At 52.3% G+C, this 256,267-nt stretch overlaps 9 protein-coding genes across 12 annotated transcripts in view; 5 read left to right on the forward strand and 4 right to left on the reverse strand.

The window, feature by feature from the left end:
- Nucleotides 1-4,787, forward strand: part of LOC141161474 (coiled-coil domain-containing protein 42-like) — an 8,252-nt gene extending 3,465 nt beyond the window's left edge. Inside the window, exons 3-5 of the mRNA XM_073646284.1 lie at nucleotides 3,746-3,967; nucleotides 4,374-4,523; nucleotides 4,704-4,787. Coding sequence (XP_073502385.1) covers nucleotides 3,746-3,967; nucleotides 4,374-4,523; nucleotides 4,704-4,787 — 456 coding nt within the window. The remainder of the gene's footprint in view (nucleotides 1-3,745; nucleotides 3,968-4,373; nucleotides 4,524-4,703) is intronic.
- A 7,419-nt stretch (nucleotides 4,788-12,206) lies between these two features.
- On the reverse strand, nucleotides 12,207-44,825 carry RNF40 (ring finger protein 40). 3 transcript variants are annotated; one of them, XM_073649048.1, is made up of 20 exons: nucleotides 44,671-44,825; nucleotides 35,996-36,164; nucleotides 34,774-34,941; nucleotides 34,170-34,311; nucleotides 33,562-33,783; nucleotides 33,368-33,486; nucleotides 30,004-30,150; nucleotides 28,554-28,628; nucleotides 28,363-28,482; nucleotides 28,095-28,274; nucleotides 27,880-28,015; nucleotides 24,730-24,842; nucleotides 24,304-24,635; nucleotides 24,088-24,205; nucleotides 23,868-24,017; nucleotides 23,581-23,793; nucleotides 23,387-23,512; nucleotides 16,144-16,284; nucleotides 13,064-13,165; nucleotides 12,207-12,475 (listed from the first exon to the last, which is right to left on the reverse strand). In XM_073649048.1, exons 1-20 carry the CDS (start codon nucleotides 44,721-44,723, stop codon nucleotides 12,299-12,301), a joined length of 3,003 nt encoding a protein of 1,000 aa, XP_073505149.1. In that variant the 5' UTR covers nucleotides 44,724-44,825; the 3' UTR covers nucleotides 12,207-12,298. The 3 variants fall into 3 exon arrangements, with proteins under 3 accessions (XP_073505149.1, XP_073505148.1, XP_073505150.1); XM_073649047.1 differs by having other exon boundaries at nucleotides 24,721-24,842; XM_073649049.1 differs by having other exon boundaries at nucleotides 24,721-24,842; nucleotides 44,594-44,677.
- Nucleotides 16,666-23,143, forward strand: LOC141162726 (uncharacterized; the record flags this gene model as incomplete). Its single annotated transcript, XM_073649090.1, has 4 exons — nucleotides 16,666-16,732; nucleotides 17,141-17,326; nucleotides 22,280-22,571; nucleotides 23,080-23,143. Coding segments are annotated over 4 exons (609 nt in total), but the record flags the coding sequence as incomplete, so codon positions are not given.
- CFAP119 (cilia and flagella associated protein 119) lies at nucleotides 44,377-165,454 on the forward strand. The gene is made up of 8 exons (XM_073649055.1): nucleotides 44,377-44,954; nucleotides 51,644-51,672; nucleotides 54,353-54,418; nucleotides 54,485-54,651; nucleotides 54,738-54,808; nucleotides 163,306-163,422; nucleotides 163,557-163,626; nucleotides 165,293-165,454. Exons 1-8 carry the CDS (start codon nucleotides 44,916-44,918, stop codon nucleotides 165,355-165,357), a joined length of 624 nt encoding a protein of 207 aa, XP_073505156.1. The 5' UTR covers nucleotides 44,377-44,915; the 3' UTR covers nucleotides 165,358-165,454.
- Nucleotides 165,455-166,848: 1,394 nt separating this feature from the next.
- LOC141162692 (phosphorylase b kinase gamma catalytic chain, liver/testis isoform-like) lies at nucleotides 166,849-168,432 on the reverse strand. Its single transcript, XM_073649054.1, has 5 exons — nucleotides 168,330-168,432; nucleotides 168,114-168,204; nucleotides 167,843-167,996; nucleotides 167,626-167,751; nucleotides 166,849-167,497 (listed from the first exon to the last, which is right to left on the reverse strand). Exons 1-5 carry the CDS (start codon nucleotides 168,403-168,405, stop codon nucleotides 167,237-167,239), a joined length of 708 nt encoding a protein of 235 aa, XP_073505155.1. The 5' UTR covers nucleotides 168,406-168,432; the 3' UTR covers nucleotides 166,849-167,236.
- A 5,390-nt stretch (nucleotides 168,433-173,822) lies between these two features.
- LOC141161475 (cilia- and flagella-associated protein 119-like) lies at nucleotides 173,823-184,222 on the forward strand. Its single transcript, XM_073646286.1, has 4 exons — nucleotides 173,823-173,837; nucleotides 182,021-182,239; nucleotides 182,374-182,443; nucleotides 184,105-184,222. The coding sequence occupies exons 1-4, from the start codon at nucleotides 173,823-173,825 to the stop codon at nucleotides 184,167-184,169; spliced, it is 369 nt and encodes a 122-aa protein (XP_073502387.1). The 3' UTR covers nucleotides 184,170-184,222.
- Nucleotides 184,223-185,699: 1,477 nt separating this feature from the next.
- Nucleotides 185,700-187,283, reverse strand: LOC141162691 (phosphorylase b kinase gamma catalytic chain, liver/testis isoform-like). Its single transcript, XM_073649053.1, has 5 exons — nucleotides 187,181-187,283; nucleotides 186,965-187,055; nucleotides 186,694-186,847; nucleotides 186,477-186,602; nucleotides 185,700-186,348 (listed from the first exon to the last, which is right to left on the reverse strand). The coding sequence occupies exons 1-5, from the start codon at nucleotides 187,254-187,256 to the stop codon at nucleotides 186,088-186,090; spliced, it is 708 nt and encodes a 235-aa protein (XP_073505154.1). The 5' UTR covers nucleotides 187,257-187,283; the 3' UTR covers nucleotides 185,700-186,087.
- Nucleotides 187,284-229,906: 42,623 nt separating this feature from the next.
- LOC141161476 (cilia- and flagella-associated protein 119-like) lies at nucleotides 229,907-238,292 on the forward strand. Its single transcript, XM_073646287.1, has 4 exons — nucleotides 229,907-229,921; nucleotides 235,816-236,034; nucleotides 236,169-236,238; nucleotides 237,819-238,292. The coding sequence occupies exons 1-4, from the start codon at nucleotides 229,907-229,909 to the stop codon at nucleotides 237,881-237,883; spliced, it is 369 nt and encodes a 122-aa protein (XP_073502388.1). The 3' UTR covers nucleotides 237,884-238,292.
- A 1,526-nt stretch (nucleotides 238,293-239,818) lies between these two features.
- The window catches only part of LOC141162690 (phosphorylase b kinase gamma catalytic chain, liver/testis isoform-like), a 17,161-nt gene continuing 712 nt past the window's right edge, over nucleotides 239,819-256,267 (reverse strand). Inside the window, exons 1-9 of one of the 2 annotated variants that reach the window (XM_073649052.1) lie at nucleotides 255,135-255,263; nucleotides 250,784-250,959; nucleotides 242,069-242,123; nucleotides 241,926-241,991; nucleotides 241,300-241,463; nucleotides 241,084-241,174; nucleotides 240,813-240,966; nucleotides 240,596-240,721; nucleotides 239,819-240,467 (exon numbers count right to left, since the gene is read on the reverse strand). In XM_073649052.1, the coding sequence (XP_073505153.1) occupies nucleotides 240,207-240,467; nucleotides 240,596-240,721; nucleotides 240,813-240,966; nucleotides 241,084-241,174; nucleotides 241,300-241,463; nucleotides 241,926-241,991; nucleotides 242,069-242,123; nucleotides 250,784-250,871 (1,005 nt within the window). In that variant the 5' untranslated portion in view covers nucleotides 250,872-250,959; nucleotides 255,135-255,263 and the 3' untranslated portion in view covers nucleotides 239,819-240,206. Of the gene's footprint in view, nucleotides 240,468-240,595; nucleotides 240,722-240,812; nucleotides 240,967-241,083; nucleotides 241,175-241,299; nucleotides 241,464-241,925; nucleotides 241,992-242,068; nucleotides 242,124-250,783; nucleotides 250,960-255,134; nucleotides 255,264-256,267 lie in introns of those variants that run through there. The other variant, XM_073649050.1, reaches the window with a different exon arrangement.

The following is a 256,267-nucleotide window of genomic DNA, read 5'->3' on the forward strand; positions in this document are numbered from 1 at the left end:
CAGTGGAGCGATCCGCAGAGAGAGCGAGAGATGGGACAGTGGAGCGATCCACAGCGAGAGATGGGACAGTGGAGCGATCCGCAGAGAGAGCGAGAGATGGGACAGTGGAGCGATCCGCAGAGAGAGCGAGAGATGGGACAGTGGAGCGATCCAGAGAGAGAGCGAGAGATGGGACAGTGGAGCGATCCACAGCGAGAGATGGGACAGTGGAGCGATCCGCAGAGAGAGCGAGAGATGGGACAGTGGAGCGATCCACAGAGAGAGCGAGAGATGGGACAGTGGAGCGATCCGCAGAGAGAGCGAGAGATGGGACAGTGGAGCGATCCGCAGAGAGAGATGGGACAGTGGAGCGATCCGCAGAGAGAGCGAGAGATGGGACAGTGGAGCGATCCGCAGAGAGAGCGAGAGATGGGACAGTGGAGCCGTCCACAGCGAGATGGGACAGTGGAGCGATCCGCAGAGAGAGCGAGAGATGGGACAGTGGAGCGATCCAGAGAGAGATGGGACAGTGGGGCAATCCGCAGAGAGCGAGAGATGGGACAGTGGAGCGATCCGCAGAGAGAGCGAGAGATGGGACAGTGGAGCGATCCGCAGAGAGAGCGCGAGATGGGACAGTGGAGCGATCCACAGAGAGAGCGAGAGATGGGACAGTGGAGCGATCCAGAGAGAGAGCGAGAGATGGGACAGTGGAGCGATCCACAGCGAGAGATGGGACAGTGGAGCGATCCGCAGAGAGAGCGAGAGATGGGACAGTGGAGCGATCCAGAGAGAGAGCGAGATGGGACAGTGGAGCGATCCGCAGAGAGAGCGAGAGATGGGACAGTGGAGCGATCCGCAGAGAGAGCGAGAGATGGGACAGTGGAGCGATCCGCAGAGAGAGCGAGAGATGGGACAGTGGAGCGATCCGCAGAGAGAGCGAGAGATGGGACAGTGGAGCGATCCGCAGAGAGAGCGAGAGATGGGACAGTGGAGCGATCCGCAGAGAGAGCGAGAGATGGGACAGTGGAGCGATCCGCAGAGAGAGCGAGAGATGGGACAGTGGAGCGATCCGCAGAGAGAGCGAGAGATGGGACAGTGGAGCGATCCAGAGAGAGAGCGAGAGATGGGACAGTGGAGCGATCCACAGAGAGAGATGGGACAGTGGAGCGATCCACAGAGAGCGAGAGATGGGACAGTGGAGCGATCCGCAGAGAGCGAGAGATGGGACAGTGGAGCGATCCACAGCGAGAGATGGGACAGTGGAGCCGTCCACAGCGAGATGGGACAGTGGAGCGATCCGCAGAGAGAGCGAGAGATGGGACAGTGGAGCGATCCAGAGAGAGAGAGATGGGACAGTGGGGCAATCCGCAGAGAGCGAGAGATGGGACAGTGGAGCGATCCGCAGAGAGCGCGAGATGGGACAGTGGAGCGATCCGCAGAGAGAGCGCGAGATGGGACAGTGGAGCGATCCGCAGAGAGAGCGCGAGATGGGACAGTGGAGCGATCCGCAGAGAGAGCGAGAGATGGGACAGTGGAGCGATCCAGAGAGCGAGAGATGGGACAGTGGGGCAGTCCACAAAGAGCGAGAGAGATGGGACAGTGGAGCGATCCACAGCGAGAGATGGGAGAGTGGAGCGATCCGCAGAGAGAGCGAGAGATGGGGACAGTGGAGCGGTCCAGAGAGAGATGGGACAGTGGAGCGATCCGCAGAGAGAGCGAGAGATGGGACAGTGGAGCGGTCTGCAGAAAGAGCGAGAGATGGGAGAGTGGAGCGTTCCGCAGAGAGAGCGAGAGATGGGACAGTGGAGCAATCAACGGAGAGAGCGAGAGATGGGACAGTGGAGCGATCCACAGAGAGAGCGAGAGATGGGACAGTGGAGCGATCCAGAGAGAGATGGGACAGTGGAGCGATCTGCAGAGAGAGCGAGAGATGGGACAGTGGAGCGATCTGCAGAGAGAGCGAGAGATGGGACAGTGGAGCGATCCGCAGAGAGAGCGAGAGATGGGACAGTGGAGCGGTCCACAGAGAGAGTGAGAGATGGGACAGTGGAGCGGTCCACAGAGAGAGCGAGTGATGGGACAGTGGAGCGATCCACAGAGAGAGCGAGTGATGGGACAGTGGAGCGATCCACAGCGAGAGATGGGACAGTGGAGTGGTCCACAGCGAGAGCGAGAGATGGGACAGTGGAGCGAACCGCAGAGAGAGCGAGTGATGGGACAGTGGAGCGAACCGCAGAGAGAGCGAGTGATGGGACAGTGGGGCGATCCGCAGAGAGAGCGAGTGATGGGACAGTGGGGCGATCCGCAGAGAGCGAGAGATGGGACAGTGGGGCGATCCACAGAGAGCGAGAGATGGGACAGTGGGGCGATCCACAGAGAGCGAGAGATGGGACAGTGGGGCGATCCACAGAGAGCGAGAGATGGGACAGTGGGGCGATCCACAGAGAGCGAGAGATGGGACAGTGGGGCGATCCACAGAGAGCGAGAGATGGGACAGTGGGGCGATCCACAGAGAGCGAGAGATGGGACAGTGGAGCGGTCCACAGAGAGCGAGAGATGGGACAGTGGAGCGGTCCACAGAGAGCGAGAGATGGGACAGTGGAGCGGTCCACAGAGAGCGAGAGATGGGACAGTGGAGCGGTCCACAGAGAGCGAGAGATGGGACAGTGGAGCGGTCCACAGAGAGCGAGAGATTGGACAGTGGAGCGGTCCACAGAGAGAGCGAGAGATGGGACAGTGGAGCGATCCACAGCGAGAGATGGGACAGTGGAGCGATCCACAGAGAGAGCGAGAGATGGGGACAGTGGAGCGGTCCACAGAGAGAGATGGGACAGTGGAGCGATCCGCAGAGAGAGCGAGAGATGGGACAGTGGAGCGGTCTGCAGAAAGAGCGAGAGATGGGAGAGTGGAGCGTTCCGCAGAGAGAGCGAGAGATGGGACAGTGGAGCAATCAACGGAGAGAGCGAGAGATGGGACAGTGGAGCGATCCACAGAGAGAGCGAGTGATGGGACAGTGGAGCGATCCACAGCGAGAGATGGGACAGTGGAGTGGTCCACAGCGAGTGTGAGAGATGGGACAGTGAAGCGAACCGCAGAGAGAGCGAGAGATGGGAGAGTGGAGCGTTCCGCAGAGAGAGCAAGAGATGGGACAGTGGGGCGATCCACAGCGAGAGATGGGACAGTGGAGCGGTCCACAGAGAGAGCGAGAGATGGGGACAGTGGAGCGGTCCACAGAGAGAGATGGGACAGTGGAGAGATCCGCAGAGAGAGCGAGAGATGGGACAGTGGAGCGGTCTGCAGAAAGAGCGAGAGATGGGAGAGTGGAGCGGTCCACAGAGAGAGCGAGAGATGGGGACAGTGGAGCAATCAACGGAGAGAGCGAGAGATGGGACAGTGGAGCGATCCACAGAGAGATATATGGGACAATACAGATCGTCAGTACGCAGGGTGCTGTATATAGTGTGTGCATCGGGTGCTCTATATGATGTATACACCGCCTGCATCAGGTGCTGTGCCCTATATGCTGTATACACCGGGTGCTGTCTATGCTGTATACACCGGTTGCTCTATATGGTGTATACACCGCATGCATCAGGTGCTGTTCTCTATATGCTGTATATAGTATGCACAGCGGTTGCTCTATATGGTGTATACATCGGGTGCTGTAAATAGAGTACTGGGTGCTCTATATGCTGTATACACCGGGTGCTGGCTGTGGAGCTTGTCTGCCTGGTCACTGGATGAATACAGTCTGGTCTTGTTTCAGTTTCGGGCCTCGGGTGACGTCCTCGACCGGTTCTATATGTTAGTGGACACATCCCGTTATCTGCAGCGCGCCGTGCAGGAGGCGCAGGCGTTTAGTGACCAGGCCAGAGCTCAACTATGCAGCTTCCTGAAGGAGAAAGAAGACGAGGAGCTACAGCTCGACAACCAGCTGGGCCAACTGCAGAGCGATCTGGACGAAGCTCAGAACCAGCGACTCTTGTGGGTGAGGATGGATGGGACGGAGTATGAATGCTGGATGGTGTAGTTCATCAGTGGTTGGAGTAGTCACGGACAGAGTATGGTGCGACGCAGCATCCTGATTCCAGCTCTGCAGATCACATCAGAGTGGAGATTGAGCAGTTGAAGAGTCAGAACGATGGTGAGGTTTTCATTGCTTGCTGATGGGGCCCCTGCGGGACGGTGGTGCAGGGCACGTGACGGCACTTTAGACGTTGTGAGACCCCCCCCCCCTCCCCATTCTCATGGTCGTCCAGGCGCGGTGCTAGGAGCCATCTTATAGGGGCTTTTTCTCAAAGCAGCACACAGGAGTCGTTGGTGTCTGAGGATCTGGACGTTGGGGCCGATGGAAGCGGACGAGCACGTCACTCTTTCACTCTTCTCATTTACAGGAATCACGTTGGATGCACATTCAGAATACAGCCACAAAGAAGACCCTACTGATCGGCACAATCAAAATGGCAGCACAGAACCTCTTCCATCACATCGCGGTCCTGGACAGGAGCGTCGTCACAGAGGATACGGTGACACAACTCGAGATGGTGAGGGTCCACAGGCCGACACGTTCATGAGCTCACAAGAGGGCGCTGCACAGGTTATCACTGCACTACACCAACCACAGAGTGAGGAGCGGCCGGCGGGAGGGCAGGACACGAGCCGAACAAAGCGGGGACGGACTAAGCCACCTTCACTCTATTAATGGCCATTCTGCCCCGCCACAGGTCCAGCAACACATCCAGGATCTCACCGATGTCTATGAGGCCACAAGACACCAACTGGTGACAAAACCACCACAAAGACCATGAACAACCTCTACCAAACAATAAAGGATGGGCGTTTCCACAATTATCCAGCTGTGAGATGTCGCCTCATGTGCGAGACACGATACCGGCCACAGCGTCAGATCACGTACGAGACAAGCCTGGGTGTGCCGTCACCTCATGCGCCAGACGGGAGACCGGCCACAACGTCAGCTCACGTACGAGACACAAGCCTGGGTGTGCCGTCACCTCATGTGCAAGACACGAGATCAGCCACAGCGTCAGCTCACGTACGAGACACAAGTCTGGGTGTGCCGTCACCTCATGTGCCAGACGGGCGAGCGGCCACAGCATCAGCTCACGTACGAGACACAAGCCTGGGTGTGCAGTCACCTCATGCGCCAGACACGAGACCGGCCACAGCGTCAGCTCACGTACGAGACACAAGCCTGGGTGTGCCGTCACCTCATGCGCCAGACACGAGACCGGCCACAGCGTCAGCTCACGTACGAGACACAAGCCTGGGTGTGCCGTCACCTCATGCGCCAGACGGGAGACCGGCCACAGCGTCAGATCACGTACGAGACACAAGACTGGGTGTGCCGTCACCTCATGTGCCAGATGGGAGACCGGCCACAGCGTCAGATCACGTACGAGACAAGCCTGGGTGTGCCGTCACCTCATGCGCCAGACGGGAGACCGGCCACAGCGTCAGCGCACGTACGAGACACAAGCCTGGGTGTGCCGTCACCTCATGTGCAAGACACGAGATCGGCCACAGCGTCAGCTCACGTACGAGACACAAGCCTGGGTGTGCCGTCACCTCATGTGCCAGACGGGAGAGCGGCCACAGCATCAGCTCACGTACGAGACACAAGCCTGGGTGTGCCGTCACCTCATGCGCCAGACGGGAGAGCGGCCACAGCATCAGCTCACGTACGAGACACAAGCCTGGGTGTGCCGTCACCTCATGCGCCAGACGGGAGACCGGCCACAGCGTCAGCTCACGTACGAGACACAAGCCTGGGTGTGCCGTCACCTCATGCGCCAGACGGGAGACCGGCCACAGCGTCAGCTCACGTACGAGACACAAGCCTGGGTGTGCCGTCACCTCATGCGCCAGACGGGAGACCGGCCACAGCGTCAGCTCACGTACGAGACACAAGCCTGGGTGTGCCGTCACCTCATGCGCCAGACACGAGACCGGCCACAGCGTCAGCTCACGCATGAGACACAAGCCTGGGTGTGCCGTCACCTCATGTGCGAGACACGAGACCGGACACAGCGTCAGCTCACGTACGAGACACAAGCCTGGGTGTGCCGTCACCTCATGCGCCAGACGGGAGACCGGCCACAGCGTCAGCTCACGTACGAGACACAAGCCTGGGTGTGCCGTCACCTCATGCGCCAGACACGAGACCGGCCACAGCGTCAGCTCACGCATGAGACACAAGCCTGGGTGTGCCGTCACCTCATGTGCGAGACACGAGACCGGCCACAGCGTCAACTCACGTACGAGACACAAGCCTGGGTGTGCCGTCACCTCATGTGCGAGACACGAGACCGGCCACAGCGTCAGCTCACGTACGAGACACAAGCCTGGGTGTGCCGTCACCTCATGCGCCAGACGGGAGACCGGCCACAGCGTCAGCTCACGTACGAGACACAAGCCTGGGTGTGCCGTCACCTCATGCGCCAGACGGGAGACAGGCCACAGCGTCAGCTCACGTACGAGACACAAGCCTGGGTGTGCCGTCACCTCATGCGCCAGACACGAGACCGGCCACAGCGTCAGCTCACGCATGAGACACAAGCCTGGGTGTGCCGTCACCTCATGTGCGAGACACGAGACCAGCCACAGCGTCAGCTCACGTACGAGACACAAGCCTGGGTGTGCCGTCACCTCATGCGCCAGATGGGAGACCGACCACAGCGTCAGCTCACGTACGAGACACAAGCCTGGGTGTGCCGTCACCTCATGCGCCAGACGGGAGACCGGCCACAGCGTCAGCTCACGTACGAGACACAAGCCTGGGTGTGCCGTCACCTCATGCGCCAGACGGGAGACCGGCCACAGCATCAGCTCACGTACGAGACACAAGCCTGGGTGTGCCGTCACCTCATGTGCGAGACACGAGACCGGCCACAGCGTCAGCTCACGTACGAGACACAAGCCTGGGTGTGCCGTCACCTCATGCGCCAGACACGAGACCGGCCACAGCGTCAGCTCACGTACGAGACACAAGCCTGGGTGTGCCGTCACCTCATGCGCCAGACACGAGACCGGCCACAGCGTCAGCTCACGCATGAGACACAAGCCTGGGTGTGCCGTCACCTCATGTGCGAGACACAAGACCGGCCACAGCGTCAGCTCACGTACGAGACACAAGCCTGGGTGTGCCGTCACCTCATGTGCGAGACACGAGACCGGCCACAACGTCAGCTCACGTACGAGACACAAGCCTGGGTGTGCCGTCACCTCATGCGCCAGACGGGAGACCGGCCACAGCGTCAGCTCACATACGAGACACAAGCCTGGGTGTGCCGTCACCTCATGCGCCAGACGGGAGACCGGCCACAGCGTCAGCTCACGTACGAGACACAAGCCTGGGTGTGCCGTCACCTCATGTGCAAGACACGAGACCGGCCACAGCGTCAGCTCACGTACGAGACACAAGCCTGGGTGTGCCGTCACCTCATGCGCCAGACACGAGACCGGCCACAACGTCAGCTCACGTACGAGACACAAGCCTGGGTGTGCCGTCACCTCATGCGCCAGACGGGAGACCAGCCACAGCGTCAGCTCACGTACGAGACACAAGCCTGGGTGTGCCGTCACCTCATGTGCGGGACACGAGACCGGCCACAGCGTCAGCTCACGTACGAGACACAAGCCTGGGTGTGCCGTCACCTCATGCGCCAGACGGGAGACCGGCCACAGCGTCAGCTCACGTACGAGACACAAGCCTGGGTGTGCCGTCACCTCATGTGTGAGACACGAGACCGGCCACAGCATCAGCTCACGTACGAGACACAAGCCTGGGTGTGCCGTCACCTCATGTGCCAGACGGGAGACCGGCCACAGCTTCAGCTCACGTACGAGACACAAGCCTGGGTGTGCCGTCACCTCATGCGCCAGACACGAGACCGGCCACAGCGTCAGCTCACGAGACACAAGCCTGGGTGTGCCGTCACCTCATGCGCCAGACACGAGACCGGCCACAGCGTCAGCTCACGTACGAGACACAAGCCTGGGTGTGCCGTCACCTCAAGTGCGAGACACGAGACCGGCCACAGCGTCAACTCACGTACGAGACACAAGCCTGGGTGTGCCGTCACCTCATGTGCGAGACACGAGATCGGCCACAGCGTCAGCTCACGTATGAGACACAAGCCTGGGTGTGCCGTCACCTCATGTGCGAGACACGAGACCGGCCACAGCGTCAGCTCACGTATGAGACACAAGCCTGGGTGTGCCGTCACCTCATGTGCGAGACACGAGACCGGCCACAGCGTCAGCTCACGTACGAGACACAAGCCTGGGTGTGCCGTCACCTCATGCGGCAGACGGGAGACCGGCCACAGCGTCAGCTCACGTACGAGACACAAGCCTGGGTGTGACGTCGCCTCATGTGCGAGACACGAGACCGGCCACAGCGTCAGCTCACGTACGAGACACAAGCCTGGGTGTGACGTCGCCTCATGTGCGAGACACGAGACCGGCCACAGCATCAGCTCACGTACTAGACACAAGCCTGGGTGTGCCGTCACCTCATGTGCCAGACGGGAGAGCGGCCACAGCGTCAGCTCACGTACGAGACACAAGCCTGGGTGTGCCGTCACCTCATGTGCGAGACACGAGACCGGCCACAGCATCAGCTCACGTACGAGACACAAGCCTGGGTGTGCCGTCACCTCATGTGCGAGACACGAGACCGGCCACAGCATCAGCTCACGCACGAGACACAAGCCTGGGTGTGCCGTCACCTCATGAGCGAGACACGAGACCGGCCACAACGTCAGCTCACGTACGAGACACAAGCCTGGGTGTGCCGTCACCTCATGCGCCAGACGGGAGACCGGCCACAGCGTCAGCTCATGTACGAGACACAAGCCTGGGTGTGCCGTCGCCTCATGAGCCAGACGGGAGAGCGGCCACAGCATCAGCGCACGTACGAGACACAAGCCTGGGTGTGCCGTCACCTCATGTGCGAGACACGAGACCGGCCACAGCGTCAGCTCACGTATGAGACACAAGCCTGGGTGTGCCGTCGCCTCATGCGCCAGACACGAGACCGGCCACAGCATCAGCTCACGTACGAGACACAAGCCTGGGTGTGCCGTCACCTCATGTGCGAGACACGAGACCGGCCACAGCGTCAGCTCACGTACGAGACACAAGCCTGGGTGTGCCGTCACCTCATGCGCCAGACGGGAGACCGGCCACAGCGTCAGCTCACGTACGAGACACAAGCCTGGGTGTGCCGTCACCTCATGCGCCAGACACGAGACCGGCCACAGCGTCAGCTCACGTACGAGACACAAGCCTGGGTGTGCCGTCACCTCATGCGCCAGACACGAGACCGGCCACAGCGTCAGCTCACGTACGAGACACAAGCCTGGGTGTGCCGTCACCTCATGTGCGAGACACGAGACCGGCCACAGCGTCAGCTCACGTACGAGACACAAGCCTGGGTGTGCCGTCGCCTCATGTGCGAGACAAGAGACCGGCCACAGCGTCAGCTCACGTACGAGACACAAGCCTGGGTGTGCCGTCGCCTCATGTCCAAGACACGAGACGGGCCACAGCATCAGCTCACGTACGAGACACAAGCCTGGGTGTGCCGTCACCTCATGTGCGAGACACGAGACCGGCCACAGCGTCAGCTCACGTACGAGACACAAGCCTGGGTGTGCCGTCGCCTCATGCGCCAGACGGGAGACCGGCCACAGCGTCAGCTCACGTACGAGACACAAGCCTGGGTGTGCCGTCACCTCATGCGCCAGACACGAGACCGGCCACAACGTCAGCTCACGTACGAGACACAAGCCTGGGTGTGCCGTCACCTCATGCGCCAGACACGAGACCGGCCACAGCATCAGCTCACGTACGAGACACAAGCCTGGGTGTGCCGTCGCCTCATGCGCCAGACGCGAGACCGGCCACAGCATCAGCTCACGTACGAGACACAAGCCTGGGTGTGCCGTCGCCTCATGCGCCAGACACGAGACCGGCCACAACGTCAGCTCACGTACGAGACACAAGCCTGGGTGTGCCGTCACCTCATGCGCCAGACGGGAGACCGGCCACAGCGTCAGCTCACGTACGAGACACAAGCCTGGGTGTGCCGTCACCTCATGCGCCAGACACGAGACCGGCCACACCATCGTACAAGATATGTGGTGGTTCGGCCGGCCCCTATAGGACACCGGCCGGCCCGCAGAGTCTCCTCACGAACAAGACAGGGGCCGGCCGCACCACCACATACAGGACACCGGCCCGCAGCGTCTCCTCACGAACAAGACAGGGGCCGGCCGCACCACCACATACAGGACACCGGCCGGCCCGCAGCGTCTCCTCACGAACAAGACAGGGGCCGGCCGCACCACCACATACAGGACACCAGCCGGCCCGCAGCGTCTCCTGACGAACAAGACAAGGGCCGGCCGCACCACCACATACAGGACACCGGCAGCCCCGCAGCATCTCCTCACGAACAAGACAGGGGCCGGCCGCACCACCACATACAGGACACCGGCCGGCCCGCAGTGTCTCCTCACGAACAAGACAGGAGCGGCCGCACCACCACATACAGGACACCGGCCGGCCTGCAGCGTCTCCTCACACACAAGACAGGAGCGGCCGCACCACCACATACAGGACACCGGCCGGCCCGCAGCGCCTCCTCACGAACAAGACAGGGGCCGGCCGCACCACCACATACAGCACACCGGCCGGCCCGCAGCGTCTCCTCACGAACAAGACAGGAGCGGCCGCACCACCACATACAGCACACCGGCCGGCCTGCAGCGTCTCCTCACGAACAAGACAGGAGCGGCCGCACCACCACATACAGCACACCGGCCGGCCTGCAGCGTCTCCTCACGAACAAGACAGGAGCGGCCGCACCACCACATACAGCACACCGGCCGGCCTGCAGCGCCTCCTCACGAACAAGACAGGAGCGGCCGCACCACCACATACAGGACACCGGCCGGCCCGCAGCGTCTCCTCACGAACAAGACAGGAGCGGCCGCACCACCACATACAGGACACCGGCCGGCCCGCAGTGTCTCCTCACGAACAAGACAGGGGCCGGCCGCACCACCACATACAGGACACCGGCCGGCCTGCAGCGTCTCCTCACGAACAAGACAGAGGCCGGCCGCACCACCACATACAGGACACCGGCCGGCCCGCAGTGTCTCCTCACGAACAAGACAGGGGCCGGCCGCACCACCACATACAGGACACCGGCCGGCCCGCAGCGTCTCCTCACGAACAAGACAGGGGCCGGCCGCACCACCACATACAGGACACCAGCCGGCCCGCAGCGTCTCCTCACGAACAAGACAGGGGCCGGCCGCACCACCACATACAGGACACCAGCCGGCCCGCAGCATCTCCTGACGAACAAGACAAGGGCCGGCCGCACCACCACATACAGGACACCGGCAGCCCCGCAGCATCTCCTCACGAACAAGACAGGGGCCGGCCGCACCACCACATACAGGACACCGGCCGGCCCGCAGCGTCTCCTCACGAACAAGACAGGAGCGGCCGCACCACCACATACAGGACACCGGCCGGCCCGCAGCGTCTCCTCACGAACAAGACAGGAGCGGCCGCACCACCACATACAGGACACCGGCCGGCCTGCAGTGTCTCCTCACGAACAAGACAGGGGCCGGCCGCACCACCACATACAGCACACCGGCCGGCCTGCAGCGTCTCCTCACACACAAGACAGGAGCGGCCGCACCACCACATACAGCACACCGGCCGGCCTGCAGCGTCTCCTCACGAACAAGACAGGAGCGGCCGCACCACCACATACAGCACACCGGCCGGCCTGCAGCGTCTCCTCACGAACAAGACAGGAGCGGCCGCACCACCACATACAGCACACCGGCTGGCCTGCAGCGTCTCCTCACGAACAAGACAGGAGCGGCCGCACCACCACATACAGGACACCGGCACAGCTGCTTGAATCTATCATGTCTTCTCAAATGATAGAGTTGCCTGGACACAAACACTTCAGACATGACGCACCACAGAAGAGACCCGGCGACATGTTGGGTCATAAAAGCAGGACTCCCAGCCGACTGCTGGAGAATAGCACATGGCACCTGCCACATGGAGGGCACACGGCCGGGTACAGACGCACTCTCATCATCAGGTGTGTACCGCCATCTAGTACACATACGTAACACAGCCCTGAGGTCACAGGTCGCGCGGATAAATCACGGATCCAATTCATCTTTATTGCCTCCATCACCACATCCAGGTTCCCACCACGAGTTCCTCATTTACGAGTCCAGTCACCTTCTCTCCATCAGTTTATATAAATTCGGTGGAAATCGTGCGCCCCGAAGGCGGCGTTACACTTGGGGCACTTCCTCTGTCTGGAGTCGTATCGGGTCTTTACACACTCAAAGCAGAAGACGTGGAAACACTTGGTGAGGACGGCATCCTTCTTACGGGTGTTACAGCAGGGGCAGGTGAGACGGGCCTAGGGGGAAGCATGGACATAGTCACCACCAGGTTCTGTGCCCGCATGCAGCCTCAGGCCCTGCGCCTGACCCCTGCACCCCGCCCCAGGTGCCAACCCTGCATGAAACCTCGGGCCCTGCACCTGACCCCTGCCCGGGTGCCACCCCTGCATGAAGCCTCTGGCCCTGCGCCTGACCCCCGCACCCCGCCCCAGGTGCCAACCCTGCATGAAACCTCGGGCCCTGCACCTGACCCCTGCACCCCGGCCCGGGTGCCACCCCTGCATGAACCCTCGGGCCCAACGCCTGACCCCACATGAAACCTCGAGCCCTGCGCCTGACCCTAGCCCGGGTGCCACCCCTGCATGAAGCCTCTGGCCCTGTGCCTGACCCCTGCCCCCCACATGCAGCCTCAGGCCCTGCACCTGACCCTACAAGCATCCAAAGGGCATAACCCCTACAACGCCAGGCGTCACTCACCCGTTCCCCAGAAGCAGCCAAAGGACCCACACATAACACCTACCCTGGCAAGCACCCTCCTGCCCCACCCCATCACCCATACCCCCATATTTCCAGGGGCAGTTTAGGTGCGGCCTGTTCGCCCTTACTCTGTACTCTTTGATCTCCTCCTGCAGGATCTGATCAGCGTCCGCATAAACCTCCATCTTCTTTTGTTTCTCCAGTTTTCTACGCAGACGTGAGACGTCCTCCTGCAGAAGACGGAGGGTTAATAGGGGGAAGATCGGCGAGAGGGGGACTATGGAAAGGACATACATAGTAACATAGTCTTCCTTCAATCTTAAAAACTAAGTCCATCTAGTTCACCCCATAGCCGAACATGTTGATCCAGAGGAAGGCAAAAAAAAGCCATGTGGCAAACACTAAGCTCCACATTGGGGAAAAAATTCCTTCCCGACTCCATACGACAATCAGACTAGTTCCGTGGATCAACGCCCTATTGAGGAATCTAGTATATATAACCTGTAATATTATACTTTTCAGGAAAGGCGTCCAGGCCCTTCTTACATGTTAGTAGTGAATCCCTCATTACACCATCATGCGGTAGAGAGCTCCATAGTCTCACTGCTCTTACAGTAAAGAATCCGCGTCTGTGATTATGATTAAACCTTCTTTCCTCCAGACGTAGAAGATGCCCCCTTGTCCCCGTCTCAGGCCTCAGAGTAAAAAGATCAGTAGAAAGGTCTTTGTACTGTCCCCTCATATACTTGTACATAGTAATAAGATCCCCCCTAAACTAAATAACCCCAAGTGTAATAACCTGTCTTGGTATTGCAGACCCCCCAGTCCTCTAATAACCTGTCTTGGTATTGCAGACCCCCCAGTCCTCTAATAACCTGTCTTGGTATTGCAGACCCCCCAGTCCTCTAATAACCTGTCTTGGTATTGCAGACCCCCCAGTCCTCTAATAACCTGTCTTGGTATTGCAGACCCCCCCCCGTCCTCTAATAACCTGTCTTGGTATTGCAGACCCCCCCCCGTCCTCTAATAACCTGTCTTGGTATTGCAGACCCCCCCCCGTCCTCTAATAACCTGTCTTGGTATTGCAGACCCCCCCGTCCTCTAATAACCTGTCTTGGTATTGCAGACCCCCCCCGTCCTCTAATAACCTGTCTTGGTATTGCAGACCCCCCCCGTCCTCTAATAACCTGTCTTGGTATTGCAGACCCCCCAGTCCTCTAATAACCTGTCTTGGTATTGCAGACCCCCCAGTCCTCTAATAACCTGTCTTGGTATTGCAGACCCCCCAGTCCTCTAATAACCTGTCTTGGTATTGCAGACCCCCCAGTCCTCTAATAACCTGTCTTGGTATTGCAGACCCCCCAGTCCTCTAATAACCTGTCTTGGTATTGCAGACCCCCCAGTCCTCTAATAACCTGTCTTGGTATTGCAGACCCCCCCAGTCCTCTAATAACCTGTCTTGGTATTGCAGACCCCCCCAGTCCTCTAATAACCTGTCTTGGTATTGCAGACCCCCCCAGTCCTCTAATAACCTGTCTTGGTATTGCAGACCCCCCAGTCCTCTAATAACCTTGGTCGCTCTTCTCTGCACCCGCTCTAGTTCAGCTATGTCTTTCTTATACACCGGAGACCAGAACTGTACACAGTATTCTAAGTGTGGTCGCACTAGTGACTTGTATAGAGGTAAAATTATCTTCTCCTCATCAGCATCTATGCCTCTTTTAATGCATCCCATTATTTTATTTGCCTTTGCAGCAGCCGCCTGACACTGGCCACTAAACATGAGCTTGTCGTCCACCAATACACCCAGGTCTTTTTCAGTTACAGTTTTGCCCAGTGTTTTACAATTAAGCATATAATTATACATTTTATTTCCTCAGCCCAAGTGCATTACCTTACATGTATCCCCATTAAAGCTCATTTGCCATTTATCAGCCCAAGCTTCTAGTTTACATAGATCCTCCTGTAATATAAAATTGTCCTCCTCTGTATTGATTACCCTACAGAGTTTAGTGTCATCTGCAAATACTGAAATATTACTCTGTATGCCCCCTACAAGGTCATTAATAAATATGTTAAAAAGAAGGGGGCCCAATACTGACCCCTGTGGTACCCCAATACTGACCCCTGTGGTACCCCACTGTTAACTGAGACCCAGTCTGAGTCTTTTCCATTAATAACCACCCTTTGTTTCCTATCACTGAGCCAATTCTTAACCCACATACATATATTTTCCCCTCTCCCCATTGTTCTCATTTTATGCATCAACCTTTTGTGTGGAACCGGATCAAAAGCTTTTGAAAAGTCCATATACACAACATCCACTGCATTTCGTTGGTCCAGTCCAGAACTTGCCTCCTCATAAAAACTGATTAGTTTGACAGGAACGGTCCCTCGTAAACCCATGTTGATATTGGGTCATGAGGTTCTTCTTCGACACGAGGGTTGCCTGCGCTCTCTAGTGGCGGCTGCGGGGCATCGCCTGCGCTCTCTAGTGGCGGCTGCGGGGCATCGCCTGCGCTCTCTAGTGGCGGCTGCGGGGCATCGCCTGCGCTCTCTAGTGGCGGCTGCGGGGCATCGCCTGCGCTCTCTAGTGGCGGCTGCGGGGCATCGCCTGCGCTCTCTAGTGGCGGCTGCGGGGCATCGCCTGCGCTCTCTAGTGGCGGCTGCGGGGCATCGCCTGCGCTCTCTAGTGGCGGCTGCGGGGCATCGCCTGCGCTCTCTAGTGGCGGCTGCGGGGCATCGCCTGCGCTCTCTAGTGGCGGCTGCGGGGCATCGCCTGCGCTCTCTAGTGGCGGCTGCGGGGCATCGCCTGCGCTCTCTAGTGGCGGCTGCGGGGCATCGCCTGCGCTCTCTAGTGGCGGCTGCGGGGCATCGCCTGCGCTCTCTAGTGGCGGCTGCGGGGCATCGCCTGCGCTCTCTAGTGGCGGCTGCGGGGCATCGCCTGCGCTCTCTAGTGGCGGCTGCGGGGCATCGCCTGCGCTCTCTAGTGGCGGCTGCGGGGCATCGCCTGCGCTCTCTAGTGGCGGCTGCGGGGCATCGCCTGCGCTCTCTAGTGGCGGCTGCGGGGCATCGCCTGCGCTCTCTAGTGGCGGCTGCGGGGCATCGCCTGCGCTCTCTAGTGGCGGCTGCGGGGCATCGCCTGCGCTCTCTAGTGGCGGCTGCGGGGCATCGCCTGCGCTCTCTAGTGGCGGCTGCGGGGCATTACCTGCGCTCTCTTCAGGCTGAATGATTCCTTCTCCTTGGCGGAGCGGTTGTCACACACCAGGCTCTGCGTGTCGCGCAGCGTGCTGACTATATGTTCCAGCTGAACCTTCAGGTCCTCGGCGAGCTGAGCCGCTTCCACTGCCTGGGGTAAGTGTAGGGTGAGTAACAGGCGCGGGCGGAGCCACCACACATCCCAGAGCCACCACACATCCCAGAGCCGCCACACATCCCAGAGCCGCCCCACGTCCCAGAACAGTCACACGTCCCAGAGCCGCCCCACGTCCCAGAGCCGCCCCACGTCCCAGAACAGTCACACGTCCCAGAACAGTCACACGTCCCAGAACAGTCACACGTCCCAGAGCCGCCCCACGTCCCAGAACAGTCACACGTCCCAGAGCCGCCCCGGAGCCACCACACATCCCAGAACAGTCACACGTCCCAGAGCCGCCACACGTCCCAGAGCCGCCACACGTCCCAGAGCCGCCCCACGTCCCGGAGCCGCCCCGGAGCCACCACACATCCCAGAGCCGCCACACGTCCCAGAACAGTCACACGTCCCAGAACCGTCACACGTCCCAGAGCCGTCACACGTCCCAGAGCCGCCCCACGTCCCGGAGCCGCCCCACGTCCCGGAGCCGTCACACGTCCCAGAGCCGCCCCACGTCCCGGAGCCGCCCCACGTCCCGGAGCCGTCACACGTCCCGGAACCGTCACACGTCCCAGAACCGTCACACGTCCCAGAACCGTCACACGTCCCAGAGCCGTCACACGTCCCAGAGCCGCCCCACGTCCCAGAGCCGCCCCACGTCCCAGAGCCGCCCCACGTCCCAGAGCCGCCCCACGTCCCAGAGCCGCCCCACGTCCCAGAGCCGCCCCACGTCCCAGAGCCGCCCCACGTCCCAGAGCCGCCCCACGTCCCAGAGCCGCCCCACGTCCCAGAGCCGCCACACGTCCCAGAGCCGCCACACGTCCCAGAGCCGCCACACGTCCCAGAACAGTCACACGTCCCAGAACAGTCACACGTCCCAGAACAGTCACACGTCCCAGAACAGTCACACGTCCCAGAACAGTCACACGTCCCAGAACAGTCACACGTCCCAGAGCCGCCACACGTCCCAGAACAGTCACACGTCCCAGAACAGTCACACGTCCCAGAACAGTCACACGTCCCAGAACAGTCACACGTCCCAGAGCCGCCACACGTCCCAGAGCCGCCACACGTCCCAGAGCCGCCACACGTCCCAGAGCCGCCACACGTCCCAGAGCCGCCACACGTCCCAGAGCCGCCACACGTCCCAGAGCCGCCACACGTCCCAGAGCCGCCACACGTCCCAGAGCCGCCCCACGTCCCAGAGCCGCCCCAAGTCCCAGAGCCGCCACACGTCCCAGAACAGTCACACGTCCCAGAGCCGCCCCAAGTCCCCGAGCCGCCACACGTCCCAGAGCCGCCCCGGAGCCACCACACATCCCAGAGCCGCCCCACGTCCCAGAGCCGCCCCACGTCCCAGAGCCGCCCCACGCCCCAGAGCCATCACACATCCCAGAGCCGCCCCGGAGCCATCACACATCCCAGAGCCGCCACACATCCCAGAGCCGCCCCGGAGCCACCACACGTCCCAGAGCCGCCCCACGTCCCAGAGCCGCCCCACGTCCCAGAGCCGCCCCACGTCCCAGAGCCGCCCCACGTCCCAGAGCCGCCACACGTCCCAGAGCCGCCACACGTCCCAGAGCCGCCACACGTCCCAGAGCCGCCACACGTCCCAGAGCCGCCACACGTCCCACGTCCCAGAGCCGCCCCGGAGCCACCACACATCCCAGAGCCGCCACACGTCCCAGAACAGTCACACGTCCCAGAGACGCCCCACGTCCCAGAGCCGCCCCGGAGCCACCACACATCCCAGAGCCGCCCCACGTCCCAGAGCCGCCACACATCCCAGAACAGTCACACGTCCCAGAGCCGCCACACATCCCAGAACAGTCACACGTCCCACGTCCCAGAGCCGCCCCGGAGCCACCACACATCCCAGAGCCGCCCCACGTCCCAGAACAGTCACACGTCCCAGAGCCGCCCCGGAGCCACCACACATCCCAGAGCCGCCACACGTCCCAGAACAGTCACACGTCCCACGTCCCAGAGCCGCCCCGGAGCCAACACACATCCCAGAGCCGCCCCACGTCCCAGAGCCGCCCCACGTCCCAGAGCCGCCCCACGTCCCAGAACAGTCACACGTCCCAGAACAGTCACACGTCCCAGAGCCGCCACACGTCCCAGAACAGTCACACGTCCCAGAACAGTCACACGTCCCAGAACAGTCACACGTCCAAGAGCCGCCCCACGTCCAAGAGCCGCCCCGGAGCCACCACACATCCCAGAGCCGCCCCACGTCCCAGAGCCGCCCCACGTCCCAGAGCCGCCCCACGTCCCAGAGCCGCCCCACGTCCCAGAGCCGCCCCACGTCCCAGAGCCGCCCCACGTCCCAGAACCGCCCCACGTCCCAGAGCCGCCCCACGTCCCAGAGCCGCCCCGGAGCCACCACACATCCCAGAGCCGCCCCACGTCCCAGAGCCGCCCCGGAGCCACCACACGTCCCAGAGCCGCCCCGGAGCCATCACACGTCCCAGAGCCGCCACACGTCCCAGAGCCGCCACACGTCCCAGAGCCGCCCCACGTCCCAGAGCCGCCACACGTCCCAGAGCCGCCACACGTCCCAGAGCCGCCACACGTCCCAGAGCCGCCCCACGTCCCAGAGCCGCCCCGGAGCCATCACACATCCCAGAGCCGCCCCGGAGCCACCACACGCCCCGGAGCCGCCACACGTCCCAGAGCCGCCACACGTCCCAGAGCCGCCACACGTCCCAGAGCCGCCACACGTCCCAGAGCCGCCACACGTCCCAGAGCCGCCACACGTCCCAGAGCCGCCACACGTCCCAGAGCCGCCACACGTCCCAGAGCCGCCACACGTCCCAGAGCCGCCACACGTCCCAGAGCCGCCACACGTCCCAGAGCCGCCACACGTCCCAGAGCCGCCACACGTCCCAGAGCCGCCACACGTCCCAGAGCCGCCACACGTCCCAGAGCCGCCACACGTCCCAGAGCCGCCACACGTCCCAGAGCCGCCACACGTCCCAGAGCCGCCACACGTCCCAGAGCCGCCACACGTCCCAGAGCCGCCACACGTCCCAGAGCCGCCACACGTCCCAGAGCCGCCACACGTCCCAGAGCCGCCACACGTCCCAGAGCCGCCACACGTCCCAGAGCCGCCACACGTCCCAGAGCCGCCACACGTCCCAGAGCCGCCACACGTCCCAGAGCCGCCACACGTCCCAGAGCCATCACACATCCCAGAGCCATCACACATCCCAGAGCCGCCCCACATCCCAGAGCCGCCCCGGAGCCACCACACATCCCAAAGCCGCCCCGGAGCCACCACACGTCCCAGAGCCGCCACACGTCCCAGAGCCGCCACACGTCCCAGAGCCGCCACACGTCCCAGAGCCGCCACACGTCCCAGAGCCGCCACACGTCCCAGAGCCGCCCCACGTCCCAGAGCCGCCCCAGAGACATCACACATCCCAGAGCCGCCCCGGAGCCACCACACGCCCCGGAGCCATCACACATCCCAGAGCCGCCCCGGAGCCGTCACACATCCCAGAGCCGCCACACGTCCCAGAGCCGCCCCACGTCCCAGAGCCGTCACACGTCCCGGAGCCGCCCCGGAGCCACCACACATCCCAGAACAGTCACACGTCCCAGAACCGTCACACGTCCCAGAGCCGCCCCACGTCCCAGAGCCGCCCCACGTCCCAGAGCCGCCCCACGTCCCAGAGCCGCCCCACGTCCCAGAGCCGCCCCACGTCTAGGAGCCGTCACACGTCCCAGAGCCGCCCCACGTCCCGGAGCCGTCACACGTCCCAGAACAGTCACACGTCCCAGAGCCGCCACACGTCCCAGAGCCGCCCCACGTCCCAGAGCCGCCACACGTCCCAGAGCCGCCACACGTCCCAGAGCCGCCCCACGTCCCAGAGCCGCCCCAGAGCCACCACACATCCCAGAGCCGCCACACGTCCCAGAGACGCCCCACGTCCCAGAGCCGCCCCGGAGCCACCACACATCCCAGAGCCGCCCCACGTCCCAGAGCCGCCACACATCCCAGAACAGTCACACGTCCCACGTCCCAGAGCCGCCACACATCCCAGAACAGTCACACGTCCCACGTCCCAGAGCCGCCCCGGAGCCACCACACATCCCAGAGCCGCCACACGTCCCAGAACAGTCACACGTCCCACAGCCGCCCCGGAGCCACCACACATCCCAGAGCCGCCCCACGTCCCAGAACAGTCACACGTCCCACGTCCCAGAGCCGCCCCGGAGCCACCACACATCCCAGAGCCGCCCCACGTCCCAGAACAGTCACACGTCCCACGTCCCAGAGCCGCCCCGGAGCCACCACACATCCCAGAGCCGCCCCACGTCCCAGAACAGTCACACGTCCCACGTCCCAGAGCCGCCCCGGAGCCACCACACATCCCAGAGCCGCCCCACGTCCCAGAGCCGCCCCACGTCCCAGAGCCGCCACACGTCCCAGAACAGTCACACGTCCCAGAGCCGCCACACGTCCCAGAGCCGCCACACGTCCCAGAACAGTCACACGTCCCAGAACAGTCACACGTCCCAGAGCCGCCACACGTCCCAGAACAGTCACACGTCCCAGAACAGTCACACGTCCAAGAGTCGCCCCACGTCCAAGAGCCGCCCCGGAGCCACCACACATCCCAGAGCCGCCCCACGTCCCAGAGCCGCCCCACGTCCCAGAGCCGCCCCACGTCCCAGAGCCGCCCCACGTCCCAGAGCCGCCCCACGTCCCAGAGCCGCCCCACGTCCCAGAGCCGCCCCACGTCCCAGAGCCGCCCCGGAGCCACCACACATCCCAGAGCCGCCCCACGTCCCAGAGCCGCCCCGGAGCCACCACACGTCCCAGAGCCGCCCCGGAGCCGCCACACGTCCCAGAGCCGCCACACGTCCCAGAGCCGCCACACGTCCCAGAGCCGCCACACGTCCCAGAGCCGCCACACGTCCCAGAGCCGCCACACGTCCCAGAGCCGCCACACGTCCCAGAGCCGCCCCGGAGCCATCACACATCCCAGAGCCGCCCCGGAGCCACCACACGCCCCGGAGCCGCCACACGTCCCAGAGCCGCCACACGTCCCAGAGCCGCCACACGTCCCAGAGCCGCCCCACGTCCCAGAGCCGCCCCACGTCCCAGAGCCGCCCCACGTCCCAGAGCCGCCCCACGTCCCAGAGCCGCCCCACGTCCCAGAGCCGCCCCACGTCCCAGAGCCGCCCCACGTCCCAGAGCCGCCCCGGAGCCACCACACATCCCAGAGCCGCCCCACGTCCCAGAGCCGCCCCGGAGCCACCACACGTCCCAGAGCCGCCCCGGAGCCGCCACACGTCCCAGAGCCGCCACACGTCCCAGAGCCGCCACACGTCCCAGAGCCGCCACACGTCCCAGAGCCGCCACACGTCCCAGAGCCGCCCCGGAGCCATCACACATCCCAGAGCCGCCCCGGAGCCACCACACGCCCCGGAGCCGCCACACGTCCCAGAGCCGCCACACGCCCCGGAGCCGCCACACGTCCCAGAGCCGCCACACGTCCCAGAGCCGCCACACGTCCCAGAGCCGCCACACGTCCCAGAGCCGCCACACGTCCCAGAGCCGCCACACGTCCCAGAGCCGCCACACGTCCCAGAGCCGCCACACGTCCCAGAGCCGCCACACGTCCCAGAGCCGCCACACGTCCCAGAGCCGCCACACGTCCCAGAGCCATCACACGTCCCAGAGCCATCACACGTCCCAGAGCCATCACACATCCCAGAGCCGCCCCACATCCCAGAGCCGCCCCGGAGCCACCACACATCCCAAAGCCGCCCCGGAGCCACCACACGCCCCAGAGCCGCCACACGTCCCAGAGCCGCCACACGTCCCAGAGCCGCCACACGTCCCAGAGCCGCCACACGTCCCAGAGCCGCCACACGTCCCAGAGCCGCCACACGTCCCAGAGCCGCCCCAGAGACATCACACATCCCAGAGCCGCCCCGGAGCCACCACACGCCCCGGAGCCATCACACATCCCAGAGCCGCCCCGGAGCCGTCACACGTCCCAGAGCCGCCACACGTCCCAGAGCCGCCCCACGTCCCAGAGCCGCCCCACGTCCCAGAGCCGCCACACATCCCAGAACCGTCACACGTCCCAGAGCCGCCCCACGTCCCAGAGCCGCCCCACGTCCCAGAGCCGCCCCACGTCCCAGAGCCGTCACACGTCCCAGAACAGTCACACGTCCCAGAACAGTCACACGTCCCAGAACAGTCACACGTCCCAGAACAGTCACACGTCCCAGAGCCGCCACACGTCCCAGAGCCGCCACACGTCCCAGAGCCGCCCCACGTCCCAGAGCCGCCCCACGTCCCAGAGCCGCCCCACGTCCCAGAGCCGCCCCACGTCCCAGAGCCGCCCCACGTCCCAGAGCCGCCCCACGTCCCAGAGCCGCCCCACGTCCCCGAGCCGCCACACGTCCCAGAGCCGCCACACGTCCCAGAGCCGCCCCGGAGCCACCACACATCCCAGAGCCGCCCCACGTCCCAGAGCCATCACACATCCCAGAGCCGCCCCGGAGCCATCACACATCCCAGAGCCGCCACACGTCCCAGAGCCGCCCCACGTCCCAGAGCCGCCCCACGTCCCAGAGCCGCCCCACGTCCCAGAGCCGCCCCACGTCCCAGAGCCGCCACACGTCCCAGAGCCGCCACACGTCCCAGAGCCGCCACACGTCCCAGAGCCGCCACACGTCCCAGAGCCGCCCCGGAGCCACCACACATCCCAGAGCCGCCCCACGTCCCAGAGCCGCCACACATCCCAGAACAGTCACACGTCCCAGAGCCGCCACACGTCCCAGAGCCGCCCCAGAGACATCACACATCCCAGAGCCGCCCCGGAGCCACCACACGCCCCGGAGCCATCACACATCCCAGAGCCGCCCCGGAGCCGTCACACATCCCAGAGCCGCCACACGTCCCAGAGCCGCCACACGTCCCAGAGCCGCCACACGTCCCAGAGCCGCCACACGTCCCAGAGCCGCCCCGGAGCCACCACACATCCCAGAGCCGTCACACCTCCCAGAGCCTCCCCGGAGCCACCACACGTCCCAGAGCCACCCTGGAGCTGTCCCGCGCCCCTCCCCGCACCTTCCTCTTCTGGATCTCCAGGGCCTGGGTCCTGAGCGTCAGCTCCTTCTCTATGGCAGCCAGGGAGGTGTGCAGCACCCGCTCCCGCTCCTCCAGCTTCTGCACCTGTAACAGCTGAGCGTCCACCTGCCGAGGAGAAGCCATCAGACTGGCCCTGCATCCCCCAGACACCCCAGGAGGTCCCGCCGGGGTACCTGTGTCTTCAGGCCCTGCACCTGCTCCGCCAGCTCCTCCTTCTCCTCCCGCAGCAGCTTGTGGATCTGGTTGGATTTGATCCGCTCAGACATGAGCTTGAAGTTGGCATCGTCCTTTTCTCGCAGCTGCTGCATCAGGCGGATGTTCTGCTCCTGCATGTCCTCGAAGGCCTGCCCCGTCACATCCATCTCCGAGAGCAAAGCCTCCTCCTCCTGGATAGCGGAGGGATGTGGTCAGAGCGGCATCCGCCGGCACCCTCACCCCGCCGGCCGGGCACCACCCTCACCTGCTTGGTTGCGCTGAGTTTCCGCTGCAGATGTTCGATCTGCTCCTCGGCGAGCTTAATCTTGCGCAGCGCTTCCTCGTCCGCCAGCTTCTTCCGCTCGCGACGATCCTTTTCTTCCAGCACTTGAACCCGTAATCGCAGCTCCTCCATCTGCGAGAAACACAGGGGTGTGATGGCAGGCCGTGGCCCGCGGCCCCCCGGGAGCAGAGTGCGCACACACCTCAGCTTTGGTCTTCCTCTCGGCTGCCATCAGCTGCACCTTGTCTCTCTGCTCCTTGGGGGCGGATTTGTACATATCGAGAAGCAGCTTCATCTCCTTCTGACTCTCCTGGGCTTTTCTACGAGAAGGACAAATAACAGATCAAGAGTCAGCAGCGGACGGAGGGGCCGAGGCCGGCGCAGGCGGGGGACGGGCGGCCGAGGGAACGCCTCTTACTTGAGTTCTGTTCGGAGCTGTTTCAGGATGTCCGTGTCCTTTCTCTTGGGGTCTTCGCCCTTCTGCTTGTCTCGCTCCCGCTCTCTCTCCTTCTCTCGCTCCTTTTCCCGCTCTAGTTCTCGCGTCTTGCTCCTTTCGAGCTCTTTTTTCTGCTCCTCCTCTTCTTTCTTCACCTCCGGGGTGGTCGGCGTTTCCAGGTCTCGAGGCAGAAGCACAGGAGGCTCCTTCTTCACGTCGGCCGCCGCCACTTCTTCTTCTTTGATGGTTGGAGCATTGACAACTTCAGCACTGGATAGTCCAGGCGCCGGACCCTGAGGGACCTGTAGTCGCATCTGGGGAGAGAGCAGGCGTCACACCGAATCGGGGGCGCCGCACCACACACACACACCGGGTGCCGCACACCCTCCGCCCCCTCACCTTGCTCACCTCTCCTTGGGCATCTCGCACCTTGCGCTTGTACCGCTGCACGTCGCCCTTCAGCTGGTGGTTGTGGTTCTGGAGACTTCCGATCAGATGACGCATTTCACGATTAATGGGGCCTAAAAGAGGAACGGTCTCATCCTCCAGCAACAGCAGTGCAGCACAGGGTTGGGGGCACAGTGATAGGGGGGATGGGGGAAGGGGTGGGCGCAGAGTAGGGGCACAGGCATGGCCTCAGGGCGCAGTGTTGGGGAGCGCAGGCAGTGTCGGGGGGTGGGCGCAGCGTTGGTGAGCACAGTGTCGGGGGGGGGGGGGGGGTTGGTGCAGCGTTGGGGAGCACAGTGTCGGGAGGGGGGTTGGTGCAGCGTTGGGGCACAGGCACGGCCTCAGGGCGCAGTGTTGGGGAGCGCAGGCAGTGTCGGGGGGTGGGCGCAGCGTTGGTGAGCACAGTGTCGGGGGTTGGTGCAGCGTTGGGGCACAGGCACGGCCTCAGGGCGCAGTGTTGGGGAGCGCAGGCAGTGTCGGGGGGTGGGCGCAGCGTTGGTGAGCACAGGCAGTGTCGGGGGGTGGGCGCAGCGTTGGTGAGCACAGTGTCGGGGGGGGGGGGGTTGGTGCAGCGTTGGGGCACAGGCACGGCCTCAGGGCGCAGTGTTGGGGAGCGCAGGCAGTGTCGGGGGGTGGGCGCAGCGTTGGTGAGCACAGTGTCGGGGGTTGGTGCAGCGTTGGGGCACAGGCACGGCCTCAGGGCGCAGTGTTGGGGAGCGCAGGCAGTGTCGGGGGGTGGGCGCAGCGTTGGTGAGCACAGGCAGTGTCGGGGGGTGGGCGCAGCGTTGGTGAGCACAGGCAGTGTAGGGGGGTGGGCGCAGCATTGGTGAGCACAGTGTCGGGGGGGGGGGGTTGGTGCAGCGTTGGGGCACAGGCACGGCCTCAGGGCGCAGTGTTGGGGAGCGCAGGCAGTGTCGGGGGGTGGGCGCAGCGTTGGGGAGCGCAGGCAGTGTCGGGGGGTGGGCGCAGCGTTGGTGAGCACAGGCAGTGTAGGGGGGTGGGCGCAGCATTGGTGAGCACAGTGTCGGGGGGGGGGGGTTGGTGCAGCGTTGGGGCACAGGCACGGCCTCAGGGCGCAGTGTTGGGGAGCGCAGGCAGTGTCGGGGGGTGGGCGCAGCGTTGGTGAGCACAGGCAGTGTAGGGGGGTGGGCGCAGCATTGGTGAGCACAGTGTCGGGGGGGGGGGGTTGGTGCAGCGTTGGGGCACAGGCACGGCCTCAGGGCGCAGTGTTGGGGAGCGCAGGCAGTGTCGGGGGGTGGGCGCAGCGTTGGGGAGCGCAGGCAGTGTCGGGGGGTGGGCGCAGCGTTGGTGAGCACAGGCAGTGTAGGGGGGTGGGCGCAGCATTGGTGAGCACAGTGTCGGGGGGGGGGGGTTGGTGCAGCGTTGGGGCACAGGCACGGCCTCAGGGCGCAGTGTTGGGGAGCGCAGGCAGTGTCGGGGGGTGGGCGCAGCGTTGGTGAGCACAGGCAGTGTCGGGGGGTGGGCGCAGTGTTGGGGAGCGCAGGCAGTGTAGGGGGGTGGGCGCAGCATTGGTGAGCACAGTGTCGGGGGGGGGGTTGGTGCAGCGTTGGGGCACAGGCACGGCCTCAGGGCGCAGTGTTGGGGAGCGCAGGCAGTGTCGGGGGGTGGGCGCAGCGTTGGTGAGCACAGTGTCGGGGGGGGGGTTGGTGCAGCGTTGGGGCACAGGCACGGCCTCAGGGCGCAGTGTTGGGGAGCGCAGGCAGTGTCGGGGGTGGGCGCAGCGTTGGGGAGCGCAGGCAGTGTCGGGGGGTGGGCGCAGCGTTGGTGAGCACAGTGTCGGGGGGGGGGGGGGTTGGTGCAGCGTTGGGGCACAGGCACGGCCTCAGGGCGCAGTGTTGGGGAGCGCAGGCAGTGTCGGGGGTGGGCGCAGCGTTGGTGAGCACAGTGTCGGGGGGGGGGGGTTGGTGCAGCGTTGGGGCACAGGCACGGCCTCAGGGCGCAGTGTTGGGGAGCGCAGGCAGTGTCGGGGGGTGGGCGCAGCGTTGGTGAGCACAGTGTCGGGGGGGGGTTGGTGCAGCGTTGGGGCACAGGCACGGCCTCAGGGCGCAGTGTTGGGGAGCGCAGGCAGTGTCGGGGGGTGGGCGCAGCGTTGGGGAGCGCAGGCAGTGTCGGGGGGTGGGCGCAGCGTTGGTGAGCACAGTGTCGGGGGGGGGGGGTTGGTGCAGCGTTGGGGCACAGGCACGGCCTCAGGGCGCAGTGTTGGGGAGCGCAGGCAGTGTCGGGGGGTGGGCGCAGCGTTGGGGAGCGCAGTGTCGGGGGGGGGGTTGGTGCAGCGTTGGGGCACAGGCACGGCCTCAGGGCGCAGTGTTGGGGAGCGCAGGCAGTGTCGGGGGGTGGGCGCAGCGTTGGTGAGCACAGTGTCGGGGGGGGGGTTAGTGCAGCGTTGGGGCACAGGCACGGCCTCAGGGCGCAGTGTTGGGGAGCGCAGGCAGTGTCGGGGGTGGGCGCAGCGTTGGGGCACAGGCACGGCCTCAGGGCGCAGTGTTGGGGAGCGCAGGCAGTGTCGGGGGGTGGGCGCAACGTTGGGGAGCACAGTGTTGGGGGGGTTGGTGCAGCGTTGGGGCACAGGCACGGCCTTAGGGCGCAGCGTTGGGGAGCGCAGTGTCGGGGGGTGGGCGCAGCGTTGGGGAGCGCAGGCAGTGTCGGGGGTGGGCGCAGCGTTGGGGCACAGGCACGGCCTCAGGGCGCAGCGTTGGGGAGCGCAGGCAGTGTCGGGGGGGTGGGCGCAGCGTTGGGGAGCGCAGGCAGTGTCGGGGGTGGGCGCAGCGTTGGGGCACAGGCACGGCCTCAGGGCGCAGCGTTGGGGAGCGCAGGCAGTGTCGGGGGTGGGCGCAGCGTTGGGGCACAGGCACGGCCTCAGGGCGCAGTGTTGGGGAGCGCAGGCAGTGTCGGGGGGTGGGCGCAGCGTTGGGGAGCACAGTGTTGGGGGGGGTTGGTGCAGCGTTGGGGCACAGGCACGGCCTTAGGGCGCAGCGTTGGGGAGCGCAGTGTCGGGGGGTGGGCGCAGCGTTGGGGAGCGCAGGCAGTGTCGGGGGGTGGGCGCAGCGTTGGGGCACAGGCACGGCCTCAGGGCGCAGCGTCTTCTGGTACCTGCTTGTTCATTGGCAGCCAGATTCTGCTCGAACTCGATCCTCAGCATCTCGTACTCCTTGCGCACCTGAGCGAGCGTGTCCTCCAGCTGGATGACCTCGGTGCGCAGCTTCTTCTGTACAGACAGCTCCTCGCTCTGTGGAAGCAGACACCAGAGTGAGCGGTGGTCTCACACAGGCCGCCACGGTAATAATGATGCCCGGTAGAGCGCTCACCTCCATGCGCTCGATCTGCCGCAGGTGGCTATTCTTGGTGCTCAGGAGCAGCGCTCGCGCTTCGTCCAGCTGAGTCTTCACCTGCAGGGACTCGTTATACAGAAGTGAGAACTGGGACTGCAGACAGCGGAAGTCCTGCGTCCCCCTGACCGCCTCCTCCGGGAGGGTCCGCAGATCAAGCTGTAAGAATACAAACTTGGGGAAGACTGCAAGCCCCAAGAGACCCTCTACCCAACGCCCAGAGACCCCCGTTACACTGGTCACGGACCTTCAGCTTCTCCTTCAGCCGCACGGCCGCTTGCAGCTCGTTCTGCAGCTTCTCCAGCTCACACATGCGGCCGTTCGCCAATTCTTGGTTTTGTTCCAGCTCAGCATTCAGCATCTCAAACTGAGAAAGGAGACAATGCAAAAGACAGCAGCACAGAGGACTTCAGACATCACCAGACAGGACCCCATTACCTTCTGCACCGTCAGCGTCGTCTGTCCTCCCTGGAAACTGCCAGAACTTCCAGAGATGTGGTGTCCAGAAGTCAGCTACGGAAAGACAATGAGGGAATCTGAGGAGAGCGGGCCGACGGCGGAGAGCGAAGGAGAGCGGGCCGACGGCGGAGAGCGAAGGAGAGCGGGCCGACGGCGGAGAGCGAAGGAGAGCGGGCCGACGGCGGAGAGCGAAGGAGAGCGGGCCGACGGCGGAGAGCGAAGGAGAGCGGGCCGACGGCGGAGAGCGAAGGAGAGCGGGCCGACGGCGGAGAGCGAAGGAGAGCGGGCCGACGGCGGAGAGCGAAGGAGAGCGGGCCGACGGCGGAGAGCGAAGGAGAGCGAGGGCCAGCGGGGGAGAGCGAAGGAGAGCGAGGGCCAGCGGGGGAGGGAGGAGAGCGAAGGAGAGCGAGGGCCAGCGGCGGAGGGAGGAGAGCGAGGGCCAGCGGGGGACGGAGGAGAGCGAAGGAGAGCGGGCCGACGGCGGAGGGAGGAGAGCGAAGGAGAGCGAGGGCCAGCGGGGGAGGGAGGAGAGCGGGCCGACGGCGGAGGGAGGAGAGCGAGGGCCAGCGGGGGACGGAGGAGAGCGAAGGAGAGCGAGGGCCGACGGCGGAGGGAGGAGAGCGAAGGAGAGCGAGGGCCAGCGGCGGAGGGAGGAGAGCGAGGGCCAGCGGGGGACGGAGGAGAGCGAAGGAGAGCGGGCCGACGGCGGAGGGAGGAGAGCGGGCCGACGGCGGAGGGAGGAGAGCGAAGGAGAGCGAGGGCCAGCGGGGGACGGAGGAGAGCGAAGGAGAGCGAGGGCCGACGGCGGAGGGAGGAGAGCGAAGGAGAGCGAGGGCCAGCGGCGGACGGAGGAGAGCGAAGGAGAGCGGGCCGACGGCGGAGAGCGAGGGCCAGCGGCGGACGGAGGAGAGCGAAGGAGAGCGGGCCGACGGCGGACGGAGGAGAGCGAGGGCCAGCGGCGGACGGAGGAGAGCGAAGGAGAGCGGGCCGACGGCGGAGGGAGGAGAGCGAAGGCCAGCGGGGGAGGGAGGAGAGCGAAGGCCAGCGGGGGAGGGAGGAGAGCGAAGGCCAGCGGGGGAGGGAGGAGAGCGAAGGCCAGCGGGGGAGGGAGGAGAGCGAAGGCCAGCGGGGGAGGGAGGAGAGCGAAGGCCAGCGGGGGAGGGAGGAGAGCGAAGGCCAGCGGGGGAGGGAGGAGAGCGAAGGCCAGCGGGGGAGGGAGGAGAGCGAAGGCCAGCGGGGGAGGGAGGAGAGCGAAGGCCAGCGGGGGAGGGAGGAGAGCGAAGGCCAGCGGGGGAGGGAGGAGAGCGAAGGCCAGCGGGGGAGGGAGGAGAGCGGGACGACGGCAGAGGAGCAGAGTGGGGGACGGAGGAGAGCTGGGTACGGAGGCGGCCCCGGCAGAGGAGCCACATGGTGACCGGCGGGTACGCACCTGATCCAGGGCCTCCGCCAGGTGGCGGTTCAGCTTCTGCTCGTGTTTGCGCAGTTTCTCGATGTCCCACTGCAGATCCTCGATGCTTCGCTCCATTTCTGACACTTTGGTTTCAGATGAAGTGACGCGGTCCTGGAGCTCATGGTGCTGGAGGGTGAGAACAGAGGGCGGGTCAGGAGGGACAACAGGATGGGTCAGAGAGGGGGATAAGACCCCGCCATGTCATGTACCGGGATCCTCCAACACTATATATAGAGGGGGATAAGACCCCGCCATGTCATGTACCGGGGTCCCCAAGTACTATATATAGAGGGGGATAAGACCCCGCCATGTCATGTACCGGGGTCCCCAAGTACTATATATAGAGGGGGATAAGACCCCGCCATGTCATGTACCGGGATCCTCCAACACTATATATAGAGGGGGATAAGACCCCGCCGTGTCATGTACCGGGATCCTCCAACACTATATATAGAGGGAGATAAGACCCCGCCATGTCATGTACCGGGATCCTCCAACACTATATATAGAGGGGGATAAGACCCCGCCATGTCATGTACCGGGATCCTCCAACACTATATATAGAGGGGGATAAGACCCCGCCATGTCATGTACCGGGGTCCCCAAGTACTATATATAGAGGGGGATAAGACCCCGCCATGTCATGTACCGGGGTCCCCAAGTACTATATATAGAGGGGGATAAGACCCCGCCATGTCATGTACCGGGATCCTCCAACACTATATATAGAGGGGGATAAGACCCCGCCATGTCATGTACCGGGATCCTCCAACACTATATATAGAGGGAGATAAGACCCCGCCATGTCATGTACCGGGATCCTCCAACACTATATATAGAGGGGGATAAGACCCCGCCATGTCATGTACCGGGATCCTCCAACACTATATATAGAGGGGGATAAGACCCCGCCGTGTCATGTACCGGGATCCTCCAACACTATATATAGAGGGGGATAAGACCCCGCCATGTCATGTACCGGGATCCTCCAACACTATATATAGAGGGAGATAAGACCCCGCCGTGTCATGTATCGGGATCCTCCAACACTATATATAGAGGGGGATAAGACCCCGCCGTGTCATGTACCGGGATCCTCCAACACTATATATAGAGGGGGATAAGACCCCGCCGTGTCATGTACCGGGGTCCCCAAGAACTATATATAGAGGGAGATAAGACCCCGCCGTGTCATGTACCGGGATCCTCCAACACTATATATAGAGGGAGATAAGACCCCGCCGTGTCATGTACCGGGGTCCCCAAGAACTATATATAGAGGGGGATAAGACCCCGCAGTGTCATGTATCGGGGTCCCCAAGAACTATATATAGAGGGGGATAAGACCCCGCAGTGTCATGTATCGGGGTCCCCAAGAACTATATATAGAGGGGGATAAGACCCCGCCGTGTCATGTACCGGGATCCTCCAACACTATATATAGAGGGAGATAAGACCCCGCCGTGTCATGTACTGGGATCCTCCAACACTATATATAGAGGGGGATAAGACCCCGCCGTGTCATGTATCGGGGTCCCCAAGAACTATATATAGAGGGGGATAAGACCCCGCAGTGTCATGTATCGGGGTCCCCAAGAACTATATATAGAGGGGGATAAGACCCCGCCGTGTCATGTATCAGGATCCTCCAGTACTATATATAGAGGGGGATAAGACCCCGCCGTGTCATGTACCGGGGTCCCCAAGAACTATATATAGAGGGGGATAAGACCCCACCGTGTCATGTATCAGGATCCTCCAGTACTATATATAGAGGGGGATAAGACCCCGCCGTGTCATGTATCAGGATCCTCCAGTACTATATATAGAGGGGGATAAGACCCCGCCGTGTCATGTACCGGGATCCTCCAACACTATATATAGAGGGAGATAAGACCCCGCCGTGTCATGTACTGGGATCCTCCAACACTATATATAGAGGGGGATAAGACCCCGCCGTGTCATGTATCGGGGTCCCCAAGAACTATATATAGAGGGGGATAAGACCCTGCAGTGTCATGTATCGGGGTCCCCAAGAACTATATATAGAGGGGGATAAGACCCCGCCGTGTCATGTATCAGGATCCTCCAGTACTATATATAGAGGGGGATAAGACCCCGCCGTGTCATGTACCGGGGTCCCCAAGAACTATATATAGAGGGGGATAAGACCCCACCGTGTCATGTATCAGGATCCTCCAGTACTATATATAGAGGGGGATAAGACCCCGCCGTGTCATGTACCGGGATCCTCCAACACTATATATAGAGGGGGATAAGACCCCGCCATGTCATGTAATGGAATCCTCCAACACTATATATAGAGGGGGATAAGACCCCGCCATGTCATGTAATGGAATCCTCCAACACTATATATAGAGGGAGATAAGACCCCGCCATGTCATGTAATGGAATCCTCCAACACTATATATAGAGGGGGATAAGACCCCGCCATGTCATGTACCAGGATCCTCCAACACTATATATAGAGGGGGATAAGACCCCGCCGTGTCATGTACCGGGATCCTCCAACACTATATATAGAGGGGGATAAGACCCCGCCGTGTCATGTAACGGAATCCTCCAACACTATATATAGAGGGGGATAAGACCCCGCCATGTCATGTACCGGGATCCTCCAACACTATATATAGAGGGGGATAAGACCCCGCCATGTCATGTACCGGGATCCTCCAACACTATATATAGAGGGGGATAAGACCCCGCCATGTCATGTACCGGGATCCTCCAACACTATATATAGAGGGGGATAAGACCCCGCCGTGTCATGTATCAGGATCCTCCAACACTATATATAGAGGGAGATAAGACCCCGCCGTGTCATGTACCGGGATCCTCCAACACTATATATAGAGGGGGATAAGACCCCGCCGTGTCATGTACCGGGATCCTCCAACACTATATATAGAGGGAGATAAGACCCCGCCGTGTCATGTATCAGGATCCTCCAGTACTATAGAGGGGGATAAGACCCCGCCGTGTCATGTACCGGGATCCTCCAACACTATATATAGAGGGAGATAAGACCCCGCCGTGTCATGTACCGGGATCCTCCAACACTATATATAGAGGGGGATAAGACCCCGCCGTGTCATGTACCGGAATCCTCCAACACTATATATAGAGGGGGATAAGACCCCAGCGTGTCATGTATCGGGGTCCCCAAGAACTATATATAGAGGGGGATAAGACCCCGCAGTGTCATCTACCGGGGTCTTCCAGCACTATATAAAGAGGGGGATAACACCCCGCCATGCCATGTACCGGGGTCCCCAAGTACTATATATAAAGACCCCACTCTGGCGATGTCGGGGGTCCGCACCTGTAGTGAGATGCGGTGGTGCTTCTCCTGGAGGACAGTCGCCAGGTCCTGCAGTTTGTGGTCCTCAGTGAAGACCTCCTTGTTCTGCGATCGATGCGTCTCCTCCACCTGATCAGCGTCTGGGGGGTACAGAATACGGGGTGACATCCCATCATGCTCTCTGCTCTGTGCCAGGGTTAAGCGGGGTCACTTACCTGCGCCGCGTTCGCACAGCTCCTGCATCCGGCCGTGCAGCTTGCTGGAGGTCTCCAGGACGCAGGACACCGCGCGCTTACTGAACTCCATGCGGTCCTGCAGCTGCAGCTCCATCTCCTCTGCGGTGCTGAACGCCAGGGTGGCCAGGAACGTCAGAGAGGATTCTGGGAGAACGCCGGGGGAGGCCTGCGCTGCAGGGGCCGCTGCGGGGGCCGAGGAGTCTGCAGACACCAGAGAGCAGAGGTGAGAGCCATGGATGCTGTGCCAGGACCTCCGATACAACGCCCAGGACAGGACACCCAATGGCCGCCGCCCGGCTGACAGTCCTAAGCATGCAACACCCTCAGAGGGAGGACCACAACCCCCAGCAGAGCCGCATCAAAGACCAAGATAAAAAGTCGCCGCCCACAGTGCCCGGGGGGACCGCCTGCCGCCGGAGTCCGGGTGGGGGGGGGGGGGGGGGGTGGGTGACGGCATGACTGGATGCTTCTGACGCCGCAGCATTTTGTTCTCTGACATGTTTTGCACATCGGCTGTGGGGAGCGGCGAGTTCTGCTCCTGAGGATGTGACCGGAGCAACCAGACATGAGCAGTCGCATCCCGGTACCTTTGCTATCGGACACCTCGGTGAGCGGCTCCTCTGCAGCCTCCGGCTCTGTGGGATTCTCTGTGTTTTCGGGGGGCGCGTCCACAGCAGCGCCGGCATCAGAGTCGTAGCGCTTCAACAGAAGCTGCACATTCTCATCCAGCTGGAAAGAAGGGCGAGAATCAGCAGAGCAAGAACATAGCGGAGGCCGTCCACACATAGCCTCCAGCAGTCCTGAACCCCTGACTGTCCGCCAGCCCACCGCAGCCCGTTACTGTCCCGCCAAACCCCGCCATGTCCCCCAACCCCTCAATGTCCCTCTTCTGACCCACTCACTGTCCGCCAGCCCACCGCAGCCCGTTACTGTCCTGCCAGAGCCCACCATGTCCCCCTCCCCACCGCAGCCCGTTACTGTCCTGCCAGAGCCCACCATGTCCCCCGACCCCTCACTGTCCCCCTCCCCACCGCAGCCCGTTACTGTCCTGCCAGAGCCCACCATGTCCCCCGACCCCTCACTGTCCCCCTCCTGACCCACCCACTGTCCCCTGCCCCCCCTCCACTGTACCCCCATGTTCTAGCAGCCCAGCCCCCCTCATTTACATCCTCTCCCGTGGTCTTCCCTCACCTGGCTCCAGTAGCGGTTGACAATAAGCAGCGTGGCGTCGTCCGTGGCTTGTCGCTTCTCCAGCTTCTCTATCTTCTCGCGGAGCTCGTCCTCCACTCCCTGACGCTGCTCCAGACGCTCCGCCAGCTTCTTGTTCTTGAACTGTAAGACCTTCATGTCCATCTCCTCCTGAGAACAGGAGTCAGCAGTGAGGAGGAGAAGAAGAACAAGAAGAAGAACAAGAAGAAGAACAACAAGAAGAAGAACAACAAGAAGAAGAACAACAACAAGAAGAAGAACAACAACAAGAAGAAGAACAACAACAAGAAGAAGAACAACAACAAGAAGAAGAACAACAACAAGAAGAAGAACAACAAGAAGAAGAAGAACAACAAGAAGAAGAACAACAAGAAGAAGAACAACAAGAAGAAGAACAACAAGAAGAAGAACAACAAGAAGAAGAACAACAAGAAGAAGAACAACAAGAAGAACAACAACAAGAAGAACAACAACAAGAAGAACAACAACAAGAACAACAACAACAAGAAGAACAACAACAAGAACAACAACAACAAGAACAACAACAACAAGAACAACAACAACAAGAACAACAACAACAAGAACAACAACAACAAGAACAACAAGAACAAGAACAACAAGAACAAGAACAACAACAACAAGAACAAGAACAACAAGAACAACAAGAAGAAGAAGAGGGGCCAAAGGGAGAGAAGAAGAAGAAGGACGAGGAGAAGAGGGGCCAAAAGGGAGAAAACGAGAAGAAGAAGAAGAAGGACGAGGACAAGAGGGGCCAAAGGGAGAAAACGAGAAGAAGAAGGACGAGGACGAAGAGGGGCCAAAGAGAGAAAACGAGAAGAAGAAGGACGAGGACGAAGAGGGGCCAAAGGGAGAAAACGAGAAGAAGAAGGACGAGGACGAAGAGGGGCCAAAGGGAGAAAACGAGAAGAAGAAGGACGAGGACGAAGAGGGGCCAAAGGGAGAAAACGAGAAGAAGAAGGACGAGGACGAAGAGGGGCCAAAGGGAGAAAACGAGAAGAAGAAGGACGAGGACGAAGAGGGGCCAAAGGGAGAAAACGAGAAGAAGAAGGACGAGGACGAAGAGGGGCCGAAGGGAGAAAGAAGAAGAAGAGGGGCCGAAGGGAGAAAGAAGAAGAAGAGGGGCCGAAGGGAGAAAGAAGAAGAAGAGGGGCCGAAGGGGGACAGAGGCGTGGGAGGCACTGACCGTAGAGGAGATGCCGCCCAGGCGGATGGGCTCGATCAGCGTGGTCGGCGTCTTCTCCTCATGGTTGGGCTTCTTCTCTGGGGGACCTGACACTCCGTCCCCCGACGCTCTCTTGTTACCGGGGGCAGACATGTTGCTCCTGGTTCTGTGCGCGGCCGATGTGTCACATCTACAACCAAACAGGCGATTAGTGACGTCACCACATCGTATCCACGACAACAAGACACGAGGCCTCAGTCACCCCCTTCCCCGCCCCGAGGTCACAGCGAGTCACCTGACAACGTACGCCAGAGGCAGCGACAAGGAGAGAGACAGCTGGGGGCGGGGTCACACACACACACAGCGCCCCGGGGGCGGGGTCACACACACACACAGCGCCCCGGGGGGAGCACACACACACACACAGCGCCCCGGGGGGGGGGGTCACACACACACACAGCGCCCCGGGGGGGGGCCACACACAGCGCCCCGGGGGGGGGCACACACACAGAGCGCCCCGGGGGGGGGGGCACAAACAGAGCGCCCCGGGGGGGGGGGGGCACACACACACACAGAGCGCCCCGGGGGGGGGGGCACACACTTACACAGAGCGCCCCGGGGGGGGCCACACACACACACACACACAGAGCGCCCCGGGGGGGGGGGGGGCCACACACACACACACACACACACAGAGCGCCCCGGGGGGGGGCGCACACACACACACACAGCGCCCCGGGGGGGGGGGGGGCACACACACACACAGCGCCCCGGGGGGGGGGGGCACACACACACAGAGCGCCCCGGGGGGGGCACACACACACACACAGCGCCCCCGGGGGGGGGGGCCACACACACACACAGAGCGCCCCGGGGGGGGGCCCACACACACACAGAGCGCCGGGGGGGGGGGGGGGGGCACACACACAGAGCGCCCCGGGGGGGGGGGCCACACACACACACACACACACACACACACACACACACACACACACACACAGCGCCCCGGGGGGGGGGGGCCACACACACACAGCACCCCAGGGGGGGCGGGGAAACACACACACACACAGCACCCCGGGGGGGGGCACACACACACACAGCGCCCCGGGGGGGGGGGGGGGGGGCACACACACACACACAGCGCCCCGGGGGGGGGGCCACACACACACACACACACACACACACAGCGCCCCGGGGGGGGGGCCACACACACAGCACCCCAGGGGGGGCCACAGACACACACACGCACACACACACACACAGCGTCCTGGGGGGGGCCACACACACACACACACAGCGTCCCGGGGGGGGGGCCACACACACACACGCAGCGCCCCGGGGGGGGCCACACACACACACACACACACGCACATACACACAGCGCCCCGGGGGGGGTGGCACACACACAGCGCCCCGGGGGGGGTGGCACACACACAGCGCCCCGGGGGGGGGGTGGCACACACACAGCGCCCCGGGGGGGGTGGCACACACACAGCGCCCCGGGGGGGGTGGCACACACACAGCGCCCCGGGGGGGGTGGCACACACACAGCGCCCCGGGGGGGGTGGCACACACACAGCGCCCTGGGGGGGGGGGTGGCACACACACAGCGCCCTGGGGGGGGGGTGGCACACACACAGCGCCCCGGGGGGGGTGGCACACACACAGCGCCCCGGGGGGGCGGGGAAACACACACACAGCACCCCGGGGGGGGGGCCACACACACAGCACCCCAGGGGGGGCCACAGACACACACACGCACACAGCGCCCTGGGGGGGGCCACACACACACAGCGTCCCGGGGGGGGGGGCCACACACACACACGCAGCGCCCCGGGGGGGGGGCCACACACACACACACACACACACACACACACACAGCGCCCCGGGGGGGGGGCACACACACAGCGCCCCGGGGGGGGGTGGCACACACACAGCGCCCGGGGGGGGGGGGGGCACACACACAGCGCCCCGGGGGGGGGGGGGGCACACACACAGCGCCCCGGGGGGGGGGGGGGCACACACACAGCGCCCCGGGGGGGGGGGGGGGCACACACACAGCGCCCCGGGGGGGGGGGGCACACACACAGCGCCCCGGGGGGGGGGCACACACACACACAGCGCCCGGGGGGGGGGGGGGCACACACACACACAGCGCCCGGGGGGGGGGGGCACACACACAGAGCGCCCCGGGGGGGGGGGCACACACACAGCGCCCGGGGGGGGGGGGGCACACACACACACAGCGCCCGGGGGGGGGGGGGCACACACACAGAGCGCCCCGGGGGGGGGGGCACACACACACACACAGAGCACCCCGGGGGGGGGGCACACACACACACAGAGCGCCCCGTGGGGGGGCACACACACACACACACACACACACAGAGCGCCCCGGGGGGGGCACACACACACAGAGCGCCCCGGGGGGGGGGCACACACACACAGAGCGCCCCGGGGGGGGGGGGGCCACACACACACACACAGAGCGCTCCGGGGGGGGGGGGGCCACACACACACACACACACACACAGCACTCCGGGGGGGGGGGGGGGGCCACACACACACACACACACACACAGCGCCCAGGGGGGGGGGGGGGGCCACACACACACACAGCGCCCAGGGGGGGGGGGGGGGCCACACACACACACAGCGCCCCGGGGGGGGGCCACAGACACACACACACACACAGCGCCCTGGGCGGGGCCACACACACACACCACACACACAGCGCCCCGGGGGGGGGGGCCCACACACACACACAGCGCCCCGGGTGGGGGGGGGGGCACACACACACACACAGCGCCCCGGGGGCGGGGGGGCCACACACACACACACAGCGCCCCGGGGGGGGGGGCACACACACACACAGCGCCCCGGGGGGGGGCCACACACACAGCACCCCGGGGGGGGGCCACACACACAGCACCCCGGGGGGGGGCCACACACACAGCACCCCGGGGGGGGGCCACAGACACACACGCACAGCGCCCTGGGGGGGGGCCACACACACACACAGCGTCCCGGGGGGGGGGGGGGCACACACACACACAGCACCCCGGGGGGGGCCACAGACACACACACAGCGCCCTGGGGGGGGCCACACACACACAGCGTCCCGGGGGGGGGGGCCAAACACACACACGCAGCGCCCCGGGGGGGGGCCACACACACAGCGCCCCGGGGGGGGGGGGGGGGGGTCACACACACAGCGCCCCGGGGGGGGGGGGGGTCACACACACAGCGCCCCGGGGGGGGGGGGGGCACACACAAAGCGCCCCGGGGGGGGGGGGGCACACACAAAGCGCCCGGGGGGGGGGGGGCACACACAAAGCGCCCCGGGGGGGGGGGGGGGGCACACACACACACACAGAGCGCCCCGGGGGGGGGGCACACACACAGAGCGCCCCGGGGGGGGGGGGGGGGGGGCACACACACACACACACACACACACACACACACAGAGCGCCCCGGGGGGGGGGGGGCCCACACACACACACACACACACAGAGCGCCCCGGGGGGGGGGGGGGGGGGGGGGCCACACACACACACACACAGAGCGCCCCGGGAGGGGGAAGGGGGGGCCCACACACAGAGCGCCCGAGGGGGGGGGGGGGGCCACACACACAGAGCGCCCCGAGGGGGGGGGGGGGGCCCACACACACACACACAGCGCCCCGGGGGGGGGCACACACACACACAGAGCGCCCCGGGGGGGGGGGGGCACACACACACACACACACACACACACACACAGCGCCCCGGGGGGGGGGGGGGCACACACACACACACACAGAGCGCCCCGAGGGGGGGGCCACACACACACACACAGAGCGCCCCGGGGGGGGGGGCACACACACACACACAGAGCGCCCGGGGGGGGGGGGGCACACACACACAGAGCACCCCGGGGGGGGGGGGGGGGGCACACACACAGCGCCCCGGGGGGGGGACACACACACACACACACAGAGCGCCCCGGGGGGGGGGGGGGGGGGGGCCACACACACACACACACACACAGAGCGCCCCGGGGGGGGGCACACACACAGCGCCCCGGGGGGGGGGCCACACACACACACACACACACACACACAGCGCCCCGGGGGGGGGGCCACACACACACACAGCGCCCGGGGGGGGGGGCCACACACACACACACAGCGCCCAGGGGAGGGGGGGCCACACACACACAACAGCGCCCAGGGGAGGGGGGGGCCACACACACACACAGCGCCCCGGGGGGGGGGGGCCACACACACACACAGCGCCCCGGGGGGGGGGGGGCCACACACACAGCGCCCCGGGGGGGGGGGCCACACACACACACAGCGCCCCGGGGGGGGGGGCCACACACACACACAGCGCCCCGGGGGGGGGGGCCACACACACACACAGCGCCCCGGGGGGGGGGGGGAACACACACAGCGCCCCGGGGGGGGGGGGCGGGAAACACACACAGCACCCCGGGGGGGGGGGGGGGCCACAGACACAGCACCCCGGGGGGGGGGGGGGCCACAGACACACACACACAGCGCCCTGGGGGGGGCCACACACACACACGCAGCGCCCCGGGGGGGGGCCACACACACACACGCAGCGCCCCGGGGGGGGGGGGGTCACACACACAGCACCCCGGGGGGGGGGCACACACACAGCACCCCGGGGGGGGGGGCACACACACAGCACCCCGGGGGGGGGGCACACACACAGCACCCCGGGGGGGGGGCACACACACAGCACCCCGGGGGGGGGCACACACACAGCACCCCGGGGGGGGGGGGGGCACACACACACGCAGTGCCCCGGGGGGGGCACACACACACGCAGTGCCCCGGGGGGGGGGCCACACACACACGCAGTGCCCCGGGGGGGGGGCCACACACACACGCAGTGCCCCGGGGGGGGGGCCACACACACACGCAGTGCCCCGGGGGGGGGGCCACACACACACGCAGTGCCCCGGGGGGGGGGCCACACACACACGCAGTGCCCCGGGGGGGGGGCCCACACACACACGCAGTGCCCCGGGGGGGGGGGCCACACACACACGCAGTGCCCCGGGGGGGGGGCCACACACACACGCAGTGCCCCGGGGGGGGGGCCACACACACACGCAGTGCCCCGGGGGGGGGCCACACACACACACACACACAGCGTCCCGGGGGGGGGGGGGGGGGGGCCACACACACACACGCAGCGCCCAGGGGGGGGCCACACACACACACGCAGCCCCCCCCAGGGGGCGGGGTCACACACACGCAGCCCCCCAGGGGGCGGGGTCACACACACGCAGCCCCCCCAGGGGGCGGGGCCACACACACGCAGCCCCCCCAGGGGCGGGGCCACACACACGCAGCCCCCCCAGGGGGCGGGGCCACACACACACGCTGCCCCCCCCGGGGGGCGGGGCCACACACACACGCAGCGCCCTGGGGGGGCGGGGCCACACACACACGCAGCGCCCTGGGGGGGGCCACACACACACGCAGCGCCCTGGGGGGGGCCACACACACACACAGCGCCCTGGGGGGGGGGCCACACACACACACAGCGCCCTGGGGGGGGGGCCACACACACACACAGCGCCCTGGGGGGGGGGGCCACACACACACACAGCGCCCCGGGGGGGGGGGGGCACACACACACGCAGTGCCCCGGGGGGGGGGGGGCACACACACACACAGCGCTCCGGGGGGGGGCCACACACACACACACACACACACACACACAGCGTCCCGGGGGGGGGCCACACACACACACGCAGCGCCCCGGGGGGGGGGCCACACACACACACGCAGCCCCCCCCAGGGGGCGGGGTCACACACACGCAGCCCCCCCAGGGGGCGGGTCACACACACGCAGCCCCCCCAGGGGGCGGGGTCACACACACGCAGCCCCCCCAGGGGGCGGGGCCACACACACACGCAGCCCCCCCCAGGGGGCGGGGCCACACACACGCAGCCCCCCCCAGGGGGCGGGGTCACACACACACACACAGCGCCCTGGGGGGGGGCCACACACACAGCGCCCCGGGGGGGGGGCCCACACACACAGCGCCCTGGGGGGGGCCACACACACACAGCGCCCTGGGGGGGGGCCACACACACACACAGCGCCCTGGGGGGGGGCCACACACACACAGCGCCCTGGGGGGGGCCACACACACACAGCGCCCTGGGGGGGGGCCACACACACACACACACAGCGCCCCGGGGGGGGGGCCACACACACACAGCGCCCCGGGGGGGGGCACACACACACAGCGCCCCGGGGGGGGGGGGCACACACACACACACAGCGCCCCGGGGGGTGCCACACACACAGCGCCCCGGGGGGGGGGCCCCACACACACAGCGCCCCGGGGGGGGGGCCCCACACACACAGCGCCCCGGGGGGGGGGCCCCACACACACAGCGCCCCGGGGGGGGGGCCACACGCCACACACACAGCGCCCCGGGGGGGGGGGGCCACACACACAGCGCCCCGGGGGGGGGGGCCACACACACAGCGCCCCGGGGGGGGGGGCCACACACACAGCGACCCGGGGGGGGGGGGGCACACACACAGCGACCCGGGGGGGGGGGGGCACACACACAGCGCCCCGGGGGGGGGGGGGGCACACACACAGCGCCCGGGGGGGGGGGGGGGGGGGCACACACACAGCGCCCCGGGGGGGGGGGGGGGGGGGGCACACACACAGCGCCCCGGGGGGGGGGGGGGGCACACACACAGCGACCCGGGGGGGGGGGGGGGGGGGCACACACACAGCGACCCGGGGGCACACACACAGCGACCCGGGGGCACACACACAGCGACCCGGGGGCACACACACAGCGACCCGGGGGCACACACACAGCGACCCGGGGGCACACACACAGCGACCCGGGGGGGGGGGGGCACACACACAGCGACCCGGGGGGGGGGGGGGGGGCACACACACAGCGACCCCGGGGGGGGGGGGGGGCACACACAGCGACCCGGGGGGGGGGGGGGGGGCACACACAGCGACCCGGGGGGGGGGGGGCACACACACAGCGACCCGGGGGGGGGGGGGGCACACACACAGCGACCCGGGGGGGGGGGGGGGGGGCACACACACAGCGACCCGGGGGGGGGGGGGCACACACACAGCGACCCGGGGGGGGGGGGGCACACACACAGCGACCCGGGGGGGGGGGGGCACACACACAGCGACCCGGGGGGGGGGGGGGGGGGCACACACACAGCGCCCCGGGGGGGGGGGGGGCACACACACAGCGCCCCGGGGGGGGGGGGGGGGCACACACACAGCGCCCCGGGGGGGGGGGGGGGCACACACACACACACACACACACACACAGCGCCCCCAGGGGGCGGGGTCACACACACACAGCCCCCCCAGGGGGCGGGGTCACACACACACAGCCCCCCCAGGGGGCGGGGTCACACACACACAGCACAGCCCCCCCAGGGGGCGGGGTCACACACACACAGCGCAGCCCCCCCAGGGGGCGGGGTCACACACACACAGCGCAGCCCCCCCAGGGGGCGGGGTCACACACACACGCGCAGCCCCCCCAGGGGGCGGGTCACACACACACAGCGCAGCCCCCCCAGGGGGCGGGGTCACACACACACAGCGCAGCCCCCCCAGGGGGCGGGGTCACACACACACAGCGCAGCCCCCCAGGGGCGGGGGTCACACACACACAGCGCAGCCCCCCCAGGGGGCGGGGTCACACACACACAGCGCAGCCCCCCAGGGGGCGGGGTCACACACACACAGCGCAGCCCCCCCAGGGGGCGGGGTCACACACACACGCAGCCCCCCCAGGGGGCGGGGTCACACACACACACAGCGCCCCCAGGGGGCGGGGTCACACACACACAGCGCCCCCAGGGGGCGGGGTCACACACACACAGCGCCCCCCAGGGGGCGGGGTCACACACACACAGCCCCCCCCAGGGGCGGGGTCACACACACACAGCCCCCCCAGGGGGCGGGGTCACAACACACAGCCCCCCGGGCGGGTCACACACACACAGCGCAGCCCCCCCAGGGGGCGGGGTCACACACACACGCAGCCCCCAGGGGGCGGGATCACACACACACGCAGCCCCCCCAGGGGGCGGGGTCACACACACACACGCAGCCCCCCCAGGGGGCGGGGTCACACACACGCGCAGCCCCCCCAGGGGGCGGGATCACAAACACACGCAGCCCCCCCAGGGGGCGGGATCACACACACACACGCAGCCCCCCCAGGGGGCGGGATCACACACACACGCAGCCCCCCCAGGGGGCGGGATCACACACACACACGCAGCCCCCCCAGGGGGCGGGATCACACACACACACACACGCAGCCCCCCCAGGGGGCGGGATCACACACACACACACACGCAGCCCCCCCAGGGGGCGGGATCACACACACACACACACACGCAGCCCCCCCAGGGGGCGGGATCACACACACAGCGCCCGGGTGGGCGGGGTTATAGCGGCTCGGCAGTCGGAGCACTGCTCGTCTTGCAGCACACTGCCGGCGGCCGCCCGGAGCAGGGCTCAGTCTCCTTGTGACCGGGGCCGGTATTCGGTGGGGCCGTCCCCCTTCCGTCCTGACATCATTACTATCATCACGCAGCGGGCGGCAGTTCGGCTCCCGGCTCTCCTCACAGCCGGATACCGTATCCGGTGCTCACTCCTACCGTGTCCGCCATCTTCTCTCAGCAGTCGGATCTCTCTTCACCTCTCCGCGCATGCGCCTTGACAGCCGCGAGCGCTCCTTTGCCGTCCACTAGCCTCACTGCTATTGGCCGCCGCGGATGTCATTTATAGGAGGCCGCGTTAGTATTGGCTGGTGGTGTATGAGCCCCGCCCATCCGCCGTTACCCATGGTAACTGTGTTCCGGGCTCCAGATAAGCTGTTGTCAGGGAGACCAGACGCCGAGAGATGAACATGGAGCGCGGGAGCGACGGTGGAGTGCACCGGGTGAGAACCGGGAGAGAATGGGCCGGTGCGGGGATAGAAGAACCGGGGGGGACGGGGGCCGGTGCGGGGGGGAGAGAAGAACCGGGAGGGACGGGGGCCGGAGCGGGGGGAGAGAAGATCCGGGGGGGACGGGGGCCGGTGCGGGGGGAAGAGAAGAACCGGGAGGGACGGGGGCCGGTGCGGGGGGAGAGAAGAACCGGGAGGGACGGGGGCCGGTGCGGGGAGAGAAGAACTGGGGGGGACGGGGGCCGGTGCGGGGAGAGAAGAACCGGGAGGGACGGGGGCCGGTGCGGGGATAGAAGAACCGGGAGGGACGGGGGCCGGTGCGGGGATAGAAGAACCGGGGGGGACGGGGGCCGGTGCGGGGAGAGAAGAACGGGGGGGGGGCAGGGGCCGGTGCGGGGGGAGAGAAGACCCGGGGGGGACGGGGGCCGGTGCAGGGAGAGAGAAGAACCGGGGGGGGGGCGGCGGCCGGTGCGGGGGGAGAGAAGAACTGGGGGGGACGGGGGCCGTTGCGGGGAGAGAAGAACCGGGAGGGATGGGGGCCGGTGCGGGGGGAGAGAAGAACCGGGAGAGAATGGGCCGGTGCGGGGCTAGAAGAACCGGGGGGGCAGGGGCCGGTGCGGGAAGAGAAGAACCGGGAGGGATGGGGGCCGGTGCGGGGAGAGAAGAACCGGGAGGGACGGGGGCCGGTGCGGGGATAGAAGAACCGGGGGGGACGGGGGCCGGTGCGGGGAGAGAAGAACGGGGGGGGGCAGGGGCCGGTGCGGGGGGAGAGAAGACCCGGGGGGGACGGGGGCCGGTGCAGGGAGAGAACAACCGGGAGGGACGGGGGCCGGTGCGGGGGGAGAGAAGAACCGGGGGGGACGGGGGCCGGTGCGGGGAGAGAGAAGAACCGGGGGGGGGGCGGCGGCCGGTGCGGGGGGAGAGAAGAACTGGGGGGGACGGGGGCCGGTGCGGGGAGAGAGAAGAACCGGGGGGGGGGGCAGGGGCCGGTGCGGGGGGGAGAGATAAACCGGGGGGGACGGGGGCCGGTGCGGGGGGGAGAGAAGAACCGGGGGGGACGGGGGCCGGTGCGGGAAGAGAAGAACCGTGAGGGACGGGGGCCGTTGCGGGGAGAGAAGAACCGGGAGGGATGGGGGCCGGTGCGGGGGGAGAGAAGAACCGGGAGAGAATGGGCCGGTGCGGGGCTAGAAGAACCGGGGGGGCAGGGGCCGGTGCGGGAAGAGAAGAACCGGGGGGGGCAGGGGCCGGTGCGGGGAGAGAAGAACCGGGGGGGGGGGGCAGGGGCCGGTGCGGGGGGAGAGAAAAACCGGGGGGGGCGGGGGCCGGTGCGGGGGGGAGAGAAGAACCGGGGGGGCGGGGGCCGGTGCGGGGGGGAGAGAAGAACCGGGGGGGACGGGGGCCGGTGCGGGAAGAGAAGAACCGGGAGGGACGGGGGCCGTTGCGGGGAGAGAAGAACCGGGAGGGATGGGGGCCGGTGCGGGGATAGAAGAACCGGGGGGGGCAGGGGCCGGTGCGGGAAGAGAAGGACCGGGGGGGGCAGGGGCCGGTGCGGGAAGAGAAGAACCGGGGGGGACGGGGCCCGGTGCGGGGAGAGAAGAACCGGGAGGGACGGGGCCCGGTGTGGGAAGAGAAGAACCAGGAGAGAATGGGCCGGTGCGGGGATAGAAGAACCGGTGGGGACGGGGGCCGGTGCGGGGGGAGAGAAGAACCGGGGGGGGGGCAGGGGCCGGTGCGGGGGGAGAGAAAAACCGGGGGGGACGGGGGCCGGTGCGGGGGGAGAGAAGAACCGGGGGGGGGGCAGGGGCCGGTGCGGGGGGAGAGAAAAACCGGGGGGGACGGGGGCCGGTGCGGGGGGGAGAGAAGAACCGGGGGGGACGGGGGCCGGTGCGGGGAGAGAAGAACCGGGGGGGACGGGGGCCGGTGCGGGGAGAGAAGAATCGGGAGGGACGGGGGCCGGTGCGGGGGGAGAGAAGAACCGGGAGAGAATGGGCCGGTGTGGGGGGAGAGAAGAACCGGGGAGGGGCAGGGGCCGGTGCGGGGGGAGAGAAGAACCGGGGGGGACGGGGGCCGGTGCGGGAAGAGAAGAACCGGGAGGGACGGGGGCCGGTGTGGGGTGAGAAGAACCGGGAGGGACGGGGGCCGTTGTGGGGAGAGAAGAACCGGGAGGGATGGGGGCCAGTGCGGGGGGAGAGAAGAACCGGGAGAGAATGGGTCAATGCGGGGATAGAAGAACCGGGGGGGGCGGGGGCCGGTGCGGGGAGAGAAGAACCGGGAGGGACGGGAGCCGGTGCGGGAAGAGAAGAACCGGGGGGGACGGGGGACGGTGCGGGGAGAGAGAAGAACCGGGAGAGAATGGGCCGGTGCGGGGATAGAAGAACCGGGGGGGACGTGGCCCGGTGCGGGGAGAGAAGAACCGGGGGGGACGTGGCCCGGTGCGGGGAGAGAAGAACCGGGAGGGACGGGGCCCGGTGCGGGGAGAGAAGAACCGGGAGGGATGGGGGCCGGTGCGGGGGGATAGAAGAACCGGGGGGGGGCAGGGGCCGGTGCGGGGAGAGAAGAACCGAGAGGGACGGGGGCCGGTGCGGGAAGAGAAGAACCGGGGGGACGGGGGCCGGTGCGGGGGGAGAGAAGAACCGGGAGAGAATGGGCCGGTGCGGGGATAGAAGAACCGGGGGGGGCAGGGCCCGGTGCGGGGACAGAAGAACCGGGGGGGGCAGGGCCCGGTGCGGGGAGAGAAGAACCGGGGGGACGGGGCCCGGTGCGGGAAGAGAAGAAACGGGGGGGACGGGGGCCGGTGCGGGAAGAGAAGAACCGGGGGTGACGGGGGCCGGTGCGGGGGGAGAGAAGAACCGGGAGAGAATGGGCCGGTGCGGGGATAGAAGAAGAACCGGGAGGGACGGGGGCTGGTGCGGGGATAGAAGAACCGGGGGGGACGGGGCCCGGTGCGGGGAGAGAAGAACCGGGAGGGACGGGGGCCGGTGCGGGAAGAGAAGAACCGGGAGGGACGGGGGCCGGTGCGGGGGGAGAGAAGAACCGGGAGAGAATGGGCCGGTGCGGGGATAGAAGAACCGGGGGGGACGGGGCCCGGTGCGGGGAGAGAAGAACCGGGAGGGACGGGGCCCGGTGTGGGGAGAGAAGAACCAGGAGAGAATGGGCCGGTGCGGGGATAGAAGAACCGGTGGGGACGGGGGCCGGTGCGGGGAGAGAAGAGGTGGGGGGTGGGCGGTGCGGGAAGAGAAGAACCGGGGGGGACGGGGGACGGTGCGGGGAGAGAGAAGAATCGGGAGAGAATGGGCCGGTGCGGGGAGAGAAGAACCGGGAGGGACGAGGGCCGGTGCGGGGAGAGAAGAACCGGGAGGGATGGGGGCCGGTGCGGTGGGAGAGAAGAACCGGGAGAGAATGGGCCGGTGCGGGGGGAGAGAAGAACCGGGGGGGGGGCAGGGGCCGGTGCGGGGGGAGAGAAGATCCGGGGGGGACGGGGGCCGGTGCGGGAAGAGAAGAACCGGGAGGGACGGGGGCCGGTGCGGGGTGAGAAGAATCGGGAGGGACGGGGGCCGTTGTGGGGAGAGAAGAACCGGGAGGGATGGGGGCCGGTGCGGGGGGAGAGAAGAACCGGGAGAGAATGGGTCGGTGCGGGGATAGAAGAACCGGGGGGGGCGGGGGCCGGTGCGGGGAGAGAAGAACCGGGGGGGGCAGGGGCCGGTGCGGGGAGAGAAGAACCGGGAGGGACGGGAGCCGGTGCGGGAAGAGAAGAACCGGGGGGGACGGGGGACGGTGCGGGGAGAGAGAAGAACCGGGAGAGAATGGGCCGGTGCGGGGATAGAAGAACCGGGGGGGACGGGGGCCGGTGCGGGGAGAGAAGAGGTGGGGGGTGGGCGGTGCGGGAAGAGAAGAACCGGGGGGGACGGGGGACGGTGCGGGGAGAGAGAAGAATCGGGAGAGAATGGGCCGGTGCGGGGAGAGAAGAACCGGGAGGGACGAGGGCCGGTGCGGGGAGAGAAGAACCGGGAGGGATGGGGGCCGGTGCGGTGGGAGAGAAGAACCGGGAGAGAATGGGCCGGTGCGGGGGGAGAGAAGAACCGGGGGGGGGGCAGGGGCCGGTGCGGGGGGAGAGAAGATCCGGGGGGGACGGGGGCCGGTGCGGGAAGAGAAGAACCGGGAGGGACGGGGGCCGGTGCGGGGTGAGAAGAATCGGGAGGGACGGGGGCCGTTGTGGGGAGAGAAGAACCGGGAGGGATGGGGGCCGGTGCGGGGGGAGAGAAGAACCGGGAGAGAATGGGTCGGTGCGGGGATAGAAGAACCGGGGGGGGCGGGGGCCGGTGCGGGGAGAGAAGAACCGGGGGGGGCAGGGGCCGGTGCGGGGAGAGAAGAACCGGGAGGGACGGGAGCCGGTGCGGGAAGAGAAGAACCGGGGGGGACGGGGGACGGTGCGGGGAGAGAGAAGAACCGGGAGAGAATGGGCCGGTGCGGGGATAGAAGAACCGGGGGGACGTGGCCCGGTGCGGGGAGAGAAGAACCGGGAGGGACGGGGCCCGGTGCGGGGAGAGAAGAACCGGGAGGGATGGGGGCCGGTGCGGGGGGAGAGAAGAACCGGTGCGGGGATAGAAGAACCGGGGGGGGCAGGGGCCGGTGCGGGGAGAGAAGAACCGGGAGGGACGGGGGCCGGTGCGGGAAGAAAAGAACCGGGGGGACGGGGGCCGGTGCGGGGATAGAAGAATCGGGGGGGGGCGGGGCCCGGTGCGGGGAGAGAAGAACCGGGGGGGACGGGGCCCGGTGCGGGAAGAGAAGAACCGGGGGGGACGGGGGCCGGTGCGGGGATAGAAGAGCCGGGAGGGACGGGGGCCGGTGCGGGGAGAGAAGAACCGGGAGGGACGGGGGCCGGTGCGGGGAGAGAAGAACCGGGAGGGACGGGGGCCGGTGCGGGAAGAGAAGAACCGGGGGTGACGGGGGCCGGTGCGGGGGGAGAGAAGAACCGGGTGAGAATGGGCCGGTGCGGGGATAGAAGAAGAACCGGGAGGGACGGGGGCCGGTGCGGGGATAGAGGAACCGGGGGGGACGGGGCGCGATGCGGGGAGAGAAGAACCGGGAGGGACGGGGGCCGGTGCGGGAAGAGAAGAACCGGGAGGGACGGGGGCCGGTGCGGGGGGAGAGAAGAACCGGGGGGGGGCAGGGGCCGGTGCGGGGGGAGAGAAAAACCGGGGGGGACGGGGGCCGGTGCGGGGGGGAGAGAAGAACCGGGGGGGACGGGGGCCGGTGCGGGAAGAGAAGAACCGGGAGGGACGGGGGCCGGTGCAGGGGGAGAGAAGAACCGGGAGGGATGGGGGCCGGTGCGGGGGGAGAGAAGAACCGGGAGAGAATGGGTCGGTGCGGGGATAGAAGAACCGGGGGGGGCGGGGGCCGGTGCGGGGAAAGAAGAACCGGGAGGGACGGGAGCCGGTGCGGGAAGAGAAGAACCGGGGGGAGGGGGGGGGACGGTGCGGGGAGAGAGAAGAACCGGGAGAGAATGGGCCGGTGCGGGGATAGAAGAACCGGAGGGGACGTGGCCCGGTGCGGGGAGAGAAGATCCGGGAGGGACGGGGCCCGGTGCGGGGAGAGAAGAACCGGGAGGGACGGGGGCCGGTGCGGGAAGAGAAGAACCGGGGGGCCGGTGCGGGGGGAGAGAAGAACCGGGAGAGAATGGGCCGGTGCGGGGATAGAAGAATCGGGGGGGGGCGGGGCCCGGTGCGGGGAGAGAAGAATCGGGGGGGGCGGGGCCCGGTGCGGGAAGAGAAGAACCGGGAGGGACGGGGGCCAGTGCGGGGAGAGAAGAACCGGGAGGGACGGGGGCCGGTGCGGGGAGAGAAGAACCGGGAGGGACGGGGGCCGGTGTGGGAAGAGAAGAACCGGGGGTGACGGGGGCCGGTGCGGGGGGAGAGAAGAACCGGGAGAGAATGGGCCGGTGCGGGGATAGAAGAAGAACCGGGAGGGACGGGGGCCGGTGCGGGGATAGAGGAACCGGGGGGACGGGGCCGGTGCGGGGATAGAAGAACCGGGAGAGAATGGGCCGGTGCGGGGATAGAAGAACTGGGAGGGACGGGGGCCGGTGCGGGGAGAGAAGAACCGGGGGGGACGGGGGCCGGTGCGGGGAGAGAAGAACCGGGAGAGAATGGGCCGGTGCGGGAATAGAAGAACCGGGGGGGACGGGGGCCGGTGCGGGGAGAGAAGAACCGGGAGGGACGGGGGCCGGTGCGGGGAGAGAAGAACCGGGAGAGAATGGGCCGGTGCGGTGATAGAAGAACTGGGGGGGACGGGGCCCGGTGCGGGGTGAGAAGAACCGGGAGGGACGGGGGCCGGTGCGGGGAGAGAAGAACCGGGGGGGGACGGGGGCCCGGTGCGGGGAGAGAAGAACCGGGAGGGATGGGGGCTGTTGCGGGGAGAGAAGAACCGGGAGAGAATGGGCCGGTGCGGGGATAGAAGAACCGGGGGGGACGGGGCCCGGTGCGGGGAGAGAAGAGCAGGGGGGGAGGAGAGCCGGTGGGGAGGGGGGGGGCGGAGCGGGGTGAGAAAGAACGGGGGGTGGTGTGTGGACAGAACCTGGAAGGGCAGATTCATGTATCTGAGAGTTGGGGGCCAGACCCTTCCCCTTTCTGCTGTCTCCGGGGCCCAACATCTGCGGCTCCTATAATCTGTTTCTTCTTTTTCAGGAAAAGATAAAAACAAAAGTCTACATCTGGTAAATAATGCCCCTCCCCCCGCGCTCTCCCTCCCCCCGCGCTCTCCCTCCCCCCGCGCTCTCCCTCCCCCCGCGCTCTCCCTCCCCCGCGCTTTCTCTGCCCGTCCTTCCCCCTCGCTCTCTCTGTCTGCCCGTCCTTCCCCCTCGCTCTCTCTGTCTGCCCGTCCCTCCCCCGCGCTCTCTGTCTGCCCGTCCCTCCCCCGCTCTCTCTGTCTGCCCGTCCCTCCCCCGCGCTCTCTGTCTGCCCGTCCCTCCCCCGCGCTCTCTGTCTGCCCGTCCCTCCCCCGCGCTCTGTCTGCCCGTCCCTCCCCCGCGCTCTGTCTGCCCGTCCCTCCCCCGCGCTCTCTGTCTGCCCGTCCCTCCCCCGCGCTCTCTGTCTGCCCGTCCCTCCCCCGCGCTCTCTGTCTGCCCGTCCCTCCCCCGCGCTCTTTCTCTGCCCGTCCCTCCCCCGCGCTCTTTCTCTGCCCGTCCCTCCCCCGCGCTCTCTCTCTGCCCGTCCCTCCCCCGCGCTCTCTCTCTGCCCGTCCCTCCCCCGCGCTCTCTCTCTGCCCGTCCCTCCCCCGCGCTCTCTCTCTGCCCGTCCCTCCCCCGCGCTCTCTCTCTGCCCGTCCCTCCCCCGCGCTCTCTCTCTGCCCGTCCCTCCCCCGCGCTCTCTCTCTGCCCGTCCCTCCCCCGCGCTCTCTCTCTGCCCGTCCCTCCCCCGCGCTCTCTCTCTGCCCGTCCCTCCCCCGCGCTCTCTCTCTGCCCGTCCCTCCCCCGCGCTCTCTCTCTGCCCGTCCCTCCCCCGCGCTCTCTCTGCCCGTCCCTCCCCCGCGCTCTCTCTGCCCGTCCCTCCCCCGCGCTCTCTCTGCCCGTCCCTCCCCCGCGCTCTCTCTGCCCGTCCCTCCCCCGCGCTCTCTCTCTGCCCGTCCCTCCCCCGCGCTCTCTCTCTGCCCGTCCCTCCCCCGCGCTTTCTCTCTGCCCGTCCCTCCCCCGCGCTTTCTCTCTGCCCGTCCCTCCCCCGCGCTCTCTCTCTGCCCGTCCCTCCCCCGCGCTCTCTCTCTGCCCGTCCCTCCCCCTCGCGCTCTCTGCCCGTCCCTCCCCCTCGCGCTCTCTGCCCGTCCCTCCCCCTCGCGCTCTCTGCCCGTCCCTCCCCCTCGCGCTCTCTGCCCGTCCCTCCCCCTCGCGCTCTCTGCCCGTCCCTCCCCCTCGCGCTCTCTCTCTGCCCGTCCCTCCCCCTCGCGCTCTCTCTCTGCCCGTCCCTCCCCTCGCGCTCTCTCTCTCTGCCCGTCCCTCCCCCGCGCTCTCTCTGGCGGTCCCTCCCCCGCGCTCTCTCTCTGGCGGTCCCTCCCCCGCGCTCTCTCTCTGCCCGTCCCTCCCCCGCGCTCTCTCTCTGCCCGTCCCTCCCCCGCGCTCTCTCTCTGCCCGTCCCTCCCCCGCGCTCTCTCTCTGCCCGTCCCTCCCCCGCGCTCTCTCTCTGCCCGTCCCTCCCCCTCGCGCTCTCTGCCCGTCCCTCCCCCTCGCGCTCTCTCTCTGCCCGTCCCTCCCCTCGCGCTCTCTCTCTGCCCGTCCCTCCCCTCGCGCTCTCTCTCTGCCCGTCCCTCCCCTCGCGCTCTCTCTCTGCCCGTCCCTCCCCTCGCGCTCTCTCTCTGCCCTTCCCTCCCCTCGCGCTCTCTCTCTGCCCTTCCCTCCCCTCGCGCTCTCTCTCTGCCCGTCCCTCCCCCGCTCTCTCTCTCTCTGCCCTTCCCTCCCCCCGCGCTCTCTCTCTGCCCGTCCCTCCCCCGCTCTCTCTCTCTGCCCGTCCCTCCCCCGCTCTCTCTCTCTCTGCCCTTCCTTCCCCGCTCTCTCTCTCTGCCCGTCCCTCCCCTGCGCTCTCTCTCTCTGCCCGTCCCTCCCCCGCTCTCTCTCTCTCTGCCCGTCCCTCCCCCGCGCGCTCTCTCTCTGCCCGTTCCTCCCCCGCGCGCTCTCTCTCTGCCCGTCCCTCCCCCGCACTCTCTCTCTCTGCCCGTCCCTCCCCCGCTCTCTCTCTCTCTGCCCGTCCCTCCCCCGCGCGCTCTCTCTCTGCCCGTCCCTCCCCTGCGCTCTCTCTCTGCCCGTCCCTCCCCCGCTCTCTCTCTCTCCCCGTCCCTCCCCCGCTCTCTCTCTCTGCCCTTCCTTCCCCGCTCTCTGTCTGCCCGTCCCTCCCCCGCGCGCTCTCTCTCTGCCCGTCCCTCCCCCGCGCTCTCTCTCTGCCCGTCCCTCCCCCGCGCTCTCTCTGACCGTCCCTCCCCCGCGCGCTCTCTCTCTGACCGTCCCTCCCCCGCGCGCTCTCTCTGCCCGTCCCTCCCCCGCGCTCTCTCTCTGCCCGTCCCTCCCCCGCGCGCTCTCTCTCTGCCCGTCCCTCCCCCGCGCGCTCTCTCTCTGCCCGTCCCTCCCCCGCGCGCTCTCTCTCTGCCCGTCCCTCCCCCGCGCGCTCTCTCTCTGCCCGTCCCTCCCCCGCGCTCTCTCTCTCTGCCCGTCCCTCCCCCGCGCTCTCTCTCTCTGCCCGTCCCTCCCCCGCGCTCTCTCTCTCTTTGCCCGTCCCTCCCTCGCTCTCTCTGCCCGTCCCTCCCCCGCGCGCTCTCTCTCTGCCCGTCCCTCCCCCGCGCGCTCTCTCTCTGCCTGTCCCTCCCCCTCGCGCGCTCTCTCTGCCCCTCAGTCCTCACAGATTTTGCTCTCTCAGGAGTGATGTGACGGCAGGAGACCTGGACATGCTGGAGCGCACGCGGAGCACTGAGGATCTGCGCAGGTAGTGAGCCGCCCTGCTCCCGTATCATGTTAGCTCCCCCGACCTCCATCATCTGTCTCTCCCCAGAGCTCTAGGTGAATTACTGGATGTGCGGCTCCTCGGTGAGCCCCGCGCCTCCGCCGCGCTGGACCTTTACTACCACACGCTGCGCTTCTGCTGGGACTGCGGCTGTAACCGAGAGCAGACGTCCTGCGTCCTGTCTGCGGTGAAGGAGACGCATGCGCTGTGTACAGGTGAGCCCCCGCCTGCTGCCTGTCGTGCTCTCTGCCCGTCGTGCCCGCCATGTGCGGACCCCCCCTAATGCTGCCTGTCATTGTAGGTTCACCTCTGGGGGACGCTGTGGAGTGTCACCATCACCTCCAGGAGCAGCTGCTGCGTCACTCTGTACATGTAAGTGGTGGAGCGCGGAGGCTGCAAAGTGGGGATGGCCCCAAATGCTAACACACTGCACTGACACACAGAAACGGAGCCGTAGATCCCGGCCTCTCTGCGCGCGGTGTACGACGTGCCCCCCGCGCGCGCGCTGTACGACGCTGCACCCCCTCATACACGGCTGATGTGTAAGTGATAAATGTACTGCAGCGCAGATTCATCTCAGATAAAAGTCCAGACCCCGAGATCAGGAACAGGACAGACATTTATAGGACATTTCATAACTTTCCCCAATTCTAATGAAATAATATTCCCCACAAACTGCATTGAACTACTGCACCCAATTTATTTTAGGAGTCGGTCCATTTTATACCGACTCCGATTCCACCAAAATGGGCTTCGACTCCACAGCCCTGGAAGACAGTGAAGCATGGTGGAAGCATCATGATATGGGCATGTGTCTCTAACTATGGTGTCAGACCTATTTACCGCATACCAGGGATCATGGACCGGTTTGCAGATATTAAAATACTTGAAGAGGTCATGTTGCCTTACGCTGAAGAGGAGATGCCCTTGAAATGGGGGTTTACACAAGACAACGACCCTAAACACACCAGTAAACCCGCAAAATCTTGGTTCCAGTCCAACAAAATTGATGTTATGGAGCGGCCAGCCCAATCCCCGGACCTTAATCTGATAGGACACTTGTGAGGTGACATCAAAAATGTCATTTCTGAGGCAAAGCAACAAATGGCAAGAAATTGTGGGATGTAGTGAAAGCCTCCTGGGCTGAATAACAGTGACAGGGGCCAGAAGATGGTTGACTCTATGCAACATAGATGTGACGCAGCTCTAAAAAACTGTGGGTAACAACTAAATATTAGGGTAGTGATTCACAGGAATGATAAATCCTCAAAAAGAGACAAATGCCGACACTGCTATATTGTAGAACAGAACAATGGTAATTTTTTGTTATTTTCTGTAAAGTAGTTAAAATTATCTACATTTCTCTTCATGTTGTGAATTAGAAAACAGCGAGCGATGTCCCCAATGCTGGAAATAACAACTAGTGTAAAGATTCTGTGCTTCACTCAGGTTATTGACCACACTGCTATTATTTAACACTACTGTACATATGAATATTGGAAAAAAATGAACTGCAATACTGCTATAGAAAAATTACAGTAAAAGAAGGTACTTAGCGCATAAATTAGCCAAGATATGTGTGAGCCCAACAACCATCGTCAAGGCCTACCTCATTGTTGGGTCCCTATTCTGATAAGTCACCTCTCCTGGACTAAAAAACCTACAATTTATAGGGCAGGAAGGATCCAGCTAATTAAAACCACCTACGGATGATGGGAGTAGGAGTGCTCTGGTCAGGAGGAGTTTGCTACAAACAGACAAGCTGACCGGCACATCCAGACTAGTGTGAGCAGGTGAAAGATGAGACGACGAGTCAGACTAGTGTGAGCAGGTGAGAGATGAGACGACGAGTCAGACTAGTGTGAGGAGGTGAGAGATGGGACGACGAGTCAGACTAGTGTGAGCAGTGAAAGATGAGACGACGAGTCAGACTAGTGTGAGGAGGTGAGAGATGGGACGACGAGTCAGACTAGTGTGAGCAGTGAAAGATGAGACGACGAGTCAGACTAGTGTGAGCAGTGAAAGATAAGACGACGAGTCAGACTAGTGTGAGCAGGTGAAAGATGAGACGACGAGTCAGACTAGTGTGAGGAGGTGAAGGATGGGACGAGTCAGACTAGTGTGAGGAGGTGAGAGATGGGACGACGAGTCAGACTAGTGTGAGGAGGTGAGAGATGGGACGACGAGTCAGACTAGTGTGAGCAGTGAAAGATGAGACGACGAGTCAGACTAGTGTGAGCAGTGAAAGATGAGACGACGAGTCAGACTAGTGTGAGCAGGTGAGAGATGAGACGACGAGTCAGACTAGTGTGAGCAGGTGAAAGATGGGATGACGAGTCAGACTAGTGTGAGCAGGTGAAAGATGGGATGACGAGTCAGACTAGTGTGAGCAGGTGAGAGATGAGACGACGAGTCAGACTAGTGTGAGCAGGTGAGAGATGGGACGACGAGTCAGACTAGTGTGAGCAGGTGAGAGATGGGACGACGAGTCAGACTAGCGTGAGCAGGTGAGAGATGGGACGACGAGTCAGACTAGCGTGAGCAGGTGAGAGATGGGACGACGAGTCAGACTAGTGTGAGCAGGTGAGAGATGGGACGACGAGTCAGACTAGCGTGAGCAGGTGAGAGATGGGACGACGAGTCAGACTAGCGTGAGCAGGTGAGAGATGGGACGACGAGTCAGACTAGCGTGAGCAGGTGAGAGATGGGACGACGAGTCAGACTAGTGTGAGCAGGTGAAAGATGGGACGACGAGTCAGACTAGTGTGAGCAGGTGAGAGATGGGACGACGAGTCAGACTAGTGTGAGCAGGTGAAAGATGGGACGACGAGTCAGACTAGTGTGAGCAGGTGAAAGATGGGACGACGAGTCAGACTAGTGTGAGCAGGTGAGAGATGGGACGACGAGTCAGACTAGTGTGAGCAGGTGAGAGATGAGACGACGAGTCAGACTAGTGTGAGCAGGTGAAAGATGGGACGAGTCAGACTAGTGTGAGCAGGTGAGAGATGGGACGACGAGTCAGACTAGCGTGAGCAGGTGAGAGATGGGACGACGAGTCAGACTAGTGAGCAGGTGAGAGATGAGACGACGAGTCAGTCTAGTGTGAGCAGGTGAGAGATGGGACGACGAGTCAGACTAGTGTGAGCAGGTGAAAGATGGGACGACGAGTCAGACTAGTGTGAGCAGGTGAGAGATGGGACGACGAGTCAGAGTAGTGTGAGCAGGTGAGAGATGGGACGACGAGTCAGACTAGTGTGAGCAGGTGAGAGATGGGACGACGAGTCAGACTAGTGTGAGCAGGTGAAAGATGGGACGACGAGTCAGACTAGTGTGAGCAGGTGAAAGATGGGACGACGAGTCAGACTAGTGTGAGCAGGTGAGAGATGGGACGACGAGTCAGACTAGTGTGAGCAGGTGAAAGATGGGACGACGAGTCAGACTAGTGTGAGCAGGTGAAAGATGGGACGACGAGTCAGACTAGTGTGAGCAGGTGAGAGATGAGACGACGAGTCAGACTAGTGTGAGCAGGTGAGAGATGGGACGACGAGTCAGACTAGTGTGAGCAGGTGAGAGATGGGACGACGAGTCAGTCTAGTGTGAGCAGGTGAGAGATGAGACGACGAGTCAGTCTAGTGTGAGCAGGTGAGAGATGGGACAACGAGTCAGACTAGTGTGAGCAGGTGTGCGAAGTGCCTTCTTTTTACTATAATTTTTCTATAGGAATATTACATATTTTATATGGCAGTAAGTAATACCGTTCTAATTTTCTCCATTTATTCTTAGTATTTCAGAGTGCTGCTATATTTTCTCTTCGACTTGTTTTCTCTAGCTCCTGTACACTCTGGTTTGGATGTGCTGGTCGGTTTTTCTGTTTGTCCCACACACAGTATGACGGTCCCTCTTCACCGGCACGCACAGTGGGACGGTCCCGCTGCAGTTGGATGCGCCCGATGCACTGGCATGCGCAGTGGGACGGTCCCGCCGCACCGGCACGCACAGTGGGCCGCGCCCGCCGCATCGGCACGCGCAGTGGGACGGTCCCGCCGCACCGGCACGCACAGTGGGCCGCGCCCGACGCATCGGCACGCGCAGTGAGACGCGCCCGACGCACCGGCACGCACAGTGGGCCGCACCCGCCGCATCGGCACGCGCAGTGGGACGGTCCCGCCGCACCGGCACGCACAGTGGGCCACGCCCACCGCATCGGCACGCGCAGTGGGACGCTCCTGACGCACCGGCACGCGCAGTGGGACGCTCCTGACGCACCGGCACGCGCAGTGGGACGCTCCTGACGCATCGACACGCGCAGTGGGACGCTCCTGACGCACCGGCACGCGCAGTGGGACGCTCCTGACGCAGTGGGACGCGCCCGCCGCATCGGCACGCACAGTGGGACGGTCCCGCCGCACCGGCACGCACAGTGGGACGGTCCCGCCGCACCGGCACACACAGTGGGACGGTCCCGCCGCACCGGCACACACAGTGGGACGGTCCCGCCGCACCGGCACACACAGTGGGACGGTCCCGCCGCACCGGCACACACAGTGGGACGGTCCCGCCGCACTGGCATGCGCAGTGGGACGGTCTCGCCGCACCGGCATGCACAGTGGGCCGCGCCCGCCGCACCGGCACGCGCAGTGGGACGGTCCCGCCGCACCGGCACGCACAGTGGGCCGCGCCCGCCGCATCGGCACGCGCAGTGGGCCGCGCCCGACGCACCGGCACGCGCAGTGGGACGCTCCTGACGCACTGGCACGCGCAGTGGGACGCTCCTGACGCATCGACACGCGCAGTGGGACGCTCCTGACGCACCGGCACGCGCAGTGGGACGCTCCTGACGCATCGACACGCGCAGTGGGACGCTCCTGACGCATCGACACGCGCAGTGGGACGCTCCTGACGCACCGGCACGCGCAGTGGGACGCTCCTGACGCAGTGGGACGCGCCCACCGCACCGGCACGCACAGTGGGACGCGCCCGACGCATCGGCACGCGCAGTGGGACGCGCCCGACGCATCGGCACGCGCAGTGGGACGCTCCCGACGCACCGGCATGCACAGTGGGACCCGCCTGCTGCAGTTGGATGCGCCCGATGCACCAGCACGCACAGTGGCAGGCGCCCGCCGCGTTTTGAAGAAACTATTAATCACCATGTAAGTACTGGATAAGAATACAGTAGTTTCCAAAGGCAGCACGGGTCTGTAACAAGTCATGCCAGACTAATCTAAACCCCACATACACATATTTGGTATCGCCGCGTTCAGAATCGCCCGATTTATCAATATAGAAAAAGAATTAATCCGATCGGTAAACGACGTAACGAGAAAAAAATTCCAAACGCCAGAATTACGTTTTTTGGTCACCACAACATAAACGCAAAAAAATGCAATAACCGGCGATCAAAACATCGGATCTACCCCAAAATGGTATCCAGAAAAAAATAAGCCCTCACCCGGCCCCAGATCCTGAAAAATGGAGACGCTACGGGTCTCGGAAAATGCCGCCATTTTTTATTTATTTATTTTTAGCAAACTTTGGATTTTTTTTTCACCACTTAAATAAAAAATAACCTGTACATGTTTGGTGTCTACGAACTTGTAATGACCTGGAGAATAATAATGGCAGCTCAGTTTTAGCATTCAGAGAATGTGGTAAAAAAAAACAACTGTGGTACTGCACTTTTTTTGCAATTTCACCGCACTTGGAATTTTTTTCCCGTTTTCCAGCACACGATATGGTAAAACTAGTAATGACGTTCAAAGGTACAACTCGTCCCGCAAAAAATAAGACCTCACACGGTCATATCGACCAAAAACTAAAAAAGTTATAGCTCTCGGAAGAAGGCGAGCAAAAAACGAAAATGCAAAAATGGAAAATGCTCCGGTCATGAAGTGGTTAACCCCTTTACCCCCGAGGGTGGTTTGCACATTAATGACCGGGCCAATTTTTACAATTCTGACCACTGTCACTTTATGAGGTAATTACTCTGGAGCTTCACCGGATCCCCCTGATTCTGAGACTGTTTTTTGTGACATATTGTACTTCATGATTGTACATTTCTTCGATATCACTTGTGTTTATTTGTGAAAAAAAACGGAAATTTGGCGAAAATTGTGAAAATTTTGCAATTTTCAAACTTTGAATTTTTAAGCCCTGAAATCAGAGCGATATGTCACACAAAAGAGTTAATAAATATCATTTCCCACATGTCTACTTTACATCAGCACAATTTTGGAACCAAAATTTTTTTTTGTTAGGGAGCTATAAGGGTTAAAAGTTGACCAGCGATTTCTCATTTTTACAACAACATTTACAAAACCATTTTTTTAGGGACCAAATCACATTTGAAGTCACTTTGAGGGGTCTTTATGACAGAAAATACCCAAAAGTGACACCATTCTAAAAACTGCACCCCTCAAGGTGCTCAAAACCACATTCAAGAACTTTATTAACCCTTCAGGTGCTTCACAGGAATTTTTGGAATGTGGAAGAAAAAAAATGAACATTTAATAACTTTTTCCACAAAAATATTACTTTAGACCCCAATTTTTTTTATTTTCGCAATGCTATTTGGAAAAAATGGACCCCAAAATTTGTTGTGCAATTCCTCCTGAGTAAACCAATACCCCATATGTGGGGGAAAACCACTGTTTCGGCGCACGGCAGGGCTCGAGAGGGAAGGAGCGCCATTAGACTTTTTGAATGTAAAATTTGCTTGAATAATTAGCGGACGCCATGTTGCATTTGGAGAGCCCCTGATGCGCCTAAACAGTGGAAACCCCCCACAAGTGACACCATTTTGGAAACTAGACCCCTCAAGGATTTTATCAAGGGCTATAATGAACATTTTGAACCCAGAGGTACGACAAAGAATTTGATAACATTAGGTCATCATATTGAATGAGTTGTCATTGAGCGCAAGTGCTCGCTACTTGAGTTTGCATCGGGTACTCAGGTATGGACCATGTATCACGGGTGCTCAAGTGACATGCTCGAGTCCCCTCCCGGATGTTTCACTTTTATTAGACACCCAAAAAAACAAGCGAGGGTCGCTCGTGCATGGCAGGCAATCCCCGCCAGTTTTATTTGGCCACGAAGCATATGGGGCAGAGACTCGAGCATGTCACTCAAAGACCCACGATACTCAATGCATACCCGAGCACCCGATGCAAACTCAAGTAGCGAGCACTCAACACTGGTCGCCATATCATCATCAATTTATTTTTTCTTTACTTTTGAAAAAAATCCCATCACAACCCCAACCCTAACCCTAACCCTAACCCTAACCCTAACCCTAGCCCTTCCCTAACCCTAGCACAACCCTAACCCGAGAGTTTATTTTTTACGCCGTTCCTCGTGCTGTATAAGTGATTAGACGACCTTATTCTTCGGTTCGGTGCGATTACAGCAATGCCAGAATCATATGGGGTTTTTATGACTGACAGCTGTCACACACTAAGAGATGCTTTTTTTTTTGATGAGACTAGTTTTTGCATCGCCATATTTTGAGAGCTATAATTTTTCCATATTTTGGCCGACAGTCATGTGACGGCTCGTTTTTTGCGGGATGAGTTGACGTTGTTATTGGTGCCATTTTCAGGCACGTGACATTTTTTGATCGCTTCATATTCCAATTTTTGAGAGGCAGAATAAACAAAAACCAACAATTCAGGAATTCTTTTTTATTCTGTTCCGCGTGTGGTAAAATTGATGAGGCAGCTTTATTCTTCGGATCAGTACGACTACAGCGGTACTTGATGTGACATCAGCGGATATCAGAGCCGGCTGCAGCCGGGGCCACATGGTGCCCAGTGTTCGATCAGCGATAGCGCCGCTCACAGCCACAAATGGCAATGGAAGTTATTTACAAAAGCATTTCTTTCCCCTGTTTAAATGAATGGGGACATTATTTATTGTAGTGGACGACCTCTTTAAAAGGGAGAAACGCAAGATTCTACATCTGGGCAAGAAAAACGAAATACAACTAAGCAACAGCACATGTGAAAAAGACTTGTGTATACTAATAGATCATAGACTGAACAGGAGTCAACAGTGTGATGCAGCAGCAAAAAAGGCAAATACAATTCTGGGATGTAGTAACAGAAGCATACAGTCTAGATCACGTGAAGTAATTATCCCCTCTACTCCTCCTTGGTCAGACCTCATCTGGATACTGTGTCCAGTTCTGGGAGGTATTAGGAGAAGCATAGAGTCTAGATCACATGAAGTAATTATCCCCTCTACTCCTCCTTGGTCAGATCTCATCTGGATACTGTGTCCAGTTCTGGGAGGTATTAGGAGAAGCATAGACTCTAGATCACGTGAAGTCATTATCCCCCTCTACTCCTCCTTGGTCAGACCTCATCTGGATACTGTGTCCAGTTCTGGGAGGTATTAGGAGAAGCATAGAGTCTAGATCATGTGAAGTAATTATCCCTCTACTCCTCCTTGGTCAGACCTCATCTGGATACTGTGCCCAGTTCTGGGAGGTATTAGGAGAAGCATAGAGTCTAGATCACGTGAAGTAATTATCTCCCTCTACTCCTCCTTGGTCAGACCTCATCTGGATACTGTGTCCAGTTCTAGGAGGTATTAGGAGAAGCATAGAGTCTAGATCATGTGAAGTAATTATCCCTCTACTCCTCCTTGGTCAGACCTCATCTGGATACTGTGCCCAGTTCTGGGAGGTATTAGGAGAAGCATAGAGTCTAGATCACGTGAAGTAATTATCCCCTCTACTCCTCCTTGGTCAGACCTCATCTGGATACTGTGTCCAGTACTGGGAGGTATTAGGAGAAGCATAGAGTCTAGATCACGTGAAGTAATTATCCCCCTCTACTCCTCCTTGGTCAGACCTCATCTGGATACTGTGCCCAGTTCTGGGAGGTATTAGGAGAAGCATAGAGTCTAGATCACGTGAAGTAATTATCCCCCTCTACTCCTCCTTGGTCAGACCTCATCTGGATACTGTGTCCAGTTCTGGGAGGTATTAGGAGAAGCACAGAGTCTAGATCACGTGAAGTAATTATCCTCCTCTACTCCTCCTTGGTCAGACCTCCTCTGGATACTGTGTCCAGTTCTGGGAGGTATTAGGAGAAGCACAGAGTCTAGATCACATGAAGTAATTATCCCCTCTACTCCGCCTTGGTCAGACCTCATCTGGATACTGTGTCCAGTTCTGGGAGGTATTAGGAGAAGCACAGAGTCTAGATCACGTGAAGTAATTATCTCCCTCTACTCCTCCTTGGTCAGACCTCATCTGTATACTGTGTCCAGTTCTGGGAGGTATTAGGAGAAGCACAGAGTCTAGATCACATGAAGTAATTATCCCCTCTACTCCGCCTTGGTCAGACCTCATCTGGATACTGTGTCCAGTTCTGGGAGGTATTAGGAGAAGCATAGAGTCTAGATCACGTGAAGTCATTATCCCCCTCTACTCCTCCTTGGTCAGACCTCATCTGGATACTGTGTCCAGTTCTGGGAGGTATTAGGAGAAGCATAGAGTCTAGATCACGTGAAGTAATTATCCCTTCTACTCCTCCTTGGTCAGACCTCATCTGGATACTGTGTCCAGTTCTGGGAGGTATTAGGAGAAGCATAGAGTCTACATCACGTGAAGTAATTACCCCCATCTACTCCTCCTTGGTCAGATCTCATCTGGATACTGTGTCCAGTTCTGGGAGGTATTAGGAGAAGCACAGAGTCTAGATCACGTGAAGTAATTATCCTCCTCTACTCCTCCTTGGTCAGACCTCATCTGGATACTGTGTCCAGTTCTGGGAGGTATCAGGAGAAGCATAGAGTCTAGATCACGTGAAGTAATTATCCCTCTACTCCTTGGTCAGACCTCATCTGGATACTGTGTCCAGTTCTGGGAGGTATTAGGAGAAGCATAGAGTCTAGATCACGTGAAGTAATTATCCCCTCTACTCCTCCTTGGTCAGACCTAATCTGGATACTGTGTCCAGTTCTGGGAGGTATTAGGAGAAGCATAGAGTCTAGATCATGTGAAGTCATTATCCCCCTCTACTCCTCCTTGGTCAGACCTCATCTGGATACTGTGTCCAGTTCTGGGAGGTATTAGGAGAAGCATAGAGTCTAGATCACGTGAAGTCATTATCCCCTCTACTCCTCCTTGGTCAGACCTCATCTGGATACTGTGTCCAGTTCTGGGAGGTATTAGGAGAAGCACAGAGTCTAGATCACGTGAAGTAATTATCCTCCTCTACTCCTCCTTGGTCAGACCTCATCTGGATACTGTGTCCAGTTCTGGGAGGTATCAGGAGAAGCATAGAGTCTAGATCACGTGAAGTAATTATCCCCCTCTACTCCTCCTTGGTCAGACCTCATCTGGATACTGTGTCCAGTTCTGGGAGGTATTAGGAGAAGCATAGAGTCTAGATCACTTGAAGTCATTATCCCCCTCTACTCCTCTTTGGTCAGACCTCATCTGGATACTGTGTCCAGTTCTGGGAGGTATTAGGAGAAGCATAGAGTCTAGATCACGTGAAGTAATTATCTCCCTCTACTCCTCCTTGATCAGACCTCATCTGGATACTGTGTCCAGTTCTGAGAGGTATTAGTAGAAGCATAGAGTCTAGATCACATGAAGTAATTATCCCCTCTACTCCTCCTTGGTCAGACCTCATCTGGATACTGTGTCCAGTTCTGGGAGGTATTAGGAGAAGCATAGAGTCTAGATCACGTGAAGTCATTATCGCACTTTACTCCTCTTTGGTCAGACCTCATCTGGATACTGTGTCCAGTTCTGGGAGGTATTAGGAGAAGCATAGAGTCTAGATCACGTGAAGTCATTATCCCCCTCTACTCCTCCTTGGTCAGACCTCATCTGGATACTGTGTCCAGTTCTGGGAGGTATTAGGAGAAGAACAGAGTCTAGATCACGTGAAGTAATTATCCTCCTCTACTCCTCCTTGGTCAGACCTCATCTGGATACTGTGTCCAGTTCTGGGAGGTATCAGGAGAAGCATAGAGTCTAGATCACGTGAAGTAATTATCCCCCTCTACTCCTCCTTGGTCAGATCTCATCTGGATACTGTGTCCAGTTCTGGGAGGTATTAGGAGAAGCATAGAGTGTAGATCACGTGAAGTCATTATCCCCTCTACTCCTCCTTGGTCAGGCCTCATCTGGATACTGTGTCCAGTTCTGGGAGGTATTAGGAGAAGCATAGAGTCTAGATCACGTGAAGTAATTATCTCCCTCTACTCCTCCTTGGTCAGACCTCATCTGTATACTGTGTCCAGTTCTGGGAGGTATTAGGAGAAGCACAGAGTCTAGATCACATGAAGTAATTATCCCCTCTACTCCTCCTTGGTCAGACCTCATCTGGATACTGTGTCCAGTTCTGGGAGGTATTAGGAGAAGCATAGAGTCTAGATCACGTGAAGTAATTATCCCCCTCTACTCCTTCTTGGTCGGACCTCATCTGGATACTGTGTCCAGTTCTGGGAGGTATTAGGAGAAGCATAGAGTCTAGATCACGTGAAGTAATTATCTCCCTCTACTCCTCCTTGGTCAGACCTCATCTGGATACTGTGTCCAGTTCTGAGAGGTATTGTAACGGGTCTGGGAGGCGGAACCTCTGAGCTACTATACAAGGGGGCAGTCCTTGTAAGGGAGCGGGTGGCGACCAGGCAGGCAGTCACAGCAGGTGACCGGGACAGTCTCTGGAAGAACGGGCAGGAGATCACGGCAAGTGACTGGGGCAGTCTCTGGGTGAACGGGCAGGTGGTCACGGCAAGTGACCGGGGCAGTCTCTAGGTAAAGGGTTGGTACGACCTGTGGCGGCTGATGGTAGACTTGAGCTCCCAGGTGAGCAGGCGAGAGTCTCTGGATAAACGGGTGGTCACAGCATGTGACGGCGGAGCCTCCAGGAAGACCAACAGACAGGCGGCAGATGAGCGCTCCCAGGAGAGCGGGCAGAAGTCTCTGGACAGGCGGGTGGTCACAGCACGTGACGGCAGAGCCTCCAGGTAGGCTAGCAGACAGGCAGCAGATGAGCGCTCCCAGGTGAGCGAGCAGGAGTCACTGGACAGGCAGGTGGTCACAGCATGTGACGGCGGAGCCTCCAGGTAGACTAGCAGGCAGGTAGCAGGTGAGCGCTCCCAGGTAAGCGGGCAAGCTGGTCCATAGACAGACTGACGGGAGTAGGAAGGCAGACCGTCGGACCTCAGGCAAGCAGGCAGGTGGCTGGTGTGCGCTCCCAGGTGAGCGGGCAGGCTGGTCCTTAGACAGACTGACAGGAGTAGCAAGGCAGACCGTCGGACCTCAGACTAGCAGGCAGGTAGCAGATAATCAGGCAGGAATCTGGCAGGTATCTGGCAGGTAACTGGCAACGGGACCTGAGGGCTAAAGCAGAGTAGTGAACAGTGCAACAACATTGCTCGGGCACCTCCATTTTGGAGGAGGTGCCTTATATATGGTAAAGTCCTCCGGCCATTGGCCGGGGACTCCTTAGGACGGCGCGCGCGGCCCCTTTAAGAGGGAGGGAGGGCGCGCGCCCTAAGCACAGTGGCCGGGAAGGAGCGCGCGCTGCCAGCAGAGCGGGAGAGGGACGCCGGGCACGGAGCAGAGCGGTGAGGGGAACAGCGTCCCTGCCTAGCAGAGGGCAGGGACGCCGGCACTACAGTACCCCCCCCCCCCCTTTAGGCCCCCCCTTTTTTAGGCCAGACAGAAATTTAGCTAGGATGAGAGGGGCATGGATGTTCTCCCGGGGCTACCACATTCTCTCCTCAGGACCAAACCCCTTCCAATCTACCAGAAAAAAGGTCTTTCCTCTTACCCTTTTGGTGGCAAGAATGTTCTCTACCTCAAACTCGTCCTCAGCAGAAACCGGAGCAGGAGGCGTACCTGTAGACTTGGAAAAAGAGTTAAGCACCACGGGTTTGAGGAGAGATACATGGAAGGAGTTAGGGATCCGTAAGTTGGCCGGGAGTTTCAATTTATAGGCCACCGGGTTGATCTGACTGATGACCTCCAGAGGACCGATGAACCGAGGCCCTAACTTGTAAGAAGGTATCTTGAGTCGAACATATTTAGATGAGAGCCAGACTTTATCTCCTGGACGAAATTGTGGAGGATCCAGGCGTCTTTTGTCAGCGTGTCTTTTCATACGCTCGGATGACAGAAGGAGTGCGGACCGGGTACTCTCCCATATGGAGGAAAATTTGCTAACGAGAGATTCCGCAGCCGGGTTGTCCACAGAGGTGGAGACAGGAAAAGGAATCCGAGGATGCTGACCAAAGACTACAAAAAATGGGGATTTGGAGGAGGATTCGCTCTCGTGATTATTATAAGAGAACTCGGCCCATGGTAGGAGATCCACCCAGTCAGAATGGTGGGCATTAACGAAGTGCCGGAGGTAACTGGTCAGGTTCTGATTGATCCGCTCCACTTGACCATTGGACTGTGGGTGGTAAGCGGAAGAGAAGTCCAGGGTGACGTCTAGTAGTTTACAAGTGGCTCTCCAGAAACGTGAGGTAAACTGTACCCCACGATCCGACACGATGTGGAGGGGCAGGCCATGAAGACGGAAGATGTGGCGGATAAAGTCTTTAGCCAGCTCGGGTGCAGACGGAAGGCCTGGCAGGGGAATAAAGTGAGCCATCTTGGAAAAGCGGTCAGCGACCACCCAAATGACCGTACAACCGGCAGAGACGGGAAGATCTGTTATAAAGTCCATTGCTATATGCTGCCAGGGGGCAGCAGGTACAGGAAGCGGAAGGAGGCGTCCGGCTGGCAGATGTCTCGGGACTTTGTTGCGGGCGCAGGACACACAGGCGGAAACAAAGTCTATTATGTCCTTGTGCAGGGTAGGCCACCAATAGTGCCGGGCAATAAGCTGGAGGGTCTTTTTCTGACCGGCGTGGCCAGCTAGTTTAGACGAATGGCCCCAGTGTAGGATCTTCTCCCGATCAGGTACTGAAACAAACGTCTTACCGGGAGGGAGACGATTTAGACTCACGGGAGCCACCTGCATTACTCTGGCGGGATCGATGATGTGTTTCGGTTCTTCCTCGAGATCGGACACCAGAAAGGATCGGGACAAGGCGTCTGCTTTGACGTTTTTGTCAGCCGGGCGAAAATGAAGAACAAAATCAAAGCGAGCAAAAAACAAGGACCACCGGGCTTGGCGCGGGTTAAGTCTCTGGGCATGCTGGAGCTAAGCCAAGTTCTTGTGGTCAGTGTAAATTATTACCGGATGAAGAGCCCCCTCGAGTAGGTAACGCCACTCCTCCAACGCCAGCTTGATGGCCAATAACTCTGGTCTCCTATGGAATAGTTGCGCTCAGAAGAGGAGAAGAGTTTGGAGAAGAAGCCACAAGTTACCATTCTCCCGGAAGATGATTTTTGAGTAAGTACCGCTCCGGCTCCAGAGGAGGAGGCGTCAACTTCCAGGAAGAACTGCTTGTTGCCGTCCGGGCGATGCAGCATCGGGGCGGAAGAGAAGGCCTGTTTTAGGGAAAGAAAGGCCTCCTCTGCTTCGGGCGGCCACTCTTTGGGATTAGTACCCTTACGGGTGAGCGCGGAAATTGGGGCAGTCCGGGAAGAGAAGTGCGGGATGAAGAGGCGGTAATAGTTGGCGAAGCCCAGGAACCGTTGAATAGCCTTCAACCCCTCTGGTCGGGGCCATTTCTCGATGGCAGACAGTTTCTCAGGATCCATTTGTAGGCCGGTCTGAGAGATAATGTAGCCCAGAAACGGAAGCGAGGTCTGCTCAAAGAGGCACTTCTCATATTTAGCGTAGAGATGGTTCTGCCTGAGCCTGAGCAGGACCTGACGAACATCCCTCCGGTGAGTCTGGAGATCCGGAGAGAAGACCAAGATGTCGTCCAGGTACACCACTACGCAGGAGTAGAGAAGGTCCCGGAAGATGTCATTGACCAACTCTTGAAAGACGGCAGGAGCGTTACAGAGGCCAAAGGGCATTACCAGATATTCATAGTGGCCGTCCCGGGTGTTGAATGCCGTCTTCCATTCATCCCCCTGACGGATACGAACCAGGTTGTAAGCCCCACGGAGGTCCAGTTTGGTGAAGATTCTAGCCCCTCTCAGACGATCAAATAACTCCGGAATGAGCGGAAGGGGGTACTTATTTTTCACCGTGATCTGGTTAAGGCCTCTATAGTCTATACAGGGACGGAGAGAGACGTCCTTCTTTTTTACGAAGAAGAAGCCTGCTCCCGCCGGGGAGGTAGACTTCCGGATGAATCCCCTGGCCAGATTCTCCTCAATATATTCGGACATCGACCGGGTCTCAGCAGCGGATAATGGATAAATACGCCCACGGGGAGGAGTAGTACCGGGTAACAAGTCGATAGGGCAGTCGTATGGTCTATGAGGGGGTAGTGTCTCTGCTTCCTTTTTATTAAAGACATCAGCATAAGACCAATAAGGAATCGGAAGTCCAGGTAGATTAGCTGGGGTAGGAGAAGGACGGACGGGATGGACGGGAACCAGACAGGTCTTATGGCAGTCCTGTCCCCAGCGAAGGACTTCTCCGGTCTGCCAGTCAAGCACGGGTGCATGTCTCTGGAGCCAAGGTAGACCTAGCAGGAGGGCGTGAGAGAGTCCAGGCAGAACATGAAAGGAGATACTCTCAGAATGCAGCATTCCCACTTGCAGAGTAATGGATTCGGTGATGAGTTGAATGGGGCGTGGTAAGAGACCCCCATCCACGGCAGCAACAGACAAGGGTACAGCCAGAGGTTTGGTGGGGATGCGGTACTTCTCTACCAGGGACTGTGAAATAAGATTCCCGGCTGCTCCAGAGTCCAGTTGGGCTAGTTCGAAATAACGGTTCTCCCCGCAGACGATTGAAACTGACAGCAGCAGAGATGGAGAGGATTTATTCTTGTCTAGGTCGACCTCTCTGAGCGAACCTAGACACAGGCGTTTCCCGACCTCTCTGGGCAGGCACGGATCCGGTGCTCCTTACTGCCACAGTAGAAGCAGCTCCCCTCGGCACGGCGTAAGTCCTGACGGGTTTTGACCATCTTGGTCTGGTCGACCTGCATAGGCTCAGGAGAGTGTACCTGGGGAGAGACGGAGGGAGTGACGGGTTTCTGAAAAGTAGGAGCTAGACGTGGAAACCTCCTCTCACGGGTGACCTCTTTGGCACGCTCCTGGAACCGTAGGTCAATCCGGGTTGCAAGAGTTATTAGGTCGTCGAGAGTGGTAGGAACGTCCCGACCGGCAAGTTCATCTTTAATACGGCCGGACAGACCCTCCCAGAAGACGGATACCAGAGCGTCGTTATCCCAGGCCAGCTCCGAGGCAAGGGTACGGAACCGTATGGCATATTGGCCCACGGTGAGACTTCCCTGACGGAGGCGTAGCAGAGACGATGCGGATGAGGTCTTCCGTCCGGGTTCATCGAAGACTTTCCGGAAAGCCGTGAGGAAGGCAGGCAGGTCGGACACCAGGGGGTCTCCTCTCTCCCATAGAGGATTTAGCCAGGCCAGGGCCTCCCCGGTGAGATGGAACATGATGAAGGCAATTTTGGCCCGGTCGGAGTTAAACTGGTGGGACAATAGTTCAAAGTGCAGGGTGCACTGATTAAAGAAGCCCCGAGCCTGGGCGGGGTCGCCTCCGAAGCAAGGAGGTGCAGAAAGCCGGGGTCCGGGGTAGGATACCATGGTATTGGTGGGCAGCGGAGCTGCCGGGTTGCGAGTCATGGCACTGGCGGTGGTTGCTGGTGGAGCAGTCAGAGTGTCCAGGCGAGAATTGACATTCCGCAGGTGACCCAGGATGGACTCCTGTTGGGACCTCTGACGGGACAGTTCATGACAGAGGTCCGAGAGCGAGGGAGCTTGGGTGCCACCGGGTTCCAAGGCCCGAGCAAACTGTAACGGGTCTGGGAGGCGGAACCTCTGAGCTACTATACAAGGGGGCAGTCCTTGTAAGGGAGCGGGTGGCGACCAGGCAGGCAGTCACAGCAGGTGACCGGGACAGTCTCTGGAAGAACGGGCAGGAGATCACGGCAAGTGACTGGGGCAGTCTCTGGGTGAACGGGCAGGTGGTCACGGCAAGTGACCGGGGCAGTCTCTAGGTAAAGGGTTGGTACGACCTGTGGCGGCTGATGGTAGACTTGAGCTCCCAGGTGAGCAGGCGAGAGTCTCTGGATAAACGGGTGGTCACAGCATGTGACGGCGGAGCCTCCAGGAAGACCAACAGACAGGCGGCAGATGAGCGCTCCCAGGAGAGCGGGCAGAAGTCTCTGGACAGGCGGGTGGTCACAGCACGTGACGGCAGAGCCTCCAGCTAGGCTAGCAGACAGGCAGCAGATGAGCGCTCCCAGGTGAGCGAGCAGGAGTCACTGGACAGGCAGGTGGTCACAGCATGTGACGGCGGAGCCTCCAGGTAGACTAGCAGGCAGGTAGCAGGTGAGCGCTCCCAGGTAAGCGGGCAAGCTGGTCCATAGACAGACTGACGGGAGTAGGAAGGCAGACCGTCGGACCTCAGGCTAGCAGGCAGGTAGCAGATAATCAGGCAGGAATCTGGCAGGTATCTGGCAGGTAACTGGCAACGGGACCTGAGGGCTGAAGCAGAGTAGTGAACAGTGCAACAACATTGCTCGGGCACCTCCAATTTTGGAGGAGGGGCCTTATATATGGTAAAGTCCTCCGGCCATTGGCGCGCGCCCTAAGCACAGTAGCCGGGAAGGAGCGCGCGCTGCCAGCAGAGCGGGAGAGGGACGCCGGGCACGGAGCAGAGCGGTGAGGGGAACAGCGTCCCTGCCTAGCAGAGGGCAGGGACGCCGGCACTACAGGTATTAGTAGAAGCATAGAGTCTAGATCACGTGAAGTAATTACCCCCTCTACTCCTCCTTAGTCAGACCTCATCTGGATACTGTGTCCAGTTCTGGGAGGTATTAGGAGAAGCATAGAGTCTAGATCACATGAAGTAATTATCCCCTCTACTCCTCCTTGGTCAGACCTCATCTGGATACTGTGTCCAGTTCTGGGAGGTATTAGGAGAAGCATAGAGTCTAGATCACGTGAAGTCATTATCCCCTCTACTCCTCCTTGGTCAGACCTCATCTGGATACTGTGTCCAGTTCTGGGAGGTATTAGGAGAAGCACAGAGTCTAGATCACATGAAGTAATTATCCTCCTCTACTCCTCCTTGGTCAGACCTCATCTGGATACTGTGTCCAGTTCTGGGAGGTATCAGGAGAAGCATAGAGTCTAGATCACGTGAAGTAATTATCACTCTACTCCTTGGTCAGACCTCATCTGGATACTGTGTCCAGTTCTGGGAGGTATTAGAAGAAGAATAGAGTCTAGATCACGTGAAGTAATTATCCCCTCTACTCCTCCTTGGTCAGACCTAATCTGGATACTGTGTCCAGTTCTGGGAGGTATTAGGAGAAGCATAGAGTCTAGATCATGTGAAGTCATTATCCCCCTCTACTCCTTGGTCAGACCTCATCTGGATACTGTGTCCAGTTCTGGGAGGTATTAGGAGAAGCATAGAGTCTAGATCACGTGAAGTAATTATCCCCTCTACTCCTCCTTGGTCAGACCTCATCTGGATACTGTGTCCAGTTCTGGGAGGTATTAGGAGAAGCACAGAGTCTAGATCACATGAAGTAATTATCCCCTCTACTCCTCCTTGGTCAGACCTCATCTGGATACTGTGTCCAGTTCTGGGAGGTATTAGGAGAAGCATAGAGTCTAGATCACTTGAAGTCATTATCCCCCTCTACTCCTCTTTGGTCAGACCTCATCTGGATACTGTGTCCAGTTCTGGGAGGTATTAGGAGAAGCATAGAGTCTAGATCACGTGAAGTCATTATCCCCCTCTACTCCTCCTTGGTCAGACCTCATCTGGATACTGTGTCCAGTTCTGGGAGGTATTAGGAGAAGCACAGAGTCTAGATCACGTGAAGTAATTATCCCCTCTACTCCTCCTTGGTCAGACCTCATCTGGATACTGTGTCCAGTTCTGGGAGGTATTAGGAGAAGCATAGAGTCTAGATCACGTGAAGTAATTATCTCCCTCTACTCCTCCTTGGTCAGACCTCATCTGGATACTGTGTCCAGTTCTGAGAGGTATTAGTAGAAGCATAGAGTCTAGATCACATGAAGTAATTATCCCCTCTACTCCTCCTTGGTCAGACCTCATCTGGATACTGTGTCCAGTTCTGGGAGGTATTAGGAGAAGCATAGAGTCTAGATCACGTGAAGTCATTATCACACTTTACTCCTCTTTGGTCAGACCTCATCTGGATACTGTGTCCAGTTCTGGGAGGTATTAGGAGAAGCATAGAGTCTAGATCACGTGAAGTCATTATCCCCCTCTACTCCTCCTTCGTCAGACCTCATCTGGATACTGTGTCCAGTTCTGGGAGGTATTAGGAGAAGAACAGAGTCTAGATCACGTGAAGTAATTATCCTCCTCTACTCCTCCTTGGTCAGACCTCATCTGGATACTGTGTCCAGTTCTGGGAGGTATTAGGAGAAGCACAGAGTCTAGATCACGTGAAGTAATTATCCCCTCTACTCCTCCTTGGTCAGACCTCATCTGCATACTGTGTCCAGTTCTGGGAGGTATTAGGAGAAGCATAGAGTCTAGATCACGTGAAGTAATTATCTCCCTCTACTCCTCCTTGGTCAAACCTCATCTGGATACTGTGTCCAGTTCTGAGAGGTATTAGTAGAAGCATAGAGTCTAGATCACGTGACGTAATTACCCCCTCTACTCCTCCTTGGTCAGACCTCATCTGGATACTGTGTCCAGTTCTGGGAGGTATTAGGAGAAGCATAGAGTCTAGATCACATGAAGTAATTATCCCCTCTACTCCTCCTTGGTCATACCTCATCTGGATACTGTGTCCAGTTCTGGGAGGTATTAGGAGAAGCATAGAGTCTAGATCACGTGAAGTAATTACCCCCTCTACTCCTCCTTGGTCAGACCTCATCTGGATACTGTGTCCAGTTCTGGGAGGTATTAGGAGAAGCATAGAGTCTAGATCACGTGAAGTAATTATCCTCTCTACTCCTCCTTGGTCAGACCTCATCTGGATACTGTGTCCAGTTCTGGGAGGTATTAGGAGAAGCATAGAGTCTAGATCACATGAAGTAATTATCCCTCTACTCCTCCTTGGTCAGATCTCATCTGGATACTGTGTCCAGTTCTGGGAGGTATTAGGAGAAGCATAGAGTCTAGATCACGTGAAGTCATTATCCCCCTCTACTCCTCCTTGGTCAGACCTCATCTGGATACTGTGTCCAGTTCTGGGAGGTATTAGGAGAAGCATAGAGTCTAGATCACGTGAAGTAATTATCCCCTCTACTCCTCCTTGGTCAGACCTCATCTGGATACTGTGTCCAGTTCTGGGAGGTATTAGGAGAAGCATAGAGTCTAGATCACGTGAAGTCATTATCCCCTCTACTCCTCCTTGGTCAGACCTCATCTGGATACTGTGTCCAGTTCTGGGAGGTATTAGGAGAAGCACAGAGTCTGGATCACGTGAAGTAATTATCCCCTCTACTCCTCCTTGGTCAGACCTCATCTGGATACTGTGTCCAGTTCTGGGAGGTATTAGGAGAAGCATAGAGTCTAGATCACGTGAAGTAATTATCCCCTCTACTTCTCCTTGGTCAGACCTCATCTGGATACTGTGTCCAGTTCTGAGAGGTATTAGGAGAAGCATAGAGTCTAGATCACGTGAAGTAATTATCCCCTCTACTCCTGCTTGGTCAGGCCTCATCTGGATACTGTGTCCAGTTCTGGGAGGTATGAGGAGAAGCATAGAGTCTAGATCACGTGAAGTAATTATCCCTCTACTCCTCCTTGGTCAGACCTCATCTGGATACTTTGTCCAGTTCTGGGAGGTATTAGGAGAAGCATAGAGTCTAGATCACGTGAAGTAATTATCCCTTCTACTCCTCCTTGGTCAGACCTCATCTGGATACTGTGTCCAGTTCTGGGAGGTATTAGGAGAAGCATAGAGTCTAGATCACGTGAAGTAATTATCCCCCTCTACTCCTCCTTGGTCAGACCTCATCTGGATACTGTGTCCAGTTCTGGGAGGTATTAGGAGAAGCATCGAGTCTAGATCACGTGAAGTAATTGATCCCCTCTACTCCTCCTTGGTCAGACCTCATCTGGATACTGTGTCAAGTTCTGGGATGTATTAGGAGAAGCACAGAGTCTAGATCACGTGAAGTAATTATCCCCTCTACTCCTCCTTGGTCAGACCTCATCTGGATACTGCGTCCAGTTCTGAGAGGTATTAGGAGAAGCATAGAGTCTAGATCACGTGAAGTAATTATCCCCTCTACTCCTCCTTGGTCAGACCTCATCTGGATACTGCGTCCAGTTCTGAGAGGTATTAGGAGAAGCATAGAGTCTAGATCACGTGAAGTAATTATCCCCTCTACTTCTCCTTGGTCAGACCTCATCTGGATACTGTGTCCAGTTCTGGGAGGTATTAGGAGAAGCATAGAGTCTAGATCACGTGAAGTCATTATCCCCTCTACTCCTCCTTGGTCAGACCTCATCTGGATACTGTGTCCAGTTCTGGGAATTATTAGGAGAAGCACAGAGTCTAGATCACGTGAAGTAATTATCCTCCTCTACTCCTCCTTGGTCAGACCTCATCTGGATACTGTGTCCAGTTCTGGGAGGTATTAGGAGAAGCATAGAGTCTAGATCACGTGAAGTCATTATCCCCTCTACTCCTCCTTGGTCAGACCTCATCTGGATAATGTGTCCAGTTCTGGGAGGTATTAGGAGAAGCACAGAGTCTGGATCACGTGAAGTAATTATCCCCTCTACTCCTCCTTGGTCAGACCTCATCTGGATACTGTGTCCAGTTCTGGGAGGTATTAGGAGAAGCATAGAGTCTAGATCACGTGAAGTAATTATCCCCTCTATTTCTCCTTGGTCAGACCTCATCTGGATACTGTGTCCAGTTCTGGGAGGTATTAGGAGAAGCATAGAGTCTAGATCACGTGAAGTAATTATCCCTTCTACTCCTCCTTGGTCAGACCTCATCTGGATACTGTGTCCAGTTCTGGGAGGTATTAGGAGAAGCATAGAGTCTAGATCACGTGAAGTAATTATCCCTCTACTCCTCCTTGGTCAGACCTCATCTGGATACTTTGTCCAGTTCTGGGAGGTATTAGGAGAAGCATAGAGTCTAGATCACGTGAAGTAATTATCCCTTCTACTCCTCCTTGGTCAGACCTCATCTGGATACTGTGTCCAGTTCTGGGAGGTATTAGGAGAAGCATAGAGTCTAGATCACGTGAAGTAATTATCCCCCTCTACTCCTCCTTGGTCAGACCTCATCTGGATACTGTGTCCAGTTCTGGGAGGTATTAGGAGAAGCATAGAGTCTAGATCACGTGAAGTAATTATCCCTTCTACTCCTCCTTGGTCAGACCTCATCTGGATACTGTGTCCAGTTCTGGGAGGTATTAGGAGAAGCATAGAGTCTAGATCACGTGAAGTAATTATCCCCCTCTACTCCTCCTTGGTCAGACCTCATCTGGATACTGTGTCCAGTTCTGGGAGGTATTAGGAGAAGCACAGAGTCTAGATCACGTGAAGTAATTATCCCCTCTACTCCTCCTTGGTCAGACCTCATCTGGATACTGCGTCCAGTTCTGAGAGGTATTAGGAGAAGCATAGAGTCTAGATCACGTGAAGTAATTATCCCTCTACTCCTCCTTGGTCAGACCTCATCTGGATACTTTGTCCAGTTCTGGGAGGTATTAGGAGAAGCATAGAGTCTAGATCACGTGAAGTAATTATCCCTTCTACTCCTCCTTGGTCAGACCTCATCTGGATACTGTGTCCAGTTCTGGGAGGTATTAGGAGAAGCATAGAGTCTAGATCACGTGAAGTAATTATCCCCCTCTACTCCTCCTTGGTCAGACCTCATCTGGATACTGTGTCCAGTTCTGGGAGGTATTAGGAGAAGCATCGAGTCTAGATCACGTGAAGTAATTGATCCCCTCTACTCCTCCTTGGTCAGACCTCATCTGGATACTGTGTCAAGTTCTGGGATGTATTAGGAGAAGCACAGAGTCTAGATCACGTGAAGTAATTATCCCCTCTACTCCTCCTTGGTCAGACCTCATCTGGATACTGCGTCCAGTTCTGAGAGGTATTAGGAGAAGCATAGAGTCTAGATCACGTGAAGTAATTATCCCCTCTACTCCTCCTTGGTCAGACCTCATCTGGATACTGCGTCCAGTTCTGAGAGGTATTAGGAGAAGCATAGAGTCTAGATCACGTGAAGTAATTATCCCCTCTACTTCTCCTTGGTCAGACCTCATCTGGATACTGTGTCCAGTTCTGGGAGGTATTAGGAGAAGCATAGAGTCTAGATCACGTGAAGTCATTATCCCCTCTACTCCTCCTTGGTCAGACCTCATCTGGATACTGTGTCCAGTTCTGGGAATTATTAGGAGAAGCACAGAGTCTAGATCACGTGAAGTAATTATCCTCCTCTACTCCTCCTTGGTCAGACCTCATCTGGATACTGTGTCCAGTTCTGGGAGGTATTAGGAGAAGCATAGAGTCTAGATCACGTGAAGTCATTATCCCCTCTACTCCTCCTTGGTCAGACCTCATCTGGATAATGTGTCCAGTTCTGGGAGGTATTAGGAGAAGCACAGAGTCTGGATCACGTGAAGTAATTATCCCCTCTACTCCTCCTTGGTCAGACCTCATCTGGATACTGTGTCCAGTTCTGGGAGGTATTAGGAGAAGCATAGAGTCTAGATCACGTGAAGTAATTATCCCCTCTATTTCTCCTTGGTCAGACCTCATCTGGATACTGTGTCCAGTTCTGGGAGGTATTAGGAGAAGCATAGAGTCTAGATCACGTGAAGTAATTATCCCTTCTACTCCTCCTTGGTCAGACCTCATCTGGATACTGTGTCCAGTTCTGGGAGGTATTAGGAGAAGCATAGAGTCTAGATCACGTGAAGTAATTATCCCTCTACTCCTCCTTGGTCAGACCTCATCTGGATACTTTGTCCAGTTCTGGGAGGTATTAGGAGAAGCATAGAGTCTAGATCACGTGAAGTAATTATCCCTTCTACTCCTCCTTGGTCAGACCTCATCTGGATACTGTGTCCAGTTCTGGGAGGTATTAGGAGAAGCATAGAGTCTAGATCACGTGAAGTAATTATCCCCCTCTACTCCTCCTTGGTCAGACCTCATCTGGATACTGTGTCCAGTTCTGGGAGGTATTAGGAGAAGCATAGAGTCTAGATCACGTGAAGTAATTATCCCTTCTACTCCTCCTTGGTCAGACCTCATCTGGATACTGTGTCCAGTTCTGGGAGGTATTAGGAGAAGCATAGAGTCTAGATCACGTGAAGTAATTATCCCCCTCTACTCCTCCTTGGTCAGACCTCATCTGGATACTGTGTCCAGTTCTGGGAGGTATTAGGAGAAGCACAGAGTCTAGATCACGTGAAGTAATTATCCCCTCTACTCCTCCTTGGTCAGACCTCATCTGGATACTGCGTCCAGTTCTGAGAGGTATTAGGAGAAGCATAGAGTCTAGATCACGTGAAGTAATTATCCCCTCTACTCCTCCTTGGTCAGACCTCATCTGGATACTGCGTCCAGTTCTGAGAGGTATTAGGAGAAGCATAGAGTCTAGATCACGTGAAGTAATTATCCCCTCTACTCCTCCTTGGTCAGACGTCATCTGGATACTGTGTCCAGTTCTGGGAGGTATTAGGAGAAGCATAGAGTCTAGATCACGTGAAGTAATTTTCCCCCTCTACTCCTCCTTGGTCAGACCTCATCTGGATACTGTGTCCAGTTCTGGGAGGTATTAGGAGAAGCATAGAGTCTAGATCACGTGAAGTCATTATCCCCTCTACTCCTCCTTGGTCAGACCTCATCTGGATACTGTGTCCAGTTCTGGGAGGTATTAGGAGAAGCATAGAGTCTAGATCACATGAAGTAATTATCCTCCTCTACTCCTCCTTGGTCAGACCTCATCTGGATACTGTGTCCAGTTCTGGGAGGTATTAGGAGAAGCACAGAGTCTGGATCACGTGAAGTAATTATCCCCTCTACTCCTCCTTGGTCAGACCTCATCTGGATACTGTGTCCAGTTCTGGGAGGTATTAGGAGAAGCATAGAGTCTAGATCACGTGAAGTAATTATCCCCTCTACTTCTCCTTGGTCAGACCTCATCTGGATACTGTGTCCAGTTCTGGGAGGTATTAGGAGAAGCATAGAGTCTAGATCACGTGAAGTAATTATCCCCTCTACTCCTCCTTGGTCAGACCTCATCTGGATACTGTGTCCAGTTCTGGGAGGTATTAGGAGAAGCATAGAGTCTAGGTCACGTGAAGTAATTATCCCTCTACTCCTCCTTGGTCAGACCTCATCTGGATACTTTGTCCAGTTCTGGGAGGTATTAGGAGAAGCATAGAGTCTAGATCACGTGAAGTAATTATCCCTTCTACTCCTCCTTGGTCAGACCTCATATGGATACTGTGTCCAATTCTGGGAGGTATTAGGAGAAGCATAGAGTCTAGATCACGTGAAGTAATTATCCCCCTCTACTCCTCCTTGGTCAGACCTCATCTGGATACTGTGTCCAGTTCTGGGAGGTATTAGGAGAAGCATCGAGTCTAGATCACGTGAAGTAATTATCCCCTCTACTCCTCCTTGGTCAGACCTCATCTGGATACTGCGTCCAGTTCTGAGAGGTATTAGGAGAAGCATAGAGTCTAGATCACGTGAAGTAATTATCCCCTCTACTCCTCCTTGGTCAGACCTCATCTGGATACTGTGTCCAGTTCTGGGAGGTATTAGAAGAAGCATAGAGTCTAGATCACGTGAAGTAATTATCTCCCTCTACTCCTCCTTGGTCAGACCTCATCTGGATACTGCGTCCAGTTCTGAGAGGTATTAGGAGAAGCATAGAGTCTAGATCACGTGAAGTCATTATCCCCCTCTACTCCTCCTTGGTCAGACCTCATCTGGATACTGTGTCCAGTTCTGGGAGGTATTAGGAGAAGCACAGAGTCTAGATCACGTGAAGTAATTATCTCCCTCTACTCCTCCTTGGTCAGACATCATCTGTATACTGTGTCCAGTTCTGGGAGGTATTAGGAGAAGCACAGAGTCTAGATCACATGACGTAATTATCCCCTCTACTCCTCCTTGGTCAGACCTCATCTGGATACTGTGTCCAGTACTGGGAGGTATTAGGAGAAGCATAGAGTCTAGATCACGTGAAGTAATTATCCCTCTACTCCTCCTTCGTCAGACCTCATCTAGATACTGTGTCCAGTTCTGGGAGGTATTAGGAGAAGCATAGAGTCTAGATCACGTGAAGTAATTATCTCCCTCTACTCCTCCTTGGTCAGACCTCATCTGGATACTGTGTCCAGTTCTGGGAGGTATTAGGAGAAGCATCGAGTCTAGATCACGTGAAGTAATTGATCCCCTCTACTCCTCCTTGGTCAGACCTCATCTGGATACTGTGTCAAGTTCTGGGAGGTATTAGGAGAAGCACAGAGTCTAGATCACGTGAAGTAATTATCCCCTCTAGTCCTCCTTGGTCAGACCTCATCTGGATACTGTGTCCAGTTCTGGGAGGTATTAGGAGAAGCATAGAGTCTAGATCACGTGAAGTAATTATCCCCTCTACTCCTCCTTGGTCAGACCTCATCTGGATACTGTGTCCAGTTCTGGGAGGTATTAGGAGAAGCATAGAGTCTAGATCACGTGAAGTAATTATCCCCTCTACTCCTCCTTGGTCAGACCTCATCTGGATACTGCGTCCAGTTCTGAGAGGTATTAGGAGAAGCATAGAGTCTAGATCACGTGAAGTAATTATCCCCTCTACTCCTCCTTGGTCAGACCTCATCTGGATACTGTGTCCAGTTCTGGAAGGTATTAGGAGAAACATAGAGTCTAGATCACGTGAAGTAATTATCCCCCTCTACTCCTCCTTGGTCAGACCTCATCTGGATACTGTGTCCAGTTCTGGGAGGTATTAGGAGAAGCATAGAGTCTAGATCATGTGAAGTAATTATCCCCTCTACTCCTCCTGGGTCAGACCTCATCTGGATACTGTGTCCAGTTCTGGGAGGTATTAGGAGAAGCATAGAGTCTAGATCACATGAAGTAATTATCCTCCTCTACTCCTCCTTGGTCAGACCTCATCTGGATACTGTGTCCAGTTCTGGGAGGTATTAGGAGAAGCATAGAGTCTAGATCACATGAAGTAATTATCTCCCTCTACTCCTCTTTGGTCAGACCTCATCTGGATACTGCGTCCAGTTCTGGGAGGTATTAGGAGAAGCACAGAGTCTAGATCACGTGAAGTAATTACCCCCCTCTACTCCTTCTTGGTCAGACCTCATCTGGATACTGTGTCCAGTTCTGGGAGGTATTAGGAGAAGCATAGAGTCTAGATCACGTGAAGTAATTATCCCCTCTACTCCTTCTTGGTCAGACCTCATCTGGATACTGCATCCAGTTCTGAGAGGTATTAGGAGAAGCATAGAGTCTAAATCACGTGAAGTAATTATCCCCTCTACTCCTCCTTGGTCAGATCTCATCTGGATACTGTGTCCAGTTCTGGGAGGTATTAGGAGAAGCATAGAGTCTAGTTCATGTGAAGTAATTATCCCCTCTACTCCTCCTTGGTCAGACCTCATCTGGATACTGTGTCCAGGTCTGGGAGGTATTAGGAGAAGCATAGAGTCTAGATCACGTGAAGTAATTATCCCCTCTACTCCTCCTTGGTCAGACCTCATCTGGATACTGTGTCCAGTTCTGGGAGGTATTAGGAGAAGCATAGAGTCTAGATCACGTGAAGTAATTATCCCCCTCTACTCCTCCTTGGTCAGACCTCATCTGGATACTGTGTCCAGTTCTGGGAGGTATTAGGAGAAGCATAGAGTCTAGATCATGTGAAGTAATTATCCCCTCTACTCCTCCTTGGTCAGACCTCATCTGGATACTGTGTCCAGTTCTGGGAGGTATTAGGAGAAGCATAGAGTCTAGATCACGTGAAGTAATTATCCTCCTCTACTCCTCCTTGGTCAGACCTCATCTGGATACTGTGTCCAGTTCTGGGAGGTATTAGGAGAAGCATAGAGTCTAGATCACGTGAAGTCATTATCCCCTCTACTCCTCCTTGGTCAGACCTCATCTGGATACTGTGTCCAGTTCTGGGAGGTATTAGGAGAAGCACAGAGTCTAGATCACGTGAAGTAATTATCTCCCTCTACTCCTCCTTGGTCAGACCTCATCTGTATACTGTGTCCAGTTCTGGGAGGTATTAGGAGAAGCACAGAGTCTAGATCACATGAAGTAATTATCCCCTCTACTCCTCCTTGGTCAGACCTCATCTGGATACTGTGTCCAGTTCTGGGAGGTATTAGGAGAAGCATAGAGTCTAGATCACGTGAAGTAATTATCCCTCTACTCCTCCTTGGTCAGACCTCATCTGGATACTTTGTCCAGTTCTGGGAGGTATTAGGAGAAGCATAGAGTCTAGATCACGTGAAGTAATTATCCCTCTACTCCTCCTTGGTCAGACCTCATCTGGATGCTGTGTCCAGTTCTGGGAGGTATTAGGAGTAACACAGAGTCTAGATCACATGAAGTAATTATCCGCTCTACTCATCCTTGGTCAGACCTCATCTGGACACTGTGTCCAGTTCTGGGAGGTATTAGGAGAAGCATCGAGTCTAGATCACGTGAAGTAATTATCCCCTCTACTCCTCCTTGGTCAGACCTCATCTGGATACTGTGTCCAGTTCTGGGAGGTATTAGGAGAAGCATAGAGTCTAGATCACGTGAAGTAATTATCCCTCTACTCCTCCTTGGTCAGACCTCATCTGGATACTTTGTCCAGTTCTGGGAGGTATTAGGAGAAGCATAGAGTCTAGATCACGTGAAGTAATTATCCCTTCTACTCCTCCTTGGTCAGACCTCATCTGGATACTGTGTCCAGTTCTGGGAGGTATTAGGAGAAGCACAGAGTCTAAATCATGTGAAGTAATTATCCTCCTCTACTCCTCTTTGGTCAGACCTCATCTGGATACTGTGTCCAGTTCTGGGAGGTATTAGGAGAAGCATCGAGTCTAGATCACGTGAAGTAATTGATCCCCTCTACTCCTCCTTGGTCAGACCTCATCTGGATACTGTGTCAAGTTCTGGGAGGTATTAGGAGAAGCACAGAGTCTAGATCACGTGAAGTAATTATCCCCTCTACTCCTCCTTGGTCAGACCTCATCTGGATACTGTGTCCAGTTCTGAAAGGTATTAGGAGAAGCATACAGTCTAGATCACGTGAAGTAATTATCCCCTCTACTCCTCCTTGGTGAGACCTCATCTGGATACTGCGTCCAGTTCTGAGAGGTATTAGGAGAAGCATAGAGTCTAGATCACGTGAAGTCATTATCCCCTCTACTCCTCCTTGGTCAGACCTCATCTGGATACTGTGTCCAGTTCTGGGAGGTATTAGGAGAAGCATAGAGTCTAGATCACGTGAAGTAATTATCCCCCTCTACTCCTCCTTGGTCAGACCTCATCTGGATACTGTGTCCAGTTCTGGGAGGTATTAGGAGAAGCATAGAGTCTAGATCACGTGAAGTAATTATCCCCCTCTACTCCTCCTTGGTCAGACCTCATCTGGATACTGTGTCCAGTTCTGGGAGGTATTAGGAGAAGCATCGAGTCTAGATCACGTGAAGTAATTGATCCCCTCTACTCCTCCTTGGTCAGACCTCATCTGGATACTGTGTCAAGTTCTGGGAGGTATTAGGAGAAGCACAGATTCTAGATCACGTGAAGTAATTATCCCCTCTACTCCTCCTTGGTCAGACCTCATCTGGATACTGTGTGCAGATCTGAGAGGTATTAGGAGAAGCATAGAGTCTAGATCACGTGAAGTAATTCTCCCCTCTACTCCTCCTTGGTCAGACCTCATCTGGATACTGTGTCCAGTTCTGGGAGGTATTAGGAGAAGCATAGAGTCTAGATCACGTGAAGTAATTATCCCCTCTACTCCTCCTTGGTCAGACCTCATCTGGATACTGCGTCCAGTTCTGAGATGTATTTGGAGAAGCATAGAGTCTAGATCACGTGAAGTAATTATCCCCTCTACTCCTCCTTGGTCAGACCTCATCTGGATACTGTGTCCAGTTCTGGGAGGTATTAGGAGAAGCATAGAGTCTAGATCACGTGAAGTAATTATCCCCCTCTACTCCTCCTTGGTCAGACCTCATCTGGATACTGTGTCCAGTTCTGGGAGGTATTAGGAGAAGCATAGAGTCTAGATCATGTGAAGTAATTATCCCCTCTACTCCTCCTGGGTCAGACCTCATCTGGATACTGTGTCCAGTTCTGGGAGGTATTAGTAGAAGCATAGAGTCTAGATCACATGAAGTAATTATCCTCCTCTACTCCTCCTTGGTCAGACCTCATCTGGATACTGTGTCCAGTTCTGGGAGGTATTAGGAGAAGCATAGAGTCTAGATCACGTGAAGTCATTATCCCCTCTACTCCTCCTTGGTCAGACCTCATCTGGATACTGTGTCCAGTTCTGGGAGGTATTAGGAGAAGCACAGAGTCTAGATCACGTGAACTAATTATCCCCTCTACTCCTCCTTGGTCAGACCATCTGGATACTGTGTCCAGTTCTGGGAGGTATTAGGAGAAGCATAGAGTCTAGATCACGTGAAGTAATTATCCCCTCTACTCCTCCTTGGTCAGACCTCATCTGGATACTGTGTCCAGTTCTGGGAGGTATTAGGAGAAGCATAGAGTCTAGATCACGTGAAGTAATTATCCCCCTCTACTCCTCCTTGGTCAGACCTCATCTGGATACTGTGTCCAGTTCTGGGAGGTATTAGGAGAAGCATAGAGTCTAGATCACGTGAAGTAATTATCCCCCTCTACTCCTCCTTGGTCAGACCTCATCTGGATACTGTGTCCAGTTCTGGGAGGTATTAGGAGAAGCATCGAGTCTAGATCACGTGAAGTAATTATCCCCTCTACTCCTCCTTGGTCAGACCTCATCTGGATACTGTGTCCAGTTCTGGGAGGTATTAGGAGAAGCATAGAGTCTAGATCACGTGAAGTAATTATCCCCTCTACTCCTCCTTGGTCAGACCTCATCTGGATACTGCGTCCAGTTCTGAGAGGTATTTGGAGAAGCATAGAGTCTAGATCACGTGAAGTAATTATCCCCTCTACTCCTCCTTGGTCAGACCTCATCTGGATACTGTGTCCAGTTCTGGGAGGTATTAGGAGAAGCATAGAGTCTAGATCACGTGAAGTAATTATCCCCCTCTACTCCTCCTTGGTCAGACCTCATCTGGATACTGTGTCCAGTTCTGGGAGGTATTAGGAGAAGCATAGAGTCTAGATCATGTGAAGTAATTATCCCCTCTACTCCTCCTGGGTCAGACCTCATCTGGATACTGTGTCCAGTTCTGGGAGGTATTAGGAGAAGCATAGAGTCTAGATCACATGAAGTAATTATCCTCCTCTACTCCTCCTTGGTCAGACCTCATCTGGATACTGTGTCCAGTTCTGGGAGGTATTAGGAGAAGCATAGAGTCTAGATCACGTGAAGTCATTATCCCCTCTACTCCTCCTTGGTCAGACCTCATCTGGATACTGTGTCCAGTTCTGGGAGGTATTAGGAGAAGCACAGAGTCTAGATCACGTGAACTAATTATCCCCTCTACTCCTCCTTGGTCAGACCTCATCTGGATACTGTGTCCAGTTCTGGGAGGTATTAGGAGAAGCATAGAGTCTAGATCACGTGAAGTAATTATCCCCTCTACTCCTCCTTGGTCAGACCTCATCTGGATACTGTGTCCAGTTCTGGGAGGTATTAGGAGAAGCATAGATTCTAGATCACGTGAAGTAATTATCCCCTCTACTCCTCCTTGGTCAGACCTCATCTGGATACTGTGTCCAGTTCTGGGAGGTATTAGGAGAAGCATAGAGTCTAGATCACGTGAAGTCATTATCCCCCTCTACTCCTCCTTGGTCAGACCTCATCTGGATACTGTGTCCAGTTCTGGGAGGTATTAGGAGAACCATAGAGTCTAGATCACATGAAGTAATTATCTCCCTCTACTCCTCTTTGGTCAGACCTCATCTGGATACTGCGTCCAGTTCTGGGAGGTATTAGGAGAAGCGCAGAGTCTAGATCACGTGAAGTAATTACCCCCCTCTACTCCTTCTTGGTCAGACCTCATCTGGATACTGTGTCCAGTTCTGGGAGGTATTAGGAGAAGCATAGAGTCTAGATCACGTGAAGTAATTATCCCCTCTACTCCTCCTTGGTCAGACCTCATCTGGATACTGCATCCAGTTCTGAGAGGTATTAGGAGAAGCATAGAGTCTAGATCACGTGAAGTAATTATCCCCTCTACTCCTCCTTGGTCAGATCTCATCTGGATACTGTGTCCAGTTCTGGGAGGTATTAGGAGAAGCATAGAGTCTAGTTCATGTGAAGTAATTATCCCCTCTACTCCTCCTTGGTCAGACCTCATCTGGTTACTGTGTCCAGGTCTGGGAGGTATTAGGAGAAGCATAGAGTCTAGATCACGTGAAGTAATTATCCCCTCTACTCCTCCTTGGTCAGACCTCATCTGGATACTGTGTCCAGTTCTGGGAGGTATTAGGAGAAGCACAGAGTCTAGATCACATGAAGTAATTATCCCCTCAACTCCTCTTTGGTCAGACCTCATCTGGATACTGTGTCCAGTTCTGGGAGGTATTAGGAGAAGCATAGAGTCTAGATCACGTGAAGTAATTATCCCTCTACTCCTCCTTGGTCAGACCTCATCTGGATACTTTGTCCAGTTCTGGGAGGTATTAGGAGAAGCATAGAGTCTAGATCACGTGAAGTAATTATCCCTTCTACTCCTCCTTGGTCAGACCTCATCTGGATACTGTGTCCAGTTCTGGGAGGTATTAGGAGAAGCATAGAGTCTAGATCACGTGAAGTAATTATCCCCCTCTACTCCTCCTTGGTCAGACCTCATCTGGATACTGTGTCCAGTTCTGGGAGGTATTAGGAGAAGCATCGAGTCTAGATCACGTGAAGTAATTGATCCCCTCTACTCCTCCTTGGTCAGACCTCATCTGGATACTGTGTCAAGTTCTGGGAGGTATTAGGAGAAGCACAGAGTCTAGATCACGTGAAGTAATTATCCCCTCTACTCCTCCTTGGTCAGACCTCATCTGGATACTGTGTCCAGTTCTGAGAGGTATTAGGAGAAGCATAGAGTCTAGATCACGTGAAGTAATTATCCCCTCTACTCCTCCTTGGTCAGACCTCATCTGGATACTGTGTCCAGTTCTGGGAGGTATTAGGAGAAGCATAGAGTCTAGATCACGTGAAGTAATTATCCCCTCTACTCCTCCTTGGTCAGACCTCATCTGGATACTGTGTCCAGTTCTGGGAGGTATTAGGAGAAGCATAGAGTCTAGATCACGTGAAGTCATTATCCCCCTCTACTCCTCCTTGGTCAGACCTCATCTGGATACTGTGTCCAGTTCTGGGAGGTATTAGGAGAAGCACAGAGTCTAGATCACATGAAGTAATTATCCCCTCTACTCCTCCTTGGTCAGACCTCATCTGGATACTGTGTCCAGTTCTGGGAGGTATTAGGAGAAGCATAGAGTCTAGATCACGTGAAGTAATTATCTCCCTCTACTCCTCCTTGGTCAGACCTCATCTGGATACTGCGTCCAGTTCTGAGAGGTATTAGGAGAAGCATAGAGTCTAGATCACGTGAAGTCATTATCCCCTCTACTCCTCCTTGGTCAGACCTCATCTGGATACTGTGTCCAGTTCTGGGAGGTATTAGGAGAAGCATAGAGTCTAGATCACGTGAAGTAATTATCCCCCTCTACTCCTCCTTGGTCAGACCTCATCTGGATACTGTGTCCAGTTCTGGGAGGTATTAGGAGAAGCATAGAGTCTAGATCATGTGAAGTAATTATCCCCTCTACTCCTCCTTGGTCAGACCTCATCTGGATACTGTGTCCAGTTCTGGGAGGTATTAGGAGAAGCATAGAGTCTAGATCACATGAAGTAATTATCCTCCTCTACTCCTCCTTGGTCAGACCACATCTGGATACTGTGTCCACTTCTGGGAGGTATTAGGAGAAGCATAGAGTCTAAATCACGTGAAGTCATTATCCCCTCTACTCCTCCTTGGTCAGACCTCATCTGGATACTGTGTCCAGTTCTGGGAGGTATTAGGAGAAGCATAGAGTCTAGATCATGTGAAGTAATTATCCCCTCTACTCCTCCTTGGTCAGACCTCATCTGGATACTGTGTCCAGTTCTGGGAGGTATTAGGAGAAGCATAGAGTCTAGATCACATGAAGTAATTATCCTCCTCTACTCCTCCTTGGTCAGACCTCATCTGGATACTGTGTCCAGTTCTGGGAGGTATTAGGAGAAGCATAGAGTCTAGATCACGTGAAGTAATTATCCCCCTCTACTCCTCCTTGGTCAGACCTCATCTGGATACTGTGTCCAGTTCTGGGAGGTATTAGGAGAAGCATAGAGTCTAGATCATGTGAAGTAATTATCCCCTCTACTCCTCCTTGGTCAGACCTCATCTGGATACTGTGTCCAGTTCTGGGAGGTATTAGGAGAAGCATAGAGTCTAGATCACATGAAGTAATTATCCTCCTCTACTCCTCCTTGGTCAGACCACATCTGGATACTGTGTCCACTTCTGGGAGGTATTAGGAGAAGCATAGAGTCTAAATCACGTGAAGTCATTATCCCCTCTACTCCTCCTTGGTCAGACCTCATCTGGATACTGTGTCCAGTTCTGGGAGGTATTAGGAGAAGCATAGAGTCTAGATCATGTGAAGTAATTATCCCCTCTACTCCTCCTTGGTCAGACCTCATCTGGATACTGTGTCCAGTTCTGGGAGGTATTAGGAGAAGCATAGAGTCTAGATCACATGAAGTAATTATCCTCCTCTACTCCTCCTTGGTCAGACCACATCTGGATACTGTGTCCACTTCTGGGAGGTATTAGGAGAAGCACAGAGTCTAGATCACATGAAGTAATTATCCCCTCTACTCCTCCTTGGTCAGACCTCATCTGGATACTGTGTCCAGTACTGGGAGGTATTAGGAGAAGCACAGAGTCTAGATCACGTGAAGTAATTATCCCCTCTACTCCTCCCTGGTCAGACCTCATCTGGATACTGTGTCCAGTTCTGGGAGGTATTAGGAGAAGCATAAAGTCTAGATCACGTGAAGTAATTATCTCAACTCTACTCCTCCTTGGTCAGACCTCATCTGGATACTGTGTCCAGTTCTGGGAGGTATTAGGAGAACCATAGAGTCTAAATCACGTGAAGTAATTATCCCCTCTACTCCTCCCTGGTCAGACCTCATCTGGATACTGTGTCCAGTTCTGGGAGGTATTAGGAGAAGCATAGAGTCTAGATCACGTGAAGTAATTATCCCCTCTACTCCTCCTTGATCAGACCTCATCTGGATACTGTGTCCAGTTCTGGGAGGCATTAGGAGAACCATAGAGTCTATATCACGTGAAGTAATTATCTCCCTCTACTCCTCCTTGGTCAGACCTCATCTGGATACTGTGTCCAGTTCTGAGAGGTATTAGGAGAAGCATAGAGTCTAGATCACGTGAAGTAATTATCCCCTCTACTCCTCCCTGGTCAGACCTCATCTGGATACTGTGTCCAGTTCTGGGAGGTATTAGGAGAAGCATAAAGTCTAGATCACGTGAAGTAATTATCTCAACTCTACTCCTCCTTGGTCAGACCTCATCTGGATACTGTGTCCAGTTCTGGGAGGTATTAGGAGAACCATAGAGTCTAGATCTTGTGAAGTAATTATCCCCTATACTCCCCCTTGATCAGACCTCATCTGGATACTGTGTCCAGTTCTGGGAGGTATTAGGAGAAGCATAGAGTCTAGATCACGTGAAGTAATTACCCCCCTCTACTCCTCCTTGGTCAGACCTCATCTGGATACTGTGTCCAGTTCTGGGAGGTATTAGGAGAAGCATAGAGTCTAGATCACGTGAAGTCATTATCCCCCTCTACTCCTCCTTGGTCAGACCTCATCTGGATACTGTGTCCAGTACTGGGAGGTATTAGGAGAAGCATAGAGTCTAGATCACGTGAAGTAATTATCCCTCTACTCCTCCTTGGTCAGACCTCATCTGGATACTGTGTCCAGTTCTGGGAGGTATTAGGAGAAGCATAGAGTCTAGATCACGTGAAGTAATTATCCCCTCTACTCCTCCTTGGTCAGACCTCATCTGGATACTGTATCCAGTTCTGGGAGGTATTAGGAGAAGCATAGAGTCTAGATCACGTGAAGTAATTATCCCCCTCTACTCATCCTTGGTCAGACCTCATCTGGATTCTGTGTCCAGTTCTGGGAGGTATTAGGAGAAGCATCGAGTCTAGATCACGTGAAGTAATTATCCCCTCTACTCCTCCATGGTCAGACCTCATCTGGATACTGTGTCCAGTTCTGGGAGGTATTAGGAGAAGCATAGAGTCTAGATCACGTGAAGTCATTATCCCCCTCTACTCCTTGGTCATACCTCATCTGGATACTGTGTCCAGTTCTGGGAGGTATTAGGAGAAGCATCGAGTCTAGATCACGTGAAGTAATTATCCCCTCTACTCCTCCTTGGTCAGACCTCATCTGGATACTGTGTCCAGTTCTGGGAGGTATTAGGAGAAGCACAGAGTCTAGATCACGTGAAGTAATTATCCTCCTCTACTCCTCCTTGGTCAGACCTCATCTGGATACTGTGTCCAGTTCTGGGAGGTATCAGGAGAAGCATAGAGTCTATATCACGTGAAGTAATTATCCCCCTCTACTCCTCCTTGGTCAGATCTCATCTGGATACTGTGTCCAGTTCTGGGAGGTATTAGGAGAAGCATAGAGTGTAGATCACGTGAAGTCATTATCCCCTCTACTCCTCCTTGGTCAGACCTCATCTGGATACTGTGTCCAGTTCTGGGAGGTATTAGGAGAAGCACAGAGTCTAGATCACGTTAAGTAATTATCTCCCTCTACTCCTCCTTGGTCAGACCTCATCTGTATACTGTGTCCAGTTCTGGGAGGTATTAGGAGAAGCACAGAGTCTAGATCACGTGAAGTAATTATCCCCTCTACTCCTCCTTGGTCAGACCTCATCTGGATACTGTGTCCAGTTCTGGGAGGTATTAGGAGAAGCATAGAGTCTAGATCACGTGAAGTAATTATCCCCTCTACTCCTCCTTGGTCAGACCTCATCTGGATACTGTGTCCAGTTCTGGGAGGTATTAGGAGAAGCATAGAGTCTAGATCACGTGAAGTAATTATCCCCTCTACTCCTCCTTGATCAGACCTCATCTGGATACTGTGTCCAGTTCTGGGAGGCATTAGGAGAACCATAGAGTCTATATCACGTGAAGTAATTATCTCCCTCTACTCCTCCTTGGTCATACCTCATCTGGATACTGTGTCCAGTTCTGAGAGGTATTAGGAGAAGCATAGAGTCTAGATCACGTGAAGTAATTATCCCCTCTACTCCTCCCTGGTCAGACCTCATCTGGATACTGTGTCCAGTTCTGGGAGGTATTAGGAGAAGCATAAAGTCTAGATCACGTGAAGTAATTATCTCAACTCTACTCCTCCTTGGTCAGACCTCATCTGGATACTGCGTCCAGTTCTGAGAGGTATTAGGAGAAGCATAGAGTCTAGATCATGTGAAGTAATTATCCCCTCTACTCCTCCTTGGTCAGACCTCATCTGGATACTGTGTCCAGTTCTGGGAGGTATTAGGAGAAGCATAGAGTCTAGATCACATGAAGTAATTATCCTCCTCTACTCCTCCTTGGTCAGACCACATCTGGATACTGTGTCCACTTCTGGGAGGTATTAGGAGAAGCACAGAGTCTAGATCACATGAAGTAATTATCCCCTCTACTCCTCCTTGGTCAGACCTAATCTGGATACTGTGTCCAGTACTGGGAGGTATTAGGAGAAGCATAGAGTCTAGATCACGTGAAGTAATTATCCCTCTACTCCTCCTTGGTCAGACCTCATCTGGATACTGTGTCCAGTTCTGGGAGGTATTAGGAGAAGCATAGAGTCTAGATCACGTGAAGTAATTATCCCCTCTACTCCTCCTTGGTCAGACCTCATCTGGATACTGTGTCCAGTTCTGGGAGGTATTAGGAGAAGCATAGAGTCTAGATCACGTGAAGTAATTATCCCCTCTACTCCTCCTTGGTCAGACCTCATCTGGATACTGTGTCCAGTTCTGGGAGCTATTAGGAGAAGCATAGAGTCTAGATCACGTGAAGTCATTATCCCCCTCTACTCCTCCTTGGTCAGACCTCATCTGGATACTGTGTCCAGTTCTGGGAGGTATTAGGAGAAGCATAGAGTCTAGATCACATGAAGTAATTATCCCCTCTACTCCTCCTTGGTCAGACCTCATCTGGATACTGTGTCCAGTTCTGGGAGGTATTAGGAGAAGCATAGAGTCTAGATCACGTGAAGTAATTATCTCCCTCTACTCCTCCTTGGTCAGACCTCATCTGGATACTGCGTCCAGTTCTGAGAGGTATTAGGAGAAGCATAGAGTCTAGATCACGTGAAGTAATTATCCCCTCTACTCCTCCTTGGTCAGACCTCATCTGGATACTGTGTCCAGTTCTGGGAGGTATTAGGAGAAGCACAGAGTCTAGATCACGTGAAGTAATTATCCTCCTCTACTCCTCCTTGGTCAGACCTCATCTGGATACTGTGTCCAGTTCTGGGAGTTATCAGGAGAAGCATAGAGTCTATATCACGTGAAGTAATTATCCCCCTCTACTCCTCCTTGTTCAGATCTCATCTGGATACTGTGTCCAGTTCTGGGAGGTATTAGGAGAAGCACAGAGTCTAGATCACGTTAAGTAATTATCTCCCTCACTCCTCCTTGGTCAGACCTCATCTGTATACTGTGTCCAGTTCTGGGAGGTATTAGGAGAAGCATAGAGTCTAGATCACGTGAAGTAATTATCCCCTCTACTCCTCCTTGGTCAGACCTCATCTGGATACTGTGTCCAGTTCTGGGAGGTATTAGGAGAAGCACAGAGTCTAGATCACGTGAAGTAATTATCCTCCTCTACTCCTCCTTGGTCAGACCTCATCTGGATACTGTGTCCAGTTCTGGGAGGTATCAGGAGAAGCATAGAGTCTATATCACGTGAAGTAATTATCCCCCTCTACTCCTCCTTGGTCAGATCTCATCTGGATACTGTGTCCAGTTCTGGGAGGTATTAGGAGAAGCATAGAGTGTAGATCACGTGAAGTCATTATCCCCTCTACTCCTCCTTGGTCAGACCTCATCTGGATACTGTGTCCAGTTCTGGGAGGTATTAGGAGAAGCACAGAGTCTAGATCACGTTAAGTAATTATCTCCCTCTACTCCTCCTTGGTCAGACCTCATCTGTATACTGTGTCCAGTTCTGGGAGGTATTAGGAGAAGCACAGAGTCTAGATCACGTGAAGTAATTATCCCCTCTACTCCTCCTTGGTCAGACCTCATCTGGATACTGTGTCCAGTTCTGGGAGGTATTAGGAGAAGCATAGAGTCTAGATCACGTGAAGTAATTATCCCCTCTACTCCTCCTTGGTCAGACCTCATCTGGATACGGTGTCCAGTTCTGGGAGGTATTAGGAGAAGCACAGAGTCTAGATCACGTGAAGTAATTATCCCCTCTACTCCTCCTTGATCAGACCTCATCTGGATACTGTGTCCAGTTCTGGGAGGCATTAGGAGAACCATAGAGTCTATATCACGTGAAGTAATTATCTCCCTCTACTCCTCCTTGGTCATACCTCATCTGGATACTGTGTCCAGTTCTGAGAGGTATTAGGAGAAGCATAGAGTCTAGATCACGTGAAGTAATTATCCCCTCTACTCCTCCCTGGTCAGACCTCATCTGGATACTGTGTCCAGTTCTGGGAGGTATTAGGAGAAGCATAAAGTCTAGATCATGTGAAGTAATTATCCCCTCTATTCCTCCTTGGTCAGACCTCATCTGGATACTGTGTCCAGTTCTGGGAGGTATTAGGAGAAGCATAGAGTCTAGATCACATGAAGTAATTATCCTCCTCTACTCCTCCTTGGTCAGACCACATCTGGATACTGTGTCCACTTCTGGGAGGTATTAGGAGAAGCACAGAGTCTAGATCACATGAAGTAATTATCCCCTCTACTCCTCCTTGGTCAGACCTAATCTGGATACTGTGTCCAGTACTGGGAGGTATTAGGAGAAGCATAGAGTCTAGATCACGTGAAGTAATTATCCCTCTACTCCTCCTTGGTCAGACCTCATCTGGATACTGTGTCCAGTTCTGGGAGGTATTAGGAGAAGCATAGAGTCTAGATCACGTGAAGTAATTATCCCCTCTACTCCTCCTTGGTCAGACCTCATCTGGATACTGTGTCCAGTTCTGGGAGGTATTAGGAGAAGCATAGAGTCTAGATCACGTGAAGTAATTATCCCCTCTACTCCTCCTTGGTCAGACCTCATCTGGATACTGTGTCCAGTTCTGGGAGCTATTAGGAGAAGCATAGAGTCTAGATCACGTGAAGTCATTATCCCCCTCTACTCCTCCTTGGTCAGACCTCATCTGGATACTGTGTCCAGTTCTGGGAGGTATTAGGAGAAGCATAGAGTCTAGATCACATGAAGTAATTATCCCCTCTACTCCTCCTTGGTCAGACCTCATCTGGATACTGTGTCCAGTTCTGGGAGGTATTAGGAGAAGCATAGAGTCTAGATCACGTGAAGTAATTATCTCCCTCTACTCCTCCTTGGTCAGACCTCATCTGGATACTGCGTCCAGTTCTGAGAGGTATTAGGAGAAGCATAGAGTCTAGATCACGTGAAGTAATTATCCCCTCTACTCCTCCTTGGTCAGACCTCATCTGGATACTGTGTCCAGTTCTGGGAGGTATTAGGAGAAGCACAGAGTCTAGATCACGTGAAGTAATTATCCTCCTCTACTCCTCCTTGGTCAGACCTCATCTGGATACTGTGTCCAGTTCTGGGAGTTATCAGGAGAAGCATAGAGTCTATATCACGTGAAGTAATTATCCCCCTCTACTCCTCCTTGTTCAGATCTCATCTGGATACTGTGTCCAGTTCTGGGAGGTATTAGGAGAAGCACAGAGTCTAGATCACGTTAAGTAATTATCTCCCTCACTCCTCCTTGGTCAGACCTCATCTGTATACTGTGTCCAGTTCTGGGAGGTATTAGGAGAAGCATAGAGTCTAGATCACGTGAAGTAATTATCCCCTCTACTCCTCCTTGGTCAGACCTCATCTGGATACTGTGTCCAGTTCTGGGAGGTATTAGGAGAAGCACAGAGTCTAGATCACGTGAAGTAATTATCCTCCTCTACTCCTCCTTGGTCAGACCTCATCTGGATACTGTGTCCAGTTCTGGGAGGTATCAGGAGAAGCATAGAGTCTATATCACGTGAAGTAATTATCCCCCTCTACTCCTCCTTGGTCAGATCTCATCTGGATACTGTGTCCAGTTCTGGGAGGTATTAGGAGAAGCATAGAGTGTAGATCACGTGAAGTCATTATCCCCTCTACTCCTCCTTGGTCAGACCTCATCTGGATACTGTGTCCAGTTCTGGGAGGTATTAGGAGAAGCACAGAGTCTAGATCACGTTAAGTAATTATCTCCCTCTACTCCTCCTTGGTCAGACCTCATCTGTATACTGTGTCCAGTTCTGGGAGGTATTAGGAGAAGCACAGAGTCTAGATCACGTGAAGTAATTATCCCCTCTACTCCTCCTTGGTCAGACCTCATCTGGATACTGTGTCCAGTTCTGGGAGGTATTAGGAGAAGCATAGAGTCTAGATCACGTGAAGTAATTATCCCCTCTACTCCTCCTTGGTCAGACCTCATCTGGATACTGTGCCCAGTTCTGGGAGGTATTAGGAGAAGCATAGAGTCTAGATCACGTGAAGTAATTATCCCCTCTACTCCTCCTTGATCAGACCTCATCTGGATACTGTGTCCAGTTCTGGGAGGCATTAGGAGAACCATAGAGTCTATATCACGTGAAGTAATTATCTCCCTCTACTCCTCCTTGGTCATACCTCATCTGGATACTGTGTCCAGTTCTGAGAGGTATTAGGAGAAGCATAGAGTCTAGATCACGTGAAGTAATTATCCCCTCTACTCCTCCCTGGTCAGACCTCATCTGGATACTGTGTCCAGTTCTGGGAGGTATTAGGAGAAGCATAAAGTCTAGATCACGTGAAGTAATTATCTCAACTCTACTCCTCCTTGGTCAGACCTCATCTGGATACTGCGTCCAGTTCTGAGAGGTATTAGGAGAAGCATAGAGTCTAGATCATGTGAAGTAATTATCCCCTCTACTCCTCCTTGGTCAGACCTCATCTGGATACTGTGTCCAGTTCTGGGAGGTATTAGGAGAAGCATAGAGTCTAGATCACATGAAGTAATTATCCTCCTCTACTCCTCCTTGGTCAGACCACATCTGGATACTGTGTCCACTTCTGGGAGGTATTAGGAGAAGCACAGAGTCTAGATCACATGAAGTAATTATCCCCTCTACTCCTCCTTGGTCAGACCTAATCTGGATACTGTGTCCAGTACTGGGAGGTATTAGGAGAAGCATAGAGTCTAGATCACGTGAAGTAATTATCCCTCTACTCCTCCTTGGTCAGACCTCATCTGGATACTGTGTCCAGTTCTGGGAGGTATTAGGAGAAGCATAGAGTCTAGATCACGTGAAGTAATTATCCCCTCTACTCCTCCTTGGTCAGACCTCATCTGGATACTGTGTCCAGTTCTGGGAGGTATTAGGAGAAGCATAGAGTCTAGATCACGTGAAGTAATTATCCCCTCTACTCCTCCTTGGTCAGACCTCATCTGGATACTGTGTCCAGTTCTGGGAGGTATTAGGAGAAGCATAGAGTCTAGATCACGTGAAGTCATTATCCCCCTCTACTCCTCCTTGGTCAGACCTCATCTGGATACTGTGTCCAGTTCTGGGAGGTATTAGGAGAAGCATAGAGTCTAGATCACATGAAGTAATTATCCCCTCTACTCCTCCTTGGTCAGACCTCATCTGGATACTGTGTCCAGTTCTGGGAGGTATTAGAAGAAGCATAGAGTCTAGATCACGTGAAGTAATTATCTCCCTCTACTCCTCCTTGGTCAGACCTCATCTGGATACTGCGTCCAGTTCTGAGAGGTATTAGGAGAAGCATAGAGTCTAGATCACGTGAAGTAATTATCCCCTCTACTCCTCCTTGGTCAGACCTCATCTGGATACTGTGTCCAGTTCTGGGAGGTATTAGGAGAAGCACAGAGTCTAGATCACGTGAAGTAATTATCCTCCTCTACTCCTCCTTGGTCAGACCTCATCTGGATACTGTGTCCAGTTCTGGGAGGTATCAGGAGAAGCATAGAGTCTAGATCACGTGAAGTAATTATCCACCTCTACTCCTCCTTGTTCAGATCTCATCTGGATACTGTGTCCAGTTCTGGGAGGTATTAGGAGAAGCATAGAGTCTAGATCACGTTAAGTAATTATCTCCCTCACTCCTCCTTGGTCAGACCTCATCTGTATACTGTGTCCAGTTCTGGGAGGTATTAGGAGAAGCACAGAGTCTAGATCACGTGAAGTAATTATCCCCTCTACTCCTCCTTGTTCAGACCTCATCTGGATACTGTGTCCAGTTCTGGGAGGTATTAGGAGAAGCATAGAGTCTAGATCACGTGAAGTAATTATCCCCTCTACTCCTCCTTGGTCAGACCTCATCTGGATACTGTGTCCAGTTCTGGGAGGTATTAGGAGAAGCATAGAGTCTAGATCACGTGAAGTAATTATCCCCTCTACTCCTCCTTGATCAGACCTCATCTGGATACTGTGTCCAGTTCTGGGAGGCATTAGGAGAACCATAGAGTCTATATCACGTGAAGTAATTATCTCCCTCTACTCCTCCTTGGTCAGACCTCATCTGGATACTGTGTCCAGTTCTGGGAGGTATTAGGAGAAGCATAAAGTCTAGATCACGTGAAGTAATTATCTCAACTCTACTCCTCCTTGGTCAGACCTCATCTGGATACTGCGTCCAGTTCTGAGAGGTATTAGGAGAAGCATAGAGTCTAGATCATGTGAAGTAATTATCCCCTCTACTCCTCCTTGGTCAGACCTCATCTGGATACTGTGTCCAGTTCTGGGAGGTATTAGGAGAAGCATAGAGTCTAGATCACATGAAGTAATTATCCTCCTCTACTCCTCCTTGGTCAGACCACATCTGGATACTGTGTCCACTTCTGGGAGGTATTAGGAGAAGCACAGAGTCTAGATCACATGAAGTAATTATCCCCTCTACTCCTCCTTGGTCAGACCTAATCTGGATACTGTGTCCAGTACTGGGAGGTATTAGGAGAAGCATAGAGTCTAGATCACGTGAAGTAATTATCCCTCTACTCCTCCTTTGTCAGACCTCATCTGGATACTGTGTCCAGTTCTGGGAGGTATTAGGAGAAGCATAGAGTCTAGATCACGTGAAGTAATTATCCCCTCTACTCCTCCTTGGTCAGACCTCATCTGGATACTGTGTCCAGTTCTGGGAGGTATTAGGAGAAGCATAGAGTCTAGATCACGTGAAGTAATTATCCCCTCTACTCCTCCTTGGTCAGACCTCATCTGGATACTGTGTCCAGTTCTGGGAGGTATTAGGAGAAGCATAGAGTCTAGATCACGTGAAGTCATTATCCCCCTCTACTCCTCCTTGGTCAGACCTCATCTGGATACTGTGTCCAGTTCTGGGAGGTATTAGGAGAAGCATAGAGTCTAGATCACATGAAGTAATTATCCCCTCTACTCCTCCTTGGTCAGACCTCATCTGGATACTGTGTCCAGTTCTGGGAGGTATTAGGAGAAGCATAGAGTCTAGATCACGTGAAGTAATTATCTCCCTCTACTCCTCCTTGGTCAGACCTCATCTGGATACTGCGTCCAGTTCTGAGAGGTATTAGGAGAAGCATAGAGTCTAGATCACGTGAAGTCATTATCCCCTCTACTCCTCCTTGGTCAGACCTCATCTGGATACTGTGTCCAGTTCTGGGAGGTATTAGGAGAAGCATAGAGTCTAGATCACGTGAAGTAATTATCCCCCTCTACTCCTCCTTGGTCAGACCTCATCTGGATACTGTGTCCAGTTCTGGGAGGTATTAGGAGAAGCATAGAGTCTAGATCATGTGAAGTAATTATCCCCTCTACTCCTCCTTGGTCAGACCTCATCTGGATACTGTGTCCACTTCTGGGAGGTATTAGGAGAAGCATAGAGTCTAGATCACATGAAGTAATTATCCTCCTCTACTCCTCCTTGGTCAGACCACATCTGGATACTGTGTCCACTTCTGGGAGGTATTAGGAGAACCATAGAGTCTAAATCACGTGAAGTCATTATCCCCTCTACTCCTCCTTGGTCAGACCTCATCTGGATACTGTGTCCAGTTCTGGGAGGTATTAGGAGAAGCATAGAGTCTAGATCACATGAAGTAATTATCCTCCTCTACTCCTCCTTGATCAGACCACATCTGGATACTGTGTCCACTTCTGGGAGGTATTAGGAGAAGCACAGAGTCTAGATCACATGAAGTAATTATCCCCTCTACTCCTCCTTGGTCAGACCTAATCTGGATACTGTGTCCAGTACTGGGAGGTATTAGGAGAAGCATAGAGTCTAGATCACGTGAAGTAATTATCCCTCTACTCCTCCTTGGTCAGACCTCATCTGGATACTGTGTCCAGTTCTGGGAGGTATTAGGAGAAGCATAGAGTCTAGATCACGTGAAGTAATTATCCCCTCTACTCCTCCTTGGTCAGACCTCATCTGGATACTGTATCCAGTTCTGGGAGGTATTAGGAGAAGCATAGAGTCTAGATCACGTGAAGTAATTATCCCCCTCTACTCCTCCTTGGTCAGACTTCATCTGTATACTGTGTCCAGTTCTGGGAGGTATTAGGAGAAGCACAGAGTCTAGATCACGTGAAGTAATTATCCCCTCTACTCCTCCTTGGTCAGACCTCATCTGGATACTGTGTCCAGTTCTGGGAGGTATTAGGAGAAGCATAGAGTCTAGATCACGTGAAGTAATTATCCCCTCTACTCCTCCTTGGTCAGACCTCATCTGGATACTGTGTCCAGTTCTGGGAGGTATTAGGAGAAGCATAGAGTCTAGATCACGTGAAGTAATTATCCCCTCTACTCCTCCTTGATCAGACCTCATCTGGATACTGTGTCCAGTTCTGGGAGGCATTAGGAGAACCATAGAGTCTATATCACGTGAAGTAATTATCTCCCTCTACTCCTCCTTGGTCATACCTCATCTGGATACTGTGTCCAGTTCTGAGAGGTATTAGGAGAAGCATAGAGTCTAGATCACGTGAAGTAATTATCCCCTCTACTCCTCCCTGGTCAGACCTCATCTGGATACTGTGTCCAGTTCTGGGAGGTATTAGGAGAAGCATAAAGTCTAGATCACGTGAAGTAATTATCTCAACTCTACTCCTCCTTGGTCAGACCTCATCTGGATACTGCGTCCAGTTCTGAGAGGTATTAGGAGAAGCATAGAGTCTAGATCATGTGAAGTAATTATCCCCTCTACTCCTCCTTGGTCAGACCTCATCTGGATACTGTGTCCAGTTCTGGGAGGTATTAGGAGAAGCATAGAGTCTAGATCACATGAAGTAATTATCCTCCTCTACTCCTCCTTGGTCAGACCACATCTGGATACTGTGTCCACTTCTGGGAGGTATTAGGAGAAGCACAGAGTCTAGATCACATGAAGTAATTATCCCCTCTACTCCTCCTTGGTCAGACCTAATCTGGATACTGTGTCCAGTACTGGGAGGTATTAGGAGAAGCATAGAGTCTAGATCACGTGAAGTAATTATCCCTCTACTCCTCCTTTGTCAGACCTCATCTGGATACTGTGTCCAGTTCTGGGAGGTATTAGGAGAAGCATAGAGTCTAGATCACGTGAAGTAATTATCCCCTCTACTCCTCCTTGGTCAGACCTCATCTGGATACTGTGTCCAGTTCTGGGAGGTATTAGGAGAAGCATAGAGTCTAGATCACGTGAAGTAATTATCCCCTCTACTCCTCCTTGGTCAGACCTCATCTGGATACTGTGTCCAGTTCTGGGAGGTATTAGGAGAAGCATAGAGTCTAGATCACGTGAAGTCATTATCCCCCTCTACTCCTCCTTGGTCAGACCTCATCTGGATACTGTGTCCAGTTCTGGGAGGTATTAGGAGAAGCATAGAGTCTAGATCACATGAAGTAATTATCCCCTCTACTCCTCCTTGGTCAGACCTCATCTGGATACTGTGTCCAGTTCTGGGAGGTATTAGGAGAAGCATAGAGTCTAGATCACGTGAAGTAATTATCCCCCTCTACTCCTCCTTGGTCAGACCTCATCTGGATACTGTGTCCAGTTCTGGGAGGTATTAGGAGAAGCATAGAGTCTAGATCATGTGAAGTAATTATCCCCTCTACTCCTCCTTGGTCAGACCTCATCTGGATACTGTGTCCAGTTCTGGGAGGTATTAGGAGAAGCATAGAGTCTAGATCACATGAAGTAATTATCCTCCTCTACTCCTCCTTGGTCAGACCACATCTGGATACTGTGTCCACTTCTGGGAGGTATTAGGAGAACCATAGAGTCTAAATCACGTGAAGTCATTATCCCCTCTACTCCTCCTTGGTCAGACCTCATCTGGATACTGTGTCCAGTTCTGGGAGGTATTAGGAGAAGCATAGAGTCTAGATCATGTGAAGTAATTATCCCCTCTACTCCTCCTTGGTCAGACCTCATCTGGATACTGTGTCCAGTTCTGGGAGGTATTAGGAGAAGCATAGAGTCTAGATCACATGAAGTAATTATCCTCCTCTACTCCTCCTTGATCAGACCACATCTGGATACTGTGTCCACTTCTGGGAGGTATTAGGAGAAGCACAGAGTCTAGATCACATGAAGTAATTATCCCCTCTACTCCTCCTTGGTCAGACCTAATCTGGATACTGTGTCCAGTACTGGGAGGTATTAGGAGAAGCATAGAGTCTAGATCACGTGAAGTAATTATCCCTCTACTCCTCCTTGGTCAGACCTCATCTGGATACTGTGTCCAGTTCTGGGAGGTATTAGGAGAAGCATAGAGTCTAGATCACGTGAAGTAATTATCCCCTCTACTCCTCCTTGGTCAGACCTCATCTGGATACTGTATCCAGTTCTGGGAGGTATTAGGAGAAGCATAGAGTCTAGATCACGTGAAGTAATTATCCCCCTCTACTCCTCCTTGGTCAGACTTCATCTGTATACTGTGTCCAGTTCTGGGAGGTATTAGGAGAAGCATCGAGTCTAGATCACGTGAAGTAATTATCCCCTCTACTCCTCCTTGGTCAGACCTCATCTGGATACTGTGTCCAGTTCTGGGAGGTATTAGGAGAAGCATAGAGTCTAGATCACGTGAAGTCATTATCCCCCTCTACTCCTTGGTCATACCTCATCTGGATACTGTGTCCAGTTCTGGGAGGTATTAGGAGAAGCATAGAGTCTAGATCACGTGAAGTAATTATCCCCTCTACTCCTCCTTGGTCAGACCTCATCTGGATACTGTGTCCAGTTCTGGGAGGTATTAGGAGAAGCACAGAGTCTAGATCACGTGAAGTAATTATCCCCCTCTACTCCTCCTTGGTCAGATCTCATCTGGATACTGTGTCCAGTTCTGGGAGGTATTAGGAGAAGCATAGAGTGTAGATCACGTGAAGTCATTATCCCCCTCTACTCCTCCTTGGTCAGACCTCATCTGGATACTGTGTCCAGTTCTGGGAGGTATTAGGAGAAGCACAGAGTCTAGATCACGTGAAGTAATTATCTCCCTCTACTCCTCCTTGGTCAGACCTCATCTGTATACTGTGTCCAGTTCTGGGAGGTATTAGGAGAAGCACAGAGTCTAGATCACGTGAAGTAATTATCCCCTCTACTCCTCCTTGGTCAGACCTCATCTGGATACTGTGTCCAGTTCTCTGAGGTATTAGGAGAAGCATAGAGTCTAGATCACGTGAAGTAATTATCCCCTCTACTCCTCCCTGGTCAGACCTCATCTGGATACTGTGTCCAGTTCTGGGAGGTATTAGGAGAAGCATAAAGTCTAGATCACGTGAAGTAATTATCTCAACTCTACTCCTCCTTGGTCAGACCTCATCTGGATACTGTGTCCAGTTCTGGGAGGTATTAGGAGAACCATAGAGTCTAAATCACGTGAAGTAATTATCCCCTCTACTCCTCCCTGGTCAGACCTCATCTGGATACTGTGTCCAGTTCTGGGAGGTATTAGGAGAAGCATAGAGTCTAGATCACGTGAAGTAATTATCCCCTCTACTCCTCCTTGATCAGACCTCATCTGGATACTGTGTCCAGTTCTGGGAGGCATTAGGAGAACCATAGAGTCTATATCACGTGAAGTAATTATCTCCCTCTACTCCTCCTTGGTCAGACCTCATCTGGATACTGTGTCCAGTTCTGAGAGGTATTAGGAGAAGCATAGAGTCTAGATCACGTGAAGTAATTATCTCAACTCTACTCCTCCTTGGTCAGACCTCATCTGGATACTGTGTCCAGTTCTGGGAGGTATTAGGAGAACCATAGAGTCTAGATCTTGTGAAGTAATTATCCCCTATACTCCCCCTTGATCAGACCTCATCTGGATACTGTGTCCAGTTCTGGGAGGTATTAGGAGAAGCATAGAGTCTAGATCACGTGAAGTAATTACCCCCCTCTACTCCTCCTTGGTCAGACCTCATCTGGATACTGTGTCCAGTTCTGGGAGGTATTAGGAGAAGCATAGAGTCTAGATCACGTGAAGTCATTATCCCCCTCTACTCCTCCTTGGTCAGACCTCATGTGGATACTGTGTCCAGTTCTGGGAGGTATTAGGAGAAGCACAGAGTCTAGATCACGTGAAGTAATTACCCCCCTCTACTCCTCCTTGATCAGACCTTATCTGGATACTGTGTCCAGTTCTGGGAGGTATTAGGAGAAGCATAGAGTCTAGATCACGTGAAGTAATTATCCCCCTCTACTCATCCTTGGTCAGACCTCATCTGGATTCTGTGTCCAGTTCTGGGAGGTATTAGGAGAAGCATCGAGTCTAGATCACGTGAAGTAATTATCCCCCTCTACTCCTCCTTGGTCAGACCTCATCTGGATACTGTGTCCAGTCCTGGGAGGTATTAGGAGAAGCACAGAGTCTAGATCACGTGAAGTAATTATCCCCCTCTACTCCTCCTTGGTCAGATCTCATCTGGATACTGTGTCCAGTTCTGGGAGGTATTAGGAGAAGCATAGAGTGTAGATCACGTGAAGTCATTATCCCCCTCTACTCCTCCTTGGTCAGACCTCATCTGGATACTGTGTCCAGTTCTGGGAGGTATTAGGAGAAGCACAGAGTCTAGATCACGTGAAGTAATTATCTCCCTCTACTCCTCCTTGGTCAGACCTCATCTGTATACTGTGTCCAGTTCTGGGAGGTATTTGGAGAAGCACAGAGTCTAGATCACGTGAAGTAATTATCCCCTCTACTCCTCCTTGGTCAGACCTCATCTGGATACTGTGTCCAGTTCTGGGAGGTATTAGGAGAACCATAGAGTCTAAATCACGTGAAGTAATTATCCCCTCTACTCCTCCCTGGTCAGACCTCATCTGGATACTGTGTCCAGTTCTGGGAGGTATTAGGAGAAGCATAGAGTCTAGATCACGTGAAGTAATTATCTCAACTCTACTCCTCCTTGGTCAGACCTCATCTGGATACTGTGTCCAGTTCTGGGAGGTATTAGGAGAACCATAGAGTCTAAATCACGTGAAGTAATTATCCCCTCTACTCCTCCCTGGTCAGACCTCATCTGGATACTGTGTCCAGTTCTGGGAGGTATTAGGAGAAGCATAGAGTCTAGATCACGTGAAGTAATTATCCCCTCTACTCCTCCTTGATCAGACCTCATCTGGATACTGTGTCCAGTTCTGGGAGGCATTAGGAGAACCATAGAGTCTATATCACGTGAAGTAATTATCTCCCTCTACTCCTCCTTGGTCAGACCTCATCTGGATACTGTGTCCAGTTCTGAGAGGTATTAGGAGAAGCATAGAGTCTAGATCACGTGAAGTAATTATCCCCTCTACTCCTCCCTGGTCAGACCTCATCTGGATACTGTGTCCAGTTCTGGGAGGTATTAGGAGAAGCATAAAGTCTAGATCACGTGAAGTAATTATCTCAACTCTACTCCTCCTTGGTCAGACCTCATCTGGATACTGTGTCCAGTTCTGGGAGGTATTAGGAGAACCATAGAGTCTAGATCTTGTGAAGTAATTGTCCCCTATACTCCCCCTTGATCAGACCTCATCTGGATACTGTGTCCAGTTCTGGGAGGTATTAGGAGAAGCATAGAGTCTAGATCACGTGAAGTAATTACCCCCCTCTACTCCTCCTTGGTCAGACCTCATCTGGATACTGTGTCCAGTTCTGGGAGGTATTAGGAGAAGCATAGAGTCTAGATCACGTGAAGTCATTATCCCCCTCTACTCCTCCTTGGTCAGACCTCATGTGGATACTGTGTCCAGTTCTGGGAGGTATTAGGAGAAGCACAGAGTCTAGATCACGTGAAGTAATTACCCCCCTCTACTCCTCCTTGATCAGACCTTATCTGGATACTGTGTCCAGTTCTGGGAGGTATTAGGAGAAGCATAGAGTCTAGATCACGTGAAGTAATTATCCCCCTCTACTCCTCCTTGGTCAGACCTCATCTGGATACTGTGTCCAGTACTGGGAGGTATTAGGAGAAGCATAGAGTCTAGATCACGTGAAGTAATTATCCCTCTACTCCTCCTTGGTCAGACCTCATCTGGATACTGTGTCCAGTTCTGGGAGGTATTAGGAGAAGCATAGAGTCTAGATCACGTAAAGTAATTATCCCCTCTACTCCTCCTTGGTCAGACCTCATCTGGATACTGTATCCAGTTCTGGGAGGTATTAGGAGAAGCATCGAGTCTAGATCACGTGAAGTAATTATCCCCCTCTACTCCTCCTTGGTCAGACCTCATCTGGATACTGTGTCCAGTTCTGGGAGGTATTAGGAGAAGCATAGAGTCTAGATCACGTGAAGTAATTATCCCCCTCTACTCCTCCTTGGTCAGACCTCATCTGGATACTGTGTCCAGTTCTGGGAGGTATTAGGAGAAGCATAGAGTCTAGATCACGTGAAGTCATTATCCCCCTCTACTCCTTGGTCATACCTCATCTGGATACTGTGTCCAGTTCTGGGAGGTATTAGGAGAAGCATAGAGTCTAGATCACGTGAAGTCATTATCCCCTCTACTCCTCCTTGGTCAGACCTCATCTGGATACTGTGTCCAGTTCTGGGAGGTATTAGGAGAAGCACAGAGTCTAGATCACGTTAAGTAATTATCTCCCTCTACTCCTCCTTGGTCAGACCTCATCTGTATACTGTGTCCAGTTCTGGGAGGTATTAGGAGAAGCACAGAGTCTAGATCACGTGAAGTAATTATCCCCTCTACTCCTCCTTGGTCAGACCTCATCTGGATACTGTGTCCAGTTCTGGGAGGTATTAGGAGAAGCATAGAGTCTAGATCACGTGAAGTAATTATCCCCTCTACTCCTCCTTGGTCAGACCTCATCTGGATACTGTGTCCAGTTCTGGGAGGTATTAGGAGAAGCATAGAGTCTAGATCACGTGAAGTAATTATCCCCTCTACTCCTCCTTGATCAGACCTCATCTGGATACTGTGTCCAGTTCTGGGAGGCATTAGGAGAACCATAGAGTCTATATCACGTGAAGTAATTATCTCCCTCTACTCCTCCTTGGTCATACCTCATCTGGATACTGTGTCCAGTTCTGAGAGGTATTAGGAGAAGCATAGAGTCTAGATCACGTAAAGTAATTATCCCCTCTACTCCTCCCTGGTCAGACCTCATCTGGATACTGTGTCCAGTTCTGGGAGGTATTAGGAGAAGCATAGAGTCTAGATCACGTGAAGTAATTATCTCCCTCTACTCCTCCCTGGTCAGACCTCATCTGGATACTGTGTCCAGTTCTGGGAGGTATTAGGAGAAGCATAAAGTCTAGATCACGTGAAGTAATTATCTCAACTCTACTCCTCCTTGGTCAGACCTCATCTGGATACTGCGTCCAGTTCTGAGAGGTATTAGGAGAAGCATAGAGTCTAGATCATGTGAAGTAATTATCCCCTCTACTCCTCCTTGGTCAGACCTCATCTGGATACTGTGTCCAGTTCTGGGAGGTATTAGGAGAAGCACAGAGTCTAGATCACATGAAGTAATTATCCTCCTCTACTCCTCCTTGGTCAGACCACATCTGGATACTGTGTCCACTTCTGGGAGGTATTAGGAGAAGCATAGAGTCTAGATCACATGAAGTAATTATCCCCTCTACTCCTCCTTGGTCAGACCTAATCTGGATACTGTGTCCAGTACTGGGAGGTATTAGGAGAAGCATAGAGTCTAGATCACGTGAAGTAATTATCCCTCTACTCCTCCTTGGTCAGACCTCATCTGGATACTGTGTCCAGTTCTGGGAGGTATTAGGAGAAGCATAGAGTCTAGATCACGTGAAGTAATTATCCCCTCTACTCCTCCTTGGTCAGACCTCATCTGGATACTGTATCCAGTTCTGGGAGGTATTAGGAGAAGCATAGAGTCTAGATCACGTGAAGTAATTATCCCCCTCTACTCCTCCTTGGTCAGACCTCATCTGGATGCTGTGTCCAGTTCTGGGAGGTATTAGGAGAAGCATCGAGTCTAGATCACGTGAAGTAATTATCCCCTCTACTCCTCCTTGGTCAGACCTCCTCTGGATACTGTGTCCAGTTCTGGGAGGTATTAGGAGAAGCATAGAGTCTAGATCACGTGAAGTCATTATCCCCCTCTACTCCTTGGTCATACCTCATCTGGATACTGTGTCCAGTTCTGGGAGGTATTAGGAGAAGCATAGAGTCTAGATCACGTGAAGTAATTATCCCCTCTACTCCTCCTTGGTCAGACCTCATCTGGATACTGTGTCCAGTACTGGGAGGTATCAGGAGAAGCATAGAGTCTAGATCACGTGAAGTAATTATCCCCCTCTACTCCTCCTTGGTCAGATCTCATCTGGATACTGTGTCCAGTTCTGGGAGGTATTAGGAGAAGCATAGAGTGTAGATCACGTGAAGTCATTATCCCCCTCTACTCCTCCTTGGTCAGACCTCATCTGGATACTGTGTCCAGTTCTGGGAGGTATTAGGAGAAGCACAGAGTCTAGATCACGTGAAGTAATTATCTCCCTCTACTCCTCCTTGGTCAGACCTCATCTGTATACTGTGTCCAGTTCTGGGAGGTATTAGGAGAAGCACAGAGTCTAGATCACGTGAAGTAATTATCCCCTCTACTCCTCCTTGGTCAGACCTCATCTGGATACTGTGTCCAGTTCTCTGAGATATTAGGAGAAGCATAGAGTCTAGATCACGTGAAGTAATTATCCCCTCTACTCCTCCCTGGTCAGACCTCATCTGGATACTGTGTCCAGTTCTGGGAGGTATTAGGAGAAGCATAAAGTCTAGATCACGTGAAGTAATTATCTCAATTCTACTCCTCCTTGGTCAGACCTCATCTGGATACTGTGTCCAGTTCTGGGAGGTATTAGGAGAACCATAGAGTCTAAATCACGTGAAGTAATTATCCCCTCTACTCCTCCTTGGTCAGACCTCATCTGGATACTGTGTCCAGTTCTGGGAGGTATGAGGAGAAGCACAGAGTCTAGATCACGTGAAGTAATTATCCCCTCTACTCCTCCTTGGTCAGACCTCATCTGGATACTGTGTCCAGTTCTGAGAGGTATTAGGAGAAGCATAGAGTCTAGATCACGTGAAGTAATTATCCCCTCTACTCCTCCCTGGTCAGACCTCATCTGGATGCTGTGTCCAGTTCTGGGAGGTATTAGGAGAAGCATAGAGTCTAGATCACGTGAAGTAATTATCCCCTCTACTCCTCCCTGGTCAGACCTCATCTGGATACTGTGTCCAGTTCTGGGAGGTATTAGAAGCATAAAGTCTAGATCACGTGAAGTAATTATCTCAACTCTACTCCTCCTTGGTCAGACCTCATCTGGATACTGTGTCCAGTTCTGGGAGGTATTAGGAGAACCATAGAGTCTAGATCTTGTGAAGTAATTATCCCCTATACTCCCCCTTGATCAGACCTCATCTGGATACTGTGTCCAGTTCTGGGAGGTATTAGGAGAAGCATGGAGTCTAGATCACGTGAAGTCATTACCCCCCTCTACTCCTCCTTGGTCAGACCTCATCTGGATACTGTGTCCAGTTCTGGGAGGTATTAGGAGAAGCACAGAGTCTAGATCACGTGAAGTAATTACCCCCCTCTACTCCTCCTTGATCAGACCTTATCTGGATACTGTGTCCAGTTCTGGGAGGTATTAGGAGAAGCATAGAGTCTAGATCACGTGAAGTAATTATCCCCCTCTACTCCTCCTTGGTCAGACCTCATCTGGATACTGTGTCCAGTACTGGGAGGTATTAGGAGAAGCATAGAGTCTAGATCACGTGAAGTAATTATCCCTCTACTCCTCCTTGGTCAGACCTCATCTGGATACTGTGTCCAGTTCTGGGAGGTATTAGGAGAAGCATAGAGTCTAGATCACGTGAAGTAATTATCCCCTCTACTCCTCCTTGGTCAGACCTCATCTGGATACTGTATCCAGTTCTGGGAGGTATTAGGAGAAGCACAGAGTCTAGATCACATGAAGTAATTATCCTCCTCTACTCCTCCTTGGTCAGACCACATCTGGATACTGTGTCCACTTCTGGGAGGTATTAGGAGAAGCATAGAGTCTAGATCACATGAAGTAATTATCCCCTCTACTCCTCCTTGGTCAGACCTAATCTGGATACTGTGTCCAGTACTGGGAGGTATTAGGAGAAGCATAGAGTCTAGATCACGTGAAGTAATTATCCCTCTACTCCTCCTTGGTCAGACCTCATCTGGATACTGTGTCCAGTTCTGGGAGGTATTAGGAGAAGCATAGAGTCTAGATCACGTGAAGTAATTATCCCCTCTACTCCTCCTTGGTCAGACCTCATCTGGATACTGTATCCAGTTCTGGGAGGTATTAGGAGAAGCATAGAGTCTAGATCACGTGAAGTAATTATCCCCCTCTACTCCTCCTTGGTCAGACCTCATCTGGATGCTGTGTCCAGTTCTGGGAGGTATTAGGAGAAGCATCGAGTCTAGATCACGTGAAGTAATTATCCCCTCTACTCCTCCTTGGTCAGACCTCCTCTGGATACTGTGTCCAGTTCTGGGAGGTATTAGGAGAAGCATAGAGTCTAGATCACGTGAAGTCATTATCCCCCTCTACTCCTTGGTCATACCTCATCTGGATACTGTGTCCAGTTCTGGGAGGTATTAGGAGAAGCATAGAGTCTAGATCACGTGAAGTAATTATCCCCTCTACTCCTCCTTGGTCAGACCTCATCTGGATACTGTGTCCAGTACTGGGAGGTATCAGGAGAAGCATAGAGTCTAGATCACGTGAAGTAATTATCCCCCTCTACTCCTCCTTGGTCAGATCTCATCTGGATACTGTGTCCAGTTCTGGGAGGTATTAGGAGAAGCATAGAGTGTAGATCACGTGAAGTCATTATCCCCCTCTACTCCTCCTTGGTCAGACCTCATCTGGATACTGTGTCCAGTTCTGGGAGGTATTAGGAGAAGCACAGAGTCTAGATCACGTGAAGTAATTATCTCCCTCTACTCCTCCTTGGTCAGACCTCATCTGTATACTGTGTCCAGTTCTGGGAGGTATTAGGAGAAGCACAGAGTCTAGATCACGTGAAGTAATTATCCCCTCTACTCCTCCTTGGTCAGACCTCATCTGGATACTGTGTCCAGTTCTCTGAGATATTAGGAGAAGCATAGAGTCTAGATCACGTGAAGTAATTATCCCCTCTACTCCTCCCTGGTCAGACCTCATCTGGATACTGTGTCCAGTTCTGGGAGGTATTAGGAGAAGCATAAAGTCTAGATCACGTGAAGTAATTATCTCAATTCTACTCCTCCTTGGTCAGACCTCATCTGGATACTGTGTCCAGTTCTGGGAGGTATTAGGAGAACCATAGAGTCTAAATCACGTGAAGTAATTATCCCCTCTACTCCTCCTTGGTCAGACCTCATCTGGATACTGTGTCCAGTTCTGGGAGGTATGAGGAGAAGCACAGAGTCTAGATCACGTGAAGTAATTATCCCCTCTACTCCTCCTTGGTCAGACCTCATCTGGATACTGTGTCCAGTTCTGAGAGGTATTAGGAGAAGCATAGAGTCTAGATCACGTGAAGTAATTATCCCCTCTACTCCTCCCTGGTCAGACCTCATCTGGATGCTGTGTCCAGTTCTGGGAGGTATTAGGAGAAGCATAGAGTCTAGATCACGTGAAGTAATTATCCCCTCTACTCCTCCCTGGTCAGACCTCATCTGGATACTGTGTCCAGTTCTGGGAGGTATTAGGAGAAGCATAAAGTCTAGATCACGTGAAGTAATTATCTCAACTCTACTCCTCCTTGGTCAGACCTCATCTGGATACTGTGTCCAGTTCTGGGAGGTATTAGGAGAACCATAGAGTCTAGATCTTGTGAAGTAATTATCCCCTATACTCCCCCTTGATCAGACCTCATCTGGATACTGTGTCCAGTTCTGGGAGGTATTAGGAGAAGCATGGAGTCTAGATCACGTGAAGTCATTACCCCCCTCTACTCCTCCTTGGTCAGACCTCATCTGGATACTGTGTCCAGTTCTGGGAGGTATTAGGAGAAGCACAGAGTCTAGATCACGTGAAGTAATTACCCCCCTCTACTCCTCCTTGATCAGACCTTATCTGGATACTGTGTCCAGTTCTGGGAGGTATTAGGAGAAGCATAGAGTCTAGATCACGTGAAGTAATTATCCCCCTCTACTCCTCCTTGGTCAGACCTCATCTGGATACTGTGTCCAGTACTGGGAGGTATTAGGAGAAGCATAGAGTCTAGATCACGTGAAGTAATTATCCCTCTACTCCTCCTTGGTCAGACCTCATCTGGATACTGTGTCCAGTTCTGGGAGGTATTAGGAGAAGCATAGAGTCTAGATCACGTGAAGTAATTATCCCCTCTACTCCTCCTTGGTCAGACCTCATCTGGATACTGTATCCAGTTCTGGGAGGTATTAGGAGAAGCATAGAGTCTAGATCACGTGAAGTAATTATCCCCCTCTACTCCTCCTTGGTCAGACCTCATCTGGATACTGTGTCCAGTTCTGGGAGGTATTAGGAGAAGCATCGAGTCTAGATCACGTGAAGTAATTATCCCCTCTACTCCTCCTTGGTCAGACCTCATCTGGATACTGTGTCCAGTTCTGGGAGGTATTAGGAGAAGCATAGAGTCTAGATCACGTGAAGTCATTATCCCCCTCTACTCCTTGGTCATACCTCATCTGGATACTGTGTCCAGTTCTGGGAGGTATTAGGAGAAGCATAGAGTCTAGATCACGTGAAGTAATTATCCCCCTCTACTCCTCCTTGGTCAGATCTCATCTGGATACTGTGTCCAGTTCTGGGAGGTATTAGGAGAAGCATAGAGTGTAGATCACGTGAAGTCATTATCCCCTCTACTCCTCCTTGGTCAGACCTAATCTGGATACTGTGTCCAGATCTGGGAGGTATTAGGAGAAGCACAGAGTCTAGATCACGTGAAGTAATTATCTCCCTCTACTCCTCCTTGGTCAGACCTCATCTGTATACTGTGTCCAGTTCTGGGAGGTATTAGGAGAAGCACAGAGTCTAGATCACGTGAAGTAATTATCCCCTCTACTCCTCCTTGGTCAGACCTCATCTGGATACTGTGTCCAGTTCTGGGAGGTATTAGGAGAAGCATAGAGTCTAGATCACGTGAAGTAATTATCCCCTCTACTCCTCCCTGGTCAGACCTCATCTGGATACTGTGTCCAGTTCTGGGAGGTATTAGGAGAAGCATAAAGTCTAGATCACGTAAAGTAATTATCTCAACTCTACTCCTCCTTGGTCAGACCTCATCTGGATACTGTGTCCAGTTCTGGGAGGTATTAGGAGAACCATAGAGTCTAAATCACGTGAAGTAATTATCCCCTCTACTCCTCCCTGGTCAGACCTCATCTGGATACTGTGTCCAGTTCTGGGAGGTATTAGGAGAAGCATAGAGTCTAGATCACGTGAAGTAATTATCCCCTCTACTCCTCCTTGATCAGACCTCATCTGGATACTGTGTCCAGTTCTGGGAGGCATTAGGAGAAGCATAGAGTCTATATCACGTGAAGTAATTATCTCCCTCTACTCCTCCTTGGTCAGACCTCATCTGGATACTGTGTCCAGTTCTGGGAGGTATTAGGAGAACCATAGAGTCTAGATCTTGTGAAGTAATTATCCCCTATACTCCCCCTTGATCAGACCTCATCTGGATACTGTGTCCAGTTCTGGGAGGTATTAGGAGAAGCATAGAGTCTAGATCACGTGAAGTAATTACCCCCCTCTACTCCTCCTTGGTCAGACCTCATCTGGATACTGTGTCCAGTTCTGGGAGGTATTAGGAGAAGCATAGAGTCTAGATCACGTGAAGTCATTATCCCCCTCTACTCCTCCTTGGTCAGACCTCATGTGGATACTGTGTCCAGTTCTGGGAGGTATTAGGAGAAGCACAGAGTCTAGATCACGTGAAGTAATTACCCCCCTCTACTCCTCCTTGATCAGACCTTATCTGGATACTGTGTCCAGTTCTGGGAGGTATTAGGAGAAGCATAGAGTCTAGATCACGTGAAGTAATTATCCCCCTCTACTCCTCCTTGGTCAGACCTCATCTGGATACTGTGTCCAGTACTGGGAGGTATTAGGAGAAGCATAGAGTCTAGATCACGTGAAGTAATTATCCCTCTACTCCTCCTTGGTCAGACCTCATCTGGATACTGTGTCCAGTTCTGGGAGGTATTAGGAGAAGCATAGAGTCTAGATCACGTAAAGTAATTATCCCCTCTACTCCTCCTTGGTCAGACCTCATCTGGATACTGTATCCAGTTCTGGGAGGTATTAGGAGAAGCATAGAGTCTAGATCACGTGAAGTAATTATCCCCCTCTACTCATCCTTGGTCAGACCTCATCTGGATTCTGTGTCCAGTTCTGGGAGGTATTAGGAGAAGCATCGAGTCTAGATCACGTGAAGTAATTATCCCCCTCTACTCCTCCTTGGTCAGACCTCATCTGGATACTGTGTCCAGTTCTGGGAGGTATTAGGAGAAGCATAGAGTCTAGATCACGTGAAGTAATTATCCCCCTCTACTCCTCCTTGGTCAGACCTCATCTGGATACTGTGTCCAGTTCTGGGAGGTATTAGGAGAAGCATAGAGTCTAGATCACGTGAAGTCATTATCCCCCTCTACTCCTTGGTCATACCTCATCTGGATACTGTGTCCAGTTCTGGGAGGTATTAGGAGAAGCATAGAGTCTAGATCACGTGAAGTAATTATCCCCTCTACTCCTCCTTGGTCAGACCTCATCTGGATACTGTGTCCAGTTCTGGGAGGTATTAGGAGAAGCACAGAGTCTAGATCACGTGAAGTAATTATCCTCCTCTACTCCTCCTTGGTCAGACCTCATCTGGATACTGTGTCCAGTTCTGGGAGGTATCAGGAGAAGCATAGAGACTATATCACGTGAAGTAATTATCCCCCTCTACTCCTCCTTGGTCAGATCTCATCTGGATACTGTGTCCAGTTCTGGGAGGTATTAGGAGAAGCATAGAGTGTAGATCACGTGAAGTCATTATCCCCTCTACTCCTCCTTGGTCAGACCTCATCTGGATACTGTGTCCAGTTCTGGGAGGTATTAGGAGAAGCACAGAGTCTAGATCACGTTAAGTAATTATCTCCCTCTACTCCTCCTTGGTCAGACCTCATCTGTATACTGTGTCCAGTTCTGGGAGGTATTAGGAGAAGCACAGAGTCTAGATCACGTGAAGTAATTATCCCCTCTACTCCTCCTTGGTCAGACCTCATCTGGATACTGTGTCCAGTTCTGGGAGGTATTAGGAGAAGCATAGAGTCTAGATCACGTGAAGTAATTATCCCCTCTACTCCTCCTTGATCAGACCTCATCTGGATACTGTGTCCAGTTCTGGGAGGCATTAGGAGAACCATAGAGTCTATATCACGTGAAGTAATTATCTCCCTCTACTCCTCCTTGGTCATACCTCATCTGGATACTGTGTCCAGTTCTGAGAGGTATTAGGAGAAGCATAGAGTCTAGATCACGTAAAGTAATTATCCCCTCTACTCCTCCCTGGTCAGACCTCATCTGGATACTGTGTCCAGTTCTGGGAGGTATTAGGAGAAGCATAGAGTCTAGATCACGTGAAGTAATTATCCCCTCTACTCCTTCCTGGTCAGACCTCATCTGGATACTGTGTCCAGTTCTGGGAGGTATTAGGAGAAGCATAAAGTCTAGATCACGTGAAGTAATTATCTCAACTCTACTCCTCCTTGGTCAGACCTCATCTGGATACTGCGTCCAGTTCTGAGAGGTATTAGGAGAAGCATAGAGTCTAGATCATGTGAAGTAATTATCCCCTCTACTCCTCCTTGGTCAGACCTCATCTGGATACTGTGTCCAGTTCTGGGAGGTATTAGGAGAAGCACAGAGTCTAGATCACATGAAGTAATTATCCTCCTCTACTCCTCCTTGGTCAGACCACATCTGGATACTGTGTCCACTTCTGGGAGGTATTAGGAGAAGCACAGAGTCTAGATCACATGAAGTAATTATCCCCTCTACTCCTCCTTGGTCAGACCTAATCTGAATACTGTGTCCAGTACTGGGAGGTATTAGGAGAAGCATAGAGTCTAGATCACGTGAAGTAATTATCCCTCTACTCCTCCTTGGTCAGACCTCATCTGGATACTGTGTCCAGTTCTGGGAGGTATTAGGAGAAGCATAGAGTCTAGATCACGTGAAGTAATTATCCCCTCTACTCCTCCTTGGTCAGACCTCATCTGGATACTGTATCCAGTTCTGGGAGGTATTAGGAGAAGCATAGAGTCTAGATCACGTGAAGTAATTATCCCCCTCTACTCCTCCTTGGTCAGACCTCATCTGGATACTGTGTCCAGTTCTGGGAGGTATTAGGAGAAGCATCGAGTCTAGATCACGTGAAGTAATTATCCCCTCTACTCCTCCTTGGTCAGACCTCCTCTGGATACTGTGTCCAGTTCTGGGAGGTATTAGGAGAAGCATAGAGTCTAGATCACGTGAAGTCATTATCCCCCTCTACTCCTTGGTCATACCTCATCTGGATACTGTGTCCAGTTCTGGGAGGTATTAGGAGAAGCATAGAGTCTAGATCACGTGAAGTAATTATCCCCTCTACTCCTCCTTGGTCAGACCTCATCTGGATACTGTGTCCTGTTCTGGGAGGTATTAGGAGAAGCACAGAGTCTAGATCACGTGAAGTAATTATCCTCCTCTACTCCTCCTTGGTCAGACCTCATCTGGATACTGTGTCCAGTACTGGGAGGTATCAGGAGAAGCATAGAGTCTAGATCACGTGAAGTAATTATCCCCCTCTACTCCTCCTTGGTCAGATCTCATCTGGATACTGTGTCCAGTTCTGGGAGGTATTAGGAGAAGCATAGAGTGTAGATCACGTGAAGTCATTATCCCCCTCTACTCCTCCTTGGTCAGACCTCATCTGGATACTGTGTCCAGTTCTGGGAGGTATTAGGAGAAGCACAGAGTCTAGATCACGTGAAGTAATTATCTCCCTCTACTCCTCCTTGGTCAGACCTCATCTGTATACTGTGTCCAGTTCTGGGAGGTATTAGGAGAAGCACAGAGTCTAGATCACGTGAAGTAATTATCCCCTCTACTCCTCCTTGGTCAGACCTCATCTGGATACTGTGTCCAGTTCTCTGAGATATTAGGAGAAGCATAGAGTCTAGATCACGTGAAGTAATTATCCCCTCTACTCCTCCCTGGTCAGACCTCATCTGGATACTGTGTCCAGTTCTGGGAGGTATTAGGAGAAGCATAAAGTCTAGATCACGTGAAGTAATTATCTCAATTCTACTCCTCCTTGGTCAGACCTCATCTGGATACTGTGTCCAGTTCTGGGAGGTATTAGGAGAACCATAGAGTCTAAATCACGTGAAGTAATTATCCCCTCTACTCCTCCTTGGTCAGACCTCATCTGGATACTGTGTCCAGTTCTGGGAGGTATGAGGAGAAGCACAGAGTCTAGATCACGTGAATTAATTATCCCCTCTACTCCTCCTTGGTCAGACCTCATCTGGATACTGTGTCCAGTTCTGAGAGGTATTAGGAGAAGCATAGAGTCTAGATCACGTGAAGTAATTATCCCCTCTACTCCTCCCTGGTCAGAACTCATCTGGATACTGTGTCCAGTTCTGGGAGGTATTAGGAGAAGCATAGAGTCTAGATCACGTGAAGTAATTATCCCCTCTACTCCTCCCTGGTCAGACCTCATCTGGATACTGTGTCCAGTTCTGGGAGGTATTAGGAGAAGCATAAAGTCTAGATCACGTGAAGTAATTATCTCAACTCTACTCCTCCTTGGTCAGACCTCATCTGGATACTGTGTCCAGTTCTGGGAGGTATTAGGAGAACCATAGAGTCTAGATCTTGTGAAGTAATTATCCCCTATACTCCCCCTTGATCAGACCTCATCTGGATACTGTGTCCAGTTCTGGGAGGTATTAGGAGAAGCATAGAGTCTAGATCACGTGAAGTCATTACCCCCCTCTACTCCTCCTTGGTCAGACCTCATCTGGATACTGTGTCCAGTTCTGGGAGGTATTAGGAGAAGCACAGAGTCTAGATCACGTGAAGTAATTACCCCCCTCTACTCCTCCTTGATCAGACCTTAACTGGATACTGTGTCCAGTTCTGGGAGGTATTAGGAGAAGCATAGAGTCTAGATCACGTGAAGTAATTATCCCCCTCTACTCCTCCTTGGTCAGACCTCATCTGGATACTGTGTCCAGTACTGGGAGGTATTAGGAGAAGCATAGAGTCTAGATCACGTGAAGTAATTATCCCTCTACTCCTCCTTGGTCAGACCTCATCTGGATACTGTGTCCAGTTCTGGGAGGTATTAGGAGAAGCATAGAGTCTAGATCACGTGAAGTAATTATCCCCTCTACTCCTCCTTGGTCAGACCTCATCTGGATACTGTATCCAGTTCTGGGAGGTATTAGGAGAAGCATAGAGTCTAGATCACGTGAAGTAATTATCCCCCTCTACTCCTCCTTGGTCAGACCTCATCTGGATACTGTGTCCAGTTCTGGGAGGTATTAGGAGAAGCATCGAGTCTAGATCACGTGAAGTAATTATCCCCTCTACTCCTCCTTGGTCAGACCTCATCTGGATACTGTGTCCAGTTCTGGGAGGTATTAGGAGAAGCATAGAGTCTAGATCACGTGAAGTCATTATCCCCCTCTACTCCTTGGTCATACCTCATCTGGATACTGTGTCCAGTTCTGGGAGGTATTAGGAGAAGCATAGAGTCTAGATCACGTGAAGTAATTATCCCCTCTACTCCTCCTTGGTCAGACCTCATCTGGATACTGTGTCCAGTTCTGGGAGGTATTAGGAGAAGCACAGAGTCTAGATCACGTGAAGTAATTATCCTCCTCTACTCCTCCTTGGTCAGACCTCATCTGGATACTGTGTCCAGTTCTGGGAGGTATCAGGAGAAGCATAGAGTCTAGATCACGTGAAGTAATTATCCTCCTCTACTCCTCCTTGGTCAGATCTCATCTGGATACTGTGTCCAGTTCTGGGAGGTATTAGGAGAAGCATAGAGTCTAGATCACGTGAAGTAATTATCCCCCTCTACTCCTCCTTGGTCAGATCTCATCTGGATACTGTGTCCAGTTCTGGGAGGTATTAGGAGAAGCATAGAGTGTAGATCACGTGAAGTCATTATCCCCTCTACTCCTCCTTGGTCAGACCTAATCTGGATACTGTGTCCAGATCTGGGAGGTATTAGGAGAAGCACAGAGTCTAGATCACGTGAAGTAATTATCTCCCTCTACTCCTCCTTGGTCAGACCTCATCTGTATACTGTGTCCAGTTCTGGGAGGTATTAGGAGAAGCACAGAGTCTAGATCACGTGAAGTAATTATCCCCTCTACTCCTCCTTGGTCAGACCTCATCTGGATACTGTGTCCAGTTCTGGGAGGTATTAGGAGAAGCATAGAGTCTAGATCACGTGAAGTAATTATCCCCTCTACTCCTCCCTGGTCAGACCTCATCTGGATACTGTGTCCAGTTCTGGGAGGTATTAGGAGAAGCATAAAGTCTAGATCACGTAAAGTAATTATCTCAACTCTACTCCTCCTTGGTCAGACCTCATCTGGATACTGTGTCCAGTTCTGGGAGGTATTAGGAGAACCATAGAGTCTAAATCACGTGAAGTAATTATCCCCTCTACTCCTCCCTGGTCAGACCTCATCTGGATACTGTGTCCAGTTCTGGGAGGTATTAGGAGAAGCATAGAGTCTAGATCACGTGAAGTAATTATCCCCTCTACTCCTCCTTGATCAGACCTCATCTGGATACTGTGTCCAGTTCTGGGAGGCATTAGGAGAAGCATAGAGTCTATATCACGTGAAGTAATTATCTCCCTCTACTCCTCCTTGGTCAGACCTCATCTGGATACTGTGTCCAGTTCTGAGAGGTATTAGGAGAAGCATAGAGTCTAGATCACGTGAAGTAATTATCCCCTCTACTCATCCCTGGTCAGACCTCATCTGGATACTGTGTCCAGTTCTGGGAGGTATTAGGAGAAGCATAGAGTCTAGATCACGTGAAGTAATTATCCCCTCTACTCCTCCCTGGTCAGACCTCATCTGGATACTGTGTCCAGTTCTGGGAGGTATTAGGAGAAGCATAAAGTCTAGATCACGTGAAGTAATTATCTCAACTCTACTCCTCCTTGGTCAGACCTCATCTGGATACTGTGTCCAGTTCTGGGAGGTATTAGGAGAACCATAGAGTCTAGATCATGTGAAGTAATTATCCCCTCTACTCCTCCTTGGTCAGACCTCATCTGGATACTGTGTCCAGTTCTGGGAGGTATTAGGAGAAGCATAGAATCTAGATCACGTGAAGTAATTACCCCCCTCTACTCCTCCTTGGTCAGACCTCATCTGGATACTGTGTCCAGTTCTGGGAGGTATTAGGAGAAGCATAGAGTCTAGATCACGTGAAGTCATTATCCCCCTCTACTCCTCCTTGGTCAGACCTCATGTGGATACTGTGTCCAGTTCTGGGAGGTATTAGGAGAAGCACAGAGTCTAGATCACGTGAAGTAATTACCCCCCTCTACTCCTCCTTGATCAGACCTTATCTGGATACTGTGTCCAGTTCTGGGAGGTATTAGGAGAAGCATAGAGTGTAGATCACGTGAAGTAATTATCCCCCTCTACTCCTCCTTGGTCAGACCTCATCTGGATACTGTGTCCAGTTCTGGGAGGTATTAGGAGAAGCATAGAGTCTAGATCACGTGAAGTAATTATCCCCTCTACTCCTCCTTGGTCAGACCTCATCTGGATACTGTGTCCAGTTCTGGGAGGTATTAGGAGAAGCATAGAGTCTAGATCACATGAAGTAATTATCCTTCTACTCCTCCTTGGTCAGACCTCATCTGGATACTGTGTCCAGTTCTGGGAGGTATTAGGAGAAGCATAGAGTCTAGATCACTTGAAGTAATTATCCCCCTCTACTCCTCCTTGGTCAGACCTCATCTGGATACTGTGTCCAGTTCTGGGAGGTATTAGGAGAAGCATAGAGTCTAGATCACGTGAAGTCATTATCGCACTTTACTCCTCTTTGGTCAGACCTCATCTGGATACGGTGTCCAGTTCTGGGAGGTATTAGTAGAAGCATAGAGTCTAGATCACGTGAAGTAATTACCCCCTCTACTCCTCCTTGGTCAGACCTCATCTGGATACTGTGTCCAGTTCTGGGAGGTATTAGGAGAAGCATAGAGTCTAGATCACGTGAAATAATTATCTCCCGCTACTCCTCCTTGGTCAGACCTCATCTGGATACTGTGTCCAGTTCTGGGAGGTATGAGGAGAAGCACAGAGTCTAGATCACGTGAAGTAATTATCCCCTCTACTCCTCCTTGGTCAGACCTCATCTGGATACTGTGCCCAGTTCTGGGAGGTATTAGGAGAAGCATAGAGTCTAGATCACATGAAGTAATTATCCCCCTCTACTCCTCCTTGGTCAGACCTCATCTGGATACTGTGCCCCGTTCTGGGAGGTATTAGGAGAAGCATAAAGTCTAGATCACGTGAAGTAATTATCTCAACTCTACTCCTCCTTGGTCAGACCTCATCTGGATACTGTGTCCAGTTCTGGGAGGTATTAGGAGAAGCATAGAGTCTAGATCACGTGAAGTAATTATCCCCCTCTACTCCTCCTTGGTCAGACCTCATCTGGATACTGTGTCCAGTTCTGGGAGGTATTAGGAGAAGCATAGAGTCTAGAACACGTGAAGTAATTATCCCCTCTACTCCTCCTTGGTCAGACCTCATCTGGATACTGTGTCCAGTTCTGGGAGTTATTAGGAGAAGCATAGAGTCTAGATCACGTGAAGTAATTATCCCCTCTACTCCTCCTTGGTCAGACCTCATCTGGATACTGTGTCCAATTCTGGGAGGTATTAGGAGAAGCATAGAGTCTAGATCACGTGAAGTAATTATCCCCCTCTACTCCTCCTTGGTCAGACCTCATCTGGATACTGTGTCCAGTTCTGGGAGGTATTAGGAGAAGCATAGAGTCTAGATCACGTGAAGTAATTATCCCTCTACTCCTCCTTGGTCAGATCTCATCTGGATACTGTGTCCAGTTCTGGTAGGTATTAGTAGAAGCATAGAGTCTAGATCACGTGAAGTAATTACCCCCTCTACTCCTCCTTGGTCAGACCTCATCTGGATACTGTGTCCAGTTCTGGGAGGTATTAGGAGAAGCATAGAGTCTAGATCACGTGAAGTAATTATCTCCCGCTACTCCTCCTTGGTCAGACCTCATCTGGATACTGTGTCCAGTTCTGGGAGGTATTAGGAGAAGCATAGAGTCTAGATCACGTGAAGTAATTATCCCCTCTACTCCTCCTTGGTCAGACCTCATCTGGATACTGTGTCCAATTCTGGGAGGTATTAGGAGAAGCATAGAGTCTAGATCACGTGAAGTAATTATCCCCCTCTACTCCTCCTTGGTCAGACCTCATCTGGATACTGTGTCCAGTTCTGGGAGGTATTAGGAGAAGCATAGAGTCTAGATCACGTGAAGTAATTATCCCTTCTACTCATCCTTGGTCAGACCTCATCTGGATATTGTGTCCAGTTCTGGGAGGTATTAGGAGAAGCATAGAGTCTAGATCACGTGAAGTAATTATCCCCTCTACTCCTCCTTGGTCAGACCTCATCTGGATACTGTGTCCAGTTCTGGGAGGTATTAGAAGAAGCATAGAGTCTAGATCACGTGAAGTAATTATCCCTCTACTCCTCCTTGGTCAGACCTCATCTGGATACTGCGTCCAGTTCTGGGAGGTATTAGGAGAAGCATAGAGTCTAGATCACGTGAAGTAATTATCCCTCTACTCCTCCTTGGTCAGATCTCATCTGGATACTGTGTCCAGTTCTGGTAGGTATTAGGAGAAGCATAGAGTCTAGATCATGTGAAGTAATTATCTCCCTCTACTCCTCCTTGGTCAGACCTCATCTGGATACTGTGTCCAGTGCTGGGAGGTATGAGGAGAAGCACAGAGTCTAGATCACGTGAAGTAATTACCCCCCTCTACTCCTCCTTGATCAGACCTTATCTGGATACTGTGTCCAGTTCTGGGAGGTATTAGGAGAAGCATAGAGTCTAGATCACGTGAAGTAATTATCCCCTCTACTACTCCTTGGTCAGACCTCATCTGGATACTGTGTCCAGTTCTGGGAGGTATTAGGAGAAGCATAGAGTCTAGATCACGTGAAGTAATTATCCCCTCTACTCCTCCTTGGTCAGACCTCATCTGGATACTGTGTCCAGTTCTGGGAGTTATTAGAAGAAGCATAGAGTCTAGATCACGTGAAGTAATTATCCCTCTACTCCTCCTTGGTCAGACCTCATCTGGATACTGCGTCCAGTTCTGGGAGGTATTAGGAGAAGCATAGAGTCTAGATCACGTTAAGTAATTATCCCTCTACTCCTCCTTGGTCAGATCTCATCTGGATACTGTGTCCAGTTCTGGTAGGTATTAGTAGAAGCATAGAGTCTAGATCACGTGAAGTAATTACCCCCTCTACTCCTCCTTGGTCAGACCTCATCTGGATACTGTGTCCAGTTCTGGGAGGTATTAGGAGAAGCATAGAGTCTAGATCACGTGAAGTAATTATCCCCTCTACTACTCCTTGGTCAGACCTCATCTGGATACTGTGTCCAATTCTGGGAGGTATTAGGAGAAGCATAGAGTCTAGATCACGTGAAGTAATTATCCCCCTCTACTCCTCCTTGGTCAGACCTCATCTGGATACTGTGTCCAGTTCTGGGAGGTATTAGGAGAAGCATAGAGTCTAGATCACGTGAAGTAATTATCCCCTCTACTCCTCCTTGGTCAGACCTCATCTGGATACTGTGTCCAGTTCTGGGAGGTATTAGGAGAAGCATAGAGTCTAGATCACGTGAAGTAATTATCCCCTCTACTCCTCCTTGGTCAGACCTCATCTGGATACTGTGTCCAGTTCTGGGAGGTATTAGAAGAAGCATAGAGTCTAGATCACGTGAAGTAATTATCCCTCTACTCCTCCTTGGTCAGACCTCATCTGGATACTGCGTCCAGTTCTGGGAGGTATTAGGAGAAGCATAGAGTCTAGATCACGGGAAGTAATTATCCCTCTACTCCTCCTTGGTCAGATCTCATCTGGATACTGTGTCCAGTTCTGGTAGGTATTAGGAGAAGCATAGAGTCTAGATCATGTGAAGTAATTATCTCCCTCTACTCCTCCTTGGTCAGACCTCATCTGGATACTGTGTCCAGTTCTGGGAGGTATGAGGAGAAGCACAGAGTCTAGATCACGTGAAGTAATTACCCCCCTCTACTCCTCCTTGATCAGACCTTATCTGGATACTGTGTCCAGTTCTGGGAGGTATTAGGAGAAGCATAGAGTCTAGATCACGTGAAGTAATTATCCCCTCTACTACTCCTTAGTCAGACCTCATCTGGATACTGTGTCCAGTTCTGGGAGGTATTAGGAGAAGCATAGAGTCTAGATCACGTGAAGTAATTATCCCCTCTACTCCTCCTTGGTCAGACCTCATCTGGATACTGTGTCCAGTTCTGGGAGGTATTAGAAGAAGCATAGAGTCTAGATCACGTGAAGTAATTATCCCTCTACTCCTCCTTGGTCAGACCTCATCTGGATACTGCGTCCAGTTCTGGGAGGTATTAGGAGAAGCATAGAGTCTAGATCACGTGAAGTAATTATCCCTCTACTCCTCCTTGGTCAGATCTCATCTGGATACTGTGTCCAGTTCTGGTAGGTATTAGTAGAAGCATAGAGTCTAGATCACGTGAAGTAATTACCCCCTCTACTCCTCCTTGGTCAGACCTCATCTGGATACTGTGTCCAGTTCTGGGAGGTATTAGGAGAAGCATAGAGTCTAGATCACGTGAAGTAATTATCTCCCGCTACTCCTCCTTGGTCAGACCTCATCTGGATACTGTGTCCAGTTCTGGGAGGTATTAGGAGAAGCATAGAGTCTAGATCACGTGAAGTAATTATCCCCTCTACTCCTCCTTGGTCAGACCTCATCTGGATACTGTGTCCAATTCTGGGAGGTATTAGGAGAAGCATAGAGTCTAGATCACGTGAAGTAATTATCCCCCTCTACTCCTCCTTGGTCAGACCTCATCTGGATACTGTGTCCAGTTCTGGGAGGTATTAGGAGAAGCATAGAGTCTAGATCACGTGAAGTAATTATCCCCTCTACTCCTCCTTGGTCAGACCTCATCTGGATACTGTGTCCAGTTCTGGGAGGTATTAGGAGAAGCATAGAGTCTAGATCACGTGAAGTAATTATCCCCTCTACTCCTCCTTGGTCAGACCTCATCTGGATACTGTGTCCAGTTCTGGGAGGTATTAGAAGAAGCATAGAGTCTAGATCACGTGAAGTAATTATCCCTCTACTCCTCCTTGGTCAGACCTCATCTGGATACTGCGTCCAGTTCTGGGAGGTATTAGGAGAAGCATAGAGTCTAGATCACGTGAAGTAATTATCCCTCTACTCCTCCTTGGTCAGATCTCATCTGGATACTGTGTCCAGTTCTGGTAGGTATTAGGAGAAGCATAGAGTCTAGATCATGTGAAGTAATTATCTCCCTCTACTCCTCCTTGGTCAGACCTCATCTGGATACTGTGTCCAGTGCTGGGAGGTATGAGGAGAAGCACAGAGTCTAGATCACGTGAAGTAATTACCCCCCTCTACTCCTCCTTGATCAGACCTTATCTGGATACTGTGTCCAGTTCTGGGAGGTATTAGGAGAAGCATAGAGTCTAGATCACGTGAAGTAATTATCCCCTCTACTCCTCCTTGGTCAGACCTCATCTGGATACTGTGTCCAGTTCTGGGAGGTATTAGGAGAAGCATAGAGTCTAGATCACGTGAAGTAATTATCCCCTCTACTCCTCCTTGGTCAGACCTCATCTGGATACTGTGTCCAGTTCTGGGAGTTATTAGAAGAAGCATAGAGTCTAGATCACGTGAAGTAATTATCCCTCTACTCCTCCTTGGTCAGACCTCATCTGGATACTGCGTCCAGTTCTGGGAGGTATTAGGAGAAGCATAGAGTCTAGATCACGTTAAGTAATTATCCCTCTACTCCTCCTTGGTCAGATCTCATCTGGATACTGTGTCCAGTTCTGGGAGGTATTAGGAGAAGCATAGAGTCTAGATCACGTGAAGTAATTATCCCCTCTACTCCTCCTTGGTCAGACCTCATCTGGATACTGTGTCCAGTTCTGGGAGTTATTAGAAGAAGCATAGAGTCTAGATCACGTGAAGTAATTATCCCTCTACTCCTCCTTGGTCAGACCTCATCTGGATACTGCGTCCAGTTCTGGGAGGTATTAGGAGAAGCATAGAGTCTAGATCACGTGAAGTAATTATCCCCTCTACTCCTCCTTGGTCAGACCTCATCTGGATACTGTGTCCAGTTCTGGGAGTTATTAGAAGAAGCATAGAGTCTAGATCACGTGAAGTAATTATCCCTCTACTCCTCCTTGGTCAGACCTCATCTGGATACTGCGTCCAGTTCTGGGAGGTATTAGGAGAAGCATAGAGTCTAGATCACGTTAAGTAATTATCCCTCTACTCCTCCTTGGTCAGATCTCATCTGGATACTGTGTCCAGTTCTGGTAGGTATTAGTAGAAGCATAGAGTCTAGATCACGTGAAGTAATTACCCCCTCTACTCCTCCTTGGTCAGACCTCATCTGGATACTGTGTCCAGTTCTGGGAGGTATTAGGAGAAGCATAGAGTCTAGATCACGTGAAGTAATTATCCCCTCTACTCCTCCTTGGTCAGACCTCATCTGGATACTGTGTCCAATTCTGGGAGGTATTAGGAGAAGCATAGAGTCTAGATCACGTGAAGTAATTATCCCCCTCTACTCCTCCTTGGTCAGACCTCATCTGGATACTGTGTCCAGTTCTGGGAGGTATTAGGAGAAGCATAGAGTCTAGATCACGTGAAGTAATTATCCCCTCTACTCCTCCTTGGTCAGACCTCATCTGGATACTGTGTCCAGTTCTGGGAGTTATTAGAAGAAGCATAGAGTCTAGATCACGTGAAGTAATTATCCCTCTACTCCTCCTTGGTCAGACCTCATCTGGATACTGCGTCCAGTTCTGGGAGGTATTAGGAGAAGCATAGAGTCTAGATCACGTTAAGTAATTATCCCTCTACTCCTCCTTGGTCAGATCTCATCTGGATACTGTGTCCAGTTCTGGTAGGTATTAGTAGAAGCATAGAGTCTAGATCACGTGAAGTAATTACCCCCTCTACTCCTCCTTGGTCAGACCTCATCTGGATACTGTGTCCAGTTCTGGGAGGTATTAGAAGAAGCATAGAGTCTAGATCACGTGAAGTAATTATCCCTCTACTCCTCCTTGGTCAGACCTCATCTGGATACTGCGTCCAGTTCTGGGAGGTATTAGGAGAAGCATAGAGTCTAGATCACGTGAAGTAATTATCCCTCTACTCCTCCTTGGTCAGATCTCATCTGGATACTGTGTCCAGTTCTGGTAGGTATTAGGAGAAGCATAGAGTCTAGATCATGTGAAGTAATTATCTCCCTCTACTCCTCCTTGGTCAGACCTCATCTGGATACTGTGTCCAGTTCTGGGAGGTATGAGGAGAAGCACAGAGTCTAGATCACGTGAAGTAATTACCCCCCTCTACTCCTCCTTGATCAGACCTTATCTGGATACTGTGTCCAGTTCTGGGAGGTATTAGGAGAAGCATAGAGTCTAGATCACGTGAAGTAATTATCCCCCTCTACTCCTCCTTGGTCAGACCTCATCTGGATACTGTGTCCAGTTCTGGGATGTATTAGGAGAAGCATAGAGTCTAGATCACGTGAAGTAATTATCCCCTCTACTCCTCCTTGGTCAGACCTCATCTGGATACTGTGTCCAGTTCTGGGAGGTATTAGGAGAAGCATAGAGTCTAGATCACATGAAGTAATTATCCCTCTACTCCTCCTTGGTCAGACCTCATCTGGATACTGTGTCCAGTTCTGGGAGGTATTAGGAGAAGCATAGAGTCTAGATCACTTGAAGTAATTATCCCCCTCTACTCCTCCTTGGTCAGACCTCATCTGGATACTGTGTCCAGTTCTGGGAGGTATTAGGAGAAGCATAGAGTCTAGATCACGTGAAGTCATTATCGCACTTTACTCCTCTTTGGTCAGACCTCATCTGGATACGGTGTCCAGTTCTGGGAGGTATTAGTAGAAGCATAGAGTCTAGATCACGTGAAGTAATTATCCCTCTACTCCTCCTTGGTCAGATCTCATCTGGATACTGTGTCCAGTTCTGGTAGGTATTAGGAGAAGCATAGAGTCTAGATCATGTGAAGTAATTATCTCCCTCTACTCCTCCTTGGTCAGACCTCATCTGGATACTGTGTCCAGTGCTGGGAGGTATGAGGAGAAGCACAGAGTCTAGATCACGTGAAGTAATTACCCCCCTCTACTCCTCCTTGATCAGACCTTATCTGGATACTGTGTCCAGTTCTGGGAGGTATTAGGAGAAGCATAGAGTCTAGATCACGTGAAGTAATTATCCCCTCTACTACTCCTTGGTCAGACCTCATCTGGATACTGTGTCCAGTTCTGGGATGTATTAGGAGAAGCATAGAGTCTAGATCACGTTAAGTAATTATCCCTCTACTCCTCCTTGGTCAGATCTCATCTGGATACTGTGTCCAATTCTGGGAGGTATTAGGAGAAGCATAGAGTCTAGATCACGTGAAGTAATTATCCCCCTCTACTCCTCCTTGGTCAGACCTCATCTGGATACTGTGTCCAGTTCTGGGAGGTATTAGGAGAAGCATAGAGTCTAGATCACGTGAAGTAATTATCCCCTCTACTCCTCCTTGGTCAGACCTCATCTGGATACTGTGTCCAGTTCTGGGAGGTATTAGGAGAAGCATAGAGTCTAGATCACGTGAAGTAATTATCCCCTCTACTCCTCCTTGGTCAGACCTCATCTGGATACTGTGTCCAGTTCTGGGAGGTATTAGAAGAAGCATAGAGTCTAGATCACGTGAAGTAATTATCCCTCTACTCCTCCTTGGTCAGACCTCATCTGGATACTGCGTCCAGTTCTGGGAGGTATTAGGAGAAGCATAGAGTCTAGATCACGTGAAGTAATTATCCCTCTACTCCTCCTTGGTCAGATCTCATCTGGATACTGTGTCCAGTTCTGGTAGGTATTAGGAGAAGCATAGAGTCTAGATCATGTGAAGTAATTATCTCCCTCTACTCCTCCTTGGTCAGACCTCATCTGGATACTGTGTCCAGTTCTGGGAGGTATGAGGAGAAGCACAGAGTCTAGATCACGTGAAGTAATTACCCCCCTCTACTCCTCCTTGATCAGACCTTATCTGGATACTGTGTCCAGTTCTGGGAGGTATTAGGAGAAGCATAGAGTCTAGATCACGTGAAGTAATTATCCCCTCTACTACTCCTTAGTCAGACCTCATCTGGATACTGTGTCCAGTTCTGGGAGGTATTAGGAGAAGCATAGAGTCTAGATCACGTGAAGTAATTATCCCCTCTACTTCTCCTTGGTCAGACCTCATCTGGATACTGTGTCCAGTTCTGGGAGGTATTAGAAGAAGCATAGAGTCTAGATCACGTGAAGTAATTATCCCTCTACTCCTCCTTGGTCAGACCTCATCTGGATACTGCGTCCAGTTCTGGGAGGTATTAGGAGAAGCATAGAGTCTAGATCACGTGAAGTAATTATCCCTCTACTCCTCCTTGGTCAGATCTCATCTGGATACTGTGTCCAGTTCTGGTAGGTATTAGTAGAAGCATAGAGTCTAGATCACGTGAAGTAATTACCCCCTCTACGCCTCCTTGGTCAGACCTCATCTGGATACTGTGTCCAGTTCTGGGAGGTATTAGGAGAAGCATAGAGTCTAGATCACGTGAAGTAATTATCTCCCGCTACTCCTCCTTGGTCAGACCTCATCTGGATACTGTGTCCAGTTCTGGGAGGTATTAGGAGAAGCATAGAGTCTAGATCACGTGAAGTAATTATCCCCTCTACTCCTCCTTGGTCAGACCTCATCTGGATACTGTGTCCAATTCTGGGAGGTATTAGGAGAAGCATAGAGTCTAGATCACGTGAAGTAATTATCCCCCTCTACTCCTCCTTGGTCAGACCTCATCTGGATACTGTGTCCAGTTCTGGGAGGTATTAGGAGAAGCATAGAGTCTAGATCACGTGAAGTAATTATCCCCTCTACTCCTCCTTGGTCAGACCTCATCTGGATACTGTGTCCAGTTCTGGGAGGTATTAGGAGAAGCATAGAGTCTAGATCACGTGAAGTAATTATCCCCTCTACTCCTCCTTGGTCAGACCTCATCTGGATACTGTGTCCAGTTCTGGGAGGTATTAGAAGAAGCATAGAGTCTAGATCACGTGAAGTAATTATCCCTCTACTCCTCCTTGGTCAGACCTCATCTGGATACTGCGTCCAGTTCTGGGAGGTATTAGGAGAAGCATAGAGTCTAGATCACGTGAAGTAATTATCCCTCTACTCCTCCTTGGTCAGATCTCATCTGGATACTGTGTCCAGTTCTGGTAGGTATTAGGAGAAGCATAGAGTCTAGATCATGTGAAGTAATTATCTCCCTCTACTCCTCCTTGGTCAGACCTCATCTGGATACTGTGTCCAGTTCTGGGAGGTATGAGGAGAAGCACAGAGTCTAGATCACGTGAAGTAATTACCCCCCTCTACTCCTCCTTGATCAGACCTTATCTGGATACTGTGTCCAGTTCTGGGAGGTATTAGGAGAAGCATAGAGTCTAGATCACGTGAAGTAATTATCCCCCTCTACTCCTCCTTGGTCAGACCTCATCTGGATACTGTGTCCAGTTCTGGGAGGTATTAGGAGAAGCATAGAGTCTAGATCACGTGAAGTAATTATCCCCTCTACTCCTCCTTGGTCAGACCTCATCTGGATACTGTGTCCAGTTCTGGGAGGTATTAGGAGAAGCATAGAGTCTAGATCACGTGAAGTAATTATCCCCTCTACTCCTCCTTGGTCAGACCTCATCTGGATACTGTGTCCAGTTCTGGGAGGTATTAGGAGAAGCATAGAGTCTAGATCACGTGAAGTAATTATCCCCTCTACTCCTCCTTGGTCAGACCTCATCTGGATACTGTGTCCAGTTCTGGGAGGTATTAGAAGAAGCATAGAGTCTAGATCACGTGAAGTAATTATCCCTCTACTCCTCCTTGGTCAGACCTCATCTGGATACTGCGTCCAGTTCTGGGAGGTATTAGGAGAAGCATAGAGTCTAGATCACGTGAAGTAATTATCCCTCTACTCCTCCTTGGTCAGATCTCATCTGGATACTGTGTCCAGTTCTGGTAGGTATTAGGAGAAGCATAGAGTCTAGATCATGTGAAGTAATTATCTCCCTCTACTCCTCCTTGGTCAGACCTCATCTGGATACTGTGTCCAGTTCTGGGAGGTATGAGGAGAAGCACAGAGTCTAGATCACGTGAAGTAATTACCCCCCTCTACTCCTCCTTGATCAGACCTTATCTGGATACTGTGTCCAGTTCTGGGAGGTATTAGGAGAAGCATAGAGTCTAGATCACGTGAAGTAATTATCCCCCTCTACTCCTCCTTGGTCAGACCTCATCTGGATACTGTGTCCAGTTCTGGGAGGTATTAGGAGAAGCATAGAGTCTAGATCACGTGAAGTAATTATCCCCTCTACTCCTCCTTGGTCAGACCTCATCTGGATACTGTGTCCAGTTCTGGGAGGTATTAGGAGAAGCATAGAGTCTAGATCACATGAAGTAATTATCCCTCTACTCCTCCTTGGTCAGACCTCATCTGGATACTGTGTCCAGTTCTGGGAGGTATTAGGAGAAGCATAGAGTCTAGATCACTTGAAGTAATTATCCCCCTCTACTCCTCCTTGGTCAGACCTCATCTGGATACTGTGTCCAGTTCTGGGAGGTATTAGGAGAAGCATAGAGTCTAGATCACGTGAAGTCATTATCGCACTTTACTCCTCTTTGGTCAGACCTCATCTGGATACGGTGTCCAGTTCTGGGAGGTATTAGTAGAAGCATAGAGTCTAGATCACGTGAAGTAATTATCCCTCTACTCCTCCTTGGTCAGATCTCATCTGGATACTGTGTCCAGTTCTGGTAGGTATTAGGAGAAGCATAGAGTCTAGATCATGTGAAGTAATTATCTCCCTCTACTCCTCTTTGGTCAGACCTCATCTGGATACTGTGTCCAGTGCTGGGAGGTATGAGGAGAAGCACAGAGTCTAGATCACGTGAAGTAATTACCCCCCTCTACTCCTCCTTGATCAGACCTTATCTGGATACTGTGTCCAGTTCTGGGAGGTATTAGGAGAAGCATAGAGTCTAGATCACGTGAAGTAATTATCCCCTCTACTACTCCTTGGTCAGACCTCATCTGGATACTGTGTCCAGTTCTGGGAGGTATTAGGAGAAGCATAGAGTCTAGATCACGTGAAGTAATTATCCCCTCTACTCCTCCTTGGTCAGACCTCATCTGGATACTGTGTCCAGTTCTGGGAGTTATTAGAAGAAGCATAGAGTCTAGATCACGTGAAGTAATTATCCCTCTACTCCTCCTTGGTCAGACCTCATCTGGATACTGTGTCCAATTCTGGGAGGTATTAGAAGAAGCATAGAGTCTAGATCACGTGAAGTAATTATCCCTCTACTCCTCCTTGGTCAGACCTCATCTGGATACTGCGTCCAGTTCTGGGAGGTATTAGGAGAAGCATAGAGTCTAGATCACGTGAAGTAATTATCCCTCTACTCCTCCTTGGTCAGATCTCATCTGGATACTGTGTCCAGTTCTGGTAGGTATTAGTAGAAGCATAGAGTCTAGATCACGTGAAGTAATTACCCCCTCTACTCCTCCTTGGTCAGACCTCATCTGGATACTGTGTCCAGTTCTGGGAGGTATTAGGAGAAGCATAGAGTCTAGATCACGTGAAGTAATTATCTCCCGCTACTCCTCCTTGGTCAGACCTCATCTGGATACTGTGTCCAGTTCTGGGAGGTATTAGGAGAAGCATAGAGTCTAGATCACGTGAAGTAATTATCCCCTCTACTCCTCCTTGGTCAGACCTCATCTGGATACTGTGTCCAATTCTGGGAGGTATTAGGAGAAGCATAGAGTCTAGATCACGTGAAGTAATTATCCCCCTCTACTCCTCCTTGGTCAGACCTCATCTGGATACTGTGTCCAGTTCTGGGAGGTATTAGGAGAAGCATAGAGTCTAGATCACGTGAAGTAATTATCCCCTCTACTCCTCCTTGGTCAGACCTCATCTGGATACTGTGTCCAGTTCTGGGAGGTATTAGGAGAAGCATAGAGTCTAGATCACGTGAAGTAATTATCCCCTCTACTCCTCCTTGGTCAGACCTCATCTGGATACTGTGTCCAGTTCTGGGAGGTATGAGGAGAAGCACAGAGTCTAGATCACGTGAAGTAATTATCCCCTCTACTCCTCCTTGGTCAGACCTCATCTGGATACTGTGCCCAGTTCTGGGAGGTATTAGGAGAGGCATAGAGTCTAGATCACATGAAGTAATTATCCCCCTCTACTCCTCCTTGGTCAGACCTCATCTGGATACTGTGCCCAGTTCTGGGAGGTATTAGGAGAAGCATAAAGTCTAGATCACGTGAAGTAATTATCTCAACTCTACTCCTCCTTGGTCAGACCTCATCTGGATACTGTGTCCAGTTCTGGGAGGTATTTGGAGAAGCATAGAGTCTAGATCATGTGAAGTAATTATCTCCCTCTACTCCTCCTTGGTCAGACCTCATCTGGATACTGTGTCCAGTGCTGGGAGGTATGAGGAGAAGCACAGAGTCTAGATCACGTGAAGTAATTACCCCCCTCTACTACTCCTTGGTCAGACCTCATCTGGATACTGTGTCCAGTTCTGGGAGGTATTAGGAGAAGCATAGAGTCTAGATCACGTGAAGTAATTATCCCCTCTACTCCTCCTTGGTCAGACCTCATCTGGATACTGTGTCCAGTTCTGGGAGTTATTAGAAGAAGCATAGAGTCTAGATCACGTGAAGTAATTATCCCTCTACTCCTCCTTGGTCAGACCTCATCTGGATACTGCGTCCAGTTCTGGGAGGTATTAGGAGAAGCATAGAGTCTAGATCACGTTAAGTAATTATCCCTCTACTCCTCCTTGGTCAGATCTTATCTGGATACTGTGTCCAGTTCTGGTAGGTATTAGTAGAAGCATAGAGTCTAGATCACGTGAAGTAATTACCCCCTCTACTCCTCCTTGGTCAGACCTCATCTGGATACTGTGTCCAGTTCTGGGAGGTATTAGGAGAAGCATAGAGTCTAGATCACGTGAAGTAATTATCCCCTCTACTCCTCCTTGGTCAGACCTCATCTGGATACTGTGTCCAATTCTGGGAGGTATTAGGAGAAGCATAGAGTCTAGATCACGTGAAGTAATTATCCCCCTCTACTCCTCCTTGGTCAGACCTCATCTGGATACTGTGTCCAGTTCTGGGAGGTATTAGGAGAAGCATAGAGTCTAGATCACGTGAAGTAATTATCCCCTCTACTCCTCCTTGGTCAGACCTCATCTGGATACTGTGTCCAGTTCTGGGAGGTATTAGGAGAAGCATAGAGTCTAGATCACGTGAAGTAATTATCCCCTCTACTCCTCCTTGGTCAGACCTCATCTGGATACTGTGTCCAGTTCTGGGAGGTATTAGAAGAAGCATAGAGTCTAGATCACGTGAAATAATTATCCCTCTACTCCTCCTTGGTCAGACCTCATCTGGATACTGCGTCCAGTTCTGGGAGGTATTAGGAGAAGCATAGAGTCTAGATCACGTGAAGTAATTATCCCTCTACTCCTCCTTGGTCAGATCTCATCTGGATACTGTGTCCAGTTCTGGTAGGTATTAGGAGAAGCATAGAGTCTAGATCATGTGAAGTAATTATCTCCCTCTACTCCTCCTTGGTCAGACCTCATCTGGATACTGTGTCCAGTTCTGGGAGGTATGAGGAGAAGCACAGAGTCTAGATCACGTGAAGTAATTACCCCCCTCTACTCCTCCTTGATCAGACCTTATCTGGATACTGTGTCCAGTTCTGGGAGGTATTAGGAGAAGCATAGAGTCTAGATCACGTGAAGTAATTATCCCCCTCTACTCCTCCTTGGTCAGACCTCATCTGGATACTGTGTCCAGTTCTGGGAGGTATTAGGAGAAGCATAGAGTCTAGATCACGTGAAGTAATTATCCCCTCTACTCCTCCTTGGTCAGACCTCATCTGGATACTGTGTCCAGTTCTGGGAGGTATTAGGAGAAGCATAGAGTCTAGATCACATGAAGTAATTATCCCTCTACTCCTCCTTGGTCAGACCTCATCTGGATACTGTGTCCAGTTCTGGGAGGTATTAGGAGAAGCATAGAGTCTAGATCACTTGAATTAATTATCCCCCTCTACTCCTCCTTGGTCAGACCTCATCTGGATACTGTGTCCAGTTCTGGGAGGTATTAGGAGAAGCATAGAGTCTAGATCACGTGAAGTCATTATCGCACTTTACTCCTCTTTGGTCAGACCTCATCTTGATACGGTGTCCAGTTCTGGGAGGTATTAGTAGAAGCATAGAGTCTAGATCACGTGAAGTAATTATCCCTCTACTCCTCCTTGGTCAGATCTCATCTGGATACTGTGTCCAGTTCTGGTAGGTATTAGGAGAAGCATAGAGTCTAGATCATGTGAAGTAATTATCTCCCTCTACTCCTCCTTGGTCAGACCTCATCTGGATACTGTGTCCAGTGCTGGGAGGTATGAGGAGAAGCACAGAGTCTAGATCACGTGAAGTAATTACCCCCCTCTACTCCTCCTTGATCAGACCTTATCTGGATACTGTGTCCAGTTCTGGGAGGTATTAGGAGAAGCATAGAGTCTAGATCACGTGAAGTAATTATCCCCTCTACTACTCCTTGGTCAGACCTCATCTGGATACTGTGTCCAGTTCTGGGAGGTATTAGGAGAAGCATAGAGTCTAGATCACGTGAAGTAATTATCCCCTCTACTCCTCCTTGGTCAGACCTCATCTGGATACTGTGTCCAGTTCTGGGAGTTATTAGAAGAAGCATAGAGTCTAGATCACGTGAAGTAATTATCCCTCTACTCCTCCTTGGTCAGACCTCATCTGGATACTGTGTCCAATTCTGGGAGGTATTAGAAGAAGCATAGAGTCTAGATCACGTGAAGTAATTATCCCTCTACTCCTCCTTGGTCAGACCTCATCTGGATACTGCGTCCAGTTCTGGGAGGTATTAGGAGAAGCATAGAGTCTAGATCACGTGAAGTAATTATCCCTCTACTCCTCCTTGGTCAGATCTCATCTGGATACTGTGTCCAGTTCTGGTAGGTATTAGTAGAAGCATAGAGTCTAGATCACGTGAAGTAATTACCCCCTCTACTCCTCCTTGGTCAGACCTCATCTGGATACTGTGTCCAGTTCTGGGAGGTATTAGGAGAAGCATAGAGTCTAGATCACGTGAAGTAATTATCTCCCGCTACTCCTCCTTGGTCAGACCTCATCTGGATACTGTGTCCAGTTCTGGGAGGTATTAGGAGAAGCATAGAGTCTAGATCACGTGAAGTAATTATCCCCTCTACTCCTCCTTGGTCAGACCTCATCTGGATACTGTGTCCAATTCTGGGAGGTATTAGGAGAAGCATAGAGTCTAGATCACGTGAAGTAATTATCCCCCTCTACTCCTCCTTGGTCAGACCTCATCTGGATACTGTGTCCAGTTCTGGGAGGTATTAGGAGAAGCATAGAGTCTAGATCACGTGAAGTAATTATCCCCTCTACTCCTCCTTGGTCAGACCTCATCTGGATACTGTGTCCAGTTCTGGGAGGTATTAGGAGAAGCATAGAGTCTAGATCACGTGAAGTAATTATCCCCTCTACTCCTCCTTGGTCAGACCTCATCTGGATACTGTGTCCAGTTCTGGGAGGTATGAGGAGAAGCACAGAGTCTAGATCACGTGAAGTAATTATCCCCTCTACTCCTCCTTGGTCAGACCTCATCTGGATACTGTGCCCAGTTCTGGGAGGTATTAGGAGAGGCATAGAGTCTAGATCACATGAAGTAATTATCCCCCTCTACTCCTCCTTGGTCAGACCTCATCTGGATACTGTGCCCAGTTCTGGGAGGTATTAGGAGAAGCATAAAGTCTAGATCACGTGAAGTAATTATCTCAACTCTACTCCTCCTTGGTCAGACCTCATCTGGATACTGTGTCCAGTTCTGGGAGGTATTAGGAGAAGCATAGAGTCTAGATCATGTGAAGTAATTATCTCCCTCTACTCCTCCTTGGTCAGACCTCATCTGGATACTGTGTCCAGTGCTGGGAGGTATGAGGAGAAGCACAGAGTCTAGATCACGTGAAGTAATTACCCCCCTCTACTCCTCCTTGATCAGACCTTATCTGGATACTGTGTCCAGTTCTGGGAGGTATTAGGAGAAGCATAGAGTCTAGATCACGTGAAGTAATTATCCCCTCTACTACTCCTTGGTCAGACCTCATCTGGATACTGTGTCCAGTTCTGGGAGGTATTAGGAGAAGCATAGAGTCTAGATCACGTGAAGTAATTATCCCCTCTACTCCTCCTTGGTCAGACCTCATCTGGATACTGTGTCCAGTTCTGGGAGTTATTAGAAGAAGCATAGAGTCTAGATCACGTGAAGTAATTATCCCTCTACTCCTCCTTGGTCAGACCTCATCTGGATACTGCGTCCAGTTCTGGGAGGTATTAGGAGAAGCATAGAGTCTAGATCACGTTAAGTAATTATCCCTCTACTCCTCCTTGGTCAGATCTCATCTGGATACTGTGTCCAGTTCTGGTAGGTATTAGTAGAAGCATAGAGTCTAGATCACGTGAAGTAATTACCCCCTCTACTCCTCCTTGGTCAGACCTCATCTGGATACTGTGTCCAGTTCTGGGAGGTATTAGGAGAAGCATAGAGTCTAGATCACGTGAAGTAATTATCCCCTCTACTCCTCCTTGGTCAGACCTCATCTGGATACTGTGTCCAATTCTGGGAGGTATTAGGAGAAGCATAGAGTCTAGATCACGTGAAGTAATTATCCCCCTCTACTCCTCCTTGGTCAGACCTCATCTGGATACTGTGTCCAGTTCTGGGAGGTATTAGGAGAAGCATAGAGTCTAGATCACGTGAAGTAATTATCCCCTCTACTCCTCCTTGGTCAGACCTCATCTGGATACTGTGTCCAGTTCTGGGAGGTATTAGGAGAAGCATAGAGTCTAGATCACGTGAAGTAATTATCCCCTCTACTCCTCCTTGGTCAGACCTCATCTGGATACTGTGTCCAGTTCTGGGAGGTATTAGAAGAAGCATAGAGTCTAGATCACGTGAAGTAATTATCCCTCTACTCCTCCTTGGTCAGACCTCATCTGGATACTGCGTCCAGTTCTGGGAGGTATTAGGAGAAGCATAGAGTCTAGATCACGTGAAGTAATTATCCCTCTACTCCTCCTTGGTCAGATCTCATCTGGATACTGTGTCCAGTTCTGGTAGGTATTAGGAGAAGCATAGAGTCTAGATCATGTGAAGTAATTATCTCCCTCTACTCCTCCTTGGTCAGACTTCATCTGGATACTGTGTCCAGTTCTGGGAGGTATGAGGAGAAGCACAGAGTCTAGATCACGTGAAGTAATTACCCCCCTCTACTCCTCCTTGATCAGACCTTATCTGGATACTGTGTCCAGTTCTGGGAGGTATTAGGAGAAGCATAGAGTCTAGATCACGTGAAGTAATTATCCCCCTCTACTCCTCCTTGGTCAGACCTCATCTGGATACTGTGTCCAGTTCTGGGAGGTATTAGGAGAAGCATAGAGTCTAGATCACGTGAAGTAATTATCCCCTCTACTCCTCCTTGGTCAGACCTCATCTGGATACTGTGTCCAGTTCTGGGAGGTATTAGGAGAAGCATAGAGTCTAGATCACATGAAGTAATTATCCCTCTACTCCTCCTTGGTCAGACCTCATCTGGATACTGTGTCCAGTTCTGGGAGGTATTAGGAGAAGCATAGAGTCTAGATCACTTGAAGTAATTATCCCCCTCTACTCCTCCTTGGTCAGACCTCATCTGGATACTGTGTCCAGTTCTGGGAGGTATTAGGAGAAGCATAGAGTCTAGATCACGTGAAGTCATTATCGCACTTTACTCCTCTTTGGTCAGACCTCATCTGGATACGGTGTCCAGTTCTGGGAGGTATTAGTAGAAGCATAGAGTCTAGATCACGTGAAGTAATTACCCCCTCTACTCCTCCTTGGTCAGACCTCATCTGGATACTGTGTCCAGTTCTGGGAGGTATTAGGAGAAGCATATAGTCTAGATCACGTGAAATAATTATCTCCCGCTACTCCTCCTTGGTCAGACCTCATCTGGATACTGTGTCCAGTTCTGGGAGGTATGAGGAGAAGCACAGAGTCTAGATCACGTGAAGTAATTATCCCCTCTACTCCTCCTTGGTCAGACCTCATCTGGATACTGTGCCCAGTTCTGGGAGGTATTAGGAGAAGCATAGAGTCTAGATCACATGAAGTAATTATCCCCCTCTACTCCTCCTTGGTCAGACCTCATCTGGATACTGTGCCCAGTTCTGGGAGGTATTAGGAGAAGCATAAAGTCTAGATCACGTGAAGTAATTATCTCAACTCTACTCCTCCTTGGTCAGACCTCATCTGGATACTGTGTCCAGTTCTGGGAGGTATTAGGAGAAGCATAGAGTCTAGATCACGTGAAGTAATTACCCCCTCTACTCCTCCTTGGTCAGACCTCATCTGGATACTGTGTCCAGTTCTGGGAGGTATTAGGAGAAGCATAGAGTCTAGATCACGTGAAGTAATTATCCCCTCTACTACTCCTTGGTCAGACCTCATCTGGATACTGTGTCCAGTTCTGGGAGGTATTAGGAGAAGCATAGAGTCTAGATCACGTGAAGTAATTATCCCCTCTACTCCTCCTTGGTCAGACCTCATCTGGATACTGTGTCCAGTTCTGGGAGTTATTAGAAGAAGCATAGAGTCTAGATCACGTGAAGTAATTATCCCTCTACTCCTCCTTGGTCAGACCTCATCTGGATACTGTGTCCAATTCTGGGAGGTATTAGAAGAAGCATAGAGTCTAGATCACGTGAAGTAATTATCCCTCTACTCCTCCTTGGTCAGACCTCATCTGGATACTGCGTCCAGTTCTGGGAGGTATTAGGAGAAGCATAGAGTCTAGATCACGTGAAGTAATTATCCCTCTACTCCTCCTTGGTCAGATCTCATCTGGATACTGTGTCCAGTTCTGGTAGGTATTAGTAGAAGCATAGAGTCTAGATCACGTGAAGTAATTACCCCCTCTACTCCTCCTTGGTCAGACCTCATCTGGATACTGTGTCCAGTTCTGGGAGGTATTAGGAGAAGCATAGAGTCTAGATCACGTGAAGTAATTATCTCCCGCTACTCCTCCTTGGTCAGACCTCATCTGGATACTGTGTCCAGTTCTGGGAGGTATTAGGAGAAGCATAGAGTCTAGATCACGTGAAGTAATTATCCCCTCTACTCCTCCTTGGTCAGACCTCATCTGGATACTGTGTCCAATTCTGGGAGGTATTAGGAGAAGCATAGAGTCTAGATCACGTGAAGTAATTATCCCCCTCTACTCCTCCTTGGTCAGACCTCATCTGGATACTGTGTCCAGTTCTGGGAGGTATTAGGAGAAGCATAGAGTCTAGATCACGTGAAGTAATTATCCCCTCTACTCCTCCTTGGTCAGACCTCATCTGGATACTGTGTCCAGTTCTGGGAGGTATTAGGAGAAGCATAGAGTCTAGATCACGTGAAGTAATTATCCCCTCTACTCCTCCTTGGTCAGACCTCATCTGGATACTGTGTCCAGTTCTGGGAGGTATGAGGAGAAGCACAGAGTCTAGATCACGTGAAGTAATTATCCCCTCTACTCCTCCTTGGTCAGACCTCATCTGGATACTGTGCCCAGTTCTGGGAGGTATTAGGAGAGGCATAGAGTCTAGATCACATGAAGTAATTATCCCCCTCTACTCCTCCTTGGTCAGACCTCATCTGGATACTGTGCCCAGTTCTGGGAGGTATTAGGAGAAGCATAAAGTCTAGATCACGTGAAGTAATTATCTCAACTCTACTCCTCCTTGGTCAGACCTCATCTGGATACTGTGTCCAGTTCTGGGAGGTATTAGGAGAAGCATAGAGTCTAGATCATGTGAAGTAATTATCTCCCTCTACTCCTCCTTGGTCAGACCTCATCTGGATACTGTGTCCAGTGCTGGGAGGTATGAGGAGAAGCACAGAGTCTAGATCACGTGAAGTAATTACCCCCCTCTACTCCTCCTTGATCAGACCTTATCTGGATACTGTGTCCAGTTCTGGGAGGTATTAGGAGAAGCATAGAGTCTAGATCACGTGAAGTAATTATCCCCTCTACTACTCCTTGGTCAGACCTCATCTGGATACTGTGTCCAGTTCTGGGAGGTATTAGGAGAAGCATAGAGTCTAGATCACGTGAAGTAATTATCCCCTCTACTCCTCCTTGGTCAGACCTCATCTGGATACTGTGTCCAGTTCTGGGAGTTATTAGAAGAAGCATAGAGTCTAGATCACGTGAAGTAATTATCCCTCTACTCCTCCTTGGTCAGACCTCATCTGGATACTGCGTCCAGTTCTGGGAGGTATTAGGAGAAGCATAGAGTCTAGATCACGTTAAGTAATTATCCCTCTACTCCTCCTTGGTCAGATCTCATCTGGATACTGTGTCCAGTTCTGGTAGGTATTAGTAGAAGCATAGAGTCTAGATCACGTGAAGTAATTACCCCCTCTACTCCTCCTTGGTCAGACCTCATCTGGATACTGTGTCCAGTTCTGGGAGGTATTAGGAGAAGCATAGAGTCTAGATCACGTGAAGTAATTATCCCCTCTACTCCTCCTTGGTCAGACCTCATCTGGATACTGTGTCCAATTCTGGGAGGTATTAGGAGAAGCATAGAGTCTAGATCACGTGAAGTAATTATCCCCCTCTACTCCTCCTTGGTCAGACCTCATCTGGATACTGTGTCCAGTTCTGGGAGGTATTAGGAGAAGCATAGAGTCTAGATCACGTGAAGTAATTATCCCCTCTACTCCTCCTTGGTCAGACCTCATCTGGATACTGTGTCCAGTTCTGGGAGGTATTAGGAGAAGCATAGAGTCTAGATCACGTGAAGTAATTATCCCCTCTACTCCTCCTTGGTCAGACCTCATCTGGATACTGTGTCCAGTTCTGGGAGGTATTAGAAGAAGCATAGAGTCTAGATCACGTGAAGTAATTATCCCTCTACTCCTCCTTGGTCAGACCTCATCTGGATACTGCGTCCAGTTCTGGGAGGTATTAGGAGAAGCATAGAGTCTAGATCACGTGAAGTAATTATCCCTCTACTCCTCCTTGGTCAGATCTCATCTGGATACTGTGTCCAGTTCTGGTAGGTATTAGGAGAAGCATAGAGTCTAGATCATGTGAAGTAATTATCTCCCTCTACTCCTCCTTGGTCAGACCTCATCTGGATACTGTGTCCAGTTCTGGGAGGTATGAGGAGAAGCACAGAGTCTAGATCACGTGAAGTAATTACCCCCCTCTACTCCTCCTTGATCAGACCTTATCTGGATACTGTGTCCAGTTCTGGGAGGTATTAGGAGAAGCATAGAGTCTAGATCACGTGAAGTAATTATCTCCCTCTACTCCTCCTTGGTCAGACCTCATCTGGATACTGTGTCCAGTTCTGGGAGGTATTAGGAGAAGCATAGAGTCTAGATCACGTGAAGTAATTATCCCCTCTACTCCTCCTTGGTCAGACCTCATCTGGATACTGTGTCCAGTTCTGGGAGGTATTAGGAGAAGCATAGAGTCTAGATCACATGAAGTAATTATCCCTCTACTCCTCCTTGGTCAGACCTCATCTGGATACTGTGTCCAGTTCTGGGAGGTATTAGGAGAAGCATAGAGTCTAGATCACTTGAAGTAATTATCCCCCTCTACTCCTCCTTGGTCAGACCTCATCTGGATACTGTGTCCAGTTCTGGGAGGTATTAGGAGAAGCATAGAGTCTAGATCACGTGAAGTCATTATCGCACTTTACTCCTCTTTGGTCAGACCTCATCTGGATACGGTGTCCAGTTCTGGGAGGTATTAGTAGAAGCATAGAGTCTAGATCACGTGAAGTAATTACCCCCTCTACTCCTCCTTGGTCAGACCTCATCTGGATACTGTGTCCAGTTCTGGGAGGTATTAGGAGAAGCATAGAGTCTAGATCACGTGAAATAATTATCTCCCGCTACTCCTCCTTGGTCAGACCTCATCTGGATACTGTGTCCAGTTCTGGGAGGTATGAGGAGAAGCACAGAGTCTAGATCACGTGAAGTAATTATCCCTCTACTCCTCCTTGGTCAGATCTCATCTGGATACTGTGTCCAGTTCTGGTAGGTATTAGTAGAAGCATAGAGTCTAGATCACGTGAAGTAATTACCCCCTCTACTCCTCCTTGGTCAGACCTCATCTGGATACTGTGTCCAGTTCTGGGAGGTATTAGGAGAAGCATAGAGTCTAGATCACGTGAAGTAATTATCTCCCGCTACTCCTCCTTGGTCAGACCTCATCTGGATACTGTGTCCAGTTCTGGGAGGTATTAGGAGAAGCATAGAGTCTAGATCACGTGAAGTAATTATCCCCTCTACTCCTCCTTGGTCAGACCTCATCTGGATACTGTGTCCACTTCTGGGAGTTATTAGGAGAAGCATAGAGTCTAGATCACGTGAAGTAATTATCCCCTCTACTCCTCCTTGGTCAGACCTCATCTGGATACTGTGTCCAATTCTGGGAGGTATTAGGAGAAGCATAGAGTCTAGATCACGTGAAGTAATTATCTCCCTCTACTCCTCCTTGGTCAGACCTCATCTGGATACTGTGTCCAGTTCTGGGAGGTATTAGGAGAAGCATAGAGTCTAGATCACGTGAAGTAATTATCCCCTCTACTACTCCTTGGTCAGACCTCATCTGGATACTGTGTCCAGTTCTGGGAGGTATTAGAAGAAGCATAGAGTCTAGATCACGTGAAGTAATTATCCCTCTACTCCTCCTTGGTCAGACCTCATCTGGATACTGCGTCCAGTTCTGGGAGGTATTAGGAGAAGCATAGAGTCTAGATCACGTGAAGTAATTATCCCTCTACTCCTCCTTGGTCAGATCTCATCTGGATACTGTGTCCAGTTCTGGTAGGTATTAGTAGAAGCATAGAGTCTAGATCACGTGAAGTAATTACCCCCTCTACTCCTCCTTGGTCAGACCTCATCTGGATACTGTGTCCAGTTCTGGGAGGTATTAGGAGAAGCATAGAGTCTAGATCACGTGAAGTAATTATCTCCCGCTACTCCTCCTTGGTCAGACCTCATCTGGATACTGTGTCCAGTTCTGGGAGGTATTAGGAGAAGCATAGAGTCTAGATCACGTGAAGTAATTATCCCCTCTACTCCTCCTTGGTCAGACCTCATCTGGATACTGTGTCCAATTCTGGGAGGTATTAGGAGAAGCATAGAGTCTAGATCACGTGAAGTAATTATCCCCCTCTACTCCTCCTTGGTCAGACCTCATCTGGATACTGTGTCCAGTTCTGAGAGGTATTAGGAGAAGCATAGAGTCTAGATCACGTGAAGTAATTATCCCCTCTACTCCTCCTTGGTCAGACCTCATCTGGATACTGTGTCCAGTTCTGGGAGGTATTAGGAGAAGCATAGAGTCTAGATCACGTGAAGTAATTATCCCTCTACTCCTCCTTGGTCAGACCTCATCTGGATACTGCGTCCAGTTCTGGGAGGTATTAGGAGAAGCATAGAGTCTAGATCACGTGAAGTAATTATCCCTCTACTCCTCCTTGGTCAGATCTCATCTGGATACTGTGTCCAGTTCTGGTAGGTATTAGGAGAAGCATAGAGTCTAGATCATGTGAAGTAATTATCTCCCTCTACTCCTCCTTGGTCAGACCTCATCTGGATACTGTGTCCAGTTCTGGGAGGTATGAGGAGAAGCACAGAGTCTAGATCACGTGAAGTAATTATCCCCTCTACTCCTCCTTGGTCAGACCTCATCTGGATACTGTGCCCAGTTCTGGGAGGTATTAGGAGAGGCATAGAGTCTAGATCACATGAAGTAATTATCCCCCTCTACTCCTCCTTGGTCAGACCTCATCTGGATACTGTGCCCAGTTCTGGGAGGTATTAGGAGAAGCATAAAGTCTAGATCACGTGAAGTAATTATCTCAACTCTACTCCTCCTTGGTCAGACCTCATCTGGATACTGTGTCCAGTTCTGGGAGGTATTAGGAGAAGCATAGAGTCTAGATCACGTGAAGTAATTATCCCCTCTACTCCTCCTTGGTCAGACCTCATCTGGATACTGTGCCCAGTTCTGGGAGGTATTAGGAGAAGCATAGAGTCTAGATCACATGAAGTAATTATCCCCCTCTACTCCTCCTTGGTCAGACCTCATCTGGATGCTGTGCCCAGTTCTGGGAGGTATTAGGAGAAGCATAAAGTCTAGATCACGTGAAGTAATTATCTCAACTCTACTCCTCCTTGGTCAGACCTCATCTGGATACTGTGTCCAGTTCTGGGAGGTATTAGGAGAAGCATAGAGTCTAGATCACGTGAAGTAATTATCCCCTCTACTCCTCCTTGGTCAGACCTCATCTGGATACTGTGTCCAGTTCTGGGAGGTATTAGGAGAAGCATAGAGTCTAGATCACGTGAAGTAATTATCCCCTCTACTCCTCCTTGGTCAGACCTCATCTGGATACTGTGTCCAATTCTGGGAGGTATTAGGAGAAGCATAGAGTCTAGATCACGTGAAGTAATTATCCCCCTCTATTCCTCCTTGGTCAGACCTCATCTGGATACTGTGTCCAGTTCTGGGAGGTATTAGGAGAAGCATAGAGTCTAGATCACGTGAAGTAATTATCCCCTCTACTCCTCCTTGGTCAGACCTCATCTGGATACTGTGTCCAGTTCTGGGAGGTATTAGGAGAAGCATAGAGTCTAGATCACGTGAAGTAATTATCCCCTCTACTCCTCCTTGGTCAGACCTCATCTGGATACTGTGTCCAGTTCTGGGAGGTATTAGAAGCATAGAGTCTAGATCACGTGAAGTAATTATCCCTCTACTCCTCCTTGGTCAGACCTCATCTGGATACTGCGTCCAGTTCTGGGAGGTATTAGGGGAAGCATAGAGTCTAGATCACGTGAAGTAATTATCCCTCTAATCCTCCTTGGTCAGATCTCATCTGGATACTGTGTCCAGTTCTGGGAGGTATGAGGAGAAGCACAGAGTCTAGATCACGTGAAGTAATTATCCCCTCTACTCCTCCTTGGTCAGACCTCATCTGGATACTGTGTCCAGTTCTGGGAGGTATTAGAAGAAGCATAGAGTCTAGATCACGTGAAGTAATTATCCCTCTACTCCTCCTTGGTCAGACCTCATCTGGATACTGCGTCCAGTTCTGGGAGGTATTAGGAGAAGCATAGAGTCTAGATCACGTGAAGTAATTATCCCTCTACTCCTCCTTGGTCAGACCTCATCTGGATACTGTGTCCAGTTCTGGGAGGTATTAGGAGAAGCATAGAGTCTAGATCACGTGAAGTAATTATCCCCTCTACTCCTCCTTGGTCAGACCTCATCTGGATACTGTGTCCAGTTCTGGGAGGTATTAGAAGAAGCATAGAGTCTAGATCACGTGAAGTAATTATCCCTCTACTCCTCCTTGGTCAGACCTCATCTGGATACTGCGTCCAGTTCTGGGAGGTATTAGTAGAAGCATAGAGTCTAGATCACGTGAAGTAATTACCCCCTCTACTCCTCCTTGGTCAGACCTCATCTGGATACTGTGTCCAGTTCTGGGAGGTATTAGGAGAAGCATAGAGTCTAGATCACGTGAAATAATTATCTCCCGCTACTCCTCCTTGGTCAGACCTCATCTGGATACTGTGTCCAGTTCTGGGAGGTATGAGGAGAAGCACAGAGTCTAGATCACGTGAAGTAATTATCCCCTCTACTCCTCCTTGGTCAGACCTCATCTGGATACTGTGCCCAGTTCTGGGAGGTATTAGGAGAAGCATAGAGTCTAGATCACATGAAGTAATTATCCCCCTCTACTCCTCCTTGGTCAGACCTCATCTGGATACTGTGCCCAGTTCTGGGAGGTATTAGGAGAAGCATAAAGTCTAGATCACGTGAAGTAATTATCTCAACTCTACTCCTCCTTGGTCAGACCTCATCTGGATACTGTGTCCAGTTCTGGGAGGTATTAGGAGAAGCATAGAGTCTAGATCACGTGAAGTAATTATCCCCTCTACTCCTCCTTGGTCAGACCTCATCTGGATACTGTGCCCAGTTCTGGGAGGTATTAGGAGAAGCATAGAGTCTAGATCACATGAAGTAATTATCCCCCTCTACTCCTCCTTGGTCAGACCTCATCTGGATACTGTGCCCAGTTCTGGGAGGTATTAGGAGAAGCATAAAGTCTAGATCACGTGAAGTAATTATCTCAACTCTACTCCTCCTTGGTCAGACCTCATCTGGATACTGTGTCCAGTTCTGGGAGGTATTAGGAGAAGCATAGAGTCTAGATCACGTGAAGTAATTATCCCCTCTACTCCTCCTTGGTCAGACCTCATCTGGATACTGTGTCCAGTTCTGGGAGGTATTAGGAGAAGCATAGAGTCTAGATCACGTGAAGTAATTATCCCCTCTACTCCTCCTTGGTCAGACCTCATCTGGATACTGTGTCCAATTCTGGGAGGTATTAGGAGAAGCATAGAGTCTAGATCACGTGAAGTAATTATCCCCCTCTATTCCTCCTTGGTCAGACCTCATCTGGATACTGTGTCCAGTTCTGGGAGGTATTAGGAGAAGCATAGAGTCTAGATCACGTGAAGTAATTATCCCCTCTACTCCTCCTTGGTCAGACCTCATCTGGATACTGTGTCCAGTTCTGGGAGGTATTAGGAGAAGCATAGAGTCTAGATCACGTGAAGTAATTATCCCCTCTACTCCTCCTTGGTCAGACCTCATCTGGATACTGTGTCCAGTTCTGGGAGGTATTAGAAGCATAGAGTCTAGATCACGTGAAGTAATTATCCCTCTACTCCTCCTTGGTCAGACCTCATCTGGATACTGCGTCCAGTTCTGGGAGGTATTAGGGGAAGCATAGAGTCTAGATCACGTGAAGTAATTATCCCTCTAATCCTCCTTGGTCAGATCTCATCTGGATACTGTGTCCAGTTCTGGGAGGTATGAGGAGAAGCACAGAGTCTAGATCACGTGAAGTAATTATCCCCTCTACTCCTCCTTGGTCAGACCTCATCTGGATACTGTGTCCAGTTCTGGGAGGTATTAGAAGAAGCATAGAGTCTAGATCACGTGAAGTAATTATCCCTCTACTCCTCCTTGGTCAGACCTCATCTGGATACTGCGTCCAGTTCTGGGAGGTATTAGGAGAAGCATAGAGTCTAGATCACGTGAAGTAATTATCCCTCTACTCCTCCTTGGTCAGACCTCATCTGGATACTGTGTCCAGTTCTGGGAGGTATTAGGAGAAGCATAGAGTCTAGATCACGTGAAGTAATTATCTCAACTCTACTCCTCCTTGGTCAGACCTCATCTGGATACTGTGTCCAGTTCTGGGAGGTATTAGGAGAAGCATAGAGTCTAGATCACGTGAAGTAATTATCCCCTCTACTCCTCCTTGGTCAGACCTCATCTGGATACTGTGTCCAGTTCTGGGAGGTATTAGGAGAAGCATAGAGTCTAGATCACGTGAAGTAATTATCCCCTCTACTCCTCCTTGGTCAGACCTCATCTGGATACTGTGTCCAATTCTGGGAGGTATTAGGAGAAGCATAGAGTCTAGATCACGTGAAGTAATTATCCCCCTCTATTCCTCCTTGGTCAGACCTCATCTGGATACTGTGTCCAGTTCTGGGAGGTATTAGGAGAAGCATAGAGTCTAGATCACGTGAAGTAATTATCCCCTCTACTCCTCCTTGGTCAGACCTCATCTGGATACTGTGTCCAGTTCTGGGAGGTATTAGGAGAAGCATAGAGTCTAGATCACGTGAAGTAATTATCCCCTCTACTCCTCCTTGGTCAGACCTCATCTGGATACTGTGTCCAGTTCTGGGAGGTATTAGAAGCATAGAGTCTAGATCACGTGAAGTAATTATCCCTCTACTCCTCCTTGGTCAGACCTCATCTGGATACTGCGTCCAGTTCTGGGAGGTATTAGGAGAAGCATAGAGTCTAGATCACGTGAAGTAATTATCCCTCTACTCCTCCTTGGTCAGACCTCATCTGGATACTGTGTCCAGTTCTGGGAGGTATTAGGAGAAGCATAGAGTCTAGATCACGTGAAGTAATTATCCCCTCTACTCCTCCTTGGTCAGACCTCATCTGGATACTGTGTCCAGTTCTGGGAGGTATTAGAAGAAGCATAGAGTCTAGATCACGTGAAGTAATTATCCCTCTACTCCTCCTTGGTCAGACCTCATCTGGATACTGCGTCCAGTTCTGGGAGGTATTAGTAGAAGCATAGAGTCTAGATCACGTGAAGTAATTACCCCCTCTACTCCTCCTTGGTCAGACCTCATCTGGATACTGTGTCCAGTTCTGGGAGGTATTAGGAGAAGCATAGAGTCTAGATCACGTGAAATAATTATCTCCCGCTACTCCTCCTTGGTCAGACCTCATCTGGATACTGTGTCCAGTTCTGGGAGGTATGAGGAGAAGCACAGAGTCTAGATCACGTGAAGTAATTATCCCCTCTACTCCTCCTTGGTCAGACCTCATCTGGATACTGTGCCCAGTTCTGGGAGGTATTAGGAGAAGCATAGAGTCTAGATCACATGAAGTAATTATCCCCCTCTACTCCTCCTTGGTCAGACCTCATCTGGATACTGTGCCCAGTTCTGGGAGGTATTAGGAGAAGCATAAAGTCTAGATCACGTGAAGTAATTATCTCAACTCTACTCCTCCTTGGTCAGACCTCATCTGGATACTGTGTCCAGTTCTGGGAGGTATTAGGAGAAGCATAGAGTCTAGATCACGTGAAGTAATTATCCCCCTCTACTCCTCCTTGGTCAGACCTCATCTGGATACTGTGTCCAGTTCTGGGAGGTATTAGGAGAAGCATAGAGTCTAGATCACGTGAAGTAATTATCCCCTCTACTCCTCCTTGGTCAGACCTCATCTGGATACTGTGTCCAGTTCTGGGAGTTATTAGGAGAAGCATAGAGTCTAGATCACGTGAAGTAATTATCCCCTCTACTCCTCCTTGGTCAGACCTCATCTGGATACTGTGTCCAATTCTGGGAGGTATTAGGAGAAGCATAGAGTCTAGATCACGTGAAGTAATTATCCCCCTCTACTCCTCCTTGGTCAGACCTCATCTGGATACTGTGTCCAGTTCTGGGAGGTATTAGGAGAAGCATAGAGTCTAGATCACGTGAAGTAATTATCCCCTCTACTACTCCTTGGTCAGACCTCATCTGGATACTGTGTCCAGTTCTGGGAGGTATTAGAAGAAGCATAGAGTCTAGATCACGTGAAGTAATTATCCCTCTACTCCTCCTTGGTCAGACCTCATCTGGATACTGCGTCCAGTTCTGGGAGGTATTAGGAGAAGCATAGAGTCTAGATCACATGAAGTAATTATCCCTCTACTCCTCCTTGGTCAGTTCTCATCTGGATACTGTGTCCAGTTCTGGTAGGTATTAGTAGAAGCATAGAGTCTAGATCACGTGAAGTAATTACCCCCTCTACTCCTCCTTGGTCAGACCTCATCTGGATACTGTGTCCAGTTCTGGGAGGTATTAGGAGAAGCATAGAGTCTAGATCACGTGAAGTAATTATCTCCCGCTACTCCTCCTTGGTCAGACCTCATCTGGATACTGTGTCCAGTTCTGGGAGGTATTAGGAGAAGCATAGAGTCTAGATCACGTGAAGTAATTATCCCCTCTACTCCTCCTTGGTCAGACCTCATCTGGATACTGTGTCCAATTCTGGGAGGTATTAGGAGAAGCATAGAGTCTAGATCACGTGAAGTAATTATCCCCCTCTACTCCTCCTTGGTCAGACCTCATCTGGATACTGTGTCCAGTTCTGGGAGGTATTAGGAGAAGCATAGAGTCTAGATCACGTGAAGTCATTATCCCCTCTACTCCTCCTTGGTCAGACCTCATCTGGATACTGTGTCCAGTTCTGGGAGGTATTAGGAGAAGCATAGAGTCTAGATCACGTGAAGTAATTATCCCCTCTACTCCTCCTTGGTCAGACCTCATCTGGATACTGTGTCCAGTTCTGGGAGGTATTAGAAGAAGCATAGAGTCTAGATCACGTGAAGTAATTATCCCTCTACTCCTCCTTGGTCAGACCTCATCTGGATGCTGCGTCCAGTTCTGGGAGGTATTAGGAGAAGCATAGAGTCTAGATCACGTGAAGTAATTATCCCTCTACTCCTCCTTGGTCAGATCTCATCTGGATACTGTGTCCAGTTCTGGTAGGTATTAGGAGAAGCATAGAGTCTAGATCATGTGAAGTAATTATCTCCCTCTACTCCTCCTTTTTCAGACCTCATCTGGATACTGTGTCCAGTTCTGGGAGGTATTAGGAGAAGCACAGAGTCTAGATCACGTGAAGTAATTATCCCCTCTACTCCTCCTTGGTCAGACCTCATCTGGATACTGTGCCCAGTTCTGGGAGGTATTAGGAGAAGCATAGAGTCTAGATCACATGAAGTAATTATCCCCCTCTACTCCTCCTTGGTCAGACCTCATCTGGATACTGTGCCCAGTTCTGGGAGGTATTAGGAGAAGCATAAAGTCTAGATCACGTGAAGTAATTATCTCAACTCTACTCCTCCTTGGTCAGACCTCATCTGGATACTGTGTCCAGTTCTGGGAGGTATTAGGAGAAGCATAGAGTCTAGATCACGTGAAGTAATTATCCCCCTCTACTCCTCCTTGGTCAGATCTCATCTGGATACTGTGTCCAGTTCTGGGAGGTATTAGGAGAAGCATAGAGTCTAGATCACGTGAAGTAATTATCCCCTCTACTCCTCCTTGGTCAGACCTCATCTGGATACTGTGTCCAGTTCTGGGAGGTATTAGGAGAAGCATAGAGTCTAGATCACGTGAAGTAATTATCCCCTCTACTCCTCCTTGGTCAGACCTCATCTGGATACTGTGTCCAATTCTGGGAGGTATTAGGAGAAGCATAGAGTCTAGATCACGTGAAGTAATTATCCCCCTCTACTCCTCCTTGGTCAGACCTCATCTGGATACTGTGTCCAGTTCTGGGAGGTATTAGGAGAAGCATAGAGTCTAGATCACGTGAAGTAATTATCCCCTCTACTCCTCCTTGGTCAGACCTCATCTGGATACTGTGTCCAGTTCTGGGAGGTATTAGGAGAAGCATAGAGTCTAGATCACGTGAAGTAATTATCCCTCTACTCCTCCTTGGTCAGACCTCATCTGGATACTGCGTCCAGTTCTGGGAGGTATTAGGAGAAGCATAGAGTCTAGATCACATGAAGTAATTATCCCTCTACTCCTCCTTGGTCAGATCTCATCTGGATACTGTGTCCAGTTCTGGTAGGTATTAGTAAAAGCATAGAGTCTAGATCACGTGAAGTAATTACCCCCTCTACTCCTCCTTGGTCAGACCTCATCTGGATACTGTGTCCAGTTCTGGGAGGTATTAGGAGAAGCATAGAGTCTAGATCACGTGAAGTAATTATCTCCCGCTACTCCTCCTTGGTCAGACCTCATCTGGATACTGTGTCCAGTTCTGGGAGGTATTAGGAGAAGCATAGAGTCTAGATCACGTGAAGTAATTATCCCCTCTACTCCTCCTTGGTCAGACCTCATCTGGATACTGTGTCCAATTCTGGGAGGTATTAGGAGAAGCATAGAGTCTAGATCACGTGAAGTAATTATCCCCCTCTACTCCTCCTTGGTCAGACCTCATCTGGATACTGTGTCCAGTTCTGGGAGGTATTAGGAGAAGCATAGAGTCTAGATCACGTGAAGTAATTATCCCCTCTACTCCTCCTTGGTCAGACCTCATCTGGATACTGTGTCCAGTTCTGGGAGGTATTAGGAGAAGCATAGAGTCTAGATCACGTGAAGTAATTATCCCCTCTACTCCTCCTTGGTCAGACCTCATCTGGATACTGTGTCCAGTTCTGGGAGGTATTAGAAGAAGCATAGAGTCTAGATCACGTGAAGTAATTATCCCTCTACTCCTCCTTGGTCAGACCTCATCTGGATGCTGCGTCCAGTTCTGGGAGGTATTAGGAGAAGCATAGAGTCTAGATCACGTGAAGTAATTATCCCTCTACTCCTCCTTGGTCAGATCTCATCTGGATACTGTGTCCAGTTCTGGTAGGTATTAGGAGAAGCATAGAGTCTAGATCATGTGAAGTAATTATCTCCCTCTACTCCTCCTTGGTCAGACCTCATCTGGATACTGTGTCCAGTTCTGGGAGGTATTAGGAGAAGCACAGAGTCTAGATCACGTGAAGTAATTATCCCCTCTACTCCTCCTTGGTCAGACCTCATCTGGATACTGTGCCCAGTTCTGGGAGGTATTAGGAGAAGCATAGAGTCTAGATCACATGAAGTAATTATCCCCCTCTACTCCTCCTTGGTCAGACCTCATCTGGATACTGTGCCCAGTTCTGGGAGGTATTAGGAGAAGCATAAAGTCTAGATCACGTGAAGTAATTATCTCAACTCTACTCCTCCTTGGTCAGACCTCATCTGGATACTGTGTCCAGTTCTGGGAGGTATTAGGAGAAGCATAGAGTCTAGATCACGTGAAGTAATTATCCCCCTCTACTCCTCCTTGGTCAGACCTCATCTGGATACTGTGTCCAGTTCTGGGAGGTATTAGGAGAAGCATAGAGTCTAGATCACGTGAAGTAATTATCCCCTCTACTCCTCCTTGGTCAGACCTCATCTGGATACTGTGTCCAGTTCTGGGAGGTATTAGGAGAAGCATAGAGTCTAGATCACGTGAAGTAATTATCCCCTCTACTCCTCCTTGGTCAGACCTCATCTGGATACTGTGTCCAATTCTGGGAGGTATTAGGAGAAGCATAGAGTCTAGATCACGTGAAGTAATTATCCCCCTCTACTCCTCCTTGGTCAGACCTCATCTGGATACTGTGTCCAGTTCTGGGAGGTATTAGGAGAAGCATAGAGTCTAGATCACGTGAAGTAATTATCCCCTCTACTCCTCCTTGGTCAGACCTCATCTGGATACTGTGTCCAGTTCTGGGAGGTATTAGGAGAAGCATAGAGTCTAGATCACGTGAAGTAATTATCCCCTCTACTCCTCCTTGGTCAGACCTCATCTGGATACTGTGTCCAGTTCTGGGAGGTATTAGAAGAAGCATAGAGTCTAGATCACGTGAAGTAATTATCCCTCTACTCCTCCTTGGTCAGACCTCATCTGGATACTGCGTCCAGTTCTGGGAGGTATTAGGAGAAGCATAGAGTCTAGATCACGTGAAGTAATTATCCCTCTAATCCTCCTTGGTCAGATCTCATCTGGATACTGTGTCCAGTTCTGGGAGGTATGAGGAGAAGCACAGAGTCTAGATCACGTGAAGTAATTATCCCCTCTACTCCTCCTTGGTCAGACCTCATCTGGATACTGTGTCCAGTTCTGGGAGGTATTAGAAGAAGCATAGAGTCTAGATCACGTGAAGTAATTATCCCTCTACTCCTCCTTGGTCAGACCTCATCTGGATACTGCGTCCAGTTCTGGGAGGTATTAGGAGAAGCATAGAGTCTAGATCACGTGAAGTAATTATCCCTCTAATCCTCCTTGGTCAGATCTCATCTGGATACTGTGTCCAGTTCTGGGAGGTATTAGGAGAAGCATAGAGTCTAGATCACGTGAAGTAATTATCCCTCTACTCCTCCTTGGTCAGACCTCATCTGGATACTGCGTCCAGTTCTGGGAGGTATGAGGAGAAGCACAGAGTCTAGATCACGTGAAGTAATTATCCCCTCTACTCCTCCTTGGTCAGACCTCATCTGGATACTGTGCCCAGTTCTGGGAGGTATTAGGAGAAGCATAGAGTCTAGATCACATGAAGTAATTATCCCCCTCTACTCCTCCTTGGTCAGACCTCATCTGGATACTGTGCCCTGTTCTGGGAGGTATTAGGAGAAGCATAGAGTCTAGATCATGTGAAGTAATTATCCCCTCTACTCCTCCTTGGTCAGACCTCATCTGGATACTGTGTCCAGTTCTGGGAGGTATTAGGAGAAGCATAGAGTCTAGATCACGTGAAGTAATTATCCCCTCTACTCCTCCTTGGTCAGACCTCATCTGGATACTGTGTCCAGTTCTGGGAGGTATTAGAAGAAGCATAGAGTCTAGATCACGTGAAGTAATTATCCCTCTACTCCTCTTTGGTCAGACCTCATCTGGATACTGCGTCCAGTTCTGGGAGGTATTAGGAGAAGCATAGAGTCTAGATCACGTGAAGTAATTATCCCTCTAATCCTCCTTGGTCAGATCTCATCTGGATACTGTGTCCAGTTCTGGTAGGTATTAGGAGAAGCATAGAGTCTAGATCATGTGAAGTAATTATCTCCCTCTACTCCTCCTTGGTCAGACCTCATCTGTATACTGTGTCCAGTTCTGGGAGGTATGAGGAGAAGCACAGAGTCTAGATCACGTGAAGTAATTACCCCCCTCTACTCCTCCTTGGTCAGACCTCATCTGGATACTGTGCCCAGTTCTGGGAGGTATTAGGAGAAGCATAGAGTCTAGATCATGTGAAGTAATTATCTCCCTCTACTCCTCCTTGGTCAGACCTCATCTGGATACTGTGTCCAGTTCTGGGAGGTATTAGGAGAAGCACAGAGTCTAGATCACGTGAAGTAATTACCCCCCTCTACTCCTCCTTGGTCAGACCTCATCTGGATACTGTGTCCAGTTCTGGGAGGTATTAGGAGAACCATAGAGTCTAGATCATGTGAAGTAATTATCCCCTCTACTCCTCTTTGGTCAGACCTCATCTGGATACTGTGTCCAGTTCTGGGAGGTATTAGGAGAACCATAGAGTCTAGATCACGTGAAGTCATTATCGGTCTTTACTCCTCTTTGGTCAGACCTCATCTGGAATACTGTGTCCAGTTTTGGGCACCACATTTTAAACATTGACAAACTGGAGCAAGTTCAGAGAAGAGCGACCAGAATGGTGACTGGTCTGCAAACCATGTCCTATGAGGAACGGTTACAGGATCTGGGAATGTTTAGCTGCAAAAAAGAAGACTGAGAAGAGACTTAATAGCTGTCTACAAATATCTCAAGAGCTGTCACATTGTAGAAGGATCATCTTTATTCTCATTTGCACAAGGAAAGACTAGAAGCAATGGGATGAAACTGAATGGGAGGAGACACAGATTAGATATTAGAAGACACTGTATGACAGTGAGGAGATCAATGAGTGGAACAGGCGGCCACGAGAGGTGGTGAGGTCTCCTTCACTGGACGTCTTCAGAGGCTGGACAGACATCTGTCTGAGATGGTTCAGTGCCTCCTGCATTGAGCCGGGGTGGACACGAGGACTCTGGAGGTCCCCTCCAACTCTACCATTCTATGATCTTACACCACTGCGCTAAAAGGCGATTCAATGTCCCCACACAAAGTATGATGTCACCACGTCCCCCCCATACATGCCGTATGATGTCACCTCATCCCCCCCATACACACAGTATGATGTCACCTCACCCCCCCATACACGCAGTATGATGTCACCTCACCCCCCCATACACACAGTATGATGTCGCCTCACCCCCCCCATACACACAGTATGATGTCGCCTCACCCCCCCATACACACAGTATGATGTCGCCTCACCCCCCCCATACACACAGTATGATGTCGCCTCACCCCCCCATACACACAGTATGATGTCGCCTCACCCCCCCCATACACACAGTATGATGTCACCTCATCCCCCCATACACACAGTATGATGTCACCTCACCCCCCCCATACACACAGTTTGATGTCACCTCATCCCCCCATACACACAGTATGATGTCACCTCATCCCCCCATACACACAGTATGATGTCACCTCATCCCCCCCATACACACAGTATGATGTCACCTCACCCCTCCATACACACAGTATGATGTCACCTCATCCCCCCATACACACAGTATGATGTCACCTCATCCCCCCATACACACAGTATGATGTCACCTCATCCCCCCCATACACACAGTATGATGTCACCTCACCCCCCCATACACACAGTATGATGTCGCCTCACCCCCCCATACACACAGTATGATGTCGCCTCATCCCCTGATACACACAGTATGATGTCACCTCATCCCCCCATACACACAGTATGATGTCACCTCACCCCCCATACACACAGTATGATGTCACCTCACCCCCCCATACACACAGTTTGATGTCACCTCACCCCCCATACACACAGTTTGATGTCACCTCATCCCCCCATACACACAGTATGATGTCACCTCATCCCCCCATACACACAGTATGATGTCACCTCACCCCCCATACACACAGTTTAATGTCACCTCATCCCCCCATACACACAGTATGATGTCACCTCACCCCTCCATACACACAGTATGATGTCACCTCACCCCCATACACACAGTATGATGTCACCTCATCCCCCCCATACACACAGTATGATGTCACCTCATCCCCCCCATACACACAGTATGATGTCACCTCACCCCCCCATACACACAGTATGATGTCGCCTCACCCCCCCCATACACACAGTATGATGTCGCCTCATCCCCCGATACACACAGTATGATGTCACCTCATCCCCCCATACACACAGTATGATGTCGCCTCACCCCCCCCATACACACAGTATGATGTCGCCTCATCCCCCGATACACACAGTATGATGTCACCTCACCCCTCCATACACACAGTATGATGTCACCTCATCCCCCCATACACACAGTATGATGTCGCCTCATCCCCCCATACACACAGTATGATGTCACCTCATCCCCCCCATACACACAGTATGATGTCGCCTCATCCCCCGATACACACAGTATGATGTCACCTCACCCCTCCATACACACAGTATGATGTCACCTCATCCCCCCATACACACAGTATGATGTCGCCTCATCCCCCCATACACACAGTATGATGTCACCTCACCCCCCCCATACACACAGTATGATGTCACCTCACCCCCCCCATACACACAGTATGATGTCACCTCACCCCTCCATACACACAGTATGATGTCACCTCATCCCCCCATACACACAGTATGATGTCGCCTCATCCCCCCCATACACACAGTATGATGTCACCTCATCCCCCCCATACACACAGTATGATGTCGCCTCATCCCCCGATACACACAGTATGATGTCACCTCACCCCTCCATACACACAGTATGATGTCACCTCATCCCCCCATACACACAGTATGATGTCGCCTCATCCCCCCCATACACACAGTATGATGTCACCTCACCCCTCCATACACACAGTATGATGTCACCTCATCCCCCCCCATACACACAGTATGATGTCGCCACATCCCCCCCATACACACAGTATGATGTCGCCTCACCCCCCCATACACACAGTATGATGTCACCTCACCCCCCCATACACACAGTATGATGTCTCCTCACCCCCCCATACACACAGTATGATGTCACCTCATCCCCCCCCATACACACAGTATGATGTCGCCTCACCCCCCCATACACACAGTATGATGTCACCTCACCCCCCCATACACACAGTATGATGTCTCCTCATCCCCCCCATACACACAGTATGATGTCACCTCACCCCCCATACACACAGTATGATGTCACCTCATCCCCCCATACACACAGTATGATGTCACCTCACCCCCCCATACACAGTATGATGTCACCTCATCCCCCCCATACACACAGTATGATGTCACCTCATCCCCCCATACACACAGTATGATGTCGCCTCACCCCCCCATACACACAGTATGATGTCTCCTCACCCCCCCATACACACAGTATGATGTCACCTCACCCCCCCATACACACAGTATGATGTCACCTCATCCCCCCATACACACAGTATGATGTCACCTCACCCCCCATACACACAGTATGATGTCACCTCATCCCCCCCATACACACAGTATGATGTCGCCTCATCCCCCCCATACACAGTATGATGTCGCCTCACCCCCCCATACACACAGTATGATGTCACCTCATCCCCCCCCATACACACAGTATGATGTCGCCTCACCCCCCCATACACACAGTATGATGTCACCTCATCCCCCCATACACACAGTATAATGTCTCCTCACCCCCCCATACACACAGTATGATGTCACCTCACCCCCCCATACACACAGTATGATGTCACCTCACCCTCCCATACACACAGTATGATGTCGCCTCACCCCCCCATACACACAGTATGATGTCACCTCACCCCCCCATACACACAGTATGATGTCACCTCACCCCTCCATACACACAGTATGATGTCACCTCATCCCCCCCATACACACAGTATGATGTCACCTCACCCCCCCATACACACAGTATGATGTCACCTCATCCCCCCCATACACACAGTATGATGTCACCTCACCCCTCCATACACACAGTATGATGTCACCTCATCCCCCCATACACACAGTATGATGTCACCTCATCCCCCCCATACACACAGTATGATGTCACCTCATCCCCCCCATACACACAGTATGATGTCACCTCATCCCCCCCATACACACAGTATGATGTCGCCTCACCCCCCCATACACACAGTATGATGTCACCTCATCCCCCCATACACACAGTATGATGTCACCTCATCCCCCCCATACACACAGTATGATGTCACCTCACCCCCCCATACACACAGTATGATGTCACCTCACCCCCCCATACACACAGTATGATGTCACCTCATCCCCCCATACACACAGTATGATGTCACCTCACCCCCCCATACACACAGTATGATGTCACCTCATCCCCCCATACACACAGTATGATGTCGCCTCACCCCCCCATACACACAGTATGATGTCACCTCACCCCCCCATACACACAGTATGATGTCACCTCATCCCCCCCATACACACAGTATGATGTCACCTCATCCCCCCATACACACAGTATGATGTCGCCTCACCCCCCCATACACACAGTATGATGTCACCTCATCCCCCCATACACACAGTATGATGTCACCTCATCCCCCCATACACACAGTATGATGTCACCTCACCCCCCCATACACACAGTATGATGTCACCTCACCCCCCCATACACACAGTATGATGTCACCTCACCCCCCCATGCACACAGTATGATGTCACCTCATCCCCAGATACACACAGTATGTCACCTCACCCCCCCATACACACAGTATGATGTCACCTCACCCCCCCATACACACAGTATGATGTCACCTCACCCCCCCATACACACAGTATGATGTCACCTCACCCCCCCATACACACAGTATGATGTCACCTCATCCCCCCATACACACAGTATGATGTCACCTCACCCCCCCATACACACAGTATGATGTCACCTCATCCCCCCATACACACAGTATGATGTCACCTCATCCCCCCATACACACAGTATGATGTCACCTCACCCCCCCATACACACAGTATGATGTCGCCTCATCCCCCCCATACACACAGTATGATGTCACCTCATCCCCCCCCATACACACAGTATAATGTCACCTCACCCCCCCATACACACAGTATGATGTCACCTCATCCCCCCCATACACACAGTATGATGTCACCTCATCCCCCCCATACACACAGTATGATGTCACCTCATCCCCCCCCACACACACAGTATGATGTCACCTCATCCCCCCCCCATACACACAGTATGATGTCTCCTCACCCCCCCATACACACAGTATGATGTCACCTCACCCCCCCATACACACAGTATGATGTCACCTCATCCCCCCCATACACACAGTATGATGTCACCTCATCCCCCCCCACACACACAGTATGATGTCACCTCACCCCCCCCCCATACACACAGTATAATGTCTCCTCACCCCCCCATACACACAGTATGATGTCACCTCACCCCCCCCCATACACACAGTATGATGTCACCTCACCCCCCATACACACAGTATGATGTCACCTCATCCCCCCATACACACAGTATGATGTCACCTCATCCCCCCATACACACAGTATGATGTCACCTCATCCCCCCATACACACAGTATGATGTCACCTCATCCCCCCCATACACACAGTATGATGTCACGTCATCCCCCCCCACACACACAGTATGATGTCACCTCACCCCCCCATACACACAGTATGATGTCACCTCATCCCCCCCCACACACACAGTATGATGTCACCTCACCCCCCCCATACACACAGTATGATGTCACCTCATCCCCCCCATACACACAGTATGATGTCACCTCACCCCCCCCATACACACAGTATGATGTCACCTCACCCCCCATACACACAGTATGATGTCACCTCATCCCCCCATACACACAGTATGATGTCACCTCATCCCCCCCATACACACAGTATGATGTCGCCTCCCCCCGCCATACACACAGTATGATGTCACCTCACCCCCCCATACACACAGTATGATGTCACCTCACCCCCCATACACACAGTATGATGTCACCTCATCCCCCCCATACACACAGTATGATGTCACCTCATCCCCCCCATACACACAGTATGATGTCACCTCATCCCCCCCATACACACAGTATGATGTCACCTCATCCCCCCATACACACAGTATGATGTCACCTCATCCCCCCCATACACACAGTATGATGTCACCTCATCCCCCCCATACACACAGTATGATGTCGCCTCACCCCCCCATACACACAGTATGATGTCGCCTCATCCCCCCATACACACAGTATGATGTCGCCTCATCCCCCCATACACACAGTATGATGTCGCCTCATCCCCCCCCATACACACAGTATGATGTCACCTCATCCCTCCCATACACACAGTATGATGTCGCCTCATCCCTCCCATACACACAGTATGATGTCACCTCACCCCCCCATACACACAGTATGATGTCACCTCATCCCCCCATACACACAGTATGATGTCACCTCACCCCCCCTTGTGCGTGTGGGTCCTTTGCCCAGGTCTCCCTCCTCACCCCCCCCTTGTGCGTGTGGGTCTTTTGCCCAGGTCTCCCTCCTCACCCCCCCTTGTGCGTGTGGGTCCTTTGCCCAGGTCTCCCTCCTCACCCCCCCCCTTGTGCGTGTGGGTCCTTTGCCCAGGTCTCCCTCCTCACAACCCCCTTGTGCGTGTGGGTCCTTTGCCCAGGTCTCCCTCCTCACCCCCCCCCCTGTGCGTGTGGGTCCTTTGCCCAGGTCTCCCTCCTCACCCCCCCCCTTGTGCGTGTGGGTCCTTTACCCAGGTCTCACCCCGGCCCTGGCTGTGCGCGGTGTTTCTGGCTTGCTGTGCGCGGACTCCGCTCGTGGCGGGGGCCACACGTAACGTCTCTTGTGTTGTTTTGCAGCGGCCTCCATTCAGCATTGCCGTGTTCTCCCCGCAGCAGCTTCTGCTCATCTCCGACTACTTTGTGAATACATATTTCCGTCACTTCAAGCTGTACAAATACGTGTTTACTCCCCAGGTGAGAAGCGCGCAGAGCAGATTCCCGCTCCCTTTCTTCAGACGCCTTTAGACAATGGTCAGCGACCTCATCGGCGGCTGCCATGAGACCCGGGTCTGCTTCTCCCTTCCCTGATCACAGCTCTCTTCTTGTAGGTCACTTTAGATCTCTCAGTCATTTACGATGGAATCTCCAAGATGGAAGATACAAGGACAAGTGACAAAGGTGACCACAGGAGCAACGAGCTGCAGAGATAGGAGCAGAGATGAGGGAGAGGGAGTACCGGCACCGATCCTCGCCAGAGCAGAGATGTGGGAGAGGGAGTACCGGCACCGATCCTCGCCAGAGCAGAGATGTGGGAGGGGGAGTACCGGCACCGATCCTCGCCAGAGCAGAGATGTGGGAGAGGGAGTACCGGCACCGATCCTTGCCGGAGCAGAGATGTGGGAGGGGGAGTACCGGCACCGATCCTCGCCGGAGCAGAGATGTGGGAGGGGGAGTACCGGCACCGATCCTCGCCGGAGCAGAGATGTGGGAGAGGGAGTACCGGCACCGATCCTCGCCGGAGCAGAGATGTGGGAGAGGGAGAACCGCCACTGATCCTCGCCGGAGCAGAGATGTGGGAGAGGGAGTATCGGCACCGATCCTCGCCGGAGCAGAGATGTGGGAGAGGGAGTACCGGCACCGATCCTCGCCGGAGCAGAGATGTGGGAGAGGGAGTACCGGCACCGATCCTCGCCGGAGCAGAGATGTGGGAGAGGGAGTACCGGCACCGATCCTCGCCGGAGCAGAGATGTGGGAGAGGGAGAACCGGCACCGATCCTCGCCGGAGCAGAGATGTGGGAGGGGGAGTACCAGCACCGATCCTCGCCAGAGCAGAGATGTGGGAGAGGGAGTACCGGCACCGATCCTCGCCAGAGCAGAGATGTGGCAGAGGGAGTACCGGGACTGATCCTCCCCGGAGCAGAGATATGGGAGGGGAGTACCGGGACTGATCCTCAACAGAGCAGAGATGTGGAGGGGCAGTACCGGCATTGATAGCAGCAGCAGAGATGGAACGGGAGACAACCAGGCACTTGGCATTGATGGAGCAGAGATGGGGAGTATCAGGCACTGAGCGTCAGCAGAGAAGGGGGAATACCAGGAGCTGACCGCCGGGAATAGTGCCAGGCATTGAGCATTGTTGGGGTGGGGGAGCACCAGGCACGGAGCATTAGTTGGGCAGAGATGGGAAGGGTTGGTGAGTTCTGGGCACTGAGCGTCAGCGGGGGGGGGGGGGGGGGGGGGGGGGAATGGGGCACTGAGCATCGGCAGGGTGGGAGGGGAGCACTGAGCGTCAGCGGGGGGGGGTTGTACTGGGCACTGAGCGTCAGCAGGGTGGGAGGGGAGTACTGGGCACTGAGCGTCAGCAGGGTGGGAGGGGAGCACTGAGCGTCAGCGGGTGGGGGTTGTACTGGGCACTGAGCGTCAGCAGGGTGGGAGGGGAGTACTGGGCACTGAGCGTCAGCGGGGGGGGGTTGTACTGGGCACTGAGCGTCAGCACGGTGGTGGGGGGGGGGGGGGGGAGTACTGGGCGCTGAGCGTCAGCACGTTGGGGGTGGGGGAGTACTGGGCATTGCCCACTGATGGAACAGATGTGGGGGAGAGGAGTAGAGATGGAGTGGTATTAGGCACTGAGTGTCGGCAGAGGGAACGGGGAGAAGAGTACCCGGTGCTGGGTTTTGGCGGAGTAACATGGGTAACAAGGGGTATTAGGTAGCAGATGAGCACAGAGCTGCATGTACTGCTGTACTCACCTGTATACATTTTAGGACTAAGCTGGAAATCAGGAGCCAGGCGAGATATTAGGGACCAAATATCACAAAGTAAAGCATCGCTCCTTATGTCACAGACCCCCTGCTTATGTCTCCATCCTGTGAGCCGTGTCCCATCGCTCCTGATGTCTCCATTCTGTGAACCCTGGGACCATCGCTCCTGATGTCCCTGACTGCTGATGTCTCCATCCTGTGAGCTCCGGGACCATCGCTCCTGATGTCACTGACTGCTGATGTCTCCATCCTGTGAGCTCCGGGACCATCGCTCCTGATGTCACTGACTGCTGATGTCTCCAACCTGTGAGCTCCGGGACCATCGCTCCTGATGTCACTGACTGCTGATGTCTCCAACCTGTGAGCTCCGGGACCATCGCTCCTGATGTCACTATCCTGTGAGCCCCGGGACCATCGCTCCTGATGTCACTGACTGCTGATGTCTCCAACCTGTGAGCTCCGGGACCATCGCTCCTGATGTCACTGACTGCTGATGTCTCCAACCTGTGAGCTCCGGGACCATCGCTCCTGATGTCACTATCCTGTGAGCCCCGGGACCATCGCTCCTGATGTCACTGACTCTGCTGATGTCTCCATCCTGTGAGCCGTGTCCCATCGCTCCTGATGTCACTGACTCTGCTGATGTCTCCATCCTGTGAGCCGTGTCCCATCGCTCCTGATGTCACTGACTCTGCTGATGTCTCCATCCTGTGAGCCGTGTCCCATCGCTCCTGATGTCACTGACTCTGCTGATGTCTCCGTCCTGTGAGCCCTGGGACCATCGCTCCTAATGTCTCCATCCTGTGAGCTCCGGGACCATCGCTCCTAATGTCTCCATCCTGTGAGCCCCGGGACCATCGCTCCTGATGTCCCTGACTCTGCTGATGTCTCCATCCTGTGAGCTCCGGGACCATCGCTCCTGATGTCACTATCCTGTGAGCCCTGGGACCATCGCTCCTGATGTCACTGACTCTGATGATGTCTCCATCCTGTGAGCTCCGGGACCATCGCTCCTGATGTCACGATCCTGTGAGCTCCGGGACCATCGCTCCTGATGTCACGATCCTGTGAGCTCCGGGACCATCGCTCCTGATGTCACTATCCTGTGAGCTCCGGGACCATCGCTCCTGATGTCACTATCCTGTGAGCTCCGGGACCATCGCTCCTGATGTCACTATCCTGTGAGCTCCGGGACCATCGCTCCTGATGTCACTATCCTGTGAGCTCCGGGACCATCGCTCCTGATGTCACTATCCTGTGAGCTCCGGGACCATCGCTCCTGATGTCACTATCCTGTGAGCTCCGGGACCATTGTTCCTGGTGTGTCAATCGCTCTCTATGGGACCATGGGCACAACTTGGTTGTGCGAGTAATCCATAACCACCATTTTGGTACAGGAATGTGGCAATATTACAATTGTGTTAAACGTTGTACATCTGATTCTAGAGTCCAGTCCTGTTTGTCATTTTGGATGTGACCATGATGGGTTCCTGCTTTGGACCTACGGTGATTGTTGATGGCTGCCGGCACTGACCGTGGGCCGGGATGACCACACTACAGTTTACTGGTAATTTGCTCTGAATCTGTGGGGTATCATGGGTTGCTATAAGAAGATAGTTCAGGGAGTGTAGATAATGTGTTTACTCCATAATGACAACACTTTATTAATTGGAATAAAATCCACAATCATTGTAAAACATGGGAATGTATACCGACTTGTAAAGAACTGACCAATGCTAGAACGTGGGGCAGATAATGTGACTTTCTTTCCTTTTCATCGGTCTGACGTGTGCTCGGACCTGTAGCGTCCACGCCCGGAAGGTCAGAATGAATGACCATATGAAATCTACACCCTCAGGGATCAGTCCGCGGTCCGGGAGGACCACCCATAACACGGGCGCTGTTACATTATGTTAAGTTCTAGAGTAGGGAGCGACTCGCCCCGTGACAAATCTGTGCTGAATACCCGTAGTTTCCTCGACATTGTGAGAAAGCACAACACACGTATTGACCCATCAGTCATGAAGTTATAAGTCTCCATCATGCTCATCATCGTCTCCCATTGTCAATAAAAGGGCTTTGGGCTGGTTCTGAAATAAAGCTGCACGATTCTGTCTTTCTCCCTTTTTCACCCAATGTCCGTAGATCCGGAAAGCACAGGCATCAATAAGTCTTCTGATGCCCTTCACTCCGTATGGGTCTCTCATGAGGAGTCCACGGGTGACGGGCCGGGCTTGTCGCCATCTCACCAAAATACGAACACAAGCCAAAGCTGTCCAGGCTGCAATCTGTGGAAGACAATAGACCACAGATCTATTGGGGCTCGACATTTGTACATTTATCATTAACAAGAACTGATGAAATTAAGGGCTAGGACCGTCACAAACTGCTGCTGAGGGATGTTGAGCAAACTCACCCGAAAGCGGCGATACGGTGTGACGGCGGAGCCATGCTCTCGCTGGTGACTTTGGAAAAATCTGTGCTGAAGAGCCTGATCTGCAGTAAGACGATTCTCTGGACACACCTCAAGAAGACGGGAGATCTAAGAAGAAAGATGCCAGAAAAACAGCCGAAGCTCAGAAAGAGATACTAACTGCTCGTCTGTCCAAAATCTGAGGCCCCAGGGATCTTACCAGGTCCTTTGCTGTTGCAGATCGGTCATCCCATTCAGGAGATCCAAACTGATATCGTCCATCCATAATCATCCGAAGCATTAACATCTGTCTACGATGCCAGAAGGGAGGTGAGCCAGCCAGTAGCGTAAACATGATCACACCACATGCCCACCTACAACAGACAAGAGACCACCCTGCTACCAAGTGTCAACTGACAGATCCTTGTACTACAGCTTCCCAACCATAAAGCAGTTTCATCAGTGATCCAGCATGTGCCTGACATACTCACAGATCCACCTCTTTCCCATATCCAGGGTGTGCTTCTTCCATCGAACACTTCAGGATTTCTGGAGCTAAATATCCCGGTGTCCCACAAAGCTCTGGTCACCAAACAAGAACAGATCAAATAATGTCAGAGGAGCAACACACGTAACCAACAATAACAGCAGCAATGAATAAATCCGACCAGCGGCATTGTCTGAAAACCGTAAGAGAAGGACAGCACCTCGCAACTTCTCCTCAGGGTTCAAGACACAACTGAAGCCAAAGTCAGAAAGCTTGATGTTCAGACAGTCATCCATCAGAATATTCTCTGGTTTCAGATCACAGACCTCATCTGGATACTGTGTCCAGTTCTGGGAGGTATTAGGAGAAGCATAGAGTCTAGATCACGTGAAGTAATTATCCCCCTCTACTCCTCCTTGGTCAGACCTCATCTGGATACTGTGTCCAGTTCTGGGAGGTATTAGGAGAAGCATAGAGTCTAGATCATGTGAAGTAATTATCCCCTCTACTCCTCCTTGGTCAGACCTCATCTGGATACTGTGTCCAGTTCTGGGAGGTATTAGGAGAAGCATAGAGTCTAGATCACATGAAGTAATTATCCTCCTCTACTCCTCCTTGGTCAGACCACATCTGGATACTGTGTCCACTTCTGGGAGGTATTAGGAGAAGCATAGAGTCTAGATCACGTGAAGTCATTATCCCCTCTACTCCTCCTTGGTCAGACCTCATCTGGATACTGTGTCCAGTTCTGGGAGGTATTAGGAGAAGCACAGAGTCTAGATCACGTGAAGTAATTATCTCCCTCTACTCCTCCTTGGTCAGACGTCATCTGTATACTGTGTCCAGTTCTGGGAGGTATTAGGAGAAGCACAGAGTCTAGATCACATGAAGTAATTATCCCCTCTACTCCTCCTTGGTCAGACCTCATCTGGATACTGTGTCCAGTACTGGGAGGTATTAGGAGAAGCATAGAGTCTAGATCACGTGAAGTAATTATCCCTCTACTCCTCCTTCGTCAGACCTCATCTGGATACTGTGTCCAGTTCTGGGAGGTATTAGGAGAAGCATAGAGTCTAGATCACGTGAAGTAATTATCCCCCTCTACTCCTCCTTGGTCAGACCTCATCTGGATACTGTGTCCAGTTCTGGGAGGTATTAGGAGAAGCACAGAGTCTAGATCACGTGAAGTAATTATCCCCTCTAGTCCTCCTTGGTCAGACCTCATCTGGATACTGTGTCCAGTTCTGAGAGGTATTAGGAGAAGCATAGAGTCTAGATCACGTGAAGTAATTATCCCCTCTACTCCTCCTTGGTCAGACCTCATCTGGATACTGTGTCCAGTTCTGGGAGGTATTAGGAGAAGCATAGAGTCTAGATCACGTGAAGTAATTATCCCCTCTACTCCTCCTTGGTCAGACCTCATCTGGATACTGCGTCCAGTTCTGAGAGGTATTAGGAGAAGCATAGAGTCTAGATCACGTGAAGTAATTATCCCCTCTACTCCTCCTTGGTCAGACCTCATCTGGATACTGTGTCCAGTTCTGGGAGGTATTAGGAGAAGCATAGAGTCTAGATCACGTGAAGTAATTATCCCCCTCTACTCCTCCTTGGTCAGACCTCATCTGGATACTGTGTCCAGTTCTGGGAGGTATTAGGAGAAGCATAGAGTCTAGATCATGTGAAGTAATTATCCCCTCTACTCCTCCTGGGTCAGACCTCATCTGGATACTGTGTCCAGTTCTGGGAGGTATTAGGAGAAGCATAGAGTCTAGATCACATGAAGTAATTATCCTCCTCTACTCCTCCTTGGTCAGACCTCATCTGGATACTGTGTCCAGTTCTGGGAGGTATTAGGAGAAGCATAGAGTCTAGATCACGTGGAGTCATTATCCCCTCTACTCCTCCTTGGTCAGACCTCATCTGGATACTGTGTCCAGTTCTGGGAGGTATTAGGAGAAGCACAGAGTCTAGATCACGTGAACTAATTATCCCTCTACTTCTCCTTGGTCAGACCTCATCTGGATACTTTGTCCAGTTCTGGGAGGTATTAGGAGAAGCATAGAGTCTAGATCACGTGAAGTAATTATCCCTTCTACTCCTCCTTGGTCAGACCTCATCTGGATACTGTGTCCAGTTCTGGGAGGTATTAGGAGAAGCATAGAGTCTAGATCACGTGAAGTAATTATCCCCCTCTACTCCTCCTTGGTCAGACCTCATCTGGATACTGTGTCCAGTTCTGGGAGGTATTAGGAGAAGCATAGAGTCTAGATCACGTGAAGTAATTATCCCTTCTACTCCTTGGTCAGACCTCATCTGGATACTGTGTCCAGTTCTGGGAGGTATTAGGAGAAGCATAGAGTCTAGATCACGTGAAGTAATTATCCCCCTCTACTCCTCCTTGGTCAGACCTCATCTGGATACTGTGTCCAGTTCTGGGAGGTATTAGGAGAAGCACAGAGTCTAGATCACGTGAAGTAATTATCCCCTCTACTCCTCCTTGGTCAGACCTCATCTGGATACTGCGTCCAGTTCTGAGAGGTATTAGGAGAAGCATAGAGTCTAGATCACGTGAAGTAATTATCCCCTCTACTCCTCCTTGGTCAGACCTCATCTGGATACTGTGTCCAGTTCTGGGAGGTATTAGGAGAAGCATAGAGTCTAGATCACGTGAAGTAATTATCCCTTCTACTCCTCCTTGGTCAGACCTCATCTGGATACTGTGTCCAGTTCTGGGAGGTATTAGGAGAAGCATAGAGTCTAGATCACGTGAAGTAATTATCCCCCTCTACTCCTCCTTGGTCAGACCTCATCTGGATACTGTGTCCAGTTCTGGGAGGTATTAGGAGAAGCACAGAGTCTAGATCACGTGAAGTAATTATCCCCTCTACTCCTCCTTGGTCAGACCTCATCTGGATACTGTGTCCAGTTCTGGGAGGTATTAGGAGAAGCATAGAGTCTAGATCACGTGAAGTAATTATCCCCCTCTACTCCTCCTTGGTCAGACCTCATCTGGATACTGCGTCCAGTTCTGAGAGGTATTAGGAGAAGCATAGAGTCTAGATCACGTGAAGTAATTATCCCCTCTACTCCTCCTTGGTCAGACCTCATCTGGATACTGTGTCCAGTTCTGGGAGGTATTAGGAGAAGCATAGAGTCTAGATCATGTGAAGTAATTATCCCCCTCTACTCCTCCTTGGTCAGACCTCATCTGGATACTGTGTCCAGTTCTGGGAGGTATTAGGAGAAGCATAGAGTCTAGATCACGTGAAGTCATTATCCCCTCTACTCCTCCTTGGTCAGACCTCATCTGGATACTGTGTCCAGTTCTGGGAAGTATTAGGAGAAGCATAGAGTCTAGATCACATGAAGTAATTATCCTCCTCTACTCCTCCTTGGTCAGACCTCATCTGGATACTGTGTCCAGTTCTGGGAGGTATTAGGAGAAGCATAGAGTCTAGATCACGTGAAGTCATTATCCCCTCTACTCCTCCTTGGTCAGACCTCATCTGGATACTGTGTCCAGTTCTGGGAGGTATTAGGAGAAGCACAGAGTCTGGATCACGTGAAGTAATTATCCCCTCTACTCCTCCTTGGTCAGACCTCATCTGGATACTGTGTCCAGTTCTGGGAGGTATTAGGAGAAGCATAGAGTCTAGATCACGTGAAGTAATTATCCCCTCTACTTCTCCTTGGTCAGACCTCATCTGGATACTGTGTCCAGTTCTGGGAGGTATTAGGAGACGCATAGAGTCTAGATCACGTGAAGTAATTATCCCCTCTACTCCTCCTTGGTCAGACCTCATCTGGATACTGTGTCCAGTTCTGGGAGGTATTAGGAGAAGCATAGAGTCTAGATCACGTGAAGTAATTATCCCTCTACTCCTCCTTGGTCAGACCTCATCTGGATACTTTGTCCAGTTCTGGGAGGTATTAGGAGAAGCATAGAGTCTAGATCACGTGAAGTAATTATCCCTTCTACTCCTCCTTGGTCAGACCTCATCTGGATACTGTGTCCAATTCTGGGAGGTATTAGGAGAAGCATAGAGTCTAGATCACGTGAAGTAATTACCCCCCTCTACTCCTCCTTGGTCAGACCTCATCTGGATACTGTGTCCAGTTCTGGGAGGTATTAGGAGAAGCATCGAGTCTAGATCACGTGAAGTAATTGATCCCCTCTACTCCTCCTTGGTCAGACCTCATCTGGATACTGTATCAAGTTCTGGGAGGTATTAGGAGAAGCACAGAGTCTAGATCACGTGAAGTAATTATCCCCTCTACTCCTCCTTGGTCAGACCTCATCTGGATACTGCGTCCAGTTCTGAGAGGTATTAGGAGAAGCATAGAGTCTAGATCACGTGAAGTAATTATCCCCTCTACTCCTCCTTGGTCAGACCTCATCTGGATACTGTGTCCAGTTCTGGGAGGTATTAGGAGAAGCATAGAGTCTAGATCACGTGAAGTAATTATCTCCCTGTACTCCTCCTTGGTCAGACCTCATCTGGATACTGTGTCCAGTTCTGGGAGGTATTAGGAGAAGCATAGAGTCTAGATCACGTGAAGTAATTATCTCCCTCTACTCCTCCTTGGTCAGACCTCATCTGGATACTGCGTCCAGTTCTGAGAGGTATTAGGAGAAGCATAGAGTCTAGATCACGTGAAGTCATTATCCCCTCTACTCCTCCTTGGTCAGACCTCATCTGGATACTGTGTCCAGTTCTGGGAGGTATTAGGAGAAGCATAGAGTCTAGATCACGTGAAGTAATTATCCCCCTCTACTCCTCCTTGGTCAGACCTCATCTGGATACTGTGTCCAGTTCTGGGAGGTATTAGGAGAAGCATAGAGTCTAGATCATGTGAAGTAATTATCCCCTCTACTCCTCCTGGGTCAGACCTCATCTGGATACTGTGTCCAGTTCTGGGAGGTATTAGGAGAAGCATAGAGTCTAGATCACATGAAGTAATTATCCTCCTCTACTCCTCCTTGGTCAGACCTCATCTGGATACTGTGTCCAGTTCTGGGAGGTATTAGGAGAAGCATAGAGTCTAGATCACATGAAGTAATTATCTCTCTCTACTCCTCTTTGGTCAGACCTCATCTGGATACTGCGTCCAGTTCTGGGAGGTATTAGGAGAACCATAGAGTCTAGATCACGTGAAGTCATTATCGGTCTTTACTCCTCTTTGGTCAGACCTCATCTGGAATACTGTGTCCAGTTTTGGGCACCACATTTTAAACATTGACAAACTGGAGCAAGTTCAGAGAAGAGCGACCAGAATGGTGACTGGTCTGCAAACCATGTCCTATGAGGAACGGTTACAGGATCTGGGAATGTTTAGCTGCAAAAAAGAAGACTGAGAAGAGACTTAATAGCTGTCTACAAATATCTCAAGAGCTGTCACATTGTAGAAGGATCATCTTTATTCTCATTTGCACAAGGAAAGACTAGAAGCAATGGGATGAAACTGAATGGGAGGAGACACAGATTAGATATTAGAAGACACTGTATGACAGTGAGGAGATCAATGAGTGGAACAGGCGGCCACGAGAGGTGGTGAGGTCTCCTTCACTGGACGTCTTCAGAGGCTGGACAGACATCTGTCTGAGATGGTTCAGTGCCTCCTGCATTGAGCCGGGGTGGACACGAGGACTCTGGAGGTCCCCTCCAACTCTACCATTCTATGATCTTACACCACTGCGCTAAAAGGCGATTCAATGTCCCCACACAAAGTATGATGTCACCACGTCCCCCCCATACATGCCGTATGATGTCACCTCATCCCCCCCATACACACAGTATGATGTCACCTCACCCCCCCATACACGCAGTATGATGTCACCTCACCCCCCCATACACACAGTATGATGTCGCCTCACCCCCCCCATACACACAGTATGATGTCGCCTCACCCCCCCATACACACAGTATGATGTCGCCTCACCCCCCCCATACACACAGTATGATGTCGCCTCACCCCCCCATACACACAGTATGATGTCGCCTCACCCCCCCCATACACACAGTATGATGTCACCTCATCCCCCCATACACACAGTATGATGTCACCTCACCCCCCCCATACACACAGTTTGATGTCACCTCATCCCCCCATACACACAGTATGATGTCACCTCATCCCCCCATACACACAGTATGATGTCACCTCATCCCCCCCATACACACAGTATGATGTCACCTCACCCCTCCATACACACAGTATGATGTCACCTCATCCCCCCATACACACAGTATGATGTCACCTCATCCCCCCATACACACAGTATGATGTCACCTCATCCCCCCCATACACACAGTATGATGTCACCTCACCCCCCCATACACACAGTATGATGTCGCCTCACCCCCCCATACACACAGTATGATGTCGCCTCATCCCCTGATACACACAGTATGATGTCACCTCATCCCCCCATACACACAGTATGATGTCACCTCACCCCCCATACACACAGTATGATGTCACCTCACCCCCCCATACACACAGTTTGATGTCACCTCACCCCCCATACACACAGTTTGATGTCACCTCATCCCCCCATACACACAGTATGATGTCACCTCATCCCCCCATACACACAGTATGATGTCACCTCACCCCCCATACACACAGTTTAATGTCACCTCACCCCCCCATACACACAGTATGATGTCACCTCACCCCCCCATACACACAGTATGATGTCACCTCATCCCCCCATACACACAGTATGATGTCACCTCATCCCCCCATACACACAGTATGATGTCACCTCATCCCCCCATACACACAGTATGATGTCACCTCACCCCCCATACACACAGTTTAATGTCACCTCACCCCCCCATACACACAGTATGATGTCGCCTCACCCCCCCATACACACAGTATGATGTCACCTCACCCCTCCATACACACAGTATGATGTCACCTCACCCCCATACACACAGTATGATGTCACCTCATCCCCCCCATACACACAGTATGATGTCACCTCATCCCCCCCATACACACAGTATGATGTCACCTCACCCCCCCATACACACAGTATGATGTCGCCTCACCCCCCCCATACACACAGTATGATGTCGCCTCATCCCCCGATACACACAGTATGATGTCACCTCATCCCCCCATACACACAGTATGATGTCGCCTCACCCCCCCCATACACACAGTATGATGTCGCCTCATCCCCCGATACACACAGTATGATGTCACCTCACCCCTCCATACACACAGTATGATGTCACCTCATCCCCCCATACACACAGTATGATGTCGCCTCATCCCCCCATACACACAGTATGATGTCGCCTCATCCCCCCCATACACACAGTATGATGTCACCTCATCCCCCCCATACACACAGTATGATGTCGCCTCATCCCCCGATACACACAGTATGATGTCACCTCACCCCTCCATACACACAGTATGATGTCACCTCATCCCCCCATACACACAGTATGATGTCGCCTCATCCCCCCCATACACACAGTATGATGTCACCTCACCCCTCCATACACACAGTATGATGTCACCTCATCCCCCCCCATACACACAGTATGATGTCGCCACATCCCCCCCATACACACAGTATGATGTCGCCTCACCCCCCCATACACACAGTATGATGTCACCTCACCCCCCCATACACACAGTATGATGTCTCCTCACCCCCCCATACACACAGTATGATGTCACCTCATCCCCCCCCATACACACAGTATGATGTCGCCTCACCCCCCCATACACACAGTATGATGTCACCTCACCCCCCCATACACACAGTATGATGTCTCCTCATCCCCCCCATACACACAGTATGATGTCACCTCACCCCCCATACACACAGTATGATGTCACCTCATCCCCCCATACACACAGTATGATGTCACCTCACCCCCCCATACACAGTATGATGTCACCTCATCCCCCCCATACACACAGTATGATGTCACCTCATCCCCCCATACACACAGTATGATGTCGCCTCACCCCCCCATACACACAGTATGATGTCTCCTCACCCCCCCATACACACAGTATGATGTCACCTCACCCCCCCATACACACAGTATGATGTCACCTCATCCCCCCATACACACAGTATGATGTCACCTCACCCCCCATACACACAGTATGATGTCACCTCATCCCCCCCATACACACAGTATGATGTCGCCTCATCCCCCCCATACACAGTATGATGTCGCCTCACCCCCCCATACACACAGTATGATGTCACCTCATCCCCCCCCATACACACAGTATGATGTCGCCTCACCCCCCCATACACACAGTATGATGTCACCTCATCCCCCCATACACACAGTATAATGTCTCCTCACCCCCCCATACACACAGTATGATGTCACCTCACCCCCCCATACACACAGTATGATGTCACCTCACCCTCCCATACACACAGTATGATGTCGCCTCACCCCCCCATACACACAGTATGATGTCACCTCACCCCCCCATACACACAGTATGATGTCACCTCACCCCTCCATACACACAGTATGATGTCACCTCATCCCCCCCATACACACAGTATGATGTCACCTCACCCCCCCATACACACAGTATGATGTCACCTCATCCCCCCCATACACACAGTATGATGTCACCTCACCCCTCCATACACACAGTATGATGTCACCTCATCCCCCCATACACACAGTATGATGTCACCTCATCCCCCCCATACACACAGTATGATGTCACCTCATCCCCCCCATACACACAGTATGATGTCACCTCATCCCCCCCATACACACAGTATGATGTCGCCTCACCCCCCCATACACACAGTATGATGTCACCTCATCCCCCCATACACACAGTATGATGTCACCTCATCCCCCCCATACACACAGTATGATGTCACCTCACCCCCCCATACACACAGTATGATGTCACCTCACCCCCCCATACACACAGTATGATGTCACCTCATCCCCCCATACACACAGTATGATGTCACCTCACCCCCCCATACACACAGTATGATGTCACCTCATCCCCCCATACACACAGTATGATGTCGCCTCACCCCCCCATACACACAGTATGATGTCACCTCACCCCCCCATACACACAGTATGATGTCACCTCATCCCCCCCATACACACAGTATGATGTCACCTCATCCCCCCCATACACACAGTATGATGTCGCCTCACCCCCCCATACACACAGTATGATGTCACCTCATCCCCCCATACACACAGTATGATGTCACCTCATCCCCCCATACACACAGTATGATGTCACCTCACCCCCCCATACACACAGTATGATGTCACCTCACCCCCCCATACACACAGTATGATGTCACCTCACCCCCCCATACACACAGTATGATGTCACCTCATCCCCAGATACACACAGTATGTCACCTCACCCCCCCATACACACAGTATGATGTCACCTCACCCCCCCATACACACAGTATGATGTCACCTCACCCCCCCATACACACAGTATGATGTCACCTCACCCCCCCATACACACAGTATGATGTCACCTCATCCCCCCATACACACAGTATGATGTCACCTCACCCCCCCATACACACAGTATGATGTCACCTCATCCCCCCATACACACAGTATGATGTCACCTCATCCCCCCATACACACAGTATGATGTCACCTCACCCCCCCATACACACAGTATGATGTCGCCTCATCCCCCCCATACACACAGTATGATGTCACCTCATCCCCCCCCATACACACAGTATAATGTCACCTCACCCCCCCATACACACAGTATGATGTCACCTCATCCCCCCCATACACACAGTATGATGTCACCTCATCCCCCCCATACACACAGTATGATGTCACCTCATCCCCCCCCACACACACAGTATGATGTCACCTCATCCCCCCCCCATACACACAGTATGATGTCTCCTCACCCCCCCATACACACAGTATGATGTCACCTCACCCCCCCATACACACAGTATGATGTCACCTCATCCCCCCCATACACACAGTATGATGTCACCTCATCCCCCCCCACACACACAGTATGATGTCACCTCACCCCCCCCCCATACACACAGTATAATGTCTCCTCACCCCCCCATACACACAGTATGATGTCACCTCACCCCCCCCCCCATACACACAGTATGATGTCACCTCACCCCCCATACACACAGTATGATGTCACCTCATCCCCCCATACACACAGTATGATGTCACCTCATCCCCCCATACACACAGTATGATGTCACCTCATCCCCCCATACACACAGTATGATGTCACCTCATCCCCCCCATACACACAGTATGATGTCACGTCATCCCCCCCCACACACACAGTATGATGTCACCTCACCCCCCCATACACACAGTATGATGTCACCTCATCCCCCCATACACACAGTATGATGTCGCCTCACCCCCCCATACACACAGTATGATGTCTCCTCACCCCCCCATACACACAGTATGATGTCACCTCACCCCCCCATACACACAGTATGATGTCACCTCATCCCCCCATACACACAGTATGATGTCACCTCACCCCCCATACACACAGTATGATGTCACCTCATCCCCCCCATACACACAGTATGATGTCGCCTCATCCCCCCCATACACAGTATGATGTCGCCTCACCCCCCCATACACACAGTATGATGTCACCTCATCCCCCCCCATACACACAGTATGATGTCGCCTCACCCCCCCATACACACAGTATGATGTCACCTCATCCCCCCATACACACAGTATAATGTCTCCTCACCCCCCCATACACACAGTATGATGTCACCTCACCCCCCCATACACACAGTATGATGTCGCCTCACCCTCCCATACACACAGTATGATGTCGCCTCACCCCCCCATACACACAGTATGATGTCACCTCACCCCCCCATACACACAGTATGATGTCACCTCACCCCTCCATACACACAGTATGATGTCACCTCATCCCCCCCATACACACAGTATGATGTCACCTCACCCCCCCATACACACAGTATGATGTCACCTCATCCCCCCCATACACACAGTATGATGTCACCTCACCCCTCCATACACACAGTATGATGTCACCTCATCCCCCCATACACACAGTATGATGTCACCTCATCCCCCCCATACACACAGTATGATGTCACCTCATCCCCCCCATACACACAGTATGATGTCACCTCATCCCCCCCATACACACAGTATGATGTCGCCTCACCCCCCCATACACACAGTATGATGTCACCTCATCCCCCCATACACACAGTATGATGTCACCTCATCCCCCCCATACACACAGTATGATGTCACCTCACCCCCCCATACACACAGTATGATGTCACCTCACCCCCCCATACACACAGTATGATGTCACCTCATCCCCCCATACACACAGTATGATGTCACCTCACCCCCCCATACACACAGTATGATGTCACCTCATCCCCCCATACACACAGTATGATGTCGCCTCACCCCCCCATACACACAGTATGATGTCACCTCACCCCCCCATACACACAGTATGATGTCACCTCATCCCCCCCATACACACAGTATGATGTCACCTCATCCCCCCCATACACACAGTATGATGTCGCCTCACCCCCCCATACACACAGTATGATGTCACCTCATCCCCCCATACACACAGTATGATGTCACCTCATCCCCCCATACACACAGTATGATGTCACCTCACCCCCCCATACACACAGTATGATGTCACCTCACCCCCCCATACACACAGTATGATGTCACCTCACCCCCCCATACACACAGTATGATGTCACCTCATCCCCAGATACACACAGTATGTCACCTCACCCCCCCATACACACAGTATGATGTCACCTCACCCCCCCATACACACAGTATGATGTCACCTCACCCCCCCATACACACAGTATGATGTCACCTCACCCCCCCATACACACAGTATGATGTCACCTCATCCCCCCATACACACAGTATGATGTCACCTCACCCCCCCATACACACAGTATGATGTCACCTCATCCCCCCATACACACAGTATGATGTCACCTCATCCCCCCATACACACAGTATGATGTCACCTCACCCCCCCATACACACAGTATGATGTCGCCTCATCCCCCCCATACACACAGTATGATGTCACCTCATCCCCCCCCATACACACAGTATAATGTCACCTCACCCCCCCATACACACAGTATGATGTCACCTCATCCCCCCCATACACACAGTATGATGTCACCTCATCCCCCCCATACACACAGTATGATGTCACCTCATCCCCCCCCACACACACAGTATGATGTCACCTCATCCCCCCCCCATACACACAGTATGATGTCTCCTCACCCCCCCATACACACAGTATGATGTCACCTCACCCCCCCATACACACAGTATGATGTCACCTCATCCCCCCCATACACACAGTATGATGTCACCTCATCCCCCCCCACACACACAGTATGATGTCACCTCACCCCCCCCCCATACACACAGTATAATGTCTCCTCACCCCCCCATACACACAGTATGATGTCACCTCACCCCCCCCCCCATACACACAGTATGATGTCACCTCACCCCCCATACACACAGTATGATGTCACCTCATCCCCCCATACACACAGTATGATGTCACCTCATCCCCCCATACACACAGTATGATGTCACCTCATCCCCCCATACACACAGTATGATGTCACCTCATCCCCCCCATACACACAGTATGATGTCACGTCATCCCCCCCACACACACAGTATGATGTCACCTCACCCCCCCATACACACAGTATGATGTCACCTCATCCCCCCCCACACACACAGTATGATGTCACCTCACCCCCCCCATACACACAGTATGATGTCACCTCATCCCCCCCATACACACAGTATGATGTCACCTCACCCCCCCCATACACACAGTATGATGTCACCTCACCCCCCATACACACAGTATGATGTCACCTCATCCCCCCATACACACAGTATGATGTCACCTCATCCCCCCCATACACACAGTATGATGTCGCCTCCCCCCGCCATACACACAGTATGATGTCACCTCACCCCCCCATACACACAGTATGATGTCACCTCACCCCCCATACACACAGTATGATGTCACCTCATCCCCCCCATACACACAGTATGATGTCACCTCATCCCCCCCATACACACAGTATGATGTCACCTCATCCCCCCCATACACACAGTATGATGTCACCTCATCCCCCCATACACACAGTATGATGTCACCTCATCCCCCCCATACACACAGTATGATGTCACCTCATCCCCCCCATACACACAGTATGATGTCGCCTCACCCCCCCATACACACAGTATGATGTCGCCTCATCCCCCCATACACACAGTATGATGTCGCCTCATCCCCCCATACACACAGTATGATGTCGCCTCATCCCCCCCCATACACACAGTATGATGTCACCTCATCCCTCCCATACACACAGTATGATGTCGCCTCATCCCTCCCATACACACAGTATGATGTCACCTCACCCCCCCATACACACAGTATGATGTCACCTCATCCCCCCATACACACAGTATGATGTCACCTCACCCCCCCTTGTGCGTGTGGGTCCTTTGCCCAGGTCTCCCTCCTCACCCCCCCCTTGTGCGTGTGGGTCTTTTGCCCAGGTCTCCCTCCTCACCCCCCCTTGTGCGTGTGGGTCCTTTGCCCAGGTCTCCCTCCTCACCCCCCCCCTTGTGCGTGTGGGTCCTTTGCCCAGGTCTCCCTCCTCACAACCCCCTTGTGCGTGTGGGTCCTTTGCCCAGGTCTCCCTCCTCACCCCCCCCCCTGTGCGTGTGGGTCCTTTGCCCAGGTCTCCCTCCTCACCCCCCCCCTTGTGCGTGTGGGTCCTTTACCCAGGTCTCACCCCGGCCCTGGCTGTGCGCGGTGTTTCTGGCTTGCTGTGCGCGGACTCCGCTCGTGGCGGGGGCCACACGTAACGTCTCTTGTGTTGTTTTGCAGCGGCCTCCATTCAGCATTGCCGTGTTCTCCCCGCAGCAGCTTCTGCTCATCTCCGACTACTTTGTGAATACATATTTCCGTCACTTCAAGCTGTACAAATACGTGTTTACTCCCCAGGTGAGAAGCGCGCAGAGCAGATTCCCGCTCCCTTTCTTCAGACGCCTTTAGACAATGGTCAGCGACCTCATCGGCGGCTGCCATGAGACCCGGGTCTGCTTCTCCCTTCCCTGATCACAGCTCTCTTCTTGTAGGTCACTTTAGATCTCTCAGTCATTTACGATGGAATCTCCAAGATGGAAGATACAAGGACAAGTGACAAAGGTGACCACAGGAGCAACGAGCTGCAGAGATAGGAGCAGAGATGAGGGAGAGGGAGTACCGGCACCGATCCTCGCCAGAGCAGAGATGTGGGAGAGGGAGTACCGGCACCGATCCTCGCCAGAGCAGAGATGTGGGAGGGGGAGTACCGGCACCGATCCTCGCCAGAGCAGAGATGTGGGAGAGGGAGTACCGGCACCGATCCTTGCCGGAGCAGAGATGTGGGAGGGGGAGTACCGGCACCGATCCTCGCCGGAGCAGAGATGTGGGAGGGGGAGTACCGGCACCGATCCTCGCCGGAGCAGAGATGTGGGAGAGGGAGTACCGGCACCGATCCTCGCCGGAGCAGAGATGTGGGAGAGGGAGAACCGCCACTGATCCTCGCCGGAGCAGAGATGTGGGAGAGGGAGTATCGGCACCGATCCTCGCCGGAGCAGAGATGTGGGAGAGGGAGTACCGGCACCGATCCTCGCCGGAGCAGAGATGTGGGAGAGGGAGTACCGGCACCGATCCTCGCCGGAGCAGAGATGTGGGAGAGGGAGTACCGGCACCGATCCTCGCCGGAGCAGAGATGTGGGAGAGGGAGAACCGGCACCGATCCTCGCCGGAGCAGAGATGTGGGAGGGGGAGTACCGGCACCGATCCTCGCCAGAGCAGAGATGTGGGAGAGGGAGTACCGGCACCGATCCTCGCCAGAGCAGAGATGTGGCAGAGGGAGTACCGGGACTGATCCTCCCCGGAGCAGAGATATGGGAGGGGAGTACCGGGACTGATCCTCAACAGAGCAGAGATGTGGAGGGGCAGTACCGGCATTGATAGCAGCAGCAGAGATGGAACGGGAGACAACCAGGCACTTGGCATTGATGGAGCAGAGATGGGGAGTATCAGGCACTGAGCGTCAGCAGAGAAGGGGGAATACCAGGAGCTGACCGCCGGGAATAGTGCCAGGCATTGAGCATTGTTGGGGTGGGGGAGCACCAGGCACGGAGCATTAGTTGGGCAGAGATGGGAAGGGTTGGTGAGTTCTGGGCACTGAGCGTCAGCGGGGGGGGGGGGGGGGGGGGGGAATGGGGCACTGAGCATCGGCAGGGTGGGAGGGGAGCACTGAGCGTCAGCGGGGGGGGGTTGTACTGGGCACTGAGCGTCAGCAGGGTGGGAGGGGAGTACTGGGCACTGAGCGTCAGCAGGGTGGGAGGGGAGCACTGAGCGTCAGCGGGTGGGGGTTGTACTGGGCACTGAGCGTCAGCAGGGTGGGAGGGGAGTACTGGGCACTGAGCGTCAGCGGGGGGGGGTTGTACTGGGCACTGAGCGTCAGCACGGTGGTGGGGGGGGGGGGGGGAGTACTGGGCGCTGAGCGTCAGCACGTTGGGGGTGGGGGAGTACTGGGCATTGCCCACTGATGGAACAGATGTGGGGGAGAGGAGTAGAGATGGAGTGGTATTAGGCACTGAGTGTCGGCAGAGGGAACGGGGAGAAGAGTACCCGGTGCTGGGTTTTGGCGGAGTAACATGGGTAACAAGGGGTATTAGGTAGCAGATGAGCACAGAGCTGCATGTACTGCTGTACTCACCTGTATACATTTTAGGACTAAGCTGGAAATCAGGAGCCAGGCGAGATATTAGGACCAAATATCACAAAGTAAAGCATCGCTCCTTATGTCACAGACCCCCTGCTTATGTCTCCATCCTGTGAGCCGTGTCCCATCGCTCCTGATGTCTCCATTCTGTGAACCCTGGGACCATCGCTCCTGATGTCCCTGACTGCTGATGTCTCCATCCTGTGAGCTCCGGGACCATCGCTCCTGATGTCACTGACTGCTGATGTCTCCATCCTGTGAGCTCCGGGACCATCGCTCCTGATGTCACTGACTGCTGATGTCTCCAACCTGTGAGCTCCGGGACCATCGCTCCTGATGTCACTGACTGCTGATGTCTCCAACCTGTGAGCTCCGGGACCATCGCTCCTGATGTCACTATCCTGTGAGCCCCGGGACCATCGCTCCTGATGTCACTGACTGCTGATGTCTCCAACCTGTGAGCTCCGGGACCATCGCTCCTGATGTCACTGACTGCTGATGTCTCCAACCTGTGAGCTCCGGGACCATCGCTCCTGATGTCACTATCCTGTGAGCCCCGGGACCATCGCTCCTGATGTCACTGACTCTGCTGATGTCTCCATCCTGTGAGCCGTGTCCCATCGCTCCTGATGTCACTGACTCTGCTGATGTCTCCATCCTGTGAGCCGTGTCCCATCGCTCCTGATGTCACTGACTCTGCTGATGTCTCCGTCCTGTGAGCCCTGGGACCATCGCTCCTAATGTCTCCATCCTGTGAGCTCCGGGACCATCGCTCCTAATGTCTCCATCCTGTGAGCCCCGGGACCATCGCTCCTGATGTCCCTGACTCTGCTGATGTCTCCATCCTGTGAGCTCCGGGACCATCGCTCCTGATGTCACTATCCTGTGAGCCCTGGGACCATCGCTCCTGATGTCACTGACTCTGATGATGTCTCCATCCTGTGAGCTCCGGGACCATCGCTCCTGATGTCACTATCCTGTGAGCCCTGGGACCATCGCTCCTGATGTCACTGACTCTGATGATGTCTCCATCCTGTGAGCTCCGGGACCATCGCGCCTGATGTCACTATCCTGTGAGCTCCGGGACCATCGCTCCTGATGTCACGATCCTGTGAGCTCCGGGACCATCGCGCCTGATGTCACGATCCTGTGAGCTCCGGGACCATCGCTCCTGATGTCACGATCCTGTGAGCTCCGGGACCATCGCTCCTGATGTCACTATCCTGTGAGCTCCGGGACCATCGCTCCTGATGTCACTATCCTGTGAGCTCCGGGACCATCGCTCCTGATGTCACTATCCTGTGAGCTCCGGGACCATCGCTCCTGATGTCACTATCCTGTGAGCTCCGGGACCATTGTTCCTGGTGTGTCAATCGCTCTCTATGGGACCATGGGCACAACTTGGTTGTGCGAGTAATCCATAACCACCATTTTGGTACAGGAATGTGGCAATATTACAATTGTGTTAAACGTTGTACATCTGATTCTAGAGTCCAGTCCTGTTTGTCATTTTGGATGTGACCATGATGGGTTCCTGCTTTGGACCTACGGTGATTGTTGATGGCTGCCGGCACTGACCGTGGGCCGGGATGACCACACTACAGTTTACTGGTAATTTGCTCTGAATCTGTGGGGTATCATGGGTTGCTATAAGAAGATAGTTCAGGGAGTGTAGATAATGTGTTTACTCCATAATGACAACACTTTATTAATTGGAATAAAATCCACAATCATTGTAAAACATGGGAATGTATACCGACTTGTAAAGAACTGACCAATGCTAGAACGTGGGGCAGATAATGTGACTTTCTTTCCTTTTCATCGGTCTGACGTGTGCTCGGACCTGTAGCGTCCACGCCCGGAAGGTCAGAATGAATGACCATATGAAATCTACACCCTCAGGGATCAGTCCGCGGTCCGGGAGGACCACCCATAACACGGGCGCTGTTACATTATGTTAAGTTCTAGAGTAGGGAGCGACTCGCCCCGTGACAAATCTGTGCTGAATACCCGTAGTTTCCTCGACATTGTGAGAAAGCACAACACACGTATTGACCCATCAGTCATGAAGTTATAAGTCTCCATCATGCTCATCATCGTCTCCCATTGTCAATAAAAGGGCTTTGGGCTGGTTCTGAAATAAAGCTGCACGATTCTGTCTTTCTCCCTTTTTCACCCAATGTCCGTAGATCCGGAAAGCACAGGCATCAATAAGTCTTCTGATGCCCTTCACTCCGTATGGGTCTCTCATGAGGAGTCCACGGGTGACGGGCCGGGCTTGTCGCCATCTCACCAAAATACGAACACAAGCCAAAGCTGTCCAGGCTGCAATCTGTGGAAGACAATAGACCACAGATCTATTGGGGCTCGACATTTGTACATTTATCATTAACAAGAACTGATGAAATTAAGGGCTAGGACCGTCACAAACTGCTGCTGAGGGATGTTGAGCAAACTCACCCGAAAGCGGCGATACGGTGTGACGGCGGAGCCATGCTCTCGCTGGTGACTTTGGAAAAATCTGTGCTGAAGAGCCTGATCTGCAGTAAGACGATTCTCTGGACACACCTCAAGAAGACGGGAGATCTAAGAAGAAAGATGCCAGAAAAACAGCCGAAGCTCAGAAAGAGATACTAACTGCTCGTCTGTCCAAAATCTGAGGCCCCAGGGATCTTACCAGGTCCTTTGCTGTTGCAGATCGGTCATCCCATTCAGGAGATCCAAACTGATATCGTCCATCCATAATCATCCGAAGCATTAACATCTGTCTACGATGCCAGAAGGGAGGTGAGCCAGCCAGTAGCGTAAACATGATCACACCACATGCCCACCTACAACAGACAAGAGACCACCCTGCTACCAAGTGTCAACTGACAGATCCTTGTACTACAGCTTCCCAACCATAAAGCAGTTTCATCAGTGATCCAGCATGTGCCTGACATACTCACAGATCCACCTCTTTCCCATATCCAGGGTGTGCTTCTTCCATCGAACACTTCAGGATTTCTGGAGCTAAATATCCCGGTGTCCCACAAAGCTCTGGTCACCAAACAAGAACAGATCAAATAATGTCAGAGGAGCAACACACGTAACCAACAATAACAGCAGCAATGAATAAATCCGACCAGCGGCATTGTCTGAAAACCGTAAGAGAAGGACAGCACCTCGCAACTTCTCCTCAGGGTTCAAGACACAACTGAAGCCAAAGTCAGAAAGCTTGATGTTCAGACAGTCATCCATCAGAATATTCTCTGGTTTCAGATCACAGACCTCATCTGGATACTGTGTCCAGTTCTGGGAGGTATTAGGAGAAGCATAGAGTCTAGATCACGTGAAGTAATTATCCCCCTCTACTCCTCCTTGGTCAGACCTCATCTGGATACTGTGTCCAGTTCTGGGAGGTATTAGGAGAAGCATAGAGTCTAGATCATGTGAAGTAATTATCCCCTCTACTCCTCCTTGGTCAGACCTCATCTGGATACTGTGTCCAGTTCTGGGAGGTATTAGGAGAAGCATAGAGTCTAGATCACATGAAGTAATTATCCTCCTCTACTCCTCCTTGGTCAGACCACATCTGGATACTGTGTCCACTTCTGGGAGGTATTAGGAGAAGCATAGAGTCTAGATCACGTGAAGTCATTATCCCCTCTACTCCTCCTTGGTCAGACCTCATCTGGATACTGTGTCCAGTTCTGGGAGGTATTAGGAGAAGCACAGAGTCTAGATCACGTGAAGTAATTATCTCCCTCTACTCCTCCTTGGTCAGACGTCATCTGTATACTGTGTCCAGTTCTGGGAGGTATTAGGAGAAGCACAGAGTCTAGATCACATGAAGTAATTATCCCCTCTACTCCTCCTTGGTCAGACCTCATCTGGATACTGTGTCCAGTACTGGGAGGTATTAGGAGAAGCATAGAGTCTAGATCACGTGAAGTAATTATCCCTCTACTCCTCCTTCGTCAGACCTCATCTGGATACTGTGTCCAGTTCTGGGAGGTATTAGGAGAAGCATAGAGTCTAGATCACGTGAAGTAATTATCCCCCTCTACTCCTCCTTGGTCAGACCTCATCTGGATACTGTGTCCAGTTCTGGGAGGTATTAGGAGAAGCACAGAGTCTAGATCACGTGAAGTAATTATCCCCTCTAGTCCTCCTTGGTCAGACCTCATCTGGATACTGTGTCCAGTTCTGAGAGGTATTAGGAGAAGCATAGAGTCTAGATCACGTGAAGTAATTATCCCCTCTACTCCTCCTTGGTCAGACCTCATCTGGATACTGTGTCCAGTTCTGGGAGGTATTAGGAGAAGCATAGAGTCTAGATCACGTGAAGTAATTATCCCCTCTACTCCTCCTTGGTCAGACCTCATCTGGATACTGCGTCCAGTTCTGAGAGGTATTAGGAGAAGCATAGAGTCTAGATCACGTGAAGTAATTATCCCCTCTACTCCTCCTTGGTCAGACCTCATCTGGATACTGTGTCCAGTTCTGGGAGGTATTAGGAGAAGCATAGAGTCTAGATCACGTGAAGTAATTATCCCCCTCTACTCCTCCTTGGTCAGACCTCATCTGGATACTGTGTCCAGTTCTGGGAGGTATTAGGAGAAGCATAGAGTCTAGATCATGTGAAGTAATTATCCCCTCTACTCCTCCTGGGTCAGACCTCATCTGGATACTGTGTCCAGTTCTGGGAGGTATTAGGAGAAGCATAGAGTCTAGATCACATGAAGTAATTATCCTCCTCTACTCCTCCTTGGTCAGACCTCATCTGGATACTGTGTCCAGTTCTGGGAGGTATTAGGAGAAGCATAGAGTCTAGATCACGTGGAGTCATTATCCCCTCTACTCCTCCTTGGTCAGACCTCATCTGGATACTGTGTCCAGTTCTGGGAGGTATTAGGAGAAGCACAGAGTCTAGATCACGTGAACTAATTATCCCTCTACTTCTCCTTGGTCAGACCTCATCTGGATACTTTGTCCAGTTCTGGGAGGTATTAGGAGAAGCATAGAGTCTAGATCACGTGAAGTAATTATCCCTTCTACTCCTCCTTGGTCAGACCTCATCTGGATACTGTGTCCAGTTCTGGGAGGTATTAGGAGAAGCATAGAGTCTAGATCACGTGAAGTAATTATCCCCCTCTACTCCTCCTTGGTCAGACCTCATCTGGATACTGTGTCCAGTTCTGGGAGGTATTAGGAGAAGCATAGAGTCTAGATCACGTGAAGTAATTATCCCTTCTACTCCTTGGTCAGACCTCATCTGGATACTGTGTCCAGTTCTGGGAGGTATTAGGAGAAGCATAGAGTCTAGATCACGTGAAGTAATTATCCCCCTCTACTCCTCCTTGGTCAGACCTCATCTGGATACTGTGTCCAGTTCTGGGAGGTATTAGGAGAAGCACAGAGTCTAGATCACGTGAAGTAATTATCCCCTCTACTCCTCCTTGGTCAGACCTCATCTGGATACTGCGTCCAGTTCTGAGAGGTATTAGGAGAAGCATAGAGTCTAGATCACGTGAAGTAATTATCCCCTCTACTCCTCCTTGGTCAGACCTCATCTGGATACTGTGTCCAGTTCTGGGAGGTATTAGGAGAAGCATAGAGTCTAGATCACGTGAAGTAATTATCCCTTCTACTCCTCCTTGGTCAGACCTCATCTGGATACTGTGTCCAGTTCTGGGAGGTATTAGGAGAAGCATAGAGTCTAGATCACGTGAAGTAATTATCCCCCTCTACTCCTCCTTGGTCAGACCTCATCTGGATACTGTGTCCAGTTCTGGGAGGTATTAGGAGAAGCACAGAGTCTAGATCACGTGAAGTAATTATCCCCTCTACTCCTCCTTGGTCAGACCTCATCTGGATACTGTGTCCAGTTCTGGGAGGTATTAGGAGAAGCATAGAGTCTAGATCACGTGAAGTAATTATCCCCCTCTACTCCTCCTTGGTCAGACCTCATCTGGATACTGCGTCCAGTTCTGAGAGGTATTAGGAGAAGCATAGAGTCTAGATCACGTGAAGTAATTATCCCCTCTACTCCTCCTTGGTCAGACCTCATCTGGATACTGTGTCCAGTTCTGGGAGGTATTAGGAGAAGCATAGAGTCTAGATCATGTGAAGTAATTATCCCCCTCTACTCCTCCTTGGTCAGACCTCATCTGGATACTGTGTCCAGTTCTGGGAGGTATTAGGAGAAGCATAGAGTCTAGATCACGTGAAGTAATTACCCCCCTCTACTCCTCCTTGGTCAGACCTCATCTGGATACTGTGTCCAGTTCTGGGAGGTATTAGGAGAAGCATCGAGTCTAGATCACGTGAAGTAATTGATCCCCTCTACTCCTCCTTGGTCAGACCTCATCTGGATACTGTATCAAGTTCTGGGAGGTATTAGGAGAAGCACAGAGTCTAGATCACGTGAAGTAATTATCCCCTCTACTCCTCCTTGGTCAGACCTCATCTGGATACTGCGTCCAGTTCTGAGAGGTATTAGGAGAAGCATAGAGTCTAGATCACGTGAAGTAATTATCCCCTCTACTCCTCCTTGGTCAGACCTCATCTGGATACTGTGTCCAGTTCTGGGAGGTATTAGGAGAAGCATAGAGTCTAGATCACGTGAAGTAATTATCTCCCTGTACTCCTCCTTGGTCAGACCTCATCTGGATACTGTGTCCAGTTCTGGGAGGTATTAGGAGAAGCATAGAGTCTAGATCACGTGAAGTAATTATCTCCCTCTACTCCTCCTTGGTCAGACCTCATCTGGATACTGCGTCCAGTTCTGAGAGGTATTAGGAGAAGCATAGAGTCTAGATCACGTGAAGTCATTATCCCCTCTACTCCTCCTTGGTCAGACCTCATCTGGATACTGTGTCCAGTTCTGGGAGGTATTAGGAGAAGCATAGAGTCTAGATCACGTGAAGTAATTATCCCCCTCTACTCCTCCTTGGTCAGACCTCATCTGGATACTGTGTCCAGTTCTGGGAGGTATTAGGAGAAGCATAGAGTCTAGATCATGTGAAGTAATCATCCCCTCTACTCCTCCTGGGTCAGACCTCATCTGGATACTGTGTCCAGTTCTGGGAGGTATTAGGAGAAGCATAGAGTCTAGATCACATGAAGTAATTATCCTCCTCTACTCCTCCTTGGTCAGACCTCATCTGGATACTGTGTCCAGTTCTGGGAGGTATTAGGAGAAGCATAGAGTCTAGATCACATGAAGTAATTATCTCTCTCTACTCCTCTTTGGTCAGACCTCATCTGGATACTGCGTCCAGTTCTGGGAGGTATTAGGAGAAGCACAGAGTCTAGATCACGTGAAGTAATTACCCCCCTCTACTCCTTCTTGGTCAGACCTCATCTGGATACTGCATCCAGTTCTGAGAGGTATTAGGAGAAGCATAGAGTCTAAATCACGTGAAGTAATTATCCCCTCTACTCCTCCTTGGTCAGATCTCATCTGGATACTGTGTCCAGTTCTGGGAGGTATTAGGAGAAGCATAGAGTCTAGTTCATGTGAAGTAATTATCCCCTCTACTCCTCCTTGGTCAGACCTCATCTGGATACTGTGTCCAGGTCTGGGAGGTATTAGGAGAAGCATAGAGTCTAGATCACGTGAAGTAATTATCCCCTCTACTCCTCCTTGGTCAGACCTCATCTGGATACTGTGTCCAGTTCTGGGAGGTATTAGGAGAAGCATAGAGTCTAGATCACGTGAAGTAATTATCCCCCTCTACTCCTCCTTGGTCAGACCTCATCTGGATACTGTGTCCAGTTCTGGGAGGTATTAGGAGAAGCATAGAGTCTAGATCATGTGAAGTAATTATCCCCTCTACTCCTCCTTGGTCAGACCTCATCTGGATACTGTGTCCAGTTCTGGGAGGTATTAGGAGAAGCATAGAGTCTAGATCACGTGAAGTAATTATCCCCCTCTACTCCTCCTTGGTCAGACCTCATCTGGATACTGTGTCCAGTTCTGGGAGGTATTAGGAGAAGCATAGAGTCTAGATCATGTGAAGTAATTATCCCCTCTACTCCTCCTTGGTCAGACCTCATCTGGATACTGTGTCCAGTTCTGGGAGGTATTAGGAGAAGCATAGAGTCTAGATCACATGAAGTAATTATCCCCTCTACTCCTCCTTGGTCAGACCTCATCTGGATACTGTGTCCAGTACTGGGAGGTATTAGGAGAAGCATAGAGTCTAGATCACGTGAAGTAATTATCCCTCTACTCCTCCTTGGTCAGACCTCATCTGGATACTGTGTCCAGTTCTGGGAGGTATTAGGAGAAGCATAGAGTCTAGATCACGTGAAGTAATTATCCGCCTCTACTCCTCCTTGGTCAGACCTCATCTGGATACTGTGTCCAGTTCTGGGAGGTATTAGGAGAAACATCGAGTCTAGATCACGTGAAGTAATTGATCCCCTCTACTCCTCCTTGGTCAGACCTCATCTGGATACTGTGTCAAGTTCTGGGAGGTATTAGGAGAAGCACAGATTCTAGATCACGTGAAGTAATTATCCCCTCTACTCCTCCTTGGTCAGACCTCATCTGGATACTGTGTGCAGATCTGAGAGGTATTAGGAGAAGCATAGAGTCTAGATCACGTGAAGTAATTATCCCCTCTACTCCTCCTTGGTCAGACCTCATCTGGATACTGTGTCCAGTTCTGGGAGGTATTAGGAGAAGCATAGAGTCTAGATCACGTGAAGTAATTATCCCCTCTACTCCTCCTTGGTCAGACCTCATCTGGATACTGCGTCCAGTTCTGAGAGGTATTAGGAGAAGCATAAAGTCTAGATCACGTGAAGTAATTATCCCCTCTACTCCTCCTTGGTCAGACCTCATCTGGATACTGTGTCCAGTTCTGGGAGGTATTAGGAGAAGCATAGAGTCTAGATCACGTGAAGTAATTATCCCCTCTACTCCTCCTTGGTCAGACCTCATCTGGATACTGTGTCCAGTTCTGGGAGGTATTAGGAGAAGCCTAGAGTCTAGATCACGTGAAGTAATTATCCCCCTCTACTCCTCCTTGGACAGACCTCATCTGGATACTGTGTCCAGTTCTGGGAGGTATTAGGAGAAGCATAGAGTCTAGATCACGTGAAGTCATTATCCCCTCTACTCCTCCTTGGTCAGACCTCATCTGGATACTGTGTCCAGTTCTGGGAGGTATTAGGAGAAGCACAGAGTCTGGATCACGTGAAGTAATTATCCCCTCTACTCCTCCTTGGTCAGACCTCATCTGGATACTGTGTCCAGTTCTGGGAGGTATTAGGAGAAGCATAGAGTCTAGATCACGTGAAGTAATTATCCCCTCTACTTCTCCTTGGTCAGACCTCATCTGGATACTGTGTCCAGTTCTGGGAGGTATTAGGAGAAGCATAGAGTCTAGATCACGTGAAGTAATTATCCCCTCTACTCCTCCTTGGTCAGACCTCATCTGGATACTGTGTCCAGTTCTTGGAGGTATTAGGAGAAGCATAGAGTCTAGATCACGTAAAGTAATTATCCCTTCTACTCCTCCTTGGTCAGACCTCATCTGGATACTGTGTCCAGTTCTGGGAGGTATTAGGAGAAGCATAGAGTCTAGATCACGTGAAGTAATTATCCCTCTACTTCTCCTTGGTCAGACCTCATCTGGATACTTTGTCCAGTTCTGGGAGGTATTAGGAGAAGCATAGAGTCTAGATCACGTGAAGTAATTATCCCTTCTACTCCTCCTTGGTCAGACCTCATCTGGATACTGTGTCCAGTTCTGGGAGGTATTAGGAGAAGCATAGAGTCTAGATCACGTGAAGTAATTATCCCCCTCTACTCCTCCTTGGTCAGACCTCATCTGGATACTGTGTCCAGTTCTGGGAGGTATTAGGAGAAGCATAGAGTCTAGATCACGTGAAGTAATTATCCCTTCTACTCCTCCTTGGTCAGACCTCATCTGGATACTGTGTCCAGTTCTGGGAGGTATTAGGAGAAGCATAGAGTCTAGATCACGTGAAGTAATTATCCCCCTCTACTCCTCCTTGGTCAGACCTCATCTGGATACTGTGTCCAGTTCTGGGAGGTATAAGGAGAAGCACAGAGTCTAGATCACGTGAAGTAATTATCCCCTCTACTCCTCCTTGGTCAGACCTCATCTGGATACTGCGTCCAGTTCTGAGAGGTATTAGGAGAAGCATAGAGTCTAGATCACGTGAAGTAATTATCCCCTCTACTCCTCCTTGGTCAGACCTCATCTGGATACTGTGTCCAGTTCTGGGAGGTATTAGGAGAAGCATAGAGTCTAGATCACGTGAAGTAATTATCCCCCTCTACTCCTCCTTGGTCAGACCTCATCTGGATACTGTGTCCAGTTCTGGGAGGTATTAGGAGAAGCATAGAGTCTAGATCACGTGAAGTAATTATCCTCCTCTACTCCTCCTTGGTCAGACCTCATCTGGATACTGTGTCCAGTTCTGGGAGGTATTAGGAGAAGCATAGAGTCTAGATCACGTGAAGTCATTATCCCCTCTACTCCTCCTTGGTCAGACCTCATCTGGATACTGTGTCCAGTTCTGGGAGGTGTTAGGAGAAGCACAGAGTCTGGATCACGTGAAGTAATTATCCCCTCTACTCCTCCTTGGTCAGACCTCATCTGGATACTGTGTCCAGTTCTGGGAGGTATTAGGAGAAGCATAGAGTCTAGATCACGTGAAGTAATTATCCCCTCTACTTCTCCTTGGTCAGACCTCATCTGGATACTGTGTCCAGTTCTGGGAGGTATTAGGAGACGCATAGAGTCTAGATCACGTGAAGTAATTATCCCCTCTACTCCTCCTTGGTCAGACCTCATCTGGATACTGTGTCCAGTTCTGGGAGGTATTAGGAGAAGCATAGAGTCTAGATCACGTGAAGTAATTATCCCTTCTACTCCTCCTTGGTCAGACCTCATCTGGATACTGTGTCCAATTCTGGGAGGTATTAGGAGAAGCATAGAGTCTAGATCACGTGAAGTAATTATCCCCCTCTACTCCTCCTTGGTCAGACCTCATCTGGATACTGTGTCCAGTTCTGGGAGGTATTAGGAGAAGCATCGAGTCTAGATCACGTGAAGTAATTGATCCCCTCTACTCCTCCTTGGTCAGACCTCATCTGGATACTGTGTCAAGTTCTGGGAGGTATTAGGAGAAGCACAGAGTCTAGATCACGTGAATTAATTATCCCCTCTACTCCTCCTTGGTCAGACCTCATCTGGATACTGCGTCCAGTTCTGAGAGGTATTAGGAGAAGCATAGAGTCTAGATCACGTGAAGTAATTATCCCCTCTACTCCTCCTTGGTCAGACCTCATCTGGATACTGCGTACAGTTCTGAGAGGTATTAGGAGAAGCATAGAGTCTAGATCACGTGAAGTAATTATCCCCTCTACTCCTCCTTGGTCAGACCTCATCTGGATACTGTGTCCAGTTCTGGGAGGTATTAGGAGAAGCATAGAGTCTAGATCACGTGAAGTAATTATCTCCCTCTACTCCTCCTTGGTCAGACCTCATCTGGATACTGCGTCCAGTTCTGAGAGTTATTAGGAGAAGCATAGAGTCTAGATCACGTGAAGTCATTATCCCCTCTACTCCTCCTTGGTCAGACCTCATCTGGATACTGTGTCCAGTTCTGGGAGGTATTAGGAGAAGCATAGAGTCTAGATCACGTGAAGTAATTATCCCCCTCTACTCCTCCTTGGTCAGACCTCATCTGGATACTGTGTCCAGTTCTGGGAGGTATTAGGAGAAGCATAGAGTCTAGATCATGTGAAGTAATTATCCCCTCTACTCCTCCTGGGTCAGACCTCATCTGGATACTGTGTCCAGTTCTGGGAGGTATTAGGAGAAGCATAGAGTCTAGATCACATGAAGTAATTATCCTCCTCTACTCCTCCTTGGTCAGACCTCATCTGGATACTGTGTCCAGTTCTGGGAGGTATTAGGAGAAGCATAGAGTCTAGATCACATGAAGTAATTATCTCTCTCTACTCCTCTTTGGTCAGACCTCATCTGGATACTGCGTCCAGTTCTGGGAGGTATTAGGAGAAGCACAGAGTCTAGATCACGTGAAGTAATTACCCCCCTCTACTCCTTCTTGGTCAGACCTCATATGGATACTGTGTCCAGTTCTGGGAGGTATTAGGAGAAGCATAGAGTCTAGATCACGTGAAGTAATTATCCCCTCTACTCCTCCTTGGTCAGACCTCATCTGGATACTGCATCCAGTTCTGAGAGGTATTAGGAGAAGCATAGAGTCTAAATCACGTGAAGTAATTATCCCCTCTACTCCTCCTTGGTCAGATCTCATCTGGATACTGTGTCCAGTTCTGGGAGGTATTAGGAGAAGCATAGAGTCTAGTTCATGTGAAGTAATTATCCCCTCTACTCCTCCTTGGTCAGACCTCATCTGGATACTGTGTCCAGGTCTGGGAGGTATTAGGAGAAGCATAGAGTCTAGATCACGTGAAGTAATTATCCCCTCTACTCCTCCTTGGTCAGACCTCATCTGGATACTGTGTCCAGTTCTGGGAGGTATTAGGAGAACCATAGAGTCTAGATCACGTGAAGTAATTATCCCCCTCTACTCCTCCTTGGTCAGACCTCATCTGGATACTGTGTCCAGTTCTGGGAGGTATTAGGAGAACCATAGAGTCTAGATCACGTGAAGTAATTATCCCCTCTACTCCTCCTTGGTCAGACCTCATCTGGATACTGTGTCCAGTTCTGGGAGGTATTAGGAGAAGCATAGATTCTAGATCACATGAAGTAATTATCCCCTCTACTCCTCCTTGGTCAGACCTCATCTGGATACTGTGTCCAGTTCTGGGAGGTATTAGGAGAAGCATAGATTCTAGATCACGTGAAGTAATTATCCCCTCTACTCCTCCTTGGTCAGACCTCATCTGGATACTGTGTCCAGTTCTGGGAGGTATTAGGAGAAGCATAGAGTCTAGATCACGTGAAGTCATTATCCCCCTCTACTCCTCCTTGGTCAGACCTCATCTGGATACTGTGTCCAGTTCTGGGAGGTATTAGGAGAACCATAGAGTCTAGATCACGTGAAGTAATTATCCCCCTCTACTCCTCCTTGGTCAGACCTCATCTGGATACTGTGTCCAGTTCTGGGAGGTATTAGGAGAAGCATAGAGTCTAGATCACGTGAAGTAATTATCCCCCTCTACTCCTCCTTGGTCAGACCTCATCTGGATACTGTGTCCAGTTCTGGGAGGTATTAGGAGAAGCATAGAGTCTAGATCATGTGAAGTAATTATCCCCTCTACTCCTCCTTGGTCAGACCTCATCTGGATACTGTGTCCAGTTCTGGGAGGTATTAGGAGAAGCATAGAGTCTAGATCACGTGAAGTAATTATCCTCCTCTACTCCTCCTTGGTCAGACCTCATCTGGATACTGTGTCCAGTTCTGGGAGGTATTAGGAGAAGCATAGAGTCTAGATCACGTGAAGTCATTATCCCCTCTACTCCTCCTTGGTCAGACCTCATCTGGATACTGTGTCCAGTTCTGGGAGGTATTAGGAGAAGCACAGAGTCTAGATCACGTGAAGTAATTATCTCCCTCTACTCCTCCTTGGTCAGACCTCATCTGTATACTGTGTCCAGTTCTGGGAGGTATTAGGAGAAGCACAGAGTCTAGATCACATGAAGTAATTATCCCCTCTACTCCTCCTTGGTCAGACCTCATCTGGATACTGTGTCCAGTTCTGGGAGGTATTAGGAGAAGCATAGAGTCTAGATCACGTGAAGTAATTATCCCTCTACTCCTCCTTGGTCAGACCTCATCTGGATACTTTGTCCAGTTCTGGGAGGTATTAGGAGAAGCATAGAGTCTAGATCACGTGAAGTAATTATCCCTCTACTCCTCCTTGGTCAGACCTCATCTGGATGCTGTGTCCAGTTCTGGGAGGTATTAGGAGAAGCACAGAGTCTAGATCACATGAAGTAATTATCCCCTCTACTCATCCTTGGTCAGACCTCATCTGGATACTGTGTCCAGTTCTGGGAGGTATTAGGAGAAGCATCGAGTCTAGATCACGTGAAGTAATTATCCCCTCTACTCCTCCTTGGTCAGACCTCATCTGGATACTGTGTCCAGTTCTGGGAGGTATTAGGAGAAGCATAGAGTCTAGATCATGTGAAGTAATTATCCCTCTACTCCTCCTTGGTCAGACCTCATCTGGATACTTTGTCCAGTTCTGGGAGGTATTAGGAGAAGCATAGAGTCTAGATCACGTGAAGTAATTATCCCTTCTACTCCTCCTTGGTCAGACCTCATCTGGATACTGTGTCAGGTTCTGAAAGGTATTAGGAGAAGCATACAGTCTAGATCACGTGAAGTAATTATCCCCTCTACTCCTCCTTGGTCAGACCTCATCTGGATACTGCGTCCAGTTCTGAGAGGTATTAGGAGAAGCATAGAGTCTAGATCACGTGAAGTCATTATTCCCTCTACTCCTCCTTGGTCAGACCTCATCTGGATACTGTGTCCAGTTCTGGGAGGTATTAGGAGAAGCATAGAGTCTAGATCACGTGAAGTAATTATCCCCCTCTACTCCTCCTTGGTCAGACCTCATCTGGATACTGTGTCCAGTTCTGGGAGGTATTAGGAGAAGCATAGAGTCTAGATCATGTGAAGTAATTATCCCCTCTACTCCTCCTTGGTCAGACCTCATCTGGATACTGTGTCCAGTTCTGGGAGGTATTAGGAGAAGCATAGAGTCTAGATCACATGAAGTAATTATCCCCTCTACTCCTCCTTGGTCAGACCTCATCTGGATACTGTGTCCAGTACTGGGAGGTATTAGGAGAAGCATAGAGTCTAGATCACGTGAAGTAATTATCCCTCTACTCCTCCTTGGTCAGACCTCATCTGGATACTGTGTCCAGTTCTGGGAGGTATTAGGAGAAGCATAGAGTCTAGATCACGTGAAGTAATTATCCTCCTCTACTCCTCCTTGGTCAGACCTCATCTGGATACTGTGTCCAGTTCTGGGAGGTATTAGGAGAAGCATCGAGTCTAGATCACGTGAAGTAATTATCCCCTCTACTCCTCCTTGGTCAGACCTCATCTGGATACTGCGTCCAGTTCTGAGAGGTATTTGGAGAATCATAGAGTCTAGATCACGTGAAGTAATTATCCCCTCTACTCCTCCTTGGTCAGACCTCATCTGGATACTGTGTCCAGTTCTGGGAGGTATTAGGAGAAGCATAGAGTCTAGATCACGTGAAGTAATTATCCCCCTCTACTCCTCCTTGGTCAGACCTCATCTGGATACTGTGTCCAGTTCTGGGAGGTATTAGGAGAAGCATAGAGTCTAGATCATGTGAAGTAATTATCCCCTCTACTCCTCCTGGGTCAGACCTCATCTGGATACTGTGTCCAGTTCTGGGAGGTATTAGGAGAAGCATAGAGTCTAGATCACATGAAGTAATTATCCTCCTCTACTCCTCCTTGGTCAGACCTCATCTGGATACTGTGTCCAGTTCTGGGAGGTATTAGGAGAAGCATAGAGTCTAGATCACGTGAAGTCATTATCCCCTCTACTCCTCCTTGGTCAGACCTCATCTGGATACTGTGTCCAGTTCTGGGAGGTATTAGGAGAAGCACAGAGTCTAGATCACGTGAACTAATTATCCCCTCTACTCCTCCTTGGTCAGACCTCATCTGGATACTGTGTCCAGTTCTGGGAGGTATTAGGAGAAGCATAGAGTCTAGATCACGTGAAGTAATTATCCCCTCTACTCCTCCTTGGTCAGACCTCATCTGGATACTGTGTCCAGTTCTGGGAGGTATTAGGAGAAGCATAGATTCTAGATCACGTGAAGTAATTATCCCCTCTACTCCTCCTTGGTCAGACCTCATCTGGATACTGTGTCCAGTTCTGGGAGGTATTAGGAGAAGCATAGAGTCTAGATCACGTGAAGTCATTATCCCCCTCTACTCCTCCTTGGTCAGACCTCATCTGGATACTGTGTCCAGTTCTGGGAGGTATTAGGAGAACCATAGAGTCTAGATCACATGAAGTAATTATCTCCCTCTACTCCTCTTTGGTCAGACCTCATCTGGATACTGCGTCCAGTTCTGGGAGGTATTAGGAGAAGCGCAGAGTCTAGATCACTTGAAGTAATTACCCCCCTCTACTCCTTCTTGGTCAGACCTCATCTGGATACTGTGTCCAGTTCTGGGAGGTATTAGCAGAAGCATAGAGTCTAGATCACGTGAAGTAATTATCCCCTCTACTCCTCCTTGGTCAGACCTCATCTGGATACTGCATCCAGTTCTGAGAGGTATTAGGAGAAGCATAGAGTCTAGATCACGTGAAGTAATTATCCCCTCTACTCCTCCTTGGTCAGATCTCATCTGGATACTGTGTCCAGTTCTGGGAGGTATTAGGAGAAGCATAGAGTCTAGATCACGTGAAGTAATTATCCCCCTCTACTCCTCCTTGGTCAGACCTCATCTGGATACTGTGTCCAGTTCTGGGAGGTATTAGGAGAAGCATAGAGTCTAGATCATGTGAAGTAATTATCCCCTCTACTCCTCCTTGGTCAGACCTCATCTGGATACTGTGTCCAGTTCTGGGAGGTATTAGGAGAAGCATAGAGTCTAGATCACATGAAGTAATTATCCCCTCTACTCCTCCTTGGTCAGACCTCATCTGGATACTGTGTCCAGTACTGGGAGGTATTAGGAGAAGCATAGAGTCTAGATCACGTGAAGTAATTATCCCTCTACTCCTCCTTGGTCAGACCTCATCTGGATACTGTGTCCAGTTCTGGGAGGTATTAGGAGAAGCATAGAGTCTAGATCACGTGAAGTAATTATCCGCCTCTACTCCTCCTTGGTCAGACCTCATCTGGATACTGTGTCCAGTTCTGGGAGGTATTAGGAGAAGCATCGAGTCTAGATCACGTGAAGTAATTATCCCCTCTACTCCTCCTTGGTCAGACCTCATCTGGATACTGCGTCCAGTTCTGAGAGGTATTTGGAGAAGCATACAGTCTAGATCACGTGAAGTAATTATCCCCTCTACTCCTCCTTGGTCAGACCTCATCTGGATACTGTGTCCAGTTCTGGGAGGTATTAGGAGAAGCATAGAGTCTAGATCACGTGAAGTAATTATCCCCCTCTACTCCTCCTTGGTCAGACCTCATCTGGATACTGTGTCCAGTTCTGGGAGGTATTAGGAGAAGCATAGAGTCTAGATCATGTGAAGTAATTATCCCCTCTACTCCTCCTGGGTCAGACCTCATCTGGATACTGTGTCCAGTTCTGGGAGGTATTAGGAGAAGCATAGAGTCTAGATCACATGAAGTAATTATCCTCCTCTACTCCTCCTTGGTCAGACCTCATCTGGATACTGTGTCCAGTTCTGGGAGGTATTAGGAGAAGAATAGAGTCTAGATCACGTGAAGTCATTATCCCCTCTACTCCTCCTTGGTCAGACCTCATCTGGATACTGTGTCCAGTTCTGGGAGGTATTAGGAGAAGCACAGAGTCTAGATCACGTGAACTAATTATCCCCTCTACTCCTCCTTGGTCAGACCTCATCTGGATACTGTGTCCAGTTCTGGGAGGTATTAGGAGAAGCATAGAGTCTAGATCACGTGAAGTAATTATCCCCTCTACTCCTCCTTGGTCAGACCTCATCTGGATACTGTGTCCAGTTCTGGGAGGTATTAGGAGAAGCATAGATTCTAGATCACGTGAAGTAATTATCCCCTCTACTCCTCCTTGGTCAGACCTCATCTGGATACTGTGTCCAGTTCTGGGAGGTATTAGGAGAAGCATAGAGTCTAGATCACGTGAAGTCATTATCCCCCTCTACTCCTCCTTGGTCAGACCTCATCTGGATACTGTGTCCAGTTCTGGGAGGTATTAGGAGAACCATAGAGTCTAGATCACATGAAGTAATTATCTCCCTCTACTCCTCTTTGGTCAGACCTCATCTGGATACTGCGTCCAGTTCTGGGAGGTATTAGGAGAAGCGCAGAGTCTAGATCACTTGAAGTAATTACCCCCCTCTACTCCTTCTTGGTCAGACCTCATCTGGATACTGTGTCCAGTTCTGGGAGGTATTAGCAGAAGCATAGAGTCTAGATCACGTGAAGTAATTATCCCCTCTACTCCTCCTTGGTCAGACCTCATCTGGATACTGCATCCAGTTCTGAGAGGTATTAGGAGAAGCATAGAGTCTAGATCACGTGAAGTAATTATCCCCTCTACTCCTCCTTGGTCAGATCTCATCTGGATACTGTGTCCAGTTCTGGGAGGTATTAGGAGAAGCATAGAGTCTAGATCACGTGAAGTAATTATCCCCCTCTACTCCTCCTTGGTCAGACCTCATCTGGATACTGTGTCCAGTTCTGGGAGGTATTAGGAGAAGCATAGAGTCTAGTTCATGTGAAGTAATTATCCCCTCTACTCCTACTTGGTCAGAACTCATCTGGTTACTGTGTCCAGGTCTGGGAGGTATTAGGAGAAGCATAGAGTCTAGATCACGTGAAGTAATTATCCCCTCTACTCCTCCTTGGTCAGACCTCATCTGGATACTGTGTCCAGTTCTGGGAGGTATTAGGAGAAGCACAGAGTCTAGATCACATGAAGTAATTATCCCCTCTACTCCTCCTTGGTCAGACCTCATCTGGATACTGTGTCCAGTTCTGGGAGGTATTAGGAGAAGCATAGAGTCTAGATCACGTGAAGTAATTATCCCTCTACTCCTCCTTGGTCAGACCTCATCTGGATACTTTGTCCAGTTCTGGGAGGTATTAGGAGAAGCATAGAGTCTAGATCACGTGAAGTAATTATCCCTTCTACTCCTCCTTGGTCAGACCTCATCTGGATACTGTGTCCAGTTCTGGGAGGTATTAGGAGAAGCATAGAGTCTAGATCACGTGAAGTAATTATCCCCCTCTACTCCTCCTTGGTCAGGCCTCATCTGGATACTGTGTCCAGTTCTGGGAGGTATTAGGAGAAGCATAGAGTCTAGATCATGTGAAGTAATTATCCCCTCTACTCCTCCTTGGTCAGACCTCATCTGGATACTGTGTCCAGTTCTGGGAGGTATTAGGAGAAGCATAGAGTCTAGATCACGTGAAGTAATTATCCTCCTCTACTCCTCCTTGGTCAGACCTCATCTGGATACTGTGTCCAGTTCTGGGAGGTATTAGGAGAAGCATAGAGTCTAGATCACGTGAAGTCATTATCCCCTCTACTCCTCCTTGGTCAGACCTCATCTGGATACTGTGTCCAGTTCTGGGAGGTATTAGGAGAAGCACAGAGTCTAGATCACATGAAGTAATTATCCCCTCTACTCCTCCTTGGTCAGACCTCATCTGGATACTGTGTCCAGTTCTGGGAGGTATTAGGAGAAGCATAGAGTCTAGATCACGTGAAGTAATTATCCCTCTACTCCTCCTTGGTCAGACCTCATCTGGATACTTTGTCCAGTTCTGGGAGGTATTAGGAGAAGCATAGAGTCTAGATCACGTGAAGTAATTATCCCTCTACTCCTCCTTGGTCAGACCTCATCTGGATGCTGTGTCCAGTTCTGGGAGGTATTAGGAGAAGCACAGAGTCTAGATCACATGAAGTAATTATCCCCTCTACTCATCCTTGGTCAGACCTCATCTGGATACTGTGTCCAGTTCTGGGAGGTATTAGGAGAAGCATCGAGTCTAGATCACGTGAAGTAATTATCCCCTCTACTCCTCCTTGGTCAGACCTCATCTGGATACTGTGTCCAGTTCTGGGAGGTATTAGGAGAAGCATAGAGTCTAGATCATGTGAAGTAATTATCCCTCTACTCCTCCTTGGTCAGAACTCATCTGGATACTTTGTCCAGTTCTGGGAGGTATTAGGAGAAGCATAGAGTCTAGATCACGTGAAGTAATTATCCCTTCTACTCCTCCTTGGTCAGACCTCATCTGGATACTGTGTCAGGTTCTGAAAGGTATTAGGAGAAGCATACAGTCTAGATCACGTGAAGTAATTATCCCCTCTACTCCTCCTTGGTCAGACCTCATCTGGATACTGCGTCCAGTTCTGAGAGGTATTAGGAGAAGCATAGAGTCTAGATCACGTGAAGTCATTATCCCCTCTACTCCTCCTTGGTCAGACCTCATCTGGATACTGTGTCCAGTTCTGGGAGGTATTAGGAGAAGCATAGAGTCTAGATCACGTGAAGTAATTATCCCCCTCTACTCCTCCTTGGTCAGACCTCATCTGGATACTGTGTCCAGTTCTGGGAGGTATTAGGAGAAGCATAGAGTCTAGATCATGTGAAGTAATTATCCCCTCTACTCCTCCTTGGTCAGACCTCATCTGGATACTGTGTCCAGTTCTGGGAGGTATTAGGAGAAGCATAGAGTCTAGATCACATGAAGTAATTATCCCCTCTACTCCTCCTTGGTCAGACCTCATCTGGATACTGTGTCCAGTACTGGGAGGTATTAGGAGAAGCATAGAGTCTAGATCACGTGAAGTAATTATCCCTCTACTCCTCCTTGGTCAGACCTCATCTGGATACTGTGTCCAGTTCTGGGAGGTATTAGGAGAAGCATAGAGTCTAGATCACGTGAAGTAATTATCCGCCTCTACTCCTCCTTGGTCAGACCTCATCTGGATACTGTGTCCAGTTCTGGGAGGTATTAGGAGAAGCATCGAGTCTAGATCACGTGAAGTAATTATCCCCTCTACTCCTCCTTGGTCAGACCTCATCTGGATACTGCGTCCAGTTCTGAGAGGTATTTGGAGAAGCATAGAGTCTAGATCACGTGAAGTAATTATCCCCTCTACTCCTCCTTGGTCAGACCTCATCTGGATACTGTGTCCAGTTCTGGGAGGTATTAGGAGAAGCATAGAGTCTAGATCACGTGAAGTAATTATCCCCCTCTACTCCTCCTTGGTCAGACCTCATCTGGATACTGTGTCCAGTTCTGGGAGGTATTAGGAGAAGCATAGAGTCTAGATCATGTGAAGTAATTATCCCCTCTACTCCTCCTGGGTCAGACCTCATCTGGATACTGTGTCCAGTTCTGGGAGGTATTAGGAGAAGCATAGAGTCTAGATCACATGAAGTAATTATCCTCCTCTACTCCTCCTTGGTCAGACCTCATCTGGATACTGTGTCCAGTTCTGGGAGGTATTAGGAGAAGCATAGAGTCTAGATCACGTGAAGTCATTATCCCCTCTACTCCTCCTTGGTCAGACCTCATCTGGATACTGTGTCCAGTTCTGGGAGGTATTAGGAGAAGCACAGAGTCTAGATCACGTGAACTAATTATCCCCTCTACTCCTCCTTGGTCAGACCTCATCTGGATACTGTGTCCAGTTCTGGGAGGTATTAGGAGAAGCATAGAGTCTAGATCACGTGAAGTAATTATCCCCTCTACTCCTCCTTGGTCAGACCTCATCTGGATACTGTGTCCAGTTCTGGGAGGTATTAGGAGAAGCATAGATTCTAGATCACGTGAAGTAATTATCCCCTCTACTCCTCCTTGGTCAGACCTCATCTGGATACTGTGTCCAGTTCTGGGAGGTATTAGGAGAAGCATAGAGTCTAGATCACGTGAAGTCATTATCCCCCTCTACTCCTCCTTGGTCAGACCTCATCTGGATACTGTGTCCAGTTCTGGGAGGTATTAGGAGAACCATAGAGTCTAGATCACATGAAGTAATTATCTCCCTCTACTCCTCTTTGGTCAGACCTCATCTGGATACTGCGTCCAGTTCTGGGAGGTATTAGGAGAAGCGCAGAGTCTAGATCACTTGAAGTAATTACCCCCCTCTACTCCTTCTTGGTCAGACCTCATCTGGATACTGTGTCCAGTTCTGGGAGGTATTAGCAGAAGCATAGAGTCTAGATCACGTGAAGTAATTATCCCCTCTACTCCTCCTTGGTCAGACCTCATCTGGATACTGCATCCAGTTCTGAGAGGTATTAGGAGAAGCATAGAGTCTAGATCACGTGAAGTAATTATCCCCTCTACTCCTCCTTGGTCAGATCTCATCTGGATACTGTGTCCAGTTCTGGGAGGTATTAGGAGAAGCATAGAGTCTAGATCACGTGAAGTAATTATCCCCCTCTACTCCTCCTTGGTCAGACCTCATCTGGATACTGTGTCCAGTTCTGGGAGGTATTAGGAGAAGCATAGAGTCTAGATCATGTGAAGTAATTATCCCCTCTACTCCTCCTTGGTCAGACCTCATCTGGATACTGTGTCCAGTTCTGGGAGGTATTAGGAGAAGCATAGAGTCTAGATCACATGAAGTAATTATCCCCTCTACTCCTCCTTGGTCAGACCTCATCTGGATACTGTGTCCAGTACTGGGAGGTATTAGGAGAAGCATAGAGTCTAGATCACGTGAAGTAATTATCCCTCTACTCCTCCTTGGTCAGACCTCATCTGGATACTGTGTCCAGTTCTGGGAGGTATTAGGAGAAGCATAGAGTCTAGATCACGTGAAGTAATTATCCGCCTCTACTCCTCCTTGGTCAGACCTCATCTGGATACTATGTCCAGTTCTGGGAGGTATTAGGAGAAGCATCGAGTCTAGATCACGTGAAGTAATTATCCCCTCTACTCCTCCTTGGTCAGACCTCATCTGGATACTGCGTCCAGTTCTGAGAGGTATTTGGAGAAGCATACAGTCTAGATCACGTGAAGTAATTATCCCCTCTACTCCTCCTTGGTCAGACCTCATCTGGATACTGTGTCCAGTTCTGGGAGGTATTAGGAGAAGCATAGAGTCTAGATCACGTGAAGTAATTATCCCCCTCTACTCCTCCTTGGTCAGACCTCATCTGGATACTGTGTCCAGTTCTGGGAGGTATTAGGAGAAGCATAGAGTCTAGATCATGTGAAGTAATTATCCCCTCTACTCCTCCTGGGTCAGACCTCATCTGGATACTGTGTCCAGTTCTGGGAGGTATTAGGAGAAGCATAGAGTCTAGATCACATGAAGTAATTATCCTCCTCTACTCCTCCTTGGTCAGACCTCATCTGGATACTGTGTCCAGTTCTGGGAGGTATTAGGAGAAGAATAGAGTCTAGATCACGTTAAGTCATTATCCCCTCTACTCCTCCTTGGTCAGACCTCATCTGGATACTGTGTCCAGTTCTGGGAGGTATTAGGAGAAGCACAGAGTCTAGATCACGTGAACTAATTATCCCCTCTACTCCTCCTTGGTCAGACCTCATCTGGATACTGTGTCCAGTTCTGGGAGGTATTAGGAGAAGCATAGAGTCTAGATCACGTGAAGTAATTATCCCCTCTACTCCTCCTTGGTCAGACCTCATCTGGATACTGTGTCCAGTTCTGGGAGGTATTAGGAGAAGCATAGATTCTAGATCACGTGAAGTAATTATCCCCTCTACTCCCCCTTGGTCAGACCTCATCTGGATACTGTGTCCAGTTCTGGGAGGTATTAGGAGAAGCATAGAGTCTAGATCACGTGAAGTCATTATCCCCCTCTACTCCTCCTTGGTCAGACCTCATCTGGATACTGTGTCCAGTTCTGGGAGGTATTAGGAGAACCATAGAGTCTAGATCACATGAAGTAATTATCTCCCTCTACTCCTCTTTGGTCAGACCTCATCTGGATACTGCGTCCAGTTCTGGGAGGTATTAGGAGAAGCGCAGAGTCTAGATCACTTGAAGTAATTACCCCCCTCTACTCCTTCTTGGTCAGACCTCATCTGGATACTGTGTCCAGTTCTGGGAGGTATTAGCAGAAGCATAGAGTCTAGATCACGTGAAGTAATTATCCCCTCTACTCCTCCTTGGTCAGACCTCATCTGGATACTGCATCCAGTTCTGAGAGGTATTAGGAGAAGCATAGAGTCTAGATCACGTGAAGTAATTATCCCCTCTACTCCTCCTTGGTCAGATCTCATCTGGATACTGTGTCCAGTTCTGGGAGGTATTAGGAGAAGCATAGAGTCTAGATCACGTGAAGTAATTATCCCCCTCTACTCCTCCTTGGTCAGACCTCATCTGGATACTGTGTCCAGTTCTGGGAGGTATTAGGAGAAGCATAGAGTCTAGTTCATGTGAAGTAATTATCCCCTCTACTCCTACTTGGTCAGACCTCATCTGGTTACTGTGTCCAGGTCTGGGAGGTATTAGGAGAAGCATAGAGTCTAGATCACGTGAAGTAATTATCCCCTCTACTCCTCCTTGGTCAGACCTCATCTGGATACTGTGTCCAGTTCTGGGAGGTATTAGGAGAAGCACAGAGTCTAGATCACATGAAGTAATTATCCCCTCTACTCCTCCTTGGTCAGACCTCATCTGGATACTGTGTCCAGTTCTGGGAGGTATTAGGAGAAGCATAGAGTCTAGATCACGTGAAGTAATTATCCCTCTACTCCTCCTTGGTCAGACCTCATCTGGATACTTTGTCCAGTTCTGGGAGGTATTAGGAGAAGCATAGAGTCTAGATCACGTGAAGTAATTATCCCTTCTACTCCTCCTTGGTCAGACCTCATCTGGATACTGTGTCCAGTTCTGGGAGGTATTAGGAGAAGCATAGAGTCTAGATCACGTGAAGTAATTATCCCCCTCTACTCCTCCTTGGTCAGGCCTCATCTGGATACTGTGTCCAGTTCTGGGAGGTATTAGGAGAAGCATCGAGTCTAGATCACGTGAAGTAATTGATCCCCTCTACTCCTCCTTGGTCAGACCTCATCTGGATACTGTGTCAAGTTCTGGGAGGTATTAGGAGAAGCACAGAGTCTAGATCACGTGAAGTAATTATCCCCTCTACTCCTCCTTGGTCAGACCTCATCTGGATACTGTGTCCAGTTCTGGGAGGTATTAGGAGAAGCATAGAGTCTAGATTACGTGAAGTAATTATCCCCTCTACTCCTCCTTGGTCAGACCTCATCTGGATACTGTGTCCAGTTCTGGGAGGTATTAGGAGAAGCATAGAGTCTAGATCACGTGAAGTCATTATCCCCCTCTACTCCTCCTTGGTCAGGCCTCATCTGGATACTGTGTCCAGTTCTGGGAGGTATTAGGAGAAGCATCGAGTCTAGATCACGTGAAGTAATTGATCCCCTCTACTCCTCCTTGGTCAGACCTCATCTGGATACTGTGTCCAGTTCTGAGAGGTATTAGGAGAAGCATAGAGTCTAGATCACGTGAAGTAATTATCCCCTCTACTCCTCCTTGGTCAGACCTCATCTGGATACTGTGTCCAGTTCTGGGAGGTATTAGGAGAAGCATAGAGTCTAGATTACGTGAAGTAATTATCCCCTCTACTCCTCCTTGGTCAGACCTCATCTGGATACTGTGTCCAGTTCTGGGAGGTATTAGGAGAAGCATAGAGTCTAGATCACGTGAAGTCATTATCCCCCTCTACTCCTCCTTGGTCAGACCTCATCTGGATACTGTGTCCAGTTCTGGGAGGTATTAGGAGAAGCATAGAGTCTAGATCACATGAAGTAATTATCCCCTCTACTCCTCCTTGGTCAGACCTCATCTGGATACTGTGTCCAGTTCTGGGAGGTATTAGGAGAAGCATAGAGTCTAGATCACGTGAAGTAATTATCTCCCTCTACTCCTCCTTGGTCAGACCTCATCTGGATACTGCGTCCAGTTCTGAGAGGTATTAGGAGAAGCATAGAGTCTAGATCACGTGAAGTCATTATCCCCTCTACTCCTCCTTGGTCAGACCTCATCTGGATACTGTGTCCAGTTCTGGGAGGTATTAGGAGAAGCATAGAGTCTAGATCACGTGAAGTAATTATCCCCCTCTACTCCTCCTTGGTCAGACCTCATCTGGATACTGTGTCCAGTTCTGGGAGGTATTAGGAGAAGCATAGAGTCTAGATCATGTGAAGTAATTATCCCCTCTACTCCTCCTTGGTCAGACCTCATCTGGATACTGTGTCCAGTTCTGGGAGGTATTAGGAGAAGCATAGAGTCTAGATCACATGAAGTAATTATCCTCCTCTACTCCTCCTTGGTCAGACCACATCTGGATACTGTGTCCACTTCTGGGAGGTATTAGGAGAAGCATAGAGTCTAAATCACGTGAAGTAATTATCCCCTCTACTCCTCCTTGGTCAGACCTCATCTGGATACTGTGTCCAGTTCTGGGAGGTATTAGGAGAAGCATAGAGTCTAGATCACATGAAGTAATTATCCTCCTCTACTCCTCCTTGGTCAGACCACATCTGGATACTGTGTCCACTTCTGGGAGGTATTAGGAGAAGCACAGAGTCTAGATCACATGAAGTAATTATCCCCTCTACTCCTCCTTGGTCAGACCTAATCTGGATACTGTGTCCAGTACTGGGAGGTATTAGGAGAAGCATAGAGTCTAGATCACGTGAAGTAATTATCCCTCTACTCCTCCTTGGTCAGACCTCATCTGGATACTGTGTCCAGTTCTGGGAGGTATTAGGGGAAGCATAGAGTCTAGATCACGTGAAGTAATTATCCCCTCTACTCCTCCTTGGTCAGACCTCATCTGGATACTGTATCCAGTTCTGGGAGGTATTAGGAGAAGCATAGAGTCTAGATCACGTGAAGTAATTATCCCCCTCTACTCCTCCTTGGTCAGACCTCATCTGGATACTGTGTCCAGTTCTGGGAGGTATTAGGAGAAGCATCGAGTCTAGATCACGTGAAGTAATTATCCCCTCTACTCCTCCTTGTTCAGACCTCATCTGGATACTGTGTCCAGTTCTGGGAGGTATTAGGAGAAGCATAGAGTCTAGATCACGTGAAGTCATTATCCCCCTCTACTCCTTGGTCATACCTCATCTGGATACTGTGTCCAGTTCTGGGAGGTATTAGGAGAAGCATAGAGTCTAGATCACGTGAAGTAATTATCCCCTCTACTCCTCCTTGGTCAGACCTCATCTGGATACTGTGTCCAGTTCTGGGAGGTATTAGGAGAAGCACAGAGTCTAGATCACGTGAAGTAATTATCCTCCTCTACTCCTCCTTGGTCAGACCTCATCTGGATACTGTGTCCAGTTCTGGGAGGTATTAGGAGAAGCATCGAGTCTAGATCACGTGAAGTAATTATCCCCTCTACTCGTCCTTGGTCAGACCTCATCTGGATACTGTGTCCAGTTCTGGGAGGTATTAGGAGAAGCATAGAGTCTAGATCACGTGAAGTCATTATCCCCCTCTACTCCTTGGTCATACCTCATCTGGATACTGTGTCCAGTTCTGGGAGGTATTAGGAGAAGCATAGAGTCTAGATCACGTGAAGTAATTATCCCCTCTACTCCTCCTTGGTCAGACCTCATCTGGATACTGTATCCAGTTCTGGGAGGTATTAGGAGAAGCATAGAGTCTAGATCACGTGAAGTAATTATCCCCCTCTACTCCTCCTTGGTCAGACCTCATCTGGATACTGTGTCCAGTTCTGGGAGGTATTAGGAGAAGCATCGAGTCTAGATCACGTGAAGTAATTATCCCCTCTACTCCTCCTTGTTCAGACCTCATCTGGATACTGTGTCCAGTTCTGGGAGGTATTAGGAGAAGCATAGAGTCTAGATCACGTGAAGTCATTATCCCCCTCTACTCCTTGGTCATACCTCATCTGGATACTGTGTCCAGTTCTGGGAGGTATTAGGAGAAGCATAGAGTCTAGATCACGTGAAGTAATTATCCCCTCTACTCCTCCTTGGTCAGACCTCATCTGGATACTGTGTCCAGTTCTGGGAGGTATTAGGAGAAGCACAGAGTCTAGATCACGTGAAGTAATTATCCTCCTCTACTCCTCCTTGGTCAGACCTCATCTGGATACTGTGTCCAGTTCTGGGAGGTATTAGGAGAAGCATCGAGTCTAGATCACGTGAAGTAATTATCCCCTCTACTCGTCCTTGGTCAGACCTCATCTGGATACTGTGTCCAGTTCTGGGAGGTATTAGGAGAAGCATAGAGTCTAGATCACGTGAAGTCATTTTCCCCCTCTACTCCTTGGTCATACCTCATCTGGATACTGTGTCCAGTTCTGGGAGGTATTAGGAGAAGCATAGAGTCTAGATCACGTGATGTAATTATCCCCTCTACTCCTCCTTGGTCAAACCTCATCTGGATACTGTGTCCAGTTCTGGGAGGTATTAGGAGAAGCACAGAGTCTAGATCACGTGAAGTAATTATCCTCCTCTACTCCTCCTTGGTCAGACCTCATCTGGATACTGTGTCCAGTTCTGGGAGGTATCAGGAGAAGCATAGAGTCTATATCACGTGAAGTAATTATCCCCCTCTACTCCTCCTTGGTCAGATCTCATCTGGATACTGTGTCCAGTTCTAGGAGGTATTAGGAGAAGCATAGAGTGTAGATCACGTGAAGTCATTATCCCCTCTACTCCTCCTTGGTCAGACCTCATCTGGATACTGTGTCCAGTTCTGGGAGGTATTAGGAGAAGCACAGAGTCTAGATCACGTTAAGTAATTATCTCCCTCTACTCCTCCTTGGTCAGACCTCATCTGTATACTGTGTCCAGTTCTGGGAGGTATTAGGAGAAGCACAGAGTCTAGATCACGTGAAGTAATTATCCCCTCTACTCCTCCTTGGTCAGACCTCATCTGGATACTGTGTCCAGTTCTGGGAGGTATTAGGAGAAGCATAGAGTCTAGATCACGTGAAGTAATTATCCCCTCTACTCCTCCTTGGTCAGACCTCATCTGGATACTGTGTCCAGTTCTGGGAGGTATTAGGAGAAGCATAAAGTCTAGATCACGTGAAGTAATTATCTCAACTCTACTCCTCCTTGGTCAGACCTCATCTGGATACTGTGTCCAGTTCTGGGAGGTATTAGGAGAACCATAGAGTCTAAATCACGTGAAGTAATTATCCCCTCTACTCCTCCCTGGTCAGACCTCATCTGGATACTGTGTCCAGTTCTGGGAGGTATTAGGAGAAGCATAGAGTCTAGATCACATGAAGTAATTATCCTCCTCTACTCCTCCTTGGTCAGACCACATCTGGATACTGTGTCCACTTCTGGGAGGTATTAGGAGAAGCACAGAGTCTAGATCACATGAAGTAATTATCCCCTCTACTCCTCCTTGGTCAGACCTAATCTGGATACTGTGTCCAGTACTGGGAGGTATTAGGAGAAGCATAGAGTCTAGATCACGTGAAGTAATTATCCCTCTACTCCTCCTTGGTCAGACCTCATCTGGATACTGTGTCCAGTTCTGGGAGGCATTAGGAGAAGCATAGAGTCTAGATCACGTGAAGTAATTATCCCCTCTACTCCTCCTTGGTCAGACCTCATCTGGATACTGTATCCAGTTCTGGGAGGTATTAGGAGAAGCATAGAGTCTAGATCACGTGAAGTAATTATCCCCCTCTACTCCTCCTTGGTCAGACCTCATCTGGATACTGTGTCCAGTTCTGGGAGGTATTAGGAGAAGCATCGAGTCTAGATCACGTGAAGTAATTATCCCCTCTACTCCTCCTTGGTCAGACCTCATCTGGATACTGTGTCCAGTTCTGGGACGTATTAGGAGAAGCATCGAGTCTAGATCACGTGAAGTAATTGATCCCCTCTACTCCTCCTTGGTCAGACCTCATCTGGATACTGTGTCAAGTTCTGGGAGGTATTAGGAGAAGCACAGAGTCTAGATCACGTGAAGTAATTATCCCCTCTACTCCTCCTTGGTCAGACCTCATCTGGATACTGTGTCCAGTTCTGAGAGGTATTAGGAGAAGCATAGAGTCTAGATCACGTGAAGTAATTATCCCCTCTACTCCTCCTTGGTCAGACCTCATCTGGATACTGTGTCCAGTTCTGGGAGGTATTAGGAGAAGCATAGAGTCTAGATTACGTGAAGTAATTATCCCCTCTACTCCTCCTTGGTCAGACCTCATCTGGATACTGTGTCCAGTTCTGGGAGGTATTAGGAGAAGCATAGAGTCTAGATCACGTGAAGTCATTATCCCCCTCTACTCCTCCTTGGTCAGACCTCATCTGGATACTGTGTCCAGTTCTGGGAGGTATTAGGAGAAGCATAGAGTCTAGATCACATGAAGTAATTATCCCCTCTACTCCTCCTTGGTCAGACCTCATCTGGATACTGTGTCCAGTTCTGGGAGGTATTAGGAGAAGCATAGAGTCTAGATCACGTGAAGTAATTATCTCCCTCTACTCCTCCTTGGTCAGACCTCATCTGGATACTGCGTCCAGTTCTGAGAGGTATTAGGAGAAGCATAGAGTCTGGATCACGTGAAGTCATTATCCCCTCTACTCCTCCTTGGTCAGACCTCATCTGGATACTGTGTCCAGTTCTGGGAGGTATTAGTAGAAGCATAGAGTCTAGATCACGTGAAGTAATTATCCCCCTCTACTCCTCCTTGGTCAGACCTCATCTGGATACTGTGTCCAGTTCTGGGAGGTATTAGGTGAAGCATAGAGTCTAGATCATGTGAAGTAATTATCCCCTCTACTCCTCCTTGGTCAGACCTCATCTGGATACTGTGTCCAGTTCTGGGAGGTATTAGGAGAAGCATAGAGTCTAGATCACATGAAGTAATTATCCTCCTCTACTCCTCCTTGGTCAGACCACATCTGGATACTGTGTCCACTTCTGGGAGGTATTAGGAGAAGCATAGAGTCTAAATCACGTGAAGTCATTATCCCCTCTACTCCTCCTTGGTCAGACCTCATCTGGATACTGTGTCCAGTTCTGGGAGGTATTAGGAGAAGCATTGAGTCTAGATCATGTGAAGTAATTATCCCCTCTACTCCTCCTTGGTCAGACCTCATCTGGATACTGTGTCCAGTTCTGGGAGGTATTAGGAGAAGCATAGAGTCTAGATCACATGAAGTAATTATCCTCCTCTACTCCTCCTTTCTCAGACCACATCTGGATACTGTGTCCACTTCTGGGAGGTATTAGGAGAAGCACAGAGTCTAGATCACATGAAGTAATTATCCCCTCTACTCCTCCTTGGTCAGACCTAATCTGGATACTGTGTCCAGTACTGGGAGGTATTAGGAGAAGCATAGAGTCTAGATCACGTGAAGTAATTATCCCTCTACTCCTCCTTGGTCAGACCTCATCTGGATACTGTGTCCAGTTCTGGGAGGTATTAGGGGAAGCATAGAGTCTAGATCACGTGAAGTAATTATCCCCTCTACTCCTCCTTGGTCAGACCTCATCTGGATACTGTATCCAGTTCTGGGAGGTATTAGGAGAAGCATAGAGTCTAGATCACGTGAAGTAATTATCCCCCTCTACTCCTCCTTGGTCAGACCTCATCTGGATACTGTGTCCAGTTCTGGGAGGTATTAGGAGAAGCATCGAGTCTAGATCACGTGAAGTAATTATCCCCTCTACTCCTCCTTGTTCAGACCTCATCTGGATACTGTGTCCAGTTCTGGGAGGTATTAGGAGAAGCATAGAGTCTAGATCACGTGAAGTCATTATCCCCCTCTACTCCTTGGTCATACCTCATCTGGATACTGTGTCCAGTTCTGGGAGGTATTAGGAGAAGCATAGAGTCTAGATCACGTGAAGTAATTATCCCCTCTACTCCTCCTTGGTCAGACCTCATCTGGATACTGTGTCCAGTTCTGGGAGGTATTAGGAGAAGCACAGAGTCTAGATCACGTGAAGTAATTATCCTCCTCTACTCCTCCTTGGTCAGACCTCATCTGGATACTGTGTCCAGTACTGGGAGGTATCAGGAGAAGCATAGAGTCTAGATCACGTGAAGTAATTATCCCCCTCTACTCCTCCTTGGTCAGATCTCATCTGGATACTGTGTCCAGTTCTGGGAGGTATTAGGAGAAGCATAGAGTGTAGATCACGTGAAGTCATTATCCCCCTCTACTCCTCCTTGGTCAGACCTCATCTGGATACTGTGTCCAGTTCTGGGAGGTATTAGGAGAAGCACAGAGTCTAGATCACGTGAAGTAATTATCTCCCTCTACTCCTCCTTGGTCAGACCTCATCTGTATACTGTGTCCAGTTCTGGGAGGTATTAGGAGAAGCACAGAGTCTAGATCACGTGAAGTAATTATCCCCTCTACTCCTCCTTGATCAGACCTCATCTGGATACTGTGTCCAGTTCTCTGAGGTATTAGGAGAAGCATAGAGTCTAGATCACGTGAAGTAATTATCCCTCTACTCCTCCTTGGTCAGACCTCATCTGGATACTGTGTCCAGTTCTGGGAGGTATTAGGGGAAGCATAGAGTCTAGATCACGTGAAGTAATTATCCCCTCTACTCCTCCTTGGTCAGACCTCATCTGGATACTGTATCCAGTTCTGGGAGGTATTAGGAGAAGCATAGAGTCTAGATCACGTGAAGTAATTATCCCCCTCTACTCCTCCTTGGTCAGACCTCATCTGGATACTGTGTCCAGTTCTGGGAGGTATTAGGAGAAGCATCGAGTCTAGATCACGTGAAGTAATTATCCCCTCTACTCCTCCTTGTTCAGACCTCATCTGGATACTGTGTCCAGTTCTGGGAGGTATTAGGAGAAGCATAGAGTCTAGATCACGTGAAGTCATTATCCCCCTCTACTCCTTGGTCATACCTCATCTGGATACTGTGTCCAGTTCTGGGAGGTATTAGGAGAAGCATAGAGTCTAGATCACGTGAAGTAATTATCCCCTCTACTCCTCCTTGGTCAGACCTCATCTGGATACTGTGTCCAGTTCTGGGAGGTATTAGGAGAAGCACAGAGTCTAGATCACGTGAAGTAATTATCCTCCTCTACTCCTCCTTGGTCAGACCTCATCTGGATACTGTGTCCAGTACTGGGAGGTATCAGGAGAAGCATAGAGTCTAGATCACGTGAAGTAATTATCCCCCTCTACTCCTCCTTGGTCAGATCTCATCTGGATACTGTGTCCAGTTCTGGGAGGTATTAGGAGAAGCATAGAGTGTAGATCACGTGAAGTCATTATCCCCCTCTACTCCTCCTTGGTCAGACCTCATCTGGATACTGTGTCCAGTTCTGGGAGGTATTAGGAGAAGCACAGAGTCTAGATCACGTGAAGTAATTATCTCCCTCTACTCCTCCTTGGTCAGACCTCATCTGTATACTGTGTCCAGTTCTGGGAGGTATTAGGAGAAGCACAGAGTCTAGATCACGTGAAGTAATTATCCCCTCTACTCCTCCTTGATCAGACCTCATCTGGATACTGTGTCCAGTTCTCTGAGGTATTAGGAGAAGCATAGAGTCTAGATCACGTGAAGTAATTATCCCCTCTACTCCTCCCTGGTCAGACCTCATCTGGATACTGTGTCCAGTTCTGGGAGGTATTAGGAGAAGCATAAAGTCTAGATCACGTGAAGTAATTATCTCAACTCTACTCCTCCTTGGTCAGACCTCATCTGGATACTGTGTCCAGTTCTGGGAGGTATTAGGAGAACCATAGAGTCTAAATCACGTGAAGTAATTATCCCCTCTACTCCTCCCTGGTCAGACCTCATCTGGATACTGTGTCCAGTTCTGGGAGGTATTAGGAGAAGCATAGAGTCTAGATCACGTGAAGTAATTATCCCCTCTACTCCTCCTTGATCAGACCTCATCTGGATACTGTGTCCAGTTCTGGGAGACATTAGGAGAACCATAGAGTCTATATCACGTGAAGTAATTATCTCCCTCTACTCCTCCTTGGTCAGACCTCATCTGGATACTGTGTCCAGTTCTGATAGGTATTAGGAGAAGCATAGAGTCTAGATCACGTGAAGTAATTATCCCCTCTACTCCTCCCTGGTCAGACCTCATCTGGATACTGTGTCCAGTTCTGGGAGGTATTAGGAGAAGCATAGAGTCTAGATCACGTGAAGTAATTATCCCCTCTACTCCTCCCTGGTCAGACCTCATCTGGATACTGTGTCCAGTTCTGGGAGGTATTAGGAGAAGCATAAAGTCTAGATCACGTGAAGTAATTATCTCAACTCTACTCCTCCTTGGTCAGACCTCATCTGGATACTGTGTCCAGTTCTGGGAGGTATTAGGAGAACCATAGAGTCTAGATCTTGTGAAGTAATTATCCCCTATACTCCCCCTTGATCAGACCTCATCTGGATACTGTGTCCAGTTCTGGGAGGTATTAGGAGAAGCATAGAGTCTAGTTCACGTGAAGTAATTACCCCCCTCTACTCCTCCTTGGTCAGACCTCATCTGGATACTGTGTCCAGTTCTGGGAGGTATTAGGAGAAGCATAGAGTCTAGATCACGTGAAGTCATTATCCCCCTCTACTCCTCCTTGGTCAGACCTCATGTGGATACTGTGTCCAGTTCTGGGAGGTATTAGGAGAAGCACAGAGTCTAGATCACGTGAAGTAATTACCCCCCTCTACTCCTCCTTGATCAGACCTTATCTGGATACTGTGTCCAGTTCTGGGAGGTATTAGGAGAAGCATAGAGTCTAGATCACGTGAAGTAATTATCCCCCTCTACTCCTCCTTGGTCAGACCTCATCTGGATACTGTGTCCAATTCTGGGAGGTATTAGGAGAAGCATAGAGTCTAGATCACGTGAAGTAATTATCCCCTCTACTCCTCCTTGGTCAGACCTCATCTGGATACTGTATCCAGTTCTGGGAGGTATTAGGAGAAGCATAGAGTCTAGATCACGTGAAGTAATTATCCCCCTCTACTCATCCTTGGTCAGACCTCATCTGGATTCTGTGTCCAGTTCTGGGAGGTATTAGGAGAAGCATCGAGTCTAGATCACGTGAAGTAATTATCCCCTCTACTCGTCCTTGGTCAGACCTCATCTGGATACTGTGTCCAGTTCTGGGAGGTATTAGGAGAAGCATAGAGTCTAGATCACGTGAAGTCATTATCCCCCTCTGCTCCTTGGTCATACCTCATCTGGATACTGTGTCCAGTTCTGTGAGGTATTAGGAGAAGCATAGAGTCTAGATCACGTGATGTAATTATCCCCTCTACTCCTCCTTGGTCAAACCTCATCTGGATACTGTGTCCAGTTCTGGGAGGTATTAGGAGAAGCACAGAGTCTAGATCACGTGAAGTAATTATCCTCCTCTACTCCTCCTTGGTCAGACCTCATCTGGATACTGTGTCCAGTTCTGGGAGGTATCAGGAGAAGCATAGAGTCTATATCACGTGAAGTAATTATCCCCCTCTACTCCTCCTTGGTCAGATCTCATCTGGATACTGTGTCCAGTTCTGGGAGGTATTAGGAGAAGCATAGAGTGTAGATCACGTGAAGTCATTATCCCCTCTACTCCTCCTTGGTCAGACCTCATCTGGATACTGTGTCCAGTTCTGGGAGGTATTAGGAGAAGCACAGAGTCTAGATCACGTTAAGTAATTATCTCCCTCTACTCCTCCTTGGTCAGACCTCATCTGTATACTGTGTCCAGTTCTGGGAGGTATTAGGAGAAGCACAGAGTCTAGATCACGTGAAGTAATTATCCCCTCTACTCCTCCTTGGTCAGACCTCATCTGGATACTGTGTCCAGTTCTGGGAGGTATTAGGAGAAGCATAGAGTCTAGATCACGTGAAGTAATTATCCCCTCTACTCCTCCTTGGTCAGACCTCATCTGGATACTGTGTCCAGTTCTGGGAGGTATTAGGAGAAGCATAAAGTCTAGATCACGTGAAGTAATTATCTCAACTCTACTCCTCCTTGGTCAGACCTCATCTGGATACTGTGTCCAGTTCTGGGAGGTATTAGGAGAACCATAGAGTCTAAATCACGTGAAGTAATTATCCCCTCTACTCCTCCCTGGTCAGACCTCATCTGGATACTGTGTCCAGTTCTGGGAGGTATTAGGAGAAGCATAGAGTCTAGATCACATGAAGTAATTATCCTCCTCTACTCCTCCTTGGTCAGACCACATCTGGATACTGTGTCCACTTCTGGGAGGTATTAGGAGAAGCACAGAGTCTAGATCACATGAAGTAATTATCCCCTCTACTCCTCCTTGGTCAGACCTAATCTGGATACTGTGTCCAGTACTGGGAGGTATTAGGAGAAGCATAGAGTCTAGATCACGTGAAGTAATTATCCCTCTACTCCTCCTTGGTCAGACCTCATCTGGATACTGTGTCCAGTTCTGGGAGGTATTAGGAGAAGCATAGAGTCTAGATCACGTGAAGTAATTATCCCCTCTACTCCTCCTTGGTCAGACCTCATCTGGATACTGTATCCAGTTCTGGGAGGTATTAGGAGAAGCATAGAGTCTAGATCACGTGAAGTAATTATCCCCCTCTACTCCTCCTTGGTCAGACCTCATCTGGATACTGTGTCCAGTTCTGGGAGGTATTAGGAGAAGCATCGAGTCTAGATCACGTGAAGTAATTATCCCCTCTACTCCTCCTTGGTCAGACCTCATCTGGATACTGTGTCCAGTTCTGGGAGGTATTAGGAGAAGCATAGAGTCTAGATCACGTGAAGTCATTATCCCCCTCTACTCCTTGGTCATACCTCATCTGGATACTGTGTCCAGTTCTGGGAGGTATTAGGAGAAGCATAGAGTCTAGATCACGTGAAGTCATTATCCCCCTCTACTCCTTGGTCAGACCTCATCTGGATACTGTGTCCAGTTCTGGGAGGTATTAGGAGAAGCACAGAGTCTAGATCACGTGAAGTAATTATCCTCCTCTACTCCTCCTTGGTCAGACCTCATCTGGATACTGTGTCCAGTACTGGGAGGTATCAGGAGAAGCATAGAGTCTAGATCACGTGAAGTAATTATCCCCCTCTACTCCTCCTTGGTCAGATCTCATCTGGATACTGTGTCCAGTTCTGGGAGGTATTAGGAGAAGCATAGAGTGTAGATCACGTGAAGTCATTATCCCCTCTACTCCTCCTTGGTCAGACCTCATCTGGATACTGTGTCCAGTTCTGGGAGGTATTAGGAGAAGCACAGAGTCTAGATCACGTGAAGTAATTATCTCCCTCTACTCCTCCTTGGTCAGACCTCATCTGTATACTGTGTCCAGTTCTGGGAGGTATTAGGAGAAGCACAGAGTCTAGATCACGTGAAGTAATTATCCCCTCTACTCCTCCTTGGTCAGACCTCATCTGGATACTGTGTCCAGTTCTCTGAGATATTAGGAGAAGCATAGAGTCTAGATCACGTGAAGTAATTATCCCCTCTACTCCTCCTTGATCAGACCTCATCTGGATACTGTGTCCAGTTCTGGGAGGCATTAGGAGAACCATAGAGTCTATATCACGTGAAGTAATTATCTCCCTCTACTCCTCCTTGGTCAGACCTCATCTGGATACTGTGTCCAGTTCTGAGAGGTATTAGGAGAAGCATAGAGTCTAGATCACGTGAAGTAATTATCCCCTCTACTCCTCCCTGGTCAGACCTCATCTGGATACTGTGTCCAGTTCTGGGAGGTATTAGGAGAAGCATAGAGTCTAGATCACGTGAAGTAATTATCCCCTCTACTCCTCCCTGGTCAGACCTCATCTGGATACTGTGTCCAGTTCTGGGAGGTATTAGGAGAAGCATAAAGTCTAGATCACGTGAAGTAATTATCTCAACTCTACTCCTCCTTGGTCAGACCTCATCTGGATACTGTGTCCAGTTCTGGGAGGTATTAGGAGAACCATAGAGTCTAGATCTTGTGAAGTAATTATCCCCTATACTCCCCCTTGATCAGACCTCATCTGGATACTGTGTCCAGTTCTGGGAGGTATTAGGAGAAGCATAGAGTCTAGATCACGTGAAGTAATTACCCCCCTCTACTCCTCCTTGGTCAGACCTCATCTGGATACTGTGTCCAGTTCTGGGAGGTATTAGGAGAAGCATAGAGTCTAGATCACGTGAAGTCATTATCCCCCTCTACTCCTCCTTGGTCAGACCTCATGTGGATACTGTGTCCAGTTCTGGGAGGTATTAGGAGAAGCACAGAGTCTAGATCACGTGAAGTAATTATCCCCCTCTACTCCTCCTTGATCAGACCTTTTCTGGATACTGTGTCCAGTTCTGGGAGGTATTAGGAGAAGCATAGAGTCTAGATCACGTGAAGTAATTATCCCCCTCTACTCCTCCTTGGTCAGACCTCATCTGGATACTGTGTCCAGTACTGGGAGGTATTAGGAGAAGCATAGAGTCTAGATCACGTGAAGTAATTATCCCTCTACTCCTCCTTGGTCAGACCTCATCTGGATACTGTGTCCAGTTCTGGGAGGTATTAGGAGAAGCATAGAGTCTAGATCACGTGAAGTAATTATCCCCTCTACTCCTCCTTGGTCAGACCTCATCTGGATACTGTATCCAGTTCTGGGAGGTATTAGGAGAAGCATAGAGTCTAGATCACGTGAAGTAATTATCCCCCTCTACTCCTCCTTGGTCAGACCTCATCTGGATACTGTGTCCAGTTCTGGGAGGTATTAGGAGAAGCATCGAGTCTAGATCACGTGAAGTAATTATCCCCTCTACTCCTCCTTGGTCAGACCTCATCTGGATACTGTGTCCAGTTCTGGGAGGTATTAGGAGAAGCATAGAGTCTAGATCACGTGAAGTCATTATCCCCCTCTACTCCTTGGTCATACCTCATCTGGATACTGTGTCCAGTTCTGGGAGGTATTAGGAGAAGCATAGAGTCTAGATCACGTGAAGTAATTATCCCCTCTACTCCTCCTTGGTCAGACCTCATCTGGATACTGTGTCCAGTTCTGGGAGGTATTAGGAGAAGCACAGAGTCTAGATCACGTGAAGTAATTATCCTCCTCTACTCCTCCTTGGTCAGACCTCATCTGGATACTGTGTCCAGTTCTGGGAGGTATCAGGAGAAGCATAGAGTCTAGATCACGTGAAGTAATTATCCCCCTCTACTCCTCCTTGGTCAGATCTCATCTGGATACTGTGTCCAGTTCTGGGAGGTATTAGGAGAAGCATAGAGTGTAGATCACGTGAAGTCATTATCCCCTCTACTCCTCCTTGGTCAGACCTCATCTGGATACTGTGTCCAGTTCTGGGAGGTATTAGGAGAAGCACAGAGTCTAGATCACGTGAAGTAATTATCTCCCTCTACTCCTCCTTGGTCAGACCTCATCTGTATACTGTGTCCAGTTCTGGGAGGTATTAGGAGAAGCACAGAGTCTAGATCACGTGAAGTAATTATCCCCTCTACTCCTCCTTGGTCAGACCTCATCTGGATACTGTGTCCAGTTCTGGGAGGTATTAGGAGAAGCATAGAGTCTAGATCACGTGAAGTAATTATCCCCTCTACTCCTCCCTGGTCAGACCTCATCTGGATACTGTGTCCAGTTCTGGGAGGTATTAGGAGAAGCATAAAGTCTAGATCACGTAAAGTAATTATCTCAACTCTACTCCTCCTTGGTCAGACCTCATCTGGATACTGTGTCCAGTTCTGGGAGGTATTAGGAGAACCATAGAGTCTAAATCACGTGAAGTAATTATCCCCTCTACTCCTCCCTGGTCAGACCTCATCTGGATACTGTGTCCAGTTCTGGGAGGTATTAGGAGAAGCATAGAGTCTAGATCACGTGAAGTAATTATCCCCTCTACTCCTCCTTGATCAGACCTCATCTGGATACTGTGTCCAGTTCTGGGAGGCATTAGGAGAAGCATAGAGTCTATATCACGTGAAGTAATTATCTCCCTCTACTCCTCCTTGGTCAGACCTCATCTGGATACTGTGTCCAGTTCTGAGAGGTATTAGGAGAAGCATAGAGTCTAGATCACGTGAAGTAATTATCCCCTCTACTCCTCCCTGGTCAGACCTCATCTGGATACTGTGTCCAGTTCTGGGAGGTATTAGGAGAAGCATAGAGTCTAGATCACGTGAAGTAATTATCCCCTCTACTCCTCCCTGGTCAGACCTCATCTGGATACTGTGTCCAGTTCTGGGAGGTATTAGGAGAAGCATAAAGTCTAGATCACGTGAAGTAATTATCTCAACTCTACTCCTCCTTGGTCAGACCTCATCTGGATACTGTGTCCAGTTCTGGGAGGTATTAGGAGAACCATAGAGTCTAGATCATGTGAAGTAATTATCCCCTATACTCCCCCTTGATCAGACCTCATCTGGATACTGTGTCCAGTTCTGGGAGGTATTAGGAGAAGCATAGAGTCTAGATCACGTGTAGTAATTACCCCCCTCTACTCCTCCTTGGTCAGACCTCATCTGGATACTGTGTCCAGTTCTGGGAGGTATTAGGAGAAGCATAGAGTCTAGATCACGTGAAGTCATTATCCCCCTCTACTCCTCCTTGGTCAGACCTCATGTGGATACTGTGTCCAGTTCTGGGAGGTATTAGGAGAAGCACAGAGTCTAGATCACGTGAAGTAATTACCCCCCTCTACTCCTCCTTGATCAGACCTTATCTGGATACTGTGTCCAGTTCTGGGTGGTATTAGGAGAAGCATAGAGTCTAGATCACGTGAAGTAATTATCCCCCTCTACTCCTCCTTGGTCAGACCTCATCTGGATACTGTGTCCAATTCTGGGAGGTATTAGGAGAAGCATAGAGTCTAGATCACGTGAAGTAATTATCCCCCTCTACTCCTCCTTGGTCAGACCTCATCTGGATACTGTGTCCAGTTCTGGGAGGTATGAGGAGAAGCACAGAGTCTAGATCACGTGAAGTAATTATCCCTCTACTCCTCCTTGGTCAGACCTCATCTGGATACTGTGCCCAGTTCTGGGAGGTATTAGGAGAAGCATAGAGTCTAGATCACATGAAGTAATTATCCCCCTCTACTCCTCCTTGGTCAGACCTCATCTGGATACTGTGCCCAGTTCTGGGAGGTATTAGGAGAAGCATAAAGTCTAGATCACGTGAAGTAATTATCTCAACTCTACTCCTCCTTGGTCAGACCTCATCTGGATACTGTGTCCAGTTCTGGGAGGTATTAGGAGAAGCATAGAGTCTAGATCACGTGAAGTAATTATCCCCCTCTACTCCTCCTTGGTCAGACCTCATCTGGATACTGTGTCCTGTTCTGGGAGGTATTAGGAGAAGCATAGAGTCTAGATCACGTGAAGTAATTATCCCCTCTACTCCTCCTTGGTCAGACCTCATCTGGATACTGTGTCCAGTTCTGGGAGGTATTAGGAGAAGCATAGAGTCTAGATCACGTGAAGTAATTATCCCCTCTACTCCTCCTTGGTCAGACCTCATCTGGATACTGTGTCCAATTCTGGGAGGTATTAGGAGAAGCATAGAGTCTAGATCACGTGAAGTAATTATCCCCCTCTACTCCTCCTTGGTCAGACCTCATCTGGATACTGTGTCCAGTTCTGGGAGGTATTAGGAGAAGCATAGAGTCTAGATCACGTGAAGTAATTATCCCCTCTACTCCTCCTTGGTCAGACCTCATCTGGATACTGTGTCCAGTTCTGGGAGGTATTAGGAGAAGCATAGAGTCTAGATCACGTGAAGTAATTATCCCCTCTACTCCTCCTTGGTCAGACCTCATCTGGATACTGTGTCCAGTTCTGGGAGGTATTAGAAGAAGCATAGAGTCTAGATCACGTGAAGTAATTATCCCTCTACTCCTCCTTGGTCAGACCTCATCTGGATACTGCGTCCAGTTCTGGGAGGTATTAGGAGAAGCATAGAGTCTAGATCACGTGAAGTAATTATCCCTCTACTCCTCCTTGGTCAGATCTCATCTGGATACTGTGTCCAGTTCTGGTAGGTATTAGTAGAAGCATAGAGTCTAGATCACGTGAAGTAATTACCCCCTCTACTCCTCCTTGGTCAGACCTCATCTGGATACTGTGTCCAGTTCTGGGAGGTATTAGGAGAAGCATAGAGTCTAGATCACGTGAAGTAATTATCTCCCGCTACTCCTCCTTGGTCAGACCTCATCTGGATACTGTGTCCAGTTCTGGGAGGTATTAGGAGAAGCATAGAGTCTAGATCACGTGAAGTAATTATCCCCTCTACTCCTCCTTGGTCAGACCTCATCTGGATACTGTGTCCAATTCTGGGAGGTATTAGGAGAAGCATAGAGTCTAGATCACGTGAAGTAATTATCCCCCTCTACTCCTCCTTGGTTAGACCTCATCTGGATACTGTGTCCAGTTCTGGGAGGTATTAGGAGAAGCATAGAGTCTAGATCACCTGAAGTAATTATCCCCTCTACTCCTCCTTGGTCAGACCTCATCTGGATACTGTGTCCAGTTCTGGGAGGTATTAGGAGAAGCATAGAGTCTAGATCACGTGAAGTAATTATCCCCCTCTACTCCTCCTTGGTCAGACCTCATCTGGATACTGCGTCCAGTTCTGGGAGGTATTAGGAGAAGCATAGAGTCTAGATCACGTGAAGTAATTATCCCTCTACTCCTCCTTGGTCAGATATCATCTGGATACTGTGTCCAGTTCTGGTAGGTATTAGGAGAAGCATAGAGTCTAGATCATGTGAAGTAATTATCTCCCTCTACTCCTCCTTGGTCAGACCTCATCTGGATACTGTGTCCAGTTCTGGGAGGTATGAGGAGAAGCACAGAGTCTAGATCACGTGAAGTAATTATCCCCTCTACTCCTCCTTGGTCAGACCTCATCTGGATACTGTGCCCAGTTCTGGGAGGTATTAGGAGAAGCATAAAGTCTAGATCACGTGAAGTAATTATCTCAACTCTACTCCTCCTTGGTCAGACCTCATCTGGATACTGTGTCCAGTTCTGGGAGGTATTAGGAGAAGCATAGAGTCTAGATCACGTGAAGTAATTATCCCCTCTACTCCTCCTTGGTCAGACCTCATCTGGATACTGTGCCCAGTTCTGGGAGGTATTAGGAGAAGCATAGAGTCTAGATCACATGAAGTAATTATCCCCCTCTACTCCTCCTTGGTCAGACCTCATCTGGATACTGTGTCCAGTTCTGGGAGGTATTAGGAGAAGCATAGAGTCTAGATCACGTGAAGTAATTATCCCCTCTACTCCTCCTTGGTCAGACCTCATCTGGATACTGTGTCCAGTTCTGGGAGGTATTAGAAGAAGCATAGAGTCTAGATCACGTGAAGTAATTATCCCTCTACTCCTCCTTGGTCAGACCTCATCTGGATACTGCGTCCAGTTCTGGGAGGTATTAGGAGAAGCATAGAGTCTAGATCACGTGAAGTAATTATCCCTCTACTCCTCCTTGGTCAGATCTCATCTGGATACTGTGTCCAGTTCTGGTAGGTATTAGTAGAAGCATAGAGTCTAGATCACGTGAAGTAATTACCCCCTCTACTCCTCCTTGGTCAGACCTCATCTGGATACTGTGTCCAGTTCTGGGAGGTATTAGGAGAAGCATAGAGTCTAGATCACGTGAAGTAATTATCTCCCGCTACTCCTCCTTGGTCAGACCTCATCTGGATACTGTGTCCAGTTCTGGGAGGTATTAGGAGAAGCATAGAGTCTAGATCACGTGAAGTAATTATCCCCTCTACTCCTCCTTGGTCAGACCTCATCTGGATACTGTGTCCAATTCTGGGAGGTATTAGGAGAAGCATAGAGTCTAGATCACGTGAAGTAATTATCCCCCTCTACTCCTCCTTGGTTAGACCTCATCTGGATACTGTGTCCAGTTTTGGGAGGTATTAGGAGAAGCATAGAGTCTAGATCACCTGAAGTAATTATCCCCTCTACTCCTCCTTGGTCAGACCTCATCTGGATACTGTGTCCAGTTCTGGGAGGTATTAGGAGAAGCATAGAGTCTAGATCACGTGAAGTAATTATCCTCTCTACTCCTCCTTGGTCAGACCTCATCTGGATACTGTGTCCAGTTCTGGGAGGTATTAGAAGAAGCATAGAGTCTAGATCACGTGAAGTAATTATCCCTCTACTCCTCCTTGGTCAGACCTCATCTGGATACTGCGTCCAGTTCTGGGAGGTATTAGGAGAAGCATAGAGTCTAGATCACGTGAAGTAATTATCCCTCTACTCCTCCTTGGTCAGATATCATCTGGATACTGTGTCCAGTTCTGGTAGGTATTAGGAGAAGCATAGAGTCTAGATCATGTGAAGTAATTATCTCCCTCTACTCCTCCTTGGTCAGACCTCATCTGGATACTGTGTCCAGTTCTGGGAGGTATGAGGAGAAGCACAGAGTCTAGATCACGTGAAGTAATTATCCCCTCTACTCCTCCTTGGTCAGACCTCATCTGGATACTGTGCCCAGTTCTGGGAGGTATTAGGAGAAGCATAAAGTCTAGATCACGTGAAGTAATTATCTCAACTCTACTCCTCCTTGGTCAGACCTCATCTGGATACTGTGTCCAGTTCTGGGAGGTATTAGGAGAAGCATAGAGTCTAGATCACGTGAAGTAATTATCCCCTCTACTCCTCCTTGGTCAGACCTCATCTGGATACTGTGCCCAGTTCTGGGAGGTATTAGGAGAAGCATAGAGTCTAGATCACATGAAGTAATTATCCCCCTCTACTCCTCCTTGGTCAGACCTCATCTGGATACTGTGCCCAGTTCTGGGAGGTATTAGGAGAAGCATAAAGTCTAGATCACGTGAAGTAATTATCTCAACTCTACTCCTCCTTGGTCAGACCTCATCTGGATACTGTGTCCAGTTCTGGGAGGTATTAGGAGAAGCATAGAGTCTAGATCACGTGAAGTAATTATCCCCCTCTACTCCTCCTTGGTCAGACCTCATCTGGATACTGTGTCCAGTTCTGGGAGGTATTAGGAGAAGCATAGAGTCTAGATCACGTGAAGTAATTATCCCCTCTACTCCTCCTTGGTCAGACCTCATCTGGATACTGTGTCCAATTCTGGGAGGTATTAGGAGAAGCATAGAGTCTAGATCACGTGAAGTAATTATCCCCCTCTACTCCTCCTTGGTCAGACCTCATCTGGATACTGTGTCCAGTTCTGGGAGGTATTAGGAGAAGCATAGAGTCTAGATCACGTGAAGTAATTATCCCCTCTACTCCTCCTTGGTCAGACCTCATCTGGATACTGTGTCCAGTTCTGGGAGGTATTAGGAGAAGCACAGAGTCTAGATCACGTGAAGTAATTATCTCCCTCTACTCCTCCTTGGTCAGACCTCATCTGGATACTGTGTCCAGTTCTGGGAGGTATGAGGAGAAGCACAGAGTCTAGATCACGTGAAGTAATTATCCCCTCTACTCCTCCTTGGTCAGACCTCATCTGGATACTGTGCCCAGTTCTGGGAGGTATTAGGAGAAGCATAGAGTCTAGATCACATGAAGTAATTATCCCCCTCTACTCCTCCTTGGTCAGACCTCATCTGGATACTGTGCCCAGTTCTGGGAGGTATTAGGAGAAGCATAGAGTCTAGATCATGTGAAGTAATTATCCCCTCTACTCCTCCTTGGTCAGACCTCATCTGGATACTGTGTCCAGTTCTGGGAGGTATTAGGAGAACCATAGAGTCTAGATCACGTGAAGTCATTATCGGTCTTTACTCCTCTTTGGTCAGACCTCATCTGGAATACTGTGTCCAGTTTTGGGCACCACATTTTAAACATTGACAAACTGGAGCAAGTTCAGAGAAGAGCGACCAGAATGGTGACTGGTCTGCAAACCATGTCCTATGAGGAACGGTTACAGGATCTGGGAATGTTTAGCTGCAAAAAAGAAGACTGAGAAGAGACTTAATAGCTGTCTACAAATATCTCAAGAGCTGTCACATTGTAGAAGGATCATCTTTATTCTCATTTGCACAAGGAAAGACTAGAAGCAATGGGATGAAACTGAATGGGAGGAGACACAGATTAGATATTAGAAGACACTGTATGACAGTGAGGAGATCAATGAGTGGAACAGGCGGCCACGAGAGGTGGTGAGGTCTCCTTCACTGGACGTCTTCAGAGGCTGGACAGACATCTGTCTGAGATGGTTCAGTGCCTCCTGCATTGAGCCGGGGTGGACACGAGGACTCTGGAGGTCCCCTCCAACTCTACCATTCTATGATCTTACACCACTGCGCTAAAAGGCGATTCAATGTCCCCACACAAAGTATGATGTCACCACGTCCCCCCCATACACGCCGTATGATGTCACCTCATCCCCCCCATACACGCAGTATGATGTCACCTCACCCCCCATACACGCAGTATGATGTCACCTCACCCCCCCATACACACAGTATGATGTCACCTCACCCCCCCATACACAAAGTATGATGTCGCCTCACCCCCCCATACACACAGTATGATGTCACCTCACCCCCCCCATACACACAGTATGATGTCACCTCACCCCCCCATACACACAGTATGATGTCGCCTCACCCCCCCCATACACACAGTATGATGTCACCTCACCCCCCCATACACACAGTATGATGTCGCCTCACCCCCCCCATACACACAGTATGATGTCTCCTCATCCCCCCCATACACGCAGTATGATGTCACCTCACCCCCCCATACACACAGTATGATGTCACCTCACCCCCCCATACACACAGTATGATGTCACCTCACCCCCCCATACACACAGTATGATGTCACCTCATCCCCCCATACACACAGTATGATGTCACCTCATCCCCCCATACACACAGTATGATGTCTCCTCACCCCCCCCATACACACAGTATGATGTCACCTCACCCCCCCATACACACAGTATGATGTCGCCTCATCCCCCCCATACACACAGTATGATGTCGCCTCACCCCCCCCATACACACAGTATGATGTCGCCTCACCCCCCCCATACACACAGTATGATGTCACCTCACCCCCCCATACACACAGTATGATGTCACCTCATCCCCCCCATACACACAGTATGATGTCTCCTCACCCCCCCCATACACACAGTATGATGTCGCCTCACCCCCCCATACACACAGTATGATGTCGCCTCACCCCCCCCATACACACAGTATGATGTCACCTCATCCCCCCATACACACAGTATGATGTCACCTCACCCCCCCATACACACAGTATGATGTCACCTCATCCCCCCATACACACAGTATGATGTCACCTCATCCCCCCATACACACAGTATGATGTCACCTCATCCCCCTCATACACACAGTATGATGTCACCTCACCCCCCCCATACACACAGTATGATGTCACCTCACCCCCCATACACACAGTATGATGTCACCTCATCCCCCCATACACACAGTATGATGTCACCTCATCCCCCCATACACACAGTATGATGTCGCCTCACCCCCCCCATACACACAGTATGATGTCGCCTCATCCCCCCCATACACACAGTATGATGTCACCTCATCCCCCCCATACACACAGTATGATGTCACCTCACCCCCCATACACACAGTATGATGTCACCTCATCCCCCCATACACACAGTATGATGTCACCTCATCCCCCCCATACACACAGTATGATGTCACCTCACCCCTCCATACACACAGTATGATGTCACCTCACCCCCCCCATACACACAGTATGATGTCACCTCACCCCCCATACACACAGTATGATGTCACCTCATCCCCCCATACACACAGTATGATGTCGCCTCATCCCCCCATACACACAGTATGATGTCGCCTCACCCCCCCCATACACACAGTATGATGTCGCCTCACCCCCCCATACACACAGTATGATGTCGCCTCACCCCCCCCATACACACAGTATGATGTCGCCTCATCCCCCCCATACACACAGTATGATGTCGCCTCATCCCCCCCATACACACAGTATGATGTCACCTCACCCCCCATACACACAGTATGATGTCACCTCATCCCCCCATACACACAGTATGATGTCACCTCACCCCCCCATACACACAGTATGATGTCGCCTCACCCCCCCCATACACACAGTATGATGTCGCCTCATCCCCCCCATACACACAGTATGATGTCGCCTCATCCCCCCCATACACACAGTATGATGTCACCTCACCCCCCCCATACACACAGTATGATGTCACCTCATCCCCCCCCATACACACAGTATGATGTCGCCACATCCCCCCCATACACACAGTATGATGTCGCCTCACCCCCCCATACACACAGTATGATGTCACCTCACCCCCCCATACACACAGTATGATGTCTCCTCACCCCCCCATACACACAGTATGATGTCTCCTCACCCCCCATACACACAGTATGATGTCACCTCATCCCCCCATACACACAGTATGATGTCACCTCACCCCCCCATACACAGTATGATGTCACCTCATCCCCCCATACACACAGTATGATGTCACCTCATCCCCCCATACACACAGTATGATGTCACATCCCCCCCATACACACAGTATGATGTCACCTCACCCCTCCATACACACAGTATGATGTCACCTCACCCCTCCATACACACAGTATGATGTCACCTCATCCCCCCCATACACGCCGTATGATGTCACCTCATCCCCCCATACACACAGTATGATGTCACCTCACCCCCCCATACACACAGTATGATGTCACCTCACCCCCCATACACACAGTATGATGTCACCTCACCCCCCCATACACACAGTATGATGTCGCCTCACCCCCCCATACACACAGTATGATGTCGCCTCACCACCCCATACACACAGTATGATGTCGCCTCATCCCCCCATACACACAGTATGATGTCGCCTCATCCCCCCATACACACAGTATGATGTCACCTCACCCACCATACACACAGTATGATGTCACCTCACCCCCATACACGCAGTATGATGTCACCTCACCCCCCCATACACAGTATGATGTCACCTCACCCCTCCCATACACACAGTATGATGTCACCTCACCCCTCCCATACACACAGTATGATGTCGCCTCATCCCTCCCATACACACAGTATGATGTCGCCTCACCCCCCCCATACACACAGTATGATGTCACCTCATCCCCCCCATACACACAGTATGATGTCACCTCATCCCCCCCATACACACAGTATGATGTCACCTCATCCCTCCCATACACACAGTATGATGTCACCTCATCCCCCCCATACACACAGTATGATGTCGCCTCATCCCCCCCATACACACAGTATGATGTCGCCTCATCCCTCCCATACACACAGTATGATGTCGCCTCATCCCTCCCATACACACAGTATGATGTCGCCTCATCCCCCCATACACACAGTATGATGTCACCTCATCCCCCCCATACACACAGTATGATGTCACCTCATCCCCCCCATACACACAGTATGATGTCACCTCATCCCCCCCATACACACAGTATGATGTCACCTCATCCCCCGATACACACAGTATGATGTCACCTCATCCCCCCCATACACACAGTATGATGTCGCCTCATCCCCCCCATACACACAGTATGATGTCGCCTCATCCCTCCCATACACACAGTATGATGTCACCTCACCCCCCCATACACACAGTATGATGTCACCTCACCCCCCCATACACACAGTATGATGTCACCTCATCCCCCCATACACACAGTATGATGTCACCTCACCCCCCATACACACAGTATGATGTCACCTCACCCCCCATACACACAGTATGATGTCGCCTCATCCCTCCCATACACACAGTATGATGTCGCCTCATCCCCCCATACACACAGTATGATGTCGCCTCACCCCCCCATACACACAGTATGATGTCACCTCATCCCTCCCATACACACAGTATGATGTCACCTCACCCCCCATACACACAGTATGATGTCACCTCACCCCTCCATACACACAGTATGATGTCACCTCACCCCCCATACACACAGTATGATGTCACCTCATCCCTCCCATACACACAGTATGATGTCGCCTCATCCCCCCATACACACAGTATGATGTCACCTCATCCCCCCCATACACACAGTATGATGTCGCCTCATCCCCCCATACACACAGTATGATGTCACCTCATCCCTCCCATACACACAGTATGATGTCACCTCACCCCCCATACACACAGTATGATGTCACCTCACCCCTCCATACACACAGTATGATGTCACCTCACCCCCCATACACACAGTATGATGTCACCTCATCCCTCCCATACACACAGTATGATGTCGCCTCATCCCCCCATACACACAGTATGATGTCACCTCACCCCCCCCATACACACAGTATGATGTCGCCTCATCCCCCCATACACACAGTATGATGTCACCTCACCCCCCATACACACAGTATGATGTCACCTCATCCCTCCCATACACACAGTATGATGTCGCCTCATCCCCCCATACACACAGTATGATGTCGCCTCATCCCTCCCATACACACAGTATGATGTCGCCTCACCCCCCCATACACACAGTATGATGTCACCTCATCCCCCCCATACACACAGTATGATGTCGCCTCATCCCCCCATACACACAGTATGATGTCACCTCACCCCCCATACACACAGTATGATGTCACCTCATCCCTCCCATACACACAGTATGATGTCGCCTCATCCCCCCATACACACAGTATGATGTCGCCTCATCCCTCCCATACACACAGTATGATGTCGCCTCACCCCCCCATACACACAGTATGATGTCACCTCATCCCTCCCATACACACAGTATGATGTCGCCTCATCCCCCCATACACACAGTATGATGTCGCCTCACCCCCCCATACACACAGTATGATGTCACCTCATCCCTCCCATACACACAGTATGATGTCACCTCACCCCCCCATACACACAGTATGATGTCGCCTCATCCCTCCCATACACACAGTATGATGTCACCTCATCCCCCCCATACACACAGTATGATGTCGCCTCATCCCCCCCATACACACAGTATGATGTCACCTCACCCCCCCATACACACAGTATGATGTCACCTCATCCCCCCATACACACAGTATGATGTCACCTCATCCCCCCATACACACAGTATGATGTCACCTCATCCCCCCATACACACAGTATGATGTCGCCTCATCCCCCCATACACACAGTATGATGTCGCCTCACCCCCCCATACACACAGTATGATGTCACCTCATCCCTCCCATACACACAGTATGATGTCACCTCACCCCCCCATACACACAGTATGATGTCGCCTCATCCCTCCCATACACACAGTATGATGTCACCTCATCCCCCCCATACACACAGTATGATGTCGCCTCATCCCCCCCATACACACAGTATGATGTCACCTCACCCCCCCATACACACAGTATGATGTCACCTCACCCCCCCATACACACAGTATGATGTCGCCTCATCCCTCCCATACACACAGTATGATGTCACCTCACCCCCCCATACACACAGTATGATGTCGCCTCATCCCCCCCATACACACAGTATGATGTCACCTCACCCCCCCATACACACAGTATGATGTCACCTCATCCCCCCATACACACAGTATGATGTCGCCTCATCCCTCCCATACACACAGTATGATGTCACCTCACCCCCCCATACACACAGTATGATGTCGCCTCATCCCCCCCATACACAGTATGATGTCGCCTCACCCCCCCATACACACAGTATGATGTCGCCTCACCCCCCCATACACACAGTATGATGTCACCTCATCCCCCCATACACACAGTATGATGTCACCTCACCCCCCCCTCGTGCGTGTGGGTCCTTTGCCCAGGTCTCCCTCCTCACCCCCCCTTGTGCGTGTGGGTCCTTTGCCCAGGTCTCCCTCCTCACCCCCCCCCCTTGTGCGTGTGGGTCCTTTGCCCAGGTCTCCCTCCTCACCCCCCCTTGTGCGTGTGGGTCCTTTGCCCAGGTCTCCCTCCTCACAACCCCCTTGTGCGTGTGGGTCCTTTGCCCAGGTCTCCCTCCTCACCCCCCCTTGTGCGTGTGGGTCCTTTGCCCAGGTCTCCCTCCTCACCCCCCCCCCTGTGCGTGTGGGTCCTTTGCCCAGGTCTCCCTCCTCACCCCCCCCCCCTTGTGCGTGTGGGTCCTTTACCCAGGTCTCACCCCGGCCCTGGCTGTGCGCGGTGTTTCTGGCTTGCTGTGCGCGGACTCCGCTCGTGGCGGGGGCCACACGTAACGTCTCTTGTGTTGTTTTGCAGCGGCCTCCATTCAGCATTGCCGTGTTCTCCCCGCAGCAGCTTCTGCTCATCTCCGACTACTTTGTGAATACATATTTCCGTCACTTCAAGCTGTACAAATACGTGTTTACTCCCCAGGTGAGAAGCGCGCAGAGCAGATTCCCGCTCCCTTTCTTCAGACGCCTTTAGACAATGGTCAGCGACCTCATCGGCGGCTGCCATGAGACCCGGGTCTGCTTCTCCCTTCCCTGATCACAGCTCTCTTCTTGTAGGTCACTTTAGATCTCTCAGTCATTTACGATGGAATCTCCAAGATGGAAGATACAAGGACAAGTGACAAAGGTGACCACAGGAGCAACGAGCTGCAGAGATAGGAGCAGAGATGAGGGAGAGGGAGTACCGGCACCGATCCTCGCCAGAGCAGAGATGTGGGAGAGGGAGTACCGGCACCGATCCTCGCCAGAGCAGAGATGTGGGAGGGGGAGTACCGGCACCGATCCTCGCCAGAGCAGAGATGTGGGAGAGGGAGTACCGGCACCGATCCTCGCCGGAGCAGAGATGTGGGAGAGGGAGAACCGCCACCGATCCTCGCCGGAGCAGAGATGTGGGAGAGGGAGTATCGGCACCGATCCTCGCCGGAGCAGAGATGTGGGAGAGGGAGTACCGGCACCGATCCTCGCCGGAGCAGAGATGTGGGAGAGGGAGTACCGGCACCGATCCTCGCCGGAGCAGAGATGTGGGAGAGGGAGTACCGGCACCGATCCTCGCCGGAGCAGAGATGTGGGAGAGGGAGAACCGGCACCGATCCTCGCCGGAGCAGAGATGTGGGAGGGGGAGTACCGGCACCGATCCTCGCCAGAGCAGAGATGTGGGAGAGGGAGTACCGGCACCGATCCTCGCCGGAGCAGAGATGTGGGAGAGGGAGAACCGGCACCGATCCTCGCCGGAGCAGAGATGTGGGAGGGGGAGTACCGGCACCGATCCTCGCCAGAGCAGAGATGTGGCAGAGGGAGTACCGGGACTGATCCTCCCCGGAGCAGAGATATGGGAGGGGAGTACCGGGACTGATCCTCAACAGAGCAGAGATGTGGAGGGGCAGTACCGGCATTGATAGCAGCAGCAGAGATGGAACGGGAGACAACCAGGCACTTGGCATTGATGGAGCAGAGACGGGGAGTATCAGGCACTGAGCGTCAGCAGAGAAGGGGGAATACCAGGAGCTGACCGCCGGGAATAGTGCCAGGCATTGAGCATTGTTGGGGTGGGGGAGCACCAGGCACGGAGCATTAGTTGGGCAGAGATGGGAAGGGTTGGTGAGTTCTGGGCACTGAGCGTCAGCGGGGGGGGGGGGGGGGAGTACTGGGGCACTGAGCATCGGCAGGGTGGGAGGGGAGCACTGAGCGTCAGCGGGGGGGGGTTGTACTGGGCACTGAGCGTCAGCAGGGTGGGAGGGGAGTACTGGGCACTGAGCGTCAGCAGGGTGGGAGGGGAGCACTGAGCGTCAGCGGGGGGGGTTGTACTGGGCACTGAGCGTCAGCAGGGTGGGAGGGGAGTACTGGGCACTGAGCGTCAGCACGGTGGTGGGGGGGGGGGGGGGAGTACTGGGCGCTGAGCGTCAGCACGGTGGGGGTGGGGGAGTACTGGGCATTGCCCACTGATGGAACAGATGTGGGGGAGAGGAGTAGAGATGGAGTGGTATTAGGCACTGAGTGTCGGCAGAGGGAACGGGGAGAAGAGTACCCGGTGCTGGGTTTTGGCCGAGTAACATGGGTAACAAGGGGTATTAGGTAGCAGATGAGCACAGAGCTGCATGTACTGCTGTACTCACCTGTATACATTTTAGGACTAAGCTGGAAATCAGGAGCCAGGCGAGATATTAGGACCAAATATCACAAAGTAAAGCATCGCTCCTTATGTCACAGACCCCCTGCTTATGTCTCCATCCTGTGAGCCGTGTCCCATCGCTCCTGATGTCTCCATTCTGTGAACCCTGGGACCATCGCTCCTGATGTCCCTGACTGCTGATGTCTCCATCCTGTGAGCTCCGGGACCATCGCTCCTGATGTCCCTGACTGCTGATGTCTCCATCCTGTGAGCTCCGGGACCATCGCTCCTGATGTCACTGACTGCTGATGTCTCCAACCTGTGAGCTCCGGGACCATCGCTCCTGATGTCACTGACTGCTGATGTCTCCAACCTGTGAGCTCCGGGACCATCGCTCCTGATGTCACTATCCTGTGAGCCCCGGGACCATCGCTCCTGATGTCACTGACTGCTGATGTCTCCAACCTGTGAGCTCCGGGACCATCGCTCCTGATGTCCCTGACTGATAATGTCTCCATCCTGTGAGCTCCGGGACCATCGCTCCTGATGTCACTGACTGCTGATGTCTCCAACCTGTGAGCTCCGGGACCATCGCTCCTGATGTCACTGACTGCTGATGTCTCCAACCTGTGAGCTCCGGGACCATCGCTCCTGATGTCACTATCCTGTGAGCTCCGGGACCATCGCTCCTGATGTCACTGACTCTGCTGATGTCTCCATCCTGTGAGCCGTGTCCCATCACTCCTGATGTCACTGACTCTGCTGATGTCTCCATCCTGTGAGCTGTGTCCCATCGCTCCTGAAGTCACTGACTCTGCTGATGTCTCCATCCTGTGAGCCGTGTCCCATCGCTCCTGATGTCACTGACTCTGCTGATGTCTCCGTCCTGTGAGCCCTGGGACCATCGCTCCTAATGTCTCCATCCTGTGAGCTCCGGGACCATCGCTCCTAATGTCTCCATCCTGTGAGCCCCGGGACCATCGCTCCTGATGTCACTGACTCTGCTGATGTCTCCATCCTGTGAGCCGTGTCCCATCGCTCCTGATGTCACTGACTCTGCTGATGTCTCCATCCTGTGAGCCGTGTCCCATCGCTCCTGATGTCACTGACTCTGCTGATGTCTCCGTCCTGTGAGCCCTGGGACCATCGCTCCTAATGTCTCCATCCTGTGAGCTCCGGGACCATCGCTCCTAATGTCTCCATCCTGTGAGCCCCGGGACCATCGCTCCTGATGTCCCTGACTCTGCTGATGTCTCCATCCTGTGAGCTCCGGGACCATCGCTCCTGATGTCACTATCCTGTGAGCCCTGGGACCATCGCTCCTGATGTCACTGACTCTGATGATGTCTCCATCCTGTGAGCTCCGGGACCATCGCTCCTGATGTCACTATCCTGTGAGCCCTGGGACCATCGCTCCTGATGTCACTGACTCTGATGATGTCTCCATCCTGTGAGCTCCGGGACCATCGCGCCTGATGTCACTATCCTGTGAGCTCCGGGACCATCGCTCCTGATGTCACGATCCTGTGAGCTCCGGGACCATCGCGCCTGATGTCACGATCCTGTGAGCTCCGGGACCATCGCTCCTGATGTCACGATCCTGTGAGCTCCGGGACCATCGCTCCTGATGTCACTATCCTGTGAGCTCCGGGACCATCGCTCCTGATGTCACTATCCTGTGAGCTCCGGGACCATCGCTCCTGATGTCACTATCCTGTGAGCTCCGGGACCATCGCTCCTGATGTCACTATCCTGTGAGCTCCGGGACCATTGTTCCTGGTGTGTCAATCGCTCTCTATGGGACCATGGGCACAACTTGGTTGTGCGAGTAATCCATAACCACCATTTTGGTACAGGAATGTGGCAATATTACAATTGTGTTAAACGTTGTACATCTGATTCTAGAGTCCAGTCCTGTTTGTCATTTTGGATGTGACCATGATGGGTTCCTGCTTTGGACCTACGGTGATTGTTGATGGCTGCCGGCACTGACCGTGGGCCGGGATGACCACACTACAGTTTACTGGTAATTTGCTCTGAATCTGTGGGGTATCATGGGTTGCTATAAGAAGATAGTTCAGGGAGTGTAGATAATGTGTTTACTCCATAATGACAACACTTTATTAATTGGAATAAAATCCACAATCATTGTAAAACATGGGAATGTATACCGACTTGTAAAGAACTGACCAATGCTAGAACGTGGGGCAGATAATGTGACTTTCTTTCCTTTTCATCGGTCTGACGTGTGCTCGGACCTGTAGCGTCCACGCCCGGAAGGTCAGAATGAATGACCATATGAAATCTACACCCTCAGGGATCAGTCCGCGGTCCGGGAGGACCACCCATAACACGGGCGCTGTTACATTATGTTAAGTTCTAGAGTAGGGAGCGACTCGCCCCGTGACAAATCTGTGCTGAATACCCGTAGTTTCCTCGACATTGTGAGAAAGCACAACACACGTATTGACCCATCAGTCATGAAGTTATAAGTCTCCATCATGCTCATCATCGTCTCCCATTGTCAATAAAAGGGCTTTGGGCTGGTTCTGAAATAAAGCTGCACGATTCTGTCTTTCTCCCTTTTTCACCCAATGTCCGTAGATCCGGAAAGCACAGGCATCAATAAGTCTTCTGATGCCCTTCACTCCGTATGGGTCTCTCATGAGGAGTCCACGGGTGACGGGCCGGGCTTGTCGCCATCTCACCAAAATACGAACACAAGCCAAAGCTGTCCAGGCTGCAATCTGTGGAAGACAATAGACCACAGATCTATTGGGGCTCGACATTTGTACATTTATCATTAACAAGAACTGATGAAATTAAGGGCTAGGACCGTCACAAACTGCTGCTGAGGGATGTTGAGCAAACTCACCCGAAAGCGGCGATACGGTGTGACGGCGGAGCCATGCTCTCGCTGGTGACTTTGGAAAAATCTGTGCTGAAGAGCCTGATCTGCAGTAAGACGATTCTCTGGACACACCTCAAGAAGACGGGAGATCTAAGAAGAAAGATGCCAGAAAAACAGCCGAAGCTCAGAAAGAGATACTAACTGCTCGTCTGTCCAAAATCTGAGGCCCCAGGGACCTTACCAGGTCCTTTGCTGTTGCAGATCGGTCATCCCATTCAGGAGATCCAAACTGATATCGTCCATCCATAATCATCCGAAGCATTAACATCTGTCTACGATGCCAGAAGGGAGGTGAGCCAGCCAGTAGCGTAAACATGATCACACCACATGCCCACCTACAACAGACAAGAGACCACCCTGCTACCAAGTGTCAACTGACAGATCCTTGTACTACAGCTTCCCAACCATAAAGCAGTTTCATCAGTGATCCAGCATGTGCCTGACATACTCACAGATCCACCTCTTTCCCATATCCAGGGTGTGCTTCTTCCATCGAACACTTCAGGATTTCTGGAGCTAAATATCCCGGTGTCCCACAAAGCTCTGGTCACCAAACAAGAACAGATCAAATAATGTCAGAGGAGCAACACACGTAACCAACAATAACAGCAGCAATGAATAAATCCGACCAGCGGCATTGTCTGAAAACCGTAAGAGAAGGACAGCACCTCGCAACTTCTCCTCAGGGTTCAAGACACAACTGAAGCCAAAGTCAGAAAGCTTGATGTTCAGACAGTCATCCATCAGAATATTCTCTGGTTTCAGATCACGGTGTACAATCTCATTTGCATGTAGATACGAGACTGCCTCCAGAAGAGAGCGCATGATACACCTGGAATACAGAAATTAGACGGTAACAATAAAGGTAAAATGACAGACTCGTCACCATGAAAATGGACACTAGAAAGGGGCTGCGTCTGCTCCAACTTACAGGACTTCCGGTTCTAAAAAAAGAGAAATAGAGCTGATTGGGCAACGGAAGCTCCATGTGTGCTGCCGACTCGGGAACCTCTAAAAACTAAACCAAATTAATGAGTAATAAATTGTCCAAAAGAGAAGTCATGTAGACCCTGTTATTTACTGCCCAGGGCTGCGACCTTTCAAAGCTGCCGAAAAAGAAAACCTTCCAGAGGTTGTTAACAGGAAAAAAACAACAAGCCTCCGAACAGTCAGGATTAGAGTCTGAAAGCACAAATAGGTCCTCAGATCGTTGCATCGTCTGATCATAAAAGAAACCGCCATCTGCTGAAACCAGACAGAGGAAAGATGCTCCCACCAAAAGCTGGGAACCCACCTGGTCTCCTTCTCACTCAGGGTCACCTTCTCCGTTAGGTAGTCAAACAGCTCCCCCCTCTTCATCCTAGCCAAAATAGACCGTCCATGAAAATCAACAAGATAACCTGAAGATCAATCTCCAAAGGACTCGATCATACTCACAAGTCGAAGACCAGGAAGATGAATGTGGAGGATTCATAAGAATCAATCAGTGTTACTGCAAGAAAAAGAGAAGAGATCAGGGGCAAAAGACACACGAGGAGGCATACGCAGGAGCAGAGATAGCTATATACAGCTACCGATGGAGGAAGACACACGAGGAGGCATACGCAGGAGCAGAGACTGCTATATACAGCTACAGATGGAGGAAGACACACGAGGAGGCAGACACAAGAGGAGGCATACGCAGGAGCAGAGACTGCTATATACAGCTACCGATGGAGGAAGACACACGAGGAGGCATACGCAGGAGCAGAGACTGCTATATACAGCTACAGATGGAGGAAGACACACGAGGAGGCAGACACAAGAGGAGGCATACGCAGGAGCAGAGACTGCTATATACAGCTACAGATGGAGGAAGACACACGAGGAGGCAGACACAAGAGGAGGCATACGCAGGAGCAGAGACTGCTATATACAGCTACAGATGGAGGAAGACACACGAGGAGGCAGACACAAGAGGAGGCATACGCAGGAGCAGAGACTGCTATATACAGCTACCGATGGAGGAAGACACACGAGGAGGCATACGCAGGAGAAGAGACTGCTATATACAGCTACAGATGGAGGAAGACACAAGAGGAGGCATACGCAGGAGCAGAGATAGCTATATACAGCTACCGATGGAGGAAGACACACGAGGAGGCATACGCAGGAGCAGAGACTGCTATATACAGCTACAGATGGAGAAAGACACACGAGGAGGCAGACACAAGAGGAGGCATACGCAGGAGCAGAGACTGCTATATACAGCTACCGATGGAGGAAGACACACGAGGAGGCATACGCAGGAGAAGAGACTGCTATATACAGCTACAGATGGAGGAAGACACAAGAGGAGGCATACGCAGGAGCAGAGATAGCTATATACAGCTACCGAGGGAGGAAGACACACGAGGAGGCATACGCAGGAGTAGAGACTGCTATATACAGCTACAGATGGAGGAAGACACACGAGGAGGCATACGCAGGAGCAGAGATAGCTATATACAGCTACCGAGGGAGGAAGACACACGAGGAGGCATACGCAGGAGAAGAGACTGCTATATACAGCTACAGATGGAGGAAGACACAAGAGGAGGCAGACACACGAGGAGGCATACGCAGGAGTAGAGATAGCTATATACAGCTACCGAGGGAGGAAGACACACGAGGAGGCATACGCAGGAGTAGAGACTGCTATATACAGCTACAGATGGAGGAAGACACACGAGGAGGCATACGCAGGAGTAGAGACTGCTATATACAGCTACAGATGGAGGAAGACACACGAGGAGGCATACGCAGGAGAAGAGACTGCTATATACAGCTACAGATGGAGGAAGACACAAGAGGAGGCAGACACACGAGGCATACGCAGGAGTAGAGATAGCTATATACAGCTACCGAGGGAGGAAGACACACGAGGAGGCATACGCAGGAGCAGAGATAGCTATATACAGCTACCGAGGGAGGAAGACACACGAGGAGGCATACGCAGGAGAAGAGACTGCTATATACAGCTACAGATGGAGGAAGACACACGAGGAGGCATACGCAGGAGCAGAGTTAGCTATATACAGCTACCGAGGGAGGAAGACACACGAGGAGGCATACGCAGGAGTAGAGACTGCTATATACAGCTACCGATGGAGGAAGACACACGAGGAGGCATACGCAGGAGAAGAGACTGCTATATACAGCTACAGATGGAGGAAGACACAACAGGAGGCAGACACACGAGGAGGCATACGCAGGAGTAGAGATAGCTATATACAGCTACCGAGGGAGGAAGACACACGAGGAGCCATACGCAGGAGTAGAGACTGCTATATACAGCTACAGATGGAGGAAGACACACGAGGAGGCATACGCAGGAGAAGAGACTGCTATATACAGCTACAGATGGAGGAAGACACAAGAGGAGGCAGACACACGAGGCATACGCAGGAGTAGAGATAGCTATATACAGCTACCGAGGGAGGAAGACACACGAGGAGGCATACGCAGGAGCAGAGATAGCTATATACAGCTACCGAGGGAGGAAGACACACGAGGAGGCATACGCAGGAGAAGAGACTGCTATATACAGCTACAGATGGAGGAAGACACACGAGGAGCCATACGCAGGAGTAGAGACTGATATATACAGCTACAGATGGAGGAAGACACACGAGGAGGCATACGCAGGAGAAGAGACTGCTATATACAGCTACAGATGGAGGAAGACACAAGAGGAGGCAGACACACGAGGCATACGCAGGAGTAGAGATAGCTATATACAGCTACCGAGGGAGGAAGACACACGAGGAGGCATACGCAGGAGCAGAGATAGCTATATACAGCTACCGAGGGAGGAAGACACAAGAGGAGGCATACGCAGGAGAAGAGACTGCTATATACAGCTACAGATGGAGGAAGACACACGAGGAGGCATACGCAGGAGCAGAGTTAGCTATATACAGCTACCGAGGGAGGAAGACACACGAGGAGGCATACGCAGGAGTAGAGACTGCTATATACAGCTACCGATGGAGGAAGACACACGAGGAGGCATACGCAGGAGAAGAGACTGCTATATACAGCTACAGATGGAGGAAGACACAAGAGGAGGCAGACACACGAGGAGGCATACGCAGGAGTAGAGATAGCTATATACAGCTACCGAGGGAGGAAGACACACGAGGAGCCATACGCAGGAGTAGAGACTGCTATATACAGCTACAGATGGAGGAAGACACACGAGGAGGCATACGCAGGAGAAGAGACTGCTATATACAGCTACCGAGGGAGGAAGACACACGAGGAGGCATACGCAGGAGCAGAGACTGCTATATACAGCTACCGATGGAGGAAGACACACGAGGAGGCATACGCAGGAGCAGAGACTGCTATATACAGCTACAGATGGGGGAAAACACACGAGGAGGCATACGCTGGAGCAGAGATAGCTATATACAGCTACAGATGCGGGAAGACACACGAGGAGGCATACGCAGGGGAAGAGATAGCTGTATACAGCTACAGATGGAGGAAGACACACGAGGAGGCATACGCAGGAGCAGAGACTGCTATATACAGCTACCGATGGAGGAAGACACACGAGGAGGCATACGCAGGAGCAGAGATAGCTATATACAGCTACAGATGGAGGAAGACACACGAGGAGGCATACGCAGGAGTAGAGATAGCTATATACAGCTACAGATGGAGGAAGACACACGAGGAGGCATACGCAGGGGAAGAGATAGCTGTATACAGCTACAGATGGAGGAAGACACACGAGGCATACGCAGGAGCAGAGATAGCTATATACAGATACAGATGGAGGAAGACACACGAGGAAGCATACGCAGGAGCAGAGACTGCTATATACAGCTACAGATGGAGGAAGAGACAAGAGGAGGCATACGCAGGAGCAGAGACTGCTATATACAGCTACCGATGGAGGAAGACACACGAGGAGGCATACGCAGGAGCAGAGACTGCTATATACAGCTACCGATGGAGGAAGAGACAAGAGGAGGCATACGCAGGAGCAGAGACTGCTATATACAGCTACCGATGGAGGAAGACACACGAGGAGGCATACGCAGGAGCAGAGACTGCTATATACAGCTACCGATTGAGGAAGACACACGAGGAGGCATACGCAGGAGCAGAGACTGCTATATACAGCTACAGATGGAGGAAGACACACGAGGAGGCATACACAGGAGCAGAGACTGCTATATACAGCTACCGAGGGAGGAAGACACACGAGGAGGCATACGCAGGAGCAGAGACTGCTATATACAGCTACCGATGGAGGAAGACACACGAGGAGGCAGGAGCAGAGACTGCTATATACAGCTACAGATGGAGGAAGACACACAAAGAGGTATACGCAGGAGTAGAGATAGCTATATACAGCTACCGATGAGGGAAGACACACGAGGAGGCATACGAAGGAGCAGAGACTGCTATATACAGCTACAGATGGAGGAAGACACATGAGGAGGCATACACAGGAGCAGAGACTGCTATATACAGCTACAGATGGAGGAAGACACGAGGAGGCAGGAGCAGAGACTGCTATATACAGCTACAGATGGAGGAAGACACACAAAGAGGTATACGCAGGAGTAGAGATAGCTATATACAGCTACCGATGAGGGAAGACACACGAGGAGGCATACGCAGGAGTAGAGACTGCTATATAAAGCTACAGATGGAGGAAGACACACGAGGAGGCATACGCAGGAGTAGAGACTGCTATATACAGCTACAGATGGAGGAAGACACACGAGGAGGCATACGCAGGAGCAGAGACTCCTATATACAGCTACAGATGGAGGAAGACACGAGAAGGCATACGCAGGAGCAGAGACTGCTATATACAGCTACAGATGGAGGAAGACACATGATGAGGCATACGCAGGAGCAGAGACTGCTATATACAGCTACCGATAGAGGAAGACACGAGGAGGCATACGCAGGAGCAGAGACTGCTATATACAGCTACAGATGGAGGAAGACACATGATGAGGCATACGCAGGAGTAGAGACCTCTATATACAGCTACCGATAGAGGAAGACACGAGGAGGCATACGCAGGAGTAGAGACTGCTATATACAGCTACCAATGGAGGAAGACACATGAGGAGGCATACGCAGGAGCAGAGACTGCTATGTACAGCTACCAATGGAGGAAGACACACGAGGAGGCATACGCAGGAGTAGAGATAGCTATATACAGCTACAGATGGAGGAAGACACAGGAGGAGGCATACGCAGGAGTAGAGATAGCTATTTACAGCTACCAATGGAGGAAGACACACGAGGAGGCATACGCAGGAGTAGAGATAGCTATATACAGCTACAGATGGAGGAAGACACACGAGGAGGCATACGCAGGAGCAGAGATAGCTATATACAGCTACCGATGGAGGAAGACACACGAGGAGGCATACGCAGGAGCAGAGACCTCTATATACAGCTACCGATGGTGGAAGAGACACGAGGCAGACGCAGGAGCAGAGACCGATGGAGGTAGAGACACGAGGCATATGCAGGAGCAGAGACCGATGGAGGAAGAGACACGAGGCATACGCAGGAGCAGAGACCGATGGAGGAAGAGACACGAGGCATACGCAGGAGCAGAGACCGATGGAGGAAGAGACAAGAGGCATACGCAGGAGCAGAGACCGATGGAGGAAGAGACACGAGGAGGCATACGCAGGAGTGGAGATAGCTATATACAGCTACAGATGGAGGAAGACACACGAGGAGGCATACGCAGGAGCAGAGACAGCTGTATACAGCTACAGATGGAGGAAGACACACGAGGTGGTGTATGGAGGAACAGACACTGCTATATACAGCTACAGATGCAGGAAGAGACACGAGGAGGCATAAGCAGGAGCAGAGACCGATGGAGGAAGAGACACGAGGCATAAGCAGGAGCAGAGACCGATGGAGGAAGAGACACGAGGCATACACAGGAGCAGAGACCGATTGAGGAAGAGACACGAGGCACACGCAGGAGCAGAGACCGATGGAGGAAGAGACACGAGGCACACGCAGGAGCAGAGACCGATGGAGGAAGAGACACGAGGCACACGCAGGAGCAGAGACCGATGGAGGAAGAGACACGAGGCACACGCAGGAGCAGAGACCGATGGAGGAAGAGACACGAGGCACACGCAGGAGCAGAGACCGATGGAGGAAGAGACACGAGGCACACGCAGGAGCAGAGACCGATGGAGGAAGAGACACGAGGCATACGCAGGAGCAGAGACCGATGGAGGAAGAGACACGAGGCATACGCAGGAGCAGAGACCGATGGAGGAAGAGACACGAGGCATACGCAGGAGCAGAGACCGATGGAGGAAGAGACACGAGGCATACGCAGGAGCAGAGACCGATGGAGGAAGAGACACGAGGCATACGCAGGAGCAGAGATAGCTATATACTGCTACAGATGGAGGAAGACACAGGAGGAGGCATACGCAGGAGCAGAGATAGCTGTATACAGCTACAGATGGAGGAAGACACACGAGGAGGCATACGCAGGAGAAGAGATAGCTGTATACAGCTACAGATGGAGGAAGACACACGAGGAGGCATACGCAGGAGCAGAGATAGCTATATACAGCTACAGATGGAGGAAGACACACGAGGAGGCATACGCAGGAGCAGAGATAGCTATATACAGCTACCGATGGAGGAAGACACACGAGGAGGCATACGCAGGAGCAGAGACAGCTATATACAGCTACCGATGGAGGAAGACACACGAGGAGGCATACGCAGGAGTAGAGACTGCTATATACAGCTACAGATGGAGGAAGACACACCAGGAGGCATACGCAGGAGCAGAGACCGATGGAGGAAGAGACACGAGGCATACGCAGGAGCAGAGACCGATGGAGAAAGAGACACGAGGCATACGCAGGAGCAGAGACCGATGGAGGAAGAGACACGAGGCATACGCAGGAGCAGAGACCGATGGAGGAAGAGACACAAGGCATACGCAGGAGCAGAGACAGCTATATACAGCTACCGATGGAGGAAGACACACGAAGAGGCATACGCAGGAGTAGAGATAGCTATATACAGCTACAGATGCGGGAAGACACACGAGGAGGCATACGCAGGAGCAGAGACTGCTATATACAGCTACCGATGGAGGAAGACACGCGAGGAGGCATACGCAGGAGTAGAGACTGCTATATACAGCTACAGATGGAGGAAGACACACGAGGAGGCATACGCAGGAGTAGAGACTTCTATATACAGCTACAGATGGAAGAAGACACACGAGGAGGCATACGCAGGAGTAGAGATAGCTATATACAGCTACCAATGGAGGAAGACACACGAGGTGGTGTATGGAGGAACAGACACTGCTATATACAGCTACAGATGTAGGAAGAGACACGAGGAGGCATATGCAGGAGTAGAGATAGCTATATACAGCTACCGATGGAGGAAGACACATGAGGAGGCATACGCAGGAGCAGAGACTGCTATATACAGCTACCGATGGAGGAAGAGACACGAGGAGGCATACGCAGGAGCAAAGACTGCTATATACAGCTACCGATGGAGGGAGACACACGAGGAGGCATACGCAGGAGCAAAGACTGCTATAAACAGCTACCGATGGAGGAAGACACACGAGGAGGCATACGCAGGAGCAGAGATAGCTATATACAGCTACAGATGGAGGAAGACACACGAGGAGGCATACGCAGGAGTAGAGATAGCTATATACAGCTACCAATGGAGGAAGACACACGAGGAGGCATACGCAGGAGCAGAGATAGCTATATACAGCTACAGATGAAGGAAGACACACGAGGAGGCATACGCAGGAGTAGAGACTGCTATATACAGCTACCGATGGAGGAAGACACACGAGAAAGCATACGCAGGAGTAGAGATAGCTATATACAGCTACCAATGGAGGAAGACACACGAGGAGGCATACGCAGGAGCAGAGATAGCTATATACAGCTACAGATGAAGGAAGACACACGAGGAGGCATACGCAGGAGTAGAGACTGCTATATACAGCTACCGATGGAGGAAGACACACGAGGAGGCATACGCAGGAGTAGAGATAGCTATATACAGCTACCGATGCAGAAAAAAAGACACGAGGCATACGCAGGAGCAGAGATAGCTATATACAGCTACAGATGAAGGAAGACACACGAGGAGGCATACGCAGGAGTAGAGACTGCTATATACAGCTACAGATGGAGGAAGACACACGAGGAGGCATACGCAGGAGCAGAGACTGCTATATACAGCTACCGATGGAGGAAGACACGAGAAGGCATACGCAGGAGCAAAGACTGCTATATACAGCTACCGATGGAGGAAGACACACGAGGAGGCATACGCAGGAGTAGAGATAGCTATATACAGCTACAGATGGAGGAAGACACACGAGGAGGCATACGCAGGAGCAAAGACTGCTATATACAGCTACCGATGGAGGAAGACACACGAGGAGGCATACGCAGGAGTAGAGATAGCTATATACAGCTACAGATGGAGGAAGACACACGAGGAGGCATACGCAGGAGCAAAGACTGCTATATACAGCTACCGATGGAGGAAGACACACGAGGAGGCATACGCAGGAGTAGAGATAGCTATATACAGCTACAGATGGAGGAAGACACACGAGGAGGCATACGCAGGAGTAGAGACTGCTATATACAGCTACAGATGGAGGAAGACACACGAGGAGGTATACGCAGGAGCAGAGATAGCTATATACAGCTACCGATGGAGGAAGACACACGAGGAGGTATACGCAGGAGCAGAGCTAGCTATATACAGCTACAGATGGAGGAAGACACACGAGGAGGCATACGCAGGGGCAGAGACTGCTATATACAGCTACCGATGGAGGAAGACACACGAGGAGGTATACGCAGGAGTAGAGATAGCTATATACAGCTACAGATGGAGGAAGACACACGAGGAGGCATACGCAGGAGCAGAGACTGCTATATACAGCTACCGATGGAGGAAGACACACGAGGAGGCATACGCAGGAGCAGAGACCTGTATAGCAGGTTAATGATGGAGGTGTGAGGACTTTGGCAGGGGATGGGGATTTTTGCATGTGCAGGGATTGCTGGGGGACATATGATGGAGGTGGGGTTAGGTACGCACTGATGAAGGGATGCTGGGACACCTGGTGGAGGATCTCCATTTCTTTGGCTGTTGACAGCCGGACTTCTTGCAGCTGTTCTGGGCTCATCCTTTCTGGCGTCACCTCGATGATCTTCACGGCGTACTGCCGCCCGGTCTCTCGGTGGATGCAACGCCGCACCGTGCTCGACACTCCCCTGAGAACAGCAGGGAGGATCATTTACTACTTTGTCCTAAATTCCAGGTTTTTAAGACTTTATTAAGAAGCAATCTGGTTCCTAACCTACAGCCTCCAACCCGGGACGAGGACCCCTGTAAGTGATGTCCTGAGATAAAAAACACCTATACATATATTATATATATTTTTTTTTTTATTTAAACACGCATGGTGCCCAGAAAAAGTCTTCATACCGGGTGAAGTTTTTCACATTACACCAACAAACTTAAATGTATTTTATTGGGATTTTATGTGATAACATATAGTAGCAAGTATTTGTGACATGTAAAGTAAATGATGCAGTGTTTTCTAATTATTGTAAAAATATAAAACTGACAATTGTGAGGCGCATTTGTAGTCTGATACCTCTAAATATCCTGAGTGACCAATCTCCATCAGAAGTCACATAATTAGTACAGTGCGTCCACCTGGGTGGGATTTATCTTCAGTATAACTACGGCTGTTCTGTGAAGGCCTCAGAGGTTTTAGAACATTAGGGATGAAACCGCATCATGAAAACCAAGGAGCCCACCAGACAGGTCAGGGATAAAGTTGTGGAGAAGAGTAAAGTAGGGTTAGGTTATAAAAAAATAGCCCAAGCTCTGAACATCTCATGGAGCTCTGTCCAGTCCATCATCCAAAAATGGAAGGAGTATGGCACAATAGAAAACCTACCAAGACATGGCCACTACCGAAAACTGACATGCCAACCAAGGAGAGCACTAATTAGAGAAGCAACCAAGAGGCCCATGGTCCCTGTGGAGGAGCTTCAGAGATCCACAGCTCAGGGGGGAGAATCTGTCCACAGGATAACTATTAGTCGTATACTCCACAAATCTGGCCTTTATGGATGAGTGGCAAGAAGAAGCCATTGTGGAAGCCATAAGAAGTCTATGTAGGGGGCACAGCGAGCATGTCAAAGAATGGGGAAGGGGAGGGATGAAGGGAGGGGGGGGGAGGGCGGAAAGGAGGGAGGGAGGGTTTAGTACAGGGGGGTTCAGAAGGACGGGGCATTTGGATTTGGGATCGCAGAATTCACCAGTTTCATTTGAGGGGGGCCACGCTTTTCAGAGCCTTTGCTCTACCAGTAACGTGGGAGCCCCTATAGACAGATGATGGACCTGAGTGGGGAGCTGGTTTTGTGGGGATAAATTAGTTGTATTATTGGTAACATTTTGGGGTACATAATATTTTTCGATCTGAGATCACCTTCTTGTGTCTGCGCTGAGCACTTACCGTACTTTGAGATTTCCGTGTAAATGCCACAAAAATGCGATTCAGACGGAGCCCCCCCACAAAGAGGCAGATGGAGACACTTTGTGCTCCGCTTGGCGTCTGCTCCGGTGGTCTCCATCATTATAGGCATTCACAGATCTGTGGTCGTCCACACCTGTGTTCTAAAAAGACGCCTAAAATGATGGGACACCGCTGGAACAGAGACCAGTCCACAGTGGCTCCGTCCGCCTCACGAGCAAGCGGCTCCGTCCGCCTCACGAGCAAGCGGCTCCGTCCGGGGTTTTGTCTGAATTGCAGTTTTGGGGAATTTACACAGAAATCTTGACATAAGCGCTCAGCAGAGAGTGCAGGAAAAATGCGAGCTGAGCCTTATTCTGATTTTTGGGAGGTAGAATGAACATATTGACCGCAGTACCAGAATAGTTCTTATATTTATTCCTGCGTGGGTCGCCGTGTGGTATTTGGTTTTTGTAGGTTTTGCTGCTGTCACAGTTAAATGATTTTTTAGAAAAAGTAGTTTTTTTCGTGGCCATATTCTGAGAGCTGTAACTTGGTTATTTTTTGGTGAACAGCGCTGTATGAGGGCTTATTTTTTGTGAGACGAGTGGCAGATTTTTTTGGTACCATTTTGGGGCACATTCCCCAAAATACCGCACTGTTCGCCGTGCGGTAAAAGTGATAAGACCGATTTGTCCGCCGGGGCGGTGCGATTACAGCGATACCACATTTATATTGCTCCTTTTTAGGATTTGCTGTTTTAAGACTAAAAACAAAATTGTTTTTGCATCGTCTTATTCTGAGAGCTGTAACTTTTATTTTTTCCCCAAATGAGCCATATTAGGGTTTGTTGTCTGCGGGACGGTTTGGGGTTTTCATTTCTACAGCTTTTTTCTACATACGACTTTTTGATCACTTTTATGCGAGTCAGTATGATGAAAACAGGGACATTTTTGGCTTTTTTTTAGGGCGTTCGCCATACGGAATAAAGAACATGACAGTTTATAGAGCGAGTCGTTCCGGGTGCAGCGATATCAATTACGTTTGTTTATTTTCGTTTTATCACAAACCCTTCGTTTTCTGTAGTTAAGCGGATTTTAGTGATTTCTGTGCGCTTTTTGGGCGTTTTATTTTACTTTTTCACTTAGTCCCACTATGGGACATGTATATTTCTCACTTTGATTGTGACCCCCTTGTAACCATTTAAGTACCACTGTCACGATTGATAGCGGTATTTTAAGCGTTAATCGGCCCTGACCGGCTTCAAAACCAGCCGGGCCGATTCTGGGCGTGTCAGCTGTCATATACAGCTGACGACCGCAGGAAGTTCGGCCACAGCACCGTTAAAAGGCGTATCCGTTGTCGTTAAGGGGTTAAATTAGTGATATGTACAAAGTAAACATCGGCCAACCAAGGTGTGAAATTGAACAATGCCTGAGGCCGACCAAAGTATGAAAGTAAACAGTGTCATACAAGCTCAATGCTCTGCCAATGTCTTAGGCCTGTTTCTCATGTTCTGATATTCCCGGTAATGGAAAAAACAGTGCTGGAGATATCCGTGTGTCCTTGTGTGGAATCCGTGTGCCGCATCAGTGTGACACGTACCGGCACCTGGGAATCGGCGGTACAGTTTGCGCTGTTCCCAGGTGCCGCAGGCATCTGTCATCATTGTCCCCTGCTTGTGCTGCGATCAACGCGAGCTGGGGACAATGTTGAGAGTAGTATTCATTTCCCATAGTCTGTAACAAGTGTAAAAATAAGAGTAAAATAAAAAAAGCACATTATACTCACCTTTACCCCTAATTTCCTGAAGCCTGAACTGCGCTGAGCTCAGAGTGTCAGGACACCGTTCAGTGAGCTCAGCGCAAGTCAGGGGCCGCTCGCTGTAGCGAGCCATTCTCCCCTGCTCGTCAGTGTGTGCGGTCGCCTCAAGCCACCGCAGACGCAGAAATGACGCACAGATGGATTACGGCGTGGGACACTGGATTCTTTCATCTTCAGACAGGTGCTTTCTTATTTTTGGTTTGTTTACAGGGGACAATGGCTTCAGGGGATGAGGTGTGAGTAGAATTGGGATTTTATTTTATTCATATTTTTACACTTGTAGACAGCGGGGCCAGAATACTACTCCCAACAATGGCCCCTGCTCACGCTGATCGCAGCACAAGCAGGGGACAATGATGAGTGATTCCTTCAGCACCCGATGCCGGGGAACAGACCGAACTGTACCGCTGATTCCCAGGCGCCGGTATGCGTGATACAGATGTCGTCCGTGTGTCATCAGTGTGCGGGACGTTGTGCTGCGTGCAATAAAAGGACATGTCAGCTTGTTTTACCACCGGACACTCTGTGGAAACACACTGACATTAATGAGTCTAGTGTGACAGTGTCTCCGGTACGTGTGAATGAGGCCGTAGGTAAACATCTTACATCAGCTCTTACAAGGTATCGTCTGCCATACAGGGACTCTGAACAATGGATGTTTGCTAGATATCGTAAATACCATTGTAGGGCGTTTGTCAGGCAACATTGGGGGGAGATGAGCTGTGGATATTCGAGCGCTGTGGAATAATATAATGATCCCTGACCCTTGACCTGTGAATGATGGCTTGAAAGGACAAATGTGAACTATAAAAAGGGGGTCTCTGCGTCTGATGAGAGACACTACAGGATGACAGCCTAAGGGACCACAGCCCTGGCTGGAAAGATACAGAACTGCTGCACTGACCATTGCTGAACTCTCAGACGATGTGAAGGATCCAGGTTGGGACAATCAGGTCACCCGGCCACATATCTCACTGCCCTAATCCCGGCGGAGCGGGAGGGTGAGACTGTGTAATGCACCATCTCGTGTATCTGCTGGGACTGCTCTATATGTTAGTGATTGATTCAATAAGTTATTGGCACACTGGTTCCCATCACCTTGTGTTGTCTGAGTAGTGTGACGCCCCCCGGAGACTTCACAGGGGAATTCTGGATTTCTTCTCTTTTTCCACTGAATCATTTGATAAATTTGCCCTTTATTCCAAACATGATTTCTGGTGTTACAGACGTCCTGCACTGGTGGCCGGGCGGGGGGAGAGCCGCGCCGGACACGGGGGGGGAGAGCCGCGCCGGACACGGGGGGGGGGGGGAGAGCCGCGCCGGACGCGGGGGGGGGGGGGGGAGAGCCGCGCCGGACGCGGGGGCGATAGAGCCGCGCCGGGCACGGGGGCGGGGGGAGGGGGAGAGCCGCGCCGGACGCGGGGGCGATAGAGCCGCGCCGGCCACGGGGGCGATAGAGCCGCGCCGGCCACGGGGGCGATAGAGCCGCGCCGGCCACGGGGGCGATAGAGCCGCGCCGGCCACGGGGGCGATAGAGCCGCGCCGGCCACGGGGGCGATAGAGCCGCGCCGGCCACGGGGGCGATAGAGCCGCGCCGGCCACGGGGGCGATAGAGCCGCGCCGGACACGGGGGGGGGGGGGGGGGGGGAGAGCCGCGCCGGACACGGGGGGGGGGGGGGGGAGAGCCGCGCCGGACACGGGGGGGGGGGGGGAGAGCCGCGCCGGACACGGGGGGGGGGGGGGGAGGAGAGAGCCGCGCCGGACACGGGGGGGGGGGGGAGGAGAGAGCCGCGCCGGACACGGGGGGGGGGGGGGGAGGAGAGAGCCGCGCCGGACACGGGGGGGGGGGGGGAGGAGAGAGCCGCGCCGGACACGGGGGGGGGGGGGGGGAGGAGAGAGCCGCGCCGGACACGGGGGGGGGGGGGGGGGGAGGAGAGAGCCGCGCCGGACACGGGGGGGGGGGGGGGAGGAGAGAGCCGCGCCGGACACGGGGGCGATAGAGCCGCGCCGGACACGGGGGCGATAGAGCCGCGCCGGACACGGGGGCGATAGAGCCGCGCCGGACACGGGGGCGATAGAGCCGCGCCGGACACGGGGGCGATAGAGCCGCGCCGGACACGGGGGCGATAGAGCCGCGCCGGACACGGGGGCGATAGAGCCGCGCCGGACACGGGGGCGATAGAGCCGCGCCGGACACGGGGGCGATAGAGCCGCGCCGGACACGGGGGCGA

This window comes from Phyllobates terribilis, unplaced genomic scaffold, assembly GCF_046119375.1.
Source record: "Phyllobates terribilis strain yellow unplaced genomic scaffold, ASM4611937v1 Scaffold_9__5_contigs__length_417890890, whole genome shotgun sequence".
Taxonomy (NCBI): Eukaryota; Metazoa; Chordata; class Amphibia; order Anura; family Dendrobatidae; genus Phyllobates; species Phyllobates terribilis.

Coding starts and splice junctions, on each gene's coding strand:
- RNF40 (XM_073649047.1), bottom strand. CDS start 44,723: ATGCGCGGAGAGGTGAAGAGAGATCCGACTGCTGAGAGAAGATGGCGG. Junction 34,312..34,773: donor TCAACCGCTACTGGAGCCAG/GTGAGGGAAGAC, acceptor CCTTCTTTCCAG/CTGGATGAGAATGTGCAGCT. Junction 28,629..30,003: donor TGGCGGAGGCCCTGGATCAG/GTGCGTACCCGC, acceptor GTCTTTCCGTAG/CTGACTTCTGGACACCACAT.
- CFAP119 (XM_073649055.1), top strand. CDS start 44,916: ATGAACATGGAGCGCGGGAGCGACGGTGGAGTGCACCGG. Junction 163,423..163,556: donor AATACGTGTTTACTCCCCAG/GTGAGAAGCGCG, acceptor CTCTTCTTGTAG/GTCACTTTAGATCTCTCAGT. Junction 163,627..165,292: donor TACAAGGACAAGTGACAAAG/GTGACCACAGGA, acceptor CTTATGTCACAG/ACCCCCTGCTTATGTCTCCA.
- LOC141162692 (XM_073649054.1), bottom strand. CDS start 168,405: ATGGATGACTGTCTGAACATCAAGCTTTCTGACTTTGGCTTCAGTTGT. Junction 168,205..168,329: donor CCCTGAGGAGAAGTTGCGAG/GTGCTGTCCTTC, acceptor TTTGGTGACCAG/AGCTTTGTGGGACACCGGGA. Junction 167,752..167,842: donor CTGCAACAGCAAAGGACCTG/GTAAGATCCCTG, acceptor CTTTCTTCTTAG/ATCTCCCGTCTTCTTGAGGT.
- LOC141161475 (XM_073646286.1), top strand. Junction 182,240..182,373: donor AATACGTGTTTACTCCCCAG/GTGAGAAGCGCG, acceptor CTCTTCTTGTAG/GTCACTTTAGATCTCTCAGT. Junction 182,444..184,104: donor TACAAGGACAAGTGACAAAG/GTGACCACAGGA, acceptor CTTATGTCACAG/ACCCCCTGCTTATGTCTCCA.
- LOC141162691 (XM_073649053.1), bottom strand. CDS start 187,256: ATGGATGACTGTCTGAACATCAAGCTTTCTGACTTTGGCTTCAGTTGT. Junction 187,056..187,180: donor CCCTGAGGAGAAGTTGCGAG/GTGCTGTCCTTC, acceptor TTTGGTGACCAG/AGCTTTGTGGGACACCGGGA. Junction 186,848..186,964: donor TATGGGAAAGAGGTGGATCT/GTGAGTATGTCA, acceptor TGTCTGTTGTAG/GTGGGCATGTGGTGTGATCA.
- LOC141161476 (XM_073646287.1), top strand. Junction 236,035..236,168: donor AATACGTGTTTACTCCCCAG/GTGAGAAGCGCG, acceptor CTCTTCTTGTAG/GTCACTTTAGATCTCTCAGT. Junction 236,239..237,818: donor TACAAGGACAAGTGACAAAG/GTGACCACAGGA, acceptor CTTATGTCACAG/ACCCCCTGCTTATGTCTCCA.